Source organism: Gastrolobium bilobum, unplaced genomic scaffold (genome assembly GCF_033153095.1).
Source record: "Gastrolobium bilobum isolate Gb01-03AN ecotype WA unplaced genomic scaffold, APGP_CSIRO_Gbil_v1 utg1891, whole genome shotgun sequence".
NCBI classification, from domain to species: domain Eukaryota; kingdom Viridiplantae; phylum Streptophyta; class Magnoliopsida; order Fabales; family Fabaceae; genus Gastrolobium; species Gastrolobium bilobum.
In genome coordinates this window covers 356,514-586,513 of record NW_026899025.1, presented here as the reverse complement: position 1 = coordinate 586,513, position 230,000 = coordinate 356,514, and the positions used below count along the sequence as shown (strand labels likewise).

The following is a 230,000-nucleotide window of genomic DNA, read 5'->3' as shown; positions in this document are numbered from 1 at the left end:
TGGGGTCTGTAGATATCCGGATATGGATATCCGGATCCCGACATATATCCGGATATTCTGGGTTTTCGAGGACAGTAGTTGTACTGTTCATACAGAATGACATTTTGGGTTAGTGGACCCATGTTTGGTCAATGTGGACTTCTGTAATAATTAATCTAAGTCAGAATCTAAGGGATTAAGGGCTTGTGGCTTTGTGAGAAGCCTAAATACATGAAACCTAAAGGAAAGACGTTGTCTTTATGTCATATGCTTGTAGAGTATGATTATTGATATGATTATTGGTCCAAACAGATTGTGATTCTGCTGTTTGTGGACTTTGAGCTTGGTTGGAATCTTGTTGGGATAGTTAGCTTGCGAGGTAAGCTTTTGTGTCCTCGGTTTAGCCATTGTTGATTCCACCATACCCCATGGGGGAATGGCTCATATGCATGATGTGTTTTCATGTATTGATTTATTGAAATGTTGTTGAGCTGTTAAGTGCAAATGCCCTATGATATGTATGTGATGTTCGCCTAGACAGGATTAAGTTCCTGTGGGCAGGTACGACATTGGCGTGTACTATTGTGGGTTGTAGACGTACGTACATCCTACACTTCCTCTGATCAGTAGAATAGTTAACACACATGACATGATTATCTGTTGCATTGCACTGATATTGGAACTTATATGATATTACTACTTTTGAACTTATATTGCACATGTAAGTGAGCTTAGGATGAAGAAATCATTGAGGACCTCTTGCCTTACTGAGATTTCTGTTTAGAGATCTTACCCCACGTTTGGGGCACATATTTCAGGTTCAGGTAACTCAGAAGTTGAGACCTCGGGCAACAGGAGGCCGGAGCTGAGTTAGACATTGCTGCTTTTATTGTTATGATTGGATGCTGGCATGTTTTCTGCTATCTTTAGGATTATGTTGCTATTGTTGAGACTCTGTTGGGCTTGTTGCCTTATTTGGTGAGCATGGGGGTTGTCCATGTCACATTGATTGACTATGTCTTATTTAGATTCGAGTTGTTTTAATGTAACAGGATTATGTCCGGACTACGTGTTGTAGATCTGTGACTTAGATACTCACCTTTATTTATATATTGAGGTTATTCAGTGTAGATAGCTGTTTATTTGCAATTACATACATGCAATGTTTTGAAAGTGATTAAGTAATCAACTTGGTAATTGATAATGACGTCATAGTTGAAAAGAAAAAGATATTCCGTATTTTTAATTAAGCCTGGCTTAATACGCTGACATGATAACAAACCGGGTATACACAGGGTGTTACAAAGGGACACTTTCATATTTTTTTGTAAATTTGTTTAATTAATTTTGCCAACAAAATTTTAATCTTAATAGTTGTTATTTAAGATGAGTACCCATATAGTGTGTTATCCAAGTTGAGCATTTCGAATTTATATATTCCAAATTGAGGGAGAGTATTAGAGGAACAAATAATGTTTTAAAAATATTTTGCATTTAATGTATACGTAATTATAGGAATAAAATTAGTTGTCAGCATGATTAGCTAGTATGTTTATATTTTGCATTGAATATAATTAATTGTCAGCATAATTAGCTATTATAATAATATTTTTCCTTAGTTCAATTGCTTCGTAATTATTTTTTGTCAAAATTTATGGCATGTTTCACTCCCTTGGATTTCTGATTAACAACTCGAGCAGTTGGGACAAAATGTGTAACAAGAATGAAACTTTTGATTGAAAGATAAAATTGAAAGATACAGGTAAATGTGATTCTTCCTGGTATATATATAACCAAAGAAGAAAAAGAACTAACTCAGAAAGCAACTAACTAAAGAGAAGCTGACTCAGCAAACTAACTCTGACTAATCTAACAACAGAAAACTAACTTTAGTTACAACTGATAAGTTAACAAATTAGAATCCACGTGTGAGAGTTTAATTAGTTCAGTAATCCTTCTTCCTTGCATTTTATCTGCACCTTTGGATCATTGCTTTCTTCAACGATAGATGTTATCAGCCCCCCGCAAGCTAGACTGTGCAAATCAGAAAGACTCAGTCGAGAGATGAGTTGAATAAAAGGAGATGGATGGAGAGCCTTTGTGAAAACATCAGCCAACTGTGTAGAAGATCAAACAAGAAGAAGATAAAGCAGGCCAGCTTGGATTTTCTCTCGAGTGATGTGGCAATCAAGTTCAATGTGTTTTGAATGTTCATGGAATGTGGGATTGTGAGCCAAGTAAATGGCATATCTGTTGTCACAATAGATAGATGTTGGGCGAGTAAAAGGAACCTGTAAATCATGGAGCAGGTATTTTAACCATTGGATTTCACAAGTGCTGCAAGAGCACGATACTCTGCTTCAGATGAAGATCATGAAGCCGTCGTTTGCTTCTTAGATTTCCACGAAATCAAAGCAGAACCAAGAAATGTACAAAATCCAGTGACTGATCGTCTGGTATCTGGACAACAAGCCCAATCAGAATCAGGAAAACCACTTAGTAGTAAGTCATTTTTGGTAGGAAAATAAAGGCCCTTACCAGGTGTACCTTTGAGGTACTTTAATATGTGTGTGGCTGCATTAAGATGAACATTAGTGGGGCAAGCAATGAACTGGCTCAACTGTTGAACAAAAAAGCGGTATCGGGTCTTGTTGTAGTTGTAATCTCCCAACTAAATGTCTATAAGGACCTGCATCATCTAGACATATCCCACCAGTTTGTGACAATTTTACAGAAGCATCCGTTGGAGTTGAAACAGGTTTAGTGGCTAAGAGTCCACTTTCGGATAAAAGATCTAATGTATATTTGCGCTGATTCACAGATATTCCTTCTTTGGAACGAGGAATCTCTAGTCTAAGAAAGAATCGAAGTGTTCCTAGATCTTTGATTTTGAATTCAGCATCCAAAAACTTCTTAACCCGATGTATTTCAGTCATGTTATCCCCTGCAAGGACAATGTCATCTACATAGATGAGTAATGTTGTGAAGCTAGATTCCTTATGTAAAAGGAAAAGGCTATGATCTGCTGAGGATTGAGTATATCCCAGAGAAACAAGGGCAGTGGTTAATCGAGAATACCATTGCCTACTGGCCTGTTTAAGACCATATAGGAATTTTTGTAGCTTACACACCTTTTGGGAACCAGAAACATGATAACCTTGAGGCATCTCCATATATACTTTCTCATTTAAATCACCATGGAGGAATGCATTATTTACATCCAATTGTTCCAAGAACCAATTTTTAGTGGCGAGCAATACACGCACAGTTGTCATCTTTGCCACTGGACTATAAGTGTCAAAAAAATCTACACCCTCCATTTGAGTATAGCCCTTGGCAACTAGACGGGCTTTATACCTTTCAATGGTTCCATCAGAGAGAAACTTGATTTTGTAAACCCACTTGCACCCTATAGTGTGTTTTCCAGGTGGGAGATCGACTATGCTTCAGGTTCTGTTTTCTTCAAGAGCATCAATTTCCTTTTGTGTGGCCTCTCTCCAATGTTCATACTTTAAGGCTTGAGCATATGACTTTGGCTCACTGTGAGATGTGACATCGAGACAAAAATGCTTGTATATAGGAGAACAACGGTTATATCAAATAACATCAGATAATGGGTATTCAATTTTGGGAGAAGGTTTAGAATTACCTGAACAATGTTGATTTGATGATGTTGCAGAAGATAGAATATAATGATAATCCCTTAGGTAGGTTGAAAGTCTTCTGATACGGGTGGATTGTCGTGGAGGATTTAAATGTTGTTGGGGAATGGGTGAAGGAACGTTCAATTCTTGGGGAATGATTATGTTATTGGGTGGGTTATTTTCTGGTGTAGGGAATTCTGATGGTATGGTTTCATCATATACTGCTGGTGAACTTGGTTGGGAAATAGGAGGAATTTTATTTATGGTATTGTTGAGCAAGAAAGGGAAATTTTGTTCAAAGAAGATCACATTTCTGGAAATAAAAATGGATCGGGATATCAAATCAAGAAGAAGATATCCTTTGATGCCTTCAGTATAGCCAAGAAATATTTCTTTTCGAGCCCCTGCAGAGAACTTTGTCCGATGAGATATATTGGTGGATGCATAACATAAACAACCAAACACCTTAATATGAGTGAGTGGTGTTGGTTGATGATAAAGCAATTCATATGGACTCTTATTCTTTAATAATGGAGTGACAATCCGATTGATCAAGTATGCAACATGTATTACTGCATAAGACCAGTACAACAGTGGTATTTTGCTCTGAAAAATGAGGGATCTTGCTACATTAAGCAAGTGCTGGTGCTTTATTTCTACTACACCGTTTTGTTGAGGAGTTTCAACACAACTCCATTGATGCAAGATACCCTTTGATTTATAAAACTCCTCCATAACAAACTCAGGTCCATTATCACTTCTAATGACTTTGACATTGGCTTGAAATTGATTTTGCATCAAAATTACAAAGTTTTGAAGGTTACTACGAGCTTCTGCGTTTGTTTTCATAAGTAGAACCCAAGTAAATCGTGTGCAATCATCTACAATGGTTAGAAAATATCTGTGACCATGAACAGAAGATACCCCATAGGGTCCCCATATATCCACATGCAGCATTTCAAGAGCCTTTTCACTTTTAGTATTACTTATTGGAAAAGACAAATGTTTCTGCTTAGCATACTGACAAGCATCACAAGGTGATATGTGTACATTTGGAATAAAAGGAAAACGTAAGGAAATCTGTTTCAAAGTATTTTGAGATACATGTCCTAGCCTAAGATGCCAAAGTAAAGATGCATCAGTAGACTAGGTACATTATTACTGCAGTAAGGAATTCTACGTAAATGGGAATGTTGGGCTGAATGAACAGATTTATTGTTAGGTGTATGATGGGATATAGTTTGAAGAGAGGTCTTGATCACATATAGTCCATCTACTGCTTCACCCAAACCAATCATCGTTCTAGTGTGGACATGTTTGATGAAGCAAAAAGAATTATGAAATATGAGATAACATGGAATATCCTTGGTAAGCTTTGTAACAGATATGAGGTTAACCTTTAAATTAGGAACATAAAGAACATTTTGTAAAATTAGATGAGAAGAGATATGTATTGTTCCCGAAAGTGATGCTAAGGACTGTGATCCATCAGGCAAGGAAATGGAAATTGGAGAAATGTTGTGAAGATTGATAAAAATAGATCGAATAAAACACACATGATCTGTGGCCCCTGTGTCTAAGAGCCATTGAATTGATTTGTTACCTGAAGTATTGAGAGAATTAACATTCAGAGCAGATGTCTGAACAAGATTTGATGAAGAAACTTGAGTATCTGCATTAATCTTTGATGAACCCAGCGCATTCAACAGTGCTTCATATTGCTCATGAGACATTGAGATCCCTGAGTCTTTGACATCCTTCGAAATCTGGAGTTAAATTTTCTACACCAGCATTTAAGGAAATGCAGTTTGTTGCATTTTTTAATTTTAAACCAGGAGGGAATCCATGCTTTCTATAGCATGTGTCAACAGTGTGGTTCTGCTTCCCACAAAAAGTACACAATCTACCAGATCCACGTCCTTGACCATAAGTTCCACGACCTCTTCCTCCCTGTGTGAAGTTTCCACGACCTCTTCCTTTATCAGAATTATTGAAGAAAGTCTTGGATTCAATTGTCATATCAGGTTGTCCTTCCATCAACATTTGCCTTTCTTGTTGAATTATCATGGAAAATACTCGATTAATATTTGGAAAGGGATCCAACAACATGATCTGGGATTTGACATGAGAATACTGTTCATTCAATCCTTTCAAGAACCTTATAACATGATCTCTTTCTCTATATTGCCTCATTTGCTGATATCCACCACACAAGCACCGATTATCACATCTACAGCTAAGAAGGGGCTTCAAATTGTCTAATTCATCCCACATGCTTTTCACATAAGTAAAGAAATCACTTACTGATCTTTCTCCTTGTTGCATCTTGTAGATATCCTCTTGCAAGTCTGAAACACGAAAAATATCAGACTGTTGAAAACTGTCTCTGAGATTTATCCATGCATCTTGAGCTCTATCGATCCAGAGTATTGATTTCGCAATGGAATCATTAATGGAACGATGAATCCATGCGAGCACAATAGTATTACATCTTTGCCATGCACTGAACGAAGGATCTTCAATTGGAGGAGGTTGAATGCTTCCATCCACAAATCCTAATTTGTTTTTGGAAAGCAATGTCATCGTTATAGCTCTTTCCCAGCTATGGTAGTTTCTTCCATCAAGCATTGGACTCACCAATACCAGCGCTGGACTTTCATTAGAATGGAGGAAAAGAGGATTTCCTGGATTCGTGAGGAAATCTAGAAGAACAGCTTGATTTGCCATGTTCGTTTGATCACAAGTTGCAGCGGAAAATGGTGGCACCAGAGCTTAAAGCTCTGATACCATAACAAGAATGAAACTTTTGATTGAAAGATAAAATTGAAAGATACAGGTAAATGTGATTCTTCCTGGTATATATATATCCAAAGAAGAAAAAGAACTAATTCAGAAAGCAACTAACTAAAGAGAAGTTGACTCAACAAACTAACTCCGACTAATCTAACAACAGAAAACTAACTCTAGTTACAACTGATAAGTTAACAAACTAGAATCCACGTGTGAGAGTTAAATTAGTTCAGTCATCCTTCTTCCTTGCATTTTATCTGCACCTTTGGATCATTGCTTTCTTTAACGATGGATGTTATCAATGTGATTTGCTATATCTATCCTCAATGAATTCTATGTTTTCTTTTTAAAAAAAATTATATGAAGAGAAAAGTTCCTATTAGACAATCTTATTAAGTCTTCAAATACTTTGATAACCATTAAGTTCTACTTATCATTTACCAAGCTTTCAATTATGTTTTATCATCACAACCATGCTTTTCAGTTTAATGTTGTCCCATCTCATGGATGGCTTGATATGTTAACTTTAATATCCAATTCAATTATAACTTATTACTGTTTGGTTCCATCACTTTGAAAAGAACTATGGAATTGTTATTTTCTGCGATCTGGATAATGAAGTAATTTATGTTGTCAAATTGTGCAAATATGCCCAAAAACCATTGTTAGTAAAATGGCCAGTGTGTGCTAATAACGACAATAACGGGGATCAGAAGACACGTGTAATAATAGTAATCAGAAGGATACTAATGTTCTAATCAAATCATATATAACTAGAACATATAGAATACATTATGATAACAAAAAGATTTTTACATGACCAGAATAAAACCATCACAAAATTCATAATCATCTAGACACAAATATAAATTATAGCTCATAATCCTAATCCAAAAATATCACAATATATAAAAACTATTATGATCAATCTCCATGGTCTTAGTTGGTCTATGTAATTAATTGAAGAAAATTTATTTGATCAAATTTAAATATTTATTCAATAATTAATTGATATAAACAAAAAATGAGAAATATATCTGTCATTTTAAAAGACATAATTTTATGTCATTTTAAATGAAATGATGTTGTTTTCGTATATAATTGGTGTTTTTTATATTTTATCTCTTTTACTTTCTCTCGTTTCCTAATTTTATGGAAGAAGGAGAATGAAAAAATCATTAAATATACACATAAATGACATCTTTAATTAAATTATATAAAATTATGTTATTTAAAATAATAAATATTTTTTCGACGAAAAATTTGATGGTTCATCGCGGTCACTTGAAAACTTTCCCTCATATTATGCTTTTTTTTGTGGAGGTTACAAGGAATTGAACACAACACCCTACACTACACACACTCCTAACACACACACCCCACACCACTCATATTATGCTAGTACATCATAAAACCTTTGGATAAAAAAAAAAAAACTTTTTATTCCCTGACAGGTTGGATGATGGCAACTCTCTAAGATGCTTTTCCTGCTTTTAATTTTTTTTTCTCCCCCTTTCTTTTTTTAGTACAGTTTCTCCCCCCTTACTTTGTGATTAAGTAATGATCGTAATGGAATACAATTTTTTATTGTTGTTATCGTTATTGCTTTTATTATTAATGAAAATATGGTGTCTTGTGAGCACGTGGTATCAGTCTGTCCTGTTAATATTTTAATATCACATGTATTTGATACAAGATTGTTTTTATATAGATTTTCTATTGATGGAGAAGACTTTAATTTATTAGTTTATTTTTCTATATAAAATTGTTTTAAAATTTAAATTTCCGATCATAATCTATTTTTGAAATTTAATGATTTAAAAGTACAAAACCTGTATCGTAGTCTTCTCCAATAACCATTATAAATATCACAATTTTTAGAAGGGAGATACATCCCATTAAACTATATTAGATTGGTTGTGCTCTATTTTCTCCCTCGTCGGTTTTAATCTTTATTTTAGGATGATAGAGGAGTTTCCAAAAGCATCTTACTTTACTATCCAAATTCTGATTAGTTGGAATTATCGAGAGAGAAGTCAAAGGTTCCAAAGGTAAAAGAAACATGGCGATCATGATGAATGATGATGTGCATGATTGCTAATTAATCTAATAATTGGTTTGCTTGTCTTGTGGGGGCAATTGGTACATTGTAAATTCTTAATTTAAATCTTTACTAGTAATATAATATAATCTCCTTATAATACTTTTATGGTCATTATTTTTCTTATAAAAGTTAACGATATAATGTCCTTTCCTTCAATTTGTTCTCTTAATACATAAAATGGAAGGCATCTACCTAATGTTTATACACATATTACGTCATTTCATATTCATATATATTTATGTAATTTTTATTATTTTATTACAATCGATCTCGTCTCATTTTATATATAAATATAAATGTTAATTAATAATGTATTTCTTACTTACTATAGTAGAATGTGTTAGATCTCATTTTTCTTCCTTACAATAAAAAATTGGGTGAGTAATTTTGTTACTTAGAGTGCACCGGACCATCCAGTCACTTTATTTTCATTTTTTCTATATATATATGAGGCAGGATCCTTTGACACCAGCGTCAAATTTAAAATTTGACACCTAATCTGAGAGTCGTTAGATTAAAAAAGATCAATGGTGTCATATATATAACTTTCGCTTTTATTATCATAATAGTGTACTTTATAACACAATGTAATTAAAAAAATATGATATGACTCATGCTTGGCATTCAGATGATGACTCTTGTTGGTGGGACATAGAGAAAGCTAGTGGGCAGGCGAGGGTGTAGGGGAGCCGTCCTGACAAGGGTGTAGGGGCAGCGCTCCCAAGACCGCAGAGGCCTAGTTCTATTGAGGGCCACTGACTTATTTTATTTGCTCATTTTTTTAGTAGTTTGGATTTGGGCTCATTAATAACTAATGTTATTTAGAGTTTCTAATTCTATTTATATTCTCATTATAAACTAAGTGACTTGGAACAAGTACAATAAGAAGAATATAATGCATATTGTTGGACATAATCAACATTGAGTGAAACTCGATAAACCATTGTCCGCGCTTTGTTTCCTTTCTTTCTTTCTTTTTCTTATTTGATTTCCATCGCGTGTGTTTGAGTGAGAGAGAGATATTATGTCTATTCCAACACCAATTTAATCTAAAATATTAATAGAATAAATACTCATAAGTATTGACCTAAAAAAATTCTTTAACAAGATATAGTAAAAGGGTTTTACTTCTCTCTATCTTATATTATGATATAAATAAAATGGGGCCTATTATTTTTTTTCTTAAAAAAAAATAAACATATTTTTTTATGTGAGTGTAGCATAAGAAATGAATATAATGCAACATTACAATTTCCCATAGTAAAATACAATAAATGTTATTTGTAATTTGATAGGATGATTTTGATATTAGAAAGATAAATACATAAAGAACACTGATCAAAATGTCACTGTTCATCAACTTTTTTACCTAAATGCCACGCAAACAGTGTTATTTCTCAATATGCCACGGGGGCAAGTTCGCTACTCTGTGTAGCGAACTCGGTTTGCTGACGTGTCACATTTTTAGTGGATAACAAGTATCAAATTTTAAAAAAATAATAATAAAAAAAAATGAAGGTCGCCTACCATGTAGGCGAACTTGGTTAAAATCAAGTTGGTGTCCACTAGAAACATGACACGTCAGCAAACACCGAGTTCGCTACACCCCGTAACGAATTTTCCCCGTTGCAGATTGAAAAATAACACTGTTCGTGTGATATTTAGATAAAAAAAATTGGTAAACAGTGACATTTTGGTCACCGTTCCAAATACATAATCAAGAAAGGGTAGGCCCCGTAATTTCGGGGTTAGTAGGGGGTATAATTTATAATCACCTCACTCCCGCTCTCACAAAATCTTTGTTGGTGCAAGCTTTTTCATCTTCTGCTAAACCCTAAGAATCCAGTACGAGGATTCAACACAGCCGTTCGTACCTCGTAAGCAATGCTCTTTCCAAACATTTTCAGCTGTTACCTCGGAATTCTCGAACTCCTTTCTTTTTTTTTTGACCGTTAACTTATTGGGAAATTCAACATAGTAGCGTGGAGGATTTATTCAAACAGGTGAGTTTCTGATGCTGTTGAAGATTTTGTCTTTTTTTTTTTCCCGAGTTTTGAAGTTATTGTTGGAGCTTCAACCTTGCATTGGAGCTCTAACTGTTTTGGCCTGAATTGCCACTTAAGCTTGATTTTTAGCTACTGGGTCATTCTTGGTTCAAAAAGTATGTTAGGAAAAAGAAATTATGAAGGGTTTGCTCCAGTGTATTGAATTCCGCTTCAATGATTTTGGAAGTGAATAACAGTAAAAGGGATGAGTAAAGTTTGGATTTTTTTTTTTTTTTTTGGGGTCCCCTTTTGTTTAGTTTGAATCATGTACTAATTATAAACAAGTAATGTAGTGAGTTTTATTTTGCATATTTGTTTTTGTTTTTTCTGGCTCTGTTTGGTTAGTCTAATCATTTTTCATGTTTCTAACTCTGGCAGTGTGCTGATTTGAGGGTTCGATTTGACCTTGTGTTTTGAATGGCCTTAAACTGCTGATTCTTGTTTGTAAAGGAGTATAGTGATGATGGAGAGCTTTGCTGTTACGAACGGTGGTGAAAGGACTTGTAATAATGGTGAGGAAAATGAGAGACTGGGTGATCATATACTTGAGGAAATGGAGTCCTTTTTTCTGGATATTGATGAAAGTTTGGCCATCTCTAGGATGGTGAGTGACTCTGTCATAAAGGGCATGGTTAATGCTGTCGAGGAACAGGCAGCTGAGACAATTGCTCAGAAAGAATTGGAGGTGGTTGGGCTAAAGAAAATACTGCATAATTGTCATCTAGGTTCAGATGAAACTAAAACATTGAGGTCTCTGGCACATTATCATGAACCCCATGAAGCTGCTACACATCATTTTACGGATAGTGTCACAGAGCACGATAGACTTATAAAGTCTGTGGATAATCTTCAAATTGAAGTCCATGAGCGGTTAAAGCAGCTGAAGAAAGAAATAAATAAAATAAGAGAGACTAGTTCCATCAAAAGATTTAGTTCAGGTTCTGATTTGGTGGGTTTAAGTGGTATTCTGGAGGAGAATGTGCCGGAAAGATGGATTTATGTCGATAAAACTTTTGAAAGTCTAAAAGATACTCTAGACACTTTATGCAGAAGGATGGAAGTTATGGATCAGTTATCAAAGGCGTCACTTTCTGAATGGCAAGAGGAGCAGGAGTTTCGAACAGAAATTGAACGGATGGTGATCAGAAATTGTATCTGGAGTTTGCAGCAGGAGTTTGAACAAAAACTATGGGACCTTTGTGACTCTGAAAGTAGAAATTGTTTTAGCCATCATAAAGAAATCTCAAGTTTGCGTCAGGAATTGGATTCAATTTTTAAAACACTATCTGTTTCGGAATTTGGGCAGCTTATTTCTCATGGATCCTTGGAGAATAGTGACGAATGGTGTCATAATAAGAGGGCTGATCATTTCCACGTGAAGCTTTCAACAGATCATTCATCACCTTCAACTTTGGAAGAAAATGGGAAAGAGGACGACTCGAAGATTAACAAGCCTGAGAATCTGGATTCTGGCTCACTAAAGAGCATGTCTAGAGATGAATTGGTTACTTATATAACTAAGATGAGAAGAAACCATGAATCTCAGGTGCAAGAGAAGACTGAAGAAAATTTTCGCCTTAGGCGGGAACTATTGAATTTGAAAGAAAGAGGTTCTTCTTTTCCTTTGAAGAAGGACAAGGACTTTGATTTGTTGAAGAAAAAAATCCCTGATGTCATCTCAAAATTGGATAAAATCCTCGTTAGAAATGAGGAAGTGCATCAATTCAGTGAAAACGTTGAATCTCTTAGCAGTGTAAAGGATAGATTGGATTTCTTACGCTCTGAGAATCATCAACTGAAGGACATGCTAACGGATAAGAAGAAGGAGTTTAAGAGTCTATCTTCTCAGCTTTCTGCTGCTGTTGAAAAATTGTCGCAGCAACAACTGACTGAGAAAAACTTGTTACAAACTATTCAGAAGCTTGAGGATGATATAGGGGATGAACATGCTGAAGTTTCAATTATTCAAGATGTATATAAATGTCTTTTTGAAGATATTTGGAGTGAATTTAGATGCATTACTGAAGAATTACATCTGAAGAATAACTTCATGGAAGAAATATATGAAATAATACTCAAAGAAACTGTTCACAGTGCTCAAGCTTCTAGTGGGTTGGAAACTGAGGAAGAAGATATGGAGTCAACTATGATGCAAGGGCTGTTGGATATTAATCATACTATATTTAAAGAAGCTTTGGTGGATGTGAACAAAGCGTTAAAATTGGAAGCTGCTGAGAAAGAGGAGCTAAAACATGAAATACTTATGTTGACATCATTAGTGGATGAAAAGGAAAAGTTGATACAAGGAGTAGAAGATGCTTTGGTTCAAGAGCAGCAAAAGATGGAGTTTGCCTCTGAACAGCTTAACAGTTTGAGAGCTAAGACAGTTCAGCAACATAAATTAATTGCAGAGAACAGTAAAGAGTTGGAAGTCACCAAGGGTGACCTGGTTGCAGCACTGAAGGAAATCAAACAATTCAAAGACAAAATGAACATGTTACATCAAAATCTTGAACAAAGAACGGACAAGCTTAGAGAAATTGATGAAGAAAGAAGGGTACTTTGTGCTGTTACACAAGAGCAACAAGATGCATTAAAACTGATTGAGGCAAAAGAAAGTGAAAGCAGGAAGCAAATGGAATCAACCATTCATCTCATCCATAAATTGTTGACTATGTTTACTGATTTTGAAGCTAGAGTAAATGAAGATATTTCAAGAAATTGTTTGAGGTATGCAATAATTATGTCAAGGCTCTTCTTTTATAATTTAGTGTCACATGAATTTATGATTAATTACTGTTTCTATGATTGCTTCTCTGTTTTAAGCTATTTTATGTGGTCTTCTATCAATAATGAAGTTTTTTAAGCTTATGTAAACCAGCAAGTGCATCTGGTGTGGGATTACCTTTGGATTATTCTGAATGTGATGTCCATCTAATTGTTTGAAGGAATACTTTGGAATTAACATAGTTATTTTTGTTGTAAACCTTTTTTGAATTTTAAGCCAAATTTAAAACTATTAGCATGTGCTGCATATTATATTTATTCTTTCTTGTGACAAATTCCTTCAGATTGTTCTGCAAGCTGGAGGTATACTACATGTTCCAGAAATGGTGTCATGTGAGCGGGAAAGATTTTTGTTAAAAGCTCATATTTGCTTTCAAACTGGCCTTGTTATACTTTTAACAGCCTGAAAATTTTGTTGGAAGAAACCAATATATTTTAATTTTGTATCATTATTTGTAACAAGCAATTTTAAATCATTTTTTTCTTTTAATTCAATTTGAAATTCTTCTGGCAATTATAGTCAGAACTAAGTCATCATATATGTAATCATTTTTTCAGGCTTGAAAACATGTGTTCTGAGTTTTGTTGCCTCAATAACAAAGCCAATGTACTTAAAACTATGGGATTGGTGTACAAGCAAAGGCTGGAAACAAGATGTTCTGATCTTGCAAAGGCTGAAGAAGAGGTATGTAATCAGAAACATTACATTATTATCTTTTTTGCTTTTGCTATGCAATTGGAAACAGTGCGTTAGTCATATGCATTTGTGTATCTTACTTGATGTTATAACCTCATATCATAAGTCATAACGTATTGTTGTTCCAATGGATGTCAATGCCCTTAAATATCCTTATTTGATATTGCTTGTGGACCTACAATGGATGGGTCAAGGGGGTAAGTAGTCTTAACTCTTGACCACTTGGGATGAGAACCTAAGTTTGAATCTTAGGGAAGCAACTATTGTGCCGAGATTGCATAACCATCATGCTCTTGCAGTCAAATGAGGATTTGTCTATGGGTGGTTCAAATGGGCAATGTTGTTAAAACGTAGAGTCTACGTAGAAACGGTAGGGGTTAGCAAAAACGTAAAATCGTGAAACGTAAACGAAACGTAAGAGTTTACTACATGCCATATATATTTAACATATATTTATAGTTATCAAAATCATTATGAAGGAGCCATGAATAATGATTAGAATATATAATCAAATATATAATAAAAAGGTGGAATATAAAATATAAATCACAGTTGAATAGAAATAAATCACAATATATATAATCACTTAATATAAATAATAATGTCTGTTGAAATGAAACTAAGAAGCGAACCAAATAATAAAATATAAAGTGGGTGGAATATATAATATCTAATTTGATTCAAAAGGTGCCAGCATGTTAACCAAGAAATAATAATAAAATAAAGAAAATTGTATGTAGATGGACAAAAGGTTGGATCCTACGAAGATAGTTTAACAAAGGAGCAAAACAAATAATAAAATAAGAGTTAGGTGGGATATATAATATGAATATCTAACTTTCTAGCTTAAGTTAGTAGGTACCATCGTGCATAAAAAAAAATTAATAATAAAATAAAGGAATGGTGTGTAGATGGAGAGAAAGGTTGAAAGCTGATATTTGCAAAGTCCTCTCGCTCTTGTTGTGACTGTTCTTCTAGTTCCCTCTGCGGCGGAGCCATGCCTCGTCGTGGTATAGATCTGGCGACCACGATCACTGCTTGTAAAGCGGCACAGACGATGGTATCAGCAGCGGTGGACGACTGAGCAGAAACTCCGGCGGCGGCTCGAGGTTGTGGTCGTCGTGGGTGTCAGACATGGGTGAGCTATTGTACATAATAACCCACGGAGATGGAGACGAGCCCTTTCTTCCATTTTTTTTTTTTTTGGTTTTAGTACTGAGTCGACTCGGTAAACTCGTCAACCGAGTTTATCGAGTTGACTCGTCGTTTCAACCGAGTCAGCTCATTTTACATTTCTACTACCTTTTCGACATGTTTTTTGCCCCAAAAAACGTAAACTCGTCCGTTTCTACGAGTTGACACTACGTTTTAACAACAATGCAAATGGGCCAAACCTGTGAGGATACCTAATGGTTTCACCAGGATGCTTGTGGGGGGGGGGGACTAGATTGCAAATCAAAGGCCTATGTCTCAGCCTTATGCTGTTAAATTTTGGTGAACCATGGTATATGGTTTGATACCCAACTTTGCATGATATCTAAACTTCACTGGGAGAACATTATTTTCATTTTACCTTTTTTCTATTTTAATACTGTCTAGAGATTGACCCTGTATATATTTTGACCTAAAGTACTTACGTTGGTATTTACTGGAGTTTCAGGTTGATCTTTTGGGGGATGAGGTAGATACTCTTCTTAGCCTCCTTGAAAAAATATACATTGCACTTGATCATTATTCACCGATATTGCAGCATTACCCCGGGGTGAGAATCTTTCCCTTTCTACACCTCTTTTTAATGTATGTAATTCAAGTGTGTATAATGCCTATAGATTTGATATTACTATAAAGAGTCTATTTATGTTGCTGATTATTTTTCCTTACGGATGTAAAATTATTCTATGGATATTGAAAGGTACTATTCCTTTCCATAATGAGACAATGAATACTTGACCTAACACTGATGAAGGAAAATGACAAAATTTATCTTTTGTTTCGAGAGATTTGAAAATCTTAAAGCAATTTTTTCATGGGCTTAATATTATATTTTTTATGTCCTATTCACTATCACTAGAACTCTTGTTCCTTGGCTTGCTTTCTTTTTCAATAGACAACAATGTACTCTTAACTTCACCTAATTGCTGTCAATACTGACAGATATTCATTTTGTTATCCTATTTTTCTCTTCTTTTTCTTTTTTGTTGCTCAAAACAGAAAAACGTTTAAAGAGAACCTCAATTTGACTTTGAAACTGAAAGAAAAAGACTTTAAAGGGGGAAGGGGAAAAAGCAACACAATCAAGGAAGTTAGGGCACACTAGGAGAGACATTGGTGGAGGTGAACAAAGCTTACCAAATGGGAAAACTATGGTTTGTTTTTCCTTGCAATTGAGACCATGTAGAAAAATATGGAGGATCTAGAGAGATACCTTATTCTGGGAATAAGATGTTATGTCTCTTTTCTCTGGTGGCGCTTTTTTGTACACTAAATGATAATTCCATAGAATGGGTATGGAATAGAATGGGTATGGAATAGAATGGGCTAATGGAATAGCTATTCTCAGTCCTTAGTTTGGAAGATTTAGGAATGGAATTTGGTACATGAAGTCAATGTGGAATGAAATCAAATTTGAGATAAATGATATAAATGCTCCTCATGAGAAAAATAAAATAAAAAGGTTAAACTTTTATCACGTAGGCCGAAGCTTACTTGGGGGAAAGTAGTAAAACAAGATTTAATGGAGTGGGATATAGATTGGCAGACAGTATGTCTTAGAAAGGAATGGAGAAAAGCTATAAGTATGGTGGAGGGTTAGACCCGCTGTTATTCCTATGTTCCAGATGGTCCCTTTCTAGTCCTTTTCCCCTTCATTTCCCCCACTTCTTCTTGTCCCTTTCTTTTTTACTTTTATTTATTTATATATACATATATTTTTATTTTATTTTATTTGTGTATTTTTATTTATTTATTAATTTATTTATTAATTTTTTTTTTATTATTTTTATTTTTATTTTATTTTTTCAACCGTTTTGTATCTTTCATGTGGGTTCATCTACCACCGACCCCAATTAATTTGGGATAAAGGTGTTGTTGATGTTGATGTTGAAACTTTTATCACATGTGTGTGTGGTCGTGTGTAGCGAGAAGAGTAGTTTAATTATTGTGAGAAGAGCAAATTTTGATCATTATACTATACATGAATATTCAAGAATAAAAGTTACTTAGAAGTCATATCATCATCAACATCATCAAGTTGCATGACTTTACATTTTAATCTTGACCATTCATGTAAGATTTAATGGTTAACATTTGCTTTTTTTTATCATAATAAACCACTCCTCTCACTTGATATGAATACATGAATGGTATATTATTGGGAATAATTCTCAAGTTGACATTTTCTACTTGATAAAAAATGTTTTTGCTAAAAAAAGTATAGGAAATGTTTCGTTTATGAGAAAAATTGATGTGTGCACAAATTTAATATGGGTATTAATAGTCATTTTGTATAAATTGGGGAATATTGGGAAAGGAAAAATTAAATCTCATTGCATGAAATATGGAATCCAAATCCTGCCTCTCTAGGAGGGAATGAGATTCCATGCTCCATTCTTTTAGGAAACCACCTATTACCAAGATGTTTGTTAGGAAGAGATGTAGAGGGTCAGGGCATGCATAGAAGAATGGGCAAGACTAAAATAATCAAGTGCCAGCGTGGCAATGGTGGAGTTGGGAGGAAATTCTGTTATGGCTTGTCATGAAAGGAAATGGGTAAAAGTTAGTGGGAGAGTACTGGGCCTCTAGAATTACCCGGTATCTTGTTCTGAGGTTATTTCTGCATTTTCCGTTGTAAATCCATCTCATATTTAGTGATATCACACTGATATAGGTATCTGCAGTTGGATAATACATCATTTTTGCTTATTGTGATACAGTTTCTATCATATTCCTAGTTATGTAGAATTGGACCTGGAATGGAAGGCTTTTTTGTTGCTAACAAACATGGGAATCCCTCATTCCATGGAATATGATATAAAAGAATAGGCTTTGAAGAACCTGTTAGTGTAACAATAGTTGTAATGTCCAACTTTGTAGTATTAGTACAAATAGAACTGTGTAAAGCTAGCCTACTAACTCAACACCAACATTCAGCTAAGAATTGTATCTGATTAGATAGCTACTGAAAAAGCTACATGTGGAAGTTTTTACTGTTTTCAACGTCCGATTAGATTTGTGAAATGTAACTTAAAAGAAACAACACAATAGCATGTAATTTTCTTTGCAGCTTGTGTATGTCCAATTTAATTAATCTTGTCTTCATGATGAAGGTTAATTGATGTTATTTTATATTCATGAATAAAATATTATATACTGCTTGATCTCCATAAGCCCCAATATAAAACTGTTTCCATAATTAGCCATTGATTTTGCAGATTATTGAGATTCTGGAGCTTGTAAGAAGAGAACTGAGTGCATGGTCTAGGAAACTTTTTTAATCGTATGTTCTGGCCAGGTAAATTGACTGACACTGTTGACGCAAACTGTACCTTTCAATGCTCTACATTGATAAAACCTAGAAGCATTCATAAGAAAATCATTATCCATGATTCCCCACATGATCAAACACTGGATGTGGAGAATCACAAGTAAATTTTTAGGAAGCACCATCATGGTACTACTTGGTTCATTATTTACATCTTTATATCACCTTCATCTATACAGAGATATTAAGTGTTCTGGGAGTTGCATTTTCTTTTTCATGTTTTTCTAAGTACTCTTTTCATGTCAATCTGTGCAGAACAGAGGCAACACTATTACATGAATTATTTTAGTCCATGTTGTTCTCTGTTTAATACTATATTGAGGGGCAGTATGTGCAAATTAATCCATTTCTTGTTTGAATCTTCTAATGGATACAGGTGAAGAGTTTGTACAGTTTGTTCACAAAAGTTGCATTCAGCTGGCTGAGTTTTTGTACACTCCTTAAACAGATATTATTTTGAGGAAAACAACAGAAAAGAATCAACAATTTATGCTGCACACCTTTGATTTTTGCCATACACGAATGCTTTGTATACGTACTAGGAGACATGCCGGGTTCTGTTGGCTCTAGTAAACCACAAATTTGCCATCTCTTTGTAATGCATAGTTTGTTTTCTATATGGGCTAATAGCAGTTGTATATGTATTTTTTTGTTTATTATTAGTTTCTAGATGGATAGTTGTGTTATTGGCATAAGTGTATGACCTTCTTTTGCATTCACTGAATTATGTGTTTAAAATGGTACCACTATTGTGTATTGTGTATATATCACTCATCTTCTTGAATTACAGATGTTTGTGAACATCTGAAGCTATCCGTTAGGCAAAGTGATTGATTCACCAATAATATGTTGTTAAACTGAGACATGTAGTTTGTGTTCCATGCAAGGATGTGCGGTTGATTTCTTAATAACTTGCTAGAGCAATTCATTTAATAAATATTGGATAAACTTGTGTTCATTGTCTAGATGTCCAACATGTTTCAAGCTTTTAATAAGCTTGTTGTTTGATTCTCTATAGCTCAACCAAAAACCAAGTTTGTTCTATTTGTTGGAGGCTTGGAGCTCAACTTACCTTGAGTTGTTTACCTTAAGTGAGTGTTTGACAGAGAAGAAAAAAAAATTTACCAGAAAAAAATAATTTCTGGGAATATGATGAGAAATTTTTTTTCCAAGTAAGTTACTAAAAGGTGTTTAGTAGGCTAAATTTTTTTCGAGAGTATTGGATTAATTTTACTGATGTTATGTGTTAATTTTTTCATTACATGGAGAAAAAACTTCCACTCAAGGGGCGTTTGGTAGGATGCAAAAAAAAAAAATTGCGGGTTAAAAAAAAAGGTTAGCCATGTTTAGTAGGAGGGTTTGTTAGAACAGTGGCCGGAAACTTTTGAACCCATCAAAAAAATTTCCACATAGTTTGCGATCGGAAGATGACCTCTGAGACCATGGTAAATAAAACTACTCATGATGGAGGAAACTTATAACAATTTTTAAACACCAAAATATCCTTATTTATGAGCCTTACTTTATGAGATTCAGTCCTATTCATGGGTAGTTTCGTAACTTTATTAACATTCCCATCATTTTTTTACTATCAACCAAACATAACATTAGTAAATTTAACTCAATTTTTTCGGAAAATTTTTATCCTACCAAACACATTTTCTTAACTTACCAGGCAACAAATTTTTCCCACCATGTTCCCGATAAATTTGTGTTCCTGGTAAAAAAATATCTCCTATATTAAACACCTCCTTACTTTTACTTCACCTCCTATCCTACCAAACATAGACAAATAATTTTTCTATCCCATTGTTTTAGGAAAAAAAGAAAATTACCTCCTATCAAACACCCATAGATTCACAATCTGTTTGAACTCAATAAGTTGATATCACGTCTTATATTACGTTCAAGTTGTGAAATCAATACATTAATGCTCATTGGGGGACATCAATTTAAAGATTATTGTTTAATTCTCTAAAAAGATTATCTTCACTCTTATCCTTATTAGTCACGATTTAATATGGAGTGATTTTTTATTATTTAATTCTCTATAATATAGTCTTATTTGATGTATTTTTTTTGAAAAAATAAATAAATGGAAAAGGTTAGGCAAGTCCCTATGAAAAGTTAAAGAAAATAACCATTTTCATTGAGCATTTAAACAAAAAGGAAAATCTGATAATCAAACTGAAGTCACGATTAATGTGAACCTAACAAGTGTTTTTTTTTTTAATTTGTGCGTGTCGGACATGTGTCGGACATCGACACGTTCCGACACGCATTCGACATGTGATCAATATTTTAGAACACGGGGTCAACGTCCGACATGTTCCGACACACAGTCAACTTTTTTCGACACGCGGTCAACGTTTCGAAACGTTTCCGACATTTTTTTTTTAGGTCTAAATTTTATTTATTTATTTATTAGTATCCTATTTTATTTTATTAACTAAACATAAAAAAATAATTTATAAATCAATTTCTTCTGTTATGAAATTTAACGTGAAAAATTAACAAGATACGAAAAATTATTTTTGTTTATATTTATGTTATGAAATTTGAATATTTGATTGTTTATATGACTTATTATGGGCTGTTATATGTATTAAATATAAATTATATTATATATATTAAAAATATTTTTTAATATCATAACGTGTCCCAACATATCGAAATATGACATTTTTTAAAATTAACGTGTCGGCATATCGTGTCATATCTCGTATCCCATGTCAGTATCGGTGCATCATATGAATGGAAGGTTTAATCAAGTGTGTCAATCCTCATCGACGATATCATCTATTAATAGTTAGAAATATAATCAGCTATGCGATGGATTAAACTTACCCAATATCTTTTTTAGTGTTTTTGTAGGGTTATAATAATTTTTATTATTCTAATTTTTTAACCTCAAAATTATGTCGTTTAGATGAATATTAGACAAAAAATTTTAAAATAATTTTAAAAAAAATGCACCCTTAAAATATTTATGATATTTACAAGTAGTTGTCTAAAGTTGTTTTATAACCTAGTTGTTCTACTTCATAGTTTATATTATCCTTGAACCCTATTGTTCTAAAAAACATTAATATTTAAAATGTCCTAACAACGTCCGATGTGTGGGCAAAAAAATTAATTTATTGCTTTTTTAATAAAAATTACGAATAAGTAGTCGTTTTGAAATTAATTACGAAAATATAACAGTCAAACACGCCTCATAGGGGCGTGACCGGTTGGAGAGAGACACGCCCAATGTTGGGCGTGACCTAAGCGTGACTCACGCCCACATGGGGCGTGACCAAGTTGGAGAGAGACACGCCCAATGTTGGGCGTGACCGAGGAGAGAGACACGCCCAATGTTGGGCGTGTTTCACCAGGTGCTGCCACGTGTCACAAAAGTCAATAATTTGACCGTAAAACTTTGGAAGTCCATAACTTTTGACTCGGGTATCCGAATTAGGTAAAAAAAATTTTATTCCACATAAATTTTCGAGATCTACGTAATGACACCTAATTTGACCTATTTTGTCTCTCACAAAAAAATTTGAATTTACAACAATGATACCATAATTATTAAAAATGACATGACTTTGTTACCTTATAATTATTACTAAAAATAATCTAACATTTTTATAATCATGAACAAAAACTAAAAAATCAAAATAAAACGAAAAGCACTCACTTAACTTTTTAATATAAATTATTCGATATTCTGTCATCGACAGATGTTAACTTTTATTAATTATAAATTTCATAAAATTCTTCATTCAAAATTTTAATATATATCTCAATAACATACATAATTAACCTTATCATAACTTACCATAATCATAAGGATCTTTATTATGAATGTTTCTAATCATAATAGTGGTTTTCTGTCCATTAATTTTTGTTTAAACGTTCTTATGGTATCATTATTGTAAATTCAATTTTTTTTGTGAGAGACAAAATATGTCAAATGAGGTGTCATTACGTAGATATCGAAAAGTTATGTGGATTCAAAAAAAAATTACCTAATTCGGATACCCGAGTCAAAAGTTATGGACTTCCAAAGTTTCACGGTCAAACTGTTGGCTTTTGTGCCACGTGGCAGCACCTGGTGAAACACGCCCAACATTGGGCGTGTCTCTCTCCAACCGGTCACGCCCTGATGGGGCGTGTTTAAGTGCTATATTTTCGTAATTAATTTCAAAACAACTACTTATTCGTAATTTTTTATTAAAAAAACAATAAATTAATTTTTTTCCCCGATGTGTGCTCATATTGGATCTTAGATATTATTCGGTTACATCTTTCAAATTTTTATTTTGTTTTGAGATTTTGTGCCAATATAATTGAAATCATAATAATATAATAAATATTTGTCTTTTATTGCCTTAGACATGACATGTGCAGACCCTTAATATTATGTGGTTGTGATTTTAAGATCAATAAATTAGGCTTGGATTTATAAATTAAATGTTAACGTATATTAATTTTTTATTGTTATAGTAATTCTTTATATATATATATATATATATATATATATATATATATATATAAACTAATGAATCGACTTAATAGTAATGGAAATGAATGCAAGCTCTACTTATAAATCATAGAGTTACACTATGGATAAGATTTTGTTTAACCAACGCCATTAATTAGTTAGTTTACGGGACGAATTTCACAGTTATATTTGTTAACTCATTAAATTATTAATAATTCAAAGTGTCTAGCATGTTCTAGAGTTGACTAGACTTAATGCTAGGGGAATGTATGATAATCTTTTTGAAATTATTTTTTTTAATTTTTATTTTCAGAAATATAAATGGATAGAAATTTGACAAAATTGATTTATTTTTTGTTTCCGAACATGAACCGATTTAATTTATGTGTAGGAGATCAGAAAAAAATTATTCTCGAACACAAAATGAGAAATATTTGTCTCTCTCAATCACTTTCTATCACCAACCACCACCACCATCGCCACAATCACTGCTATCATCACCGCCACTACCATCGCTGCAGCTACTGCTGTCACCACCACCATACCACCGTTGCCGCCACCACCGCCATCACCATCATCACTATCACTGTAGTCACTGCTAGAGCCGGCAAAACAGGCTACGCTCGACGAATCGACCTGCCCTGCCCGCAAACAGGGAGCGACGGTCTGAGTTTTAAAACTCACTCTGAAAAGCGGGGCAGACTCATTTTCTGGTTGGGAGGGGCGAGCTAAAGCGAGTCAGTGTAAAACAGATTTGAGTCGTGTAAAATAAGTTCAAGTTAGCGGGCCGCCTCGCCTCGCTTGTCAAACGGGGGGAGCGGGCCAAGTTTTTTAGCCCATTTTTAAAAATGGGGCAATGCGGGCTTACTCTTTTTTTGGCGGACTGATAGCGGGGCGGGCAAGCCGCCCCCTTTGTCACCTCTAGCCACTGCCGTCACCACCACCATGTCACCACCACGCCACCGCCACCACTATGCTACAACCACTTCCATGACCACCATGCCACCACATCACTACCATCGTCGTAGCCACTGCAATCACCACCACCACCGCTATCATCACCACGTTATCGCCACTGCCACCGCCACCACCTCGATGCCACAACCTTCACCACCACACTATATGAAAAGAAAAGTAATAATTCGAAAAAAAAAATATGCTTAATGAGAATTATTTTTTATTTTATTATTTATTGTGTTATCAAATACAATTTTTATTCTCAAAATAAAAATAGAACATGTTATTAAACACATTTTTTCTCAAAAATTATTCCAAGGCATAGAAATACAAAAAGAATTATTTTTTTCAGATATAATGCCTAAGAACAAAATAATTGTCATACACACCCTAATGCTACAAACAATTAAATCTTGCCACTCTCAAATTGCTCTTTTAAGAATATAACATTCAAGTTTATCTAATATCTAAAATGAAGTGTACAATGGATATTTCTTTTTCCGCTTTTGATGCCATAGTTGAATTTAAAAGAAAAATGCCCTTTTCCCCGGGGAAAAAATAAAAAAATATTCTTGTAATAAGAACAATACTTCAATATAGGTATGGAAAAAATTGAAAATGTGCAACTGTTCATTGAACCAATCTCATGTGGGTTCTAGTGATAATTACAATGTTGGTAAAATTAAAAAATGCTAAATCTGATAATGATTTAAGTAAGCATAATAATAGGGCAATGTGACCCTGATGTTGCTGGACAAATTATTTTCTTCCAGCTGAAACATCGAAACTATTGCTTCTCTTTTTTTTTTTAAATATGGGCTCATATTTCTTATATCTGCAACAAATAAAATTTCAGGGCAATTGAATGCATTTCTAATTATTTTTATTAGAATATGTAGGTAGATTTTTAAGATCCCAGAATTTATTTTTATATCCTAATAAAAATAAATTAGGAATATACTAAACTCAGTATATCAGTAACATTGCAGATTTTTTCCTCTACCATATAACATATCAAATGTCCTGTTGCAAGACTAAGACTTATATTACCCATAATAATATGTCATAACATGGTTCTGGTCAAGGAGCAATCCTTTAGTACTACCGATGCACCATGCATCGGTCCAAAAAAGATAAAAAAAATTAGGATAGAGATAGAATAAAAATAAAAATAAAGGTTTAAAGAGAAATTTTTTTTACTTTTTATAAAAAAAGGACGTACCCAAATGAGTACAGAAGAAAATTTTCTGGTCAAGGTTAGATAAAACCGGATAACTGCTGAGATCACAATTTGACTATCCGAAGCAAAAATACCAAGGACCCTAAGAAGGGTACTCTTAGTACGGAATAACATATGACCAAGGTACGTATGCTTTACATAGATTGAAAAAGCAGGGTCAGTTTGGGAATACCAATAAAATAATTGCTTTGTTCAGCATGTGTAGGACAATGCCATGTGACCCACCGAACAAATAATTGAAACCCCACCATCCATCCCTGCTCTTGCCATCGTATTAAATGTTCAAAACAAAATACTAATCAAATTCAAAATCATCAAATCTTATAGGATAAAGAAAATCTTCACAAAAAATTATAATTTAATTTTCATTTATTGTTAGTCCAAAAGAGTTTAAGGCCTTACATAATTTGTATCATAATAAATTTTTATTTAATAAATAAACTACTATATAATTGGGTAGTTGTTGTATAAAAATCTTTTCATAGATATCCAATGCTACTGTTACCAATTATGATACAACAGTTAGAAGCAAAAAAAAAAATTAAAAAAAATTAAAAATTAAAAACACAATAAAGTACCAATTTAATGATAGTGTCAGATTCTTGGCTTCTTGTAAAAGATACAAAACCAAGCACAGATGAAATGAAACTTTTCCAATCTGTTTCCAACCACACCCATGTTCTGATTTCCTTGTTTGTTTATTCAGATAAAGACTGAAAGAGCCCATTTTGGGTGACATCTCTGATTTTTATGGTATTTTTTCTCTGGATTCCTTATCACAACAAGTTATCAAAGTTTTTGTCTTTTTTTGTCAATCATAGGGCATTCCCACTTCTTCCATTTTATGGTCCCTAACCCTTCAAGTTCAGATCTGTGAATTGCTGTTGTGTGTATGCAAATACTGGAGGTGGGTTTTCTTTTTCAACTCTTTTTAGTGTCTCCCATTATTTGGAAAAAGGATATTCACATGCCTCAGAAGATTGTTTTTCATAGTTAACTGTAAAGGCTTCTACTTTCATGAGTGCTTCTTCTGGTTTGTTGAGTTTGATTTCCATGTTCAAGATCTTGGAAAACAAGGTTGTTTCTGTGATTGAGTAGTGTTGGCTTTCTGAGTCTCTATTGATTTAGCCTTCTCCATTTGTCTCTGGTTTTTTTTTGTCCTTCCCTTTTGCAAATTTTGCTTCTTTTCTTAGAAGATAATTCAAAGGTATTACTGGGGGAACAACCATAATGGGGAATGTCCTTTGCGAGGGACTCTTTATTATGTTGATTCTGGTGACAGTGGGCACTGTTGAGGCCCAACCAAAGCCGTTTCTCATAAATTGTGGTTCAAATTCTTCTGTAAATGTGGATGGTAGGAGATGGATTGGGGACATGGCCCCAAATAACAATGTCACCCTCAGCTCCCCTGGTGTTGCTGCTTCCACTTCTACTACATCAAGTGGCAATTCAATCTATGATCCCCTCTACAAAACAGCCAGAATTTTCACAGCTTCTTTAAATTATACAATCAAAGAAGTTCAGGGAAACTATTTTGTTAGGTTCCATTTCTTCCCCTTTGTGACTGAGGACTACAATGTAAATGAGTCCTCATTTGGTGTTGTGGTCAATGGTGTCAAACTATTGTCAGAGTTTGATGTTCAAGGTAAGATATCCCACAAGAATATGAACTTGCAGAATTCTGGGAAGAATTCTAGTTCATTCTTCTTGGTTAAAGAGTATCTTCTGGCTATCAATGCAGATATGCTTGTGATTGAGTTTGTTCCAACTGGAAGCTCATTTGGCTTCATCAATGCCATTGAGATTGTCCCAGTTGTGGATGAGCTTTTTGCTGGCTCAGTCAGCAAAGTTGGTGGAAGTGGTGGAAACTTAAATTTGACTGGACGCGGGATGGAGACTATGTATAGGTTAAATGTTGGTGGCCCTGAGATTCAATCCAATGAGGATCTAGATCTTTGGAGAGCTTGGGAAGTGGATTCTGGCTATATGATCACAGAAAATGCTGGGTCAGAAATGAAGAACAGTTCTAATATTAAATATGCTTCCCCCAATGATACTTCAGTGGCTCCTCTCCTTGTGTATGAAACTGCAAGGGCAATGTCTAACAATGAAGTCTTGGACAAAAGGTTTAACATGTCATGGAAATTTGAAGTAGATCCTGATTTTGATTATTTGGTTCGGTTACATTTCTGTGAGCTGGTTTATGATAAGTCAAATGAGAGAATATTCAGGATCTACATAAACAACAGAACAGCTGCAGATAATGTTGATATTTTTGTAAGAGCAGGAGGGAAGAATAAAGCATATCACCAAGATTATTTTGATTCCTTGTCATTGAGGACTGACACACTTTGGGTTCAACTTGGTCCTGATACAGCTGCTGGTGCTGCAGGAACTGATGCTCTCTTGAATGGTTTAGAGATTTTCAAGCTTAGTCGAAATGGGAATCTTGCCTATGTGGAGAGATATGACTCAGATGGCAATTCATTAAGCAAATCAAAATCAAGAGTTATTTGGGTGGGAGTTGGAGCAGGTCTAGCTTCTGTAGCTATAATTGCACTTATAATTGTTCTTGTTTTCTGTTTCTGCAAAAGCCGGAGGAAAGAATCAAGTGATACCAAGAACAACTCTCCGGGTTGGCGACCGTTATTCCTATATGGGGCTGCACTGAACAGCACATCAGCAGGAACTCAAAAGCAATATGGATCTGTGGCTTCAACAACCAGAGTTGGCAAGAGGTTTACATTGGCTGAAATCAATGCTGCAACAAATAATTTTGATGAGAGTTTGGTAATTGGAGTCGGAGGCTTTGGTAAGGTGTATAAAGGTGAGCTTGATGATGGTGTCCTTGCTGCAATTAAGCGTGCCAACCCGCAATCTGAGCAAGGACTAGCTGAATTTGAGACAGAAATTGAGATGCTCTCCAAACTCAGACACAGGCATCTGGTGTCCTTGATTGGTTTCTGTGAAGAGAAAAATGAAATGATCTTGGTTTATGAGTATATGGCTAATGGAACTGTTAGAAGTCATCTATTTGGGAGTGATCTCCCTCCATTAACATGGAAGCAACGTCTAGAAGTGTGCATTGGTGCTGCAAGGGGACTTCATTACCTTCATACCGGAGCCGAGCGCGGAATAATTCACAGGGATGTGAAGACAACCAATATATTGTTAGATGAGAATTTTGTAGCCAAAATGTCTGATTTTGGGTTGTCAAAAGATGGTCCTGCTTTTGACCATACTCATGTTAGTACAGCTGTGAAAGGAAGTTTTGGTTATCTAGACCCGGAATACTTCAGAAGACAGCAATTAACTGAGAAATCAGATGTTTACTCCTTTGGAGTTGTGTTGTTTGAAGTTGTTTGTGCTAGAGCTGTAATAAATCCTACCTTGCCTAAAGATCAGATCAATCTTGCAGAATGGGCAATGAGATGGCAAAGGCAAAGATCACTTGACACAATTATTGACACACACCTTAGAGGAAATTGTTGCCCAGAATCCTTGTCTAAGTTTGGGGAGATAGCAGAAAAATGTCTTGCTGATGATGGGAAGAGCCGCCCCACAATGGGGGAGGTGTTATGGCACTTGGAGTATGTCTTGCAGTTACATGAAGCTTGGCTCAACATGGATACCAAAGAAGCTTCCTTCTCAAGTAGTCATGCTTTGAGGAGTCTCAAAGATGGAGGACTAGAAGGGGTACTAGAGCCTTCAAATCAAGATGAAGAGTTTGGTTTTGAGGTACTAGAGCCTTCAAATCAAGATGAAGAGTTTGGTTTAGACCTCAAACACACAAGTGATTGAGTCCACACAACAAGGAGGTGTCAGAGAAATGGATGGTGCTATTTGTGTTCAATGATTTCTGAATGCTAGTCAGTGAGACCATTGAAGATCTATGGCCTTATATAGCTAATATCCTTTATAGATTCTTTTGATTTGTTTTATTGAAGTCAAGTTTATTTATTATTACTATTTTTTGCATCTAATTCTTGTATACATGGTAGTGGAATGAGTAAACTATCATCATTTTGTCTAAAAAGAATATCAAAACTTGTGATATGCTCTGGTTTTGTATTGAGTTGCCAATTAATTGTATTCCTGGGTTCTTTTTTCTCAAAAGATGATTAGAATATTCTTATCTATAAAGTGTGTATTTCACGGAATAGATCTTATGTCTTGTTTTAACATGATGATGTTATGAATAAGTTTTGCTTGTTCATTCATATTAACAATTTTAATTTTCTCATTTTAAAAACTTCATTAAAATTATAATCGTTAATCTATGAATGAATGACTGAGATCTTTCATATGATATGAGTATGTTAAAATAAGACATGAGAGCATCACTCTCTACATGTTTGCCTAAGGAAATCAACATGCTGGAAACAGATTGAAAGGGATTAACATGTTCTTTAATTTTAATGCCTTTTCAAAAATAATTGGCTGTTCTTAGAGTGGTAATGAATGGTCTAAGATGTGTTTTTATTCCATTTTATAAAAAACAAGCAGTTGGAGATCATTTAATGCAATCATAAACTAACGTTTATAATAAAATAGGCATTAATTAATTTAAAACAATCCGTTAATTGATTAAAACCTTAAGGAAAATGTTTTTGAGTTTATCATGAACATGTTTATCAATCAAATAACATCTTAATTGATTAATTTCAAATATTTAGAACAATTGACCTGTTAATCTGTTAAGAGGTCTCAGTTAGAAAACAAAGACGAGTTAATCAATTATCTCTAATTGATAAAATTGCTTATCTTATAAAATTTTGGCTCTGACACGGGATACGACACGACACTTTAACTCGTTAATTCTAAATAATGTGAAATTTTGACACGTTAAAACATATTTTAATATTAAATAATATTTTTAATTTATGTAGTGTATATTATATTTAATACTCAATAATTTAACAAAAAATGAAACTAAACTTATAATATCCATCAATTTTACAAAGAAACATAAGATATTCCAAATATTTATATTAAACTCAATAAAATAGTAATTGTAATTCAACGAATCTAATAGTTGGAACTAAAAATGCAACGTAATGCAACCTTCGAACACTTTTTTAAGTCTTTGCAACTCATGTTGAAGTATCAGGAAGTGTTGAACACGCATGTTCGATGTTTTGAAGTGTCGATGTATCATAACTTGACGGAGGCTTAATAATTGATTAAAACATCCATTAAGTCGATTAGTGAACTATTGACTGAATTCAAAACATGACAATACTTGTTAATCGATTATCGACAAACTTTAATTGATTGAATCTTCAAAACTTGGTATTTCGACAAAATATTTGTCTTGAAACTTAGTTTTTTTAATAATACAAAACCTTTTTTTTCGTGTCAACCATTTAATTTATGAAATAATTTAAGGGTTTTGATTTTTTCGTGCGGTAGAAGATAAGTATCCATGTTATAGACCACATATATTAAAAACAAAAATAAAAAATAAAAGAAAATATAATACAAAAACCGAAGGATCACTTATAGGAAAAAAAAACTCTCTTACAACATAAGAAAATATTTTCCCATAATTTAAATATGCTTATGAAATATCGCTTACATAATATACTTAATATTCTTACAAAAAAATATTCTTTTAGACTTAAAACTTGATCAATAGTTTGTTACCATCAAAATCAACCTGAAATAAGCATTCACAGCAGTGTTTTAAAAATCAGCTCGGACCGGCCGGGTCAACCCGGGTCTCAATGACCTAGTGAGTTTTTCGATCCGAGCGGCTATTTGGATCGGTTCTGCAATCAACTCAGTTTGTACTAGTTGATCCGGCCGAGTCTCGGTAGGTTAAACGAAACCCGATTTAGATCGGTTAACCCTTCTTCTTCTTTTTTGTTACCGAGAACTCTTGAATAAAATCATGCTCATATGTATCCAATATATATATATATATGTTCATTTTTTCTGCAATCAATATAGATAAGTTATCTACATTGAGCCCAAAATGTCGTCGTTGTGGGACAAAAATCAAGGTATTTTTATAATTATAATTTATTTTAGGGTTATAATATTCTTTCTTATTATAATTTTAAAAAATTTCAACTCAAAACGACGTCGTTTTGAGAGTGAATGTAGATAACTTATTTACATTCATAGTAGAAACATTAAAGCATATGTATATATATGCTCATATTTTATGGTAAATATGATTAGAAAGTAAGGTGAAAATTATAACACCTCGTAATTCTAAAAACTATAATTATAGTTAAAATATGGATTAAAGGATATGATTAGTGAAAATAATGAATTCAGAACTAAAATACGTAAAAAGAGTAAAACAGTAAATTGCCAAACTCGTAACCCTAGGAAATGAAATGTCAGTAGAAGGTCTCAAATGGGAAAACTAACCCTGGAAATGGATTCAAAAGGAAAAATTGAATGGTTAGGCAAGTTTATGAAAATTTGATGAATAGTGTTTTTACTGGGTAAAAATACAACGGTACAGTTACACCTAAAAGCGTGCCGAATGAATTATGAGCTGTAGGCTTGGAAATAAGTTATAAATGGTACACAGGACTAGGAATTATGATTTCTGATGAAAAATGATTGAAATTAGGGTTTTTGGGGAAGCGTGCCCACAATGCACTTAACAGCTTAAAACTGTGACTTCACCGAACGATCGAAAAGCTCCGGATTCATCTGATCAAGGAAAATTAAAGGACTTTGATGAATGTTAAAAATTGAAGTTTCTAAATAGTCTAGGAATTAATTGGAGTTTAGTGGTTTAAGCTGGAGATTTGAATTAATTTGAATCGTACGAGGTGGCAGTGAGATTCACCCCACTTAAGGGGGCGTTTGGTTGATGAGAAATTTTTTGAATACTAGGGAAATGTAATTGATAGGAAAATGGTTAGAAAGTGAGATAAAGTGAGATAGATAGGAAAATGTAAAAAAAAGTTGTTTGGTGGGGAAAAACTTTACTGGGGAAATTATGTAACTTTTAAGAAATCTATGTTTGGTTGAAGGTAAGATATAGATGGGAAAACAATCTTAAATTACAAAAATAACCCTAATTTTAAATCTTTTTTACGGTGGCATGGTACAACAGAGTTGTCAAATCCCAACGACCATATCTAAAAATAATTACAAATATCTCTGTATGGAATTGATCTGTGTCAAGGGTTCTGCTATGCAACCATGGGATCGCTAATGTGCTTGATACTATTCCATATCAGGTTTGTTTTGCTTATAAAAATTACTTCATTAGATTGAACTTCCTTGGTTTTAATATTTGAAATTACAGACTTGTACAAATCAACTTCAAGCTCACACAAATCTTCAACCCACCAATCTTTTGGCACCAGTCGAGTCCTGACTCCAATCTGGTTTGAATCATTCCCATCTTCCTGTGGAAGTTTTTTCCGGTTATAGGTGTATGACCAATCTGGTTTCACTGTGTTATTTCTGAGTTCTGAATTCGAAGTTGTTTCATACGCATTCTTTCGACATCTGTGGCGATGGAGGAGAATTTCGAGTTCCCAACTGAGGGTAACATGAAGATGGAAGAGGATGAGATAGAGAGCCCGATTCTCAAGGTTGGGGAGGAGAAGGAGATTGGGAAGAATGGACTCAAAAAGAAGCTGGTCAAGGAGGGTGAAGTGTTAACCTTTTGATATTTCGCTCGTCCAGTCGCACAAATGTTAACCTTTTGATGTTTCTGTGCAAGTGTTGCTCTTTAAAATAAGCCACTCTAACAACTCTGCAAAGTCGACATGATTGCCATTTTCCTTTCGCGCGCAAAGTAAGGGTAGTGTCGTCTTTTGTTTAGAATTTTTTCTGAGCAATGAGGCAGCTTTTCATAAAAACCACACTGCCCATGGGATACACTTCGCCGGCTAAATGGTGAGAAAACATGGTTATCTTGGTTATGTAGGGAACTCACTTAGGTGGGTAAGTGTGAAAAAACCTTGAAGCAAACATGGTTAACTGATATGCCTATTTATCAATTACCCATCAATCTCTTACAAATCCCTAAACCAAACGCTCCCTAAGTGAATTAAAGACACGTGTATAGGCACTATTCACCATCTTCTTCATCTCCCTCTCTCCACAAACCCGCGCCCCCCACCTTTGTGAGCAAAATTTCACACTTTGATTTCTCACACAAATCCTCTCCAAAAACCAAAGTGTCCTACATGAAAGTTTAAGGAAATATTCATCCAAACCCAACCAAGCCATTGGCAAGCCTTGAAACTCACTAGATTGGGAGAAAACTTGGACCCATTGTCATGAATTTGGTGAAGAAACTTGGTGTTCTTGGGTTGTTTGATTAAGTCATTGCTTGGATATCACTTAGAGGAGTCTTAGGCCTTAATCCTTGGTAAGTTTCAACACTTTTCAATGTATAATTTGGTTGATTGAGTTTATGAATCCTGAAGCATATGTGTGTGGATTGATATGGTTGGGGACCTCAAATTGAAAATATGTATTAGATAAACGTGTCTTAGAATGATGTTTTATGATAATTTTGCTCATAAAAATTATTGATGAAAAGTATGATAACTTAGGCAAATTTTATGATGGATATGCGTGACTTTGTGAATATAGGTTGTTGTGTGATTGGGTAATTGAGTTGTGGAGTAGTTGTATTGGTTAATTATAGGATTGTATGAGGTGTGGAAGTGTGAAATTGAATTGAAAACCTTTTGGTACCTTGGCATGTATAATTCGGCCAAATAAGGAAAAATGAGCAAGGATGTTGTAAAATTCATGAAGTTGGTGTTGTGAGGACTTGAGCTAAGTTTAAATAGGTTGTGTGTTTGTGTGATGCATTTGAATTGGAAGAAAAATGATTGGATGTGTGTGGTGCTTGAATTCGGCCTAGAGGAGGAAATTTAAGGAAAATGGTGTTAGTTGTAATGGAATGGGATTAAAGACTTGAATTGGTGTTGTGGTGAGCTTGGGAAGCCATAGGAACCTTGAAATAAAATTAACAACATGGTTTGGTAATTAAGGCCTTGATGGCCGAACCTATGTGTGGGTGTGTAAGGGTGTTTACTTTGTAATTCAACTTGATTTACAATTGAATTGATGATCCTCGTGTGATCATTGTAAGTTGCCTCCCATGGACGTGATCTTTGAGCATTGAGCTTAGTGGATTGCCTTTGGTCCTTGACCAAAAGGATTGTGGTAAGTATTTATGTCAAATTGCATGAATGCTTGAATAACCAAGTGTATCGTTTTATGTGGTTCTAATGGATATGGGAATGACCTGTTGTGTAGGCATTTATGGTTGGATCAAGTTTAGGTGTCACTTGCATTGGAGCTACCTAGCTAAGGAGCTTCAATAAGGTAATCTTTTGGTACTAGGGTTAATCCCCGTGTGTGCTTCACCATGCCCATTGGGGTAATGGTCGGAGGTTGTATGTCAATGGTGTAGTTATAACATGCTCATGCATAAGTATATATATTGGGTACATAGGATGTATCATATCTCTGGCTAGTAGATAGATTGCCTTATGGCGTTACGGACTTCCACTTGATAGGTCTCCGTGAGGAAATTCCAGTTGACCTGGGGTCATAGAGCTATTATCCGTTGAGGAGCACTCTAGGAATGTCTCAGGTGTATTGGTGGTGGGTGCCTTGAATGATGTTCTGGGAACACATTCTTGGATGAGAGCCCGTAAGTTATATGCCGAGGCCAATAGTCCGGATGTTGCGTGGTTTTGGCTATGACCATTCTAGTTTCATCATATGTTTTCTACCTATGCATCTCTACTTCACTAAATCCCTTGCTTTATCCCTTTTTGGTTGTTATGATTCATTGTTGATTTTACATCTGAGTGAGCCATTGGGCGGAGTGATCTTCAGAACCTTTGGGTTACTGAGATATATTCGTATATCTCACCCCGTGTTTGGGGCAGTATTTCAGGTAGTTGTAGCGGGTCGGGAACCATGGGCAAGAGGCCCACAGGATGAGCTTACGGAGTTATAGGACTTTTTGCATTTTGAGGCCACTTTTGGCATAGGCTAGACTTAGGGCATGAACATTGTATATTGCTTTAGGATTATGCATCTTGTCATATTTGTTCATGCCATATTTTGCCTAAGTCTAGTTGATGGTATATTTTGTTGTATTTATGCTTACCATTTGGGAGAATTGTAAATTGTTAATTATGGACCTTGCGTAATATTTAAAACATGTATGTGATGAAAGGGCAATAAGCCTATTCTAGGTTATGATTTATATGCAAATTGTTAAGAATTCACGCAATTGGATAATGTGATTGTAATGAGTTTAAGTTTTGATAAAGTTAAGTATTGAATTGTAAATTGAGGAAAATGATATAAATTGCTGTGGGTTGTAAGAGCACCAAGGCATTGCTGGTCCTTGAGTGCCGCCCTTGTCTACTAGGTACCCTAGAGGCATAATAACACACGTTTGATAAAGTGAGATAGGTTGAATAAATAAAGGAGATGTCGTCGAAATTTCTATTTAAATGACAGTTTTTAGGATGACTTTGAGAGAGCATATCTCCCTCCACAGAGGTCCAAAAGGGACACGCCATACATAATTTTGAAGCTTGAGATGTCAACTATGTTGTGTCAAAATTTGGTAGCAATTGAAGCTGTGTACAAACCTGTAGACGCGTTTGAGTGGAGACTGCCCAATTGGCCTTGCACATGGGGGTTGTCGGGTTGCTGTCTTGCAAAAATTATTTCTCCTTTAATTCTTACTCAAATTAGGCTCATGATATGTCAAATTAAATCTTAAGATGTTTAGTTTACTTTATAAACATTTGAGAGCAATTGGTTGAGTGGTTTGTCAAGAATCTCAAAAATGGTGAGGTATGTCTGGTGTCCTGTTTGGGGTTGGTTGACAGCTTTGCTTGTTCAATTTCAAACGGTGATAACAGAAGCAAATGAGAACTTTATGAGGCGTGTGATACCTTGTTGGAAAAGTAATTAAGTCTAGAATAACATACTAAAATATGATAGGTTCGTAGCATGCAGATTTTGCTTAATGTCCAAAAGACTGAACCATGTTCAGTTATGTAAAAATCGTAAAAGTGATAATTATGCTAAGTAGGTTTATGGAGATCCCTTAGTGACTTAAGATAAGCATTGTATGATAGTTAGAAATTTATTTTAATTATTCCGCGTTTAGATTTCAGTTACGATTACAGCTTTTATCATTACGTTTTATTATTGTTTTCAAATGCTTATGTAATGAAAAGGAAAAAGTTTACTCGCATCTTTAAATGAACTGATGTGATTGTAACAGAAAAATATTTATACAGTTGTGACAGAAATATTTTTATACAAGATATTATGTACTACCCTAATATATAGTGTGCTGGTTTTTTTTTTTTTTATATTAGCGGATCCCATTTTTTATATGCAAATACTTTTTCTCAGCCTGTAGAAATTTAAAGCCCATTGTTAATTCATCTTGATTTAAAAAAAAAAACATATAACCTTAAATTCTCCTAATTTTTGATTCAACTATTATTATGATTTAAAAGGGTGGAAATAAAAATGACTGAATAGTGAAGCAGCAGCAAAACCCTACAAGACAAAGGCACGAGCTTCAGATTCCGATACACTCTTTCTCTTCATCGGAGCCGAAACCCTTCGCCACCGAAAATGCCTCCCAAAGCTGCCAAATCGAAGGAAGCTCCAGCGGAACGACCCATCATGGGTCGATTCTCTTCTCACCTCAAGATTGGCATTGTATGCTTTTTCTTTTCTTTTCATTCCTTTCTCTATATGCTCAAATTTTCAATTTTGACGCTATTTTCAACTACCCTTTTTCAATTACAAAAATGGGTGCTCCTTTTATTAACTTTGTTTTCATGTTTGATTTATTCTATTTGCAACTGGCTGATTTTATATGATAGGGTCAGATAAGAAACTGAAACTGAGCTGGAAGCATTGAATTACTGTTTTTTTTGTTTAAATAATTGAGCTAGTTAGTGAAATGAAACTCTTTATCACAAAAATAAAAATAAAATCTATGATTTTTTCATGTTAGTTATTGTCCCTCCTTTGTTCAGGTGGGCTTGCCAAATGTTGGAAAGTCTACACTTTTTAATACTCTTACCAAGATGGCAATACCTGCTGAGAACTTCCCCTTTTGCACCATTGAGCCTAATGAGGCACGAGTCAATGTCCCTGACGAGCGTTTTGAGTGGCTTTGCCAATTATACAAGCCAAAAAGTGAGGTATGTAATGTAATGCAATGTAATGGAACGCATACTACCATTATTGGTGAATCTTTGTTGGTCAAGTCAATTGAAATTATCATTTGTTAATCTATTAACATACACTCTAAGTTGTTACTAACTTCTAATTCTATCTATTGCACCTGACATGTTTTTTTTAGTTACTGATGTATCAGTCTTTCCTGTATCATGACGTGTTTGTTAAAGTTGTAATACAGGTCTCTGCTTTCTTAGAAATCCATGACATAGCTGGATTGGTCCGAGGTGCTCATGAAGGACAAGGGTTGGGCAATAGTTTTTTGTCTCACATCCGTGCTGTAGATGGCATTTTTCATGTTTTACGTAAGATGCTTAATATTCTTTGCATGCCACTTTTGTTAGTGCTGCATTATTAATTTATGACATTGCATAATATCGATTTGGTTTTATTATAACCGTCGTTGTTCGTTAGGTGCATTTGAGGATCCCGATATTATCCATGTGGATGATACCATTGACCCAGTGAGGGATTTAGAGGTTATTACTGAAGAATTACGGCTGAAGGTATGCATAATTAGCTACTTTTCTTTATCATAGAAAGTAGCAACAATTACTTTATTTTTGTTTGATGGAAACATGAATTTTTACTGATAGGTTGTAAAACACGTCTTTTAACGGGTTTTCTTAACAGATATGTGGAGGGATTGGGTAGCTTTTCTCCATTGTTTTTTTTTTTTATCTTCGTTGCTGGCTATTTGTGTTTTTCTTTTGCTTACACTAAGGGCCCGTTTGTATGGGCTTCTCAAAAAATTGCTTTTTATGCCTTGCTTATTTTAAAAGTGCTTTTTACAAAAGGTAGAGCTATTTAGATTTTTAAAAAAATATTTGAATTTTGAAAAAATTATTTAGCTTTTGGCTTCTGCTTTTTTTGTGGTTTATGCTTTTTTTCAAAAGCAGGCATCCAAACAGACTTTGTAGTAAGTGTTTTTTTTTTTCTGAAAAAAAAAACAGCTTTTGGCTAAAAAAAGCCCATCCAAACTGGCTCTAAGGACGATCTCTTATTCTCCAAACTTCATTGTAATTTATTGTTTTTGTCTTAATGAATTTCTTCTATTATCTAAATATAAAGCTTATACCTGTTCACTAGAGCTGTTTATATACAGTAATATAACTGCTAAGCCTTGACCTTTGAATTCTAGGATGTTGAATTCATGGAAAGAAAGATAGAAGATATTGAGAAGAGCATGAAAAGGAGCAATGACAAGCAGTTGAAAATTGAGCTTGAATGTTGTCAAAGGGTTTGGCTTTAGCTTTTGATTATTATCTGATTCATTTAATTAATTTCATGATGATATTGCCACCTTTTGTTTCATATTATATCTTATATATTTTGCAGTTTGCTCAAAACGTACTGCATTTGTTTAAATAAAATGGCACAATTTTCTTACTTGTATCTCTTGTCTATTTGTTTTTGTTTTTATTTTTTTGTGGCAGTATATGTCATTGGTGCTTTCTGTGACGTGGTTTTCTTTTGGATTCCATAATACATTATTGCATTAAAAACAGTAGTTGCTTGTAGCAAATTTCTCAAACATGGAGAGGGTTATGCACTATAGACCTGATTTGTAATTTAGTTTTGCGGTATACTTTGCTGCATTTGCTGTGTAAAATCTTATTTGTTTATGATAAGGAGAAGATGTATCTTTGCTTCTCTGGTAATTGTGATCAAAAGGCTTTCATCAAATGGTTTCATGGAACTAGTCAAAGCATGATGCATCATATTCACATCAGACAACAATATAATTAGGTGTTTTGAGATTTTCTTGATTTTTGTTCGGTGTTCTGGTTGCGTCCTGTTCATTTCATTTTTCATTTGGTGTCTATGATTGGAATTAAACATCTCTTGGTATCTTATGTTTATGTGCAATTCTCATCATACTGTATGAAACAACGTAAGCGGATAAATTGAAGTTTTAATCAATGGAGATAACTTATTTACCCCATGACAAATCATGGAAATTTTTGTTCCTGTGTTGGTCTTTATCTTATGCCTTGTAATCTCACATAATTTTGATGCTATCACTTAACTCTAACTGGCACATTCTTTTTCTCTTATATTTTTAAGTTTGTACTTACAAAAATGTTTGGATACGTATCAGATGAAAATTATGGTTGTGATTCTTCACGTCTTCAGGTCAAGGCATTGCTTGAGGAAGGAAAAGATGTACGCCTCGGGGATTGGAAAGCTGCTGATATTGAGATTTTAAATTCCTTTCAGTTGCTAACTGCCAAGCCTGTTGTATACCTGGTAACATCTCTCACTTTTCTTTCTTTATTTTGATTAGGAAATTTGTTTATCTTTGGGGTCCAAAATCCTTATTGTTTATTATGTACGAGTTTGTAATTCTTGTTGGATATTATGTCAGTTAAAACACCTCATCTCATGTTAATTCTTTTAGCAGTGTTTTCCTTAAATGTAATTATGAATTTGAGGTTTATATTAGCGGGCATGAAGATAGAAGCATGATAGTAAGTTAGTAACTGATGATCTTTTTTCCTATCAGGGCTTCCTTTCTCTACTCTGCCTACTTTTTCTTTTTGTACTTTCTGCACCATATTCTATAAAACCATCCGTATGTCCATGCATGTGTGATTTGACTAATAAAAAATATTTAATCAAGAAATCATTAAATTAGTAGATTATCTGTGTATCGCATGAGCATAGATAACCTGTAATCTGTCTTTTGATACTTTTTTATTACAAATTATTTCGGGTAATCAAAGATACCTTTAGTTGCTATACAACTTTTGAATATGTCTAGATACGTGTCAGAGGTGTCTCCATTTTTTATATGTTTGCATACAATTAGACACTGTTTGAATATGGTTCAAGTATGATCAGATTTTGTGATTTTTGTGGCTCACTATATCTCATTTAGTAATTCTTTCCTTTCTCCCACTCTCTGCGTAATGAGCTAGTCATTTCATTTACATTTCACACACAACTTTTTTTTTAGGTGAAAACCTCATTTCACACATTCTTGCATGCAGACATGTATGCATATATAAGTTTATTTTTATTATTTAATTTAGTTATTCTGGGCATGCCATATTCTTGATTTTTCAGAGGATGCCTTATCATTGTATCTGTTATGTATCATACCTATAAAATATCTTTCTATATCGGTGCTTCCTTAAAGTATGTCCCTAGAAAATGGGGCGTTAAATCGAAGTCCATATTGTTCTTGTAAAGAACCTTGGGATACACCACCCCAAAAGCTAGCTCAAAGGGTGGGAGTGCCCAAGGCCTTATAAACTCCACATTAGTTGCACATACAACCAATGTGGGACTATATATCTCAACACGTCCCCTCACACAAGAGCCCATTGGGCTTGAAAAGTGGACAATGCAACAGGCCCACCCTACCTGTGCTAAGAAACGCCACAAGAGAAAGTGGGGGGCAGCGAGGCTCTGATACCATGTAAAGAACCTTGGGATACACCACCCCAAAAGCTAGCTCAAAGGGTGGGAGTGCCCAAGGCCTTATAAACTCCACATTAGTTGCACATACAACCAATGTGAGACTATATATCTCAACAGTTCTTTAATGTTATGTTCTTCAGATCTATTTATATGATACATATGTTTCATTCACAGGTTAATATGACTGAAAAAGATTACCAAAGAAAAAAGAACAAGTTTCTTCCCAAAATTCATGCATGGTACGTTGTTATGTTTGCCTTTTGGTTTTTAATTTTATTTTTTAAAATCTTTTTGCTTCTATGAATCATTTAGGCCTTATCTCATTCCTTGACTACCACTTTATGAGTATGAAGTATGCTAAAAATGGGTGCAAAGTATTTAAGATATTTGCACACTTCTAGTGGCTGTATTTCTGATTTTTGTGCTACTTAATTTAGATCTCCTTTCAAAGTTCGTCCAAAAAATGCCATTGTGTGCTTAAGGGTGTAATTGACAAGGTAAAAATGATTGGATGGAAATGAAGGGTGAAAACTTAAAATGTATCTACACTTGATCATAGCATGATGCATTGATGCACATAGGATACGTCAATTTCCATTCCTCACATTCCATTCCTCGTTTTGACTTGTGTCAGCAACACCCTAGGTGACAAGAGCACATTAGAAAAGTGGGTGTGAGTGTGAGTTCAAATTGGTGAAGGCATCCAATTATAATTGGAATAGAGGTGGTGCTTCTCAAGTGCATCTATGTAATTTATTTTAAAATTATATATAAAAACTATTTGTAGAAATAGAAAGGTTAAACTGAAACTGTGTGCCTTGCTACTCACATAAGCGGTGTTATTTATATAGTGTTTGCAGTAAATTAAGTGAGTAACTACAGCCTACAGGCTTAATTGAGATAGTTACATCCTATCAATCAGCAACTAATCACAAGTACTTGCATATCCTTTTGTAAAATTATTAATTCTTAAATTTTAAGCAGTATAATGTTTTCTATAAAAGAAATTAATAGCAAAATCATTTATTTATTGAATGATTTTTTTTTAAATATAGTAAATTGCATTTTGTGGAATCAAAGAAGACATGTATTGGATGCAGACTGCACGAGTAACATCAGTAAAGCAGCTTGCACGAGTCACATAACATGAGCAGCTTGTGCAAACAAATTGGTCTTCTAGATTACAGAACTAGAATTTTTAGGATGTGAATTGATCCCACACATGCTTTTAAAGCAGGAATCTGCACACTAGGGTGCAGATTGGGAGTCTATCCATAAGAATCCTGTCACAGGGAACACTCTTAATTGTGTACTTATTCTTTTCTTTTAGCCATACTCTGTGGCTGCATTACAATGGATATCTATTCTTGTAGTTTTTAAATTGAAATGATATTGCAGATTATAGCATTGTTACTGTTTGAAATTTGAATATTATTTCCATGCTGGTTTTCCATGAAAGCAGTCTAGCCTTTCACTAGGAGAAGAAAATCTTAACTAATTTGTCTCATTTTGTTTGTTTCTTATGTAATATTGTTTATTTTACCTTATTTTATTATTGTTCTGTAGATTTTGTTTTTCCATATTATTCTCTCATTGTTTAGACTTCAGTGTTTGTTAATGTGGAAAAAGAGATTTAATTAAAATTAGACGCTTCTGTTCTCCAGGGTCCAGGAGCACGGTGGTGAGCAAATTATTCCTTTCAGCTGTGCCTTAGAGAGGAATCTTGCAGATATGCCTCCGGATGAGGCAGCTAAGTATTGTGAGGAGAACAATGTTCAAAGGTCTGTTCAAAGATTTAAGTTGCTTTTATAGAATATAATTTTAAAAATGTTAGTTAAGGTATATTGCTTCATTAACAAGTACTGAAATTTGGGAAATAAATCCTCTAAAGTTAGTGTGCACTTGAGAGAGCAGAGTGCTGAGTGGATAACCAGTGATTTAAAAAAAATAAAAATCAAAAAATACAAGACATATATGAGTGCTATCCAATAATTTTCATTTTGACATGGTACCAAGTCATACCTTTTTATGTTAGCTTCTGTGCATATACACCATGAATCTTTTTGAAGTGAGAATCAGCAGTGTCCTCATTTAAACAAATTTAGAGTAAACTCCTTTTTATCACTATTAAGAAAAATACATCCGCGGCTTATTCTGATTTTTTTGTTATTTGCTCTTAGTTTTATCTCCTTTTTCATTACAAAATTTAGTTGAATAATTCTTGTGCTTATTAATTTTGAAGAGTTGAATTGTAATTCTTATGCTACTAAAATTGCTACATTCTTCATTTCAACAGTGCTCTTCCCAAAATAATAAAGACTGGATTTTCAGCTATTAATCTCATTTACTTCTTCACAGCAGGACCTGATGAGGTAACATATCTGCATTTCTCCTTTCACACTGATAAAAAAATTTGAATTTATATAAATGTACTTGATGGAATTTCTGTCATAACCTTGCCAAATTATAATTTTAGTAGTTTTCCATTATTGAGAATATTATACACAAGCACAAGCATAATAATCTCTACCTGACCATTGTGAGATACTATAAGTGCGTCTCCTAGACACTATTGTCAGTACTCTTCTATACAAATATTATGCACAAGCACGAGTATAATAATCTCTACCTGACCATTTTGCAGTTATCACTTCATTCATAATTCATTTAGTGAACACGTGACATTGGCTAGATGATCCTTTTGGGTTACTCATGAAAAACTTTGTTGAAGTTTTAGCCATTTCCAAATAAATAATATTTATATAACATTTTGTACCCAACTCTTAGTAGTGTAAAGGTAGCATTAACTCATCTAAATTGCCATTAATCTCCTTTTATTATGCATCTCTAAAAAACCACCATCTATAAATAATTTCAATGACTCCTAAATACTAATACTGTGATAAAGGCTGCCAAGTAGCAATGATGCAGTGAGAAAGTGACAATATGTAGAATAATTCATATTTTAACCACAAAAATTAGAAAGTTAAATTGTAAGAAAGTTACTCTACTCTAGGTTAAAAGTTCTAGAGTTTCAGATCTGGCCTTTGTTCATATGGCTATGATAAATGAAAAAGACTTTGAATATGAAATTTTATATTAGCTTTGGCATCCTAGCCATTCATTTATTTAACAGAAGCTGCAATTATTTTGCTTACATCAAGACATCAAGTTCATCAAATTTCTTAAGTTACTTATTACTTAATGCTAAAAATAAAATGTTATGTAGTACTCATGGGTTGATTCAATGGGCTTATTAGGTTTAAGGCCAGTTGGATGCAACAACTTTGTTGGGTGTTTGTGCATCAATGTATATCTTGTATGTTTCTCCATCATCCATGCCCAGACTGCAAAACATGCGCTAAAATCAAATGAACAACAACAAGGGTAACTTGTTGAAATTCTTCTACCATTAAGGCTGAGTCTCCTGAGATAAAAGCACTTGTTTACAGTCCATAAAAAACTACTAGATGGTTTCCTGTTTCTCATTTACTTATTGTTAAGTTGAAATTAAAATCTGATAATTTTTTTTTACTTGTTTATAAGTAAGAAAAAATCCCAATTCACACAGGACTATTGAGTACTGAGAATCTCTATCATAACTAGGTGATTTTACCTTGAACCAAGATTCATTTGCAATAACCTAATTGATTGTGTAGAGAAAAACAACCTTCTTCCAAGAGTGAGCTGGGGGATAAGATGCTGGGTTGAAAGCCTAGAGACTGTGTTGTTGGTTTGTTGATAAATTATATAAGACAATTATCCCTAAATGCTGCTTTACTTTTGGCTCAGAACATATGTAGGTATTTTTAGACTCTGGCCAATTCAGTGCATGAGTTTATCTGGTAATTCAGTAATAAATTGTAATTAATTGTCTTCAATGAAAAATTTTCTTACAGCCATTTTATTCTGCCATTCCGCATGGGTTCCTTTGTGTCTGGATGCTGTTTCTTTTCTGTGTGTGTATGATAAACTATGGTTGGGACTTCTACAATGATTCGCATGAACAATTTTGTCTATAATTTTTCCATGTGTAACATTACAGCATTTGTTGCCTTTCGTTAATAATTTTTTTGATTATAATTTGCTTCTTCCAGGTTAAGTGTTGGCAAATTAGACGCCAAACGAAGGCTCCTCAAGCTGCAGGGGCTATCCATACTGATTTTGAAAAAGGATTTATTTGTGCTGAGGTTAGTTCAATATTTTTCTACATTTTATTATTACGACTAGTCATATTCTCCCTCCTATAGAACTACTAGTATTGGTTTAGCATTATGATTATAAGACACTATTGATTATGCAGTTAAATTTTCTGTAGAGGCTCTATTGCACCCCAGTATGATTATAAATTATGAACTCTTAAGATGTTGCGTCCTTTTTGAGAAATTAAGGAAAGAAGAGTTGCTTTGTACAATTTTGCATGTTGAAAAAAAAAAATGCAATTTCCCATTTTAGTTTAAGCAGGACCTTACCTGACCATTTATTCTGCATAACACATTCTAGAATAACTCAAATTGATGAAAACGTGTTTCTTTTGGCAAATTGGTACCATTTAATACTTTGTTTGGTGCAAAGAAAGCAACTCCATTGAATAGGAACAAGAATTAGTAAATTGAAATAGGATAGTTTAGTTGTACAATTAGAAAAAAATGGCGCAGAAAGTGACTATGCAGTTTTGCGTATGGGATATAATATAGATTGGAATCCAAATTGATTTAAATGACATAAGTACCACTAATGAGAGAAAATAATTTCTTTGATATATTTTATGTATGGGATAAGATATTATACTTACCTTTTTTTCATGCCTATTTTACCTATTTCTTTCTAATATCGTTAGATCAAAATTTTAATTAACCTTTACCTTTTCTCTCTTCTTTTGAGATTTTGATCTAATGGCACTGGAAAGGAGTAGGTAGAGTAGGCATGAAAAAAAGTAGGCATATTATCCTATCCTTTTATGCATACAATACTAATATCTATTTTTTAAAAGCAATATTTAAGATTAAATTTTAAGCAACTCAATAAAATAAATATTGGTAATACATGTTTTTTCTTTTAATGATTTTTTCCTTAAAATTAATGTTAATAGGTACGGTCATATGCTTTATGATACTGATAAACTATTAAAATAAAAATTAGGATTAAAAAACTATCCAACGTATTATAGAAAAACCAATAGTTCTATGATAATATGAAATGAAAATTATACTATACTAAGGTCAAATATCGAAAAGACTGAAAATTACACCACCATAAACCCATAAAAAAACTTAAACTTGTATCAATAGAATATTTTATAAATTATAAAATGGTATCCCAATCCCACCTTTTTTTTAAGGATTAGGATTCCATGAATCTGTGAAATGAGATTCGGAATAGGAATGATATTTTGTATTTTTTTTTCCCCTTTTTTTAACAAAAAAAAGTAATCCCGTTATTCCAGGATTGAATATCACAAATGTAGCATAACATATTTTCTCCACCATTCTGATCAAAAGGCTGATTCACCCTTGCAATATGAATTACTAAAAGATAAGAATCAAATTGAACTGTGCTATTTGAAAGATGGTTTCTATGGCACAATCTACACTATTCACCATTGGATTATTCCTTAAACAATCATTCTAACAACAGTTTTAATATTTCTCACCAGGCAGAGGTACCACAGAATTCTTTCATTTGAAATTGCAAATTGAGCAGTTTCTGGATCACTGATTACATTGACTTCCTGCTATTTTCATGACCTCTTATTTGGCATTATCATTCTACATGTCAGAATATATTTGTTCCCTTCACTGATTATATAGTTTAACTTATCATAATTGATCCTTGAAATTTATTTATTTATTTTTATTTGCTATATCTGTTTTTGCTGTTACAATGACCTCTATATTAATATGTTCAATCTTGCAACAACTAATCCGAGCGCATTGTAAATGTTGTTTCAGGTGATGAAATTTGATGATCTAAAGGAACTTGGTAGTGAGTCAGCTGTAAAGGTATGTGCTTATTCTTTAGGTGTAATTTTTTCTGTATTGCTATTGGTTCCTAAAATGTTTTGTAAGGGGGGCCAGCATCAAATTGATAACTGGGTAATGAAACAAAGAAAATGACCCATAATTTTAAAAATAATTTGCTGGAAAAGTGAGGAAAAATCCTTACTCACTTGGACTAGTTGAAATAACATCTCAAATCTAATGGCTTAGGATAATTGTGGCTAAATTGAGATTCAGGAAATCTGCTCAAGCTCTGTTTTCTCTTACCTAGTTCAATCTAGTGATGGTTCATAACTTCAACGTTAGTTGTTATATATATATATATGGTAAAATCATTTCTACAGCCTTTTCACGTACAACAGTGACAGATGTATGATTATGATTTCTCATATTTAATGTTTTTCACTTTTGTATAGTTATAATTTTTCACGTTAAATGCTTTAACTTATATATATCGAAAATTTGTCACTGTTGCACGTGAAGAACCATTTCAACTCAAAATCTTAAGGTGTTAGACGAGGGCCTTTTTAATAATTTATATTATTCTCTAACATAAATATTTATTCTACTTTGTTGTATTATCTGTTAGGCTGGTGGAAAGTATAAACAGGAGGGGAAAACCTATGTGGTTCAAGATGGGGACATTATATTTTTCAAGTTTAACGTTTCTGGTGGGGGAAAGAAGTGATTTGCATGGAGTATGTGTTTCATGATAAGCACGCCTAGGCAATTTGTAAAAGCTTGAAAATGTAATTTTTGGACCATTTTCATAATTATTTACTTATTCAGGTTACACTACATCTTATAGCGGTTGAGTATAAAATGTTGGTGAGTTGATACTTATTTGAGTTACCTGCATGCTGGATCAATCAATTTAATGTTGGATAATGTAACTTTTATGTGAGCTAGAAATTTTGCGGTTAACTACTTATTGGTAGATTTACATATCTTTGGCAATGCATTCAGTGTAAAGAACTAAAACTAGAGTACCCTTGAAATTGATTTTTAGTTGAGCTGAAACTTGAAATAATGAAGAATGAATATTTTGTAATGTGATCTAATTATGACTAGAAATGGTATATTACTCTGCTTACTTTTTTCTGTATAATATTATATGTATTACATGCGCTTCAAATTATGAGAAAATTATTAGAGTACCATTATAATAATTTTTAAGTTGTATTTTTATTTTATTTGAGAAAAAAAGTATTAAAGGAATTTTTTTCTGAATTTTTTACTCTTTTTTTGATAAATTTATTTAATTATTGTTAATTTTACAAAATATTGTAATTAAGAAATCACTTTTATAAAAAAAAAATAAACAGACCTTAATAAGAAGCATAAAGTAGTTTTTTTTTAATTATCATTTTTATAGAGGACAAATGTGCTTGATTTTGTAAATGAGGAGGTACAACAACTAGATCGATAAATATAGAATATAGTACACCATGGCTCTATAATTTAAAGTTCCCTACGTAAATGATGTACCAGTTATGCATAATGAAGTGTATATATTTATGACATTAGGTGTCTTTGACTCTGCACTTAATATAAATTGTACTTTGTACTAAAATAATTAATGAAAAAATAGTATTAGATTATTATGTAATACGTGTGACGAAATTGAGCGTGATATTTATTTCATAAATTTATATCTATCTGTAGAAAAGTTTTACATTCGTTGAGAGCCGATGAATACGGACTGTGGAACTTTCATATTCAGTTTATGGGTGAAAATTGGTCAGATGTTGTTTAAACTCGGTCTGTTTTTTAAAAAAAAATTAAGGATTAAGTATAATTCATTTATTTGACACAAGTTTTTTTTCTTCTTCAAGATTTAGTCTATTCTTTTTAGAAGTTGAAAATTACTTCAAAATCTAAACGGAAAGCTTATTTTACATAAGTTAATAGACTTCAATTTTTAAATAAATTGACAAGTATATAATTTCAAAACATAATAGTAATATATTATATATGCTTACTCAAATTGTAACATTTAAAAGATTTTAATCATTCCCTTTCATTCCGTGTAAACCCGCAAAATTTGGAGATTTTGACACAATTAGATTAAAATTTTTTTCTTCTAATTTTTGTGCGTCAATATGTTTGACATGCAACCCATAAAAGGGTTGCGTTCGAGTTTAAATTTTTTACCTATAAATAAATGTGTCATATTCAGATCGGACAGTTTCACTCATGGATAAGACCATGACACACTACAAACCTGATTGTTAGACACATTTTGCTATTTCTAAATGAAATAATAGGAGATGAAAGTGAAGTTTTTCCTTTTTAAAATACATTATGTAATATTTGATGTATGAATGTAACATAATATAACGATTATCTTTTGTTCCATTCTGCTTAATTTTGTCTTTTTCATTAAAACTAAAATGTGTTCCACACCAAAAAAAAAAATGTGTTACTTTTTAACTTATTCCAATTCTATTTTATCTTTGAAATATACTCAACATAAAACAGAACTCATATATTATATTTTGTCCCTATCTTAACAAATCTATCTTAACAAATCTATATAGTGAAATGTTGACATAAAATAAAATCTTGTCTTGTTATATTTTATTCTGACATGTTTACTAAATGACTTATGTCTCCCATCTGAACTGTCCATCACATGGGGCGAAGATAATGTCCCATTTTCCGTTACAAAGATTAAAAAAAAAAAACTTGTTTATCCATAGAAATTAGCAATCTGTAGTCTTCAATTTTCAGTGAAAGCAAAGGTAAAACTCAGAATTATGAATACTTACAAGGATTAAGATAAAATAAATAAATGAAAATACAGGAAAATGAATATCAGATAAGAAGCTCTAAAAAATATCTTTTATGCACCTAGTGAGTTCCCAACTTAAACTTTTGGCTCAAAAGAGAACACTGCAATTGTGCATGTTGCCCTCTAAATTTTCATAATTATTAGATTATAAGTCAAGCATGCCAACATAATTTTTTTAAAAATAAACACAAGAAATGTAGATTTTTTTGTGTGAAAAATAACATTATTTTAGGAAAGAAAAAAAATCTAATATAAAAATCCCAAAATATGTGATAACTGAAAATAGGAAACTGCTATCTGTGGAAAACAATTTGTGTGTGTTGTAGTTAGATTATAGGCCCTTTTTTTGGGGTATCATAGTACCCTGGCCCATGGCCTCATCCAATTAACCTATCTCAATTATTCCTTCACCAACTTCACCTCTTCTGAGCTTGTGAGCCTTTATTGAGAGTCATCAAAACAAGAAACCCTAGTCAAAGGGGCAGTGGTGGGCCCACCATCACTCCTACGTGGCACTGTTGACACGCCTTCCAACCTCTTTAACACAAAATCTTAAACCCCATTTGATAAAATCTTTTGACGTCCACTAGGAAAGTGTGAGATTCTCTACCCTTTTTTTGGCGGGTAAATCCCTAACTTTTACTGGTAAAACTATAAAACCCAAAATTAAAAAAATAAAATAAAAATTAAAACTTTACATTTGCCCGCTTTAATTTTTCTCCTTTGCCTCCATGGCAAATTGCATTGCAGAAAGCAGACACTTAAAAATCTCAAAAGGGATGAAATGGAAGAAAAATTATCTTTTAGAACTTTTACAAATTAACAATTAGGGTTTTGTATTAAGGACCTCCATTGTCACATGCATACTAAAAGACACGAGCCAAAAGGGACAAAGCTACTCTCTTTTTAAGGTTTTGTTGTCACTCTCATTAAAGTAAATAGTGGGGTTATTTACTGTTATAAGAAATTTTAATACTTCTTTTTGGGTTGTTTAAAAGACAAACCACGCTTCAATCAAAGCTTTTAGGACCAATTTTTTTTTTTCTGGGTCCCTTTTCCTTTATTGCTGCATGGATGTCAAATTGGGTACTCATTTCCCTTTTCTCCATGAGTTGGTTGTAGCTACAATGTTGCTGTTATGTATTTCAGTTCTGACTTTTTAAAGTTCTTATCTTTGTGCTAAGCTCTCAGGTCTTCTTCAACAGTATGATGCTTGAGGGTAGGGATTTCTGCTACAGTCTACACTATGCTTGAAGGAAGTGGTTTTGGTAAGAAACATTGTGTTTTATGTGTTCAGATCTCTCAAAATTAACTCAGTTTTTATGGTTCATTTCAGTACATTCATTTATGCTTTGCAGTTAATGGATGTCTCTACTAAAGCTGCACTGCATTTGTGAATTATTTTGTTGAAAGACTAGGAATCTCTTGTAGCTTCTGGTTTTCCCATAGTAAATTTGATGAATTTGTGAAGCATTTGATTTTTTTTAATATCTTGTTCTGGGTTTATCATTTCTGATAAGAGTTGTCTTTCTTTGCTTGCTGAAGGTTGGTTTTGAAGAACTGCTCTTGGATTCTCTGGGTTTGTATTGTAAGTGGGTCCTTTACTTAGTGTGGATTGCAGTGCTTGAGGACCCAACCCTCTTCTATTTTAAGTTGGTGCTTCCTTTTTACAAGAACTCAAGAAAGGTTATCTTGAAAATCTAGCTTGTACTCTCTGTTGGTGGGTCTGAAAAGACAGTTTCCTTTCTAGAAGGGTGAAAGCTCCCTTCCTGTCTTCACTTGATTGTGAACTGCATAGAAATAAACATTCCCGTGTTTATAGAAGACTATGAAACTCTTTAACCTTTTAGTGTTATCTTTATCTTTCTTCTCTGTTGTGGGGCAGCTTCCTTCCCAGGACATTTTAGCATTGCTGGAATTTAAGAAAGGCATCAAACATGACCCTACTGGTTTTGTCCTCAATTCCTGGAATGAGGAATCCATTGACTTTGATGGATGCCCATCTTCATGGAATGGAGTTCTGTGTAATGGTGGTAATGTTGCTGGGGTTGTCCTTGATAACTTGGGTCTCTCTGCCGACACTGACTTAAGTGTATTTACAAACCTCACAAAACTTGTGAAACTCTCCATGGCCAACAATTCCGTATCAGGAAAACTACCTGATAACATTGCTGATTTCAAAAGCCTTGAATTCCTGGATATCTCCAATAACCTCTTTTCCTTATCCTTACCATTGGGAATTGGTAACTTAGGTAGCCTGCAGAATGTGTCGTTGGCTGGAAATAACTTCTCTGGCCCAATTCCTAACTCTATTTCAGAAATGGCTTCCATCAAGTCTCTGGACTTGAGCCGCAACTCCTTTTCCGGAGCACTTCCAGCATCATTGACTAAGCTGACTACCCTTGCATCTCTAAACTTGTCTCATAATGGCTTCACTGGAAAAATTCCCCCAGGTTTTGAGCAGATCTCTGCTCTTGAAAAACTTGACTTACATGGGAATATGCTTGATGGTCATTTAGATGCTACATTTATGCTTTTATCAAGTGCCAGCTATGTTGATTTCAGTGAGAACATGCTGTTGAGTTCTGATTCCCAGCAGCAGAAGTTTCTACCGCGAATATCTGAAAGTATTAAGTATCTGAATCTAAGTCACAACCAGCTTACTGGGTCATTGGTTAGTGTAGCCGAGCAACCTGTTTTTGAAAACTTGAAGGTGTTGGACCTCAGCTACAATCAATTGTTTGGAGAATTGCCTGGATTTGATTTTGTTTATGATCTTCAGGTCCTTAAGCTTAGCAATAACAAATTTTCAGGATATATTCCTAATGGTCTACTAAAAGGAGACTCTTTGGTTTTAACTGAACTTGATTTGAGTGCCAACAATCTCTCAGGTAGATAGGCTGTTCCAATATTTCTTTTCCTCAAAATAAAGAATCTATCTTATTTTATTAATGGAATTGGTCGTCTGTGATATTGCATGAGAGTCAAATTGTCTAATATTCAAATTGCTATTCATATAATATTCAAATTGTCTTTCAGGGTCACTTGGTATAATTACATCAACAACACTGCACTTTCTTAATCTCTCGTCGAATGGGTTCACTGGTGAGCTGCCTCTGCTGACTGGAAGCTGTGCTGTACTTGATCTGTCAAATAACAAAATAGAAGGAAATTTGACCAGGATGTTGAAATGGGGGAATATAGAATTTCTTGATCTCAGTGGGAACCATTTGACAGGGTTCATCCCTGAGGTAACTCCTCAATTTTTGAGACTAAATTATTTGAATCTATCCCATAATTCTCTTAGCAGCTTCCTCCCAAGAGTGCTAACACAGTATCCAAAGCTTAGATTGCTTGATATTAGTTCCAACCAATTAGATGGACTACTTCTAGCTGATCTGTTCACAATGGCCACATTGCAAGAGCTCCATCTTGAAAATAATATGTTTTCTGGTAGCATCAATTTATCATCTTCTCCTGGCCAATCTGATCTTCAGATTCTTGATCTTTCTCACAATCAGCTTAATGGCTATTTTCCTGATAAGTTTGGGTCATTAACTGGCCTTAAAGTGCTCAATATTGCTGGAAATAATTTTTCTGGTTCTCTTCCGACGACCATTGCTGATATGAGTTCACTAGACGATCTGGATATATCAGAGAATCATTTTACTGGTCCTCTTCCAAATAACATGCCAAAGGGACTCAAAAACTTTAATGCTTCACAAAATGATCTGTCTGGAGTTGTCCCAGAAGTTCTTAGGAAGTTCCCTAGTTCTTCTTTCTTTCCTGGGAATGCTATGTTACATTTTCCTAACAGTCCTCCTGGATCAACCACTTCCCTTACTGAAAATTCCAAGAGGAAGCCTATGAACACTATTGTTAAAGTAATAATTATAGTGTCATGTGTGGTTGCTCTCTTCATATTAATATTGATGGCTGTCTTCATTCACTACATACGTATGTCAAGATCTCCACCAGAATATGATACAAGTAAGGATATCCATGGGCGTGCTCAGCCAATTATCTCTGGTCCTGTTCGTGCAACAGACAGGGGTGGTGCTTTGGTTGTATCAGCTGAGGATCTTGTGACCTCACGTAAAGGTTCACCATCAGAAGTAATCAGCCCTGATGAAAAAATGGCAGCTGTAACTGGGCTCTCCCCTTCAAAGCACAGCCACTTTTCATGGTCACCAGAATCTGGTGAATCATTGACTGCTGAAAATCTCTCAAGACTAGACGCAAGATCACCAGATAGGTTGATTGGAGAACTGCATTTTCTTGATGACACAATAACATTGACACCTGAGGAGCTCTCAAGGGCCCCAGCTGAAGTATTGGGTAGAAGTAGTCATGGTACTTCTTACAAGGCAACTCTGGAGAATGGTTTATTGTTGAGAGTGAAGTGGTTGAGAGAAGGAGTGGCAAAACAGAGAAAAGAATTTGTTAAAGAGACAAAGAAATTTGCAAACATCAGGCATCCAAATGTCGTGGGATTGAGAGGATATTATTGGGGTCCTACGCAGCACGAGAAGCTTATTCTTTCAGATTACATATCACCAGGAAGTCTTGCAAGTTTTCTTTATGGTAATATGTTTACATTCCTTCCTTCTAATGTGACCAGACTGCCTTTCTTAAATTTGAAAGTTAAATAAAGGGAGACACTGCAGGAATGGACGTGTTAGGTAGGTGAGAGAAACTATGAACAAAATATAGAGTATTCAAAGGAGGGGATAATAGACTTGAAATAGTTAAAATCTTACATAATTGACCAGGAACATGATAATTTGCAAATGGTTAACCTATCTAAATGGTCTTTTGAAATGCTTGGAACCGCAGCTTCTTTAGTAACAGCTACTAGTGAAATGCAAAAGCTCTACTTCTAAACCAAGTGGAATTGCTTGAATATTATAATGCCTTAGGTCCCATGCTGGGGGCCAAGAATGTGTAGTTGCATGATTTCAACTGTGCATTGGGTGCTAGAATAATCACCAGATTGTCACTCAAGCACAAGTACATTATATGTGTTTCTTCTGTCTACTCCTGTGCTCATTAATTCAAATACATATATTTTGGCTGGTGCAACTAATAAATGTTCCTGAATTTTCAAGCATTATATCTAATTATCTATTGATGCTGCTTGTCATTCTTAAATCTCTCAGATCGTCCAGGAAGAAAAGGTCCGCCATTAACTTGGGCCCAGAGGCTCAAAATAGCAGTTGATGTAGCACGTGGCCTAAACTATCTGCATTTTGATCGCGCTGTTCCACATGGGAACCTCAAAGCTACAAATGTGTTGTTAGATACAGCTGATATGAATGCACGTGTTGCCGATTACTGCCTTCACCGACTTATGACTCAGGCCGGTACCATTGAACAGATTCTTGATGCTGGGGTGTTAGGTTATCGCGCACCGGAGTTAGCTGCTTCCAAGAAGCCAATGCCCTCTTTCAAATCAGATGTTTATGCTTTTGGAGTGATACTTTTGGAACTTTTAACTGGAAGGTGTGCTGGTGATGTGATATCTGGTGAGGAGGGAGGTGTTGATCTTACAGATTGGGTAAGATTGCGGGTAGCAGAAGGTAGAGGCTCAGAATGTTTTGATGTTACCTTGATGCCAGAAATGGGTAATTCAGTTATAGAAAAGGGAATGAAGGAGGTCCTAGGAATAGCAATTCGATGCATTAGATCAGTATCTGAGAGGCCTGGTATCAAGACTATATATGAAGATCTTTCTTCTATATAGTAAGTATGCTCATGCTAACTCTTTGAAGTCTTTGACATATTATGGGAACTAATGTCTCATTGGTTATCCCATTTTTGTTCAGAGTTTGGCTTTTTTAACTTGTTTGTATTATTAACCATTGTTTTTCACTGTAAAAATGGGGCATATGCCAAAAGCATATACATGGCTACTAGTTGATGGGTTATGACTTGTGACCATCACCATCTGATTTTATCTTAAGATGGAATGTGTTATGAATGATGATTTTGTTTGCAAGTGCTAGAGATGAAGGCTGTACAACATTACAAGTTTGCCCTGTAATGGTTAGTAGTTCTATTTTTGGTTGATTTATTTGATTGCTACAGACATGTAATAGTGAGCAAGTTGAGTGGCACCAATGAGTATTTTTCTAGTATGATAATGTGACAATGATGCTGTTACAATTCTCATGTAATCGTTGTGGTTGTGGAAGCCATGGTTTCTTAAATTCAAGCTTTGCTTGTGATGCATGTCAACGAGCAATTTGCAACATGCTTGAATTTATATTAAAATTTTTCAGTCCGAAAGAGCAAGACATCATAAATTGCTTTTTTATAAAGATTAATAACAAACTCCTTTATGTCATGCGCATACAATGATTTGTGTCTTTTGTAAAGTAGCATCACGGACCAGTTCATTTAACTAGTTGAACGTTGAAAAATTTGCAGTTTACAGTCTTTTGTTTTTAAAAATCAAACCAAAGATCTGATAAGTCATTGTGGCATGGTTCGATTGGTTAACCAGTTAAATTAATGATTAAATTGGATAATATAGTAATGAATAATAAGATTAGAAACAAAACTAGTTGAATCAACATGTTCACTTCAATTATTAAAACATTGGTTAAATGCTTAAAATAACAAACGTTATTAATAAGTAGCTACATAGAACAGAATCTTAGAGAGAATAAAACTGAATTATTGTATTATTTATTTTAATATGAATAAAATAATTTAATTGTTTAAATAATTTTATTTTATTTAATATTTTTAATTCTTTTATGATTATCGAATACTTTATAGGCTTAAATAGATTAATAGGTGCAGGTTAGATATTTTATTTTTAAATAAAACTATACCATAAATTTTTAAATGGAAGAAAAGACAATAGTGTGTAATTGTTCTTATTGGAGAGAAATTAAATTAGATTTTTCTTGAGAAACAATTAATAAATTTAACTGTGGGCTAGCTAACCCATATATTGGCCCCAATCCTAACCCACATGATATTTGAGATTTGCGAATTAGGGAATTGTTTTGTTTTATTTTATTTTTATACGGACAAAAAAAAAAAAAAAACTTTTGTCATTTTAAATGACAGAAAGTTATGTCATCGTAAGAGAGAAAATTTAAATTATAAATTAAAAAAAATCACCCACTTTCTCTCTCTCACAATTTCCATTTTTCTTTATTTATCTCTCTCTTAAAATGACATAATTTATATCATTTAAAATGACAAACATCAAACTCTTTTTATATATTATATATATATGTATATTTTTTTTGTTTTTTGTTTTTTTCCCTCTTTGGGACTAACTAACGGTTTTAGGGTTTTCGCTCTTTCACTCTTTCTCTCTCTCTTGGTGCACTCCGCATGCTCGCCGTTGGTGTCTCTTCTTCATTGAGGTATGTCTGTTTCTACTTTGATAAACATGTGCTTCAATTCTTCTGTGTTTCGTGTTAGCGTTTTGAGATTTTAGCATCGTGGTCAATAATATCATTCTCTAACCTTAACTTGTAGGTAATGTGAACTCTAATAGTGGAATAAAAGCTTTTTCTATTTTCCCTGAAATCTATGAGTTCATATTCACTTGCGGAGAATCTTCTAAAACTTCAATTTTTGCAGGCTACCTCATCTTCTGACTTGATAGAAATCTCAGCTTCGAATATACAACAGGTATCGTTCACAATAAACCCGCTTTTAGAAAAGATTTACCATGTTCAATAAACGTATGTAAGATGCTAAAATCCGGGTTATCCCTCTTGCACTGAAAAAGTGCCGAGTTACTGTAAAAATTGATAGATAAAGAGTCAGTTGTGTTTGAATAAAAGTAAAATGATTTGATGACGGTGAACCATTAATTAAATGAAAAATATAAATAAAACTGCAAGTCCTCTTGTTTGGATTTGTTGTGTTAGTGCCACCATGTATATGTATTGTTTTGTTGTTTTCACTCAGGTGTGTTCTGTTCTGTAAGCAGCGTATTTGTTATTTCTTCTTATCTTTTGCGTTTGATGTAATTTCTTATCCATCGAACAGAAATAAATTGTATTTAATCTTCAAAAAAAGAAGGAAAAACAACTATCTTAACAGATTTTTTTTGCTTTTTTTGTTTTTACCCGTGAGATAATGCGCTGCATAAGAGGATTAGAGTTGTTATTCTACCTGATGAGTTTTGATGCTTAATTTTGCTAAATTCCCTTTGTTAACCCAATAATTGCTTGTTGAATATTTGTAAATATTGGATTATGTGCAGCACATATCTTCAGGGAATCTGCTTTCCAGAGGATTAATTTATAGAAGTTATCCTCGTTGCGGTGTAAGAAATGGCTATGCAGCTTTTTGATGGAAGTGATTTGGAAAATGAGTCAGAAATCAAGATAAATGAGGAATATGCTCGTAGGTTTGAGCACAACAAGCGGCGAGAGGACCTCCAGCGCTTTGAGGAATTAAAAAAGAAGGGCATTATTGATTCGCCATCACCTTCGTCCTCTGAAGGTGATGAAGAATCTGAGTCAGATTCATCTGATAACGATGATGATGACTATGAGAAACGTTTCAATTCTAGAAGGAGTGACAAGGAATTCTTTGATGCCTTAATTAAGGTGAAGAAGCAAGATCCTATTCTTAAGCAAAAAGATGTTAAGCTTTTTGTGTCTGACCATAACAGCGAAGACGAAAGTGATGAAAAGGAGAAAAGTATATCAAAAGATAGAAAGAATGATAAGCCAATGTATCTAAAGGATGTGATGGCAAAGCATTTGATTGAGGAGGGACCAGATTTTGGTGATAAAGAGGAGGAAATAAATGAAAAGGAGAAAGGCCAATCAGAAATTAGTAAGGGTAAGAAGGCATTAGCTTTGAAGGATAAAACAGCAAAGCATTTGATCTTGGATGGGCCAGATTTTATGAATAAAGATGGGAAGAAGACTTATGGCGATGAGCAAGAGGAGTTGAAAAGGGCTTTTCGGGAAGCAGTTGAAAGGGAAGATTTGAAAGATGGTGAAGGGGAATTTTTCACTTTGAAGGAGAAGGCAGGTGAGGACAAAGCAGAAGATAGTGGTGACAAGGAATTTGAAGAGAAACTGGATGAGTATTTTGGTGGAGATGTAGAATTGAATGAAAATTCTAAATTTCTGAAAAGCTATTTCATGAACAAAATGTGGATTGACAAGAATGGGAAGAATCTGAATGTTGGAGAGGAGGAATTGCAAGGGATTTCAGAGGATGAGATGGAGATCGAAAAACAAGAAGAATATGAGTATAGGTTTCAGGAAAATCAGGGAGATAGGGTGTTGGGTCATGCTCGGAAAGTGGAGGGATCAGTGAGGAAAAAGACGAATGCAAGGAAGGAGCAGAGAAAGAGCAAAGAGGAGAGAATGTCAATAGCACAGAAGGAGAGGGAGGAGGAGTTGAAACACTTAAAGAATTTGAAGAAGCAGGAGATACAGGAGAAGGTTAAAAAGATAATTAAGACTGCAGGTATCCATGATGATGATATTATTCCATTGTCTGCTGCAGAAATAGAAGAGGAATTTGACCCAGAGGAGTATGATAAAATGATGAAGAAGGCATTTGATGATAAGTATTATAATGCAGAGGATGCTGACCCTGATTTTTGTAGTGACAATGATGACATGGAGAAGCCAGATTTTGAAAAGGAGGATGAACTACTTGGGCTTCCTAAAGGCTGGGATGCATGTGGATCTGATGGTGATGGTGGGTTTTTGGCTGCAAGGGAAAAAGCGTTGAAGAAAAAGATTGAGAATACTAGTGATGATGATGATGATGCTCAGGAAAGAGAAAGTGAAAACGAGGATAAAATTCCAGAGGAAGGTAGTGGGAAGAGGAAGAAGCGTAAAACAGCACTTTTGGAGAAAGCAAGACAGACATTGATGGATGACTACTATAAGTTAGATTATGAGGACACAATTGGGGACCTGAAGACAAGATTCAAGTATGCCAAAACAAAGCCAAACCGATTTGGCATGAGTGCCTCAGAGATAATACTGATGGATGACAAGGAATTGAATCAATATGTTTCTTTGAAAAAGCTTGCTCCTTACCAGGAGGAGGAATGGAAGCTAAGCAAACTAAAAAGATACACGCTGAAGATGAGGACTAAGGAGCTCCTTCGTGCAGCAAGTTTGAATAAGAAGAAACATAAGAAGTCAAGGGTTGATTCTGGCAAGTTAGCTTCATCAAATAGTGTTGTGGAGAATGAAAAAGCAAGCACAGAAGACTCAAATATTAATGCGGACAATCTATCAAGGAAAGCCAGGAGAAGGCAACAAGCGGCTAATTTGAAGTTGTCACACATGAGGCTTAAAGCATATGGAAAGATACCCTCGAAATCTAAACATGGAGGAAAGCATTAGAAGTTGTCAATGATTTAGGCAGGTAATTCCTTAGTGCGAGATTAATCTGAACTAGCTATAAAAAAATGTCCACTGCTATTGCTAACAAATGATTGGTTTAAATAAACATTTCCTTTCTGCCCAACAAGGCAATTTATTTTAAATTAATGTGGTTATATTCAGTCACAGCTTAAGAGATATTGGAATAAGTTTTTTATATTTTTCTAAAAACAATTATTTTCCTTATATTCTTTTCTATGCTGCTTGTAATGTATTTAAGGTGTTTTGCAGAAGGAACCAACTAACCGAGGAACTTATTTTTTGAGAAGAGGTTTGGAGCTCAACATTGCAAAAGTCAGTGTGCCGGATGTGTTGGCCAAAGTGTTTTGTGGGGAGAAGGTTTTCTTGTCTTTCTCGTTTTCTCCGTTGAATACATTAGTCTATTGAATTCGTTGGTTATAACCAAACTGTCAGTGAGACCAGCAATTCAGTTTTGACCGAAAGTTGTGCTTGTCTTAGTGTTATCATAATTGTGTTTAAAACTTGTAATCTAGTCCATTCTCAAGTTATTTATAATTGAAAACAAAATAACTCTGTTTTGTCCAAAAGTTGTGCTTATCTTCGTGCTTTCATAATTGCATTTAGAAATTGTGAGATCTAAACCAATCTAACGTTACTTGTAATTGAAAACAAAATTAAGATTAAAGTTTTTGCAACATAATGGCGCCCGATTGATCGTCTTGCCATACAGGAAAGTAATTATTCTATGTACAGGATCATTGTCTTGCTATATATATTGGCGTCTTAATTTACTTGTTAAAAGGTTCATCCATTCCAGAGTAGTAATGACGAAAAGCACATGAAAAGTCTCTGGCTTCATGGCCACCGCTGCAGAGCTCAGTATATCTGCCCAATACGAAGTTCATTAGTAAGCACACTTCTAATACTTGATATATTCAGGACAACCAAATTTTATACTTATGTGCAAGACATTGCCAAAGAAAATATGTTCCATTTGTTTTAAAATAAAGGAGTTTAAAGCTATTAATACAGATCTTACTGGAAATTATATAACTGCCAAATAAGTGTTTCATCCAAATCAAAGTTGCTAACCTTCTTGGCTATACAAGAAAATAAATTAAATTATACTTTTTAAGTTAACCCTTGGCAGTGAAATCAAACGTAACGAAATTTTTCGTATTAGTTTGCTAATAAGATGTGACGTGAAACATATATTCTGTAATAGAATTGGCATGCCGTTACAAAACACGAGAGCGGAGTTCAAGTTTAACTAGTAAATACACACATGGTATATAATATATGAAGCTGGGTACGTGTCATCTTTGTTAAAATTCATTTCCTCTTTTTGCTTTCACTCTTCATAATGAGTTACGGAGAGTCAACATTTATGAACTTATTCGGGCTAAACAAATACAACAGAATCTCATGTAACAATCTTGTGATCAAATAGAGAATGGCTTGTTGCCTCTCTTTTTTTCTTCTTCAAATTTAAACGTGTTTAAGAAAATTGATGCAAATTGTAATTGCTTACTAATGGTAATTAGTTTAGATATAATATCCAATCTCATTTGAGATTTGAAAATACTCCCACTAAAAAACAGGAAATTCATAGAAAATCAAAATTTAAGAACAAATAAAAAAAAAGGAATTGGTAGAGAATAAACAATAAATAAGGAATTGTTAGGGAATAAAACAGCAAAAAGAGAGGTATTTTTTTTTTTTTTTGTCAAGTTGTTAGAGAAGATCTCAAGAAGCCTTCTCCCTCGTATTTCTTACATCTTAGGTTGTTTGCATATGCACTTAATTTTGCTGTTTTAGGATAAGAGTTTTTAGTGAAAACAGTGTGCTTTAATGCTTCATCAACAGAATGATATTATAATACTTTTTAGTATTAAGGATAAGAAGAAAAACAGTTTTCCCAATGGATTTAATAGCAAGAAACTTGTACCTTACTACATGCCTAGGTTATGCAAGAAGAGGGACTTACATCTTTTGTGCTTGCGATGTTAGCGGGTATTTACATCCAGCTAGCTTAGCTGATTCTGCGGCTAGGTTCAAGTCTTTAGCCTGTAGTACACACACAATTAATTTGTCTTATTTTTAACAACAAACACACTTGTTTATCAAACTTCAACTTAATAAATAAATAACAAAATTAATCAAAGACTTCAGATTCAATGTAGAAACAGTTTTTTTAAAAATAAAAAAAATAAAAAATCCTTACACTCTATTTTGCAAGTTTTTTATTATAATTTTGTATAAATGGAATACAACATTAAGTCTCAAAAACTAAAACTAAAAAAGATACATAGGATGTTCAAAGGACCACTAGGAAAAAAGTCAAAATAGTAAACAAAAGAGATAATTAGCATTAGACTCTACAACGTTAATATAGGAGATTGCAAAAGCTTTTAAAAAAAAGTTCATACACAAAGTAAAGAATTTCTGGCAGTTCCCAGGCTGTAGCCCTATAAAAAGTAGTTCAAAGTACAACCTCTTCTGCTTAATGGCAGACATAATTACATATTGAGAATTATCATTTCTCTTCAATCAAGATGAATGAATTTGGTTGAAGAGAATTAGCAGTACCAAATTAAATCTGATTTTGAAATTCAACATGTGACTAGCATGACTTTAGCCAATTTGAAATGAATTACTCCAACACAAAGGATAATTCCAACATAGAATCACATAATATATCAAGGAATGCAACAATCAGTTCAAACATAGCAAGATGAAAACAGTTAGAAGTATTGCTAGCTAGTGACCTACCACTTTCAAGAGCATTAATTTCAGTGAGCACAGTATTAGTTTTGGGAGGTACAAACAGAACAAGAAGGGACATATTAAATATGCCAAGACATATCAGCTTCAAGTTTTGGGATATGATATGAAATTTTCATTTGATCATCACTAAGTGGAAAGATTGACCAACGGACCAAAAGTTGTCAATTTGGTTACCAATAAGGCAGTGGGATTTTTTCTTTTATTAAAAAAAAAACCCTTGGTTAATTATCTAAAGAAGTGGTTACTCATTTGAATATTTTGTAATTCTCCCAACTAAATTTTTTTGTGTAAATGGAAATTGATCATTTTTTTTTGTTCTTGCTCGAGTATCCTCGCACCCTTTAGGTCTCTGCAAGCTCAAACTGCTGAAATTGATATTTATTAGTCGGCCAAAATTTGGCTTAGTTGCACTCCACTGTAATGACTCTTCTTACAATAGATTTCCAAATGGTACAATCACCCAAATTTAAAAAGAACACGTGCAAATTGAGTTAAAGCTCAGCTACTTACCATAAGCTTGGATGCAAACCCTCCATCATAATCCCTTGAAGAGGGCACCCCTTCCATCAGCCCAGGAACTGGGTTGTAAGCATCACTGTAGTCAACGCAACTACTACCAATTAGTTTTATCCTCTAAATACTGACTTTAACCCTTTTCAAAAAATTCCCTAAAGATTGTAAGCTAAGCTAACATGGAAACTTTTTTGAATGTGAGACTGTACATGTTGGCATGTTTCTAAAAAAGGATCTATATTTTTGTTATGTGTAAAGAACCTTGGGATACACCACTCCAAAAGCTAGCTCAAAGGGTGGTGGGAGTGCCCAAAGCCTTATAAACTCCACATTAGTTGCACATACAACCAATGTGAGACTATATATCTCAACTCGCCCCCTCACACGAGAGCCCTTTGGGCTTGAAGGGTGGACAATGCAACAGACCCAGCCTACCTGTGCTAAGAAACTCCACAAGAGAAAGTGGGAGACGGCGAGACTCTGATACCATGTAAAGAACCTTGGGATACACCACCCCAAAAGCTAGCTCAAAGGGTGGGAGTGCCCAAAGCCTTATAAACTCCACATTAGTTGCACATACAACCAATGTGGGACTATATATAACAAGGAGAAAACTACAAGTAAAGAGTAATGGTCCAAGAACTCTTTGGAATATGTCACACACGTGCTTCAACATTATGACCTTTCAAACTTCAGGGTACTTTCTACTGTATTAGGGGAAACTATATTCCTATTGTCCTACCTGTTCCTTTATAGCCACAATACTAATTCTAAAGCTTCTAAGAATCTTTGTTACCACATATTGTTAAAGATGCAGACAGATCCACCATAGTCCTGCAGCTAATTGTCATATTGAGTTGAGAGAGAAAAGAACGGCATACCTACTCCAACAGCGAGCACTGGAGCAGTTAAATATTTTTGTCAAGGTGCTGGCAGTAACACCAAGAGATTGGCCCAAAGCAAGGGCTTCTGATACTCCCAGCATGCTCACAGCCATAGCCAAATTATTGCAGATTTTTGCTGCCTAATAACATAAAACAAAATATATGTATGTGACTTACTGTTAAATAGGCAATTCGAAGTACTGATAACCATACCCTAATTATAAGTATGTAACTTACAGAACCACTTCCTGCTCCACCACAATATATTGTACTTTTACCCATTGAAAAGAATAAGGATTTTGCAGCAAGAAATGCTTCCTCACAGCCACCAACCTGGGGAAGTTCCATATTTTGTTCATTACTCAATTTTTTTGCCAAAAATCCACAACATTGCTGTAACTGTTTTAGCACTGTTACCTCATCCCATGTGTGGCCCATAACAATATACCCTTTGTTAATTAACTGATCAAGTGATCATACTTTTAATGCATTATAAATAATATTGTGGAATGATTAATATCAAAATTTAATATCAAATTGAGAACCAATATATACTAAAATTATAGTGAACTCCCATTTTAGTCTTGGAGCATCAATTCGGTCCTTGAGAGATTATTACAACAATTTGGTCCTCAAGTGATAATCTTTTGACATCATCATAGCCAAAACTGGGAACAGATTGATATCATTCAATGACCACAAATAATCATTTGAGGGCTGATTTGATGTCAACAATTTTTCTAAGTTCCAAAAATCTTTCAAGGACATAATTGAGAGCTTACTCTAAAAATTACCATCCCCAATAAGAATCGGAAAAATTATACAGGGTTCATATGGTTTCCAAGATCAAATGCATGGCCTTTGAACCTACAATTATTACCATACAGTAACTTGTGTGTCTTTTCAGTAGGTTAGAATAAAACAGTATTAATACCATAAAAGTAAGTGTCCCAGCTTCTGCCGCAATCACACTTCCAGATACAGGAGCATCCAACTTGACAGGCGTTTCCCAATCACCTACACAATGTATGATCAATTGATCATTCAGTATCACGACATTAAAAGAGTAAATAATTCCACATAGTAAATGCTTGAAAGCACTTGACAGACCGGTAGGTTTTTATGATTGCCCCTCTTTCCATTCATAAAGAAAATTTAGAAGAAAACAGTTTATACTTTAGAAGACTTTACTGACCACCCATATATGAATTTTGAATCGTTACAAAGTAATGTGTAATGACTAAAATGCCAAACCTAGTTATGATAAATGGCAGACAACTGAATACAAGCGTAGAACATTAGCATTTGTAAAATAGTGGGCAATTTTCAGTTTGGGACCAGTTAGGTTGTAGTAATTAACTATATTTTAAACATCCCTTAACCAGAGAAAATGATGACCTATTATTGAAGTCAACATTAATTAATAAGCTAAAGGAACATGATGTCATACAATGACAGAAAGTAGCTCTTCGGTAATTCAATGAGAAATCAAATCCATTCTTATGAGAAAGACGGGTGAAACTAATAGGAATAACATTAGAAACATTTTCCACATGATTGACAAAAGAAACAAACAGTTAGCTAACATGCTTGATGAACTTTTCTTCATAAAAGAAATCAAAAAAGCTTTATAAATTGTTTGAAGGGTGATAATTATATAAATAAATTAAAGAACCGACTGCTTTGTGATTTTAATCATAAACATGACACTAGGGGTTTGCGTGTGGGAGTACTGATGAACACACACACTGATGAGACAGAAGTCGTTAAACATATCCCATGAAGAGAATACAAGTTCCCCTCATGTTTTATACAAACTATCAATTTTTTGTGAATTGCATGGATAAACAAGTAAAAAGACATTCTCATAAAATTGTGTAGGAATTACCCTTGAGAAACATATTAGTTATGAATGAATATGATAAACAAAACTCAATGGTGCTAAAAAGAAAAATGAATTCATAGATGGCAATTCAAGTCGAAATCTAGTTTACTTGGATGACATTTCACTTATGTTACCTTTCTTTTCTTTTAGAATATAATTAGATATTGTAGCAGAAAGGTTTCCCGAAGTTTGTGGATCAATAGTGGACGAATCTATCAATAACCATGGCCTTATGAGTTTTCCACCATGAAGCAAACCATTTGGTCCAGTGTAAACATCAATCACCTACTTAAGTTAAATAAGGATGTTATTATGGCACCAGAACAAAGTCATATTATAATAAAATTGGGAGCAGTAAGACAATTCATCCAAACCTGTAATATGCTAAATAGATATGTTGAGATATATAGTCCCACATTGATTGGATGGACAACTAATATGGCCTTTATAAGGCCTTGGGCACTCCCACCCTTTGAGCTAGCTTTTGGGGTGGTGTATCCCAAGGTTCTTTACATGGTATCAGAGCCTCGCCGCCCCCCACTTTCTCTTGTGGCATTTCTTAGCACAGGTAGGCTGGGCCTGTTGCATTGTCCACTCTTCAAGCCCAGTGGGCTCTCGTGTGAGGGAGCGTGTTGAGGAGCTAGCTTTTGGGGTGGTGTATCCCAAGATTCTTTACAATATATTTAGGTACACAACTTATTTGACTATGTAATGAACCAACTCTCCCAAAAGTTTAAGTTATTAAATGAAGAGACGTGAATAATTTTATATTACATCTCCAAAACGCCTCTTCACGCAAAATCCCTTTGGGCTTTGGGCATGAATAATGCATAGGCCCACCTATGGGCTTAACAACACATCTTGACCCAAAATCTTAAGGCAACGAGTTTATGGTCTTTTCACTTATAGGGTTCTCACTTAACACATTCTAAGCCACTGTGAAACTTCATAACTCACAATTGAATTTCCAACATTTCCTCCCTTGGCCAATGCTTCACAACATGTCAACATGGGTTAGGCACAAACCCATGCATCAACCCCCATCTCCAAAATACTGAGCCCATCCAAATCATTGGCTCTGTTACCATATCTGTCATGAACTGTTTAGCTAAGTAACTGTTTATAGTTTAGGGCCTGCTTTAAATATAGATGCCACCATATGCATAAAGATAAATGGCAGAAAGGATATAATCAAACCACACAAGAATAATTTGACATAAAGGTTGACTATAAACAAGTTCATTTCTATGCCTCCAAATATAAATTACAAATCCCATGTTAGTTAAGGTAATGTAGTACACTATGGTAAATAGGAAGAATTGATAAGCAAGAAAAAATTATCAGGTCTCATCACTTTACAGAATTAGAAGCCATTCCTTTCTATAAAAGAGAGCAGTAAACCAAAACTTGAAACTCTATCATCTTAGTTCGTTAACCAAAAATTGAAGTAGTCCAAAGAATAAGTTGTTGAAGAACTATATAGGAAACTTGAACTATAAATGACGTAATATATTCGCAGGAAAGTAAATGCCATTGAAATGGCCATACTCACATGGGCAGAGGAAGGTAACATTGTAATTACAACATCACTTGCTTCTGAAACTTCATAAGGTGTTTTCTTTGTGGGAACTCCCATCTCAGAGAACTTCTTCAGAACGTCAGAGTTTCTGCCAATTTTTCACAAATTCAATTAACATCATTGACATTCTGCTTAAATTAACAAAACTGAAACAATCCAATTATATTAACAGTGCCATTAACTTAGACTCCCCACATGAAGCACATTCTCATGCCATTCCCCAAAATATCTATATACTATGAATTGCAACTACAAATGAAATGAGAATAATGTATTCTCACAGAGATTAAGTTAAGAATTAAAGAAATAAAAGGCATGATAAGATCAACAAAAGGTTTAAAACATTACAGGTCATGAACTGTAAGTCTGAATCCAGCTTTAATCAGATTATTTGCCATTCGGGATCCCATATTTCCAAGCCCAATGAATCCAACACTCTGTAGTGCATCAGTGAGGAGAAAGTATATAGTTACAAAACAAGCATCAAATTAAACATGCGTACAGGGGACATGCTAACATGACAAAAATTGTAGCTGAAACCTATAAACAAACAGTTAATGATCTTTCAACAGACAAATCAATCACCTGAAAGGCTTCACAAGAAAATCATATATCCACTTTGAGATAAACACAAAGAAAGACACCCAATAAAAAAAAGCATCACAATTCAGTAATATGATGAAGCCTATAAGTAGTTATGTCAACTACCCAGTTAAGAAGTAGCATGAAAGATGCAGGCTTTCCATGTTTTAAGGGATAAGAAGAAAGGTTCAAAAAAAGAGTATGTTAGTTAAGGCATGTAGACCCAAGTAAGAGAAGTTAATGGCGAGATAGTGATTAGAGACCTGCAAGTGATGAGTGGGAACAAGGGACGAAGAGAAAGTGCGAATTTGGAAGGATTGAGATGAAGAAGAGACTAACAGAGAGTTGCATTTCCAAAGAGAAAGCAGAGATCTCAACCTGCAAATCGCCATGGCTATCCTTTCTCTCTTATTAGTGTTTGTTTTTTTTATTCATGTTGCCATTACGTTATCTTTTGGCACCCCAATCCAGTGTATTAAAATAAAGGTTATATAAGAATTATCTTATAGAAAAAGTGACTGTGTTATATTATAGAAATTCGTTTTGCGTGTTGAAATTTTTTTTTTTGTTGCAGGCCCCACAGAATATTGTGTGTAGGAAACTTTTTGTGGTCATGTTAAATGATAGATGATAAACCCTTAAAATAATGGTTCTCTTGTCTAAATTTGTTAGAGAAATTAAAAAATAAAGAATAGTTATATTGCATAAACAAAAATTTATGTCTTATACACATAAATACAAGATGGATCTTTATTTTTTCTCTTCTCTTAAAAGTGGATTCCACTTGCATAAATGAGTTTATAAAAGATAATAATTCTCTCCTACTACATGAAAAAATTATTACCGTAAAGAATAAATAATACTTAATAAAATGTACAATATTTAATACATTAGAAATTAAGAGAAGTTATTTATCATTTTTATTGTTAAATCCTTAATAATTGTCTTTAAAAACGGCGAAGAAGATAAGATAACTTTGATGGCACTAGAACCTGCTTTAACTTACCTTTAAATTATTAATTGAGGTTGGACTTGGACACTCTTGTACCAGAAAAAAACAAAAAAACAAAATAAGTTTATCAATTTTTTTATATTAAATAATAATTTTTAATTTATGTAATGTATATTAGATTTATTATTCAATAATTTAAAAAATTAAGTTAAATTTATAATACGCATCAATTTTGAAAAGTAACATAAAATATCACAAATATTTATATTAAACTCAATAAAATAATAATCGTAATTCAATGTATCTAATAGTTGGAATGTAATGCAATTTTTGAACCATTTTTGAGTCTCTGCAATGCGTGTTGAAGAATCGGAAAGTTCGAAATATCAGGGAATATCGAAAAGTGTTAGAAATGATACATCGGAAATGGATTCTCTAATGTGAAAAAAAACATGACATGGTCATGTGAGAAGATCACAACTATATAAAAGTAAATCAACGGTTATGATTTTGTAACTACCTATTTTAATATATTTTCTCTCTCTTCTTTTATTACCATTGATCTACCTTTGTATGGTTATGATTTCATATGACATGGTCATATGATTTTTCACATTAGAGGATTCAGATCCTCGTACATCAAATTTTTTAAAATATCGGTACAAGTAAATAATAACATCCTTAATAATAAAAAAAAATTAAAAAAATTAAAAAAAGAAAGAAAGAGAAAAACTAGTGTCAGTCATGTCAACAACAAAACATTGACAGAGAAGATATTCCATGGTAGAGCAGGTTAACCCTATGTTATATAGGGAGGCAAAATGATGGCTGTTTCATTTGGTGCGGAGCATTTTAAAAAATCCCCAATTAGCATGGTGTTCTTAGCTGCTCTCCTTTGGATTCTTGCACACTCGCTAGCTTTGGTTTGTTTTCTCATTATCAAAATAGCACTATAAAACAACAAATAATTTATGTATAACTTTTAGTCTTTTATCATACTATTATTCTAACAATACCTTTCTTTAATAATAAAGTAAGATAAATATTCATTTCATTATACCTTTTTTCCTTTTCTTAATAAACAAAAAAGTTAAGAAATATTATAACAAATGTTGTCAAAAACACATTTATGAAATAAAAAGAAGAGATTTATTTTTCTTATGTCACATAAGATAAATCTTCTATCTTACTCTCATAATAAATGGTGGGACCCATTTTATTTTTAAAAAAAGGAAAAAAAAACAGAATACGGAAATTGAAGTAAGAGTAGGAGATAAAATCTTTCTTATGTGACATAAAGAAAATAATACCCTAAAAAGAATCACTTAACAATCAAGGTATATTCGCACGAATCAATTTGAATATTTTTATTAAAAATTTAAATATGAATAATAAGTTCTATATTCATAAAGAATAGATCAAATGATAATTATATTAGTAGAAAGATTGACTCATAAGTTTAATATCCTAAGATTAAGTTTGGATTAATAGATGTCTCGACTGGATCGCGACGTGGCGGCGAGAGATTGAACGATTAAAAATAATGGAGTCGCTACAAGGTTTATTTAGGAAAACATTGGAAAAACCCTTTTGTTTGTGAAAATTGGTCTTTGAAAACAGAATTGGATTCAGAGTCGATTACGAGTAGGGAAGGTATTAGCACCCTACACCGTCCGTTTAAAAAAACAGTTACCTTATATTAATTGTGCAAATTATTGATAAGATTTTAAACATTTATTTCACCCCAAAGAATTGAACTACATTGATTAAAGAAAAGAAAACTAATTTTTGAAAATTTATTTTTGTTTTCTCTAATCAATGTAGTTCAATTCTTCGGGGTGAAATAAATATTTAAAATCTTATAAATAATTTGTACAATTAATACAAGGTAACTGTTTTTTTTAAACGGACGGTGTAGGGTGCTAATACCTTCCCTACTCGTAATCGACTCCCGAATCCAATTCTATTTTCAAAGACCAGTTTTCTCAAACAAAAGGGTTTTTCCAATGTTTTTCCAAATAAACCTTGGTGGCGACTCCATTGTTTTTTTAAATCGTTCAATCTCTCGCCGTCACGTCGCGATCCGGTCGCGACAGCTGGCGACTCCATTGGGGAAATTTAGAGAGTCAAGCCTATTTATTAATTGTGCAAATTATTCATGATTTTATTTATCTGTTTCACCCTCTTTTTGTTGCTTTATTTTTTTTTTCTACCTTTTGTGTAAATATTGTTATTGAGCATTATGTATATACATCTATGTTTGTCATATGTTGCTGGTATATTTATAATTGCAATAATAAATATGTATCTTGTTTGGTTTTAACCTTAGGGTAGACGACCTCTGTATATATTGTGCTTTGTCTTTGTTTTGCAGCTTGGGAATTTTAGTTATTTTCAAATGTACAGGCTAGTATGCTCCTTGCACACACATCACTATCACTCATTGCACACACTTTTGGGTTCTATAGCCGGACTCATCTGTAAACTTAAGGAATAGGGGTGTCTCGACATTGTCATTGAAGAGGCCTGGTGCCTCCCTGACACTTGTTGGTTCACCACTCGGGTTGTTACCGGCAGTATGGAAAAATCGTATTGAGAAGGTTTATCCTTACTTGCGATCAGTTCCATAGGCTAGGTCCATATCCATCAGGTATGGGCAACTCGGGAACCATAGTCTTCAAAAGTCTAGATCAACCCAAGATATGCACTTATAGAGCAGACCTAGTGACCTACTGTTTTAGAGTCCCCATCATAGGATATCTGATCATAGGGTTCCATTTTTTTAGGTCAATGGGAGCAAGTTTCTTTTCGTTATTTTCTATTAATTTCCTTTATGTAAAAATAAAAAAATCGTAAAAAGGGTGAGAAAAAGAAAAAGATAAAAAAGAATTGAAACAAAAGAAAAAAAAGAGAAACAAAGCATGCATTTGCGCGTTTTGACATTTTGTCTCCCTCATCTGAAGGAAAGCTCAACTGTTGTGGAGGAAAGATTTAGCATTTTTACTCATAGCAAGAAATGACAAGATCCAGCCTTGAGAAGAAATCTAGCAGTGTAAGTCATTCAAAGAGACCTATAAAGATCAATATAATCCTTAATCAATTGGGGGATTTGAATGAGATCACTCAACAAATGACCCAAGAAGCCCATTCAGATTTCACAAGAAATGTATGGAAGGATAGAGTTGTAATGATGTTTAACGTATTACAACAAAATGCTACTGAATTTGTCGATCATTATGACAAGATGGATGATCATATAAGCATGAATCCTTGGCTGCAACTACCTCCAAAGTTGTCTGAATTTTTGGGATATTCGATGTAATCATTTCTATCATGTATCGAAACTTGAACCATGTTTTGAGAATTACATTGAATGAAATGCTACATTATTGTACTGCTAGTGAATGATCGCCTCAGAGTACAATCTATTGAGGAGTATATGCTCCCTTAGATGTGCGACTAACCGCTTGCCAATTTGCGAATTTCTAACATGATCAAGACTTCTTGCTATAAGATTCTAATGTTAAATCTTTCAAAGACAATAGAAGACCATGCGTTTTCCTTCTATCTCTTTCTCTCTTTTTCATGTTACAACATTTGGATGTAATCATGCATATTCATCAATAATTCCATACCATTTGCACAACATTATATTTTCAGATTCCATAACATGCATATTTATTTTAGCATTACATACTCATATCTTATTTTTTGTCAGTTAAGAGAAAATAATCCACAAGAAAGCAAAATTGTTTCCACGGCACCCTTATAGGACTCGTGCTCAAGCTAAGATCATGGATGAACTAGAACAAGGTGAGCTGAGAGAAGATGTGAATAATTTGAAAGCACAGATAGCAAAAATGATGGAAATGCTACAATCGCTAGAAAAGAAGAACACAGATGGGAACCCTTCAGCAGTGAATGAAGAACAACCAGCCACACCATCTCACCCACCAGGCTTTCCCCCAATTGCCATGCACCCCCAAAATCCCAACACTGAAGGAGTACTAATGCCACTTACAATATACCCAAACAATCCTGTACAACCACCAAACACCAATCCACAAGAAGTACATGTACAATCATTCCCTCTATTCGGCCTACCTCCAGGATTTGTACTACTACAAGCCACTAACCCTCCAAATGGTAACACACCAACCCTTATCCCAAACCCTGCTCAATCACAAGGTCCTCACCCAAATGCCTTTGAGAACCCACAAACACAACTATCTTTTCCTGTTGGTAGTACATCATTGGTTCCACCTGTTTCAAACTCACAAAATGTATCCCAACCTCAAGTATTTCCCTTTACTTCAGATGGGAATCAAGAACCACAACACTCCAATCCTTTACATGCAGTGCAACATTTCCATCAAGGAATTGCTCATGAAACCTTGAATAACTCTTCAATTGGAATTCTCCAATCTATGGGGAAATTAGAAGTTTTAGAAGAAAGAATGCGAGCTATAGAAGGAGGAAGTAGTTATGGACTTGGAAATGCTTCTGAACTTTGCCTTGTTCCTAATGTTATGATTCCTCCAAAGTTTAAAGTACCCGATTTTGACAAGTATAAAGGGACTACTTGTCCAAAGAGTCATCTGACCATGTACTGCCGAAAGATGGCTGCATATGCCCAAGATGAAAATTTGTTGATTCATTTCTTCCAAGATAGTTTGACTGGGGCAGCTTCGAGTTGATATACACACCTTGGGCGAGCACATATACGTTGTTGGAAAGACTTGGCTGATGTTTTCCTTAAACAATACAAGTATAACATTGATATGGCTCCTGATAGACTGCAGTTGTAGAATATGTCAAAGAAAGAGGTTGAGTCTTTTAAAGAGTATGCTCAACAATGGAGGGAACTATCTGCGCAAGTCGAACCTCCACTATCAAAAAAGAAGATGGTCGCCACGTTCATTGATACTTTGCAGTCGCCATTCTACGACCGGATGATTCCTAGTGTCTCATCGAACTTCTCTGACATTGTCATCATAGGAGAAAGGGTAGAAAGTGGAATAAGGAGTGGTAAAATACTCATAACTCTGTGGAGGCTGTTAATATGAAGAGACCTTCAACTGGAATAGGGAGGAAAAAAGAAGAAGAAACTCATGCTGAGACTTTCAATCAGCAAAAATTTGCACAAGGCAAGCCTGTCCCAACATATACCCACCCTCAACCAAGTTTTCAGACACCTTATTACCCTTATGTTGCCAACGCTTTACATACCTCATATCCCCAACCCTACCACCCGTCTTTTTCTTTTCAGTCACAAACATTTCCAACTGTACCAACATGACCACCTCAATCATGGGCTCCAAATCTAAATCCAAATCAAAGAAGATTCCCAAATAACGAAGAGAGAAAACCCATTAAAGAAGTTTTCGAATCAGCATCTTGTGAGAAAGGTAGAAGATATCAAAACTCCTCTAAAAACAATTTTCGAAGAGCTTTGTAAGTATGGGATGATACAAGCCCAAGTTAAAGAAGAGGGAATCCATAATGAAGGGATGATATGTGGAATCCATCCAAATGTGGGGCATTCTATTGAAAATTATGACGAGTTTAAGCAGACTCTTCAAAGCTTGATAGACATGCAATTTGTGCAAATTGGCTGCTAATATGATGATAATGACATAAATATGGTTAATGAGCATTCAATCCCCAAAATTCAAGGAGGAGTGAATATCCAAATTCTTTCTGTGACCCCACCGACTGTTGAAAATACCACCCCAATCCCAAAACCACTGATACTTCATTACACAAAAAATCCATCCACGACCTGTGGCCAAAGCCAATTACCATCCAAATACCAACTCCTTTTTCCTACAAGGATACCAAAGTTGTGCCATGGAAGTATGATGTGCAAGTTCTTACAAACAATCTCAGTATGATCATTTGGCAGCCTCTTCTAGCTCCAGCACCTATGTTATCACTAATATTTATGGAATTGGTGGGATGACCCGAAGTGGTCGTATTTATACCCCTGAAGAGCTTCGTAATGATTCAGCAAGAGAAGTAGTGAAAGAAGACAAAGGGAAAACTAAGGAAGAAAAGGTTGTTGGGGAAGAGGAAATTAGTCAAGATGAATGCAAGAAGCAGTGACTAATGAAGAAGCCTGTGAATTTCTGAAATCATAAAACAAAGTGAATACAGGGTGGTAGAACAATTGAATCGCACTCCATAAGAAATATCTCTCTTGTCTTTATTGTTGAACTCTGAAGCACATAAGAAGGTATTAATGAAAGTTTTGAATGAAGCTCAAGTCGCCCATAACATTACAGTGGATAAGTTCGATGAAATTGTGGGAAACATTTTTGCTGATAATTATCTTAGTTTTACTAATGATGAAACACCTGCTGAAGGAAAAGGGCATAACAAAACATTGCATATTTATGTGAAGTGTCAGGATCATGCCATGGCTAGAGTGCTTGTTGATAATGGTTCTTCTTTGAATGTAATGCCACTGTCAACACTGTCAAAATTGCCTTTTGACATGTCATACATGAGACCAAGTACTATGATAGTGAGAGCTTTTGATGGTACTAGAAGAGAAGTGATTGGGGAAATTGACATTCCAATCCAGATCGACCCATGTACTTTTGAAATCATCTTTCAAGTCATGGACATCATGTCAGCTTATAGTTGTCTTTTGGGGCGACCTTGGATCCACTTTGCAGGAGCTGTGCCCTTTACATTGCACCAAAAGTTGAAATTTGTAATGGATAACAAGATGGTAATCATTTCAGGTGAAGAAGATATGTTGGTGAGTAAACCATCATCAACACCCTATATTGATGCTGCAGAAGAAGCTCTTGAAACTGTTTTCCAAGCATTCGGGATTGCTAACACTACCTATGCAGGGGAAGGAGCCCAAATTCCAAAACCAACACTAATGCATCCTTAATGGTGGCTAAACTGATGCTCGAAGGAAGATATTTGTATGGGTATGGACTAGGAAGGAATGAAGAAGGCATTGCAAAATTGCTACAACTATCCGAGAACCAGAGCAGATTTGGTTTGGGATACAGACATACCAGAAAGGATAAAAAAAGAGTCATGGAAGAAAAGAAAGAAAGAAGGATAGCTCGGATGGAAGGTATGAGCCAAAAATTGAGGGAGTTCCCATATGTGATATTCGGCAAAGCTTTCAAAGTGTCGGACTGGTATTCCTAGATCAAGTGGATGCTATTGAAGATGATCATTTCATCAATCACCATATTGATTTGGTTTATCCATGTTCTCCAGATACAGACCTTGGCAATTGGGAGGTGGTCGAGTTACCTGATCTTAAACTCAAAGTAATTTGTAATGCTAATCCTTTTGCCTTGCCCAAGGCTTTAGGAGTTACTTTTGTAATATGGGCTCACATGTTTCATTTTCAGTATTTGTCATCAATAAATGCATTTTCTTTGATTATCTTTGTTTCCTTTATCTTTTACTAGTCATTGTTTCAATCTTTGTTCATTTTCTTCCCCTTCTTGTGTTAACACCCATAAACGCAGATCTGAAAGTGATTCTCTTGAAAATGACCACGCTAGCATCTCATCATATGATTTTGATCACTCTATTAATCATGCTGACGAGGATTGTGAAGTAAGTTGGGAGCCTAGCCCTGAATTAATGAGATTAATAGAGCAAGAATCCAAAGAGATTCAACCCAACGAGGAGTCAATTGAAATAATCAATTTGGGGACTGAACATGGTAAGAAAGAAATCAAAATTGGCACCTTTATGAAAGAAAGTGAGCGTAGCAAGTTGATTAAGCTCCTGTGCAATTATAGTGATGTCTTTGCATGGTCATACCAAGATATATCTGGACTCGATGCTAGCATAGTTGAGCATAAGTTGCCTTTCAAGCCCGAATGTCCCCCAGTTAAGCAAAAATTAAGAAGAATGAAAGCAGATATGCTCTTGAAAATTAGAGAAGAAGTCAAAAAACTGTTCGATGCAGGTTTCCTTGCTGTTTCCAAATACCCTCAATGGGTTGCTAACATTGTCCCAGTCCCAAAGAAAGATAGGAAGGTTTGAATGTGTGTTGACTATCGAGATCTGAACAGAGCTAGTCCCAAAGATGACTTTCCAATCCCTCACATCGATGTTCTGGTGGATAATATTGCTCAACATTCAATTTTCTCCTTCATGGATGATTTTTCGGGTTGTAATCAAATCAAAATGGCTCCTGAAGACATGGAAAAGACCTCATTCATCACATTATGGGGAACCTTTTGTTACAAAGTAATGTCGTTTGGTTTGAAGAATGCATGGGCAATATATCAAAGAACAATGATGACCTTGTTTCATGACATGATGCATAAAGAGATAGAGGTTTATGTTGATGACATGATTACGAAGTCTCAAACAGAAGAAGAACACATTGTCAATTTGCAAAAGCTTTTTGAAAGGCTAAGAAAGTTTAAGCTTAGGTTGAATCCAGCAAAATGCACTTTTGGTGTAAAGTCAGGCAAGTTATTGGGGTTCGTGGTTAGTCAAAAGGGAATAGAAGTTGATCCTGACAAAGTTCGAGCAATTATAGATATGCCAGCTCCTCACACAGAAAAAGAAGTTCGTGGTTTCTTAGGGAGATTAAATTATATCGCCAGGTTCATATCTCAGTTAACTGCAACTTGCGAACCAATTTTTAAATTGTTACGCAAGAATCAAACAGTGGTGTGGAATGAGGATTGTCAAATGGCTTTCGAGAAGATCAAACAGTATCTGCAGAAGCCCCCCCGTTTTGGTACCTCCAGTGCCGGGAAGACCTCTTATTATGTATTTGACGGTGCTTGATGAATCCATGGGTTGTGTGTTAGGCCAGCATGATAGTCTGGTAGAAAGGAGCACGCCATCTACTACTTGAGCAAGAAGTTACTAGTTGCGAAGAAAATTATTGGTTTTTGGAACGAACATGTTGTGCTTTGGCATGGGATGCTCATCGTTTGAGACAATATATGTTGTGTTACACTACTTGGTTAGTGTCAAAGATGGATCTGATCAAGTATATTTTTGAGAAACCGGCTCTTACTGGGAGAATAGCTCGTTGGCAAGTTCTGTTATTAGAATATGACATCGTCTATGTCACTCAAAAGGAAATAAAAGGCAGTGCTTTTGCTGAGTATTTAGCTCACCAGCCCGTAGAAGATTATCAGTCGATGCAATGTGATTTTCCAGATGAAGATATAATGGCTTTATTTGAAGAAGAAGAACAGTCTTCACAATAGGAAGTTTGGACTTTATTGTTTGATGCGACATCAAATGCACTGGGGTATGGAATTGGAACTGTATTAATTTCCCCTGAAACCATTTTATTCCAATCACAGCCAGATTATGCTTTAACTGTACGAATAATATAGCAGAGTACGAAGCGTGTGCCATGGGAATCCAAGCGGCAATAGAATCAAAAGCAAAAGTTCTCAAGGTATATGGGGATTATGCTCTAGTTATCCATCAACTAAGAGGAGAATGGAAGACTCGAGATGCCAAGCTAATCCTTTATCATGCTTACATAAGGGAGTTAATTGAGGATTTAGATGAAGTTACATTCCATCATATCCCTCGTAAAGACAATCAGTTGGCTGAGGCTTTAGCCACTTTATCATCAATGTTCAAGATAAGACATGACAAAGATATGCCACTAGTAAAGATGGAAACTTGTGATCAACCTGCGTATTGTCAAACGGGGGAAGCAGAGCTCGATGGGAAGTCGTGGTATCATGATATCAAATGCTACATTAAGAGTCGAGAATATCCTCCTGGGGCTTCAGAGAATGATAAGAGAACTTTGAGGAGATTGGCAATGGGTTTCTTCTTGAATGAAGATGTACTATATAAGAAGAATCATAACATGGTTATTCTCAGGTGCGTTGATACAACAGAAGCAGAGAAGATTATCAGAGATGTTCATGAAGGTTCTTTTGGGACCCACGTAAATAGGTATGCAATGGCAAGGATAATCTTAAGAGCAGGCTATTATTGGTTGACTATGGAGACTAATTGTTTCAACTATGTAAAGAAGTGTCATAAATGCCAGACATATACTAACAATATTCATGCACCACCAATGTCTTTGAATGTCTTAACAGCTCCCTGGCCATTTTCAATGTGGGGGATGGATGTCATTGGCACAAATGAACCAAAAGCCTTAAATGAGCATCGTTTCATTTTGGTTGCAATTGATTATTTCACCAAATGGGTCGAAGCTGCTTCTTATGCCAGCGTAACCAGAAGTGTGGTCGTCAAGTTTATCAAGAAAGAGTTGATTTGTCGTTATGGCTTGCCGAATAAGATCCTCACTGACAATGCAACCAACTTGAATAATAAAATGATGAAGGAATTATGCGAGTTTCAAGATACAACATCATAACTCCTCCCCTCATCGACCAATGATGAATGGAGCAGTGGAAGCGGCAAACAAGAACATCAAAAAGATCATTCAAAAGATGGTGATAACATACAAAGACTGGAGTGAAATGCTTCCTTTTGGCTTGCACGGATATCGAACTTCCATTCGTACCTCAACAGGTGCCACCCCATTCTCTTTGGTGTATGAAATGGAAGCGGTGTTTCTAATTGAAGTAGAGATTCCCTCGTTGAGAGTCTTAATGGAGACAAAATTGGAAGAAGCCGAATGGATCCAATCTCGACTTGATCAATTGAATCTTATTGAAGGAAAAAGATTAAATGCTCTTTGTCATGACCAATTGTATCAAAGAAGGATGAAGAAAGCATACGAGAAGAAAATGCGACCTCAGCAGTTTCAAGAAGGAGATTTAGTGCTAAAAAAGATTCTTCCCATTCAGAAGGATCACCGAGGAAAGTGGACTCCCAATTATCAAGGGCCTTATATTGAGAAGAAAGCTTTCTCCGAGGGGCCCTAATACTCACAAAGATGGACGGTGAAGATTTACCGCTTCCAGTCAATTCAGATGCAGTCAAGAAGTATTATGCTTAAAAAAAAATTGCTCGCTAGGCTGAAAACCTGAAAAGGAGACCTAGGCAAAAATTAGAGCGACCTGGTAGGTTGAAAACTCGAAAGAACAACCTAGGCAAAAGTTAGGGTAAAAAATGAAGCATCGCTCTTGATATATCGATCTGAGAATCAAAAGATCTCCCAAACTGGGGCAAGTCAGACATTTGTGGCATAAGAGACTGGGACAACCGATACCCACATAAGCTTATTGAGGCATGTTCAAGATGATAAGCATGAGAAGCTGGCACTGGTCATTGGAAAAAGCATCACTGGATGAGCCAGAGCCATCCCTTTTACCGTTACCTTTTGAATTTCTTTGTCCAATCACACGAATCTTTTATACTATACCTTTTTCACATAATGATATTTCATTTTTTCTTCAATTGTTGATTGCATATGCATTTTCCATGATAAGCTTATACTGAAAGTGAAAATGATATCACATGAGCATTAAGAATTACTATGATTGCTTCAAAAGATCATGGTAAATATGACAAATCTCCCAAAAGCATTGGTATGAGAAGTAATTGGTATCAAAAGTTTGTTCAAAGGACTGACACCACAGTCCGGATACAAAATACAAAACAAGAACCGAGGCGGAATAACTAAGGGTTGTCGTCGAAGTAAAGGAAAGAAAATATTCAAATTTTAAATTTTGAGAATTTCTGCATTTTATGACATACATTACATATTGCATCACCTTTGCATATAAAAAAAAAACTCAAAGTTTGAAAATTTCAAAATTTTCTACATGCATTGCATCATCTTTGCATATAAAAAAACACAAAATGGAGAAAAATCTCCAAACTTCAAAATTTCAAGATCTTTTGCATTAGGTGACATGCATTGCATTATCTTCTTGTCTTAAAAAAAAAAAGAAGAAAAAAAGAAAGAAAGATTGAAAAGTGACAAGCACCATGTTTCTTTACTTTTCGGGTCCAAGCCCACACCTTTATTTGTCCAGCTCAAGTCGGGTCCAAGCCCACACTTTTTTATTTTTCAGCTAAAGATGGGTCAAGTTCTCACTTTTAATTTCCATCTCAAGACGAGTCCATTCACCCGCACCTTTAAATTCAATCAAGTCGGGTCCACTCTCCCGCACCTTTAAATCTCTACCACGGCGGGTCCACTCTCCCGCGTCTTTAAAATTCTGCCAAGGCGGGTCCACTCTCCCGCACCTTTAATTTCCAGCTCAAGACGGGTCCATTCCCCCGCACCTTTAATTTCCTGCCAAAGACGAGTCCATTCACCTGCACCTTTAAAAATTCAGTCAAGTTGGGTCCATTCTCCCACAACTTTAAATTTCTATCAAGATGAGTCCATTAACCCGCACCTTTAAAAATTCAGTCAAGTTGGGTCCATTCTCCCACAACTTTTTTTTTTTTTCAAAACGGGTCCATTCTCCCATACCTATTAGGGATCTCAATCCCATGTCTGTTCTCCCTGTAGACCACCATGTGAGTAACCATTTACATGCGGTCAAAAATAGAGTTCACATCTTTACTTATTCTTTACATCAATAATATGAAAACATGGTTATTCATATTCTCATGTAAAAACTAAGTAAAGAGGGGCAGCTGTTAGCACCCTTTTCTGTCCTATATATTGTGGTTTATAACCAAGAGAATAAAGGGAAGAAGAAAGGGAAGAAATGCATTTTTGGAAAGATTTGCAACATGAATTGAAAATGAATAGGGCTTGCTCCGACTGCAATATCTCATTCATCCGCCGTCTGATCAAGCTGAAATTGTTTTAGTAAGATCTTGACTCATTGCACATCATATTCAACGGTGGGTTTGTTGATTGGATGCATGTACTATTCCCAGAAAATTCAAAACCGAAACAGGTTTCCCGGGCGATCTCTACTCAAGCAGCGTTTTTGGGAGGACTATTTCTCTCAAATGAACCATCCGATCGTTCTCAAATTTGGTCAGCGTGTTCCTCTCATATGATACTTCTATCTGACCGGAGTGATTCTCGAACTGAGCTTCCTAGCATCAGATAATTTTCGTAAGATGGGCTGCTAGTTTTGTTAGAAATGATGCAATTTCAGGCAGCCGTATTGCAGTGATCGTTTCTCTCAAATGAACCGTCTGATCTTCCTCAAATTTGGTCGGCATGTTCCTCCCATATAATACTTCAATATGACCAGAGCGATTTTCATGCTAAGCCCTCTGGAGTTATATATGGTGGTCGCAAAATGGCTGTCCAAATTGAAAAAAATCACTATTCCTAAAAAGTCCCACATCACTTACCTCTCATTCCTTCCCCCTATATAAGGACCTCTTACCCCTTCCTTAAACCACACCAAATGGAGAAAACCAAAAAAAAAAAAAACAAGACACTTGGGTTTAGTTTAAAACTAAGCTAGTGTCATAGTAAAAATTTTAGTTACTAATTTTCCTTTAAAAAACCACTATTCCTAAAAAATCCCACATCACTTATCTCTCATCCCTTCCTCCTCTCTCTTTATATAGGGGGAAGGGAGGAGGAAGGAATGAAAGATAAGTGATGTGAGACTTTTTAGGAATATCGGTTTTTTAAAGAAAAATTAGTAACTAAAAATTTTACTATGACACTAGCTTAGTTTTAAACCAAACTCAAGTGTCTTGTTTTTTTGTTTGGTTTTCTCCATTTGGTGTGATTTAAGGAGGGGGTAGAGGTCCTTATATAGGGGGAAGGGAGGAGGAAGGGATGAGAGATAAGAGATGTGAGACTTTTTAGGAATAGTGGTTTTTTTCAATGTGGACACCCATTTTGTGACCACCATATCTAACACCAGAGGGCTTAGCTTGAAAATCGCTCCGGTCATATTGAATTATTATATGGGAGGAACATGGCGACCAGATTTGAGGAAGATCGGACGGTTCATTTGAGAGAAACGATCCCTGCAATACGGCTGCCCAAAATTGCATCATTTCTTACAAAACTAGCAGCCCATCTTGCGAAAATTATATTTGATGCTAGGATTCTCAGTTCGAGAATCGATCCGGTCAGATTGAAGTATCATATAAGAGGAACACGCTGACCAAATTTGAGAACGATCAGACGGTTCATTTGAGAGAAATAGTCCTCCCAAAAATGCTGCTTCAGTAGAGATCGCCCGGGAAACCTGTTTCGGTTTTGAATTTTCTGGGAATGGTACAGGTATCCAATCAATAAATTCACCGTTGAATATGATGTGCAATGAGTCAAGATCTTACTAAAAAAATTTAAGCTTAATCGGACGGTGGATGAATGAGATATTACATTCGGAGCAAGCCCTACTCATTTCCAATTCATATTGCAAATCTTTCCAAAAATGCATCTCTTCTCTTTCTTCTTCCCTTTATTCTCTTGGTTATAAACCACAAAATATAAGACAAAAATAGGTGCTAACAATAGAAATAGATGGAATGAGAAGCAGAAATAGTGAAATAATATCAGGCTCTGTTTGATTGTATTCTCAAGTAGAGATGTTATTTTGTAGAAAAAAGAAGAAACAGAGAGATCGCTAATATAAGAAAAATAATTCTCCTATAATATAAGAAAATATTTTTCCGGATAATCTTATTCACGTGAATATGTCGCATGTACAAAACGTCATTTCATAAACTATTGTTAATCAACATGCTGCTTTCAAATTATGAAGGCACTACTTTACAGGGCAACTACGTAAGTAGTTTATAAAAAAAGAAGTTATTATTTTATCGGAAAAAAACAAAAAAAACCAAAACAACAACAAACAAATATTAAGACAATTATACTTCATTTCTTTAGATTAAAAATATTTTGTTACTTTTTAAAAAAAATCTCTGTAGTGACTTATGCAAATAAATTTAAAGAAAAAAAAGAAATGAATTATCAACAAAATAATAGCTTAACACTAACATGAAACATCCACAACACAAGTATAAGCATCTAGCCCACCACAAAATCACAAAAATTTCTCTTTAACATAAAAATAAAGGGATTTCTCCTACAACTTGAGACTAGTATTCTCCAAAAGTAAAATACATAATGGACAATCATAAAAAATAAAATAAAAATTAGAAAAAGATAACTCAAACTGGAGGATAATTTCGGTGGTCCTGAACCACCATTAACTCGGTAGTCCGGGCCAAATAAAATCAAATAAATACCGAGGAGAGAGGAGAAATGAAAAAAAAATTGTCCAAGTGTAGCCTTAAATGGAAGAACCACATGGGGCTTGGAGTACCAAAATTCCCCCCCTCAAAACTGATACAAATATCGTAATTTAGTCCTATCAAATAATCACATCATGCATTAATATTAAATTCACACATGCAATGACAATCTATGTTGTACCGACACCGATACGGGACACGTTAATTCTAAAATTTCGATGGACACGTTTTGATATTAAATAATTTTTTTAATATATATAATATAGTTTACATTTAATACATATAATAGCTTATAATAAGTCATATAACTAATCAAATATTAAAATTTCGTAACATAAATATAAAGCAAAAGTAATTTTGCATGCCTTGTTAATTTTTCATGACATATTCCATAAAAAAAATATTTGTTTTATAAAATAATTTTTTATTTTTACTTAAAAAGATAAAATAAAATAAAATTTGGATTTTATTTTTAAAAAAGAGTGTCAGGAAAGGTTGACCGCATGCCGGAATATGATCGCATGTCCATGTCCGAGATATATTTTTCACCTATAAAAAGGTGTCAGTTCTTCCAAGATGATAATTGCCAACTCATAAATCATAATAACAAAAATGTAAATCAAGCAAATAAAATGTTATTGTCACATTTAAAACTGTCAATAATTAGTTATATGATTGCACATAGATTTAACGGATTATCAATTAATGCAATTTAAACAAATGTTAAAAAGAAAATCAAGCAGTAAATTAATTAGTCTAGCTATTCCTACAGTAGAATTTTTAAAAAAATATTTAAAAAATATGTACACATCCGCAATTAAAAGAAGAAAAGGAGATATTATTGTAATGGTAACAATTAAAACATATCCAGGAGAGCCACCGAATATGGTGCAGATTGGACCTTAATCTTCGGGATTGTGTGTTGATTGATCAATATGGAAGGAAAGAAACCTTATGATTTTTGACTCATCCAAATATCTTGGATGGAGAAACTCTCTAGTGGCTAAACTGTGGGGTTGGCGCATGAGAATTAAGCAGGTGGAGAGAAGAGCATATGTTCGATCATCTCCAATATTATCTTTATGAGGGATTTAAAATTCTAATTCTGGACCCACTCCGAACGAGATTGCTTCCCGTGGAAAATACATGTGGTTTATAAATAAAAAAAGAACTGTGACGATTATTCATCAGGCTAGACGTGGTCTGGAAGAAGGGACACAAACAGGTATGGCTGAAGGAGATTGCACTACTACATTGGAGATGATAAAGAGGGGCCAATATATATAAAGAAAAAGGGTCTTTTCCGGTCATCACAAGAAAAAGGAGAAAAAATATACCTCGGAAAGAATTCTACCTCCACAACCTACATCAACAATTTTAAGTCCTTCAAGGGGTTTAGCATTGTAAAGGTCCTTCCTGAGACAAGGGGAATTTAATTATCATCCAATAGTACCCCCAAAGAGACAAAACAAATATATAAACCTATTATCATCAGTTATAATACTTCTGTTAACTTTTTTTTTTGCTAACAAATGCTTCACTAGAGTCATCTTCATACATATCCTTATAGGATTACTACATTTGAATCGATGGGTTTACTTGTACCAATCATTTTCTGAAGGCATTAAATCAAATTTCTACCATTGTATGTGTCGCAAATACTGAATATATTAGTTTAATAAGTTATAACTTATAACTTCCACATAAATGACAATGCTATCTCAATCGGTAAAATAAGTTTAACAAAAAGACTAACCTGTGGCTTGGAATCTAATCCAGTACAACCAGATTATGTCTTAAATCCACTAAATTTCACGAGTAAAAGAATGGAATTAAAACATAATAGACATTGTAGCACATTTTGTCAAAGCAACTTCAAGAATAAACACCCCCAAGACTCATAATAGATATTATTATTACACGTGTCAACCAGCTTTCTGCACGTAGTTAACTTTGTGCCACTTCATTTCTCTGTTAATTATCAGTTAGTCTATTTAGTTGGTTAGATTATGTTTTCTTTTCTTGCCATTCTTCTCCTCCTCCTCTCTTTATCAATGTATGCTGATATATATTAGTTCACCAACTGTATTGCTCATTCAATCAATAATAATATAAGATCATTCAAGTTTACCAAGATGGTATCAGAGCTCTGATTATCAATCAAAAGCCTTTCATTCTTTCAATTTCTTCATTGAAGCTTACCTTTTTTAATATTATGGCAAATCAAAATCTTACTCCTCTTCCAAATTTTCTAACAAAACCAACTAATCCTTATTATCTTCATCCCAATGAGAACCCTTCTTTGGTTCTTGTTTCACCTTGATTGAATGACAAGAATTATCACACTTGGTTTAGAGCCATGAAGATGGCACCTCGATCCATAAACATACTAGCATTCGTTGATGGTAGAATCAAAATCAATAGCGCAATCAGTAATGTGGGCTGATAAAGCCATTGATATTTAGAATGATTTAAAAAAAAGATTTGCACAGTCAGATGTTTTTGGTATTTCTGATCTTGAAGATTATGATCGATATTCTTAAGATGCAGCAAGGAGAACTCTCAGTTGCTGATTATTTCATTTAACTCAAAGGCTTATGGGATGAGATGGACAATGTAACACCCCGTGTCGACCCGGTTTGTTAACATCAGAACGGTACTAAGTGCAACTAATTAATCAAATAAATGTGGAAGCTAATCATCCTAATTCATAATTAATCTCATGTAAAAATGTGACTAAACTTTTTCCATTCTAAATTAATTTATAGTAGTTGCTTCACTTGCTTGCATGTCAAGTTAATTTTATTTTACATTACTTGTTACCCAATAATCTCATTTACTAATTACATTCTTACTTAATTACACACTTCTTAATTAAACTATTATGATCGAGAGAACGTTCTCCAACATATCATCTCAATAATTACACACACTAGGGCATCCAATCACATCTAAATTATTTATTTTAGCTACTCTCGTTTTCCTTCATTTATTAAGGCACGACACTCCTTAGAGATATATTTAAGCCTTTCATATTTAAATTCCATAAGGTCAAAAAGCATATCTTTTAATACGTTTATTTTTATTTATGTTCGCCTAAAATATTCGGATATATGTCGGAGACATATCCGGATATCAATATTCGGATATTGAACTATCAATATCTAGATATTTCATGACAGTGGCAAATGGAATATATCTCTTTGGGCTGGGGGTTTAACATGCAACCCCTTACCCCATATCACTTCATCTTGTATATATTTGTCCTTACCTAAGACATACAACAAGTGTCACCCATCTATATGGTTTAATTAAGCTATTTAATACTCTCATTGGCATCTAAGTTATCATATCTAAAGGGATTTAAATGACTTCTACATACATAAATCGTGACACCTAGCAATCCTTTGTTTAGGCCATCTCACATATAAATCATGTTACAAACTAATGACTGACATGCTTAATACATATTCCCCAACAATAATACACAAAACATATTACAACATGATATAGACAGCACCTATGCTTACAACAAATAATCATAATCAATACTGTTAATATAAGTATGCCTCAACAATAATATATCTCATAGATATAATGCATGCATATCATGCTAACAACTCGAGTCCAGCCTCTTGCCTCGAGATGCACCAACATTATGAATATCTGCACTTGAAAATGTGCCCTACAAGGGGTGACAAATCTCAATAAACTGGGGTTCTCAAAAGACTACTCTTCCCCAAGTTCACTTACAGGAATAATATAAGTTCAACAAAATAATAAAATCATATGCAACATGTGAGATATATAATATGTAATAGCTAACAAATCAAATTTACTGGCCAGAGAAGGTATACTCTACGCACGCCTGCAACATACCACAAAACACTAGGCATCCCCTTGTGCCCTACACTTAGATCGCAGCCTGCCCCATGTAGGTAAATGCTATTACCACCATACGTATATATCAACACATCATGCATTTCCAAATACATCAAGTCATATCAGTTCATAAATCTTTTTCTAAAAACATACCAGGCACATAAACCATCTTCTCATGGAGTTTGGTGGAACAAACAAGGGATTAACCCTGAGAACACAAAGCTTACCTGTTACAACAACATACTCCAATGTACTCTCAGTATCCAAAAGACCACAATCATAGGCCCTCACAAAATCACAACCTATTTCAAAGATATAAAGGCAATTAACAATTATACTCGTTTACAACATTCATTTCAATATTTTCTTTCACGTAGTCATTCTTTACGTAGAGACACCAACTCAAGGTAGGAGAAACTAAGTCTACTCCTTAAGGTCCCATAACATTAAGACCTCACTTACACGCACAATAGAGTCTATAAATCATTCATTTGAAGAACATTCCAAAGAAATCAACTCTATTCATGAATATGACAACAAACCTCGCTTACCGTTTTTAAAACTGCAATTGCAACTCTTTACCAAAAGTTATAAGATTTTAATATGTTAAATTAGACATCTCAAGATTTCCAACTGCATATTACATGCCGCAATTGGAGTTGTATAACTCCAGTTATATTTTTTGCAAAGTGACTGTTGCAAACTGAATTTTCAGCAACCAAGTCGCGATTTCAAACTTAAAGTGAGATCAATCAACTTATTCAATGGATACAAAATTTTACAGGGTTGTATCCCTATGAGTTAGCTACACATAGGTCCAAATATCACTCAATTCAGAGTTCTGTAGCTAGAGATATCAAATTTTTGCTAAAATAGGTCGCAGTTGTCAAAATATCCGGATATGTCATTGTTCATAACCGGATATTCCATACATATCTGGATATTCATTGCAGAATATCATTTTTTTGTCCAAAACATCATTTTTCATGATTTAATCCAACAAGGTTTCATTTTTAACATTTATAGAAGTTCGAGCTACTATTTTTAAGCATGTCTAAGCTAGTGGCCATCCTGATTACTTATTTTTCTCAATTATCATGTCCAAGACTCAATCTTTTACATAGAAACTCAAGAGGAAAGGTTGAGACATATACCCAAGGCTTCAAAATTTTAAGAAAGAAGAGTCTTCATAGTCTACAACCCACTTTCCACTGCTGCCAAGACAAGTGCACGAAAATGGCTTGTCAAAGGATGATTCTTTCTTCTCAAATGTGGCTCCTTGGTGCTCCAATGGTAGTGTAAATTCCTCCGTCACACTCGACAAAGAAGAATAGTCATCTAACCTCACAAGACAACAACTATAACACTCTAAGAAGAGGTCTTTCTCTCAAGTGTCTACAAATTTTTCATGGTGGAAAGAGGAGGAAAAATGGTGTCTTTGTGTTTTTCTAAGAGAAGAAACCATGGAGGTAGGAAGGTGATCATATGGCCACCATGAGAGAAAATAAACAAGAGGTCTACGTAGGAAAACTAAGAGAAATGAGAGTGTTAATGTTAGTTTTGCTATTTAGGGCAAACTCATTTAATTGAACCGGTATAAATCCAAACATCATACTCGCTTAATCCTCCAATTATTTTAAACTATAGTGTCTTATAAATTTTATGACGCATACAACTATAATTTATTTTCAGTTCTGGATATTTTTCTATACCCGTTGTTTCTACCGCAGTACCCGCAATATCAACATTTTTAATCGAAAATGACTAAATTCCAATAATCAATATTTTCTACTCATATTACCATAAATATTTTGTAGTTGTTTTAACTTCACAAAATCCACGAAATAATCATTACTAATTATCTTTAAGTTTCGGGTAATTGTGTCTGCTACATTTTTACCACGAAACACATAATATTTACTTTTTCTCAAAAAGATGATTTAACTTAAATTAATTAAAATAATTAAATCTTACATTTAATTATTATTTAATTTCTAAAATTATAATTTCACGTTGCGGGTTCTTACAGACAGTCTTGAACTAATCTCATCATGCATATGCCAACTTTCTTGCAATTATGGTCTTGTAAACCAAGTGAAGTCCATGAGGGAAAGAAACCGAGTAATCAGATTCTTGAAAGGTGTCAAAGATTAGTTCCCTCGTGTTCAATCACAGGTAATGCTTATTGAACCTTTGTCTGGTGTTAATAAGGCATTTTTTAGTGATTCAACAGGAGAGAAGATTGAATCTTGATAATGGAACAAGCGACCAATCTCAGCCACAAGCATTTGCTAATGCAATGGAACAAGGTAGAGAAAAAGATGGTTTTGCAGGAAGAGGACATGGCTGAATTAGCTATAGATGAGGCTGTGGTAATGCATCAAAATTTTGCATTCACTGCAAGAAGACAAATCACACAAGTGGAGACATGTTATCAAAAAATGGTTTTCCTCCTGGATACAAAACAAGAAATAACATGGCTAACTTAGCCATCGAAGATTCACAAGAAGGGATGATGGACCCTTCTGAATTTGCTTTGGGAACAACCTTTTGCAAAAGAGCAACATCAAGAATTGCTGAACTTGTTCCAGAGATCAAAGGAAATTAATCAATCACATGCCTCCAATATAGTTCAGACTTCTGCTTTCAATATTGACTCTGCAAACACAAGTGAGAATCCAATATTTTGGATCCTGGACACTGGGGCTACAAACCACATAACCTATTCAACCTCTCAATTCTCTTCACTTTACAAAATCAAGCCAATATTGATTACATTGTCCGATGGATCAAAGACCATTACCTCTCATTCAATCACCATCGACCTATCAAATACCATAATTCTGAAAAAATGTTCTTTTTGTTCCAAATTTTCATGTTAATTTGATCTCCATAAATAAACTCCTACAAGATCTTTGATGTTATGTAATTTTCAAAGATCTAACTTGTTCCATTATACAGATTTCATCGAAGAGGATGATTGGTTCAGTTAAGCAGTTGAATGGGCTATACATTCTTCAACATGATGAAAAACAAAGATACCCTATCAATTCAAGTTCTTGTAATAATACACTCTCAGATCAAGGAAACCTATGGCATCTGAGACTTGGACAACCAGCAGATTCTATTCTTAAGATTATGTACTTACAATTTACTTTTATTTATTGTAAAAATTCAATTCTTATTCCTTGTGACACATGTCATTTTTTAAAGCAAAAAAAATTGTCTTACTCTCTCATTTCTATTAAAATAGCAAAGTCTTTTGAATTACTCCATGTTAATATTTGGGGACCTTATTTAATCCCCTCAATACACAATCATAGCTATTCTCTCACTATAGTTGACGACTTTAGTCGTTTCACATGGATTGTTTTGATGAAATGCAAATCTGAAACTCACACAAATATCAAAAAATTTGTCACATTGGTTCAAACCCAATTCCGAACAGTAGTGAAGACTATAAGAAGTGATAATGGAGTTGAGTTTTCCATGAAAGATTTCTTTCTGAGCAAAGGAAGTATACATCAACAATCTTGTGTGGAATTTCTCCAACAAAATGGGGTAGTTGAAAGGAAACATCAACATATCCTCAACATTGCTAGAACCCTTTATTTTCAAGCCAATTTACTAACAAATCTCTGGTGTTATGCTGTCACACATGCTATCCATATCGTGAATAGGTTGTCCTCTCTTCTTCTCAAAAACAAATCACCATATGAGCTACTTTACTTATAACCTCCCATCCTAATACATCTAAAGATTTTCGGGTCTCTTGCATATGCTTCTACCCTAACAAACAACTGAACCAAATATTCTCCAAGAGCTTGCAAAAGTGTCTTTCTTGGTTTCAAAATAGGTACCCCTCAAGAATAAACACCCCAAAGACTCATAATAGACATTATAGCACATTCTGCAATCTAAATAGTTACGAGTGACCTAAAATTTTATTACAGACTAATTAATAATTTTTTATACAAATAAAATAGGGGTAAAATAAGTAAATTAGTGCAATTACTAACAACGTTAAATGTTTATTTGGATGAGAAAAAATCACAGAAGGGTAATTGATAAGAAAAAAAAGCATAGGGATATAAGAGTTAAAAGAGTAAACCACATGAGATTTATGAATTTTTCCCAAATTAAAACACATCCAAATACAATAATATTAACAAAGTAGACAGGTCCATGTTGAAAAAAAAAAATCATTCTGTCTTTTATGATTTACGTTCATGAACCTATTCATGTCCACCTTATTGCTCAGGTTCAGAAATTTTATTGACACAAAAAGAGATTTATGGAAAATCATGATTCCAACAAATTGTATATTTTGAGGAGGAGAGATTTTGACATACTTTGCTTTCAAATTACTAGAGATTTACTTAAAATCTGTTTGGCCTACATTGATATGTGTTAGCTTTTTTTAAAAAATAAAATAAAATAATTACAAGGGCCCACATCAGTGTGTGCCTGCTGGAAGGGAAATAAGAGAGTGAATTCTCTCATGTGTTCATTAATATGACCATGTTATAGGAGAAAATTCTAATCATGGTGATGGTGTTACTGTTACATTTTATATATACTAGTAAAAACTCTTATAAAGAAATCAACATATACATACACATACCACGTACACAAGCAACACTTTATTGTTTTTTATTAGAGAAAATTGTGTATCCTTTTAAAAGATATAAATTTAGATTCTTTTAATAGAGAGATAGACATAAAAAGGTGTGAGTCGCACTGAAAAATATAGACAAAAAATAAAAGTGTGAGTCTCACTTCTTTATGTCTATCTCTTTATTAAAAAAACCCTAAGTTTATATCATTTAAAAGGACACACACTTTTTTCTTTTATTATTATATTTTCATTATCTGTTTGAATCTAGCGAACAAAAACAAGAGAATTTAAACAATAACACACGTTAACCTTCTTTTCCTTTAACCTACTTGAATATTATTTTTTATAGGATAAAATCATTTCTGCAATCGCTTTACGTACAACAACGACAGATGTATGGTTATGATTATCCACATTTAATGCTTTCATCCTTTGTATGGTTATGATTCCCCGCATTTAATGCTTTCAAGTATATATATATGAGACAAGTATTTGATTGCTACACATACAACAATTGCAGAAATGTAAATCTTTTTTATAAACATTTTAAACAAACCTAGCTAGCTTACAATCAAAACCACATTAAATAAGAGAATAAAGTTCATACTACGTAATCAACCAATATATTAAATCTCAATTCAATTAAGAAATTTTTCAATGACAAAGGGAAAAGATTATAAATGAAGCAATATTACCAAGCACCACTAGGGTTAGCCTAGTGGTGTGGGGTGTGTGTGTTAGGAGTGTGTGTAGTGTAGGGTGTTGTGTTCAATTCCTTGTAACCTCCACACAAAAAAAAACGAGTGAAAAAGATTATAAATGAAGCAATACCAAGAACGAGTTAGAGAAGTCTCTGAAGTAATTGTCAACTGTAATTACTTTGGATGTATTTTTTCATTTAGATGTATTTTTAAACATCATATATATTATATTAAAAAAAAGCATCATATATATTTATATAAATATATATAATTAAATGAAAAAGACCAATGTATTTATTCTGACATGTTAATTGAATTTTTTATATGAAAATTATACATAGTTTTTCTTTTTCTTAAAAAAATAAATTTTTACTCTATTTTAATGACATTTTGATAATTTTTCCTTAAAGATAGCATATACTAACCACAAATTTTATTTACTATGCAATCTCATTTTTATAAAATAGATTATTAATCTTATAGCTAATATTATTAGTATAAAAATAGGAAATTAAAACTAAAGAATTTAAATTAAATGAAATTAAAATATTATTTAAATATCCTTTTGCTTGGTTTAAGAGGGGATTCACTACATGGGTGGGATTTGGGAAAGGAAGTCCATGAGGAGGAAATAAAGTGCATTGAATTTGGAGCATACAGATTTGAAATTGCATATTCACATTACTTTTTTCTCGATTCAAATAAAATTGATTCACAAAGACTTATTCAACTATCGCTATCGTTAAAGGTTGCAAGACTAAGATTAACAGAGAATTTATTAAACATATAACTGAATAACACTTTTAGAGCATTTTAATTTATAAAAAATAAATAAAATTTAGTTACTATTTTAAAAAGATAAAACAGTAAAGGTTAAAAAGATAAAGAAAAGTATAAAAATAAAAATAATTATATAATGAAAATTTTTAAATTTAAAAATTATTATGTCAAAGTGAAGGTGAAAGAAATTTTATATTATATATAAATAGATAAATAATATGTGCTAATGCTATCGTGATTACTTGTTGAAGAAGTTAGGACAGTTTCAAAAAATTGCAAGTCCCGATAGCAAAGCGAGTTGTACAAGAAAAATAACAAAAAAAATTAAAAAAGTTAGAGGAGACTATCTACAGTAAAATATTAAAAGTCGTAGCTTACCCAAAAAAATAAAAAAATAAAAAAATATTAAAAGTCGTAGAATTCTCCATAAATAACTACGGTCAATTGTGTCAGTCATGGTCACGTTTATCAAGAACGGAAATCAGATCTTGCTGTCTCTGGACGGGTTAAGGGGAAATTTCTAAGATACTTCGGTGCTATTATTTACTCGGTGAGACGGATGAATCAAAATCGGAGAATGCACTCATTATATGAGAAAGAGATAATTTTTTTAATTCATATGTTATTTTTTGAGTCAAAGTCTCACGTACAACCAACCAATACATTAAAATTGCATCGAGTCTAAGAAGGGCGGCTGCCCCTTCAAATTTTAAGAAGTTTTTATTTTTACTTATGAATATCATTTATATTTTTTTAATTACATAGATAATTATAATTTAGAAAAAATATAATATAAAATTTTTATTTCTCATATTATACTACTAAAAAAATATCAATTAGAGACGGAATAATTCCGTCACTAAGTGAAATATTTTCGTCACTAAGTAGATTAGTGACAGAATTAGGGACGAACAAAAATCCGTTACATTATGGCTCGTCACTAACAGGTGGAGACACAATATGAATTTGTCTCTAATAGAGACGAATTTTAGGACGGGACAAATCCGTCTCTATCTGAGACGGAAAAAATTATGTCACTATTAGAGACAGAAATATTTCCCTCCCCGATTGTGATGGATAAATCTGTCCCTGTGATATTATTTTCCGTCACTAATTTATGCACATAAAATATGTGTAATCCGTTCCTATTAGGGACGGAAGTTGTTAGGGACGGAAGTTGTTCGTCTCCATTAGTGATGGATTTTTTCCTTCTCTATTAGTGACAAACAATTTTTCGTCTTTGTTAGTGATGGATAATTTTCATCTCTGTCAGTAACGAATATTTTTCCTTTTTATTTGTGATGGATATTTTCCCCTCTCTGTTAGTGATAGATTGTTTCTGTCTCTGTTAGTGAGGGAAATTTTTTTCTCTATTAGTAATATATTGTTTCTATCTCTATTAATGACAATGATTTCCATCCCAATTGGTGACATATATTTCTGTCTTTATTTTTCGTCCCTAATTTTTGATTTTTTTTTTCAAAATCAATTACACTGAAAATTTAATTTCTACCGAAACCTAATATTAATTATAATCTAATATTCTTAGAGCAAATCCAACTTACACAAAATATAAAGTAGCTATTCTAAAGGAAAATGAAGATCAAATCAAATCCAACCATTGTAATACAAAAAGTTTTTACATGAATTTATAAAAAATAACAAATGTATGAGATAACAAGCAATATTCACAAATGAGAATAAGAAAAGAAAATATGCATACTATCAATTATCATCATCCAACTAAGCATCACTATCATCATCATAATCATCACTCTGTGCATCTAGTGCCGAAGTCATCTCTATTATCATTATTTTTATATATTATGTTTTGTCTCTAAATCTATCCTTATTAGAGACGGAGAAATAGTCCTCTCTATTAAAGACAAATTTAGAGACGAATTTGTGTCTATTAGAGAAGGATTGAATTTCTGTCTCTAAATCCGTCAATAATGGAGACAGAAATATTTTCGTCCCTATTTGCAAAGGATTGTTATTTCATCACAAAATTCATTTCTATTAGAGATGGGTTTTTTTCCGTCTCTAAATTCTGTCTCTAATCCATATTTTTTTAGTAGTGTTATAAGAAATAAATTTTATCTACTACATACACATAAAAATATATGAGATCTATATTTTTCTTTCTCGTATCTTTATATGGCTCCACACGTTACCACACATTTTTATATATATGCACGTAAAACATAACAAAACGTTGATCTCATACTATATTTATAATTTCGCCCTATAAAAAAAGTACGTGAATCCATATCAATGCAGGTGTGAAAAGAACAAGGGAAGGAAGAAAATAAAAAATATATACAATAAAAGTCCAAGCTTTGTTATTTAGTTATTAAAAGCATTCAAAGATTGTTTACCGACAAAAAAAAAACAGCATTCAAAGATACACATTTTAAATTCATTATCCATGTTTGGTAAACGTCATGGCGGCTTCGAGCATCTTCAACTCCAATGTTGCTATATAAATCTTCGGTTCAAGGTTAACACTTGAACCATCGTTTAGTAGTTGAAATCGTGCTAGTTCGCACTGTTACTAGTTACTACTTTCTATTGTCTAAGCCTAACTGTTTCAGGTACACTCCTTCATTTTCCACTTCATAAAGGGGAACTTTTGCATGCAGATCAAACTTTTGTTTGTTCATGAATTTTGTCTTCTTCTCAGTATTATTATCACTATAATGTTTTCATACAAAAAGAAACAATTTATGGCTTTTACAGATTAGCCATACCTTAACTTTGAGTGGTGTACTTATTAACCATCATTTTTGTGTTAATATAATGACATGATATTATCTATTTTAGGTATTGCTGAAGTCAATACTTGCTTTTAATTCATGATTACTAATAAAGATTATGCTAACAGATCAACATGAGTTTTTTACCTCAAGATAGGGTGTTCTTATGGGCAATACTACTACTTTTGGTGTCAAGCACAACATGCTCAATAGCTGCTTTTGTGAAGAAAGAAAACAATATCAAATCAGCTGTTTTTCTATCCCCCAAGTTTGATCTAGGTCCAGGATCAGTTGCCAATAAATATTATTATGATGTTGAGTTTCCAAGAGGTCATATAGCTCTCAAGAGTTTCAATGCTGAAGTAGTTGATGAAGCAGGGAACCCTATACCTCTTTCAGAAACTTATCTCCACCATTGGCTTGTTGTAAGATACCGTCAACCTAAAACTGTGACAAACAATAGCCAATCAGGTATTGTTACCATGAGAAACAGTGGCTTATGCCAAGGTGATCTTCTTGGACAGTATTATGGTCTTGGATCTGAAACAAGAGGAACAGCTACAGATATTCCAGATCCTTTTGGGATAGAAATAGGTAATCCTTCAGAAATTCCATACGGATATGAAGAGAAATGGTTTATCAATGTTCATGCCATTGATACAAGGGGTGTACAAGATAGGATGGGGTGCACTGAGTGTAGGTGTGATCTTTATAATGTTACAAAGGATTCAAATGGCAAGCCCTTGAGTTCAGATTATAAAGGAGGGTTGGATTGTTGTCTTGATAATGGCCAATGCAGGTTAAAGAAAGGCTTTCCAGGCCCAAAGCGAAGCCTCTACCTGAAATACACAGTAAAGTGGATAAATTGGGACAACTTTGTGGTGCCTCTTAAGATTTACATATTCGATGTAACTGATACTTTGAAGATATCATCAAATAAGTTGAAAGGAATCAGTCGAGAGCACAATTGCCAGGTAACTTAAATCTCAAGACACATATAAGAAAACTTTTTTTATGCTTCAAGTAACATAAAATCATTAGATACGGGAAAGTGCCATAACTTTTGATATTATATGGATTCATTCAATGATGGAATATACTCTTGGTTCTTGGAGAAATTTTTCCACATGTATTTCCCAAAACATATATAATATCAAAGGTTTGATGTTTCTCATGTTGTAGGAGATAAACTTATCTCCTAAACACATATAAAAGTGTTTGGGGTCCATATGAAGTTATATGAAGAGAAAAGAGAGGAAAAAATATAGGCTCCACATACTTTTATATATGTGTAGGAGATAATTTTATCTCCTATAACATGAGAGACATTAAACCCCAAATATGTGTCATTTAGTTGGATTTGAGTGAGTAATAGAGATTTTTTGCTACAGGTTGAGTATCAAGTTGAACCTTGCAGCAAGGGCCATAAGGATGGTAAGGGTTGCCTTAATGTCAAGAGAACAAGCCTCCCAATGCCAAGAGGAGGTTATGTCATCTATGGTGTTGCTCATCAACATGCAGGTGCAACTGGATCAACTCTTTACGGACAGGTAATGTTTAAATAACACCATCACTCTAAACATTTGAATACTACTTTCTAGTGACATAAGTACATATAAAGAAAAACTAAACTTGGAAAATGGTACTATTGTGTCCCTTAAAATTAAAAGGAGTTCTAAATTTGCACCTCTTTGTTCCTTTTGTCTTTCTATGTGATTGCTTTCAATTGAGGACCATAAACATTATAACATGTCTGTACTCTGCTAAAATATAAAATATATTATATATCATAGTAAGATGTTAGTTGAATATTGGAGTATGGCTTATATATTGACTGAGATTTTGGCTGTGACAATTTCAGGATGGGAAGGTTATATGTTCTTCAATAGCAAGATATGGAAAAGGAAAGGAAGCAGGAAATGAGAAAGGCTATGTTGTAGGAATGTCCACATGTTACCCTCCACCAGGTTCAATCAAGATATTTGATGGTGAAACTGTAACTCTAGACGTTGGCTACAACAACAGCAAAAGGCACGCTGGAGTAATGGGGCTTTTCTACCTATTGGTGGCGGAAAAGCTGCCACACCAACACTTCTAACATTCATCTCCTGCTTAAGATCATGTTTGAAGTCTATCCAGTCTATCCTATGGTATCTGTATATGTTATTAAAAATAAAGTCAGAACTGAGGCATGTAGTTGAAAATATCGCAGTAGTTGCAGTTTACATTCTTTATGACGAATAAGATAGCAATCAGTTCTTTTTTTTTGGTATATATATATATATATTATCAGTCATTTGATTCCATGTGTTGGTGACAGTTTGTACAATATATTTACGAGGGATATTGTATCTATAAACTTTTTTGTTTACAAAATACATATCCATATTTTATTTCTTTTAAGAATTTAAGTTATGTTTGGATGCAAGAGTTAGAATATTTTTTTTTGTTTTTTAAGTAGACTTTTTCTATATTTGTTGTGAATACGAGAAATATACTGGTTGTTTCCAAGTAATAAAGTGATGAGTGAGTATCGTTCTCACGAGGATTAAATTCAAGCAATATTTCACTGTTTTTATCTAAGTTAGACAATTCAAAAGTAGTTTTAACAGGTAACCAATATTTAATAAAAAATTAATAAAAGATGGCAATTGAAAGAAATTGATTAAAGAGATGAGTTTAAAAATAAAAATGCAGTTAGGATTTACGTCACTTTTGATCCCTCTTAAGTGAATTAAATTAATTCAGTAAAATTCTAGCCCTCTTGTTATCAAACGATTCATCATCTAAATAATTATTGGTTAAATTTCTAATGTCTTAGTTATTTAACCCTTTAACCTAATTAAAATCCCAAATTCTTAGAAATTCCTTTTAGATTAAGCCTTATGCACGATGAATCTCACAAATTTGCAACTCTCGCAGGTCTATGTCTAGAACATGCAAAAATTGATATTTATCCTAGTCCAGATTAAGATACTAAATATTTCTACTTAGAACTCAACCCTCTTTATTCCTATATGGTTGATCAAGTCATACAAAAATCTGAACAAATAATTCAGGATAAACATATAACAATTGAGACATATTTTATTGAAAAATAATTTAAATCAACATAAGAGTTATTGTAACATCTTCGCCTCGAGCTGGTTAGTTAACATACATATGGTATTAAAGTGCATCATAAATTAATTACCTAAGTGGAAGACTTACGTTTAAGCTTCACTGTTAACTTACGTAACTTTGTAAATGAACCATTTTCCTTTTCTCTTACTTCATGTATCGCACTACAAATAACTTTTTCCATAAAATTACTGACTGCACAATCCGATACCTGCACAGTAGACTTACTTATTAATCACTACAACAAAAGAGGTATACAGAGGCGGTTCATAAGGCATTTCACGACGGTTCAAACCGCCTCCATATGCGAGCTTCGGCTGTTATCAAACCGTCGTAGTTACTATCGCCGAGAGGCAATTCCACGATGGTTTCACTGAACCGCTGGAATGACCGTCGAACCCGACATCTATGACGGTTGCCAAGGCGGTTATCACCGTAGTAGCATATCTTTTAAAGAAATTTACGAATATTCAAAGACGGTTCGCAAACGATCGTCGAATTCAAATTGACGTCATTTGGACAACCGTCGTGGAATAAGAATTCCAAGGCAGTTAGACAACCATAGTGGAATTGTAATTCAAAGGCGGTTAGTTAACCGTAGTGGAATAGAAATTCAAAGGCGGTCAGTTAACCGTAGTGGAATAGCAATTCAAAGGCGATTAGTTAACCGTAGTGGAATAGCAATTCAAAGGCGGTTATTGAACCATAGTGGAATATCAATTCAAAGGCGGTTAGGTAACAATCGTGGAATAACAATTCAAATGCAGTTTGTTAGTTGTTGTGGATACGTATACTAAGGCGGTTTTAACCGTCGTGGAATAATAAATAAAATTTATTAATTTTTTATTTTAATAATTTTGTAATTAAATAATACACTATTTTTTCCAGTAAATAATGCAATATTACAATACGTTGCCAAATAAATATTAATTTATTTTCAAGAATTTAAATATTGGATATCATTAAAGCTGATAAATTAAATGTTTTAAAATTTACATTTATTTTTTAAATACAATTTGATATATATAATTATTAGGAATGGCAATATATGTTTAATTATTAAAAATGGCAAATTGGATTAAAAATCAATCTTTTATAATCCAATATAATAATTATATAAATAAATTAAAAATATCAAGGCTTTTCATCCATAATCATAGTTAAAAGCAGTAAACTTTTCTAAAAATAGCCATCTAACCATTTGCACCGAATTCTAATAATTTAAAACATCAAATATACAGGGGAATGTAATTGTTAGTTAACAGTAGCATTGTCATAACACCAAAATACAAAAGCTATCCATAAAAAAGTAATCACGAAAATACTTGAAGTTCAGGTCCTTTTGCATTTGGGTACTGAAAAATGCACAAATCCAAAATACTTGAAGTTCAGGTCCTTGTGCTATTTTAAATACATTCTGGAAAAAAAAAAAAATATAAACCCGAGAACTATGGAGGAGATGGGTGTCCTTGAAGTTCAGGTCCTTGTGCATTTGGTACATGGCTAGCAGAAGAGGATAGCCTGAATCCATTGGGAGAGCCCAAATCTTGAGGCTGTAAAAAAAAAAATATAGCTCAGATATAAGTCTCAATCTTATACATATTGGGTACTGAAAAATATAATATGATATAAGCACAGTAGACTTACTTATTAATCACTACAATAAAAGAGGTATACAGAGGCGGTTCATAAGGCATTTCACGACGGTTCAAACCGCCTCCATATGCGAGCTTCGGCTGTTATCCAACCGTCGTAGTTACTATCGCCGAGAGGCAATTCCATGTGTTGGTGAGTAGTTCTTGAAGAGGAATCATACAAGGGAAGATTTCTGCACGAGATCTGCGCAAAGAGGTAATTGTAAACAATGATGATCCTTTACATTCAAACCGCAATGGTCTAAAACGCTTCCGCAGATGCAATTGCTCCAACAATTGGTATCAGAGTCGGATTGTGTGTTTGGATGTGGATCTAATTTTAATTTACAATTTCATGTAATTAGTTTTGCTTCATGAAATATGACACCTAAGTTTCTCTGTTATATGGTATGAATTTTGCATGTGTATCTTAGAATTCTTTTTGTTAAAAATCAATTCTTTATTTGGTTTTGGCTTTAATCCATGGTAGAAATTTCATTGTATTTTCTTGGATTGTAACAAGAAGGCTAATTCCATATTAGGTTTCCTCCTTGATTTTTATTTCAATTTTGTATATTTTCGATGTATTTCAAATTAAATTTAATGAAAGAAAACCAAGAAGATGCAAAGAGAAGGATGTTCGTCTCTTCACAGTGGTCCTTCCCCTGGAGTTGAGATGAGTTCAGGTGACGGCGTAGTGGACGTGACGGCTAGGATTCCTGAAAGTTGACTTAGGGTTTCTCGCCAAAATCTTGTATTTTGGGCCTTTAGGCCCATGGTTACCATAAAGGGGCTTGAAACAGAACCTATGGACCATAAGGAAGGAGCAAATCAGCTGCAAAGTTTACTAATTATGTAAAAAAAATAAATTAGGAAACTATGAATTAAAGTTTTTAATGATTAATTGCTTTATTTTTATGAATGGATGAATTATATGATTGATAACATGCTTGAAGTGATAACGTGCCATATAGAATAGGTGGTGCCATATTATTGCATAACTTGTTAAATTACGTGAGCGCATGACAACTGTTATGTTTGTACGAAAAGATTAATAGTCATTATGGTAATTAATTCATATTTCAAATTTTAAATGTAATTGTTATTACATTTATTAGGCTGAATTAATGGTCATTATAACTGTAACACCCCGTGTATACCCGGAATATTAACATTACATCGTATTAAGCGGTGCTTAATTAAAAAAAATGCGGAATATTCTTTTTCTTTTCAATTATGACGTCATTATCAATTACCATCTTGATTACTTAATCAATTTCATAAAAACCGATGCATGTGTGTAAATTGCAAGACAACTAACTGAAATACCTCAATATATAAATAAAGTGTGTATCTAAAATCACGGATCTACAACTCGTAGTCCGGACCGTATCCTGATACATTATTACAACTCCAAGTAAAACAAGACATAATCCCCATGCTCACCAAATAAACAGCGTAAACAACAAGTCTCAACATAAAACTCCATAGCATAAACTGAAGCTATAAGCATATAAGCAGCATGCAAATCCAGCATCCAACATGTCAACATAAATAACAGCAAATCTAACTCAGCTCCGGCCTCCTGCCGCCTTAGATCTCAACATTACCTGATCCTGAAATAAGCATTCCCCAAACGTGGGGTGAGATCTGTAAACAAGAAATCTCAGTAAGACAAGGGGTCCTCAAGGATCTTCCACCCCAAGCTCACTTACATGTGCAATATAAGTTCTAAAAGCATTTATATCATTATCAGTTCCAAAACTATGTAGTGCAACAGATATCTATGGCATGTGTGTTTATCACTATCTACTGACCAGAGAAATGTAGGAATACGTCTATCTCCTACATGTAGTACAAGGAACACCGCTTGCACCTCACCCACAGCCTCACCCTATTGTATGTTCTACATACTCAGGCTTACCGTATAGGTGGAACACCTCCATGCATATCAACAAGCACTAACATACAATAGCTCAACAGCATTTCCAAAATATCAAAAGCATGTAACACAGCATGCATATACCATACCCCCATGGGACATGGTGGAACCATAACATGGCTAACCCAAGGACACGAAAGCTTACCTTGCAAGCTCACTACCCAATGCCAAGAGTCCTCACAGCTCAAGTCCAACACACAGCAGATCACAATCTGATTTAGGACCAGCAAGTGTATCAACATACATAACTTAAAAGCATTAACATAAAGACTATGTTCTCCTCTAACGATTTACGTCTTAAGGCTTCCAACAAAGCCACAAGCCCTTAATCACATGATTTCGACTTAGTCCATTAATTACAGAAGTTCAACTTCATCAATCTAGGGTCCACAAACCCCCAATAGCCTACTGTACACACAACACAACTACTGTTCTGCGAAATCCCAGAATATTTGGATATTCCACGGGAACATATCCGGATATGCAATATCCGGATATCTCACTGTCCATATCCAGATATGTAATATTCGGACATACAGATTCCCATATCCGGATATCCAATATCCAGATATCCCAAAACCCCATATCCGAATATCACATATCCGGATATCCAATATCCGGATATTCCACGGGCAGATATCCGGATATTTCACGACAGAATGCAGCAACTGCATTTCGTGAAGATATCCTTCAAAGGTTGGGTTTTTACCGATTTTAAACACTTAAACATGCATTTATAGGTGTGTTAAGCATTACCTCACAACAAGTTATCATCTTTTAGCCTTAACATGCATCAAGCTTCCATTTTTAAGCATTAAAACTCAAGTTAAAGGTTGGTGATCATACCACAACTCAAAAACAGAGGAGGGATATGCTCTTGGAGCTCACAACAGCCACTCAAAGCTGACTCAACATGATGCACGAAAATGACACCATCAAGAGTAGGTTTTTCTTCACAAAGGTGACACTTTGAAGATCAAAATGCCAAGAATGGGACTCCCACTCTTCAAACACAAAACTCAGTAGTTCAAACTCCCTCACACAGGTTCTCTAACTCAAAAAAAGGCCAACAATGCAGTCCCAAGGCCAACCCTCACCCTCACCAAGTGTTTCCCCAAGAGAAAGTGTGAAGAAATCAAAGAAAAGGTAGGAACTTGGCCTCACAAGGAGAAGATAACCTCCAAGAACAGAGTATCAGCTGACTAGCCCCTTAGCAACCACGTAGGAGTTCTGTTTTCTAGGGCATTGTGCCCTTAAAGATAGTATATATAGTCACTTACTCAATAAACACACAGTATTAGATTTAATTGCTACGCTTAGCATTTTAATCCCAAATTTTGGATTCTGAAAATACACATTTTTACAAGAATTATCATATTTTTATAATATTTTTCTGAGCACTTTTTCGGTACGCGCTTTTCAAAGCCAGTACCGGTTTCTAGCACCAGTTCTCATTATTTGGACTTGAAACTCGTTTTACAAGTCCTACATATTATTCTAGTAATTATCATGCACTTACTTTAATTTTCCGGGATACTTTTTCGGTACGCATTTATACCGACTAGCAGAACCGGTATCTGCACTTTTCTTCCGAAAAGCGACTTTCAGCATTCTTAATCACTTACCATAATTATTAAAGTCTCTTAATAATTATTAGAGTCAATTATGAAATCATTTCCTAATTTTGCATAATTAATTAATTAAAATTCCTTAATTAACGGTGCAGATTCTTACATTAACATTAATTCTAATTTTTGAAATATGTGCATAACGAATTTAATAATTTCGTTATCGTTATGGTAATTAGTTTGATTCCAAATTATCCTCATAAATGATATTTATTATAATTGTTGAAATCTAGATTAATAATTAAATCAATTATTTGGATGATTTAAATCTAGAAAATATAATTTTGAAATAAGTGCATAACGAATTTAATAATTTAATGATCGTTATGAAAATTATTTTCATTTTAAATTATCCTCATAGATGATAATTATTATGATTGCTAAAATCTAGATTAATAATTAAATCAGTTATTTGAATGATTTCAATCTAGAAAAATAATTAAAAAAATTTCCTAAGAGAATAATTTATTTTGCGAGTAATTTGTGGGTCTTCTAAAATGGTCATGTGTTAAACATTTGTTGCATACCACAATCATGTATCATGATTGTGTGAAGCACACACTGCCTATCATGACCGGATTTTAGGACCTTAATGATTTCAAAATTCAGATAAGCTAAGTGATGCACGTTCATCGGCACTCTTTCTTACATAGTTTTTGAAATCAAACAAAGGTTACTCTCATTTAAACAATTCTTGGAAATTGGAAAAATTGCTTATGTTGAATGGGAGGAGATTTAAATTAAGAAATTAATGTAACATCCAGGCATATTGTGAGCCTATCGATAAAATAATCATGTGAGGCCCCAACGGATAAGCGTGATTGGATTTTATTGGGCCTTAATAATTTCAAAATTTTAATAAAGTATTGTAAGGCCCATCGTCGACAATACTAAGTTATTAAAGACAATTTTGAAATTAAACAATTAATTCAACAAAGCTTATGAAAATTCTCAAATAAAAATGTTGAATGAGTGAAGGTTTTAAAAATTAATTAATTAATTTTAAAACCTGTGAGCTTCATTTGTGGGTTTATTAGTGAAATGGTTAGCTGAAGCCCCATCGGATAAGGATAATCAAATTTCACTAGATTAAATCTTAATAATTTCAAAATTTTAGTAAAGTATTGTACGGCCCATCGTCGGCAATGCTTGGACACTAAGGATAATTTTGAAATTAAACAATGGTTAATTTCATTCAACTTTGGTAAAATTGTTAACCCTCCCATCGAGGCTCTGGCAATGGCACTGAAAGCCCAAATAACACTTTTGGTTTTTACAAGTGACTTGCCCATCGTAAGCCTTGTTAAGAAAACTGAAGGATTGTTAACAATAAACATGAGTAGTTATGAGAATCTACTTACACTTCATTTGTTTATTGCATTATTTGTTTGTAATTGTGTACCTTGTATGTTTTTCAAAAAAATATCTTAGAAATGATTTTGAGTCAAAAACCTCTAGATGGTACCAACTATGAATAAGTGCAAAGCAAATTTTGATATTGTTCTAAAACATGAAAGCTAAAATTTGTCCTGACTCCGGACAATACGAGGGCCATGGCAACCTGCAAAAGATGCGTCTACGGAAACAAAGATGCAATACTCAGATTGGAAAAGGACAAATATGGTAGTTCGCTATTATTTTCTTGTCAGTCTTTCCAAACACTTGCATAAGCAAGTGTACATGGTTAAGAGTGGAGTGGAGATGCTTCAGACTCTTAATGATATGTTTGCTGCGTCTAGCAGATCTGCTAGACAGAATGCAGTCAGCTCATATTTTTCTAAAAGTCTTGTTAAATTCAAGAGAAAACTCAATTGTGGTAACAAGAACAAAATAACTTGGTTATTAGTTGTCAAACCCAATGGTCCTTATAGAGCTCTTGACCCATCTACCAATTTGGTACTTGTGCCCCTTGCATTTCATCACACTCCTGATCTGGGTGTGCCCAGTTAATGTTCGTGTAATGGGATATTTGCGACCAAAATGGTACAGTATCCTCCCCTGTTTAATCCCAACGCATGTTATTACTAATACCACTTCAAATAAAATAAAAACAACCGTAAATAACCTAACCTGCCACTGATGGTGGGTCATGCGTTCCGACAATTCTCGGTGATGAAATTGATTCACACAATACACTAGACGGCTACATTTCAAAATCACCATCAACGTCTGTATCTAATGAGTCACTATCAGGAACAAGACCTTCATCAACCTCTTCCTCGGAACTATCAGTATGCCACGAGGGATCATACATGTCAGGAATCACATCTGAAGGCATTGTTAGTGGGGGTGATGGTGGTGGGGGTGACACATGCATATCTTCCGGATTGACTAGCGGCTCCCTATTAATGTTTATGGAGTAACTGCTAGGGACATAATTTTGAGTGTTTGCCTCTCCACCAGTGTTTAGTTCCACATACTCGGTGTATGAGGACTCTCCATGCTGTCGAAATACGTCAACTTCTAACGAGATATCTTCATCCTCCACAACCTCCACAACAACCCACTGCACCGGGTTGCCGGAGGCACATCTAGCAATTAGTCGAGACATGAATTGATCCCGTTGTAATCTCAACTTCTTGTATATTATTTTCTTCAGGTCATTATATTTGCAACGGGGGCTCATGCAGAACATCTTTGTATCTCCTTCAAACACTTGACCGTTCGGTCCAAAATATCTCCTCCCATTGTAATATAAAATGCATATTAAATCATTGGTACTCTCACTCATTATGCCGTGAAATTATAAAGAATAGGCAGAAAAAACTGGTTCTTTGAAAGAAAAACGCAACATAATGACAAAGTGGAGGTGGAAGGGGGAGGGGGTATAAATAGCACTGAGTTCGTTACAAAGGCTAGCGAACTGTAACTTTCGGTAAGTAGTTCGTTGTCCCATGCAGCAATCTTGCAGGGAGCTGCCACGTGGCACCAAGTTCGCTACAGGGTACAACGAACTTTGTCAGTTGCTGCCACGTGGCACCTAGTTCGCTGCATGGGCCAGCGATCTATAGGGGTGGTGCCATATGGCACATAGTTCGCTTGGCCTCTTAGCGAACTAGGTGCATGTCAGACACGTGGCACACCTAGTTCGCTGTAAGTGGCAGCGAATTTGTCCAATATGTCAACATTTATTGCAACCAAGTTTGCTTCTCCAGGTAGTGAACTTGGTGTCCACAAAAAACGTGACACATCAGCAAACTGAGTTTGCTATAGTGCCCAGTGAACTTGCCCACATGACATATTAGGAATTAATATCATTGACGTGACATTTAGGTAAAAAAATTGAAAAACAATGATATTTTGATCACTGTTCCACAGTTATAAAAAGATTGCAAGTCCTCCGAGGTAACAAAAATAAAATATTGCAAGTCCCTACGAGTTGTCCAAGAAAGATAACAAGAATTAAAAATAAAAAAAGTTAGAGGAGCCAATCTACTACAATAGAGTATTTGTGGTGAAATACTAAGAAGAAAAATCAAATGAAAGAAAGCGAAACAATGGAAAAATGGAGCAAAAGTCATTGAATTCTGCAAAACTACCATCGGTTGTGTCAGTCTCGGTCACATGTACCAATAATGGAAATCAAATCTTCTTGCCTCTATTTTCGGTCCACTTTCATATATTCTAAAGTGAACAATGATAATTGAGTAAACAATTGACAATTAAGAGCGAAAATAATATCATTTAAAAAAAAATATCATTATTATTACGGGACATACATCAAGATTAAAGGGGGAAAAGTAGCCGCCCCCTTCGAAATCTTTAGTTATGAATATTATTATTTATATTGTTTTAGTTATATAAATATATAATTTAGAAAGAATAATATTATATTTGCAATTTCGTCTCTTTTTACATAATTTTCGGGCTCCGTAATTTGAAAATACATGTGAATCCATACCAATATGTAACAAGGGAAGGAAAAAAAATGAAAAATATATACAATTAAAGTCCAAGCTTCTAGTAATTAAATAGCCGTAGTCGTTCCATATATTAATTTGATTAAAAGCATTCAAAGATATTACATACAAAGTCCAAATTTAGTATCCAAATTCAGTAATAGTCATGGCTTAGAGCATCTTCAACTCCAATATTGGTATAAAAATCTTTGGTTCAAGGTTAATACTTGAACCATCGTTTAGTAGTTTAAATCGTGCTAGTTCACACTGTTACTACTTACTCCTTTCTATTGTTTCAGGTACACTCCTTCATTTTCCACTTCATAAAGGGGAACTTTTGCATGTAGATCAAAGCTAGGAAGGCTTGCTTTTGTTTGTTCATGAATTTTATCTTCTTCTTAGTATCATTATTATTATTATTATGTTTTCATACAAAACAAACAATCTATGGCTTTTACAGATTGGCCATACCTTAACTTTGAGTGGTGTACTTATTAAGCATCATTTTTTTGTCCATATAATGACATGATATCTATTTTAGTTTTCTCCTTTGTTAGTGAATTTATTGTTGGTATTGCTGAAGTCAATACTTGCTTTTTATTCATGATTACTAATAAAGATTATGCTAACAGATCAACATGAGTTTTTTACCTCAAGATAGGGTGTTCTTATGGGCAATACTACTACTTTTGGTGTCAAGCACAACATGCTCATTAGCTGCTTTTGTGAAGAAAGAAAACAATATCAAATCAGCTGTTTTTCTATCCCCCAAGTTTGATCTAGGTCCAGGATCAGTTGCCAATAAACTTTATTATGATGTTGAGTTTCCAAGAGGTCATATAGCACTCAAGAGTTTCAATGCTGAAGTAGTTGATGAAGCAGGGAATCCTATACCTCTTTTAGAAACTTATCTCCACCATTGGGTTGTTATAAGATACCGTCAACCTAAAAATGTGACAAACAATAACCAATCAGGTATTGTTACCATGAGAAACAGTGGCTTATGCCAAGGTGGTGTTCTTGGACAGTATTATGGTCTTGGATCTGAAACAAGAGGAACAGCAACAGATATTCCAGATCCTTTTGGGATAGAAATAGGTAATCCTTCAGAAATTCCATACGGGTATGAAGAGAAATGGTTTATCAATGTTCATGTCATTGATACAAGGGGTGTACAAGATAGGATGGGGTGCAATGAGTGTAGGTGTGATCTTTATAATGTTACGAAGGATTCAAATGGCAAGCCCTTGAGTTCAGATTATAAAGGAGGGTTGGATTGTTGTCCTGATAATGGCCAATGCAGGTTAATGAAAGGCTTTCAAGGCCCAAAGCGAAGCCTCTACCTGAAATACACAGTAAAGTGGATAAATTGGGACAACTTTGTGGTGCCTCTTAAGATTTACATTTTCGATGTGACTGATACTTTGAAGATATCATCAAATAAGTTGAAAGGAATCAGTCGAGAGCACAATTGCCAGGTAACTTAAATCTCAAGACACATATAAGAAAACTTTTTTTTATGCTTCAAGTAACATAAAATCATTAGATACGGGAAAGTGCCATAACTTTTGATATTATATGGATTCATTCAATGATGGAATATACTCTTGGTTCTTGGAGAAATTTTTCCACATGTATTTCCCAAAACATATATAATACTAGTCCAGTGTCATTTAGTTGGATTTGAGTGAGTAATAGAGATTTTTTGCTACAGGTTGAGTATCAAGTTGAACCTTGCAGCAAGGGCCATAAGGATGGTAGGGGTTGCCTTAATGTCAAGAGAACAAGCCTCCCAATGCCAAGTGGAGGTTATGTCATCTATGGTGTTGCTCATCAACATGCAGGTGGAACTGGATCAACTCTTTACGGACAGGTAATGTTTAAATAACACCATCACTCCAAACATTTGCATACTACTTTCTAGTGACATAAGTACATAAAGAAAAACTAAACTTGGAAAATGGTACTGTTGTGTCCCTTAAAATTAAAAGGGGTTCTAATTTTGCACCTCTTTGTTCCTTTTGTCTTTCAATGTGATTGCTTTCAATTGAGGATCATAAACATTATAACATGTTTGTACTCTGCTAAAATATAAAATATATTATAAATTATAGTAAGATGTTAATTGAATATTGGAGTATGGCTTATTGACTGAGATTTTGGCTGTGACAATTTCAGGATGGGAGGGTTATATGTTCTTCAATAGCAAGATATGGAAATGGAAAGGAAGCAGGAAATGAGAAAGGCTATGTTGTAGGAATGTCCACATGTTACCCTCCACCAGGTTCAATCAAGATATTTGATGGTGAAACTTTAACTCTAGATGTTGGCTACAGCAACAGCAAAAGGCACACTGGAGTAATGGGGCTTTTCTACCTCTTGGTGGCAGAAAAGCTGCCACACCAACACTTCTAACAATCATATCCTACTCAAGATCATGTTTGAAGTTGATCCAGTCTATTCTATGGTATCTGAATATGTTATAATAATTATTATGACAATAAATATTATGATACTAAATATTTAATTAGCACATAACCTTGAATGTAATGTAATGCATATCCATATTTTCATTCTTTTGGGAATTTAAATTTTTTGGATGCAAGAGTTTGGGGAAAAAAATAAAATAAAGGAGAAGTTTTTTATTTTAATTAACAATATAAAAAAAAGTAACACAAACAAATTGGGTGGTATTGAAAAAAAAAGCAGAAAGAGAAAGTTGGATAATGTTTTGTCAAGCCAAAATTAATCAAAATGACCTTAAAGATATTGCAAGAGAACAACTTTCATTTTTTTTTTTTAAAAAAAAAATGATAGAAGAATACAAAGAGATCAGGCATTAGTGTTTAGAAATTATTTTAATTAACACTTGACCTTGACTGTATTTTATTTATGTAATAAATACTTTAATACACAGCGATGTTTTCATTTATTTGTGAACTTTAGGTATGTTTGGATGCATGAATTTGGGGGGGGGGGGGGGGGGGGGGGGGGGGGGGGGGGGGGGGGAGGGAGTTAAGGAAAAATATTTTATTTTGAGTTAGCAATTTTCTCTGTTTATGAATTTTTCAAAATGTTCAGAAATATTATGAGAAACATATCGCGTAACATTTTACATATCTCTTATTTATTGTCCTTTATTTTAATAAATAATTTATAATTCTTTTTTTTTTTTTTAAATATTCCTACTTTTCAAATTTTCCTTTAAATTTCACTATCAGAATACCCCAGAGAAAAAATACAAAAGAAAATTAACTCGTGTTTTCTTACTCAATAGTATATGTTGGCATTTGTTGCCTTGCTAATAGTTATGCAAGTAAGCGCGCAAGTATACGCGACAACAAGTAATATAAGACTTTTGTGAGTCCGAGTTATCGTTCCCACAAGGATCTTTGGCATTTTTTTTTTACTTTGAATAAAATTGTAATTACTAATCAGAACCAAAAATAAAATGAAATAAAATTAAATGCTACTGCTATTCTAAACTAAATGCAAGGAAAATATATATATTTTTTTTTTTGAGAGGACTTTCTTTTTCAAATAGTATTGACTAGAAAATTAATTAAATGGAAGACTTGAAAAAAAAATTATGATTTTCTCTTAAAGTTTTAAAACAGAAGCTTTAACTTGTGGTTTGACAAAAATACCAAGTGACAAAAATTGATTTAAAAACTGAGTTTGAGAACAAATTGGGTATCAATTTCCCCTTCCCTCATTTGCTATTAAGTTGCTTTGACAGAAAAATAAATGTTGCTTTTCTTCAACAGTCCCAGTTTAACAAAAATATGAATATAACAATTGTTTCCCAACAACAGTTTTTTTACCATAAATAACAGATGACACATCCCTGTGTATCTGTTATTACAAGACCTTGAAGCACCATTTCCTTAAGTTACATGGGGGTAACTTCATCCTTGGAGCTATACCCATTGAGAGAAATCTTTCAACTTTCCATGTGCTTACAGTGAGGTCTAGTGTGAGTTATTTCTCAATAATCTCACATCACTAGGAGTAGCCTATGTGTGGTCATCACATAATAACTCAGAATGAAAAACACACAGTAAACAAACTGGAAATTAACCTTTAAACATTAAAACAACAACTAATAACAAATGAGTTCCGGGTACTCTTTCAACCGAACTCTAGAAAAATTAGCTCATCACCACAGGTTGATGAGCATACAAACAACAAATGAAACGAAAATTAAAGGAAAAATAAATTGCAGAAAACGTAAAACACAATTCGAGTCCTATTCACCAGAATAGTCTTGGTACTGTACTGACAGGTTCTAATCAAAACAAAATAACATCTATTTACAGTACCAGAAGCGTAAAAGAAAAAATGGAAAAAGAGAAATGAAAAAGAGGAAGAAGCCGCCTCCTCAAGCTTTTACCCATAGCTTCTTTATATCTTCTACTACTTGCAAGCAGCAGCGACATGAGCCCTTAGATCAGAATCCACGTGTCTCTCTCTTTTCATAACTTGATTAGTCTTCCTTTTCATGTGCCTCACCAAGAGATCAGCACCCTTAATCCGCTCCACACATGCTCGTCCTTCATACCGATGACAGCTAGGATTTTGTCTCTTTGCAAGTGTGGGTTGGTTTGGTTCTCAATGAACCGTGGGTGAGGCTAAGGTTTGATGGTTTTCGACCGCAAACAAGGGACGGTCTAGCTTGGGGGTTCGATTGTAGAAAGATTAGTCAAGAGGGATGGTGTGGGATAAGGATTAGATGGTAGAGATTTTGTGCACACGGTAGGTGTTAAGGTTTGCACGTTTTGCCTCTTTTGGTTTTTTTGCATTTCTGAGTCTCTCTTTTTTTTCTTTCCTTCTTTGCTTTGCTTTTCTTCAAGTTGGGCTTCTGATCAGCCTTCTCAAAGGATCGGCCCATTCTTTCTTTTTTTCCTTTATTCTTTTCTTTTTCTTTTTTGCTCTAGGCTCTTTTGATTTATGTTGTAAAGGTTCCAGCCCAATTCTTTGTTCTTTTTTCTTTCTATTCTTTGCTTGGACAAAATCAGTAATTGGGCCGGAAAGTCAGTAATTGGGCCTGAAAAATACAAATACCAGCCCATTAGCACTTACAATCAGAATCATTCATTTTTTATGCAATTTTGGAGTTTATCTTATACACAAAATATTCTTTTCATTTTCATTTTAACATTAAACCCATGTTCCAAGTCACATATCATGGACTTATCAGCATTCCATTTATATATAGTTATTTACATAGTCTCGTTTACAATTCCCAACAAATGATTCACATATAAACATACAATTCCCAACACATGATTCACATACCCAGCACATAGACACTTACATTGTGTTTACCGCAAGGACTTCAAAATTTCTTTGCAGGCTATCTTCTTAGCTGTTTTCTTATCAGCAGAACCACTATACTCATACTTGTGTAAGACCCCGTTAGCTTGTACCTCGATTCTATAAGTTGTAACACCATCACTGCAAGACACCTTAGGTTTTTCCATAATATAATTCTTTTTTTGGCATAGTTCGGTTAGCTCTTTGACTGGGTGGGCCTTCAAGGTTGAAGGTGTGACAAGGGGTTCCAAAAGAGGCTTTATGCTTTGCCACACAACCTCCTTATTGTATCCTGAATCAACAAAAATTGCCCCAGCCAGAGACTCTATAATGTCTCCGAGTACCTGTCAACAATGGGAACAATCTTATGAGACTTGTAACAGTTTATACGTCGTAGTTGACCATTATATTGCATCTATAACTTCTGTCAAAGAACTAATGACTCTATTACCAAAAAATAAAATAAAATAAAAAGAACTAATGACTCTAATGAGGTGATAAAGCAGTTACACGCTGTTTAAACATATGACAGTCGAATAATGTTTACAAGGTTCTTTAACATAGGAGAAGCATAAGATTTTGATCAAAATTAACAGTCCGCTCAGGTTGCACCACCCTGCTTGACTATTAACCAATTCCACAATAAAAAGTAAGAAAAATACCAAAATGAAAATTCCACACAATATTTACAAAGAAGAAAAGAGCGCCACATTTATTCACAATCACCATATCTCGTTCCTTGTTCATATTTTCATCAGGAGCTCAATTTTTTGAATTTTCCCATTAAAAATTTGAGCAATCAACCCAACTTACATCAGGACATAGAACAAAGATCCTCTTTGCAAAGATATAATTCAGTATACCCTATTTATCGCTGACTATTGCACCATATCCATAAATATTTACCTTTCCTTTGCTTTTAAAGCTAGTAGATCCAAATTCAAAAAACACAGCACGTGGGCATTGAAAACAAGGAAACGATTTACTATTTCTGAAAATGGTGTAATACACTAGTGTACTAACTAATTTCTCCTTTAACATTCAAATTCAACAAACACAAAAACAATGAAATGGGTTACTATTTCTCGAAATGATGTACTAAACTAAGTGTACTAACTAATTACTCCTTAAGATAGAGAAGTGAGGGCTCAAAGATTGCAAGAAATATGGAATTGAAAACCAGAACAGTGCTGCCCCTAAAACTAAACAAAAAGTGCTAAATTGTACAAATGGATTTTCATGAAACAACTTACCAATTGAAAAAAGTAAAGAATTTATTGCCTTTTTTCAGTTACCCGTTTACTTTTTAACTTTTTTTTCCTCTAAAAAACATGAATGGTTAAATCAATAAGATTGGTCTAATAGTGAGGGATATGAGTAATTTGCATGAGGTCATTGATTCAAACCTTAGTGCCACCGTTGTATCAAAAAATCATGAATGGATATTATTAGGCATTTATAACAGTTTTTGAACAAAGACTTCCACACCAAATAGCATTGCTCAAAAAAAATAAAAAAAATAAAAAAATAAAATCAGAAATGTAGATTGTGTTCCCTCCCATCGCTTAAAGGCGGTGTTTGCTCTAATGTTTATCCACTACAATAATGAGATCCTTAGTTATACATACTCAGCGATAAAGCTAATTTAAAGTGAATTATCTGCAAAGTGCCAAAGTAAGGGTGTATTCACCCTTGACTTAATTTGTAGTACATAATCTTAATCCACTAAAATTTAAGAGTGAATCCACCCTTACTTGTACACTTTACAAACAACAATAGTATAGATTAGCTTTTTCCAAGTGAAAACACCACTATGACAGTAATGATATAGATTAGCATTATCCCATAATTGTATACTTTACAAACAACAATGATATAGATTAGCATTTCCCCCATAGAGAAACACCCCTTTGATAAAAACCAAATGAACCCATCAACCAAATTGCAAAAACTAACCTTGGGAAATGATGCCTCAGACTCCCATCCAAAAGTTGATGACAAAGAAAACTTTTCAAAATGGTTAAGTGTGACAGTAATATGCTTATGTAGTTCCTGCGAGGCATGGAGTACGTGTTTGTGCAACCCAGCCTTAATGGCAGACCATGCATAACAATCATTATTCACAGAAGCTGCCCTCATGTCAGTTAACTGCCCAGGTGTCAAGCCCGGATATTTATAGAACAAATGCACCGTAATGAGATAATCCAAAACTGAGTCTCCAAGAAATTCTAGTCGCTGCAGAGCAAGGAGTTTATCATCACAAATTGTGATAAAAGAGAAACACAAAATACTAGAATATAAGGAAAACATAATTAATTGATCATGAAGAAGAATGTGTACAATTACTATTTTATGGGTTCCGTCAAGACTTGAAAAAAGATAGGCTAGTCAATACGAGTCACCGAAAGTTTTGCCTTTCATAGATACATACATACATGCTAATTTGTGGATTCCATATGATGAATAATAACAACATTAAGTACCTGATAACATCTAGGAACTTCAGGCAGCATGTAAGAACCATGGGTCAGTGCTTCCACTAAAAGAGAACCGTCACGGAATGAGTACTTTAACAGAGATTCTAGAAAGCTGACATTTACCAGATTCTTCGGATTAACATTAAAGTGCCTCTCAGTAGGTATAATATTAAAAATCACTTTAATACCAATCCAATCCATAAACAACAATGCAGCTTTTTCACCACCAGTGCTAAGGAAAGCACCAATTAGCGCCTCAACAACATCAGCAACAATCTTCTGTTTTAATTTTCTTTTTTCCCCAACATAAATTTTTGTCTCTTTGGAAGCCAACTCTTCTAATTTAAAACTTCCAGATTTATCACCAGGAATGATCCAAGTTTTTGGATTAAAAGGCGCATTTCGTATGAAGCCCTGCAACTCAAAAGAATAGTAGTTCAATAAAAAATAATTAAAACATTTTCAGCAAATAGAAACCAAGTACAGTTTCAACATGATAACGCAGAATTCTAGGAACTCAACAATTCAGCTAAGAATGGATTCACGGAATAGGAAGCAATACAATCCAAACCTCATGGCATAAGTATTACAATTTAGAAGACATATTACTCGTAGTAAAGAGTGTTGTTGAGATATATAAAATTATTAATATAGCCTCACCCAACAGCTTAAGCTTTTGGGTTGAATTGGTTCTTTACATGGTATCAGAGCCTCGTGTCCCGGGTTCGATCCTCGCCGCCCCCCACTTTCTTTCAAGTGGTATTTCTTTGTTCGCACAGGTAGGTGGGTCTGTGCATCGTCCACCCTTCAAGTCTAATGGGTTCTCGTGTGAGGGGGCGTGTTGAGATATATAAAATCATTAATATAGCCTCACCCAACAGCTTAAGCTTTTGGGTTGAATTAGTTCTTTACAAGTGTAAACTTCTCAATTTGATTCAAAAAATTTGTACACATATGACAATCAGCCGAACAGTTCTAATCGGTCAACTGATTCAAAATTATAATCTTTATCAAACTTCAAAAAGAAGCATCAACTGGTTGAACCACTGTTTATTACTTTTTGTCATTATATCAGAAATCATATTCTTCTTATACACCATTTAAAAGAAGAATGCTCAATGCTACAGATTGAGAAATCAACCACGTATGTGAAGAAATAGTACTTCTAAACCAGAATACAGATTAAACATCCAATGAAATCTTGGCGTAGATATGGAAAATGATGACACACAGCAACATAATAGATGCAGAGCATACAAATTAACAGTAACAAAAAGGGGGGGGGGGGGGGGGGGGGGAGAGAGAGAGTACCGGAAGTCCACAACTGCACCCGAACTTACTGAGGGCAGCATTAGAAATTATTTTTTCCCTCTTCAGACTAAGGAGACCTTCATGGTGATTTTGATATATTTTAAAAAGTTGTTGACTGATGACATATTTTAAAAAAGAATCACCAAGAGTCTCTAAAGACTCATAATGAAAGGTCTCTTTGCATTTCTTTGTAGTAATTGCTTCCAAGACCTACAATGCAAAATGCATATGCCATCTGAGAAAAAATCTTTAAAATATTTCAAGAACACAACTGTTGAAAAAAAAAAAATCCACACACTCAGAAGACACCAAGACAAATTAATCCAAAAATGGCATCACAGAAAGTTCAACGCTGACATGTTTCTTCTCAATCTTTCATTGTGTATTGGCTGACGACTGAGGCAAAAGAGGGTAAAAGGAGGGCATAAGGAATACTTTTTCTTTATTTCCAGATGCCCAGTTTTCTACCTGAACTTTTCTTTCAGAAATACTTCTATATTAATAAATTAGGGAAGCATACAGTAAAACACAATTGTTTCTCCATCTTTTTTTGGCTATTAAGGATAGATAACAGAAAGATATAAAATTGTCTCTCCTGAAAAAAAAAACTTAACTGCATCTTAATGATGAGGCAGCCTACCTTTGTTGTTTGAATCTCATTTTGCATGGAACGATCCAAATGCATCTTTTTTAGATTGAAAGCTCCAAGCAAAGACTCAAGTCTATGCATGATTGATGGAATAAATGAGAAGGAATAAATGGTACTATCCGATAATGGTGACATAATTATATAGCACAGTTCCGGAGGTAATTCAACAAAGATGTTGCTTGCCTCTGAAAATGAAAAATAGAAAGTTAGGGTTCAGATTGATCACATTTTGGTAGAGCTTGGAGACAAATGGCACTAAATATAGCAGCAACCTTTTTGGCACATAGTAAGTACAACTATAATTTCAAAAAGATTAAATTCAGGCAACATAAACTGCTAACCAAATTCTAGTTTATAGAAGCAGTCACAACTAATACAAATCATTTTCATAAGTTGATTATAACTTTAGCACCCGGAAACAAGCAAGCTAATACAGAGGTAACAACCTTAAAAACAAAAGTTCTGTGCTTCACACGAGGAGGGCAAAGGCCATTTTAATAGTTCCAAACCCAAAAGACAGTTCAGAAGAAATAAGAACAATAATGGATCTGATTTCCTTTCAATAATAATCAGAGGGCATCCAACAGCAGGAATACATTCAGAAAATTCCAATTCATATTAATATTGGTTATATAGCAAACCTAAATTTTGATTCATGGGTATAATCAACCTCCTAGGATCCCACCTATCACCAAGAGTAAGCAACAAAAGAAACAACTTGGAAAATTAATGATTAAACCTCTATCATTCGCTTGTCTGCACCCGTTACAGTAATTTTTAACTTGAAACATGTGTCTTGCTTTAAGTAGCAGTTGATGTTCAAATTGCAATTGAATACCATGCCTGAAATTTAGAAAAAGATAGATAATAAGAATATGCCCTAGTAGATGAACGAGCCTAAGAATAAATATCAACCACAAACAATTACTTACTTCTTTTCAAAGTACTTCTTGTATGTAGTAAGTTCACCATGCCTTAGTTCTAGAAGCGAGTTTCCATGCAAATTCATTATATCAGTGGTGATATAAACATTACCATTGTGAGGAGTACAAACCAAAGCATTTTTCAGTACGCAAGTACAAACAGGACCATTTTTTGTCGATATATTGCGTGCATGATAATCGCATGTGAAATTAGATGGATTTACAGAAGAAATACATAACCAATCAACAACTTGTCTTCTCGCTGGAAGCAGAAGATAATCAATCTCAAGATCACAGTATTTGTCTACAGGCACAGCAGTTGCCAACTTATCCATGTTATTGTCTACAAGAATTCTAAGGATGGTAACCTGAAATCTTTTACACAAAAGAACCTGAAAAATAAGAACAAACAAACAATAACTGCATTGACTTTTCCTAACACTTGCATGCCACATACAATTAAAGGAGTACTCGACAGCATACCTGATCTGGGGAAAGACTAATGGTTCCTTTGTATCTCAAGTTTACTGACAAGCTACCTCTGTCAAAACACATATCAAATTGCATGCATCCAATTTCTGGATCAAGCTCACTTCTCACTGCAAGAAAAATGTCTTGAACAGAGGAATGATAGCTAAAATTTTGTTTTAACTCCATTAAATAACAATAGTAGATTGCATTACTATTGTTTGTCAAGCTATTCACCAATTCAAATGGTATATAACTTGGTTGCTCCTCATTGTAAGGTTCATCCCCTGAAAGAATTAGATTGATTTTGAAGCCATCAAAGAAATATATGGATAAGCATTTGCTTAAAAGTAATAATATTTAGAATAAAAGACAGAAAAAGAAGGAGAAATGAATAGAGAAGTTACCAAATTCCTCCACCTCTTTCTCTTCAACGACAATATCAGGAACAAGATTATCCGTCAAAGCTCCAATTTTATGAAGTTGTTTGCATGCTTCAAGGCATGCAATATTCTTTAAGACTTTTTTGTCACCTTGTACAGTAATAGGCTGTAGCGGGCAGCTCTTGGGAAGATATAATGTCCCAGACACTTTGTCCCACCTTGGAGTTGGTTTAAAGTACCTGAGAGTTTCATCCAACGGAATGAATAATTGAGATTGGGGAACAGGTAAAAATCAAACCAAAAGAGCCAGATTGATGCAAAATGCAATAGCATCAAGAAAGCATAACTTAGGTTCATTAAAATGAAGGAAGAAAATTTAACATGCAATAAGAGCAGCAATGAACTAACTAACCCATCTGCAGGGAGCCGTGAGCAATACAAGTATATCAAACCAATGCTAGAACTAAGATTGGCAATGGCTCCAGTGCTTGGAACGCGATAAGCTTCCTCATTAAATTCATCACTTTCAAAAGGATCACCCGGAAGGGAAGAATGGTGCAAGGACTCCTTCCTCATAATATCCCCACTAGCAAGGAATTTCTCTAGTCGAGAACGTGTAACTGAATCCCCACTGTAATTTCAGAACAAAATAAGGAAGTCAATTGGGCAAAATATATTTCAACTTGTAGAACGCATAAATTTGATGCTATAATTTTGTCTCTCTGCAGCATGCTAATTAGCACTTGTCTAAGTTTAACACAAAAAGAAATTACCTCTTAACCATTAATATGTAATCTGAATTTTGCATTCTGGCACGGCCTCGCGACTGTATGAAACTACACACCGTGGGAGATGGGTCAAATCTAATGACCAAATTGCAATTTTGAACATCTAAACCCTCTTCAAGAATCGAAGTTGCTACAATGATGTTGACCTGCATATCAAAATATTTCCTTAATAAGAAACTGTTTATTTATTACAATACAGTGGATTATTTAAGAAAGGGACAAACCAATCCCACACGAAATTCTTCCACAATTTCATTTTGCCTATTCCTTGATTGATTTTGCAATCCAAAATTGTATCCTGCAATGAATTTAGTCTTCCAATCATTGTATTTTGGAAGCAAGGCATTCAATAGAGCCTGAAGAACAATGGCTGTAAGGACCCTTTCCACAAAAACTATGCATCTCATGTCAGTCAAACCCCTGTAATTGTGGTATACATAGTAGATCCATCAAAATAGATTTAATAATAATCATAATAACATAAAAAAATCAAGGGAAAAGTTCACCAATGCCCCTGTGGTTTGTTTCAGAATTACCTATGCCCCTGTGGTTTTTTTTCTATCACATATGCCCCTGTGGTTTTTTTTCTATCACATATGCCCTTGTGGTTTGCAAAAGGGTATGTTTTTTATCACATATGCCCCTGTGGTTTTTTATTTTTTACAAAGCACAGGGGCATATGTGATAAAAAAAAAAAACTACAGGGGCATAGGTGATTCTGAAGCAAACCACAGGGGCATTGGTGAACTTTTCCCAAAAATCAATACATACAATCAAAACACACATAAATTTTTGATCGATTAGTTGAAATAAATTTTATTCATTTTAGAAAAGAAGAAAACAACAATTGGACTTTCACATATAATGTCAGAATGCAAGATCACTGTGAAGGCATCAACCAAAGGTAGGAGGTATTGAAGACCCATCCCTACCAAATAACTTATTCCATCCCAAAGTTAATGGGGACACGTTCAGGTTCTAGAAATTAGACCCAATGTATTTTCAGGTCAGGTTCAGGACAAGCTTAAAGTTTCCTAATATGTCTCGCATTTTAAAACTGATAATTATTATGACAATTAGTGATAAATAGTAAAATTTCCCAACTTAAATTTAATACCTTTGCATAATATGTTAATATATATTTGTATTTGATATGATTTATTTTAAAACATATTATAAATCGTCTATTAGTTTTAGTTCCCCACCTTTAAAATTTGCTATTCGTAATGTCCTAATTTGTAGACTCAACATGGTCCTGTCCCAATCATTAGTTGGGACATGATCAGGCTGGGTCCAGCTCCACAACATTAGCCCTAGAAAGTATTGGGATCTGAGTCAAGTTAAACTCATCCTATGAACACCCCTAAACAGAGGTGAGGAATAAATAGTATTGATTAATAAAGGAGAAAGATGAGAGTTAACTTTAAATGACCAACCATAAAGGTATGCACACATCCAATAAGAACCTTATACAGTCAAATAGGGAAAAGGAAAGCCAAGAGGTCAGACGCATCCATGATATAAACCACATACATGATTTCAAAATCACATTTGAAATATTATGAAAGAAACATATCAATAATGATAACCTGTACTGAAGTAGAGAGTCAATAAGACAACAAACTTTGGAGGTTAACAGCCCCATATCCACATCAGATTTAATGTTGTCACCAATAGACCACTGACAACCTGAATAGGAAAACATTTTTAAAACATTTATTAAAGAATGCAAAAAAAAAAAGGATTTATTTAGAAATTTTCACTGATTCTCTCAATAAATGTAGAGCGATTACCAGATGGCATGTAAGATGTCAGTGTCCGCACAGTAGCCAAGCTAAATTTTTTAACAACTTTATCACCAGATTTACCCCATGAAAATGATTCAATTTCATTGGAAGATAAGGACTCTGCAGCCTGTCGCACAAACAAACAATTGATGTCAATTATGCAAACATGAATATACATCAAAGCCATGAAATCACCGCAGGAGAAGGGAAAGAACCTTCAAAGCCAACCAAATACCAAGCTCATCCAAGCAAAATATTAAACCAGAAAAAATCTTTGTTATTCTTTTGCGTGCAGACTCAGCAGCTAATTCTGTGAAATCTGAACTGAGGGAGAGTTCATGCTGAGGAACAGAATATCCATTGTCAATAACCTCAAGGAAATAATCAACTAAGACGTGATAAAAAAATGCAGAATTTGTAGAGTAGCTCAAACAGAGAAGAAAGTGATTCTGACTAATAAATGAGTACATCAGAATTTTTTATTTTCCTAACTGTTTCAGGGCATACACAAAAAATTGATCTCCTTAAATGTACACACCTGCTCTTTTAACATCTTGAGCTTAACTGCTAATTCTTCAAATAACATAAAGTGAATCCCGCTATCCTTATAAAACTTGAATATAGGGGTCGAGATTGGTATGAACTCTGCAATTACAGCTTCACTTACACAAGTATATACCTTCAATTCAAAACATTACGTCAAATAAATAATGCTTTAAAAGACCAAATGGTAATACTAAATTTCCCTTCAATACAAAAGATATTAGTCACATAAGAATAAATTATTCGAACCACACTCTCAAATAAAAACTTTCTAGAAAAGGGATAAGTTCCCATACATCTGGGCATGTTAACGTTCATAGCATCGACCCTATCAATAGTTTCTAATGTATCTACGTATGGTAAATTTCAAATCAATAAAGCTTATACATTTATACCAAGAAGATAAGGAGGTTACATATTGCCACGGAACACAATAACATGATAGAAAGAAGAAAGGAAGAAAAACGGGGGAGAAAATAAAAAGCAACCTTTGAATGCAATAGAGTGGTTAGTTTCTGAATTTCTTTGGACAAGGTCCCTTCAGAATTTCCAACTGGATCAAATAATAATAGAGAAGAAAAAGTAAATTCAACATCAGAGAATAATTGACAGCACCAAATAAAGTAGGAAAAAAACTAGCAATGCAAAGAGATAAATAGAAACTTTCTCTAGGCTTGTATACCTTTTGACTTAACTGGAGATGCAGTCATCCCAAAAATTCGAGGGAGGTCAGAGATACCAGATTTTAATTTGGGATGATAGAACTCCTGCATGTAATCAAATCTAATAAAAGTAACAAATCTAGTAAAAGTAACAACTAATAGCACAACACGAAAAGGATACGACAGCTTACTATATGTCATGAACCAATACTCTCAAAAGCTTAAGCTGTTATGTGAAGACACTTGAATAGTTTTATATTTTATATTATATTATATTTCTAACACCACATCACGCAAGACTCAATTGGAATTGAAGGGTGGACAAATGTATAGACCCACCAACCCTGTGCTAAGAAATACCACAATATTCATTAGATGGGAAGGGAAGGATCCAACCCTAAATCACTTAGTTATAGAGGCCCTAATAGTCTAACACTGTCACGCAACCAACTTTCCCAAAAGCTTAAGTAGCTAAGAGTAAAGAACCAATTCAACCCAAAACCTTAAGGTGTTGGGTGAAATTCTTTTTAATGGTTTATATTATTCTCTAACACTAAGCGAAGACACGTGAATGGTTTTATATTTTATATTATATTATATTTTTAACACAATACATGATGTAGATGATGCATAGAAAGGACATCAGAGCTTACTACATGATAGTAATTGTCCTCAAACACAAACAATTACAACTCTAACAAAATAAAACATAACTAGAAATAACAAGATACTACGGAACAATATCGCCAATTAAAATTTTAATCTCATTCAATGATGCAAGATGGTCAATGGTACAATAAATTTTCATAAGGCATGCATCAGTACTATACACCACCTTATTACATTCATGTAATCCATGGTCAACATCAAGTCCCTTTTCATATTAGCTCTGGAAAATGCATTTGCTTATTGTCACCATAAGTTGACTGCCTTTTATGTGATAAGGTATTGCAACCAAGTTTATGAATGGAGCTAAAACTCTTTTTCATTAGTTTTTTTTCTGGGGATAAGTGCATGCTACATACGAGACTGTAACAAACTTCTTACAAGAACTGTTTTATTGCTTATCTAATAGAGGACCCATATATGGATGGCCTTCTTACAAACTTACAAGAAACAAAACATTTTAATGTTGCCAATAAGCCGCAGCTCAAATGGCACCCCACCCAGTATTTAAAGACTAGCCTGATGGTAGAGGGTTCAGTTCTCCATTTTGCCCCTATCCCAGGTCTTTGGACCTTGATGTATTACCCCCATTTCCCCAAAAAAAAAAAATTTAATAAGAAGGGAAATTACCACATAGTAATGAGGAAATAATACAACTCATATATATTATTGTAGTAAAAAAAGTAAGAAATTGAAAGACACGGAAGCTTAAAGAAAACCGTGGAAAGGGTGCAACACTTACAGCCATGATGCAAGCGTAAGGGTCTTTACCCCTAGCATGATGGCATTCGTCCAATATTAAAACCTTTATCATTTCCAGTTTGAGAAAGCCATGCCTCAAGCTCATAAGCAATATTGCAGGAGTCATGACAAGCACCTATACATTCAAAAGCATTACTGACAGTAACTACATATTATCGATGCAGCATAGAAAGATAAATTTCAGAAGCGTCGTGCTAATAGTAACAAATGATGCATGCCACATTCAGGTCAACTGAATATTAGAAAACAGAAAGTGATTGTTTCTTTTCCATTTTATTTGAGCACAAAGGTTGAAGCTAGAAACCATCTATAAGTAAACTAGAAGCTTTAACCCGGAAAGAAAATTACAAATAAAAAGGAAAATGCCAAAAAATAAACAACTACGAGACAACATGGCAATAAATTCCAAAGGGAACAATGGGAAGGTGACACAGAATAGAGGTAAGAAAGAGATTTTCCCCTAATCTCTTTTCCTTTGAGGGCACTCAACTTTGAACTGGTTTTTTTTTTTCAATTTTTTTCTTGGGTATTTTCAACTAAACCAATAATTGTTATATGCTTGTGTAATATAGAAAGACTTTGAGTCCATCAATAAAATCAATGAATAAAATGTTCTATTTCTTGTTCTTTTGGAAGGGTGTGGGGGATGCAAAGAGGGGTAAAATATAATACAAACATATAAAGTTTAGAAACTGAAAACAACAATCACCCAACTGGGAAAAAAACAGGAATGCCACACATAACACAAACATATAGATTATGGTTACCTAAAGCAGATTCTTATAAATAACAAGGGCATCATTTAGTTCTGATACAAATACAAAAAAAGATCACCTCGTGTTTATCTGTTTCTTGTTGCCATATAGTACCATTCCAGAAGTCAACACCCATCTCTCCCCAATACATGCCCACTCTTAAATCCGTGTGCATTTGTAAGGCTTCAGCTTGCTAAAATTTCACAAGTAAATAACAAAGAAGGAAAAGACATATACGGGAAAAAGCACAATAAATCAATTACATAATTTGAAAATCAGCGCATTCAAGATAAGCAAAATCTCAAAAAGTACACACTTGTTTGACCAAGACAACTTTGGGAACTAAGAACACTGCAATGAAAGAAGAAGGCTTCCGCAGATAATAAGCATAACTACGAAGAAGCATTATCGCTATCAAAGTTTTCCCCGAACCAGTCTCCAAGTACACTATAGTATTTTCACGGATTGCTTTGTCCAATGCTTCAAGTTGATAGCTACATTAAAAAAATCAACCCAACATCAATGAGAAAGAACAACACAACAACGCATGCAACTTAACACAACAAAGGAGGGTTAATTTCAGATCATAAATAAAAACTCACCTTCTTGCAAATGGAAGAGTGTCAGGGGTAATCTGTTGCTGATCAGCATCTATAGCCATTGTGAGGGCTTCTTCCATGGATTCTTTGATATATCTGAATTCAACTTCCAGAAAGATAAAATTACCCTAAGGAAGATGAAAAAAATAAAAAACCCAGAAGAAGAATTGAATAATAATAATAATAATACTTGCTCTTTAAGGAGTCAAAACTTAGGAGTGAAGGATTGAGAAAGTCAAGATTTCTTGACACTTTTGCTGTCACTTTTGTTTTTTAGCCTCAGGCCTCAGCATGATGATGTGTGTAAGTGTAATGTAGTATAGTACACACTCCACTGACTCTTTTTCCTGTTACAGTATAATTTTGTTAAAACAAAAGTAAAAAGTACCTTTTAAATCGCGAGCTTGTAATTTGAATTTGAATCACTTGTACTGTGTACTGTGCACTGTGCAGGGATGCAATTTTTTCTATATCTTGGGATGGGAATGGGAGTATTTATGTATGTATGCACTCTGCGTCAATGAGTATTGCTTTTATACAGTGTTTGAACAAATTGCCCTACGAAAAAGGTAGGGGCGGTAAAACGAAAAATTAGATGAGAAGATTTAGAGTCCGTTTAGATAAGTTTTTTTTTTTTTTAAGCTATTTTTTTGAGTTCGTTTAGATGAGTTTTTTTTTTAAAAAGTTATTTTTTTTTTTAAAAAAAATACTTCTCGTTAATAATTCATTTGGATATTTGTTTTTAAAAAAAGTAGAAATTATAAAAAAAAATCAAAAACTTACTTTTTCCAGAAGTTAAAAGTTTTAACTTCTGAAAAAAAGCAAAAGTCAAAAGTTAAATATTTTTATAAAAATATAAATAACTTTGACTTTTATTAAAAACACTTCTAAAATAAGGAAAAAATAAAAATTACTTTTTTTATAAGCCCAAATAATCTCTCGAATTATTTTTTTCTCACACTCATGTTAAAAGTGAATGAGTACTGTTATACAAAAAAATTAGTAAAGTCACTTACTTTATATTAATATGGTATAGAAAAAATTTCTGAAAAAAAAAAAATTCTTTTAAAAAATGAGATAAATTATTACTTATCTTTTTCAATTAACCTTTACATTGGAAAAGAAGAGGGAGAATATCTATATTACCATTTTTTTTATTATTATACACTATCACTTTAATTATCATTAGATTAAAAGAAAATTTAAATAAAGAGAAGAAAAAAGGAAAATAACTTTTAAATTCAATGGTGATTAAAGTGATAATGAGGTTGTAGTTAAAAAAATGATAATATGAATATCCTACCTCGAAAAAGAAAAATTAAAGTAAATATAACATGGGTTTCAATTTATTCATGTAATAGGAAAAAAAAATTCTGATATTATAAGCACGTCTTGTGTGGAATTCATATTAATTAAAAATAAAATAATATTATATAAAAATTGAAAGATCATTAATAAAAAAATATTTTTGCTAACGTGTATGCTTTAGCTATCACGTGCGAGGAATCTTTTGTGCGTCATAAGACTCAGAAACCCTTACCAGACCCTTGGGTGTTGAAAATGAATAGAACATTAAAATAATATTTTACTAAAGTTCTAAGCACTTTTACCTTCAAATTTTGAATGAAGGATTATTTATTTTAAATATCTACTCAACAATACATTATTTTGAACTCCCATAACAAAAAGTAAATGGAAATAAATGTCATTAAAGCGCTTTACATATCACTAGTTCCCTAAGTTTAGCGAGCAAATTTGATCTGATTGCACCGCAAAACCAGTTTCATAAATGAAGCGTTAGAATATCATAATTGGCACTTGGTCCCACCCTACGCCACCTTCACTTTAACATAACTACCGATGATTCTAGATAGTCCAAATTGACTTAAACTAAATGACCATTTATTTTTGAAATGATTTAAAAAAGGGTTTAATAGCTCTATTGTTGCATATCAAAAAATTTACAATGACATTTATTTTCACAATCAGATCCAGATTCGGATCTATATTTTGGAATTTTTTTATTATTATTTTAAGATCCAGTTTCGTATCCTAGTGTAAATATATTTGCTATAATTTTTCTCATCTACAACAACAGCAGAAACCAGAAATACTTTAAAAAATTATGAACCAAAAGTTGTTCAACTATTCAAAATGTCTTTCTTTTTATTTTTGCATCTGTAACGTCCGGCCGCTTCAAGAATCAACGACTATCCCCACATACTAACACGAGACTTTTCAGTGTGCTTTTTTCTCACTCGCACACTTCCTGAGAAAACTTCCCAGGAGGTCACCCATCCCAGAATTGCTCCAAGTCAAGCACGCTTAACTGTGGAGTTCTTCCGTTCTGGGCTACCGAAAAGCAGATGCATGTTGTTAGTATAGGTAGTACCAATTAATTCTTATAAGCCATTCCCAACTATACCGTCTCATACCAGCACAGTCTCTGGAATCCCTCTCTTTCGGGTGTGGATTCGATTCATTCATGTACCCCCGTCCCTAGAAGCCTGCCAAGAGCCGCTCCTTGTCCATGCCCTTTCGCACCGGCGATCACTCGCCGCCCTCGTCAGCGCCCGGGATGTTCCTAGGGCACTATAGCCAAAACAGAAACTACAACGGATTACAATTTCTATCCTCGATATTATGTATATAACGAATCAGTGAGGAAATACACAGAAAAATTAGCATTAAAAATCTTGTTCCTCTATGATTTCAACTTTCAAGGAATGAGAAGAAAATCGAAATGGAGAGTAAATGCACATTCTCCCTTTTATTTTTATTTTTATTTTTTTATATAACCCTTTTATTTCATTAGATAGCGGCTATCTCCTAATAACTTTTGGAAAAAACACTATTTTTGTGTGTGTATATATATATTCTATTAATTAATATGATAGTATACATTTGGTCTTAGCCAATTTCCCTATCGCATTTTTATTTTCCATATCCTCTTCAAATTTTGAGTGAAATATTTTGAATTATCTCTTCGGCTTTTGCACAATAAGCCCCTATTTCTATTTTCATATTAATTGTAAAAGAATGTAATTATTACAATGCACATACTTCGTTCTGTGCGTTGTTTAGAGCGTGTGCTTATAACAATCACAACATCAATTTAATTTTTAGGATATATTCAAGGGAAAACTTCATTTTCATCCATCATGATTTTATGATTCATCATTTAATCTCATGTAGTTTTAAATTTTTATTTATACTTATTGTGATTATAAAAATATATCACTTATACCCTTGAGGTCTTATATATACATTTTTTATTTTTTATTTTCTCAACTTTTATCTTTTACTATTATCATATTATAAATTAAAATTATGTATGCAAAATGTAAATTATTTATTTAAATTTAAATTAATTTTAATTATTAATATAAGTGTTTATAAATAATATCACTTATATCCTTATATTTTTATACATATAATTTTTTTATTTTTCTCTTTTTTATTTATATCCTCATCTACTACATTTAAGGCAAATAAATAAAAATAAATTTTTAAAAAATTCACTTATTTTTATCATGAAAATAAATTCAAATAAAATATTATTTTATTTTATCTATAATTTACCTAATATCATTATAAAATTATTTAAATAAAGTAAATATCTTATTTTGATAATACATTTTTTTAATACATCGATAATATATATTTAATTTATCTTAAATAATATTTTTTTTAATTTTTAAATATATTTTTAAAAGAAATAAAAAAATAAGATAATTGAAAAATTAATTTCAAAATAAATAACTTGAAATATTTTTTGATTTAATATTTAATTATTAATTTTATTAGATTTTATTCGACAATATTAAATTATATAAATAAAATTTAGAAAAAGTAAATACTTTTATATTTTTAAGACCACAAGAGGTCTAAGTAATATACTTTTGTAACCACAAAGAGTGTAAGTAAAAATTTAAATCACAGAAGATTAAATGATAAATTATTTGAGTACAATAAATCTAAGTGACAAGTTTATAATCATAATAGGTCAAGTGATAAATTATAAAATCATAGTGGATGGTGAAAATGAAATTTTTCCTATATTCAAATATCCAATTTGAGCACTGGATTTAGGGTTGGCAAAAACAAGCTAACCCGTCAGGTTGGCTCGTAACCCGCCCAAAATGAGCCGGGTTGGGTTGGCAAAAATGAGCTATCAACCCGAGCCAACCCGGCTCGTTTCAACCCGTGAAAAAACGAGCCAACTCGCCGGTCAAACGAGCCAGCTCGCGGGTTGAGTTTTTTTTTTATATAAAGAAATACAAAATATAATATACAAAAATGGACAAAAGTCACACATGTTGTCATCATTTTTCTTCCTTCTCTAAACTTAAGTCCCTAAGCTTCTCACCCATTTTTATATTGTTAGGCTGTGCTGGCTCTGTTTGGTTCAAATATCTTACCCACTTGGTAGCAAGTGGTTCTGATTGTTTCTAGATGTTGATGCAAATTTGTTGTGAAGAAAATTTGAAACTAAAATATTTTGCTTTTATTTCTCATTTTGTAACCCTTTGTTTAAGCTAATGGAAGTCACATAGCTGGTGCATTAATACTACAGGGTCATTTAAAAAGGCTAAAAATGAGCCAACCCGCGAGTCAATATTTGAGCCAACTCGCGAGCTATTTTTTCAAGCCAACCCACGAGCCATATTTTTTAGCCAACCCGCGAGTCAACCCTAACCCCACTCGGGTCGGGTCGGGTTGGATTTTCTGGCTCGTTTTTTTTCGAGTCAACCCTAACTCGTCTCTTTTTTTCGGGTTGAATGCGGGTTGGGTTGGCCCGTTTTGCCAACCCTAATTGGATTCAAGTAGGGAATATTACCAAAGTTTGGCATCAAATAGAATTATGATTCGTTAAGCATGCTGGTATGCTTAAAAAAAATTAGAATTTAACAAATTATAATCAAATCCAAATTCAAATGAACTAGTAAATATGATTGTGATTTATTTAGAGAAAAAAAAAAGAAAAGTAACAAATTTGGCATAATTTGATATATAAAAATTGGGTTGTGTTTTGAATAATTTAATTATATTTTTTTATTTATTTATTTTTAAAAGTAGTTATTGTTATATTTATTTTTAGAATTTTGAATTTTGAATTGATTTATAATTAAACTATAAATGGTGCTAAGACTCTTATTGTAGGAGTTTGAATATATCCATGGTCAAAAAACTAGGTTTCTTGAGTCAAAAAACAAATTTCTTAGACAAAATAAGGAAGGGTGCACCCTTGCAAATTACAAAACTCTGACAAATGGAAAAATTCATGCTTAAGAAAATATCTTGGCCGAAAATATTATATATATTTGTGATATTAGATTATTTTAAAATATTATGATGTCAACATTATTCCATTAAAATCATGAAATATTTTTACATACTAAGTTATATGGCTAAAAACACGTTATTTTTGTGAAAATAATTTTAATTGTTATCTTCACTTAAACAAAATATCTCACTAAGTGTATATTTTCATATGTGAAGGAGAGAGTTTAAAGTAGATGTTATGTGTGTTCAGGGTAGAAGTATTATCCAATAAAGTCTACATTTTTATTCAATTACGAAAATTTGTATTAGACCATAATTATATTTTTGGTTGTAGCATTTGTATTTTGTAAGAGTGAGTTAAGACCCTATGTTGGTTTAATGATTTGTACTTTCACATTTAAATGAAGTCAATTTTAGTAAGACTTATATTCTGAGTCTTCTTTAAAATATACGTGTATAATTAAAGTTCAAACAGCATAATTAACGTTCCTCACTTAATAATCAAAAGGATATTATATATAACTGATTTATATCTTTTCACATTCTTCATAACTATGCAGTATATTTTTAATTTTATTATATCCTAAATGACTTGCTAGAGTTCCAAACTTATGGTTTGGACGAAATATTATGAACTATTGATAATTTCTCTAACTAAAATTGATGGGATCCATTGGGAGTCCACATCTTGGCATGGTTGATGTAATAGATTCCTATTATCTTTGAATTGGGTTCCTAATATAGGTTAAGGAAGGATATTGTTAAGGGTGAACCCCGTAACATAGAGAAAACTAAAGAGAACTCAAGATTCTTATGTATTGAATGTGATTACAATACATATGATCTTTATTCACCAGTTTTATATGAAGATGCATTTTCTACAAAGTTCATGTCATTGGACTCATGCTCCACCTCTTTGATGATCTTTTGTTGGACATTCATGGAATAAGTGGGTAGAGAAACATTGCTAGTGGGGATAAAATAGGCATAAACTTGGTTCCTAAGAAAGAAGCTATCCATGCTTTGCACTAGCCTCTTCTCCAGTTGTGCAAATAGTAGCTAAAGTTGCTGCTTGATGGTGTTAAAAAGTTGATTCATTTCTACTCTGGTGGAAGCAAGATCATTAGCAAACTCCTGCAATTTTTATGGGAGAGATGAAGATATTGTTCAACAATGAAAACATCAAATGATAGGGATGAACCCTAAAATATAAAGAAAATTGATGATAAGTGAAGATTCTTATTTCTTGAATGTGATTGCGTTACATGTGAATGCTATATATTGATGGAACTTGCTTATCCAAGTGGGAGCTAACCAACCACTAATATTGTAACTACCTTATAACCACTTCTAACTATTACAACAAACATAATTACATATATTTACATTAATTGAATACTTTTATCTACTCTCTAATGTAATAGGAATGCATTAGCATATATTATAGAGCTCTGTTATATTGAAAAGGAAAATCCCATGCTTATGAAAAAATATTGGTACGGATATGATATGTGTGATTAGTCTGACAAGTTTCAAAATCTTATGATATTACAATTTATCTTGTTACACATGCATCAAGGATGAAAATAAAAAAAATGGTAAAAGATACATAAGTTAAAGAAATGTGGATGAACTAATTTAACAAGCTTTTAAATCAGGATAGTGATAAAAGATATGTTGATTTGCATTACACTCATAATGATTTGAACAGAAGGTTTGTGCGTTGAGTCAAAGCATATGAAGTTAAAGAGGCATTAAAGAATATGAAATCTAGGTTGATATTGGACCTGCTGATGTCTCTTTGAAATGTATAAAGGCTTGGGGGATGTGGCAATCAGTTGGTTGACAAATCTTTTCAATGAGATTCCCCAAACAAATAAGATGTCTGATGTATGGAGGAAAAATATGTTTGTGCCTATTTATAAAAATAAGGGAGATGTAATAACCTAAGAAAAATAATAGTAATAATAATAATAATAATAGTGTATACCTTTTGTTGGGTTTAATTTTAACCTTTAAAAAATCATATAATTATTTTTGGGTATGAGCCTATTTCCTTAATCACAATAGATGGAGATGATGGATAATTGATAATGTGTGGTATGAATTTTATCTTTGACAAGATGATTGGATAATTGATTATGTGTGATGCGGATCTTTCTTTTGATAAATGTTGGGTAATTGATGTGAAAATTATGATACTCATGGATAATTAATGTGAAAGTTATTATGCTCTTGAGTAATTGATGTGAAAATTATGATACTCTTTAAGGAAATTTTTCAAAAATGTGATTTGTGACAATATTGAATTTTTCTCATTGTGTGTGATTGTGATAAGATAATAGTGGGAAGATAGTTTTTGGGATGATACCTCCTGAAAGTGATGAGCATATGTTATATGATGTGAAAATGATGTTTTCCGTTCTTCCCAAAGTGGTACATGTCAGCAGGGCTTGGCGGGGTACTAGTAGCAACTTTGGTGAGAGATGTGCACACTAGGGTTTGATTTTTTGATGATGGCCAAATTTGATTATATGTGGCTGGCAATAGGGTTTCCTGAGTCACATAGGTAGGCTGGCTGCAGGGTTTCTCGGGTCTACCATGGTTATATTTGTTGGGTTTCCTCCTTCAATGCTAAGCTCAAGCCCATTTGAGGGGTTTCCTAAAAACCCTAACCCTAATTTCCACCTCCTCTATATATACTCATTAGTTGTGGGTGGAGGCTAGGTCAGATTGAGAGAACAAATTTGAGAGAAAAATTATTTGATTGTTTGAGCAAAACTTTATGCTTTGCATTTGAGAGATCTCTAGAGAGAGTTTGAGTGAAACATCTCTAGGGTAGTTTGATTATCACCATTGTTGGAGAGGTTGTGTTAACCACCACATTGGTGTATTTTGATTCTTTGTAACCATTATTTTCATAGTGGATTTTTTGATCTGGACTAGGTCCCGTGGATTTTTACTTCTTCATTGAAGAAGGTTTTCCCACGTTAAATCTAGTTGTGTTCTTCTTCTCTCTCTCCTGTTTTTCGTTTTGTTTTTTTTCGCTGCGCTGCCTGACCTGGTGAAATTTAGGCAGAGGTATTGCCGAGATCCTAGATCAGGATCTTGTTGATTGACTTCCGCACAAAGGCTGCTTAGCCGAGTTTGAGGGAACCGAGTTTTCCCAACAGTGGTATCAGAGCCCGAGTTCGACGGGTTATGAGGGAGACGAGATGGAGACCCGTGGCATAACTCATGATGGAGATATGTTCAAGTTAACCGCAGACAACTTCACTTATTGGAGACCGATGATGGAAGATCATCTCTACTGCAAAGATCTGTATGAGCCCATTATCCTTGATGAGAGACCGGCAGGCAAAACTGATAAGGAGTGGGAGATCCTGAGTCGGAAGGCGGTAGCCACGATCAGGAAATATATTGATAAAAGCCTTTTTGAGCACGTGTCTGAATTCACGAACGCGTATGAGTTATGGACGAAGCTAGAGTCCATGATTCAGAAGAAGACTCACAGGAACAAAGCACACCTGGTTCGCCGACTTGTTAAGCTTAAATACAAGGACGACATGAGCATGATTGAACACCTGAACACCTACAAAGGTATTGTGAATCAGCTGTCAAAGGCTGATATGAAAATTGATGAAAGGCATTGCTGTTGTTGAGCTCGCTGCCAGAAAGCTGGGATACTCTGGTGGTGACCCTGAATAACTCGACTCCAGATGGAAAATTGAAAATGGATGTTGTGACAGACAGCCTCCTGGGCGAAGAATCCAGGAGAAGAGAACGAGGTACTTCGAGTACGTCTGAGGCCAACGTTGCTGAGAACAAAGGGAAATCTGACTCCCGCGGTAGAAGCAAAAGCCGAGGTAGAGGTCGTGACAGACGAGAAAAGTCCAGAGGTTGGTCAAAACCGAAATATGAGTTGAAGTGCTTTTACTGTGGAAAGACAGGCCATAAGAAGCCAGACTGCTGGACCCTGCAGAATGATGAGAAGAACGGCTCTGTGAAGCCGGATCAGATTATTCCCAAGAAGAGGGAAGACAAGAGCACCACTGCGGTGGCTGCCGACCCGGATGTCGAGATATTCCTCCTTGGTGAGGATAATTATTTGAATGTTGCTTATGATGACTGCACCTGGATTGTTGACTCTGGTGCCTCCTTCCACGTTACTCCACACAAAGGTTTTTTCTCCTCTTATCGAGGTGGTGATTTTGGAGTCGTGAAGATGGGAAATCAAGTGACTAGCAAGATTGTTGGTGTCGGTGATGTAACTCTGACCACGGATGTCGGATGCCGACTTGTTTTGAAAGATGTAAGGCATGTACCTGACATGCGTTTGAACCTAATCTCGGTAGGCAAACTTGATGATGCCGGGTTAGTAAACTACTTCAGTAGTGTTAGATGGAAGCTGACCAAGGGAAACTTGGTCGTGGCCCGAGGTAAGAAGGAAGGCTCCTTGTACGTGATGCAAGGAAAGATCAATGGCGGAGAAGCCAATTCTGTCCAAGATGAACCTAGCTTGGAGCTATGGCACAAGCGCCTAGGCCACATGAGCGAGAAAGGGCTCCAGATCCTGAACAAGAAAGGATTATTAACCGGGTTGAAAGGCCAAGTGTTGGAGAGTTGTACGCATTGCCTAGTTGGAAAGCAGCACCGAGTTTCTTTTGTGAGACCGGATCAACCAAGACGACGCAGGTATATTCTTGACCTCGTCCATACTGATGTTTGCTCCATGTCGGAAAGATCCCTTGGAGGAGCTCAGTACTTTGTTTCATTTATTGATGACCATTCCCGTAAAGTGTGGGTATATCTGTTGAAATCTAAAGACCAGGTACTCCAATCCTTTAAAGAATTCCATGCAATGGTTGAAAGGGAGACTGGCAAGAAATTGAATGTGGTCCGATCTGATAATGGTGGTGAGTATTGCGGCCCATTTGATGCATACTGCAGAGCGACCAGGATTCGACTTGAGAAGACGCCCCCCAAGACTCCACAGTTGAATGGACTGGCTGAGAGGATGAACAGGACTATTGAAGAGAAGGTCCGAAGCATGTTATCCAATGTCGGATTGCCGAAATCATTCTGGGGAGAAGCCGTCAAAACAGCTGTTGACTTGATCAAGATCTCACCATCACGGCCACTTGAAGGAGAAATTCCAGAAGAAGTCTGGACAGGTCGAAAAGCGGCCTATAATCAATTGAAGGTGTTTGGATGTCGAGCTTTCGTGCATATCCCTAAAGATGAAAGGGCTAAACTTGATGCAAAGACAAAAGAATGCATCTATCTTGGTTCGCCGAGATGTGAGTTCAGGTTCCGACTTTGGGATCCAATCAATAAGAAGATCGTGAGAAGTCGATATGTGATCTTTCATGAGCATGAGAACATTCATGACATCTCGAAGCCCAAAGTCCAGGTTACTGTCAGACGTGAAGAACCCATCCCTCATGTCCGAGCTGAAGCAGGGGGAGAAAATCAAGAAAATGAAGAAAATGATGATCAGCAACAAGCTGAAGATGACCAAGTCATTGAGGTCCGAGTTGATGATGAGATCCGGAATGAGAATGATGAACCGGGTCCTCAAGCTGAAGAACAGCCGAGATATCCAACTCGAGAAAGAAAACCCTCTACGAGATACCCATCTGATGAATACACCGTTGTTTCTGAAGACGGTGAGCCTCAGAGTTATGATGAGGCTGTGACGAGCTCAGAAAAAGAAGAATGGGAAAAGGCAATGCAAGACGAGATGAAGTCTCTGCACGAGAATCAGACTTATGAGCTGACCGAGTTGCCTTAAGGAAGACGAGCTCTGAAAAATAAACGGGTCTACAAGATTAAGAATGAAGAGAACGGGCAAAAGCCGAGATACAAAGCCCGGATTGTAGTGAAAGGCTGCAATCAGAAGAAATGAGTTGATTTTGAGGAGATTTTTTCTCATGTGGTGAAAATGACCTCGGTCCGAACCGTGTTAGCCATAGCGGCCTCGATGGACCTCGAGGTAGAACAAATGGACGTGAAGACGGCATTTCTTCACGGTGACATAGAAAAAGAAATATATATGGAGCAACCTGAAGGATTCCAAGCTCCAGACCAAGACTTGGTATGTCGATTGAAAAAGAGCCTTTATGGCTTGAAGCAAGCACCTCAGCAGTGGTACAAGAAATTTGAATCATTCTTGATTAATCATAAGTTTGAAAAGACTGAAGCCGACCACTGCGTATTTGTGAAGAGGTATGAGGCCGGAGATTTTCTGATATTGTTGTTATATGTTGACGACATGCTTATTGTAGGGAAAGACAAATCGAGGATAGCTTCCCTGAAAAAGGCGTTGAGCTCGTCCTTCGCAATGAAGGACCTCGACCCTGCAAAGCAGATTCTCGGAATCAAGATCATCCGAGATAGACAGAAGAAGCTACTGTGGCTGAGTCAAGAGAAATATATTGAGAAGATTCTGAAGAGATTCAGCATGGACAGCCAAAACAGTGAGCACCCCCCCTAGCCGGACACATAAAGCTGAACCAGAAGCAATGTCCGAGATCTGATGAAGACAAAGATGAGATGATGAAGGTCCTGTACCAATCCGTTGTCGGAAGCTTGATGTATGCAATGGTTTGCACTAGACCCGACTTGGTGTATGCTGTTGGAATGGTAAGCCGGTATTTGTCAAACCCTGGCAAAGAGCACTGGGAAGCAGTGAAGTGGATCTTTAAGTACCTCCGAGGTACGACTGACTTATGTCTCCGATTTGGAGAAGGCAAAGCCGAGTTGCAAGGCTACTCGGATTCTGATTTAGGGGGAGACGCCGACTCGAGGAAGTCGACTACATGATATTTGATGAGATTTGCCGGGGGAGCTGTCTCCTGGCAATCAAGACTTCAGAAATGTGTTGCACTATCTACAACTGAGGCTGAGTACATTGCCGTTACTGAGGCAAACAAAGAGATGTTGTGGATGAAGAAGTTCCTCATGGAACTCGGCCATGATCAAGACAAGTACGAGCTGGGTTGTGACAATCAAAGCGCAATCCATCTTGCGAAGAATTCAACCTATCACTCCCGCACTAAGCATATTGATGTGAGGTATCACTGGATCCGGGATGTGGTGGAAGGTGGTGAGCTCAAACTCGTCAAGGTGCACACTGACCAAAATTGGTCCGACATGATGACAAAGCCGGTTCCAGCAAGAAAATTTGAAGACTGCTGTGAAGGAGCCGGGTTGATGCTGAAGCCAACGCATTGAAGTCGGAGGGGGAGATTTGTTGGGTTTCCTCCTTCAATGCTAAGCCCAAGCCCATTTGAGGGGTTTCCTAAAAACCCTAACCCTAATTTCCAGCTCCTCTATATATACTCATTAGTTGTGGGTGGAGGCTAGGTCAGATTGAGAGAACAAATTTGAGAGAAAAATTATTTGATTGTTTGAGCAAAACTTTATGCTTTGCATTTGAGAGATCTCTAGAGAGAGTTTGAGTGAAACTCTCTAGGGTAGTTCGATTATCACCATTGTTGGAGAGGTTGTGTTAACCACCACATTGATGTATTTTAATTCTTTGTAACCATTATTTTCATAGTGGATTTTTTGATCTGGACTAGATCCCGTGGGTTTTTACTTCTTCATTGAAGAAGGTTTTCCCACGTTAAATCTGGTAGTGTTCTTCTTCTCTCTCTCCTGTTTTTCGTTTTGTTTTTTTCCGCTGCGCTGCCTGACCTGGTGAAATTCAGGCAGAGGTATTGCCGAGATCCGAGATCAGGATCTTGTTGATTGACTTCCGCACAAAGGCTGCTTAGCCGAGTTTGAGGGACCCGAATTTTCCCAACAATATTCTCACTAAATGAACTAAATAAGATTAATAATGGAATGACATACTTAGATTGATGTTTGAGTTGATTATGATGATTATTTGAGTTATAATTATATTTATTGTATTTTGAATTGAGATTACCAGCTTTTGCTGATTATTTATTTTTATGATTGTGTCCTGCAATGATCCTTCGGGGAGCAAACCCTCAGTGAAGCAGGTTGCGACTTGTGAAGATTGGGGCTAGCAGTGGGTAGTCAGGATAACGCTCAGACATTTCAAGTTAGTCCTAAATATTATAATTTTATGCTTGATATTTAATAAATGTACAAGACATATTTTAAGATAAACCTAAGACTTTGGCTTTACAAATTGAAGTTTTAATATTATGATGAATATATTTTGCTATGAAATTATGATAAATTTAGCCATGCACTTGTTCGTGTTACAAGTGCGGCGGTAACATTTTTCTCAAATTGGCTTTAATTTAGTTTTGCAATAGGTATATGGTCTTAATAAATGATTGATATGATTTTTGGCAATTATGCTATTATAAGAATAATTTTTAAAGAGGTAGGATCCTTTGACACCAGTGTCAAATTTGAAATTTGACACCTCATCTGAGAGCCATTAGATCAAAAAATCAACGACTCTGATACGTAAGCATGTGACACTATTGATCTTTTTTCATCTAATGGCTCTCAAATGAGGTGTCAAACTTCAAATTTGACATTGGTGTCAAAGGATCCTATCTCTTTTCTAAAAATTGTTGAAAATTAGGGGTTTTACAGAAGATATTAAGAATTATTCTAACTATAGAGGCATTAAGCTTATAAGTCATACTATGAAATTGTTGGAGAAAGTTATTGAACATCGTGTAAGAAGAGAGACCAAGATATCTGTAAATCAATTTGGATTTATGCTGGAAAGATGTACCGTGGAGGCCATTTTATTGATATGACAATTAATAGAAAGATATCGAGAAAAGAAGAAAGACTTAGTATGGTGTTTATAGATCTTGAGAAGATATATGATATGGTTCCAAGAAAGGTTCTATGATGGGTTTTTGAGAAGAAAAAAATATCATCAAAGTATGTAAAACCAATCAAGGATGTGTATGATGATGCTACTACATGTGTGAAAATTTGTAATGGAACATCAAGTTATTTTCCTATCATGGTTTGTGTAGTGAGTCCTTATTTGTTTACTCTAGCTATGGATGAACTAAGAAAATATATCCAGGATGAAGTGTCATGGTGTATATTGTTTGCAGATGATAGTGTGCTTATTGATGAGATCAATGATGGTGTTAACAGAAAATTAAAATTGTGGAGAATTACATTGGAGTCTAAAAGATTTACTCTAAGTCAGAGCAAAACTAAGAATATGAAGTGTGAGTTTGTTCTAGCAAGAGATGGAGATTAGGATTATGTGCATTTGCTTGGACAGGAGATATTCAAGAAAAATACTTTCAGATATCTACGTTCAATTTTGCAAAAAGGTAGAAAGATCGATGATGATGTATATAATAGAATTAGAGTAGAGTGGATGAATTAAATGACTTAGTGCATCGGTATAGACCTGAAATGTTATATGGAGCAGAATGTTGCCAACACATAGGCAACACGAGCATAAAATAAGAGTAACAAAATTGAGGATGTCAATGTGGATATGTGGTCATGCGAAAATGGATAATATAAGAAATGAAGATATTCGAAGAAAAGTAGGAGCAGCACTGATTGATGAAAAGATGAGAGAATATAGATTGAGGTAGTTTGGGGCGAAGACCGTTAAATGCTCCCATAAGAACAACAGTTTGTTATCAAGAGATTGACACAAAGAGGGAAAGAGCACGACCGAAACTTACTTTGGAGAAAGTAGTAAAATAAGACTTAATGGAGTGAGATATATAAATTGACGGATGATGTGTATGAGGAAGAATTGGAGAAAAAACAATTAGCACTGTGGAGGATTAGAACTGTTTTTCTGCCTATATTCTATATGCTCCTTTTTTTCTATATCTCCTTGTATTTCTTTCTTTACCTCTCATTTTTCTTTCTTCTTTTTTTTCCTCTTTATTTTTTATTTTATTTATTTATTTAATCTCTTTTTTCTATCATGTATTTTTCTCTTATTTATCTTTAGTTTTACTTTATTTTATTTTATTTTTTCATTTAACTGTTCATTGCTTTTTTTAATTTCCAGGGTCATTTATATATACTTTTAATTTTTTTATCCTTTCTTTTTTTCCTCAATTTTTTTCATTTGAGTTTAACTACCACCAACCCCAATTAGTTTGGGTAAAAGTATTATTAATGTATTGTTATACATTTCCTATTTGATTAGAGTCATGGAATATATTTTTTTATACAAAGATATGGCTGACAACGCCACAATTTTTTTTTTAAATTAACTTTATCTACTAATGTTTGTTACTGCTTACATAAATTTTTTTTTTTTGTAACTGATCATAATTACTTCTTTGAGGCGAATCAGAACCTCCTGGTATTCCCACGGGTTCGACTCTTTGAGTCACCTATGGGACTAATCCAGAGTTCGGGTGCGAATTCAGGATTACGGTACTTATGCCCCTCCCCAGATGGTGTTGGTGAGATTCGAACCGAGGTCCTCTCCTACCACTCAGTCCCCATGCTACCAACTGAGCCACCACACTTGGGTGCTTACATAAAATTTATATCTAGTGAATGTGCTTTGATTTGAATTATATGGAAACATTCTATATAATACTACGTTTCGATTTTGATTATATTTAATTTTACATATGTTAGCACCGATTGTAATAAATACAAATGTATTTTTTTTTATATAATGGTGGGAACTGAACACATAATCTAATATAAATTATCTAAATTCTTCGCCACTAAACCAATCAATCCTAGTGGTTTAATACAAATGTATTTTGGAACTACATTTAAATAAATAAAAAGAAGAATCTGACTTATATTTTTGAAACCGATTTAGCTAGTCTAAAGATAATAATCATATTTTCGTATGATTAATGTTCACTGTTTTTGAATAACTTATGCATAACATTAATAAATTCAAAATAATGGCAAAATGTGTCACGACCCACAGGTCGTGTGACACAATACATCAAAATACGAGTTGTATCGATCCATACGGATCGTGCGTGAATTGAGGTAAATGACATGAATTAATATCGTATCGTGTCATGGGTTGACTCGCGTGTCAACCCACAATTTTATTTTATCAAAAAAATGAAAAAAAATAGGTTAAAATTTTGATGATTTTGACATACTCAATTGCAGGTCACTGGTCAACGAACGTTTTTTATACAATTTTCCCCTTTTTTATAATTTTTTTAGAAAAAAATCAAATTTTAAATTTTTATGAGTCAACCCGTGTGACCCGTCATATGTGGCGGGTCGTGTCCGGATTTTAATTTTTGACATACGAACAAAAACATGTTATATACGATATGACAATTTGATTTGCGGGTCAGACTTGACACGACGCTAACTCGACCCACCAACACACTTTGCCGGGAGATGTTACAATACTTATCTTTTTAAAATATTTTTTTACTCAATCTTAATTATATTTTAATAACTTTTCTAAATTTTTAAATAAGATTATTTCAACGAAAACATACTTTAACCTCTAACTTTCAATTTAGTTTTCATATTCGTTGTTTAATTAATTTTTGTTCTAAATTAGTCCTTTAGAATATCGAATAAATACAATATTTTCCCAAAGGCTATATCTGTGTTCTTAGTGTCATAAGAGTTACGCTAGACTAATAAATTACTGTCGTTAATGGAATTAGGTTTCAAGAAAAACATTTTGTTATTTTAATAACTTAAAAGAGATTTTGTTTTCGTTTTTTTTAATGTTAAGGCAAGCATAAACATTTGCAAATTATTTTATTTTACTTCAAACACTCAAACTTCAATATTTTTTAGTTGTTTCATTAATTCCTATTTCATGAATAAATTAATTACAAATCTATTTGAAATTTAAAAATTATATAAAAATTCATTTCGTCGATCGTTTACTATATAATTTCTATTTAATGTATTTTTATATAAATTTATAAAAAGTTTTGGTGCACTTTATACTAATATTATTACGGAAAAGTATGTGTCCTTCTTTTTTATAGATAAAGTGTGTGTCCTTTTAAAGTACATAAACTTATATCTTTTTAAAAAGAGAGATAGACACAAAGAGGTGTGAGTCTTACTGGCAAAATAGAGATAAAAAAATAAAGATATAAATCTCACCTCTTTGTATCTATCTTTCTCATATAATGATCTAATTTTATGTCCTTTAAAATGACACTTATTTTTCTCATATTATTAAATCTATCGTTCCTTTCATTTTTACTGAGCTCACTCAATCAAATCCAAAATAACGTGAGATTTTGGGTCAGTTTGATTGTGTTGTTAGTTTTTTGTTCTTAAAACTATTTTGTAGAATAGTTAATAAAATAGGTGTTTTCTGTGTTTTTTTGTTTGTTTTGAAAGTTAAAAATCAAAATATAAAACAAAAATAATTCAGATATAATTTCTAAATTTGATTCTAAAAACTAAAATAGTTATAACTTTTAGAATTGTTTTTACAAAACAGGCTTTATTAAACATATTTTATTTTATTTTTTTTCCAAATAATAAAAAAAAGTGTTTTTAAAAACACATTTCAAACATGCCCTTCATCTCTCATATTATGCAAAACGAAGTAATTTAAGTTCATTGATAGAATATTTATATCATTGATAGAACATTTAAGACAATATATTTTGTAATTATTGAGAGATTATTTTTCTATTAGGATTGATATTTCATAATTGATGAATTTATGATAGAAGATTATATTTCATATTAGGACTGATATTATATAATTACTTAATTAATGTTGCAAATATCTCTTATTATTTGATATTGTATTGATTTCCTATAAATAGGACGATGGTGGAAAAAATATTTGAGAGATGAGAGAAAATCAAGTTGGTGAGAAACATTGAGAGCCAGCACAAATTGCAGGATGTTTAGCTATTGTTCTTGTGAGTCCTCTGGCTTGTGCGAAAATTATAATTATGATTATCTTCTTGTTCCGATTAATGTTTTTCTCAAAGCCGGAGGACCATAAATTTGAAGCATGATAATATAATCTTTATCTAGTTCTTTAATTGAATCTACAAATTAGATATTAAAAAGATAGTGTAATCAGGTGACAAAGCAGTACTTAAGATGTAACTTTTTCCTAACAAAAAAATATCTATATACTTTATAATTCGTATAATTTTTTCCATCAATTTTTAATTATGAATTTATGATGAAACTTTTGCAGGTTTGAGCTCTACCAATATGTGATCCAATCTAAATCCTAACTTTACAGAAGCAAGCACAATCATTGTCAAATTACCTTATGCATTGTGCTCTACGATCCTGTCACCAATATCATATAGTATCCTTTATTACTTCTCATTTATTTCGTCGATCATGCATGGACTTGAGTCATTACTTGAAGCTTTCAATTTAAAAAAGTTGCATTTGAAATTAGTGCATGCAGAATAGACTTAAACAACCAAGTTAGGCTACTAAATCCGATCTGCAAAATTACTTATCATTATAGGGGAATGATTCATTTACAATTTTTTTTTACAAATTACACTAAGTATGACCGGTCATACTTAGTGTAGTTTGTAAGAGTTTATAAACAAAAAGTTTGTAAATATAACCTTCCCCGTCATTATAATCTAAACAAGTTTATATTTTCATTTTTTTTTCCCATAACAGACAGTTTTATATCTTTCTGTCAATTGTCCTTACTAGCCAAAAAAAAATGTAGAAAAAATGTATTTTTTATTGCATGCTGCCCCATGGATTTTTCTATATCTTTTTTGGCTATTAATGACAATCAACGTAAAAACATATAATTATCTATTCTGAATATATATATATATATATATATATATATATATATATATATATATATATATATATATATATATATATATATAAATATATATAAACTTATCTAGATTATAATGATAAATGATTTTGCAGCACTGCAATAGTAACCTACCTTTGTTTGAATCTCATTTTGCATGCAATGATCCAAATGCATCTTTTTTAAGTTGAAAGCTCAAGCAATGACTCGAGTCTATGCATGATTGATGGAATAAATGAGAAGGAATAAATGGTACTATCTGATATTGGTGACAGGATTACAGAGCACAGCTTGGGAGGTAATTCAACAAAGATCTAGCTTGCCTCTGAAAATGAAAAATACAAAGTCAGGACTCAGATTGGAGACAAATATCCTATTGTAATAGCATTGAAACTTCATAATTAGATATAGTGAAACACATCTCATCCATCATAGGTATTTGAATTTCTCAGCTGGTATTGATAATTTAAAGAACCAACTCAGCCAAAAGCTTAATTAAGTGAAGGTCCGTCAATGGTTTATATATTTCTCTAACACGCTCCCTCACACAAGAGCTCACTGGACATGAAGAGTGGATAATGCACAGACCCACCTACCTGTGCTAAAAAATTTCATGAGAGAAAGTGGGGGCCAGTAAGGATCGAACCCGGAATATGAGGCTCTTATACCATGTAAAGAACCACTTCAACCCAAAACTTTAGGCTCTGTTTGGGAGATGATTTTTGGAGGGGAAGTGAAGGGAAGAGAGGGTTTTATGAAGCCCTTCCCTTGTTTGTGAGTTAAAAAAAATGAGGGAAAGGAATTGGGGGTTTTTACTAAACCCTCCAAAACCCTCATTCTTCTTAAAATTTAAGTTCTCCAAATTTGGGGGGTTTGAGGGGAAAAATATTAAAAATTACTTATCTACCATTAACATTAAAATGTAAAAACTACATAATGTGAATCATTTTTAAATTTGACATTACTAGAAAAATCTCAAATACCGACAGAATTTATCGACGAAAAATATTTCGTCAAAAAATAGTGATGAAATTTTTGATGAAAATCATATACGTCAAAAAAGTTTCGTCAAAACTAAAGACGAAATTAGAGACGGAACCAGATTTTGCCATAATCACTGACATAAATTTTTTAAGGAAAAAATTCAGTCAAAATTATTGATAGAATCTAAATTCCGTCAAAATTTTCAATGAAAATATTTTCGTCCAAAGTTTTGACGAAACACATTTCCATCGAAAAGTTTCAACGTAAAACAATTACGTCAAAACTTTTTATGGAAAACATTTTCATCAAAATTTCCGTAAAAATTTTTGACGAAAAATATTTCCTTCAAAATTTGTGACAACATTTTCATCAAAATTTTCAACAAAACACATTTCCATCGAAAAAATTTTACGGAAAAAAATTTCATCAAAATTCCTTATAGAATTTAAATTTTGTCGGAAGTCTTCGACAGAAACATTTTAGTTAAACTTTTTGACAAAAAAAAATTCTATCAAAAAATTTCGACGGAAAATATTTCCGTCAAGTTTTTTGATAAAACACATTTTCATCAAAAAATTTAACAGAACACATTTCTGTTAAAAAATTTTGACAGAAAATATTTCCGTAAAAAAATTTGACGAAAAATATTTCGATAAAAAATTTTGACGGAAAAAAATTCTGTCAAAATTCTTTACAGAATCTAAATTTTGTCGAAAGTTTCGAATGAAACATTTCCCTTAAAATTTTTGACAAAACAATTTCCGTCGAAATTTTTGTCAAAACATATTTCCATCGAAATTTCGAACGGAAAACATTCTGTCAAAATTTTTACGGAATTCTTTATTCGTTTAAAACATTTGATGGAGGAAATCATTTTTTGTCAAAACTTTTGACGAAAACTAAATTTCGTCGAAAATTTTGATAGAAAATTTATTTTTGTGAAAATTTTTATCGGAGAAAAAATTTCGTCGCTTTTCGACGAAAAGTATTACGAAAAAATAATTTTGTGATGAAATTTTCATCGTTTACAACGTAGAAATTTCGTCGATAATATGATCTTTTTTAGTATTGTGAAAAGTACATAAATAATTTTGTTAGAAATTTTAAGTTTAATTTAATTTGTAAAATATAATTATTATATTTATTTTAAAAATGAGGTAAAATGGTAAAAATATCTGATTAACCCTCTATTTTTCTCCCTTACCATTTTTTTAACTTTCAAACAAGGGAAGAGAATACTCTTCAATTTCCTTCCCTTCCTTCCTCTCCCTCCCCCTTGCATCCCTTTCCTGTCCTTCCCCTCTAAACTCCCAAACAAAGCCTAAGGTGTTGGGTGAGGGCCTTTTTTGTAATGTTTATATTATTCTCTAACACATTTCCTCACACAAGAGCCGTTTGGACTTGAAGCGTGGATATTACACAGACCCAATTTTTTATTTTACCTTGTGCTTATTTTAATTCCACTAAAAAGTGGGGTGCGGTAAGGATCGAACTCGTGACCTGAAGTGTGGATATTACACTGATCCAATTTTTTGTTTTACTTTGTGCTTATTTTAATTCCACTAAAAAGTGGGGTGCGGTAAGGATCGAACTCGTGACTTTGTGGTCAAGAAAGCTCTGATACCGTATAAAGAACTGATTCAACCCAAAAGCTTAAGCTCTTAAGTGAAGGCCATCAATAATTTATATACTTCTCTAACAGATAAGTTATGAAAGTCTTAAGGTGCTTTAATCCGTGGTTAATGGTAACACAAATTTTATTACCTAATGAAAACATGGTAACCAAGGTGTTATGTCAAGAATTTTCTCATTTTGAAGTTGTAAATTAAATATTAAATAGATAATGTAATATGGCGACAGAGCAGTATCTAAGATTTAACATTTTCTTATCTAACAAAAAATATATATACTTTACAGTTCATATATTTTTCCATAATTTTTTAATCGTGAATTTATGATGAAACTTTTAGCTGTTGGGAAGATTTTTTGCCCTGTAAACCAACATGTCATGGATGCAAAAATGATACCACAACTAAGCTTATTTATTTTTACATTAAATTTGTGAATGTGTATCAACTATTGTATTCGATAATTTGAATTACAAAGCCCTTTTCTCCTTTGGACCGGCTTCACTCACCTGTCAGTATTCAATACCCAAAGACACTTCACTCACCTGTCAGTATTCAATACCCAAAGACACCTTAATCCAGCCGAATCTTGAGATCACCAACTCAAAAACTAACTTAAAGGGTATTCAATACCCAAAGACACCTTAATCCAGCCGAATCTTGAAATCACCAACTCAAAAGCTAACTTAAAGGGTGAGAGTGTTCAAGACCTTATAAATGCCACATTAGTTGTATAAACAATCAATGTGGGACTTGTAATAGCATAACAGTGAAGCCAGGGTTTCAATTGACATGCCAACCGATCCATTTGAAGTTTTGGTCATTTCAGACAAGCATGCAATTCCTTCCCCTGTAGCTTCCGATTTGCTTTCCCAGGTTTAATGAGAAAATGCTCCTATTTGATTTACAAATTAAATTACTAACTTTGTTAACATTCATAATGAAAATTAGTTATTTTTCATTTTCATCCTCTTACAAAGAAACTCATGCAAACATATATATTAAAACAATTTTTTTTTTAATGTTTTCCCTTGTCATAACAGATATTTCATCTCTTTTTCTGGGATCACTCACTTTGCGTAACTAAGAATCACATTAGTTCCCAAAAGCTGCTCACGAAAATAATGATATTTGCATACTATTTATATATAGTTATTCATAAGGCCTCATTTACAATTCCCAACAAATGATTCAAATATACACAAGGCACGTACATCAGTGGCTATGTGTTTATTGCAAGGACTTCAAAATTTCCATGCATGCTATCTTCTTGGCTGTTTTCTTATCAGCAGAACCAATATACTCATACTGGTGTAAGACCCCATTAGCTTGTACCTCGATTCTATAATTTGTAACACCACCACTGCAAGACACCTTAGGTTTTTCCATAATATAATTTCTCTTTTGGCAAATTTCGGTTAACTCTTTCACGGGGTGCGCCTTCAATGTTGAAGGTGTGACAAGGGGTTCCAAAAGAGGCCTTATGCTTTGCCACACAACCTCCTTATTGTATCCTGAATCAACAAGAATTGCTCCAGCCAGAGACTCTATAATGTCTCCAAGTACCTTTCAACAATAGGAACAATCTCATGAGACTTGTAACAGTTTATAGTTGTAGTTGACAATCATATTACACCTTTAAATTCTGTCAAAGAACTAATGACCAAAGCGGGGACAAAGCAGTTGCACATTGTTTAATGACCACCGAAGAATAAAGTTTGCAAGGTTCTTTGATAGTGGAGAAGCATAAGTTTTGATAATAAAAAATACCAGTCCACTCAGGTTGCACTAGCACGTATTATTGTTAGAGAAGTCTAATATAAAATGAGGAATGATCCGCTTACAAACTTTTTTTACAAATTACACTAAGTATGACCGGTCATACACTCTTGATTGAAGTATGACCAGTCATATTTAGTGTAGTTTGTAAACAAAAAATTTGTAAATATAACCTTTCCCATATAAAATAGCATTGCTCAAACTGAAAAAAAAATCAGAAATGCTGATTGTGCTCCCTCCCATCGCTTAAAGGCGGTGTTTGCTCTAAAGGTTTATATGCACTACAATAATGAGATATTTAGCTATGCATACTCAAGGATAAAGTTCCCTTAAAGTGAACTTGTCTCTTAAGTGTCAAAATAAGAGTAAATCCTCCCATGATTTAATTTAAAGAACATCATGATCTTAATCTATTAAAATTTAAGAGTGATTACATCCTTACTTTACACTTTATATAGACAATCTCACTTTAGAAGAGCTTTTTCCCACATGGAAGACAGTAATAATATATATTAACATTATCTCAAGACTCTGACGATAACCAAATGAACCTATCAACCGAATTGCAACAACTAACCTTGGGGAATGGTGCCTCTAACTCCCATCCGAAAGTTGATGATGAAGATAACTTTTCAAAAGCATTAAGTGTGGCAGTAATATGCTTATGTAGTTCCAGTGAGGCATGGAGTATGTGTCTTTGCAACCCAGCCTTAAGGGCAGACCGTGCATAACAATCATTATTTACAGAAGCTGCCCTCATGTCAGTTAACTGCTCGGATGACAAGCCAGGATATTTATCGTACATATGCATAGTAATGAGATAATCCAATACTGAATCTCCAAGAAATTCTAGTCGCTGTGGCGCAAGGAGTTTATCATTCACAAATTGTGATAAAAGAGAAACACAAATAACATAAATATGAGGAAAACATCATTAATTGATCATGAAGAAGAATGAGTACAAGTACTATTTTAAGGGTTCCATCAAGACTTGAAAAAAGATAGACTAGTCAATACAAGTCACAAAAAGTTCTGCCTTTCATAGATACATACATGCTAATGTCTTGTTTCCATATGATAAATAATAACAACAGTAAGTACCTGATAACATCTAGGAACTTCAGGCAGCATGTAAGAACCATGGGTCAGAGCTTCCACTAAAAGAGAACCGTCACGGAATGAGTACTTTAATAGAGATTCTAGAAAGCTGACATTTATCAGATTCTCTGGATTAACATTAAAGTTCCTCTCAGTAGGTATAATATTAAAACTCACTTTAATACCAATCCAATCCATAAACAACAATGCAGCTTTTTCACCACCAGTGCTAAGGAAAGCACCAATTAGTGCCCCAACAATATCAGCAACAATCTTCCGTTTTAATTTTCTTTTTCCGCCAACATATATTTTTCTCTCTTTGGAAGCCAACTCTTCTAATTTTAAACTTCCAGATTTATCACCAGGAATGGTCCAAGTTTTAGGATTAAAAGGCGCATTTCGTATGAAGCCCTGCAACTCAAAAGAATAGTGGTTCAATAAAAATAATTAAAACACTATCAGCAAATTGAAATCAAGTACAGTTCAAAACAATAATGCAGAGTTCTAAAAACACAGTAATTCAGCTGAAAATGGGTCACATAATATCTAAGCAATACAATCCAATCCTCATAGCATAAGTATTACAATTTAGAGAACACATTACTCATGGTAAATAGTGTAAACTTTTCAATTTGATCTTCGCTGCTCAACTAGCAAATAAATTACAAAACTTGTTCAAATATGATAACAGCTAAACAGTTGAATCAGTCGATTGATTCAAAATTATATTCTTTTCTCAAATTTTGAAAAACAGGATCAACTAATTACAAAATTGATTGAATCATTATATCAGAAATCATATTCTTCTTATATACCACTTAAAAGAAGAATGCTACAGATTGAGAAATCAGCCATATATGTGAAGAAATAGTACTTCTAAACCAAAATACAGATAAAACATCTTATGAAATTGTGGCGTACGTATAAAAAATGCTAAAAGACAGCATCATAATAGATGTAGAGCATAAAAAATTAACAACAATTGTTATAAAAAAAAAAATTAACAATAGCATAAAAAAGAGAGAGAGAATACCGGAAGTCTGCAACTGCACCCAAACTTACAGAGGGCAGCATTAGAAGTGATCTTTTCCCTCTTTACAGTAAGGAGACCTTCTTGGTGATTCTGATATGTTTGAAAAAGTTGTTGACCGGTAGCATATTTTAAAAATGAATCTCCAAGAGTTTGTAGAGACTCATAATGAAAGGTCTCTTCGCATCTCTTTGTAGTAATTGCTTCCAAGACCTACAATGCAAAATGCAGATACCATATGTGCAAATATCATTAAAATCCATACATTCAGAGAACACCAAGACAAATTTAACCAAAAGATGGTAGCCTAGAAAGTTCCAAACTGAAAAGTTTCTTCTCAATCTCTTCATTTGTTTATCGGCTGAGGCCTGATATAATGGAGGGTAAAAGGAGGGCAGAAGAAATTCTTTTCCCTCATTATCTAGAGTGCCCTGCTTTCTACCTCAATTTTTCTTTCAGAAGTAATTACATTTTAATTAAAATTTATGGAAAAACACAAAATAAACAATCTGTTTTTTCTACACCTTTTTTTGGCTATTAGGTCAATTAACAAAAAGATATAAAATTTTATATTCTAAAAAAAATAATAAAAAAAAAACCTTGAAAATATAAACTTGTCTAGATCATAATGGTAAGCGATTTTGCAGAATTACAATAGCACCCTACCTTGGTTGTTGGAATCTCATTCCATCTACAATGATCCAAATGCATCTTTTTGAAGTTGGAAGCTCCCAGCAATGACTCAATTCTATGCATTATTGACGGAATAAACGAAAAGGAATAAATGGTACTATCTGATATTGGTGAAAGGATGACAGAGCATATTTCAGGAGGTAATTCAGCAAAGATCTTGCTTGCTTCTGAAAATGTAAAACATAAAGTTTGGATTCAAATTGGATCACATATTGGTAGAGCTTGAAGACAAATAACTCTAAATATATCTGCTACTTTTTTGGTACATGATACAACTATAATTTGAAAAAGAATAAATTTAGGCATCATGAAACTGCTAACAAGACTCTAGTAGATAGGAGCAGTCACACCTAATACAGATACTATTCATAATAAGATTATACCTTTTGCACTCGTTAACAAGCAAGCTGATACATATTTGTACAACTGAGAAAACCAAAGTTCTGTGACTCACCCAAGGAGGGGCAGAAGTCATTTGAATAGTTCCAATCCCAAAAAACAGTTCAGAAGAAATAAGCACACTAACGAACCTCCTTTCAATAATATAGTCACAGGGCATTCAGTAGCAGGAATACATTCAGAAAAGTCCAATTCATAGTAATATTGGTTATAGGAAATCCTAATTTTAAGATTGATGAGCACAATTAACCTCTTAGGATTCCACCTATCACCAAGATTAAACAACAGAAGAAACAAAATTGAAAAATTAAAGGGTAAACCTCTGTCCTTCTCTTGTCTGCACCCGAGACTGTGATTTTTAACTTGAAAAATGTCTCTTGCTTTAAGTAGCAGTTGGTGTTCAAAATGCAATTGAATGCCATGCCTAAAATTTGGAAAAAGATAAATGAGAATAACGCGCCCAAGTAGATAAATTAGCCTGAGAAAAAACATCAACCATAAACAATCACGTACTCCCGTTCAAAGTGCTTCTTGTATGTAGTAACTTCACCATCCCTTACTTCCAGGGGCGAGTTTCCATCCAATTCCATTATACCAGTGGTGATATAAATATTACCATTATGAGGAGTACAAACCAAAGCATTTTTCAGCATGCAAGTGCAAACTAGACCATTTTTGGCCCATATATTGGGTGCATGATCCTCACACTTAATGTTAGATGGATTTACAGAATTAATACATAACCAATCAACATCTGGTTTTTGCTCTATAGCAGTAGCTGGAAGTAGAAGATAATCAATCTCAAGATCATCTTCAAAAATGTGTTTCTCTAAAGCAGTTGCCAACTTACGATCTGCAAGAATTCTGAGGATAGTAACCTGAAATCTTTTGCACAAAAGAACCTGGAAAACAAAAAGAAACAAGCAATTACTGCATTGACTTTACCTAGCACTTGCAAATATGCCACATACAATTAAAGGAGTAGACAGCAGACCTGATCTGGGGAAAGATTAATGATTCCTTTGTATCTCAAGTTTACTGACAAGCTACCTCTGTCAAAACACATGCCAAATTGCATGCATCCAATTTCTGGATCAAGCTCAATTCTCACTGCAAGAAGAATGTCTTGAACAGAGGTATGATGGCAAACATCTTCTTTTAATTCCATTAAATAACCATAGTAGATTGTGTTGCAATTGTTTGTGAAGCAATTCACCAATTCAAAGGGTACATAACTTGGTTGCTCCTCATTGTAAGGTTCATTCCCTGTAAGAACCAGATTAATGTTTAAGACATAAAAGAATTACATAGATAAACAGAAATTTATTTTCAGGTAATAATGTTTAGAATGAAAGGCAGTAACAGAAGGAGAAATGAATAGAAGGCATGAAGTTACCAAATTCCTCCACCTCTGCCTCTTCTACGACAATATCAGGAACAAGATTATCTGTCAAAGCTCCAATCTTATGAAGTTGTTTGCATGCTTCAAGGCATGCAATATTCTTTAAGACTTTTTGGTCACCTTGTACATGAATAGGATGTAGAGGGCAGCTCTTGGGAAGATACAATGTTCCAGTCTCTTTGTCCCACCTTGGAGTTGGTTTAAAGTACCTGAGAGTTTAATCCGAATGGAATAAATAATGGAGAACAGGATTAAAAACCAAAAGAGCCGGATTTATGCAAAACGTACTAGATCAAGAAAGCATAACTAAGGTACATTAAAATGAAGGAAAAAAATTTAACATGCAATAAGAGCAGCAATGAACTAACTAACCCATCTGCAGGGAGCCGTGAACAATACAAATATATCAAACCGATGCTAGAACTAAGATTGACAATGGCTCCGGTGCTTGTAACACGATAAGCTTCCTCATGAAATTGATCACTTTCAAAAGGATTGGATGGAAAGGAAGAATGACGCAATGACTCCTTCCTCATAATATCCCCACTAGCAAGGTATTTCTCTAGCCGAGAATGTTTAACTGAATCCCCACTGTTATTTGGGAACAAAATAAGGAAGTTGTTTGGGGAAAATATATTTCAACTAGTAAAACACATAATTTTGATGCTGTAATTTTGTCTCTCCGCAGCATACTAATTAGAACTTGTCTAATTGCTAGACTAATCTTAATACCGAGAAGAGAAATATACAAAGAGAATTACCACTTAACCATTAGTATGTAATCTGAATTTTGCATTCTGGCATGGCCTCGGGACTGTATGAAACTGCAAACTGTGGGAGGTGAGTCAAATCTAATAACCACATTGCAATTTTGAACATCTAAACCCTCTTCAAGAATCGATGTTGCAACAATGATGTTGACCTTCATATCAAAATAATTCCTTAATAAGAAATTGTATTTGATTATTACAATACAGAGGATTATTTAAAAAAGCAACATACCAATCCCATACGAAATTCTTTCACAATTTCATTTTGCTTTTTCCTTGATTGATTTTGCAATCCAAAATTGTTTCCTGCAATGAATTTAGTCTTCCAGCTATTGTATTTTGGAATCAAGGCATTCAATAGTGCCTGAAGGACTATGGCTGTAATTACCCTTTCCACAAAAACTATGCATCTCATATCAGTCAAACCCCTGTAATTGTGGTATACATGGTAGATCCATCAAAACAGATATAATAATAATCATAACAAGATCACAAAATCAATACATACAGTCAAAACATATATAAAATATTGATCAAATTAGTTGAAACAAGTTTTATCCTGTGAGTACAAAAAAGACCAAAACCATTGGAGTTTTACATATTAAGTCAGAATGCAAGAAAATTGTGAATGCATACATAAAAGGTACGGGTGATCAAGAACCATCCAGTCCTGATAACTCATACTGGCACAAAGCTAATTGTGACAGGTTCATGTTCTAGAAATTAGACCCAATGTATTTTCAGGTCAGGTTTGGGTCAAGCTTCAAGTTGTCCCAAGGTGTCACACATTTTAAAACATAATTATTTTGACAATTAGTGATAAATAATAAAATTTCTTGACTTAAATTAATATCTTTTGCATAACATTTTAATATATATTCATATTTGATATCATGTAATAAAATACATATTGTAAAAGATCCATTAGTTTTAATTCCCAACCTTTAAAATTAGCTATGCATAATGTCTTAATTTGTTGAGATGACCCAGTCAGGGGGCTGTCATTAATTGGGAAAAGAAGGGGATGGGTTAGGGTTCACAAGATTAGCCCTATCAAATATTGGGCTGTGAGATGAGTTAAACTTAACCTATGAACACCCCTAATAACAGGTGAGAAATAAATAGTATAGATCAATAAAAGAGAAAGATGAGAATTAACATTAAATGACCAACAGCAAAGGTATTCAGACAGCCAACAAGAAATTTAAACAGCTTAATCCACATACATGATTTCAAAACATCATTTGAAATACTTTAAAAGAAACCTTTCCATGATGATAACCTGTACTCAAGTAGAGAGTCAATAAGACAGTAAACTTTGGAGGTTAACAGCCCCATATCCACATCGGATTTACTGTTGTCACCAATAGACCATTGAGGATCTGAGTACGAAAACGTTTTTTTAAAAATTAATTACAGAATGTTAGTAAAAAAGATTTATATATAAAATTTCACCTATTCTCTCAATAGTTGTAGAGTCTTTACCAGATGGCAAGTAAGTTGTCAGTGTCAGCACAGTATCCCAGCTAAATTTTTTAACAACCTTATCCCCCAATTTACCCCATGAAAGTGATTCAATTTCATTCGAAGGTAAGGACTCTGCAGCCTGTCATAAAAACAAACAATTGATGTCAATTATGCAACCATGAACATACATCTAAGCCATAAAATCACTGCAGTAGAAGGGAAAGAACCTTCAAAGCCATCCAAATACCAAGCTCATCCAAGCAAAACATTAAACCAGAAAAAATCTTTGTTATTCTTCTGTGTGCAAACTCAGCAGCTGATTTGGTGAAATTTGAACTTCCGAGAGAGAGTTCATGCTGAGGAACAGAATATCCATTGTCAAATGCCTCAAGGAAATAATCAACTATGATCTGATCAAAAAATGCAGAACTTCTAGAGTGGCACTAACAGAAAAAGAAGAAGTGATTCTGACAAATAAAATACATGGGGATTTTATCTTTTTCTTGATTGTTTCAGATCATACATAAAAAGTTGATCTCTTTAAATGTACACACCTGCTGTTTTAACATCTTGAGTTTAACTGCTATTTCTTCAAATAATATAAATTGGATTCCATTTTCCTTATAAAACTTGAATTTCGGGGTTGAGATTGTTATGAACTCCGCGATGACAGCTTCACTTACACATGTATATACCTTCAATTCAAAACATTATGTCAAACAAATAATACTTTACAAGACCAAATGGTAATACTAAATTGCCCTACAACACAAAAGAGTATTAGCCACATAAGAATAAATTATTCTAATCGCACTGTCAAATAACAAATTTCTAGCGTAGGTATAGATTCCAATACCTCTAGGCATGTTAACATTCATAGCTTAGGACCTATCAATAGTCTCTGTAATAAATATGTATGATAAACTTTAATAAACCAAAGTATATACAATTATACCAAGAAGATAAGGAGATAATATATTGCCACATAACAAAATAACATGTTAGAAAGAAGAGAGCAAGAAAAGCTAGGCAGAAAATAAAAAGCAACCTTTGAATGCATTAGAGTCGTTAGTTTCTGAATATTTTTTGATAAGGTCCATTCAGAATTTCCAACTGGATCAAAAAATAAAACAGAAGAAAAAGGAAATTCAACATCAGAGAATAAGTGACAGCACTACAAGAATAGGAAAAAAGATAGCAATGCAAAGAGATAAATAGATACTTTCTCTAGGGTTGTGTACCTTTTGACTTAACTGGAGCTGCAGTCATCCCTAAAATTCGAGGGAGGTCAGAGATACCACGTTTTAATTGGGGATGATAAAACTCCTGCATGCAATCAAATCTTACAAAAGTAACAACTACTTGCACAGCACAAAAACTTCACGATGCAGATGATGCATAAAGAGGAACTGCAGCTTACAGTACATGATTATAATTGTCCTCAAACAAAAGCAGTTACAGCTCTTAAAAAACAAAACAAAATTAGAAAAAGCATGGTCCTATTGAACAATATCACCAATTAAAATTATAATCCCGTTCAATGAAGCAAGATGATCAATGGTACAGCAAATTTTCACAAGGCATGCATCAATACTACATACCACCTTGTTACATTTATGTAATCCATGGTCAACATCAAGTCCTCTAGTTTAAATTCCAGACCAATTATTGTCACCATAAGTTGACTGCCTTCTATATGATAGCGTATTGTGACCAAGACTACGAGTGGACCTAAAAGTCTTTTTCATTAGTTGTTTCTGAAGATAAGTGCATACTGCATACAGGACTGTAACAAGCTTCTTCCAAGAACTGTTTTTTGTTCATCTGTAGCAAACCCATATATGGATGGCCTCCTTACAAACTTCTTACAAGAAGCAAAACATTTTACGTTACTAATGAGTAGCAGCTCACATGGCACCCCACCCTGTATTTAAACTAGCCTGGATCTCATTGTATTAACCAAAAAAAAAAAACAGAAACAGAATCTTTAAGGTCAATAACTTGGAAGGGAAATTACAGCATATAAATGAAGAACATATCACAACTCAAATATATTATCATAAAAAGAATTAGTAAGAAATTCAAAGACACAAACCAGTTTAATGAAAACCATAGAGAGGGTGTAACACTTACAGTCATGATGCAAGCGTAAGCGTCTCTACCCCTAGCATGATGGCATTCGTCCATTATTAAAACCTTTATCATTTTCAGTTCGAGAAAGCCATGTCTCAAGCTATTAAGCAATATCGTGGGAGTCATGACAAGCACCTATACATTCAAAAGCATTACTGACAGTAAGTACGTGTTATTGACACAGCATATAAAGATAAATTTCAGAAGCATCGTGCTAAAAGTTATAAATGATGCATGTCACATTCAGGTCAACTGAATATTAGAAAACAGAAAGTGATTGTCTTCTTTTCCATCTTATTTGAACATAAAGATTGAAGCTAGAAACAGTCTAGACTAGAATCTTTAACTCAGTACAGACATTGCAAATAAAGAGGAAATGCCAAAATTAGACAACAACTACAAGATAGCATGCAAGCTATAAATTTCAAAAGGAACAATCAGAAGAAGGTGATACAGAATAGAGGTAAGAAAGAGATTTTCCCCTCATCTCTTCCTTTGGAAGCAACCAATGTTGTTCTGAGTTTTTTTCAATTTTTTTCTTAGGCATTTTCAACTAAACCAATATTTGTTATGTGCTTGTGTAATATCGATAGACTTTTTGGCCATCAACAAAATCAATGAATAAAATGGTTTAGTTTTTGTTCTTTTGGAAGGGGGTGTGGGATGCCAAGAGGGATTAAATATAATACAAACTATAAAGTTTAGAAACTGAAAACATCAAACACCCAACTGGGAAAAACGGGAATATGTCGCACACAACACAAACAGATATATTATGATTATTCAAAGCAGATTCTTATAATAAACAAGGGCATCTTTTATTTCAGAAAGAAATGCAAAAAACTCTCACCTCGTGTTTCTCTGTTTGTTGTTTCCACATATCAGCATTCCAGTAGTCAAATCTCATCCCTCCCCAATACATTCCCACTTTTAAATCAGTGTGCATTTTCAAGGCTTCAGCTTGCTAAAATTTCCAAGTGAATAACAAGGAGAAAAAAGACATAAAAGAAAAGCACAGTGAAAGTATTGATTTACATGATTTGACAATCAACGCATTGCAATTAAATAATATCTCAAATTTGCAAAGGCATAAAGAGAGGAAGTTGCTTACTTGTTTGACCAAGACAACTTTAGGAACCAAGAACACTGCAATGAAATGAGAAGGCTTTCGCAGATGATAAGCATAGCTGCGAAGAAGCATGATGGCTATCAAAGTCTTCCCTGAACCAGTCTCCAAGTACACTATGGTATTTTCACGGATTGCTTTTTCCAAGGCTTCAAGTTGATAGCTACATTAAAAAACCAACCCAACATCAATGAGAAAGAACAACAGAACTCACACAACAATGCATGCACTTAACACTAGAAGGGTTAATTTCTGCATATAAAACTCACCTCCTTGCAAATGGAAGAGTGTCAGGAGCAATATTATGTTGCTGGCTATAGGTATCCATTTCCATTGTGAGAGCAACTTCCAAGGTTTTTTCGATTCTTTGGTCTACTTACATTCAAATTCCAACAAATAGTCAAGGCAAATTACTCAAAAATGATCTCTTTAGGTCATGGAAGATATCAAACATAAAAAAATTAAAAACCCAGAACTCACGTAGATAGATTCAAGTAAAGGGTCAAGAGCAGAACTGAAAAATTTCCAAGCTTTGCCTTCAGAGCAGTAATGGGTGTGTGCATTTAACAGATTTCCAAAACACATGATAACAGTGAATAATATTACTTGTTCCTTAAGAAATAGGTGCTTAAGAGTGAAGGGTGTGTAGAGAAAAACACACAAAAGGCAGAGTTCCATTGACATGGTTATTATACGAAGTGTGTCTTCTTCAAAGGAGCACGAGCACGAGCACGTTCGGAGTTTTGCTTTGACAATATTCGAATTTGGGGAGATTCATACAACCAAAGACGTAGACAGACGACACCTTGGTTTAAGCCCCGCTTTGAAAGAAATGCGGCTGTTATCGGAGGTTTTAAGCATCAGTTTTAAAGAAGAGGAGCATATTCTCACCCTTAAAATTTTTTACTATTAACTTATTATTTATCTAATCGTCATCGTATTAAAGAAAGAAAAAAGCAAAAAAAAAATTGAAAAAAGAAAAAATGTTAATCCAATGGTGATTAAATAAGTAGTAAGTTGGTAGTAAAAAAATTTGATAGTGAGAATATCTCTTCTATTTAAAGAAATATGCTCAAATATTTTAACTTTAAGCACTGGCTTGGTCGAGAGCATACTAATTAAAATCTTCATTTAAATGTTTTTTTTATGTTTTTATGATTTTTTTTAATTAAAATGATTTTTATCAAAAATTTAAATGCTTTTATGATTTTTTTATGTTATGATGGTACGTTTTATAATTTTTTATCTTTTTCTGATTTTAGGTAAAATTTCAATTTTAACAGTTGAGAGACATAAGTACGACGGAAGGTTTTAAGCTTTGATTATAAAAAATAACCATTATATTAAGTCTCAATCCAAAGAAAAGTAATAACTTTTTTTTAATATATACAATGGTAGAAATTCAACATATAACTTAATATAAATTACTCACATCCCACACCATTAAACCAGAACTAATGGTTTAAGTAGTAAAGTATTTTGAGCTTTGGTTTGAATAGGTAGACAGAAAAAATAGTTTGAGCCTTTACTAAAAAAAAACACACATTATAAAAAAACAATTAAGATTGGTAGAGATTTGGGTAGTTTGTATTAAGTTATCTATAAAAAAACATGCTATAAGAAATATATATAAAATTGTGGGGAAACTGTTTCTTCTCCAAGAGAATGACGTTATTCTAACATTTAGGATTAAAAATAAAAAATATTTTAAAAATTTTATTTTCCTCTTGTATCATGAGTTTTACTAAAATAGCTTTTATTTTTTAACTTAAATTCAAAAAGATATAGTTTCAGAGTTATAGAAAATAAATTTAACTTTTGTAACAAAATAACATTAATCCCGAAAATTATTCATTTGTCTTCATTTAACAACTTAATTTTTTAAGTTGAATTAATTATTTGATAAAATATTAGTGGTCAAGAGTTCGACCTTTACTAGGATTCTGTTACAACCACTTTGACCAATTCTATTAGAATATTATTGCTGTTATTTCAATTAGTGGGTAGTTATTTGTTAATCTTGTTATTTGAATTTCAACTTTGTTAAAGGATATGTCATGGTTATTAGTAGAGCCTATTTATTTAGTGTTACTGGGCAATTGTTTGTAACTATTTTTACGGTTGACTTGTATTATCTATTTAAACCTTGAAGTATTTAAATAAAAATCATCAAAAGAAATTATTTGGAAAACATTGTGTGCAAAAGGTCAAGCTTCCTTAATAAAGCTACACTTCTATTTCTTATTTTATGCCGAGATAGAAAAAAAAAGCTCTTGTATGTATCAGTTTGGCATCAAAGCACAAATATGGACAAATGTGTTAAGGGATTGAAAAATGCAGTTCAGTCATTGTCAGAGCTATTTAAGGATATGTTTGCTCAACTTTCCAATAGGTTGGATGTTATGACCATCACATCAACGCGCTAGAAAAATGATCATTTTGGAAGTAGTATGAAAAATGAACCAAACTGCTCTTACAATGCATTAGAGCAATTGGATTTTTCACAAAACATACATTCCTAAGGTGGTGAAGTTGGATTTTTCACAATTTGATGACAATGAAGACCCAACAAGTTCACTATGTTGGGCTGAGCAATTTTTTCAGTATCATCGCTCCCCGGAAGAAGAAAGATTTTCATTAATATCTTTCCATCTCACTGGGGATGCTTCATTATGGTATCAATTACTCATCCAAGACCATCCAACTATCACTTGGTTCGAGTTTTATGATGAAATATTGCAGCGCTTCAACCAATTTTGTCAAAATCAAGTTTCTACGTAGAAACATATGGGGATGGCAAAAACATAAATCATAGAAACGACACGAAACATAAGTTCGAAACATAAGTTTCTACTACCTAAGAACAAGATACAAAATTATATATATATATATATATATATATATATATATATATATATATATATATATACATGTAAAAGAAAATCACATAACTCACTACTCAAAATTCCATGAACAACTACATATTTGAAAAACATAAGTCATATAATTATATAAGACACAAGTCCAAAACACAAAGTTTACAACTCCTACAACCAAGTTCCAAAACAGAAAATGAGCAAAATAGCAGAGACACACACTTATCATTATCGTTGTTGCTGATTATAAGGGTTTGGTAGCTGCAACGCCGTAAGGGGTAGGAGACATGCGGCACCAAGAGTTGTGGTGGACATGAGATCACTGAAGACTTTGATTTGAGTTAGATAGCTAGAAGAAAATAGTCGAAGTCGTTGCACATTCTGATTTGGGAAAATAGGAAATATGATTTTTTTTTTAAAAAAAAATTGGGTCATGGGTTAAAAGTTATCCTGGTTCAATGTTTGGGTTTAAGTAAAAACTTGCGTTTCTATCATTTTTACGTGGCGTTTTTACCCATTTTTGCACTCGATTTTTAACGATTCTAGTTTTTTACATTTCTACACTTGTTTTTAACAACAGTGGCTACAACAACAATCAATTTGTTTATTTATTTTGGAAATTGAGCAAGTTGGAACAAGACGGTATCATGCAGGAATAACAAAGACAATTTGAGAGGTTGCTCTCCAAGGTGAAACAATTGGAGATGTCGAGGCAGGTAAGTTACTTCATAAGTGGCTTCCTGAGACACTTCGGGCTGATGTGCAAGCAAATTGGCCTACTTCTCTTTCTTATGCTATTGGGTTTGCCAAATTGTGTGAGGCCCAAAATGACCATGTATTTCCTAATATTACAAGTCTCATCCCTTCCATAATTAATAACCGAACACAGAGTCAAAATCCATTAGTCAAATGACTATCCTTTGATGAAATATTGGAACGTTAATGAAAGGGCTTAGCTTTCAATGCAATGCCACTTGTGAAACAAGCCACCACTATAAGGAGTTGTTCCAAATTCAGGTAGTTATGGAGGGTAACGACAAAGAAGTAGATATGAAATTGGAAGAAGAGCCGCTGATAGGGGAAAATAGAAGTAATAGGAACGGGATTGAATGGGTTCTATAATACTCGGGTACAAGAGTAATTTTAAGGGGAAGAGAATTGTTACCAATGTTATTAAATTCAGACCGGTGGTCGACCCAGTCAAGTTAAATCGATTTGACTGAATTTATATATTAATATATAATAAATATAATAATAGTTGTACATTGAGAGAAAAAGTTGCATTGGTGTAGTTGTTGAGCTTACATCGACCCATCCCAAAGTGTCGGGTATTAGTTTAATGCTGGTTCGACTTGATTTTCAATCAATTTATTGGTTTCATACCTATTTGATTGCATACCTAATCGAATGACCAAACCGAACCAGTTGGGGTCTAGTTACTGGTTAGATCGGCCGGTCCAGTCTAGGTTTAACATCATTCATTGTTTCAACTTGCTGAACCAAGTCTACAAGAATTGTTTAGATCCAATTCATGTATGAAAGTTAGTCTCGAACCGCTTCCAAATCGGCTTTCCAAACACATTCTTTTGGTTCAGTTTATTTTTAAATTGGTTTATAAAACCAATTCGATTCTCAAAACTGATTCAAAATGTAATTCAGTTTGATTAGGTTATTTTGTGCATCCCTATATAAATTATCCTTAAAAATATAATATAAAATCATTAATTTATTTTCACCCAACAACTTTAGTTTTGGACTGACATAATCGAGAGTTTAAACCTTGATTTGAAGAAATGCAATTGAAGATTTGAAGCCTTGGTATAAATACGATGGAAGGTTTTAAGCTTTGATATGATTTTTTTTTTTTTGGTGAGGTTTAGGCCTCAAATTGAAAAAAAATACAATTGAAGATTTTAAACTTGATATGAAAAAGATGTGAACGAAGAAGGTTGTGAGCCTTGGTTCGAGGAAACAAGGGTAGAGAGATTTAGAGAAGTGACTAGAGACATAGGCCTAATTATGAAGAAATTTTTATCGTAAGGTTTGTCTAGAGTGTGCTCCTATTACCTTAGTAGGGTTTGTCTAGCATGCATACATTGAAATGTACCGCGTGCTCCAGCCATTTATTGCTCGTATTTACTACGTCACTCCATTCGATTCCTATTAAAGACTAAAGAGGTGGTGGCTGCCTGTGACCGTGCGCAATTTTATTCATTCTTCCTCTTGTTTCCCATTTTCTTCTTACAAGGGGAAGAGCATCAGCATGTGATTGTTCTTCAAAGGTTTTTGCTTTCAAATGTCATTTCTGAGGTTATCTACCTTATTTAGGTCTTGTTCAACCTCAATATACGTTGTGTTTTTTTTCTTTTTTATTACACCTTCCAGGGTTCAAAAAAACACATTGTAACAGACAGCAAAAAACTTGTTGCCTTGCGGCCAAGGGAATAAGAATCGGTCAAGTTATACATATATGATTGTACATACAATGAGGTCACTCAGGCAATAGAAACAAAATAAATAAAATAAACTAAATCCAAAGTTAAGGATGGGTCAATTTAGCAAATTTAGCCTAGATCATCCAGATAAAATCAAAAAAAAATTAAAAAGGAAAAAAATAAGAGTTTAAAATTCATATATAAAAAATAATAATACAAAAATTGAATGTTTGACTTTCATGATCTATATATATAATGGGTTTAGTGTATATTATTCAAAAGGACACAACTTGTGTCCTTTTAGTGATTTACACAGAATACGACCGGTCGTACTTTGTGTAATTTTGAAAAGTTATTTTTTTCACTTTACACGTCAGTGATGTGACTGGGGAGAAAGAAAAAAAAAGCAATTTTTCAGTTTTACACAAAATATAACCGGTCGTACTTTGAGTAAAACACCTAAAATGACACAAGCTCGTGTCATTCAAAAGGATACTTCTTTTTTCCATATATAATACACACTTTTTATTCATCGACATAGTCTAATCCAAAATACTAATTCTATAGAATCAGTAATAAAATAGACAGGGTTGGTAAGTTTTCATATAAAAAAAGATCAAGACATTATTTTTTTTAACAAAAAGTTCGAAAAGCTGCCAAAAAGGTTGTATCTTCAGGTACCATTTTGCACACACACAAAGTCATCCACATTGATCCAGCCTTAGAATCTCGTTTCTTGGCCCATAAGATGTTAACGAGCTAGCAAAGAAGCAAGGAACAAAAAAAAATAAAAAGGGTCGCAGCATAAGTAAAAAAGTTCATACCTTTGCCTTCAGAGCAATGACGTGAGAGGTATTTAACAAATTTTGTGAAACACACAGTGACTGTGAACAGTACTACTTGCTCCCTATGGAGTGAGTGCTTAGGAACCAACCAAGGATATGCAGAGAAAGAAAATAAACACACAAATGAAGGGTGAGTGGCTTCACTGGCACTAATTCTGTCTGTGACTCCCACTTTTTTTATTTATTTATTGTTGTGAGAGTGTGAAGTATTATGATACACATTTATTGTCTCTGTATTGGGACAATTCTGATAACCACATCTGGAAATACTTTGGGACCCAAAGAATTAAAACGATCTTGGAGTTTTCAGTGACTTAGAATTGAATTTAAATAGCTTGTTGCTATCTTTTCTTCTTCTTGCTATGAATGCCTGCACCTCCTTCTTTAAGAATTGCATGTTTATAGTACTTGAACAACTTGTTTCTTAGATAATGGCAATGTTTGACACGTGACGCTCAGTGTGTAGGGTACGGTCCACTCAGCCAAAAAATTAATTAAATAATTAAATTCAATCATAAGGAGAAAACCAAAAAGAGAGTTAGAATTGGGTTGAATAAGTATTCACAACGCTAATTATATAATTTTTAGTTATTTTATTATGAATATTGTATCTATAAATTTGATTCAGTGATGAAAATTTGGTATCTATAAAATTCTGAAGCATATTAGCTCATATAAATATCCATAGGAGCGTTGAATGCTGAACAAAGAACACGTTTTCTTATATTGTAACACAGGCCAAGATTATATATTGTTTGAAACGAGAGAGAGAGAGAGAGAGAGAGAGAGAGTGGACTTGAATTTAATAGGGGCTATAAATTATGGCTGTCATGTTAAAATTTCGTGTTTATCTATTCTTTAATAAATGAGATTTTACTTATTTAATATCAATAAAGAGAGAAATAAATACAAGATGATAGAATCGTTCACATAAATTATTGGATAGTGCTCACTGAATGAAAATTACTTCTGCAGAAGTGACGTTAATTATATGTTGAATTTTCATTTGTATCCAAAATATATATATATGTTTTGCACGCATTTTCATATATAATTTATGTTGATTGTGTCTAAGCAAGAATTATTTTTATGAAATGTATCATTTTACATTTTGAAATATATAGTAAAATTAAAGTATAGTTGCGGTGAAAAAAAAGATATGACTAATTATAATCATACGATGAAAACTGTGTATTCGTACAGTACTGTATCAATGAATAAATGTATTCTAATAATAGTTGTAATTAGGAAAAATAATAGATATTAGAAATAGAAACTTATTAGCAAACTCTAAAAAAATTATATTGATCTATACAGGAAGAAAAAAAAAACTTTTTTTATTTATTCATCCTGAAGAAAAATTCTATTATAAATTTATATAATCAAGAGACATGTAGCCATTTAACGGCGTGATATCAAATTTAATAGCTTATAAATCTAGTAATAATCCAGTAATACCATGCTTCGATCGTTTGGTGGCTATCCTTGGTATCACACATGCAATAATTAATTGGTGTATCATAGTTTTTATATCAATATTGATTAAAATAATTAATTTCCTTATCACCAAACATGTGAATTAACGTATGATGAAATTATTAAATTGAGTCTTGATTGCAATTGTATTAAAATTTTGATAAGAACAATTTTACCACCCTTATAATTTTATTTTTCTTGAACTAAAGTTATAAACATTAAAACAAGTTGATTTCCTTCGTTCTATTCTATTTCCTTTAAGCTGACATACAATAAAAAAAAAAGGCTAACATAGCTAATGTGGTGTTACCGTTTATGAGATTGAATTTATAGATAGAGAGGATGTAAATGTAAGGGTTCGCTTTTTTCTATGGTCAATGTAGATAATTTATTTACATTGAGTTTAAAACAACATTGTTTTAAGGTGGAAATTAAGGTATTTTTATAATTATAATTTATTTTAGAATTATAATAGTCTTTTTCATTATAATTTTTTAATCTTCCAATTCAAAACAATGTCATTTTGAGAACGAATGTAGATAAATTATCTACGTTTATTGTAGAAATATTAAATTCTAGATAAATAGAATTTGTCAGAATAAAAAAATATATATATATGAGGGAAGTTTGGGCCCAAATTCAAAGCCCAAACCAAAAAGGTATCTCAGGTGCAAAACCATACGTGAAAGAAGTGGCCCAATAACTGCAACGGCTAGTAATTATAAAACGGCTAGTTTCTTTTCCAAATTTTCTTTCTCATCTTTTCTTTCACTTTCTATCGTTGCAGCACTCATTGCTGGTGTTTTTCTTTCCTCTCTTAAGTTCGCTTTCTTTCTATCTTTTCCTTTCAAACCATTCAAGCAGTTCTGCTGTTAGATATCATCAAAGGAAGAAGAAGTGGGGTTTCTCTTCAGTTGAAAATTTGCAACCTGTTATCTGGCCTCAACTTTTTCCCGGAAAATTTTTGGTTGAGAATTTATTCTCACAATGCATTTTGAAAGAAAATTTCCGGCTAGGTGCTTCATGACGCCGCAGCCACCTTCTCCGTCGTCATGGAAGTCGAGGCCTTCACGTTCTCCCACTATGCCACTTTCAGAGAGAAAGAGATCACCAGCCTCTGTGAGTAAAGGTGATCTTTTTCACGTAATTCATAAGGTTCCTGCTGGGGACTCACCCTATGTCAAGGCCAAGCAGGTTCAGGTAACATATTTTTCATTCCCTTCATTTTCTTTTTAAATGGGTTTTTTTTTTTTTTTTTTTTTTTTTTTTTTTTTTTTTTTTTTTTTTTTTTTTTTGTTTCTGTGTTGAGTTTGGAAATTTCTTCTTCTGTTCTTGCTTGATTTCCTTGATTTCTTGGCCTTAAATTTTCTTTTCTGGGAAAGAAATTTTTTATTTCTTCAATATTTTTTCGTTTCTTTGATGGTTTTTTGTTATGAATATGGTGGAATTTGAGGGGTTGGAGTATGAAACTCAATGGTGTTTATCAATGGGATATGGTGGGAAGAGAAGAAGAACTTGAATTGTGCATTGTTAAAGTGATGTTATAAGTTTGCTTTCTTTCATGGGTTTTGTGTAATAATTGTGAATCTGAATCCTTGAATTACAGTTGGTGGATAAGGATCCAGGTAAAGCAATTTCCATGTTCTGGGCTGCTATCAATGCTGGGGATCGTGTTGAAAGTGCCTTGAAGGACATGGCCTTAGTTATGAAGCAACTGAATCGTTCTGATGAGGCAATTGAAGCTATCAAATCTTTCCGTCATCTCTGTCCTTCTGATTCTCAGGAATCTCTGGATAACATCTTGGTTGAACTGTACAAGGTAAAGCAGCATTCTCTTTTATCTGTTGCTGATTTTTCAAGAATCATATCTATTTGTCTTTTGTGTAGCCTTGGAATGGACTATATTAGTGAATAATTGAGGGACATAATGAACTTGTACTTAAGATGAAATTTGGAGGATACAGGCCTCCACCTCCTAATCTGAAGATTTTTTTTGTGCTTCATTAACTAGGATAAAGCTATTTATGCATCTAGAAAACCTAGTTCAGAAAAATACATTAGGTGAGGTACTTCAACAAATAAGATGAAAAGAGGATTCACATGGATATGGTGTTATCTTCCCATTTGTATTGGAGGACTTTTCTTACAAATCTTAGTGTACAGCTGAGTTGATTGCTGAATGATTTTAGAATAATGTATTTTAACAGCTTATGAATGTTGGTACAGAGATCAGGAAGGGTTGATGAAGAGATTGCCATGCTTCATCACAAGTTGAAGCAAATTGAAGATGGTGTGGCTTTTGAGGGAAGGACGACAAAACAAGCAAGATCTCAGGGGAAGAAGATTCAAATAACTGCTGAGCAAGAGATATCAAGGTATATTATTTCTCATCCATGCTCTTTTGTCATTTTACATCTAGTTTATAGGCCTCTTTGTACCCTTACTTGACTTGAAATCTCTCTCTCTATCAATGTAGGATATTGGGGAACTTGGCCTGGGCTTACTTGCAAAAAGATGACTATAAAACTGCTGAAGAACATTATCGGTGAGCTTTTAAGATGGAATCAAAATGGATTTCATATTTTATTTTTTCTTTCAAGAGACAAGTAATAACTCCATATTTGTTTCTCCAGAAAAGCACTGTCTTTTGAAGTTGATCGGAACAAGCAGTGCAATTTGGCAATCTGTTTGATGCAGATGAACAGGATTACAGAAGCAAAATTTCTTCTTCATGCAGTACAAACCGCGTCAAAAAATAGAAAGATGGATGACTCTTTTGCTAAATCTTATGAACGTGCTTCTCAGGTGCTGTCTGAGATAGAGTCATCATCATCATCAGTAGATTCAATCAAAGAGAAATTTGACAAGTTTAAGGAAACTCAAAGATCTCTCATGTCACACACTAGTATGAACTCAAAGGAAAGCAATGTCTCTAGAAATTGGGACAAACAATTCAGAGAATCCTTAGGCCACAACTCCCTTGAGAATAAGAAGACAACATTTTCAGAGAGAAGTATGTCACAGTGCTCTCCACAAAATCGTTCTGTGACATCTGAGGTGGAAGTATCTCATGCCAGGAGGAGATTGTACCAATCTCCTGATCCTGAAAAAAGAGATCTTAAGGTTCCTTACACAAAACCAAAAAGATGTTCATGGGGCTTCAATAATGGATATCAAAGGGAAACTTGGGGAGATGTCAATTCAGATCCTAGACCTTCATTTGGGAGTCCTCATAATCATAACTATGACATGATGCTGCCAAAATCAACAGAAAATGGTTTCTCTTCACCTGCCAATGGAAAGTGGAGGGGTAGGACATTGAAAGATCCTGCAATAGTAAAGCATGAAGATACAAGAGTAATGGGTTCTGATTCACTACACACTTTGAATACAGAAGAGAAGGATAAATCTTCTGCTGATGACAATGGTGCCAATGAATTTGCAACTTCTATGGACACAGACCAAAATCAGGGTTCTGAAATGTCTGCATCAAATTCTGCTGTTGACAAATCTTTTGGCAATAACAAGAGCTCTGAAAGTTCAATCAATCTGCATGGATTTGCCTCAGGAAACAGAAAACCACTTGAGAAGAAGAGTTGGGCAGACATAGTAGAAGAAGAAGATGATGAAGAACATAACTTCTTTAGCGAATATATAAATTTTGATGCTCAGGATGGTGCGCAAGTGTTCAATGATGAAAATGAAGACTCAAACATAATCTATCAAAGTCCTTCCCCACAGAGCCAGACCGAATGTTTAAGCAAAAAGCTTGAATCATTGAACCTTAAAGATGGATATAATGCATCTGGGAATGCCATTTGGTCAAGGAATCCAACAGTAAGGCGTTCATTGTGTTTTAATCCGGAACTGACTCCAGAACCAACATATTTCATTTCCACATCATCAAAATCACCAAAGAAGGCTTCAAACTTGGGAAGCCACAGAATGCTGACAAAGGAAAGGGATTCATTGTCTGGGGAGAATAAACTGACAAGGAGAAACAGGTTGCAGGTTTTTCAGGATATTACTCTTCAACCTGAAACCCCATGATCTTTGCTTAAGATTTATTTGTCTCTGGCTGTAAACAAGTGTTCCTTATGAATTGAGAAGAATCACATTGTTAAGACATATTGGCTTAACACATGAGATTGGTTTAGAACAGCCATTGAAGGCATTTTGTTGAATTAGTTTAGCTTATTCTTTCATTTGTACTCAGCAAACAAAACAACCTTTGTATATCCATGTTGATGCTATCCTACAGTGTATAATAGTTTTGTCAGTTGTATTGAAACTGGAAGAGTGTGGATTTCTGGTACACTCACAGATTGTGCTTCAATTTGAATAGTTTCAGTACAAAATGCTTTTGTTAGTTCGTATTAAGATATGCTTGTCCTAATTTGAACCACTACAGATTATCATATATATATATATATATATATATATATATATATATATATATATATATATATATATATATATATATATATATATATATATATATGATAACCGCTTGTCCTAATTTGAACCACTACAGCTACGGTTATCATATATATATATATATATATATATATATATATATGATTAATGATTAATCAACGGAATAATCCAATTAATTAATGGACGAAAATCAATGATTAAGATTGAGTATAAGATTTATTATTCTTAAACTGATCTTTTTCCTATATATATATATATAGAGGTAGGATCCTTTGACACCGGTGTCAAATTTGAAGTTTGACACCTCGTTCTGAGAGCCGTAAGATCAAAAAAGATCAACGGTGTCACATGCTTACAAATAAGAGTCATTGATCTTTTTTGATCTAACGGCTCTCAGATTAGGTGTCAAACTTCAAATTTGACATCGGTGTCAAAGGATCCTACCTCATATATATATATATATGGGTAAATATTTCTACAGCTACTTTAGATAAGGTTATCTATAGCTACCCTTTATGACTATGTACTACCGGTAGTACATAGTTATAATAATAAAGTTTTTTTTTTTCTCCTCAGTCACTTTTCAAAACCTGTCTGCTGATGTGGAGAGAGAAAAAAGTAACTTTAATGTTATAACAATATACTACCGGTAGTTAATAGTTATAAAGGGTAGATGTGGATAACCTTATATAAAGTGGCTATAGAAATATTTTTTCATATATATATATATATATGGGATAGGATATTGTAACAACCAAGTAGTGTTACTACCAATGTTACTACTAATCAATTTCACCGTTAGATCGATTATGTTGATCTAACGGTTATATTTATTTTCATCTTTGTATGGTTATGATTCCCCATATTTAAAGTGAAAGAATTAAATATGGGAAATCATAACCATACAAAGGTAGAAATAAATATAAAGTATTAAATATGGGGAATCATAATCATACAAAGATGGAAATAAATATAACCGTTGGATCAACGTAATCGATCTAACAGTGAAATTGATTGGTAGTAACACTACTAGGTTGTTACAATATTATATCCCTATAAATAAATAAATAAATATATATATATATATATATGAGTGCAGGTGCAATTGGATCTACAGAAGCTTTAGACTGTTGCGGTTTGGGATGCGACGGATCATCATCGTTTTAATTTACCTCTTTTCACGCAGATCTATGCAGTATCTCCTCGTGTTTGATTCGTCTTCACGAACTGCTCTCCTCTACACGAACAATCTCCTTGCGTGGTTTTCTATCTTCTTTCACCTTATGTGGTTGGTTTCTTGGATCGGCCACTGGAAAGTCACAAACACGTCCAAACAGATTTGCATCTCCCTGTTTTCGGCTTCTCTTGGATCTTCTTTTCATTTCAAGTTTGTAATACAATGAAAAATGTACAAAAATTGAAGTAAAAAATCAAGGAGGAAACCAAAATCATATGGGATTAGCCTCCTTATTACAACCCAAGAAAATACAATGAAATCTCTATCATGTATTAAAGCCAAAAAGCAAATAAAGCATCGAATTTTATTGAAAAAGAATTATAAGGATACACATGCAAAACACATACCAATAAACATAGAACCCTAAGTTCCATATTTCATTAAGCAAAACTAATTACATGAATAATCGTAAATAAAAAACTAGATCCACATCCAAACATGCAACCTGGCTTTGATACCAATTGTAGGCACAATTGGATCTGTGGAAGCATTTAGACCGTTGCAGTTTGGGATGTGACGTATCATCATTGTTTTAATTTACCTCTTGTCGCTCAGATCTATGCAGTATCTCCTCGTGTTTGATTCCTCTTCACGAACTGCTCTCCTCTGCACGAACAATCTCCTTAAGGCTGGCTAGTGGTAGATCTTCCGGACTATTTCTCAAGGGGGATAAGACTGGTGTGTGGACACTTTCTCACTATCACAGAGATGACCTTACCTCAACCTCTGCAACCACAAAGTGAAGACCAGAAGGCTGATGACTATAAACATAGAATTTATACGAGTTCAAGAAACCCTTGCCCTAAGCTGAATGGACTCTAGGTTTTTTGAGCTCTTCTTACACACTTTGGACTTTAGTGAAAGAGAAAAACTCAATAATGAGTAGGATCGTTTGAACTGGTGTCAAATATTTTGTTTGACACCTCACTTGACACCAGTGTCAAACTTTTTATTTGACACCGGTGGCAAAAGATCCTGTCTCTCACACACACACTTGGATCAACTTACATCGGTGTAAGAATAATAAGTCTTACACTCAATTTTAGTTGTTGATTTTCGTCAATCAAATGATTGTAATTGATTGAGTTATTTTCATTAATTAATTATTAATTCCTGATAAATTACAACCATTAGATTTACAAAAATTAACAGTTAGGATTAAGTGTAAGATTTATTATTCTTACACTGGTGTAAGAAGATGTTGCCCTTATATATATATATATATATATATATATATATATATATATATATATATATATATATATATATGACAGGATCAACTTATACCGGTGTAAGAATAATAAGCCTTATACGACTCGCATGGGTTGATCGGTTACTCGATTAATCCGACTAGAACTATCAAAATGGGTCAGCCTGTCCCATTAGGTCCTAGACTGTGTAAGTTTGCAGGCCCACATAAATGTCAATAATAAAGGTCCGCACGGGTTAAAAGTTCTATGGGTTAGGGCCAACCCACGGGCTATCCAAAATTATAATTTCATAATTTTTTTATCATATTCAATTCATTAAAATTATTTTAACAAATAAATATTTAACATTTTCTAACATATTTTATACAAATTATAAATGTTTTATAATTTATTTTTTTAATAAAATAATATTTGTACATAAATATACAAGTGAAAATGTTAACAAAATTTTAATATAAGTGAAAATTTAGTTACTACATTTACTAAATTCATTATTAAAGGATGTCATCAAATAAAGATTTTCTCGATGGGAGTCCTAACTGAATACAACAACACTAGTAGAAAACCGAAAACTAAAAGTAACAATTGAAAAATGATATTAATACCAGCATTGAATAACTGCTCTTAATATGCTATATATTTGAAAATAAAACCATTGATTTTCTTCAACTACTACTGTTACAAAAAACTCTTTAGCTATTATTGTCCACAAAATTACTAAGGTGCATTGTATACAATATGTTTCAATTCAAATTTGTATATATAAACATGCTTAGATGTTAATAGAAAATTTCATTTTTATTAATGCGTAATTGAAATTCTCTGTTCAAACATATTACTTCTGAAAAATTCAATTTTGTTACAAAATATTATGGTTGACCTTTCACATGGTTCATAAAATGTGACCTTTTGTTTTTATGACCTTTCATGTATTCTATAATCATCACACTAATGGTGTGTTGAATTATAGAATACATCCAAAGGGAGTGTTGTAAAATATTATGGATTACATTTTAGATGATTCATAACATGTGACTCTTTGTTTTTCATGACCTTTGACGTATTCTATAACCATCACACTAATGATGTGTTGAATTGTAGAATGCATCCAAGGGGGAGTGTTGTAAAATATTATGGATTACCTTTTACATGGTTCATAATATGTGACTTTGTTTTTCATAACCTGTGATTTATTCTACAACCATCACATTAATGATGTGTTCAATTGTAATTATTCCCCTAATATCTTAGATGAAAAATGTTGGAACTAACTTGGTCCCTCAATCTCAGCTAAAAAGCCTTTGCGACAGTCAAACGTCGAGCTTGGAGCTCGGCTCAATCAGAGAGGTCGACCAGAACTTACTAGGTGGGCCTATGGGCAGCAGAAATAGAAAATTGCGAAGGAAAGAAAGAGAAAAATGAACACAAGCTAATTTTAATGTGAAAAAATCTTCTCCAATGTGAAGAAGTAAAAATCCACGAGACACTAGTCCATAATCAAACTTCCACTATGAAAATAATGGGTTACAAGAATCAAGCTTCACCAATAATGTTGGTACACTCAAACTTCACCTACAATGGTGGTATTTACTCAAACTTCATCTACAATGGTGGTATTTACTCAAACTTCCCTAAGGAGGTCTAACACTCAAACATCTCCCTAGAGGTGCTCTCAAATTTTCTCACAAGCCAACCTTACATCCATTCCACAACAAATGCTTATATAGGGAGGAAGAAGGTTTAGGGTTACTTGAGCCTCAAGTTCCTTGACAAACTTGAGCCCCAAGTTTCCACATTGGGCCTTGTGCCTTGAAGGAGGAAAAACCCAACAAATCTCCCCCTTTCGACTTCAATGCGTCAGCATCAGCAGTAACCCGACACCTTCACAGCAATATTCAAATTACCTTGCTAGTACCGGATTCGTGATCATGTCGGACCAATTCAGGTCAGTGTGCACTTTGACGAGTTTGATCTCTCCATCTTCCACCACATCTCGGATCCAGTGATACCTCACATCAATGTGCTTAGTGCGAGAATGATAGGTCGAATTCTTCGCAAGATGGATTGCGCTTTGATTGTCACATCTCATCTTGTACTTGTCTTGATAATGGTCGAGTTTAGTGAGGAACTTCTTTATCCATAACATTTATTTGCTTGCCTCAGTTGTGGCTATGTACTCGGCCTTAGTCGTCGAAAGTGCCACACACTTCTGCAATTTTGATTGTCAGGAGATAGCTCCTCCTGCAAATGTCATCAAATATCCCGTTGTCGACTTTCTCGAGTCGACATCTCTCCCTAAATCAGCATCCATATAGCCTTGCAACTCGGCCTTACCTTCTCTAAATCAGAGGCACAACTTTGTTGTTCTTCTGATATACTTGAAAATCTACTTCACTACTTCCTAGTGTTCTTTGTCGGGGTTTGACAGATACCGACTTACCATTCTAACAGCATACGCCAAGTTGAGTCTCGTACAAACCATTGCATACATCAAGCTAGCTTGCGACAGTAGATTGGTATGAGATCTACAATATCTCGTCTTTGTCTTCATCAGATCTCAGAAATTGCTTTTGGTTCAGCTTTATTTGTCCGGCTAAGGGGGTGCTCATTGTCTTGGATTTGTCCATGCTAAATATCTTCAGGATATTCTCAATGTATTTTTCTTAACTCAGCCACAATAGTCTTTTAGGTCGGTCCCGGATAATCTTTATTCCGAGTATTTGCTTTGCAGGGCCGAGGTCCTTCATCGCGAAAGATTAACTTAACGCCTTCTTTAAGGCGGCTATCCTCATATTATCTTGCCCTATAATCAACATGTCGTTAACATATAAGAGCAAAATCAAAAAATCTTCGGCCTCATACCTTTTCACAAATACATAGTGGTTGGACTCTGTCTTCACAAATTTGTGATCAGTCATGAAAGATTCAAATTTATTGTACCAATGCCGAGGTGCTTGCTTCAAGTCGTATATGCACTTCTTCAACCGACATACCAAGTCCTCTTGCCCTGGAGCTCGGAATCCTTCTAGTTGCTCCATATATATTTCTTCTTCAAGGTCACCGGGAATAAATGTTATATTCACATCCATCTGTTCCACTTCAAGGTCCGTCTAAGCCACCATGGCTAACACGGTTTGGACCGAAGTCATTTTCACCACATGAGAGAATATTTCTTCAAAATCAACTCCTTTTTTCTGGTTGCAGCTTTTCACCACAATCCGGGTTTTGTATCTCGACTTCTGGTCATTCTCTTCATTCTTGATTTTGTAAACTCACTTGTTTTTCAGAGCTCGTCTTTCTTCAGGCAGCTCGATCAGCTCATAAGTCTGATTCTCGTGCAAAGACTTGATCTCGACTTACATTGCCTTTTCCTATTCTTCCTTATCTGGGATCGTTTTACAGGCTCATCATAACTCTGGGGTTCACCATCTTCAGCAACAACGGTGTATTCATCAGGTGGGTACCTTGTAGAAGGTCGTTTCACTCGAGTAGAGTGTCTGGGCTGTTCATCAAGCTAAAAATTCTTTTATTCATTCTCATCTTGTATATCATCATCCTGATCCTCAGCATCTCAGTCCTCAGGACCTCGATTTTTAGTACCTTGGTCAATCTCGCCATTTTTTTCATTCTCTTGATTTTCTTCCCTTGCTTGAGCTCGGACAGGAGGGATGAGTTCTTCACGTTGGACAGTAACCCAGACTTTGGGCTTCTAGATGTCTTGAATAGTCTCATTCTCATGAAATACCACACATTGGCTTCTCACTACCTTCTTATTGATTGGATCCCAAAGTCTAAATTCGAACTCACATCTCGGCCAACCGACTTAAATGCATTCTTTAGTCTTCGCATCGAGTTTCGCCCTTTCATCTTTAGGGATATGCATAAAAGCTCGGAAGCCAAAATGTAACACCCTTAATATCCTCATCAAAGGTGTAACATTGCTTGACATTCAATGCGCGGGATCAATGTACTTAAGCGTGGTTAACTTAAAATTTACTAATAGGAATTTATTTCGTTCTTTTTCCTAACTTATCTATTCCTCTAGTCACGAGTTTCTCTCTTGCTTTGTCTACAGTCTACTTACACGTTAATCTCTATTTGGTTACCCTACTTACACTTATGTGCTACTTTAGGAGCTCACTTACATGATCATAATTTTAGTGTTGACTACTACCCAGTAGGTAGTTACTTAAGTGTCTTATGCGGATAGTGACTTATGTTACTTAATCTTTCCTACTAAATTCATAAGTCCATAAAACATAAACATCCCAAAATATCGTACTTCAAAGGCATATAAGATGTTCAAAATAGTCTAAGTGGCATAGTCTATTACAGTCATCCCAAATTAGAACTTAGATACACCCTTAGGAAGGTGCCTCTTCAAGCCACATGGGCCCAGCTAGAGCAGATATAAGATAGTCTGCCTCCAAGAGCTTTCCTTCAGCTAGTAAGTTCCTAAATATCTCCATTAGTTTGGAGTCATCTTCAACTGCACGTGGTTGTGCAGGTTCCTCTTCAACTCGTACCAGCCTCTTTCCCTGCCATACCCATTTAGTCATTTTTTTTCCTGAAAGTGGGTTTCCCCAAAGAGGGGTGAGATTGGGGGTCTCAGTAAGGACTCACAGTTGGAGCAACCTCCAAACCATGATGTTTACTCCTGCAATAGTCACATAATAACATGTACAATAATAGAATGGCAAAACATTGGAAACATAGTTTGGAAAATAATCATGTTTTCATATCATCATACCAATCCTGCCATGGCAATTACTCTCCATGGTCTTATGGACGAATACCCAGGGTCCTCGTCAGGTTGCCTCTGTGGTATTAGTGCACATGCCATCTTACAAAACTTGCATGAATAAACATTAGTTCCAAACAACCAAACATATCATGTAATGCATCATATAACATATTGCAGTCAAACCTCACTTTAACATAAAGGGGTGGCAACCATAGGGTAGCCGCTTCAACAACCATAAATCACTTACACTTTTTCGCTTTGTAAATTCTTCCCGTAGGTGATGGATTCGGCCAAATGAAGGTCCTAGTATCTTGGATCTCTTTTCAAGCTTTGGTTTGTCCTAGCCACATATTCAACCTTAGTACATGGTTCTAAAATTAAAAGATCTAAACTTTAATATTCTTCATGTCATAGGTTCGGCTCTCTAAAGATGAAAATGCCTAGGAGATAATTTTTACTAATTGTTTTCATGCATAAGTCATATTCTATGGCATACATTTCGGCCACACATCATGGTATTAAGAAAACCTTCACATATTTCCCTTTTAGGCTTATTAGGGTTCGGCCATTTAGAGGGTGCATGCCTAGGGATAATTTTGACAACATGTTCATGGGTCTAATACTCATCAAGTTCGGCCATTTAGGGTTAATGCCATTTAGGTGGTGATTCTTCAAGTAATGTTTTCCTACATGTTGTTTAAAACATCTACTTCAACACTTTTCATATTACCTTAAAGAACATATTCAATATCTAGTCGGGTACATATAGATTCGGTCATTTAGGGTTAGGTTGCTTAGTAAATATTGTGAATATTTAGAGGGTGCATGCATACCATTGAGGTTCGGCCATTTAGAGATGATATACTTAAGAGGTGATTTTAAAGATGAAAGATGCATGCATGGCTTTATTAGTCCAAGATCTAGTCATATAAACTAGTTAGAGTTTATTCTACTCACTTGAAGGGATGAAGGGCTCATGAAATCTTACCTCAAAGATGATGTCTAAAATATAACTCCAACTTGATCTTCAAGTAGTCTTCTAGGATTGAGAGTTGCTTCCAACCACTTCTTAATCTCTCTTTACGTAAGTCTAAGAGGAGAGGAGAGGTGTTGGTTCACTTGTTTCTTGTTTATGAGTGGGTGGCCGACGCTAGAAGTGAGGGAGTGTGTCCTTGCTTTGGTTCTTTAGGTAGTGTACGGCTAGGAAGGGGAGAGATCTTTGTTTGTACACCTTTTTATTCAAGTCTCCCTAATCATCATGCCTAGGATAGGATAGGCTAGGTCTTGGTTGAGTGTGGGGTAAGCAAGTCTCCTCACATTGTTCAAGGTTGTCATAAGCATGGGGGGGGGGTAATGAGAGTGTGTAGAGTGTAGGACACTCAAGGTGTCATATAAGTCACTTATTCTCCTTGGTCCTTTGGGGAGGTGTGCGCATGGGGAGGAGAGGTAGTCATGCTTGAGTGTTCTATACTCCATCTCCTTTTCATGAAGTCTTTCACGTGGATCTAGGGGAGGAAGGGATTTTGAGTGTTTCCTTCTTGCATCTCACGCCTAGGGTAGAGAAAGCAAGGTTCAACTTTGATTCACCAATAAGATCATTGGTTAGCGTGTGTCATGGTTGTGTAGGGTACTCAATGTGTGGTGTGTAAAACAAGCAAGCTCCATGTCATGCACCAAGTGATGAGGGGTTCGCATAAAGAGGGAGGGTGGGAGCTTAAGGTGTCATGGTGTTCTTCCCAATGCAGGGAGGTTGAATAAGGTAGCTTTGAGTGTGCAACACTCAATATAGAGTGTGTAAGACAAGTCATGCTCTTGACTCCTTTCATGATGACAATTTCGCCTAGGGGGAGGGGAAAAGTGGATCTACTTTTTAATCATGAATAAGGAAAGTATTGGGTTCATGAGTCTTTGATGTGTCATGCATGGCTTGGAGTGTGGGAGAAGAAAGTTTCCCTTTTCCTTGTCATGAGTGCGCCCTCCAAGGTGTGTAAGGAGAAAAGGTGAGTTGCTTTTTGGAGAAGATCATCACATGCATGGTTAAGGCTTGGAGTGTGGAAGAAGCAATCTTCCTTTCTCCATCATTTTGCGTCATCCAAGGTGGGTATGGAAAGTAGAGTTGCTTTTGGAGGAAGGAAATCACATGCATGGTTAAGGCTTGGAGTGTGTCTTCCTTTCTCCATCATTTTGCGTCATCCAAGGTGGGTATGGAAAGTAGAGTTGCTTTTGGAGGAAGGAAATCTTGGTTAAGGCTTGTCCATTCTTTCCTTAAGTGGCGCCTAGGGAGTGTGGAAAGCAACACCACTCCCTTTTCTTCTTGTCATGGCCGAGTTTGCTATTCCAAGGGAGGTGGAGCTCATTCAAATTCCTCCAATCATGTGATGACACCTCATCTAGGGTTGTTCCTTTGAATTGGGTTGGGCTTGGTGAGTGTCTTGGCCCATTAGGTTAATAAGTGTTGGACCCTTTGTAATTGGGTCAAGGCTAGGTGGTGTGGGCTTGGATCTTGGTCTAGATGCTAATTGGGCCATTTCTTATAAAATGGGCTTGCATTGCTTTGGGCTTGAATCCTTTAACTTAGTTATATTCTTAAGTAGGTTGGGCTTTAACTTTATTTGGGCTTTAAACCACATTGGACTAAGTTATTAATTATCTTATTTAAAGTGGGTTCTAACTTAGGACTAATGTTGCTTATTCAAAGCTACTCGTTCACTGAACCTCTTTAATAGTCCTGGTCTTTAAATTTCAACAAATATACCCACACTTTGTGGGAATGATCATCAATAAAAGAAACAAAATACTAAGCTCCTTCAAGGGATCTTTCCGACATAGAACATACGTCAGTATGGACGAGGTCAAGAATGTACCTGCGTCGTTTGGGTTGATCCGGTCTCATAAAAGAAACTCGGTGCTGCTTTTTAACTAGTCAATGCGTGCAGCTCTCCAGGACTTGCCTTTTCAACCCAGTCAGTAATACTTTCTTGTTCATAATTTAGAGCCCTTTCACGCTCATGTGGTCAAAACGTTTGTGCCACAACTCTAAGCTAGGTCGATCTCGGGCATAGTTGGTTTCTCCACAATTTATCTTTCCTTGCATCACGTACAATGAGCATTCCTTCTTATCTCGGGCAACCACCAAATTTACCTTGGCCAATTTCCATCTACCACTTTCGAAATAGTTTACTAACCTGACATCATCAATCTTGCTTACTGAGATTAGGTTCAGTCGCATGTTAGGAACATGTCTTACATCTTTCAACACAAATTGGCACCTGGCATCTGTGGTCAGGGTCACATCACCGACACCAATAATCTTGCTGTTCACCTGATTTTCCATTTTTACGACTCCAAAATTATATGAGGAGAAAAAACCTTTGTGTGGAGTAACATGGAAGGAGGCACTGGATTCAACAATCTAGGTGCAGTAATTATATGCAACATTCAAAAATATTTCCTCACCAAGAAGGAATATCTCGCATCTGAGTTGGCAGCCATCGCAATGGTGCTCTTGTCTTCTTTCTTCTTCAGAATGATTTGATTTGGCTTCACGTTGTCGTTCTTCTCTTCTTTCTGCAGAGTTTTGCATTCTGGCTTCTTGTGACCAGGCTTCCCATAATAGAAGCACTTAAATTCATATTTCGGCCTAGACTGGCCTCTGGACTTTTCACGACCCCGACTCTTGCTACGATCCCCGGCGTCGGACCTTCCTCTATTCTCGGTCACGTTTGCCTCAGATGTGCTGGTTACACCTTGTTCTCTTCTCCTCATTCAGGAGGCTGTCAATCACGGCGACCATCTTCAATTTTTCATCAGGAGCCGAGTTGCTTAATGTCACCACCAAAGTATCCCAACTTTCTGGCAGCGAGCTCAACAACAGCAAAGCCTACATCTCATCATCAATTTTCATCTCGACTTTAGATGGCTGATTCAAAATGCCTTTGTAGGTGTTGAGGTGTTCGATCATGCTCATGTCATCCTTGTATTCCAGCTTCACAAGTCGGCGAACCAGGTGTGCTTTATTCCAGTGAGTCTTTTTCTGAAACATGGACTCTAGCTTTGTCCATAACTCGTACGTATTCGTGAACTCGGACACATGTTCAAAGAGAATTTTGTCAATATATTTCCTGATTGTGGCTACCGTCTTCCGACTCAGGATCTTCCACACCTTATCAGTTTTGCCTTCAGGCTTCTCATCAAGGACAATGAGCTCATATAGGTCTTTGCAGTACAGATGGTCTTCCATCATCGATCTTCAGTAAGTGAAGTTGTCCCCAGTCAGCTAGAATATGTCACCATCACGTGAAACACCACTGGTCTCTATCTTGTCTCCCTTAGAACCCGTCAAACCAGGGCTCTAATACCATTGTTGGAACTAACTCGGTCCTCAATCTCGGCTAAGCAGCCTTTCTGGAAGTCAAACGTCGAGCTCGGAACTTAGCTCAATTAGAGAGATCAGCCTGAACTTACTAGGTCAGCCTATGCGCAGTAGAAATAGAAAATTTTGAAGGGGAGAAAGAAAGAGAGAGAAAGAGAGAGAGAGAGAAATGAACACAAGTAGATTTTAACATCGGAAACCCTTATCCAATGTGAAGAAGTAAAAACCCGCGGGATACTAGTCCAAAATCAAACTTTCACTACGAAAATAATGGGTTATAAGAATCAAGTTTTACCAATAATGGTGATACACTCAAACTTCACCTACAACAGTGATATTCACTCAAACTTTCCTAAGGAGGTTTAACACTCAAGCATCTCCCTAGAGGTGCTATGAAATTTTCTCACAAGTCAACTTTACCTCCATCCCACAACTAATGCTTATATAGGTAGGAAGAATATTTAGGGTTTCTTGAGCCCCAAGTTCCTTGACAAACTTGAGCCCCAAGTTTCAACATTGGGTCTTATGCACTGAAGGAGGAAAAACCCAACAGAAAAAGTGATACTTGGTGAATTCAGAATATAATAATATTTCCTTACTTTTAAGAACTCTTACTTGGTGAAATGGCCCACGGGCTTTCACACCTTTAAGTTAGATTACTTAGATTAGTCCGATTCGATAATGACCAGATATTCAACACTTTGATTCATCAATTATTTAATTAGCCTGATTCGTAACTTAGCATAAATTATTTAAAATGAACACAAATTCAACAAATCTAGATAATTAAATTTGGAAGCATGCTTTTATTCACTTGGTTGGAGTCTTTTTTTTTTCAATTTGTTACTAATTTGATTTGAACACTGTGAGACCAATATTGAGTACCTCTTTCAAGACAATTTTTTTCATTCTCTCTTATATAATAACTCTCCTCTTTTTCCAGAGGAATTGATAATGTTATATAACAAAACTTTTCTTTTTTTTTTCATCTGAATTGATCTCTCATGTTACTTATGAGTATGATAATGTCATACTATGAAAAGAGAAAAATATATAAAAAAAAGGGTTTGGTATTTGTCATTTTAAATGACATAAGTTATGTCATTTTAGGAGAAAGATAGACACAGAAAAACGGAAATCATGGGAGAGAGAAAGTGAGTGGTTTTTTTAATTTAAAATTCAAATTTCTGTGTCTGTAACTCTCTTAAAATGACATAACTTTCTGTCATTTAAAATGACAAACACTTTTTCCAAAAAAAAAAAAAACTACAATTAGTTCATCATTACTTGTATATTATATCATTATTAACAAATTTATAATAAAATAGAGCAAATTTTCTGTTTCATTATTTAAGAAGTGAATAAGATAATAACTTTTTTTTATCACATTTCATCCAAAATTAAAGGAAAAAATAAATAAAAGTATGATCGGAGTGAAATAAAATAGATTCCATTAAATTTCAATATACTCCATTAATAACAAATATCCTTCATATCATTCTCCCATGTTTCATCCATTTCAATTTGTCCAAAGGCCTAAACGAAAAATAAATTTTCAACTTCACCTTGAACCTGTGACAAAACCGAGCCAAGAGAAGGGTCAAACCGAACCAGAGGTTGAAGGGTGTTTGGATGAGGATGGAGTCTACGCTCACTGGTTCTAACTGGAACCGTTGTTTGCTTCAGCCACAATATAAGAGACCCCTCTTTGTTGTTACACCCTCAACCAGTTACCGTATAAGCTGCTCCATTAAGTCCTATAACTTGTCTCAGCTTAGTCACGCTGAGGTTCAGAGCCTCAAGACACGTCCTCGCATAGATTTCTCTTCAATTTTCAGTGTGGTAGGTTATGGGTATTCCATAACTCTTTCTTTTTCCAAATGGGTTTTTTTTTTTAACTCTAAAAATCCTTGCTTTTCAGGTCAACCCCATTGTTGATGATGTTCAGAAAAGAGGGGATGCTGCTGTTAAAGAGTTGGTGCTTCTTAATTCTTTACTCTCTGCTCTTATTAGATTAATTTGTGTGCATTTTCATATCTTCTTGGCCTATGTAACTTCAACTTTGTGTTGTGTAGATATACTTCAAGGTTTGACAAAGTTGAACTGGATAAGATTGTTGAACTTGTTTCGGAGATCCCAGACCCTGTGGTATGTTTATTTGGATATGCATTCCTTACTGTTAAATTTTTTTTTTTGCATTTGTTGGAGTTGTGCCCTTATTATGATTCCTTTTCTATTTTAGTGAACACGTGATCCTGGTTTGGAGGACACTATTGTATTCTTGTTTTTGCTTTTTGCAGCTTGATCCACCTATTAAGGAAGCTTTTGATGTTGCCTACAGCAATATTTTTGCATTTCATGCTGTTCAGAAGTCACCAGAGAAAAGTGTTGAGAACATGAAAGTATGTCAATGTTGATTCTTGCTTCTAGCCTAGGTTGGATGGACAAAACAGTAGCTTAATTTTGGGATGAATCCACTTTTATCTTAAATATATTCTTGTGCATTATTAAGTAAAAATTTAAAGTATATTTAATGTTAAGATAGTATTAGTATAGCTAAGTGCAGGAGATATGTGTTATGGTAGGCTTTTGCAAAACTACTTGTTACAAAGTTGGTGCTTGCAGCATTATTTAGGAATAGTTAAATAATACTAGAAAGGTCAAATGGATATATTATGTTTTCCAGTTGTATCATATGCTTCCCCATCCTTGATTAGTCTTCTGTCCCGTCCTTGATAGTCTTCTGTCTTTTGAATTTTCATCTTTTTGTGTGTGTATGTCATGTCATTCCAATATCATGCCTCTATGTTTTGTTCATTCTTGGTTCTTAGTGTTACCCAATATATTATATATTTGAGTCTTGAGTTTTCTGAAATTCTCAGGGAGTCCAATGCAAGAGAGTTGCAAGAAGTATTAATTCCGTGGGTCTTTATGTTCCAGGGGGAACTGCTGTATTACCTTCAACAGCTTTGATGCTTTCAGTTGTAAGTTGAACAGATTTTCAGTAGCTCTGTTGTTCAATGTTCTCTAGTTTTCATTGTGTATATTGATATTTATCTTTCCAGTATTAGCTGACGGTTAATTATTCTGTATAACAGCCTGCACAAATTGCAGGATGTAAAACTATAGTTCTTGCGACTCCTCCAGCTCAGGATGGCACTACATGCAAGGTATTTGTCTATATTGTATGAAAATTATAATTTTGATGTTCTTCTTGTTCTGATCAATGTTTTCCTGCAGGAGGTATTGTATTGTGCAAAGAAGGCTGGGGTGACTCACATTCTCAAAGCAGGAGGAGCACAGGTTTGAAGCATGATAATATAACCCTTATCTGGTTCTGTATTATGAATCTAGTTTCCATATATTTAGCTGTATTTAATATATTTGTATCATTATTGTATAAATTAAACTATGGTTAATGTGTAGTTTTCTCCATTGTAGGCCATATCTGCTATGGCTTGGGGAACAGAAACTTGTCCCAAGGTGGCTAACTTCTCGTTTAACTCACCTCTCTTGTTGGCTTCTCTATTAGTAGTTGGATTGAGCTTTACTTCTTTCTTATTTATTTATTTATTTACTTTTGTATATCACTATATTCTATTCTAATAGCATTGCAAATTCATGAATAGATATTGTGAAACTCATGCATCCATCATAGGTACTTGAACTTCTCAGCCCCTATTGATAAGTTTAGTGTCTGGTTAATGATAACACAAATCTCACTTCCTAGTGAATACATGGTGACCAAGATGTTACATCCAAATTTTCTCGTATTGAAGCTGTAAATTAGATATTAAATAGATTATGTAATCTGGTGACAGAATAGTACTTAGGAATTAACCTTTTCTGTACTAACAGGAAAATATATTATGCTTTATAGTTTATGTATTTTATCCATCATTTTTAATTGTGAATTTGTGATGAAACTTTCACAGGTTGAGAAGATTTTTGGTCCCGGTAACCAATATGTCACTGCTGCAAAAATGATACTTCAAGTAAGCATGTTTATTTTACATTAATATATCTGAATTTGTGTATCCACTATTGCATTTCATACTTTGAATTGTAAATCTTCTGCTTTTCTTCACTTTTCTAAATTTCTGCAGAACAGTGAAGCCATGGTTTCAATTGACATGCCAGCTGGTCCATCCGAAGTTTTGGTCATTGCAGACAAGCATGCAATTCCTTCTCATGTAGCTGCTGATTTGCTTTCCCAGGTTTAATGAGTTTTAAAATGCACCTATTTGCGTTACAAACATTATTCACTAGTTCTTCACATTCATAATGAAAATTGGTTATCTTTCTTTTACATCCTCTTAGAAAGGAAACCTGTGTTCTAGTGTAATTTATGCATTACTCTAAAAGCTTATAGTTCTAGTTTCTACATTATAATGTTAGTTCTCCAAAATTAAATATAGGATGAATTCGTAATATGCGCGCCATATAGGAGATAATTACTAATTGAATATTAATCAGTAATATCTAGAAAGCAACGAAAAATATAAAGCAAGGAGATGGGGAACAGAAGCATTTCATTTGTTGGTTTAGAATCTGATATGTTCAGATTTCTCTTAAGTTGACATCGCATGCACAAATATACTTGAGCCACTAACTGGAACACCTTTCTTCAACTAAGGCATAAAACCTACAAAAATCTGCCTGCCATGCTGACTAGAACAGAATTATGAACAGTACCCAATATAAAAAAAGTTTAATATAATGCTCAAAGTTTCAAATGGACACAGCTTCACCATCATACCACCAAATTATGACTTGGGGTTGATAAATCTTCTCCCTTTTTGTTCTGCCTATACACTTCCAAGTTGATTCCTATTCTGTTTGGTTTTCTTGTAAGTTGCTGATATCTATGCACCTAATTTACAATTTTTCAGGCTGAGCATGGCCCTGATAGTCAAGTTGTTCTTGTGATTGCTGGAGATGGTGTAGATCAGAATGAGATACAGGAAGAACTCAGCAAGCAGTGCCATAGTCTTCCAAGAGGCCAGTTTGCCTCTAAAGCACTGAGCCACAGTTTTATTGTATATGCACGTGATATGCTTGAGGTCAGTCCTGTTGTCCAAGTTTCTGTGTGTACCCACTAACAGCAGAGCGACTAGGTAAGAAGTGTAAGGTAGAGAAAGGGAAAAACAATTTCTTTGGAATCACTAAAACAGACTGTTAGGCTTCTGTGTCTGTATTTATACATGCACAGCAAATAGGGTTACACATAACATAGATTGTACTTGTGTCCAAGGTGCTTTTATAAGTTTATTGTTAGAGAAAATCAAAAGAAGAGTATGAATAGGAACGACTAACTCATTTTGTTAGTTTCCTCGTGTCTATATTTATACTGAAAAATAAAGATCGGTAAAAGAAAGATAGGTCCAACCCAGTTATACAAAATAACCTATCAAGCACTTATATAAATAACTATTCTCTAATATTTACGTTGCATGAATGTTGGTCTAATCTCTTGATATGTCAGGATTCATAACTTTCTTTGGAAGAATATGAAATTTGGCCTTAAATTATTCATTTATTTTTATATATATTTTAATCAATTAATGGTTTATACTTGAGTCCTAATCCTTGTTCTCAATCCATCAATATTCTTGTTGGAGTTTCAGAAGTAAAAGTTATTTTTGCATCTTCCAGGCTATCACTTTCTCAAATTTATATGCACCTGAGCATCTAATTATCAATGTGAAGGATGCAGAGAAGTGGGAGAGTTTTATTGAGAATGCAGGTACAAGTCTATGAATTTTTCTATTGTTGCTCCCTTTTTTAAAAAATAAAAATAAAAATAAAAATACTTTTGTGTCTAGTCACAGATACTTTTGTCTGCAATCTTAGAGGATGCAATTACTGTTAGAGAACCTCATTTTGTATCCTTGATTGCAATTCAAGAATCCTAGATTTAAATACTTGTCAATTGCCTCTACAGGTTCTGTGTTTTTAGGACCATGGACACCTGAGAGTGTTGGTGATTATGCAAGTGGGACAAACCATGTCCTTCCTACTTATGGATATGCAAGAATGTATGGTGGTGTGTCATTGGACTCCTTCCTGAAGTACATAACTGTGCAGTCTCTCACAGAGGAAGGTCTAAGAAGACTTGGGCCATATGTAGCAACCATGGCTGAAGTTGAAGGTCTTGAAGCCCATAAGCGAGCTGTTACCTTAAGACTTCAGGACATAGAAGCCAGGCAGGTTCCAAGATGAGATGATGCACCTATCCATTGTTCTCTTTATCTCTTGCAATTTGCTAGTTCTTAATTCATGCCAAGTCTAGAGCCATTTTGCTTGATGAGATTACCTAGATTTAGGTGGCATTAGTAGCTAAGCAGTTGCCATTTCAAGTTTATGTAACAATAATGGGATTTATATTCTAGAATAACAAATAACAGTTACTAATGCTTTTATTGCTTAAAGAGGCGAATATTAAGTGATTTACTAAAGTTTATTAAATGGAAAAGGATATTGCTATTGGATGCTTTTGGGCCTGTGGGAACCTTGAATGCATTCCATCTGGCTTTAACATCGCTCATAATTCCAAGTCTTCATATATATCAATATAGTTTGTTCTAACTCTTTTTTATGGGAAAACATTTTTTCATGTCGTAGGAGAGTTGTTTTCTTCTACTAATAACTTTTTGATTTTCGTGCAATATTTTCTTTTGTTTTTTATTTTTTTAATAAATGTGGGTCCCACATAAGATGTGTCTACAACATGAGAATTTTTTTTCTTATCGCATGAGAAAATCGAAACCCCTTTTTTATAGCCACCTTCTTGTACAACACGATGGTTTTGGACAGATTTTAACTTGATCACTTTATTGTTATAAAGAAAAGTATGAGCCAACCTTGCTCTTTTTGACAATTAAATTGCTTAAGATTCATGTTAAATATTTTATATTTTGCCCTAGACTTGAATTATTAAATACATTAGTGTAGCTTCTTTCACTAACTGGTCCCCGTATGACTGGCTCCATCAATTAAAAAGTGAAAACCATTGCCCACCAATTCGGACCACTTTTTGCGGCATTGTAATTTCAACTTGCGAGAATTCAATCATCAAGACTAAGATATAACGTGTTCATATTTATTTAAAAAAAAACCTTAGGTTTCAATCAATTAGAAAGTTGATGGAATATTATTTAATGTATGTGATTAATGCCACTCACTTCCGAGTTCAAGTCCACTTATTTATTTATTTATTTATTTTTAAAATATTCCAATCGGTTAATCGTTCCGCGACTAGTCTGATTTGGGGCGGGTCTCGAGATGAAGGCTTTAAATTCCTCCCAAATATGATATTGGGGAAAGTCAAATACATACTCTTCCTTCCACTTGTTTAGTTCCTTGACGCCAACTGAGTTACCATCATTTAGTAATTTACTTATTTTTTTGTTAATATGGTTAAATCACCTAGTTAATTTTTCTACTTGCAATAATAACATGACTTAAGAGTTTAAATTTAAAAATCGACAGTTATTATTAAGGAATTTATGATTAAAAAAATTCATACCGGTATAAAGTTTTGTTAAAGTTATATATTATTCACTTTTTGTTTTATAATGGGTCTTGATTAGGTAGGCTTCGGATATAGCTCTTTCCATCTTTCCTAGGAGTTGCAACTCTCACCAATAACCCACTATTATTTGAGTATGTTAAATCTTGAGTCCAATTAAGTGGCACACAAACACCACTATAGATCAATACAATTTTTTAAATTTTTTTTCCCTCGTGGTGTTAAGTTTAAACTTGACCTCCTTATGTAAGCCAAGGGGCTTCTAGTAGTTGTTCCAATGTCTTTTCAAATGGGAAATGGGTCCTTCCGAGTCATTTCTTGCTATGACTCGTTCATATTATGACACATATCACTATTATTAGTCCAACAACAATTGCACTCAGTCCAAGTTAGCGTGTTTTCTAGGCACTACAAGTACGCGTGCTCAACTATGTTGTGTCCTTCATCCACCACTTACACATATGCAGCAAATTAAGAAAAGAGTAGAGTAGAGGATCGATCAATATTCTTCTATGGCATTGGCAGAGGCTGCAGGTGAACAACGTCAGAGGAAACTTACACGTGTACTTCTCATGTGCTTTTCTGCACCTTTATGCAGAAAAGATCAACAACTGCAATTGGTACATGACGAGGATGTCACTGTGAAGAGAAGAAGAAGCAGAACTTCCACTGCTGTGGATGAAAAGCCTCTTCGAAAAATCGCTGATGCATTCGAAGAACTTGCAAACGTTGTCAGTTCCGAGAGCTCAGTCGTCGAGGTTGCTGCTTTCTCACGTGCATGCTTTTTCGTGGCTCCTCTTTTTGGTTGCATCGGTTTCCACTTCAAGTTCATAGAGATGGATTACGTTACTAAGGTACGTACTACACTAACTAATAATAACAATACCCTAATTTTGTGTGTGTGTGTGGATATAGACAATACCCTACATTTAAATGTGAATGAAAAGGGGTTTAAATCCTAATTTTTAGTGTTGAAGCGGGATAATTGTCACGTTGTTTGATTCAGCATTAGTCTTATAGCTACTTTCCCTACTCACATTATAGAGATATTTGAGAAACCTGACTAGCTCTAGTATAATAGTTTAAACTTTTGGATTGAATTGGTTCTTTACATGGTATCTATGCTGGACCTATGCATCATCCAACTTTCAAGCCAATGAGCTCTCTTATGAGGGGATGTGTTAGAGTATAATATACACCGTTAAAGAGGTCCACACCCCATAGTTTAAGCTTTTGTGTTGAATTAGTTCTTTACACGCTCTAATCGCTCTAAATGAGTAATTAGGGTTATGGAATCCAAATATATATATGTGTGTGTACTATGCTGGACCTGATGCATCATCCACCTGTTTTACGAAATTTTGTTTATTTTTTTTATCATATACATTTTACGGAAACACTCTTCATTAATTCATCTAAAACTATAGAAACACCCTTCATTAATCAAAACGACATAGTTTTTGGGTAGCTGTAAATAACCTTATCTAAATTGGCTGTAGAAATGTTTATCCCTATATATATATATATATATTTATGGCTTATCATTTCTCAAGTTGCTTAACTCTATCTCTTGCTACTAAATCATAACCGTACAAAGATTGATCAATGATGATAAAAGAAGAGGGAGAAAAGGTGTATCAATCAATATAAGAAAATAAATAAACAAAACGACATAGTTTTTGAGTGGACGGAGATAAATATATCTCAAGCTGCTTGAGAAATATTTTTCTTATATATATAACCCTATGATGCACATATAAGTAAACAAATTAAAATTTGGTGTCGAACCCAATTATTATTTGTTTTACTTAACTCATAATTGGCAGTCACTTGTTCTGACTATATGATAATAATTTGACTGGACCGAATATTATTTGGTGATGTATTATTTTTCAAAAGCATTTATAAATTTAACATCTTAAGATTTTAAATTAAGATATGTAATACGGGCTCACTTATTATGTTTAAGTTTCTTAGTTAGTCCGTTATTGGAGTTCTCTCCTGTTTGGGATCCCCATTCGTTACCTGGGTGCTTCATGTATATATGTCACATTTTGATATAATGATTCAGTTTAATTACTTTGTTTTGTTATGATGACAGGTTAATGATATAGCAGAGGCATCAAAGTCGTTCCGGACCTTACAATCTATGGTTGATAAGGATGTACAAACTAATTCTGTGAGAAAACAAGGGAGCCATTCGAGAAATCTTTTGAAAATAAAACGTGGACTTGACTTTCTAAGGCTGCTCTTTGAGCAAATTCTACTCACTGAGTATGTTGACCTCATATATTCCTTTTTCCCTCACTAGTGTGACCTGTCACCATTGCATATACTGGGAAAATAAAATAAGTTTTTCACACATACTCATGAGTACTCTCACACATTCTCCTCACTTTTTCTTTTCTTAACTTATAAAACTACATACTTTTTTTTTGTTTACATTTAAAATTAAATACTTTTAGTACGTGTTTGTGACTTTTAGTACTCAATTTGTTAATTTTATATTATTTTAAAAAGATAATATGAAAGTACACAAGTGGTTTCCTTCTGTCCGAAATCTGTGTGCTAAAGTGGGTTACAGATATGAATACATATTTAAATTAACAAAGAATTGTTTTCTATAATTAGTAAATGTTTCTTATGCACTAGAACCATAATGTTAGCAGTGATAGTATATTCAGTTCATATGTATGTTTTGGCAGGGGAAATTCCATTAGAGATGCAGTTTCCAAGGCTTACACACAAATATTCAATTCATATCACGGTTGGGCTCTCAGGAAGGCCGTTTCTGCTAGGTTACATTACCTCCCTACTAAGCAGCAGTTGTATAAGAAACTCAATGAAGATGGTAAGTATAACGAGAAAGTGCTTGCAACTTGTAATTAACTAGAGTTGGTTGAAGTGTTTGAAAGTAAAAAAAATTTGTTTTCTGAGGTTCAGGCATGTTAAATACTTTATTTTTGTTTTACCCAAAAAAATAAAAAATAAAATTACAATTATATCATCCTCGTTACCAAGTTAGCATATACATGTCACAGGTTTATTAATATCATGTTATGATGTTTTTTTTTCTTTTTCTTTGATGTCTTGTGCTCCAGAGTCTGCAGCAAGGGTCCTAATGCAGACTTATGTTTCGGCATCAGCACCTCTACTTCTATACATTGACAAAATCTTTCTTCAAAGAGAATTGGGCATAGATTGGTGAACCTTCTATTTAAATTGTACAATGCAATCCTCTATATTGATGATGGGTTGAAATGAACTGGTCGTGTACTTCCGAATGAAGGGGTTTTAATTGATTTGAATAATTAGCCAAGTATTTTGGATTTGTTATTTGTTTGGAATCTTTTTGAAAGAAAATAATTCCTTTGGCTTATAACAAAACTATTCACAATAGATAACTAGCAAAAAGTAAAATAGAGGATGTGTAAAATGGGGGAATATTTCATCTCAGTTCCTGTGCTTTACATTATACAAAACAATCCTCAAACTATGAAAAAAACAAAAAACAAAAAACAAAAACCTATGCTTGAAGGACGCCAGCTATTAACATTTGAATTAAATATATCACTCGGTTGGTGTATACGTCTAGAAATCTAGAAGTTTCCAATATAAAAACCAAAGAAAAATTAGTCATTTTTCCCCCTACTAGATTTTCCCTGTAACTATTCATATAAGAATGGAGAATTCTATATAAAGAGAAATTACTGGTTCGTCTTTTCCACACAAATTCGTTTATCTTTGCTAGGTCAGAAAATGGGAAACCCATGACTAAGATGATGAATCTTGTATGGGCTTGCAACAGACCCTTTTGGGAATTAAATTATCAAAATCTGTAAGAAAAGAGATTCATAACAGAAAGAAACGATGCCCTTCTTCACAGAACTCCCAAGTCCCAATGCAGGAAAACTTGAGTTTGTTACCCTACCAACATGTTATTTTTACCATTTCTGGACCATGTTATAGCCCCCGCACTTGAATCATCATATCTGGTTGCAACCAAGTTCATCACATGGCCATAATCAAATAGATCTTCACCTCAGCTACACAGCTATATATTAGACAGCATCAGAAGAACCCTGAAAAAGCCAATTACAAAAATTTTCTGGCTGATATGGACGTGCAATAATTATTCTGTTTCCTCTGTCATCTTAAAGGGCTAACAACCCATCCTGTAATTGGGTTCTGCCTGCGAAATCTCAACTTCCCGCGTTCACCACTTTGCAATCGTTCAAGCACTGTGTATGTAATTGAATCTGGTGTCAATCCTTGCTGCTTAAGTTTTGCATAAAGGTCCACTGCCTCGGCTGTTCTTCCACACCTTTCAAGACAATCAAGTAAAATATTATATGTGACTAAGTTAGGAGAGCATTCTTCAGCAAGCATTTCATCAAACAACCTACAAGCCATCTCAACTTTATCTGTCTTGCCAAAGCACTCAATAAGTGTACTATAAGTTACAACATCAGGATTTAATCCTTTCTCTTGCATCTCTTTAAACCTCATGTGAGCTTCATCAACATCCCCATTCTTCCCAAGGCAATTGATCAAACAGTTATAGGAAACAACATCAGGCTGACAATTGCTATTCTCTAGTTCTTCAAAAATTTTAACAGCACTGTCAACTCTTCCAGCCCTGCCAAAGCTGGAGATCAGAATATTGTACGTAAATATGTCTGGTGGAGGTCCATCTTGTTTCATCTTTTCATAAAGATCATGAATATGTGATATCTGTTTCAACCTGCCAAGAGCTGTGAATACTGTATTATACATGATAGTATCAGTGGTTATACCCTTTTCATGAATTTTATTCAGAAGGTCTATAGCTTCTGTCAATTTACCAGCACTGCATAGACTCTCCAACATGGACATGTAAGCATCCCTATCACCCTTGTCATGAAAGTTCCACATGTTGCAAAATAGCCTATGCGCTTCAGAAGCATGACCTAATTTGCTTAAAGTCCTTACAAAATAAGCATATATCTGTTTATTCATATATTTCTTTGATAACTCCACAATATTGTCAAGCTTATTAAGTTTCCCTTCAGCAACCAGAACATTCAAAAGCACACAGTACGTAAATTCATTAGGCTGACAATCATTCTCCACCATTTTTGAGAAGAGCAGGACGGCCTTGTCAACCATCCGGCCCTTTGCAAGTGCCTCAATCATAGTATTATAAGCAATCAAATTAGGAGTGCAGCCCTTAGCTAACATTACCTGAAAAAGTGCCAGCGACTCATCAGTTTTGCCAGATTTTCCCATCATTCTGATCATAATGGTGTAAGTGAACACATCAGGCTCGCAATGCCTCCGCTTCATGTCCTCAAAAACTTTACAAGCTTCATCCACCTGCCAAAATATTTGGATATATACGATAACTGATAAACATGATCAATAGAAGTAAAACGAACTTTTCAAAAACAATTTACAACTCAATTAGTTGTTCATCAAAATGACCCAACCAATTGTGCTACACACTATCCAAAAGGGTGCTGCAAAATCCAATTCCAAATCATTGGGGAAAAAAAATGCAATGCAAACCTTATCATCCTTGGCCAAAGCATCCAAGAGCATATTGTAACCAAAAATGTCCAACTTATAACCACGTCTTTGCATCTCCAAGTAGACCTGAAAAGCCTTAGTTGAATCATGTGATCTCAAATATGCCTGAAGCAAGCACTTGTAGGTGTAAGCATTGAGCCTCAACTCCCATTTCTTCACCAACCCAACACACATCTCCAAATCTTCACCGAAGAACCCGATTAGGATATTAACGGTGGAGATTGATCCACGAACGCCGCGCCGGTCCATGTCGTCGAGGAGGGAGCGAGCCTGGTCGAACCGAAGAGGGGAAGTTGACTTGGAGAGTATGAGGAGGAGGCGGTTATAGGTGAAGGACTCGTGTCGGAAATTGGGGGAAAGGGAGGGGCAAAAGTGGAAGAATCTGAGAGCGAGGGAAGGGTTTTTGAGGGCTTTGAGGATTTCTGAGGCTTCGAGAGGTGTGAGTGTGAGGGAGAGAGATTGGAGGTAATCTGAGAGGTCGGAGAAAGGGTCGTCAAACGACGGCGAGGGTTTGTGGTTGTTGTTGTTGTGGTGGTGGCGGAGGAGGATTTGGGTGGCTTTGCAGATGAGGTCGCGGCGGGGGAGAGGGTAGCCTCTGACGTCGAAGGGGAGTGGAGGTGGTGGTGTAACCTCGGCGGAGAGGGAGAGTCCGGTGGGGGAGGTGGAGGTGATCTTGGCGGTGTATTTGGTGCCGAAGTGGCGGCGGAGATGGAGATGGAAGTGACTGGGCTTCATCATTCATGAGATGAATGGGAGAATGAATGTTGAGTAGTTCTATTCTATGATATATACACTTAATTTACTTGTACTACACTATACTACACAACACGACACTAGTTCTCCATGGAAGAAGAGTTGCTCAGTGTTCCACTCATCTTCCAAATGTTATGTACATTCTGGGTTCTGTTTATTGGATGCCAAACATGAACGTTTACTTGTACTCATTGGTTTTGGTTTCGTGCCTATGTTTATTGGGGTTTGATGTTGGTAAAAAATGAGTAATTTCTTTAATTTAAATTTTAAATAAAAATATATTATTTTTTTATCTTTCTATCATTTAAATTGAGATAATTTTATATTTTTTTAAAAGATAAATATTTTTTTCATATTTATTTGAATATTTTGGTTATTTTTATTTTATTTTAATAAAAATATAACCTATTAATAATTAAACAACCATAAAAATCTAATTAAAAATGTTTATTTTTATGTATCTTAAAATTATATTATATCAAAATTGTATTATATCAAAATTGAAATATATTAATAAAATATTTAATAATTTTAGATTAATATATATTTTATAATATAATTTATATGATAATTACTTGCAATTTAACTGTGAATTTTAAAGATAAAAATTATCTAAAAGCGATATAAATCATAGGGAAAACATTAGAGAATATTGTCTATGGCTCTATGCCACAGAGTGAAAAAAGATATTTGGTTGAGAAAAAAAATATAATGGGATTTACTATATATATATATATATATATATATATATATATATATATATATATATAGGCAGGATCATTTGACAGCAGTGTCAAATTTAAAATTTGACACCTCATCTGAGAGCCTCATCTCTGATCTTTTTTGATCTAATGGCTCTCAGATAAGGTGTCAAATTTTAAATTTGACACTGGTGTCAAATGATCCTACTTCATATATAAATATATATATATGAGTCAGGATCCTTTGACACCGGTGTCAAAAAAAAGTTTGACACCTCACCTGAGAGCCGTTAGATTAAAAAAAATCAACGATTCTGATTTGTAAGCATGTGACACCATTGATTTTTTTTTAATCTAACAGCTCTCAGATGAGGTGTCAAACTTTTCCTTTGACACCGGTGTCAAAGGATCCTGCCTCTATATATATATATATATATATATATATATATGGGACAAGATCATCTTACATAGGTATAAGAATAATAAGTCTTACAACAAATCTTAATCTTTAATTTTCTATATCTAACGGTTAAGATTTATTAGGTCTCATTAATTAATTAATTTTTAATTCTCAACAAATCTCAACCATTAGATGTTCGGAAATCAACGGTTAAGATTTAGTGTATGATTTATTATTCTTACACCGGTGTAAGTTGATCCTATCCCTATATATATATATATATATATATATATATATATATATATATAAAGAGGTTCACTCTTGATTGTCTTTATGACAGATAAAAACGATGTTATTTTGAGACGAAAATCAAGATATTTTGTAATTTTAATTTATTATAGGGCTATAATTTATAACAGTATTTATTATTATAATTTTTTAATCTTTCATCTTCAAAACGATGTCATTTTGAGTTGAAAGGTTAAAAAATTATAATAATAAAGACTATTATAACTTTGAAATAAATTATAATTACAAAAAATCTAGATAATTTATCTGCATTGACTACAAAAAAAAAAAAAACCATAAAACATAATATTAAAATTCATCTATTGGGATAACATTTGCTAATTTAGTGTATCATTAAATTATTTATTAACAAAAGAAAAGAAAAAATGTTAATATTAATAACTCATAAAAGATTCATTAATTAGACTAAAAAAATTCACACCCACAATTGCTATATTATTGCCAATTAATTTGCTATTTTAATATTAATTAAGTTGAATCAAAACAATCAAATAAATATGAATCATAATTATTTTAAAAATATAGCTTACGTAGATAAAATTAATTTTTATTTCCATCCATTAATTAAGGTTAAATATAATATTATGAAAAAATTTATAATATAAAATAATTTTAGGCGAAAAATAAAATACATTAATGTCATGTGACATGAGACCAATATTAAAAAAACTAATTTGATAACAAAAACATTTATAAAACCAACGCAATAACATGTTAATAATCAAAAAGTAAATTGTTGAGTTTATTCTTAATTCCATCCCATTAACTACTAAAAACGAACCATTGATTAGATTCGAGATAGAGCATAGAAGTCAAAAACCATTCACATGGAGAACAGGAGGACAATGTCAAAAAATGGTGAGCAGACAATTTACAAACAGGAAGGCACAGGATGCAACGGCTCTGAAATTATTATTGTATATAAAATTACAATATTATAACTAAAAATAATTTCAATCAAAGTGTTAACCGCGGGGTACACATTATTGTAAACGGCTGCAATAATCATACAACTATCCAAGCCCTGATCAAACACGGGGTAAAGTATCCATGCTACCCATTTAAACAACGTCGGTCCAATAATCCCCCATTTTGTAGACGCGAATCCTGACCCAACTAGTTTCCATTACCAGATATTATGAATATAATTGGCTACACCGATCCATTAAACACCAGAAACTAATTCTTCAACAACAATAATGTAATCATGCACATTGATTAGAGGCACCTATAAAAAACCCCTAATCACAAGGTTCAAGGCAGACCGGTCCTCCTTGGTTGGTTCGAAAGATTTGTCTTGGTATGATTCCATGCCCCTAATCAAGCTTGACATTCGAATAGAGAAGTGTGTCCCTCGTGAGTGGCATGTTCAAGAGGTAATATATCTGCCAGCAAACATACAAATTAGTAAATATTTGTGGTCATGATCAAATCTCAACATTAACTATCCACCATTGCATCATTAATGACGGATTCTATAGGAACTATATACGTAATTAGACTATCCAACAGATAGTCCCTATTCGTCATCCCTTTCAAAGAGATCCCCCTGACACCAAGGGCTAATTGAGTACCCTCTTTTAAGAATTAAAAAGAAAAAGAAAAAAGAAAAGAAAAAGAAAAACACAATCCTTGGCGTTAATCATTTGATCCCTTTGGGTGGGCCTCCACGTCTAGGACCCAGTCACTGGCACCCTGACCGAGTGACATATCCATAGGATTTAACAAAAAAGAAAAGGTTTATACTAAAAAACTAACTAATAATTTTGATACTTGCATCCATTGTCCAAACAAAAGAATCATTCAAACACAACAAGAAACTAACACTAGAAGTTTAGTCCTGAGTAAGTTCTCAAATAGTTGCTAAGAAAGGCTACTCCCCTGCTCCAATCAAATATTAAGGGAAAAAAGGAACAGTTAAAGTAAGAAAGCAGAAATTGATGAAAAAAACTCTTCCCAGAATTGTCTTCCAACATTTAGCTAGATCTCAATGACAAATATTTCTAACCACACAAAAAAGGTGTTTCTTTTAAAATTTTCATTTTTATTTAATTTATATTCCTAGAATGATTATTTCACCCACTTACCCCCATAAGAGTTGAAATGAGCAAAATTATTCCTGTTATCCAAGCAAGGGTTCTCCTAACCAGCACCACTTCTGGACCTGTTGCATTCAATTCTTTTGTTTCTTCCAACCATCGAGCAGTATGGTGGGGAGTAAAGATCACATCAAACTTCTTGCCCGACTCTTGAGGAATGTTTGTATGACAGTAGATGATTCCAACAATTTGACCTGCTCAGTCATTGACCATTTAGATGTTAAATGAAAGCAAATGAACTCTTCAGACCAATAAAATTGACATCTGAAGAAACAAAAGATCAGCTGAGCGTTTGCTACAGACATTTGACTATGTTTTTCATACTAAAGCAAATCAGTACCACTGTTGTAGTGCTTTAATTTAAAACCATACAGCAATTATTTAAGCCTGACAAAAATAGACCTTTATATGCTTCTTGCAGTGAACCAAATATCTTTGTCAAAGTTGCAAGTAGCAATTCAACTCCATGCTGAGCAATGCTTTCATTTTCATATTGCTCTTGCAGAGCCTGCACATTAATAGTCAATAAGCCAACTACAATCCATGTACAACAACACATTGCAGGTAAACGTGAAAAAAAATATGTCCTGAACTACAACAAAACTTTGTTCTATATTATTGGTTGTATTACAAACTATATAACATGAGTAATGTCTATTATCTCTAGTATGCAATATTACTTTTGTTTTCTTTAAACATACGTGTAACAAAAGAAATAAAAGAAATAAGGGAATCAATGCTCCTTTTGTCAGGGTACTGAAATTACAGATTAAAGATTCACTACGTGGGAGACTCTGTCATAAGAAAAGAAAAAGAAAATGACGGAGGAAGAAAGTTGCACACCTTAATGCCATCGAAATATCCTGTTAGCAACTCAGCTGGACTTTGTGTGCTCTGTGATAAATTGTCATGCATTTGAATTGCCCTTTTGACATTGCGAGTGAGAGACAAAAGACCTACAATGAACTTCCTTTCTTCCTTCTGCAAACACAAATACATAGACCTCCCAATCAGTCTTAATTCACAAATAAGTAGAAAAATATACCCTAAAATCTTCCTTATACCTTTGACATATGGAGATTCAGCGTGGCACCATTTGCCAATGGAATGGTAAGCACTCCATTTAATGGCTCAAGGGCATCAGTAGCATATGATCCACCTATCAAAGACGACTAAGAAAACAAAGACAAAGTCATTTTTACATATAACACAATAATAAAATAATATGGAGATAGCTCATAGACATGTATAACACAAATCAAAACTGACAAAATCACTAATTTCTTTGTCGGTGCAGTCTTCCAATTGCTCATCCAAAGAAACCACGGAAACATCACTTTCATCTGCATGAATTAAAGAAACAATGAAAAAAGAAAAGCCTCTCACAAAAAATTATGACAAAATCATATTGGTAGTGCCTATAACCATTTTCATTATATTCTCTTTCTTTTCTAAACACATGAACTGTACAAAGTCTCACCTGGAAGTTGAATGTCAACTTTATCTGAACCAATAAAGTTCGGACTCCAAAATGAATTGCCAAACATTGCATTATCTTGGACAATTTTTTCAAGACCTGCATTCATAATACATTATTATTATTGTTTATGAAAAAGAAAAGATATTATAAATATCAATTATTATACTTAAAAAAGCAAGGCAAGAGACCATTGATTCCATTCACTTCCAGCAAAAACACAGCACGAGGCCTATTGAATGGATTAGGAATCAGAATCTCATTCAACTGCAGAAAGACATAACATTATCAACAATCAAACCTATAACTAAAGTATGATGCAAAAATAAGGTAGTGAAGACTGAATGTCAGTAATGATTTCAAGGACCTTGGATGAGCTGGCAGCTGAAAGGGTCAAAGGAGGTGCAAAACCAAGCAAGATTGACACAGCAGCACCAACTTCCGGAAGCAACATTGAAGGATGCTGCAAAGTGAAATATTATAATACCATATTACCATCCAGTGAGATCATTATTATTGATTTTTACTATTACAACAGAGTGCAGTGATCTCATTAGTGAAACTAAGGGGAACATAGAAAGAATGAAAATGGTGAGAACATTTAACCTTAGCTCCAATAAAATCAATCACTCCCAAGATGAACAAAGGTGAAGAGAAAATTATAATATAAGCCTACAGTAATTTCAATTAAAAAATTGCCAGTCTCACGTATCATTTAAAAATTCTAGTAACCATTGAATAAGTAGTTTTACAAAACAGAAACAAGAGAAGAAAAAAATTATCTCCTACTTCATCATTTTCATTGCCTGTGTTTTCATTCTCCCGTCTCACCATTTTCTTTTCTTCCCCATTTTTTACCAAACAAAGCATGCCCCTAGAAAAGTTAATCCATTTAACTAACCGGTCTGAGTGGTAATGTTTCAAGATGGGTATTCATAGTCATAATTTCTTAACAGGCTCCTTATTCATAGTCCTTATCTATTGAGCTAGGAGATTTAGAATCTGACACTATTTATACAAGAAAAGGCATCTGTGATGCCAGTGTGAAGAGAAAATCCAGTTTAAGTCATGAGAATTTTTGCTTTTATTGGATTTAAAAGAAGGTTGTAAAGAAACTTTAAACTGCAATATATAAAGAAATAATTTAAAGAAAAGTTCTTTAAAAGTAGTAGTCAATGTTAGCAGGTACCCCTTATGATTAATTTATATAAAATTTTCTCCTCGCGTTTTAGCTACACCAAAAAAGAAAAAAAAAAAAGAATTGGCTTCTAGGAAAAGTAAAAATGTAAAATGGATACCAAGCTGGGGGCAAACAATCCCCTTTCTAGTGTAGTATAGATTTCTCATTTGAGCACTAAGCACATTTGAGTTCACAAGGATTTTGATAAAATGAAGGGTTTTGTGCAAAATGTTTTCTCCATTCATCGGGCTGTTCCTTTACTTGTCCTTTCTTGTTTTCCAGATTTGTATCAACATATTTGCTTGTTTCTATTCTCCAAATTGCTAGCACATCCTTTCTAGCCTCTGAATTTACAGTTTGGAAGTTACTAATCAATGCTTCGGTTTAAAGCCCAGAATACACCAATTTTCCATCTCTTCTTTTGTCAGTTTCACAGACCTACAACCAAGTTACCTTGGCCTAAGGAAGCAGTCCATTAAACCCCTTTAATACCTCTAATACTACCAATGCAAAATCCAATTTTTTTTCCCCTGCAACCAGAAATTAGCAATGAAACTCCAGAACTCTGACTGCTCAATTGCCTCCTAACCTCAGTTATTACAAACCATGAGCATGGGCAACATTTTCATAATCCAATGAAGTTCAAGTGAAGATGCCTTTACCAGGAAATCACTTTTACTTCTAGATCTTTTTTTTTTGGAATAATTGTGAAGACGGATTTGTTTCACTGGCAAGAATAAATTTATATGTAATAAACTAATACCATAACACCGGAACTCAGGTCGAAATGTTGCAATTCAGTTCTCACATCTATTAAAAGTACACTTATTAATCTCGGATAGCAGCGCGTAGCGGCTGACCCTCGAAACTGCTATAACGCTATAGCGGATAGCGCTACAATGCTACTGTGCAAAGTGTACCTAAGTGATACACTAAATTGTACTCCACAAATATAAAACTTAAAATATGAAAACGTGACATAAAAAACAAATTTGAAGGATCTCAAACGAACATAAATGATTTTAATCATTAAAATTCAAATCATAAGCAAATTGAAGGAATTAAAGTCACAAATAACGTAACACGACAAAATAAAGTGGCAAAATTATTCAAAATTCAAACTGCCACTTAAGTGAAATGTCAAAATCAAAGAACATAAGGAACTAATCATAATTACAATCATGAACATCTAAATCTTCATCTTCACTTTCACTTGTATCTAAGTTGTAAATCTCTTCTTTCTATGACAGAAAACTTTTGCAGAAACTATTGTAGCAGCACAATAGCACCTCAATTCAGCCGCAATAGCTGCTGCTACATCCACTACACTTCGCCTGAGCGTCGCGGCACGGTCTGTGGCGGCCGGCCGCTACACCGCAACGCAACTCCGCTACAGGGCGCTAAAGCGGGGCTATTCACAAGTATGATTAAAAGTTCTAATTCATTCGTCAACTGTCACTTCCCTTAACATTTTGAACACTAACTTCTAGGCAGAAGGCTTGCGTTTCATGATTTATTCATAATATTTCAAAAACGAATTTTAGTTTTCATTTTTTGAACCTCAACATATTGTCACAAACAAAGTCCGTTTGATAAATGCGAATTCAAATAAAGGACTGAAATTCGCATCGATCAGCGAGTTGAATTGGAAGAGAGCATATGATGCAGGAACGAGACAAAAAGAAGAACCTCAACCTCATCGTTGGATGATCTAGCGCGAATGAATTGATGACTGGAGCTATCAACGAAGAAGACGGAACCAGAAGCCTCACCCTGCAAAAACACACACAACCGAATCAAACAAATAAATGTCAGATCGAAACCGCCATCAATTGCGCACGGGCTGACGCAATTGAAGAGAGGAGAGAGAGAGAGAGAGAGAAACAAACCCTAGATTGAGAAGAGAAGAGAGAGAAGATGACGAGCAGGCTCCAAATGATGGAAACGCGAAACTCCATCGCAGAGAGAGAGAGAGAGAGAGAGAGAGATCTAGAGGTTCCACTTCAGCTAACTACTTCGTTATTTCTCGCAAAAGATCGCACTGTGGAGAAAGATGCTCATTTGGGCTTTTATATTACTTGGGCTATGAGATGATTATATTTGAGGCCCATGCGTCAAAGGAAAGAAAGGAATCTCGATTAGACCATACCACCAGTGGGCCTGGAAAAGGGAGCCTTTTAAGGGCCCGATAACCTTTGAAGATAGGAAGCTATTTTCGATTACCATATGTTCGGTTTCGATTAATTTTAGAAAAAATAGGTTATTTTCTTAAAAACATTTTTGGAATATTTTCATCGTGGGAACAAATTATATCAAAACAGTGCATAGGTTTGCCATAATTTATCTACGGAAATTCCATTAACGAAATAATATGTGAATAACTGTTGGCTTTCTCCTTTAATGCTAAGCCCAAGCCCATTGAGGGGTTTTCTAAAAACTCTAAACCTATTTCACCTCCTCTATATATATTCATTAGTTGTGGGTGGAGACTAAGTTAAGATGAAAAAAAATATTTGAGACTCTTGAGTGATACTTGAGAGATTTGAGAGCAAAGCTTTAAGCTTTGTGTTTGAGAGATATTTAGAAAGAGTTTGAGTGAAACATTATTTTCATAGTGGACGTTTGATTTGGACTAGGTCCCGTGGATTTTTACTTCTTCATTGGAGAAGGTTTTTCCACGTTAAAATCTGCTTGTATTCTTCTTCTCTCTCCTGTTTACGTTTTTGATTTTTCGCTGCGCTGCCCGACCTGGTGAAGTTCAGGCTGAGGAAATTGCTGAGATCTAGGATCTCATTGACTGACTTCCGCAAAAAGCTGTTTAGTCGACTTGAGGGAACCGAGTTCCCAACAATAACGTCATTGTAATTTGTAAGCCCTTTATGTGAAAATCCTTCTAATTTTATATGTCAATATTTGAAATGGACTTTTGTTGGTCGAAAAAGTCCATCACTAAATATCTGCACAAGTTTTAATTTTTAAGTTGATTATGAAATTAATTTTGAATTGGGATTTAGTCACATTTAAAGCTTCTCACCCCAAAAATGTATTTAATGAAAATTAAACTCAAGTTCTCTCTCTAAACCTGTATTGCCAACGGTAACACCATTTTTCTAAAGTGTCTTCAAATTCACACTTTTATTTTTGAATCGTGTTTAATTAGTGGAAGAAACACCATTCAGGAAGGCAAAACGGTCATCATTGCTCGGCGCTTTCCTTCGAACGTGGTAGAAATCATTAAGGTTAATATATAGAAAAATTAAGTAATCGAATATTAATCCAAAATTGAAAAGTAAATATAGCCAAGTAGCCGAATAAATTAAGTAAGGGAAAAATGTGTGTCATTTTAAAGGATGTAAAATTATGTCATTTTAAGTGAGAGAAAGAGATAGATCATGTGGGAGATAGAGTGGACAAAAAAAAAGTAAAAGGTATGGGTCCCACCTCTTTGTGAGAGCGAAATGACATAAGTTATGTCATTTAAAAGGACAAACATTTTTCCTATTAAGTAATTGCATACCGGTTCAGAATTAAAGTTTAGGGATAAAAGATATTTTTGGATGCAGAATGAGTATTTAGAAACGAATAAAAACTTAGATGCCACTGTTACAAATAGATGTTATTTATTCTTTGATTTTATCTTTAAATTTGTTAGAGGCGAAAAGAATGACTTGTTAGAGATGGAAAATGTCTATCCATCTCTGTTCAGAAGTGAACATCAACAGTAGGTTAAGTATTTGAGATATGTTCATGATGGATATGCTCTGATGAGATAAACCTAAGCGAGTGTATATGCTCTGTATGAATGGATGAAAGAAATAAACTAATCTCCTTTCCTTTGGTACTATCAGTGTATATATAATGGTTTTCATGGGCGGTTAAGGAGGAGGATCATGGATATGAAGCAGTTCCTTTAGTGGTGATCATGGTAGTTATGGAGAAGAGTAATATCATGGGATCAACGATTGGGCTCAAAGAGAGTCCTAAATCGGGAAGAGGGCATAAGTTGAAAAGAGGCCGAAGTCGGATAATGAGTTAAACCTGGAGCTAGGGTTAAACCCAGAACAATCTCTGATTTTAATTTTTCTAATAGCTTTTGGGTCTAGTCATGATAAACTTTATGTTGTAGGTTTAAGAATTGAAATGAGAAGTGATTTAAAAATAGGCTAAATTTTATAAAACCACCTAACTTGAAGTTGTTGTTAGAGGAGAAGGCCTTGTGGATAGGGGTGTTAACGAGCGGAGCCGAGCCGGGCTTTGGTCTTAAAAGGTTAGGTTTGTGTTTAAATGTACTAGTCTTACCGAACCTGTTACCTGTTATGAATATAATTTTTGGCCTCTGACCTGACTTATTTACAAAAAATAAAAACCTGATTTAGCCTATTAGCCTATTTTAAAAAAACAAGACAACCAAAATTTATCCAAATAAAATATACGATCCACAACACTAATAATTCCACAAAGATTCATAAATTCAATGTATATCCAAATAGTATAATGTAGAACAAAACCATTCAAAAATTCTATTTAACCAATAAAATAGGATGAAATGGATTGAGGAGAAAGAAGTCTATTGTGAATATTATAAAAAATATAAAATAAAAATAAAAGTTAATATACTAGGTCAGCCTAAGAGGTTCCAAGGCTGAGCTTTTGAATTGGAGGCTGAAGTCTTTTTATTAAACAAGCTTTTATACAAGTTCAAGCCTGGTTTCAATAACCAATTTTAGACATGTAAACTCAGGCCTTTACGAGCCAAGCCAAATGCTCCTGGTTCGTTTAGCACCCCTACTTGTGGATGCTTATGTGAGGTAGTCACTTAAATTTGAAGTGTGTAGAAGTGCTCCGGCAAAATGATAAAGGTGGAAATGAGCTCCAACGGGATCAACGACTAAGAAAGAGGAGTGAAATCGTGACATTGGTGTAAAACCAATGCACTTAAAATGAAGAGTTCATTTATACAAGAGTTTTGATGATAACAAACAAGCTTAGAAGCGACGTCAAAGATAATACAACTTGCAACAATCAAAAGTCCAAGGAAGCAATTCAACAAGACAACAAGAGCAAATCATTCAACACACATGATCAAGATCAAAGATCAATATTGTAATATATCCTTGAGAGATTAGATCTAAAATGTAAAGGTAATTGATTAATGATGCATAAATGAGCTCAAAGAATATTTAACTCTATGCATGCATTATCCATGACATCAATTTCTTGAAAGCTTTAAGATTTATGAAAAAGACCCTTGACATATTTCGTAACCTCAAAACATTTTCGACAAGTCAAGGAATTACATTAAAAGTAATTAGAGGCAAGAAACAATGCTTTACAACTCGAAAAACTGCACCATTGATGCTCTGTCAAGAAAGTATTTGAATACTTTCTTGACTGTATTCGAATACTTGTGTTGTGAACAAAGTATTCGAATACCTTAAGAAAAGTATTCGAATACCTGATGGAGTATTCGAATACTTCACGAAAAGTATTCGAATACTTACTGGGAAGTAAGCAGTCTAACGGTTATAAACGACTAGTTTCGTGCCAACACCTATATAAACTCATTTATTACAAATCAGCAAGCCAAGATTTACTGTTCCATTGATTTTGCAATCATTATTGATCATTCTCATTGAATCAAACTCATTCATTACTTGTTCTTACTTATATTGATCATAAAACTCCTTTGAGCTTCATTCTTGTGTCATTGATCAATACCCATAAGCTTCAACTTGTATAATCTGTACTTCAAGAGTACAAATCCATTTCTAAACACTCTCATTCTGTTTATTTGAGTTGAGGGTAGTGAGACCCTAGTGAAAATGTTGCTCATAGCCTAAGAAAGTGAGTGGAAGCAGTGTAAAGGTTTCAAGAACCAAAATTCTTGAAGGTTGTAGTGGTTTGTCAAGCACCCTTGAAGCTTGATAATTAGTGAAAAGTTGAACGAGCGGCTTCAATCTGGACGTAGGTCATGATGGTGGTGACTGAACCAGGCTATATCGTGTTTGCAATCTCTCTAACTCTTTGCCTCTTTACATAAGCATTATTTGAATACTTGAGCTTATTTAACTTTACACTTAACATAGTACTTGCTTGTACTGATTTCTATTCCTTAAGCTTTGCTTATGTAAAAATCATATTAACTCAAGAAAATCTTTTTCAAGAAAGAAAGTGAGACATTTTGTGAAAATATTTTTAAAAATCAATTCACCTCTCTCTTGAGTTTGAGGCCACTTGTCCAACAATTGGGAGACCCATCTTCCACTCCATGACCTGATCATCATAGTAGTTAGTCACTCATCTTTACCTCTTCCCCCATTCACGTTGCAACAGTGAAAATTATACCATGCCTTTTTCTTTCAATGGTTTAGGTATTGGATTAGGACCCTAAAATCAAAATAAGAACAAATGGAGGGATAAGAAATGAAAACAGATAGATAATAACAAAGATTAAGGAACAAATTTGGATGGAAATAGAAACTATAACATAATGTAGTGGATATTTGGATGTTGTGGTTGGGCAAAAAGAAAGTGATGAAGGAAGTAAGACAATAAGAAATGAATGAAATAATGATTCAGCAGACGATGGCTGATAATTAGAGGTGATGAGTAATGGTCAACAACAAAGACAAAAATTGGTGATGACGAAAGATAGTTAGAGCAACGATGGTTGGTGTTGGGATGAGCATAAGGATATTTTTATTGGTGAGTCCAACATCTCGAAGTGGGTTGGAGTTAGATCGAATCATATTGCTTAGGCTGGTAGATGTAAGTATAAAGAGTTGCACAATGACTAACAATTATAAATTTTGGACTAGTGGTAAGCGATCAACCCAATATTTTTGGTCTTAAATTTATTAAATATGTTTAATTGTTATGAGTTGATAGTGAAAGGGGATTAATTATTTGAATTGAAATTGTAGGATGATTTTCAAAAAATGACCTAAAGTGTGGTTCATAGGGGTGGTAAAATGTGTCATAACGCATTGGTTGACCCACAAAACGATATATCAAAATACAGGTCGTATCGATCCATGTGATAAAATGAATCTTATGCAAGTTTAGATAAATGATATGAATTAATGTCGTGTTGTGGATTAGCCCGCGTTTTGTCAAAAAATTAAAAAAATAAATAAATTTTGGTGTTATTCATGTACTCAAGTGTGGGTCACGATCGGGTCAACCCTCTTATTTAATTCAAATTTTTCCTTTTATTTTTATTTTTTTTAGAAAAATGAAATTTTTAATTTTGTTAGGTCAACCCATGTCACCCGTAACCTGTAACCCTGTACGGATTGGACAATTTAACTCGCGGGTCAGACTTGACCCACACGAACCCGACCCTCCGACCCCTTTTGTCAACCATAATGGTTCAATATAATTTTCCCTTAAATATATTAAGGAGCAGGATATTCTTACACTATTGTAAGAATAATAAATTTTACACCAAATTTTGGTCATTTATTTGCTTGCATCCAAGTGATCTAAATGTTGAAATATTTAATAAATCAAAACCATTATGTATAAATAGTATCTACGATATCAAGGTTAAGAGTGTAACTTAAACCGGTGTAAAAAGATCTTGAACCAAATATTTATATTTGATAACAAAAATTTCGTCTAAAAAGAAGTGCTTTTGAAAAAGGGAAATTATTTCTGCAGTTATTACAGAAATAATTTGTCTGCCACAGACACAAAAATAAGCTAGCTTTTGAGGTGGTAAATCTCAAGGTTCTTATTGATTTCTCCCTTAAGCTCTTATCTATGTATCCAAAAAAAAAAAAAGAGAGAAAGGAAGACTATAAAGACATAAGAGAGTTTTATTAAAAAAAAAGACATAAGAGAGAAAAAATTGACGGAGGCCACTCCTTTTTTATTGTGTCCGTGACAAACAAATTATCTACAAAAATAGTTTTCCTTTTTGAAAATTTTGGATATATGATAATTAGGAAATAGAAGTTTTATGTTACATGACACAACTTCTTTTTTCCATTAAATTAAAAAATAGGTTAGATAATATTTAAAATAATAGGTATTAATTATTATTATTATTATTTTACAATTAAGTAGTATTTTATTTGTTACTAAACTCCTGTTATATTCAATTTTTTTTTATCGTAGCACTCTCTAGAAAAAATGAAGAATAAAAATTTTATTTATGACAAATGTTATCTATATATGGAGACAAATGAGTTCCTAAAGAATGTTGAACTAAATATTAGTATACATGTAAGATTAGGATTAGAAAAAGTTAACGGGTTGGTGGGTTAACCTACTATAAAACAAAATGAGTTCATTTTTTAACCCATATTCAACGACAGATCAACCTGCTCTGTTCCATTTTTGGCTGGTCGGGATAGGCCAACCCGTATTGATATCTATATTATGATCAGTGATATTGCAATTCTCGGATTTTGGGAGTTTTTCTGTCATCATTTTTTTTCTTCTAATTATTCGATTTATAAATATGTTTTGATCACTTGTTGAAATTATAGAATTAATTTTTTTCCTTTTATTTATTACCTTTTTCGTAATTTCCAATGTAAGTATAGCCTGCATTTACTACTGTTTTAAAGAAAAATAATTTTAAATTTATTATTTTCATTTCTCTATTATTACTTAAATGATTTTTTTTCATAACAATACTTACCCTGATATTTTGATTTTATTTTCTAATTTCACTATTCCTTTATTCCCTGTAAAATTTAACAAGATTTTAAAAAAGTAATTATCAACAGTATTTTGTTAATGAATATAGATATATTAGTAATTATTGGCATGATATAAATGTTTTAGACCGGTCATTTATGCTTAGGAGTGTAAGAATTTATTAGTTAAGAAACATTTAATATTATCTATTACAAATATACTTTTAGCTATTTAAGAAGAGAGTAATAAATTTTTTAAATTCCTAATATGTTAAAGATTTTATTTGATGGGTTTATTGTTTCTCTTGTCAAGAGATAAATTATCTCCTGCAACCTCAAAACTACGTTGTTTTAGTATTAGGAAATTAATGAAGAATATTTCAGTACCTTTATTTGTTTTTTATTATATGAATTTTACCAAAACACTTTTATTAATTTCCCTAACCCTAAAAAAAATGTAATTTAGGGGTTGCAATATATAACCTTTTTTTTTTTGGTAAAATGCAATAGATAACTTTTTTTTTTTTTTTTGGATAGACAATGCAATAGATAACTTTATCTCTTTTGGTAGGAGAAACATTAAACCTTTTTTTTATTTATTACTTTTATTTTTTCTTTTGTAATCAATGTCATAGTATACTCTTTATATGCATTAATTAAAATATAACGAGTGTTGATTAAAGCTTATTAGTTAAGAAACATTTAATATTATCTATTGCATACTTTTAATTATTTAAGAAGGGAGTAATATAATTACTTTTATAAATTCATAATCTATTTTTGATTATATATATAGGGAAAAAAGCATTTAATATTACTTTAGACAATTTTGTCTAATATTCACTGAAACGACATTGTTTTGTAGTTGAAAAATTAAAAAATTAGAATGATAAAAATTAATATATCCCTGAAATAAATTAAAATTATAAATACACCATGATTTCGTCCCAAAACAACGTTGTTTCGGTGAACATTAGACAAAATTATGTAAAGTAACTTAGAAAAAACCAACATATATATATATATAATTATATATATATGGGTTTACATTTCTGCAGCTGCTGTACGTGCAGTAATCAAATACTTGCCATATATATACTTAAAAGCATTAAATATGGGAAATCATAACTATACAAATGATGAAAGCATTAAATATGAGAAATCATAATCATATATCTGTCATTACTGTACGTAAAGCGGCGACAAAAATGATTTTATCATATATATATATATATGACATAAAGAAATATTTATCAAATTTTTAAATTAAAACTGTTTTTATAATCATGCATTTAAGGCACACATAAATGCGCACACGCATAGGCATAAATTAAACATACTTTTGTCCAGCCAATAACACAAAAAGGCTATCTGGCGATGAAAGTAAGTTCGAATTTTTCTTTTTCTTCCCATTATATGAACTCCACTCTACATCGTGCATTTTTTTGAAAACCACAAACCAGAAACCGAACCTGTTTCAATGGTTTTGTTTTTTAGTTTGATATTTTGCTAGTCCTCTCCGTTTTCCATGCATGCACTACAAGCGTCCATCTATTAGTCTTGGCCATAAATGGAAGGCTTGGTGTAAACTATCCGTTACATTGGACTTTTTGCAAAGAAACTCTTAAATGAAAACAATTTTTTTTTTCGCACTAAATATTCAATTTCCATAATTATTTTTTACCTTATTGACTTAGTTGTTACTTTGTTGGAGGGCATTGCTCTTAATTATGTGAGAAAATAAATTAAATGTTTCCTTCTCCATCACACAGAGGAATATAAGGAAAAATCAATGCAAGGAAGTAATGTCATTATTACTTTCACTTTTTTCGGGTTCTGCTTGCTTTGGCATGTGAATGCTAAGTAGCATATATAACCGCCCTAAGAATTCACAAACCTCCCGCACAGAAAAAGGGTAAAGGAAGAACAAAAAAAAAAAAGCTCTAGTTCTTGCAGCAGGTAGATTGAAAAATGGATTTGTCATTGGGAATGGGTAGTGGGTCTGGTGATGAACAAGATAATCAGAGCTTATACAAAGGAAAAAGATCCTCCCATCGTCATACTTCAGAACAAACAGCTAAGCTTGAAGAGTAAGATGACATTTGCTTGTGAACAATCTCTTTTATTTTTTTGTTTTATCAAAATTTCCGTTTGATAGTTTTGAGGGAGCATTGATCTTGTTTTTTGGGTGAAGCTATGATATGAAAGGGCTAATCTTGTGTCAATCCATACGGAGCAGATACCAAGATTGCCAATCGATACTCTTTGGAGAATTCTACACACACAAAGTTCAAGCTATATCATAAAATCTTTTTCGGATTTTGATCAAGTTCAATTAATGTATTTCTGTGCATTTAGGGTGAATTATTACTATTAGTTTTCTTTGTGTGGCTTGTTCTCTTTCAAGACATGGATTTTGCTTTGTTTAATGGTTTTAATTAAGGAAGTATTTTTGTTGATCAGCTTCTGTTCAATCGATCTTTGAATTTAAAGATCATCAATGGTTAATTTTCTACATTTTTATAAGTTTTGGGCTGCACTTCTCGATCCACACTTCTTTTATATATATATATATATATATATATATATATATATATATGAAAAAAACATTTATACAGTCAGTTTAGATAAGGTTATCTACAGCTATCCAAAAACTACGTCGTTTTGATTAATGAAGGGTGTTTCTGTAATTTTAGGTGAGTTAATTGAAGGGTATTTCAGTAAAATGTATATGATAAATAAATAAATAAAATTAAGAAAACAGCGTTCATTAATTCACCTAAAATTACAGAAACACCTTTAATTAATCAAAACAACATAGTTTTTGGATATATATATATATATATATATATATATATATATATATATATATATATATATGAGTCGCTTCTTTATGTTTATTTATTAATTAAATTTTTATTTTTATTTTTTATTTTTTCTTGAATATAATATGTTGTCAACAATTTCTAATGTCCTAACACCCCCCTCCCTCCCTTTTTTTCTAAACAAGGGATGTCCAACCCTTTAATATCGAATAACAATTACTTTTTTTTTGTTTTAAAAAAATCCCACTTAATTAGCAATAATTTTGCCTTTTTAAAAAAAACTTTTTTTAGCAGTATTATGTTGTCAATGTTTTATCGGATTTGACATAGGCCACTGCCTCTAAGAGAGCTTAAATTTTTTCTAATCAACTAGATCCCTTATGCACTAGGGATGACCCCTTATATATGCAACATACCAGCTTCTGCGCTGCATATACAAATCAGTCACAATCTTAAAATTAATTTATTATTTCGTATAAATTAAAAGATACATTCGATAAGTGTTAAATTAGGAAAATGAAATACATTTTTAGATATAGTTCCATGTACTTGTTGATTTCTCTATACTTTCACATTTATGTGTGCCATTTTGCTGATTGCATCATGTTTATATCATATCTTGACTTGTGTCTATTGTCCATAGACAATTGTATATGTTTCATATATAGCTTATATGTGTCATTTTCTTCTTCTTCATGTATTTGTTATTCAACTCATCTTGCAATTCCCTCTCACCTAATTGGGATCTTTATTTTCGAAATAAAGAATATTCAAAAAAATCCCACATCCTGACGATTACCAAAGGCGTCAAATAGCCAAAGAGCTTGGGCTTGACCCAAAACAAGTAAAGTTTTGGTTTCAGAATAAGAGAACCCAGAGAAAGGTGATATATTTAATTCTCTAGTTTGACACAAATTCTTTTACATGGCTTGCTAAGTAATTACACTGATTATTTAACATGTATGTTATGGTCTTAAGACTCTAAATGAGCGAGCAGATAACAATGCTCTTCGTGCTGAGAATGAAAGGATCAATAACGAGAACCTTGCATTGAGGGAGGCTTTGAAGAAAATAATTTGCCCATCTTGCGGTGGTCCACCTTGTGGAGATGAGCACGCCATCAAACATCTTCAGCTTCAAAATGCTCGTCTAAAAGAACAGGCTAGTTAACTAGTTTTATTCATTCTCTTTTAACACAAACCATTTATTTGAGGGTTTTTGAGGGTTTTATAAGAGTTATGTTGTAGGAAAAGTGATTGTGTAATGTTATAGAGATTCGTTTTGCGTGCCGTAGTTTTTTTTTTTTTTTGTTTAAAAAAGTGTGGACCTCACAAAATGTTGTGTGTGTAGAAAACTTTGTTGTGTTATGTTAAATGATAAATACAAACCTCTTTATTTGATTATTATTATTGTCATTATGACAAATGTTATACTTACTATCATTTTAAATTTTATTAATTCGAAATCAAATGTTAAACAAGAGAAAAAATTAACCATTAACGACAACCAAATATGTAATAAAAATGGCAAGTCTAAAATAGAAGTAAATATAACCACAGCCTATTATTATTATATATTATTATTTTTTTCTCTTTGATAAAAGGCTACAATATGATTCATATTTATTTATGAATTTCTTTTCAGCATGAGAAGGTGTCTATATTTCTTGCAAGGTTCATACAAAAACCGATTTCACATCCAGAGTTGCAGCTAGCTCCTCCTTCCGCAGGATCTTCATATGATTTATCACTAGGAAGTACTCCAAAATTAAGTGTTGATGGTAGTTTTCTGAATCTAGGTGTTGGTTCAACAAGTCTTTCATTTTCAGATGAAGACATGTTGCCACATGAAACGAACGAAAGGGAAGAATTGGAAAAAGCACTAATGTTTGAGATTGCAATATCTGCTAAGGAAGAGTTACTTAAGCTTTTGGACACTAATGAGCCTATATGGGTCAAGTCTTCAACTGATCGGAGATATATGCTTCATCCTGAAACCTATGAAATGGTCTTTCCTTTGGGTAGTCACTTCAAAACTTCCACTGCTCGTGTTGAATCTTCCAAAGATTCACGAATAGTGAGAATTAAGCCTATGCAATTAATTGACATGTTCTTAGATTCGGTTAGCATTTATAAACTTTATTATTTAATTTCCTACTCATTGCTTTTATTAATGAAAGATATATATATGTGTACTTATAAGGGTGTGTGGTTTTAATCTTTCAGGAAAAATGGATAAATCTTTTCCCTACAATTATTTCAAAAGCTCACACAATCAAAGTATTTGAAAGCGGGATGTCAGAGAATCGAAGTGGAGCTTTGCAATTGGTATATTTTCATATGAAAACCTTGCTCTATATATGTAATAAGTTTCTTTGTTATAATATTTTTTTGTTTTTGTTTTGGTAACATAATTAACTAAGTCAAGACTTTTTCTTCAGATGTATGAGGAGATGCATGTTCTTTCACCTATAGTGCCATCTCGGGAATTCTACTTCCTTCGCTATTGTCACCAGGTTGAAGCTGGTATATGGGTGATAGTTGATGTATCGTTTGATTACTTGAAAGAGGAAGACGACCCTTTCAACCCTCTTTCTCGCTCTTGGAGGTTTCCCTCGGGTTGCATGATTCACAAAATAGCTGATGGCTCAACCCAGGTTAGTACGTAGTTAAAATTAGTCATAAACATATAGTGTGCTAATATTATAATTTATGATCAAACACATGGTCTGAAAATAGATAATTCTAAGCCAGTAGAAGTGAACTAGGTAATTTGTTTAAGATAATTATTAGTTCGATCTTCAATACAATCATTGTGTGTATCTATATAATTCTTATATAACATTTTAAAGCAAAGTGCACATGTCAAATAATGCATGAACAAAATATTGTAAGTTTCTTCAGAAAATTTTGGTGTTGCTGCTTTTGTTCTACATTTTTAACATGCCCCTTTTAGTCTATAGTTCTTGAGAAAGATACATGAGCAACTTTGTCACTAACAACATCAAAAAGCAAAAGGAAAATTTTTATACTTACAATTAGGTTTTTCAAGAATGGGAAAAATATAAGCTTGATAGAAGGGAAAGGGAGGAAAGAGAAGGGAGAGGAAGGAAAAGTACAGAGTAATCCTGTGTTTACCTTGACTCTGATAAGTTATTATCTCATCCAACCGTTCAAGTTAATAAGTGATGAATTTTTAATAGTTTTATATTATATTTCTCTAGGATGTCCTTGTTTGGATGTTTAAGTCAAAATATGAGAGGAACTATTTCCCTTATTCTCATAATATATAGTCTCCACCATTAATTTGTAATGATGTGTTTGAGCCTCATTTGTTTCTCGTGGCTTTATACTGATCCTTACATGCTTCTCTTAATTTTGATGCTATTATAATGCTAACTAATAAAATAACCTTTTGTTATAAAATTATTATGTTTTTTTCTAGGTTACATGGGTTGAACATGTTGAACTGGATGAAAAGTTCCAAACGCATCGGCTGTATAGAGACCTTGTTAATAAAAGTATTGCGTATGGAGCAGAAAGATGGCTTATGGAGCTTCAAAGAATGTGTGAAAGATTAACAAGCGCCGCTGCTGAATACGTACCTAGTTATGATTCCGGAGGTGGTTACTCTTTATCTTCTTTACTTCAAACCATGTTGCTGCTCATTCATTTACTTTATCTTCTTTATCTATTATATGTGTGTTTATATATAGCTAATTCTATGGTCATATATATTCTCATTTTTCAGTGGTCACTATACCTGAAGGAAGGAGGAGTGTGATAAAACTTGCTCATAGAATGGTTAAGAATTTTTGTGAAATTTTAAACATGTCAAGCAAGATGGACTTCCCGCAACATTTAACTGAGGAGAGTAATAGTGGGGTTAGGATCGCTGTTCGCAAAAACACTGACCCAAATGGCCTGCCAAATGGCATGCTTGTTGTTACTGCTGCTAGCTCATTTTGGCTTCCATTCCCTTCACAGATTCTTTTTGATTTCTTCAAAGATGCTAGAGAACGTATCAAGGTTCACATACTAAACACTCCTTAGTTTATTGTAATATATTGCGCCTTGATTAACTTACACAGGTGTGAATGTTCTTATACTCATTCTTAGCGCCATTGATCTGCTTGTATCTAACGATTCATATATCTAATAAATTAGAACAGTTAAATATAAATAAGATCAATGATCAAGATTGAAAGTTTAATAATTTATATTTGTGTAAAATGATCTTGCCCTTAATATCTCCTCCTTGTGTATAAATTTTAACTTGATGTGCATTATAGAATCAACCACTCATTTGTTATTTTCTTTCAGTGGGATAATCTTTGTTCTGGGTATTCAATGCATGAGATTTCACACATCTCAAACGGAACTCATCCGAACAACTATGTAGCAATTATTCGGGTACGTACTTATCATATTTCTTTCTAAAAGAATATTTTAATAACCCCTTTGTTACATATATATAGGGTCATTTATTGCATTCTCTTAAGGTTTTTTAAATGGAAACAATGATTATTGCAATCCGAATGTCATATATATATATATATGCTGCATGTAGTATTGTGATCTATGAAAAATTGTCAAATTTATTATGAGTGGTATATGAGTAATTGCTTTTGGTATAAACATGATTAAACTGATCATTTTAACCATTCATGTGGAACAGTCATTGAACCCAAATGCGAACAATGTGTTTCTTCTTCAAGAATGTTTTATAGATCCATTGGGAGCATATGTTATATATGCTCCAGTTAAGGTACCAGACATAAATTTAGCTGTGAATGGTGGAGATTCATCAATGGTGTCAATTCTCCCATCAGGCATTGTCATCTCTGAAGATGCTCCATCTATTATAAATGCTCGAGCATCTAGTAGCAGTGGAAATAGTGGTAAAGGATCACCAAGAGGTTCACTGGTGACTGTGGCTTTCCAAATTCTGATGCCTAACCCAGCTGTAGTGAACATGGAATCTGTGGCTGGTGTTAATGCAATCATAACCTCAACAGTTCAAAACATTAAGGATGCTTTGATCAAAGACTCCGATTGAGGAGTAATCTTTTAGTACAATATGATGTTGGTTTTATATCTTGGTTTTTAATTAAGACAATATGACTCAAAGTTTTTGCTATCATTATAGTTGTTGACTTGTTGGCAGTTATTAAAACTTTATTATCTGCCATTATGCAGAATGATATTGGACAATATATAATATATGCTTTATCTTTTGTTTAATTTCTGTGTATCTTTTGTTTAATTTTTAGTCTTTGTCCTTGTGAGTTGTGATGCCAATTATAGGAATGCTATGCTTGATCAAGAGAAGCTTGCTATTTAGTGGATCTTATTTCATATATATTTGGATTTTGGGTTTAGGGATATTGGTGCAAAACTCTTTGATTCATGTGTATGCTTGTTGTATAGGGATATTCAAATTGCTAGGGTGCTCCTTGGCAACATGTTGACTCGAGATTTTTGTTCATGGTGTTCAATTGTTGATGGATATGTGACAATTGATATATAACTTAGATGTTTGCACATGCATTTGTTTGAGGTAATGCCTGATAGGAATTTGATTGTTTGGAATGTTACGATTAGTGGATATCGAAAGGCTAGAAACCCTTGTTATGCGTTGAAATTGTTCCTAGAAATCAACTATCTATTTTCCATCAAGAAGAATTCTTGAACGTATTCTTTCAAATTTAAACAAGCTTTTAAGCTAAAAAAATTATAAACTTATCTAGCAATTTTATTATTTTTATTTTTATTTTAAAGTAACTTTTAACCTATAAACAAAATTAAAAAAAAAAAACTGATCCAACGGCTCTCAATATAAAAAACGAAATTTGTCCAAAGAAGTGTTGTGGTGTTAGGACTTGTTTGATGTGATGTATAAGGCTTAATAGTATAAGCTTATATTATACGTTATGACATTTTCAGTTGTTTGGTATGACCATCATATATACAGCTTATAGAACATAACTCCTTAATACATCAAAATGTTGTATAACTTAATCAGGCTTAAGGGAGTGAAATTAGGCCTGATAAGGGGTTAATATTATCAAATCAAAATTAAGAAAAACAATTTTTTTATCATTTAAATTAATAATTATTGATGGGCAAGGAGTAGGGTTGGACCCAGCTCGACTCAGTCCAATCCGTGTGTAACTCGAAAAAAATTAACTGAGTTAGGATTGACTCAAAAAAAAAAAGAATCAGAAAATTCAACCCAACTCAACCCAAACCTGGTTAGGGTTAGTTCATGGGTTTTCTTGAAAAAAGAAGAAAAAGCAATTGTTCGGGCTGTTTCTATTGGACGAATGGATTCGAGGAAACCCAAATCATAACCTCTTCGGCCCAATTCTTCCTTGTTATTCCTTTGGTAACCTGGCTGTTGCTATTGGACTAATGGATTCGGGCTGGGTTATAATATCAACCATTGGGAATAGGGGCCTGCACCTTCACAGCCAACACCTAAAGAAAAGGATGATGATGAGGATGGGTAGACAGAGGATTATGATATAGGTTATTGAACATAAATATTTGGTCAGTTTTATTTTTTTATTTATATTGACAACTTGAAAATTTGTAACAACAACTTAAATAATACTTTTCATGTTTTATTTATATTGAAAACTATGCATTTTGATTAAAAATTTGTGTTGTTTTTAGCATTTTTTGTTGCTGTTACTACTAGAAATATACATATTTTTGACAAAAATTTTTCGTTCAAAAATTTGACGAAATTTTTTCCATCAAAAACCTTACTTTTTCATCAATAAATAAAGTCATGACATAATATTAAAATAATAAATTTTATTGAAAATTTCAACAGAAAATATTTCAGTCTAAAAATTCTGTCTCAATTGGCAACGGAATTTAGCAACAATTCCGTCAAAAATTTGGACGGAATTAATTTCCGTTGAAAAGATTCGTCACAGTTTGCAACGAAAAAATATCTTTGTCAAAAATTTCGTTCCAGTTTGCAATGGAATTTATCTATAATTTCGTCGATAATTTCAACAGAAAATAATTTTGTCGAAAAGTTCCGTTACAATTTGCAACAGAATTTATCTATAATTTCGTCAAAAATTTCAACGGAATGAAATTCCGTTGAAAATTCTTAACAATTTTGCAACAAAATATATATAGAATCTCGTCAAAAATAATATTTTTAATTTATTAAAAAACATTAATTTCATATGGATTTTAATTCAACAAATACAGACTAGTGTTCCTGATAAACATGGATTTTAATATACATCCAAACTATCATCAATGACCAAAAACACTTTATATAATGAAAAATATGAATATATGATAATTTCATAGAGATAATACATATCCAAAGTAACATTAACTACCCAAAAATACGATACATAATGAAAAGTACAATACACATCCAAACTAACATCAAAACATCATAAATAATGAATAGTGCTAAATCCATACAAGTCAATATCACATATACAAATAAATAATAATCTTAAAGGCACAACGTGTGAAAAAGTGACATTTGTATAAAAAAAAGACATCAATCCTCCCCATGATCTTCACCAAGTTGTTCATTTTTATTGTTAGGGTCTTGGGTTAGTGCTAGTGCCTCGTTGCTATCCACCTGATATTGAGATTCTAAGTAGCTAGGACTATACAATAGTGTTTGTGGGATCCTGCGCATCATATCATGCATCTCTCGCATTTTCTTTTGTATTACTTCTATTGTGGTCTGAGAGCGTGCAAGTCGGCTCTCAGATTGTGCAAGTTGAACCTTAATAGATGTACTCTCGTTAGTTAGTTGTGTAACCACCTCGTGTATCCTATGAGTTTTTTACTGTGAGACTCCAAATGGTGCTGTGTTGAATAGATGTGATTTTTTTATAAGTATCCACTTCAAATCCTAAACCATAAATCCTTCCTTTCTTGTCTTGCCCTCCGACCGCCTCCACAAATAGGTCAATATCTGAAGCTGGACCGCTACCTTCCTTATTTGATGTGGCCTGAATCTGCCTTTTCTCCCTCAGCCTTGTGTAGGTGTCCTACAAAGTATGCGTAATAGATAAAAGTAATTACCAAATGGTGGTAGCTCAGTTGGTGTATGGGAGCTGAGCAGGTGGGGAGAGAGCATGTGTTCGAATCCTCCCAGTACCACCTTTGGAAGGGGTTTAAAGCCTTAATCCTGGACCCGCCCCGAATCGGATTAGTTGCGAAGCGATGAACCGATTGGAATATTTCCAAAAAAAAAATAGATAAAAGTAATTTGTTATCATCAATCCCAAACACAGTACATAAAAAACAAACTTTTTACATGCAATTTCAATCCCAAACAAAATATATAAAAAACAAACAATTGTATTCTTTTGTTCATGTTAATTTTTTTATTGGTTCTTCATCGGAATTATCGTTATAGATTAATTTTTGTTATTAAAACATATACTAAAAAATTGGTTAGACGCTATTATGTTCCTTCAATATTCTACATAGATCATTTGTACTTTTCATTTTTGTCATTTCTTAATTTTAAATATATTGTATGTTATCGTATGAAAGTGTTTGTGACTATCGAAAATCAAGTGTCTGTGGAATGAGTTTGTTGGGTACGTGGCAGTTTGCATGTTAGACTACTAGCATGAAATGAGGAACAGTGACTAAAGTGTCATTGTTGAAAAAAAAAACACCAAAATGTCACGCTAACATTAAATTTTGTCAAAATATCACGTGGCATATTTCGCTACACTGTGTAGCAAAATATGTGTGCAAATAATTCGCTACACGGTGTAGCGAATATGCCGCGTCAAAATGTACAGAACCAAAAATGTCACGTGTCAGATAGAGAGAATTTCGCTACACTGTGTAGCGAAATTCTCCTTGTCTGACACGTGGCATTTTTGGTTCTGACGTGGCATATTTCGCTACACCGTGTAACGAAATATTTGCACACGTATTTCGCTACACAGTGTAGCAAAATATGCCACTTAATATTTTGGCAAAATTTACTGTTTGCGTACTATTTTAGTTTTTTTTTTGCCAATAATAACACTTTGACCACTGTCCCATGAAATGAAGTGTCTTTGGAGCTTTATAATTTTTTTTTACTATAACTTTCTGACCACAACAAATGAATGGAAAGGTGAATAGAAAAGTACTAAAAACAAATGGGTGTTCATATTTTACTTAGTCATTTACTTTCATTAAATTCCATGAAATAATTAAATAAGATAAAGTAAACATTATCTTTAGGTAGTATTTGGTTGAAGGTTTATTTTGGGATTGATGAGAAAGTGTAAGTGGATATTGGAAAATACCACGTTTGGTTCAGGTTTTTTCAAAAAATACCAGGCAAATAGGATAGATGGGAAAATGACTTTTGTGTTGATTTTTGGATGAAATTCACTGTTACAGAATACCACTTGAGATGTTTTTTTTTGAGATAACTGGGGAAGTGAAAAACAGGTGCAAAGTTTCTCCCGAACATAGATTTTGCATATTTAAATAAATTTCCCTGGTAATATTTGGGTCAACCAAACAACTTTTTTTACATTTTCCTACCGAACTCACTTTCCAACCATTTCCCTATCAATTACATTTCTCTAGTAAAAAAAAATTTCTCCCGAACCAAACACTAGAAAGAAGAAAGAAGGCTATGCTTCTTGACAGGTCATTAAGTAATAACCACTAAAGCATGAGTAGGCAACACTATTCAAATTTATTTACAAGTCAAATTGCGAAAGAACTCGTAACAGTTGATCCTGAGGGGCGTTTGGTTGAGGAGAAATTTTTTGAATACTAGGAAAATGTAATTGATAGGGAAATGGTTGAAAAATAAGTTTGATAGGAAAATGTAAAAAAAGTTGTTTGGTTGGATAAAAAATTTACTAGGAAAATTGAGAGAAATTATTGAATGTGTGTTTGGTTGAAGATAAAATATTGATGGGAAAACTTAATCAAATTACAAAATTATCCTTTTAAAAATAACCATGTAGGACCAATTGTAATGGGTAATTGTGTCACTTTATAAATCACTTTATTAACTTCTCTGATTTTTCACACAAATACCACCTTCAAACTTGCTTTCTGGAACAGTGGTTTTTTGCTTTTTAACATGCAAATTCAAAAGCTGGGCAACTGATACTGATTTGTAAATTTAATAAGATTAGCGAACCAAACGTGGACAACTTATTATGTAGGAATCACTTTGATGGGAAACAAACCAAAACTCTTGAAACAAACACCCCTGAGAGTTTTATATCAATATATCCAATTTTTAATATATGTGAAAAATTGTCTCCAAACAAATTCCTCGAACATATGGTGCCATAGAAAAGAACTTCGTAGGATAATGACATTATCAGAGTCATTATTATGACATTGACCAAATAAAAAGTACTAGTGGGTGATTGTGGTTAGGAAGTTTATGATTCTCAACAAAATGAATTTAATAAAGCAAATCCACTACGCAAAGTAAATGTATTCCTATGATTTAATAAAGAAAATATAAACTATGTAAAGAAAAAAACTTCCTTTCTTAATTCTTTTTCGTTCAATTTTATTCATATGATTTTTTATTTAATTAATTTGTCATGTTTTTATTTCATTGCAATATTTCGTTTCTAAATTTTATTTCACTTGTTTATTTTGTTTGTTCCTTTTTATATTTATTTCTTAATTCCTTGTGTAACTTCGAATTTATTTACATAAAGGTAATAAGACCATCTGCAAACTAACAACATATAATTCCAAATTTCACTCCAACTCAATTTTTTGGGGTTCATAACAACTAGTTTTTATTTATTGAGGCAATCTCATTAATATATGACAACACAATGTCATATATTAATGTAAGTAAAAATAATAATGAAATTCAAAAGCATATATATTTGGAAAATTTCAATTGTACTCACAACTATTCGCAGTGCCTTATCATTTATCCAATTTTGGGGTTCTTGGATGAATTGGTGAGTATGTTTGTATAACTCCCAATTTTCCTCACTGGTGGTGTCTCCCCAGTCGCTTGCTGTATCAAACAGTACAAAAATCAATATTTGTGTTAGTTTACTCTAAGAATTAAAACAATAATTAATAATAGTAAACATAGAATAAGATGACACAAATGTACTTACAATCCGCCTTTTATGTTCGACATATGCTATTGATCCTCCAGCACGTGATGGTCCAGTGTATGCAGACCTATTTTTCTTATTGATTTTAGTCTTTCTTTTCCAAGCTTCGTTGTTATTCTAATATTCTTGCAACTGTTTGAGTTGCTCTTCTGGAATCCACGATGCATCCCTTATTCTTTGTCTTAGGTAATGCATGCGATTCTTAATGAGATCAATTGCCTTTGTCCTAAATGCTTTTTCATATCTTCTTTTATCATCAGGCAAGCAATTATATTTCAAATGTTAAAAGTGGATAAAATTTTAGTATCCTAAATATGAAACATGTCAAAAGTGTATAAATTAAATTATAAAGAGTAGATATTGTAATGCAAGTTTGGGTCAATTTACCATGAATTCCTTATACCAATGTTTTTTAACTGCGGGGGGCACACTCCTATAAGTTGGCCATGCACCATCATAATTGCGAGTTATGATTTCAGTTATATGTCGAATGACATGGTTGGAATCAAACCTAAAATTCATTGTGATACATAAGTAATTATATCATTATTCAATTATGAACATAAAACATACCGTAATAGTTTTAACTTATCAATAATATATACAATATGTCAGTAAGAAGAAGACTTACGTCCCTCCATCCAGAGTCGGATGAACCCAGATTTGGCCATCTGCAGGATCCTTCTTCCCCCAATCTGGAATAAATCCTTCAGGTACTGGACCTGATGTTGAATCTAAGTCCTCATGCTAAACAAGTAGTTAAATTGTTTGGTAAATTGCACAATATATAACCCAAACAATGAATTGCAAACAAATAAAATTAGATAACATATCAAGTGAGGCCATTTATACTTAGTAAGATGACAAACCTGATTGGCTTCTTCAGGAGAAGCTATGTTATCTTGCTGGGGGGGTAACTGCTAAACACGTAGTTAAAATATTTGGTAAATTGCACAAAATATAACCCAAACAATGAATTGCAAATAAAATTACATAATGAAATGATTTATACTTAGTAAGATTACAAACCTCATTAGCTTCTTGATGAGAAGCTACCCTAGTCTCTGGGGTATAAAATCCTATCGAAGGTACCGGTTGTCCAATAGGCGACGATGTCACCTCTTGTGAAGATGATGATGGACTGTCTTGTCTTTTGCCTTGGACATACAATATACCAAAACAATTTGCAGAACCACGACCCCTGGATCCATCAGAGGAACGTCCCCTCAATCCCGACTGTCCACGTATCGGGTCAAGAGATGTCATCTAATTTGAAATAAATCACATTAATGTATTTAGAAGCAATATGAGATGTCATAACATAAAGAAACATTGTGAGTGAGTCAATAAAATATAGGATAATGAGAAAAAAAAGGTATTCAATAATTACGTCAAAAAGACTAATATATCAAAACAAAGTTAAATACATTAACTTCATGCATCACATCAAAACCTACAACAATATCAACAACTAGTTCATGCTACATGAAAGAAAACAACAAACTCCCTATTGGAAACCCATATGTCTTGCGCTATAACATCAGCCAAAACACTATGATTATATTATATATTCTCCTCATCAGTTTCATAATCGTCAAGTTTTGGCTCGGGCGAAGACAATATTTCTTGTTCATTTTCCTCAGTTTCATCCTTATCTACCAAATGTATCAGGATTGTCTACAATTCAGTCATAGTGTCAACAAGATTCCAATGTATGTCATCATCGGCAATGTGAACATGGAGATCCACAACGACATCTTCTTGGTAATGAATATATAGAGGAGGTGAGATCTAGGGTTTAGGGTTTTTAGCAAACCCCTCTATGGGCTTGGGCTTAGCATTGAAGGAGGAAGCCCAACAAATTTCCCCCGCCGACTTCAATGCGTCGACTTCAGCATCAACCCAGCTATTTCACAGTAGTCTTCAAATTTTCTTGCTGTTACTGGCTTCGTCATCATGTCAGACTAATTTTGGTTAGTGTACACTTTGACGAGTTCGAGCTCTCCACCTTCCACCACATCCTGGATCCAGTGATACCTCATATCAATGTGCTTAGTGCGGAAGTGATAGGTCGAATTCTACGCAAGGTGGATTGTGCTTTGATTGTCACAACCCATCTCATACTTGTCTTGATCATGGCCGAGTTCCATGAGGAACTTCTTCATCCACAACATCTCTTTGCTTGTCTCAGTAGCGGCAATGTACTCAGCCTCAGTTGTCGATAGTGCAACATATTTCTGAAGTCTTGATTGCCAAGAGATAGCTCCTCCGGCAAATCTCATCATGTATCCTGTTGTCGACTTCCTCGAGTCGGAATCTCCCCCTAAATCAGAATCTCAGTAGCCTAGCAACTCGACTTTGTCTTCTCCAAATCGGAGACATAAGTTCGTCGTACCTCGGAGATACTTAAAGATCCACTTCACTCCTTCTCAGTGCTCTTTGCCGGGGTTAGACAGATACCGAATTACCATTTCAACAGCATATGTGATGTGCCTCTGGAAGATGTGGTTTTCTAAGTTTAATTTGATAAAAACTGAGTCATAAAAGAGAAATTTAAATACATATTTACTTATTATATTGATTCTTTCTATGTCAATGATATTTCTCACCTATTGGTTGTGTTTATACAGGTAAAAAAGTAAAAATTACAAAATTATAAAAAGCCTATTGACACGACTCCACACGGGTGTAGCACACTACAAATTCAAGCACTATGGTGCGAACTGGCGCCACACTGACGCGGACCCGCGCCAGTTTACGAATTTCGCAGCAGAGCTTTGCAAGTGGCACCAACTGGCGCCGGTTCCTTGAAGAATTTCACGAATA

At 33.9% G+C, this 230,000-nt stretch overlaps 14 protein-coding genes and 1 pseudogene across 17 annotated transcripts; 10 read left to right on the top strand and 5 right to left on the bottom strand.

Moving 5' to 3' along the window:
• Nucleotides 1-10,369: 10,369 nt before the first annotated feature.
• Nucleotides 10,370-19,327, top strand: LOC133286336 (WPP domain-associated protein). Its single transcript, XM_061483741.1, has 6 exons — nt 10,370-10,520; nt 10,941-13,292; nt 13,908-14,034; nt 15,707-15,808; nt 18,477-18,556; nt 18,963-19,327. Exons 2-5 carry the CDS (start codon nt 11,023-11,025, stop codon nt 18,537-18,539), a joined length of 2,562 nt encoding a protein of 853 aa, XP_061339725.1. The 5' UTR covers nt 10,370-10,520; nt 10,941-11,022; the 3' UTR covers nt 18,540-18,556; nt 18,963-19,327.
• Nucleotides 19,328-26,163: 6,836 nt separating this feature from the next.
• LOC133286299 (probable receptor-like protein kinase At1g30570) lies at nt 26,164-29,264 on the top strand. The gene has a single exon (XM_061483699.1). It carries the CDS (start codon nt 26,503-26,505, stop codon nt 29,071-29,073), a length of 2,571 nt encoding a protein of 856 aa, XP_061339683.1. The 5' UTR covers nt 26,164-26,502; the 3' UTR covers nt 29,074-29,264.
• Nucleotides 29,265-36,777: 7,513 nt separating this feature from the next.
• LOC133286316 (obg-like ATPase 1) lies at nt 36,778-47,909 on the top strand. Its single transcript, XM_061483718.1, has 12 exons — nt 36,778-36,978; nt 37,302-37,469; nt 37,688-37,811; nt 37,921-38,012; nt 38,648-38,746; nt 39,643-39,756; nt 41,107-41,171; nt 42,597-42,713; nt 43,229-43,304; nt 45,030-45,122; nt 46,884-46,934; nt 47,521-47,909. The coding sequence occupies exons 1-12, from the start codon at nt 36,892-36,894 to the stop codon at nt 47,617-47,619; spliced, it is 1,185 nt and encodes a 394-aa protein (XP_061339702.1). The 5' UTR covers nt 36,778-36,891; the 3' UTR covers nt 47,620-47,909.
• Nucleotides 47,910-50,962: 3,053 nt separating this feature from the next.
• Nucleotides 50,963-55,806, top strand: LOC133286317 (LRR receptor-like serine/threonine-protein kinase GHR1). The gene is made up of 4 exons (XM_061483719.1): nt 50,963-50,993; nt 51,271-52,616; nt 52,765-54,309; nt 54,885-55,806. Exons 2-4 carry the CDS (start codon nt 51,554-51,556, stop codon nt 55,466-55,468), a joined length of 3,192 nt encoding a protein of 1,063 aa, XP_061339703.1. The 5' UTR covers nt 50,963-50,993; nt 51,271-51,553; the 3' UTR covers nt 55,469-55,806.
• Nucleotides 55,807-57,010: 1,204 nt separating this feature from the next.
• On the top strand, nt 57,011-60,633 carry LOC133286313 (uncharacterized). 2 transcript variants are annotated; one of them, XM_061483715.1, is made up of 5 exons: nt 57,011-57,110; nt 57,331-57,381; nt 57,962-58,513; nt 58,628-60,105; nt 60,354-60,633. In XM_061483715.1, the coding sequence occupies exons 3-4, from the start codon at nt 58,032-58,034 to the stop codon at nt 60,081-60,083; spliced, it is 1,938 nt and encodes a 645-aa protein (XP_061339699.1). In that variant the 5' UTR covers nt 57,011-57,110; nt 57,331-57,381; nt 57,962-58,031; the 3' UTR covers nt 60,084-60,105; nt 60,354-60,633. The 2 variants fall into 2 exon arrangements, with proteins under 2 accessions (XP_061339699.1, XP_061339698.1); XM_061483714.1 differs by having other exon boundaries at nt 57,962-60,105; nt 60,354-60,632.
• Nucleotides 60,634-60,738: 105 nt separating this feature from the next.
• Nucleotides 60,739-68,758, bottom strand: LOC133286314 (probable 3-hydroxyisobutyrate dehydrogenase, mitochondrial). Of its 2 annotated transcripts, none has more exons than XM_061483716.1 (10): nt 68,577-68,758; nt 68,080-68,168; nt 67,705-67,819; nt 66,287-66,437; nt 65,202-65,284; nt 64,505-64,600; nt 64,265-64,407; nt 63,381-63,465; nt 62,071-62,150; nt 60,739-60,968 (listed from the first exon to the last, which is right to left on the bottom strand). In XM_061483716.1, the coding sequence occupies exons 1-10, from the start codon at nt 68,703-68,705 to the stop codon at nt 60,872-60,874; spliced, it is 1,068 nt and encodes a 355-aa protein (XP_061339700.1). In that variant the 5' UTR covers nt 68,706-68,758; the 3' UTR covers nt 60,739-60,871. The 2 variants fall into 2 exon arrangements, with proteins under 2 accessions (XP_061339700.1, XP_061339701.1); XM_061483717.1 differs by having other exon boundaries at nt 68,653-68,754.
• A 4,301-nt stretch (nt 68,759-73,059) lies between these two features.
• Nucleotides 73,060-80,216, top strand: LOC133286331 (uncharacterized; annotated as a pseudogene).
• Nucleotides 80,217-97,229: 17,013 nt separating this feature from the next.
• LOC133286341 (uncharacterized) lies at nt 97,230-111,736 on the top strand. The gene is made up of 6 exons (XM_061483747.1): nt 97,230-98,072; nt 98,490-98,648; nt 98,960-99,190; nt 109,954-110,799; nt 111,036-111,194; nt 111,500-111,736. The coding sequence occupies exons 1-6, from the start codon at nt 97,233-97,235 to the stop codon at nt 111,734-111,736; spliced, it is 2,472 nt and encodes an 823-aa protein (XP_061339731.1). The 5' UTR covers nt 97,230-97,232.
• Nucleotides 111,737-113,436: 1,700 nt separating this feature from the next.
• Nucleotides 113,437-127,521, bottom strand: LOC133286339 (endoribonuclease Dicer homolog 2-like). 2 transcript variants are annotated; one of them, XM_061483745.1, is made up of 23 exons: nt 127,414-127,521; nt 127,128-127,305; nt 126,891-127,004; nt 126,037-126,171; nt 124,649-124,733; nt 124,455-124,519; nt 123,962-124,102; nt 123,639-123,764; nt 123,430-123,550; nt 123,226-123,325; nt 121,861-122,056; nt 121,622-121,782; nt 121,261-121,479; nt 120,873-121,087; nt 120,481-120,752; nt 120,007-120,389; nt 119,814-119,917; nt 119,066-119,259; nt 118,426-118,635; nt 117,121-117,528; nt 116,594-116,872; nt 114,639-114,981; nt 113,437-114,368 (listed from the first exon to the last, which is right to left on the bottom strand). In XM_061483745.1, exons 1-22 carry the CDS (start codon nt 127,488-127,490, stop codon nt 114,646-114,648), a joined length of 4,119 nt encoding a protein of 1,372 aa, XP_061339729.1. In that variant the 5' UTR covers nt 127,491-127,521; the 3' UTR covers nt 113,437-114,368; nt 114,639-114,645. The 2 variants fall into 2 exon arrangements, with proteins under 2 accessions (XP_061339729.1, XP_061339730.1); XM_061483746.1 differs by lacking the exon at nt 118,426-118,635.
• A 22,680-nt stretch (nt 127,522-150,201) lies between these two features.
• Nucleotides 150,202-161,312, bottom strand: LOC133286342 (endoribonuclease Dicer homolog 2-like). Its single transcript, XM_061483748.1, has 22 exons — nt 161,198-161,312; nt 160,914-161,091; nt 160,653-160,766; nt 159,803-159,937; nt 158,911-158,995; nt 158,718-158,782; nt 158,224-158,364; nt 157,897-158,025; nt 157,688-157,808; nt 157,485-157,584; nt 156,435-156,630; nt 156,194-156,354; nt 155,805-156,023; nt 155,427-155,641; nt 155,025-155,296; nt 154,544-154,932; nt 154,351-154,454; nt 153,605-153,798; nt 152,942-153,151; nt 151,912-152,319; nt 151,388-151,666; nt 150,202-150,597 (listed from the first exon to the last, which is right to left on the bottom strand). Exons 1-22 carry the CDS (start codon nt 161,260-161,262, stop codon nt 150,262-150,264), a joined length of 4,116 nt encoding a protein of 1,371 aa, XP_061339732.1. The 5' UTR covers nt 161,263-161,312; the 3' UTR covers nt 150,202-150,261.
• Nucleotides 161,313-186,056: 24,744 nt separating this feature from the next.
• On the top strand, nt 186,057-191,041 carry LOC133286312 (histidinol dehydrogenase, chloroplastic-like). Its single transcript, XM_061483713.1, has 13 exons — nt 186,057-186,403; nt 186,483-186,535; nt 186,637-186,709; nt 186,862-186,963; nt 187,444-187,545; nt 187,660-187,731; nt 187,802-187,864; nt 188,003-188,044; nt 188,497-188,556; nt 188,668-188,778; nt 189,454-189,624; nt 190,217-190,307; nt 190,506-191,041. Exons 1-13 carry the CDS (start codon nt 186,194-186,196, stop codon nt 190,781-190,783), a joined length of 1,428 nt encoding a protein of 475 aa, XP_061339697.1. The 5' UTR covers nt 186,057-186,193; the 3' UTR covers nt 190,784-191,041.
• Nucleotides 191,042-192,604: 1,563 nt separating this feature from the next.
• On the top strand, nt 192,605-195,320 carry LOC133286330 (accelerated cell death 11-like). The gene is made up of 4 exons (XM_061483737.1): nt 192,605-192,946; nt 194,194-194,366; nt 194,798-194,943; nt 195,194-195,320. Exons 1-4 carry the CDS (start codon nt 192,605-192,607, stop codon nt 195,298-195,300), a joined length of 768 nt encoding a protein of 255 aa, XP_061339721.1. The 3' UTR covers nt 195,301-195,320.
• Nucleotides 195,321-195,550: 230 nt separating this feature from the next.
• LOC133286318 (pentatricopeptide repeat-containing protein At1g51965, mitochondrial) lies at nt 195,551-198,561 on the bottom strand. Its single transcript, XM_061483721.1, has 2 exons — nt 197,640-198,561; nt 195,551-197,447 (listed from the first exon to the last, which is right to left on the bottom strand). The coding sequence occupies exons 1-2, from the start codon at nt 198,396-198,398 to the stop codon at nt 196,242-196,244; spliced, it is 1,965 nt and encodes a 654-aa protein (XP_061339705.1). The 5' UTR covers nt 198,399-198,561; the 3' UTR covers nt 195,551-196,241.
• A 2,137-nt stretch (nt 198,562-200,698) lies between these two features.
• LOC133286308 (uncharacterized) lies at nt 200,699-206,603 on the bottom strand. The gene is made up of 11 exons (XM_061483707.1): nt 206,469-206,603; nt 206,275-206,352; nt 203,767-203,862; nt 203,591-203,666; nt 203,403-203,498; nt 203,192-203,265; nt 202,987-203,094; nt 202,766-202,903; nt 202,325-202,430; nt 201,911-202,116; nt 200,699-201,208 (listed from the first exon to the last, which is right to left on the bottom strand). Exons 1-11 carry the CDS (start codon nt 206,535-206,537, stop codon nt 201,140-201,142), a joined length of 1,116 nt encoding a protein of 371 aa, XP_061339691.1. The 5' UTR covers nt 206,538-206,603; the 3' UTR covers nt 200,699-201,139.
• A 4,642-nt stretch (nt 206,604-211,245) lies between these two features.
• Nucleotides 211,246-221,110, top strand: LOC133286329 (homeobox-leucine zipper protein HDG11-like). Its single transcript, XM_061483736.1, has 9 exons — nt 211,246-211,347; nt 217,031-217,213; nt 217,697-218,173; nt 218,278-218,379; nt 218,493-218,708; nt 219,497-219,674; nt 219,803-220,080; nt 220,375-220,464; nt 220,730-221,110. The coding sequence occupies exons 1-9, from the start codon at nt 211,246-211,248 to the stop codon at nt 221,108-221,110; spliced, it is 2,007 nt and encodes a 668-aa protein (XP_061339720.1).
• Nucleotides 221,111-230,000: the final 8,890 nt, after the last annotated feature.

Excerpts from the sequence above, each read along its gene's own strand:
- LOC133286314 (XM_061483716.1), bottom strand. The coding sequence starts at position 68,705 with ATGGCGATTTGCAGGTTGAGATCTCTGCTTTCTCTTTGGAAATGCAAC. Across the intron at positions 64,601-65,201 it reads CTGGGACACTTACTTTTATG|GTTGGTGGCTGTGAGGAAGC; the intron begins GTATTAATACTG and ends GAACTTCCCCAG. Across the intron at positions 62,151-63,380 it reads GGTTTGCATCCAAGCTTATG|GCTAAAGACTTGAACCTAGC; the intron begins GTAAGTAGCTGA and ends TGTGTACTACAG.
- LOC133286313 (XM_061483714.1), top strand. The coding sequence starts at position 58,032 with ATGGCTATGCAGCTTTTTGATGGAAGTGATTTGGAAAATGAGTCAGAA.
- LOC133286342 (XM_061483748.1), bottom strand. The coding sequence starts at position 161,262 with ATGGAAATGGATACCTATAGCCAGCAACATAATATTGCTCCTGACACT. Across the intron at positions 159,938-160,652 it reads AACAAACAGAGAAACACGAG|GTGCTTGTCATGACTCCCAC; the intron begins GTGAGAGTTTTT and ends TTGAATGTATAG. Across the intron at positions 150,598-151,387 it reads TAGAGGCACCATTCCCCAAG|GTACTTGGAGACATTATAGA; the intron begins GTTAGTTGTTGC and ends TATTGTTGAAAG.
- LOC133286341 (XM_061483747.1), top strand. The coding sequence starts at position 97,233 with ATGAGTTTTTTACCTCAAGATAGGGTGTTCTTATGGGCAATACTACTA. Across the intron at positions 98,649-98,959 it reads GATCAACTCTTTACGGACAG|GATGGGAAGGTTATATGTTC; the intron begins GTAATGTTTAAA and ends TGACAATTTCAG. Across the intron at positions 110,800-111,035 it reads GTCGAGAGCACAATTGCCAG|GTTGAGTATCAAGTTGAACC; the intron begins GTAACTTAAATC and ends TTTTTGCTACAG.
- LOC133286308 (XM_061483707.1), bottom strand. The coding sequence starts at position 206,537 with ATGGAGTTTCGCGTTTCCATCATTTGGAGCCTGCTCGTCATCTTCTCT. Across the intron at positions 203,667-203,766 it reads CAGCTGCCAGCTCATCCAAG|TTGAATGAGATTCTGATTCC; the intron begins GTCCTTGAAATC and ends GTCTTTCTGCAG. Across the intron at positions 203,095-203,191 it reads ACAAAGAAATTAGTGATTTT|TCGTCTTTGATAGGTGGATC; the intron begins GTCAGTTTTGAT and ends TTGTTTTCTTAG.
- LOC133286336 (XM_061483741.1), top strand. The coding sequence starts at position 11,023 with ATGATGGAGAGCTTTGCTGTTACGAACGGTGGTGAAAGGACTTGTAAT. Across the intron at positions 13,293-13,907 it reads ATTTCAAGAAATTGTTTGAG|GCTTGAAAACATGTGTTCTG; the intron begins GTATGCAATAAT and ends TCATTTTTTCAG. Across the intron at positions 15,809-18,476 it reads TATTGCAGCATTACCCCGGG|ATTATTGAGATTCTGGAGCT; the intron begins GTGAGAATCTTT and ends TTGATTTTGCAG.
- LOC133286339 (XM_061483745.1), bottom strand. The coding sequence starts at position 127,490 with ATGGAAGAAGCCCTCACAATGGCTATAGATGCTGATCAGCAACAGATT. Across the intron at positions 123,326-123,429 it reads GACATCTTACATGCCATCTG|GTTGTCAGTGGTCTATTGGT; the intron begins GTAATCGCTCTA and ends TTTCCTATTCAG. Across the intron at positions 114,982-116,593 it reads CTGAGGCATCATTTCCCAAG|GTACTCGGAGACATTATAGA; the intron begins GTTAGTTTTTGC and ends CATTGTTGACAG.
- LOC133286329 (XM_061483736.1), top strand. The coding sequence starts at position 211,246 with ATGGTTGGTGTTGGGATGAGCATAAGGATATTTTTATTGGTGAGTCCA. Across the intron at positions 218,174-218,277 it reads TTGACATGTTCTTAGATTCG|GAAAAATGGATAAATCTTTT; the intron begins GTTAGCATTTAT and ends TTAATCTTTCAG. Across the intron at positions 220,081-220,374 it reads ATGCTAGAGAACGTATCAAG|TGGGATAATCTTTGTTCTGG; the intron begins GTTCACATACTA and ends ATTTTCTTTCAG.
- LOC133286316 (XM_061483718.1), top strand. The coding sequence starts at position 36,892 with ATGCCTCCCAAAGCTGCCAAATCGAAGGAAGCTCCAGCGGAACGACCC. Across the intron at positions 38,013-38,647 it reads CTGAAGAATTACGGCTGAAG|GATGTTGAATTCATGGAAAG; the intron begins GTATGCATAATT and ends TTTGAATTCTAG. Across the intron at positions 39,757-41,106 it reads CCAAGCCTGTTGTATACCTG|GTTAATATGACTGAAAAAGA; the intron begins GTAACATCTCTC and ends TTTCATTCACAG.
- LOC133286299 (XM_061483699.1), top strand. The coding sequence starts at position 26,503 with ATGGGGAATGTCCTTTGCGAGGGACTCTTTATTATGTTGATTCTGGTG.
- LOC133286312 (XM_061483713.1), top strand. The coding sequence starts at position 186,194 with ATGAGGATGGAGTCTACGCTCACTGGTTCTAACTGGAACCGTTGTTTG. Across the intron at positions 188,045-188,496 it reads GAACAGAAACTTGTCCCAAG|GTTGAGAAGATTTTTGGTCC; the intron begins GTGGCTAACTTC and ends AAACTTTCACAG. Across the intron at positions 190,308-190,505 it reads GAGTTTTATTGAGAATGCAG|GTTCTGTGTTTTTAGGACCA; the intron begins GTACAAGTCTAT and ends TTGCCTCTACAG.
- LOC133286318 (XM_061483721.1), bottom strand. The coding sequence starts at position 198,398 with ATGATGAAGCCCAGTCACTTCCATCTCCATCTCCGCCGCCACTTCGGC. Across the intron at positions 197,448-197,639 it reads CTTTGGCCAAGGATGATAAG|GTGGATGAAGCTTGTAAAGT; the intron begins GTTTGCATTGCA and ends ATATTTTGGCAG.
- LOC133286317 (XM_061483719.1), top strand. The coding sequence starts at position 51,554 with ATGAAACTCTTTAACCTTTTAGTGTTATCTTTATCTTTCTTCTCTGTT. Across the intron at positions 52,617-52,764 it reads GAGTGCCAACAATCTCTCAG|GGTCACTTGGTATAATTACA; the intron begins GTAGATAGGCTG and ends ATTGTCTTTCAG. Across the intron at positions 54,310-54,884 it reads TCTTGCAAGTTTTCTTTATG|ATCGTCCAGGAAGAAAAGGT; the intron begins GTAATATGTTTA and ends TAAATCTCTCAG.
- LOC133286330 (XM_061483737.1), top strand. The coding sequence starts at position 192,605 with ATGGCATTGGCAGAGGCTGCAGGTGAACAACGTCAGAGGAAACTTACA. Across the intron at positions 194,367-194,797 it reads GAGCAAATTCTACTCACTGA|GGGAAATTCCATTAGAGATG; the intron begins GTATGTTGACCT and ends ATGTTTTGGCAG. Across the intron at positions 194,944-195,193 it reads TAAGAAACTCAATGAAGATG|AGTCTGCAGCAAGGGTCCTA; the intron begins GTAAGTATAACG and ends CTTGTGCTCCAG.